The sequence below is a fragment of the Phasianus colchicus genome, chromosome 26 (genome assembly GCF_987193195.1).
Source record: "Phasianus colchicus chromosome 26, bPhaCol1.hap1.1, whole genome shotgun sequence".
Lineage (NCBI taxonomy): Eukaryota > Metazoa > Chordata > Aves > Galliformes > Phasianidae > Phasianus > Phasianus colchicus.
This window is the reverse complement of record NC_143461.1, coordinates 5,144,766-5,404,494: the sequence shown is the minus strand read 5'-3', so window position 1 is coordinate 5,404,494 and position 259,729 is coordinate 5,144,766. Positions and strand designations below refer to the sequence as shown.

The window sequence follows — 259,729 nt, the reverse complement described above, 5'->3', positions numbered from 1 at the left end:
CGTGCCCGGCCTGTACAAGATCTTCGACGAGATTCTGGGTGAGTGCCGCCCGCAGGAGCCGCGCGCAGCACGGCTGTGTTACCAAGCCCGTTCAAACCCTCGGTTTTCCTTTTAATGCGATTTCGTGGCGTCCTTCCTCGTAACTCGCCAGACGTCTGCCTTCCAAGGAGATGCTGGGCGGCACTGCGTTGGGTTTTTGCATTTGTTCTACTGAAAACGCCGCGCGATTCACACCTGTTGTTACATAGTATCATAGAATCACCAAGGTTGGAAAAGACCTAAAAGATCATCCAGTCCAGCCGTTCACCTATTACCAATAGCTCTCACTAAACCACGTCCCTCAACACCACGTCCAGTCTTTCCTTGAACACCCCCAGGGTCGGTGACTCCACCACCTCCCTGGGCAGTGCCTGACCACCTTTCTGAAAAGTAATACTTCCCCATGTCCAGCTTGAATCTCCCCTGCCGTAGCTTAAAACCATTCCCTCTGGTCCTAAAGGTTATGTCTTTTGTCTTGCTTGAGGATACGCTCTGATAAAAATCACCTTTCCCTTCCAGTCAATGCTGCGGACAACAAGCAGAGGGATAAAAGCATGTCCTGCATCAAAGTTACAATCGATCCGTGAGTGCTGGTTCTGTTGAATACCTCCCCACTCAGCTGGCTCACTCCCTCACTGCTCTCATACATCAGTGTGGGTGCTGCAGAGCTCTGCGCCGAGGCCTGTTTGTGTTAAACCCACTGTGGTTCGTGGGCTGCAAAAGCCTCTTTCCTTGTGTGCTTTCTCGGTCTGCTGCAGAGCACAGGCTGCTGAGATGCCATGTTGTGGTTGTTGCAATTGTGGCAACTTCATGTTTTCATTCCACCATTAAACACATGCTTTGTGGTGGTCCATTTTATTGGTGCTCTCTGCAGGTCTGAAACTGGAGGGCTTTTTGTAGACTTGCCCTCCCTCTGCTGGCTGCTGCCGCACTTGCTGAACGGAAATCTGTTCTTGATGAAATGGTGGCCTTTCCCTAGAGATCCTGTGTGTTTGTTCCAGAGCTCAGCCATCTGCAGCCTTACAAACACGCTTTCCCCCTCCTCCAGAGAGAATAACACCATCAGTGTGTGGAACAATGGGAAAGGCATTCCAGTTGTTGAACATAAAGTGGAAAAGGTCTATGTGCCAGCACTCATCTTTGGACAGCTGCTAACATCCAGCAACTATGATGATGATGAAAAGAAAGTCACAGGTAGGGAACACTGCAGTACGTGCAAACATACCTGGGCAGGCTGATGAGTGTGCTCTGTGAGCTGAAGTACCTAGTGTAAGTAACTGGTGTTAATTAAATATGGTTTTATAGTGGCTGCAGGGTTTGTGGGACAGTGTTTATTGTTAGTCATACTTGGTGCTGAAGTGAATGAGCTCTTGTTAGTCTGGAGTTGTCTCCGGTGGTTTTGAGCAAAGGTAACAACACAAACATGTTTTCCTCCTAAATCCAGGTGGGCGAAATGGTTATGGAGCCAAACTGTGCAACATATTCAGCACCAAATTTACTGTGGAGACTGCGTGTCGTGAATACAAAAAGTTGTTCAAGCAGGTATGAACGCTTCTCATTTCAGTGAGGTTGTACCTGAGATTTGCAAATTAGACTTGAGTTTTTCCTATATAAATCTAGGTGTCGTTGGTGTGACTAGAATAAACCCGGTCAACAGCTACCGTACAACTATGATTCAGACAAATAATGAGATCAGCAGACATAATCAGAATCTAGTTTTTAACCAGTGCTTTTTTCCTTAAAGTATTTAAAACTCCGAAGTCAGCTTGCTGCTGTTAGGAACTACGCTGGTTTCTTGTGTTTGTTGCATTCACAACTCTCAAAAACTCATCTTCTCAGACCTGGACAGACAACATGGGGAAGGCTGGTGAAATGAAGCTGAAGCATTTTGATGGAGAGGATTACACGTGTGTCACTTTCCAACCTGATCTGTCGAAATTCAAAATGACGACTCTTGACAAGGACATCGTGGCTCTGATGTCTCGAAGAGCGTATGATATTGCTGGATCCACAAAGGATGTCAAAGTTTTCCTGAATGGGAAGAGGCTGCCTGTAAGTGAGCATTTAAATGGGACAGGAACACCTGTATTTCTCATGACATTTAACCAGTGAGATTTTGTTGAAGCAATTTATGCCATTACACATAATAAAGTGAAAGCTTGCCAAGCAATTTTTCCTACCAGCCTTTCAGGAGGATGTGCATCAAGTATTTATAGGAGCTGTTACAAATGAGTTGTGTGCTTTGTAGGTGAAAGGATTCCGCAGTTACGTGGACCTCTATCTGAAGGACAAAGTGGATGAGACTGGAAATGCACTTAAGGTCATTCATGAGGAAGTGAATTCCAGGTGGGAAGTGTGCTTGACTTTAAGTGAAAAAGGCTTCCAGCAAGTTAGCTTTGTCAACAGTATTGCCACCACAAAGGTAATTCTTTCACTCCTATAGTCATTTCACTTCATATTTGTTAGTGGCACTGTTTTGTTTCACTGGAGTCACCTCGAGTTCTTTGCTTGTTTTCCCCTAGGGTGGCAGGCACGTTGATTACGTAGCTGACCAGATTGTTACTAAACTCATTGATGTTGTGAAAAAGAAGAACAAAAACGGAGTTGGAGTGAAACCGTTTCAGGTACGATGTCAGAATTTCCAATTAAGGAAGCCTCATATATATTCCATTTTAAGCCAACAAACCGTATTCTCTCTGCTTAGGTGAAGCAATCAGAGTGCTCTGAGTCAGTAAGGAAGCACTACAGCTCAGTAGTCTTTAGATTTTTATTTAGTAGGAGGGCTGCTGATGTCTTGACATCCCAAATCACGTAACTCTCATCAGCTGTCCTAAATTCTGCCAAAAGACATGGAGGAAAATTCCAAAAACAAACAGCAATAATTGAACTTGTTTTCCTCGCTGTGTGATACTGACAGGTGAATCTCAGAAAGAAGACACTGCTGTTACAGGGAGTGGAGCCTGTGCAGTTTGTAATGCTTGTCTTATTTACCTGCAGGTGAAGAATCACATGTGGATTTTTGTGAATTCCTTGATTGAAAACCCAACCTTTGACTCTCAGACTAAAGAGAACATGACTCTGCAGGCAAAGAGCTTTGGCTCAACGTGTAAACTGAGTGAGAAATTTATCAAGGGTGTAAGTATTGGTGTGTGTGGATAATCAACGTGTCTGTGAAGCTGCACCTTATGCTTAGCATGGCAAATACATTGCCTACAAAGTCATGAATTAAAGGAAAACGTTATAACTTAAAATTAAAGCTTTTCCCACGGTTGATTTTGTTCTGTAATTTTGTTTGGGCATTGCAGGCAGTTGGCTGTGGCATTGTTGAAAGTATCCTAAACTGGGTAAAATTTAAAGCTCAGACCCAGCTGAATAAGAAGTGTTCAGCTGTGAAGCACACCAAGATTAAGGGCGTTCCTAAACTGGATGATGCCAATGATGCTGGTAAGTATTTTGCATCCTTTGTAGCCAGTTTGTTCAAAAACAGATAACATTTGCTCACTAGACAAATGAAATAACCATCTTCTAAAGAAAATGACAGCTTGTGCTCATTTTACATTGCAGTATTTGCAGTGCAACCAGACCTGTATGTTTTACGTGTCTTCTCATGTAACTTGTGGTATGCTAACTTTGACTTCACTTCTTAATTTGAAGACTTGGGTTTTTGTCTTTTGTTTTTCAGGCAGCAAGAATTCAATAGATTGTACACTCATCCTGACCGAGGGAGACTCAGCCAAAACGCTGGCTGTCTCTGGGTTAGGAGTGGTTGGTAGAGACAAATATGGAGTATTTCCCCTTCGTGGGAAAATGCTCAACGTCAGGGAAGCTTCTCATAAGCAGGTTAGTGGGAAGACCTTAACAGCCTGTGCTGGGAGCTGTGGCCTGCTTTGTGTCATGCAGGGTGTTTTTAACTGAGTCAGTACAGCTTGAGGGCTTTTGATACTGTAACTCATAAAGGTAGGGGTCTAGTCACCTTCAGCTTGCCTTTCTGATTAAGCATGAATACTGAGCAAATCTTGTGCAGTGCTCTGCCTGGAGGGATAGCATTTGTGCTATGGGCTAGGAAATGTTTGAAATTACCTTGAAAAATGTAAAGATTTAGAGACTGGATTAGAATTAATAAAATGCTCTAAACAGATGAGGCTCTGGAAAGGCAGAGCACAGTTAGAGGTATACACCTGATGGATATTTTTGCTGTTTTGAGTCTGATAAAAAAAAAAGTTTGAATTCCTTGTGATCTTTTCCAGATAATGGAAAATGCTGAAATCAACAACATCATCAAGATTGTGGGTTTACAGTATAAGAAGAATTACGAAGATCGAGAATCTTTAAAGAGTCTTCGCTATGGGAAGATCATGATCATGACAGATCAGGTTAGGCTCTCTAAAATTCAAAACTGGGAGAAGAAAAAGCGCTGGGATACAGAGGGAAGAGGAGAATGCCACCTTTCTGCTGCTATCATGCCTAATTTTCTGTATTCATCTCTCTATCATTCTGTATTTCAGTGGGTCATAACATGTTTTCAGATAGGGAAGATAGAGGGGGGGTGACATTACCAAGTTGCTACCTACTGTTTTTGCAGTCTGCTGATACAAAGTCCTTCATACGTTCATTCACCTCAAATGTGCCTCTTCTTTCTGTTAACTTTCACTACTCAAAGCGTGGCCGCTTCTTTGGAACTGAAAGTTAATGGTTTTAATTCACTGGAATTTTGTGTATCCTCTTTATTAAACTAACAACTGGCACTGCCATCAGGTTAAACCATCCCTGGTTAAATTTATACTTTTCTCCAAAATAAAACCACAAAACAGGATCAAGATGGATCTCATATCAAAGGTTTGCTGATTAACTTCATCCATCACAACTGGCCTTCTCTTCTAAGACACAACTTCTTGGAGGAATTTATTACCCCTATCATAAAGGTAAGGGCTGAGGAGGTAGCAAGGTGAAGGAATAGGAACCTGTTGGTCCAAGTCTGCCTCGCATTTCACAATTAACACCTTTGTTCATTATAGGCCTCTAAAAACAAAGAAGAAATTGCGTTCTATAGCATTCCTGAGTTTGAAGAATGGAAAAACAGTACACAGAACTACAACTCATGGAAAATCAAGTACTACAAAGGTTTGTAGAAAATCTAATATGGTGAAGGCAAATAAGAATGTTCATTATGAAATTTAATTAGTCCAGCTTCTGCAGAAAGGGTTTGGAGTAGGTGGCCTCCAAAATTCACTTCCATCCTAAACTATTCTGGGTTGCTGCATGCTGATAAGCAAGCTGCCAGATGCAGAACAATGGCTGGATGGTGAGGAATCTTTTCCAGTTTGTAGGTATTGGTTCAAGACATCTATAGAAGTTCCAGACAACAATCTAAAAGTGCCATTGCTGAGTTGTCTTTAATTCCTACACCTTCTGTGATACCTTACATCCCATTAAATAAAAACATCTTTATGCTGTACGTTTATATGATGTATTACAGAAATTAAATATAGTAATGCCTTCCTTTGAAGTGGAACTTAATTTAAGCAAGGAATTAGAATTGACTAGTATTGGTTCTGCAGGTTTGGGTACCAGCACATCGAAGGAGGCAAAGGAATACTTTGCAGATATGGCTAGACATCGAATTGGCTTCAAGTACTCTGGTCCTGAAGATGATGCTGCCATCACCCTGGTAACTTACACTTGACTTAATTGCTGATTTACTACCTTTGGTATTTTGCTGCTTATTTTCTCTAAAAATGCTCTCAGAGGCCTTTGGGCTTGAGATGGTCTCTTTGTTACCAAGGCTACAGCCTCAGTTTAACCAGTAGAAGCAAATCTGTCCACAGAGCTCAGGCCAAGAGCACCCTTTCAGTGATGGCTTTTAAATATAGCTCAGAACAAACTAACCACTACAAACCAATTGACATTTTCAGACATAATAATAAATATTCCTTCAACATTATTCTGTGTGTTCTGCTGCAGTTTTCTCTGAGCCAAACCTCTCCATTCTCCTCTAGATTTTTTTTCTCCTGAAATGGTTCACCAGAGGATTTAAAACAGTCCTCACTTCTGTGAACTCCACCACCCTAAGGAGACATTGGCTCTCATCTATTCTCACCTATTAGACAGTACCAAAAACTAAGCTTTTTTTTAATCCTCCAAAGTATTAATTAACAAGGAAATCTAATTCAGTTTTCTGTGATTCTGTTAAAATTTCATACAGTTAAACCTGGCTACTGTGTCTCTTACAGACTGGTGGAAATTCAATATATTCAGCTCCAAGAATCTGTTACTGCACTTCTCAGGCTCCTAAGTCAGCCTGCTTACCGTGTTCTTCTCCTGCTGAAACTCTTCCTGTGTGCTTTCCTTTCCTGTATGTTCCAGTAGGGCACACAGAGTGTCCCAGAACTGAGTTATTTCTCATTTTGCAACACAGGCCTTTAGTAAGAAGAAGGTAGAAGAGCGAAAGGAATGGCTGACTAATTTCATGGAGGATCGAAGACAGCGGAAGCTGCAAGGCCTGCCAGAGGTAAAAGGTTTATGTCTACGAAGGAATTTGGTTTCCTGTCTCCCTGTTCTCAGTTCAATTCTGACAAGCTAGGGCTGTATGCAATGCAGTCACTGGGTTACAGGACAGATGTATGATGGTTTGGGATTTTGCAGATTTTCTTCTCCTTTTTGCATTGTATTAGTATAACCTCAGTATCAATGAGTCAATCATTCTTTTCATTTCTAACTCTTTCAAATTACTTTATTCAAAAGGGAAATGACAACTTGAGCAGAACTAGGTGAACGTGCTTCAGGGGAAGCATTTTGTTCTTCCATGCTGAGGATGTCATCACTTGAACTGTGTTTACCTATAGTCTCACCAGGAGCCTCCATTTTAGTGAAACTAGCCAAGTGTGAGCTAAGAAACAGGTTAAGCCTTGTTAAAATTAAAGCGCTCTTGCGTTTGTTTTTCTTAGGACTATCTGTATGGGAAAGATACTAATTACCTGACATACAACGACTTCATCAACAAGGAGTTGGTCCTGTTCTCAAACTCAGATAATGAAAGATCGATCCCATCTCTGGTTGATGGTAAGTTATTTCACGACAGTGATTCCATGTAGGGCTTTCCCAGAACCTACCAAGGGGGTGATTTGGTACGTCCTGCCAGAGTGGGAATTTGGTGAGTTTTCAGGGTTAGTGTTCTAAACTCCAATTTCTACCTTCCAAGTTTTTTTAACCTTTGGCTTAAATGTCTTTCCTGCTCTGTACTTAACTCTGGTGGTGCAGAATCTTTAGGTCTCTAAGTTACTGTTAGTTCTAGAGAGCAGAAGCTAAGTGAAACATTGTACATTAAAAACAGGAGGTCTTTTTTTTTTCTGTGCAGGTTTGAAGCCAGGCCAGAGGAAAGTTCTGTTCACGTGTTTCAAAAGAAACGACAAACGGGAGGTGAAGGTTGCTCAGCTGGCTGGTTCTGTAGCTGAGATGTCCTCGTACCATCACGGTGAGGTAAGAGCCTGTTCTCCCTGTGCAAAATGCTTTAAAGAAAAGGAAAAATATTTCAATTTCACGAGATTGGCCGCTCTGCCTGTCTTACCTACACCTCATGGGATGAGTTTTGTTAAGAAAGCGGAACAAGAAAAACCTGCTCTATTTGTGACGGATTTGGGAGGACATCTTCTATATTGGTTCTGTTCTTAGTGTAAATTTTACCTTTAGTGTTGTCCTTTCAGTGAAGAATTATGCTTTTTTAACTGTGAACCTTCTGTCTTGCAGGCATCGCTGATGATGACAATCATAAACCTAGCTCAGAACTTTGTGGGCAGTAACAACCTCAACCTGCTGCAGCCCATCGGTCAGTTTGGCACAAGGCTGCATGGTGGGAAGGACTCTGCAAGCCCTCGATACATCTTCACAATGCTAAGGTTGGCATTAAAGTGATCTTACAGTCTTAAGTATTTTCAGCATTGTTACAAGACTCGATTTAACAGCATTTAAAATGAAAAGTAATGTTTTCCCTTAAGGTCTCTAAAACTGCACCATTTGAATAAAAAAGATCAGCCACGATTTGTGGGAGTTGGATTCTAGATCCAGATGTATAAACTTGATTTGCTGTCCTACATATCCGATAGGAATAGCATGGAATGCAGAAATGAGAGCAAAACCAATGTGGGGGGACTTTGGGGTAGGATAAGAAAAGAACTTGAATTGAGAGAGTTGTGTTCTAGTTTCTTAAAGTACAGTGTGGTGTCTCACTTACACAAAGTACGAACTTTTGGGGTTGCACAGTGTGACAAGTAGGGGCTGATGAGACTGCTCAAGATGCAGCTCTCGTTTGAGTGTTACTCCAGAAGTCTGGTTTCCTCACAAACACCCAGACTGGTTCATATGGAAAAAAAGCAGCCATGATTTGTTTGTTTGATCTGACTTTGGTTGTTCATTTTACGTTGCAGGCATTGTTGTGTAATGAGAATTTGGGCTGATGTTCCCTTTTCTCTTGTAGCCCACTAGCACGGTTGCTGTTCCCACCAGTGGACGACAATGTCCTGAGGTTCCTCTATGATGACAACCAACGTGTGGAGCCGGAGTGGTACATGCCTATAATTCCCATGGTGCTGATAAACGGGGCAGAAGGGATTGGCACTGGCTGGTCCTGTAAGATCCCCAACTTTGATATCAGGGAGACAGTGAATAACATCCGTCGTCTGCTGGATGGAAACGAGCCATTGCCAATGGTAAATAACGTACTTAAGAAACGGTGTCTCCTTTGTTGGTTTATTCAGCATATACTGAAGCATATGATGCCTTTTTTTTTGAGTGCTTGTAATCCAGTGTTTTCTCTTCTGCTTAGCTTCCCAGCTACAAGAATTTCAAAGGCACAATAGATGAGCTTGGGCCTAACCAGTATGTGATAAGTGGTGAAGTGTCTATCCTTGATTCCACGACCATTGAAATCACTGAGCTGCCTGTCAGAACATGGACACAGGTAACAAACGCTGAAGTTGCCCTGTAAAGTAAAAAGTGATTATTAGTGTTTTCTGGCTTTTCATCTCCATGGACCAGCGGGTCTGACTTTGATTCTTTTCTCAGACCTACAAAGAGCAAGTTCTGGAGCCGATGCTAAATGGGACTGAGAAGACCCCCCCACTGATCACAGACTATAAAGAATATCACACTGACACCACAGTGAAGTTTGTAGTGAAGATGAGTGAGGAAAAACTAGCTGAAGCTGAAGCAGTGGGGTTGCATAAGGTCTTCAAACTCCAAACAAATCTAACGTGCAACTCTATGGTATGTAATAGATTTTGCTGAAGAGAGTTCTTGGTTTAACTCAGTCTATGTGTACAGCTGCAGTTCCTGCTTCTCATGAAAATATTCTTTTTCAGCAACCTGTTGACTTGGGGCTTCATGATATTACTGGTTTTAAATCAGCTTTCTAAATTCACCTTTAAAAGCTAAAGAGACTGACTTGGCAGTGGGTCCCACATGGGGTGGATTTGCCTGTAGGTGTCAAAGTGATCTGAAATCTCACAGTATCCTTTGCTGTGCCAAGGCCACACCTCTGAATGTCCAGATCCTGACAGTGTGTGGTGTTTGATGCCAGAAACGGATCCAACAAATAGCTTTAAGATTCAAGTAACATTCGCTCTGCTATGTTTTTAAGTACTTAAAAGTTCTAAAATTATCTCTGCTGCTGTGCTTGCAAGCTGAAATAATTTCTGAAACAACACTAAGGTTTAAAATCGGTTGGTTAATAAGTCAGCTGTAGGATCACATCTGTGTTACATCTAACTTGCCGTGGTTTTGAAAATCAGTTTTACAGTCATAGCACCTGTGTTTTTTATCTAGGTTCTTTTTGACCATGTTGGCTTTCTCAAGAAGTACGAGTCTCCCCAGGATATCCTTAAAGAGTTCTTTGAACTCAGGCTCCGGTACTACGGTTTGAGGAAAGAATGGCTGATTGGGATGCTAGGAGCTGAGTCTGCAAAGCTGAGCAACCAGGCTCGATTCATCCTGGAGAAAATAGATGGCAAAATTGTGATTGGTACGTGCTGCTCTTGGTTCTTTGGCTTTTGAAACTGGGAGAACTGGGTGCTCTCTTGAGCTCTGTCAGCGCCCTCTCAGCCCCAGTCTGGCTTTTCACAAAACACACCAGAGCTTATCTTTCTATTCTCGTAACATATAAGAGGAAAATGCTTCACAGAACATCCTTCTTCTACAGTGTTAAGCACGTATAAATTAAAACAGCTTTCCTATTGTGTATTTGACACTACTTTAAAAGTATAAATGTAGGACAAAAGTACTGGTGGGGGGCTGGAAAGGGTTTCCAGTTTGTTTGGGTTTTCTGTTCAAATGAATTCTTAGGAGCCTGTATCTTTTCTGCATTATCTTTGTGAAACTGCAAAATATTCCAAATCATGTTCTCACTGAAGTGGAGTTTCAAAGTTAGAAAACAGCCAAGCTCACAGCATCTGAGCATCATGAGCTAGAAAAAGAAACAGATCTTTGTTTGCAGCATTTGAACTTCTCAGTCAGCTCCAGCTCAGTCTACAAGGCAGTCTGTATTTCACTTGCATGTATGGAGAGCACAGCTGGACAAAGGGTCATGAGATGCTCTGTGGTTTGTGTCTGAAGGCCACCCAGTGATCCTGCAGTGTGTCTGTTTGACTCAAGAAGGGAAACAATTCCCTTGAAATGCATTTCCTTGGGTTGTTGCAATAAGCAGTTCCTAGGCTGACAGAGCTGGTTTCATTTGTATTTGTGTCTCATGGATGATTGCTTCTGCGACATTAAAAAGAAAAAAAATCCAGCTGAAGCATTTCCATTGGTTGGTACATTTATAGAATAAATTTCCCAAGTGATGCCTGATGAGGCTCATGCTATACTGAAGCCTTGAAGTCACATCAGGGCTTTTTCCCCCACCTGCCTATTATCATAAAACCATTCTGATACCATCACGCTTCCTTTCCCCCCCCCAAATTCAGACTCTATTTAGGGCAGGGGAAATGCATGTATGGAAATGAAGGAGCAAATGTTTAAAGTGCTCCAGCAGGTGTTCCTGACAGGCCTGGGAGAAATGCTGAGCTAACAAACCACCTCCTAAATAGCAATTTTTGGATGTTATTTTAAGATCTGCCACGTGTCCCAGCTCCAATTAGGAAAGGCTGTTTTAGAACTATATAGGATGCTGAACTGTTTTAACCACTGGAGTCAAAATGTAAAGGTCATTTGTCTTTCCTAACAGGGACTGTAGTGGTCACTAACTGGCAATTCTGAAATGTCTGTTTACAGAAAACAAGCCCAAGAAAGAACTGATTCAAGTTCTTATCCAAAGAGGATATGAATCAGATCCAGTGAAGGCCTGGAAGGAATTGCAAAACAAGGTAATACTTCAGTCATCAATTCATTATCAGTTCATAGGAAGAAGCACAAGTTGCTTTGCCATTTGGAGAATTCAAGAGCTTGTGTGTCTGATAGGGAAAGGGAGACAAAAAAAACGTTTAGTCTGTCATACAGAAGGCACTGAGACAGAGTGGTGACACTGATCCAGAAGAGGCAAAGTCCTACTGCTTCCATTTCCAGTGCTTTTTAAGGGCTCTGCTCTTCCAGTGTGACACAGTTGTTGTAAAAGGGCAGCGAGGAAGATGACAGTTGTTAAGCAGCCTGAGGAGAATTTGGTTTCTCGAGACAGAGAGGCCAAACAGAGCACAGCAAAAGAGCTTTGAAGAATTCTTTGCAGTTGGACTTCTCTGTGTGGTAGCAGCTTCCAGGCCATAATTTCTTCTGTATCCATTTCTGAATTGTGCTTTAAAGGGTCCAGGACACTGTAAGCACATGGCAGCCTATCATTGTATGTGGCTGCATTTGAAGACAATGTTTGATTAAATTCTCACTCAGGAGGAAGAAGAAGAAGGAGATGAGAGTGACAAAGAAACAACTGCAGCTACTGGGCCAGATTTCAACTATCTTCTGAACATGCCCCTTTGGTACCTGACTAAGGAGAAGAAAGATGAGCTCTGCAAGCAGAGAGATAACAAAGTATGCTCCTTATTTTTCTTATAAAAGCATTATGTTTTTCTGTGATGGTTAAGCTATGTGGCTCACTCATGATTCTCACCTGTGATTCGCTTTAGGAAAAGGAGCTGGAAGACTTGAAGTGCAAGAACCCCTCTGACCTGTGGAAAGAAGATCTTGCTGCCTTTGTTGAAGAACTCGATGTACGTCAGTGGTTCTGTGCAGATGACTGACTCCCTTGTAGCCTTATCCAGTTGTTAATTGAATTCTTTGCCATAACAGGAAACTACAAATGGAGATTTGTACGTCTTGCATTAAGTTCACTCCAGTAGGGGAATTAAAGCTTTTCTTGCCTTCCTAGGATAGGGTAGGAATACCTGCTGTGGGGCAGGCAGTCCCTCCACCAAGGAGGCTGTGGGAAGGAGGTCAGTTAGTGATCAATGAAGAGGAGTTCTAAGTGAGCCTGAGAGGAAAACAGAAAAAATAGCAGAGAGGGAAGCTTCATTTAAACTGATGATAGGAATTCTATCAGTGAGTTTAGAGGATTTTCCTGCACAGGCTGTGATGGTGGGTTTTTTCCAGCAGGACACTGGTTCTTATCCTCATGGCTGTGTCACTTCAATTCTGCAGGCAGTAGAAGCCAAGCAAATGCAGGATGAAATGGCAGGGATAACTGGCAAACCTTTAAAGGCAAAAGGAGGGAAACAAGGAGGGAAGCAGAAGGTGACAAAGGCACAGCTGACAGAAGTGATGCCTTCACCTCATGGCATAAGGGTTGTTCCTCAGATCACTGCAGAAATGAAGGCAGAGGCGGAAAAGAAAACTAAAAGGAAGATAAAGGTAAGAAATATACAGATGCTCCAAACACTTCTATTACATCCCCTCCAATACAGACATTCTTGTTAGCTGAACTTAGCTGTGCCGTTCAGCTTTCTGCAGCCTAGAAAACAGAAATACCCCTACACCTGTGTTGGCCTGTAATCAGGTGCTGCTCCCTTCCTATGGATGTTTCCATCTAACAGCTTTTCCAGTTACATTTGCACTGTTGATTTAACCCACCCCGTTTGAGTTCTGCATCCTCAACACGCCCTGAGGCCATGCCACCAGCACTCAGAGGCAGTCCCAAAGCACATCAGGTGTGGGCACAAAGTTCCTGTTTTTGTTGCGTTGGATTCTGCACTGTCAGTCACCTGACCTGGGGAATACTTGCCTGATTTACTCAGTAGTAATCAATTTCAGATGGTCTGTTTCACAAACTCAGATGTTCTCCATTGCCAACTTTTGTACATATAAACCAAACTTCTTTCTGTGCCTCTTCCAGTTGTGAGCTAACTTCCTATCTATTTGACAATATCTGCTTTTATCTTCAGAGTGAAAAAAATGAATCCGATGAGAAACAAGAAGGAAACTCATCTGGGGATAAAGAGCCCTCAAGCCTTAAGCAACGATTAGCACAGAAGCGTAAAGCTGAGCAAGGTAAACATGTGTGTGTTATTCCATCATGGAAAGTGAGGGGAAGGGCGGCTGGCTTGGTTATCTGCCTCTTCCCAAAGTGCTGAGTGACATCTAGGGTTGGTATGTTTGGAAAAAATAGGTGAGGGAGATATGATGTGAAGAGATCCTGGCTTGCAGCCAAGCTGGTGGCATGGTCACTGTTTCTCTTGGACATTTCAGCCAGAATCCTCTGAATTCAATGATGTGTTTTTAAGCTGAGCTCCAACTACTAACCCTGATGCACACGTGGACGTTGGGGTTCATCCCTTCTCCCAATGTTTTTCAGGCACCAAGAGGCAGACCACTCTACCATTTAAACCAGTAAAGAAAATGAAGCGCAACCCTTGGTCTGACTCAGAGTGTGACTCAGAGTCGGATGATTTCGAAGTGCCTTCTAAAAGGGAGCGGGTGGTTCGCCAGGCAGCAGGTGAGTGCTGGCACAGGGGAGAAATGGAGCAGAGCTGTTCACAGAGATCCCAGAGTCGGCCAGAAAGCAGTTTTAAAGGCTTATTTATTTTACTTTATGTAGCAATTAAATATTTCTAATCTTTGAGTAGATTTTCACAACAATTTTTCAAGGGAAAGCAGAGAAGAAATTGTTTTATATTAGGCAGCTTTCTTAGCAAATCAAATGTGTTCTTGCCAAGTGAGCCCAGAATACACCAGCAACTTGCAGTCTTCTCACAGTCATCCTCAGTATCTGCTTGGTTTTATTTGAGTCTTTTTAAATTAATAACGATGTCTAAAACACTGGAAAGGAAGTTGAGCTGCTTAATTCCAAGTGTGTTAAGTGATATCTGTGTTACTTCTTCAGCCAAAATCAAGCCCATGGTCAATTCAGACTCGGATGCAAATCTTAGCAGCTCAGATGAGGAATCTGAGTATCAGGGGAACAGTGAAAGCAACAGTGACTCGGATACAAACTGGAAAAAGAAACCTCCCAAGCCCAAAGCTGCCCCAAAGTGAGTATTTCTTCATGCAGGCACTGGAGATGAGCTGTGCTCATACTGCTAATGTTATTTAGTAATAGCTCTTTTTCTTAAATACACCTGTGTAGTTACCATCTGTTACAGAAATAATGGGTTTTGTGTTCTAGGGAAACCACTGAGAAAAAACCTAAAGCTCCCAAGGAAAAGCTGCTGCCAGATGCTGCCCCTGGTGAGTCCAGGTCCTTCTTGTCCATTTTCCTGTGCCAGTGCAGTTCACTGGACACTGATCTCTGTGTAATGCCAACAAGGGCAGATATCAGAGCCACACCAAGCAAATAAACTGATGCTGGATTGCAAGCTGGTGTTGCTGCCCAGGATTTTGTCTGCTTCTAGCTTCTCTTTGTGATTATTCTGTTTTTTGATAGCTGTCATAAAGTTGAACGCAATTATTTCCTTCTGCACTGGTGTTTACAGCCAGAGTAGATCAGTTAGCTGTTTCAGACCTGCTTCCTCCTTTCTCTGTTCAGTTCGAGCCCAAGGTGTTGCTACTGAAAGTGTGAGTCAGGATCCTGCAGCTCCTTCTGTCTCCGTGCCTCGCAGTCAGGCTGTGCCTAAGAAGCCTGCAGCAGCTAAGAAGGGCAGCACTGCCAAGGGTAAGGCAAAGCTTGGGCTCTCTGAGCTCTGCAGTCATTGAAAAGGTAATTCTGAGGTAGCAGTTACTCCTGTGGGAAACGAGTGGTTTTGTCAGGAGTTCAGTTAATTCCATGAGAGATCTGCATTCAGGTGTTGTCATTCAGAAGTGGTTTGCTCGTTTCAACTTAGTTTGGAGATGTGCTGTTAGAAAATGTCAAAATACCTCAATAACTGCTCAGTATGAGATGGGAAATACATTCCTTGCCTGTGCAAAAGTGCTGAAGGTGTAAGATTGGTTACACGGCTTTGAGACTTCAGAACTCAGCTGGAAATGGTCTGTAAATGGCTCTGTGTGCGTTTTAATTTGATCCAGGCAGATGAAGCCTCGTTGTTCATTACCTCAGTAAACTGCTGTCTTCCTAGGAGCAGTGCTTCCAGATGAGCTGAGCTGTGCGCCGACCTGGCGGGCAGCACCTGTGCTGGAAGTGAGATGAAAAACAGCAAACAAGGGTTCAAACACAGCGTTGTGTTTCAGATAACCAGCCGTCCATCGTGGATATTCTCACCAAGAAAAAGGCAGCACCAAAGCCCCAAAGGGCAGCACTGAGGGAGGAGCTCCCACCTTCCGAAGCCGCAGCCAAGAAGCCCGGTGCCCCCAGGGGGCGGAAGGCCGCCAAAAGGCTGTCGAGTTCTTCTGATTCAGACTCAGACTTCGGCTCAAAGCCTTCCAAATCCACTGCAGTAAAGGTTTGTGCACTGCCACACGTTTGTGCTGGGGGGGCACTGTGTTATTCTGGTGGAAAAGTGGGCTGGAAGCAGAAGCTCCTCTCGTCTCTGTGACTGATGCGGGGAGCTGGGTGAGAAGGGCACGCCGTGCCTGGCTGTGTGTCCTGGGCTGCTGGATTGGCCTCATCAGCCTGACGAGCAGCAGTGTGTGCTGTGCTTTGTGCTCAGGTGTGTGATTCACTTCTTGACTTCTTTCCCTCCAGAAATCCAAGCGGGACATGGATGACAGCTACAGCATCCATCTGGATGCAGGCAGCCCTGCAGCAGCTGCGCCCCGCAGCCGGCCGGGGCGCCTCAAAAAGCCTGTGCAGTACCTGGAGTCCTCTGATGAGGATGATATGTTCTGAGTTTTTATGAAGTTTTAAACAGTTGGGCTATGGACTAGCAGTGAGCAGAGCTCATGACAAACTTCAGCCAATGAACCGGTGTCTCAGAGTAGGAATCTTTGCTAATTTAACCTCAGAAGTGTTGGATACAAGTGAATACAGAATATTTTTCTAGGTTTAGGATAATTCAGACTTGTTTATAAACAGGAGCACCTGCTGTCCTTTCTCCAAGCTAGTGCTGACGTGTTTCCCTTCTCCCTGTCAGCCAGCTGGAGGTTCTGGTAAGTCTTCTTTACTTGTTACAGTCATTTTAATTGCAAGACATTTCTGTATCTCAAATCCTATAAGTTATATAGATGTTCCCCTTTTTAGACACCTTTAATAATATTTTAGCTTTTAACTCTACAACCAGAGACCTGACATGTGCCCCAGTAGCTCCGTTTCTGCCATGCTGACTTTCAGCCTTTGGCTTTTTAAATCCAGCTTTGGTAATGGAGGTCTGTGCAGGCCTGTGTGTGGCACTTTTATCTCCTGACCAGCTGCCAGGAAGCCCAGAGCTCATCCTGGGGTAAGGGCTGCTGCTGCTGTGGAGGGAGCCCAGCATTGCTGGGCAGGCACCCATTCCTCATTGAGGGTCTCTGTGCCATCCTGAAGGGAAGCAGGCTGGTTATTCCAATGCACGCGTTGGAAAGCAGCTGGGCTTCTCTGCTGCCCCACTCAGTGCAGGGAAAGTTGTGCAGAGCAGCTCTGAGCAGCGTGGAGCTTCTCGTGCCACTTTGTACCTGCGGGCAGCACTTCCTTCCCCTCCACTCCTCCGTGCTGTGAGCTGTGGGACCCCAGCACAGCTCCTGTTTTGTGTTCCTCAGCAAAAGCAGAGCAGGGTTGGTTTCCTCTTCCCCTCAGCAGTACTTCGCTGGAGTAGGGCTAGTTGTGTTTTGCTTCTCCTGGGGGGCTGAGTGATATTTCTTAACTGTCTGTAAATATTTTGTGTCTTTCTTGTCATTCTTGTCACTAACCTGTCCTTTTAAATATTTCCATAATAAAAGTTTTTCTACTCGAGCTTTGTTCAACAAAAAGGAGTTGTCTATTTCTGTCCAGCATCTTTCACCCGTGCTGGCTCACCGGAGCCCTGCCTTTCTCTTTTCCCCTTCCTCAGGAGTATTCCAAAGATCTGTCACTGCAGCAAATGCAGCCCAATTCCCAGCTCCTTCACTGAGCTGCTCTGTGTGCTGTGCGCTGGGTTGTACGTGGAGCTGTGTGTGGGTCTGTCTGCCCAAGGAGGGGACGGGAGAAGCAGCGGCAGCCCCGCAGCCCGGCCCCGCTCTGCCCTGGTTCCTCCTGCAACCCGCCTGCAGCAGCGCAGCCACCCGGAGCGCCGCGCATCGCTTCTCCCCCGGGGCTTCTGCCGCAGCCGCTGCCCGGCGCCCCTGGGGGCCCCGCAGCCGCACCTCCCCGTCCCGCAGCGCACCGGGGGAAGCTGCTCCTTCCCAGCCTCTGCCCGCCGCCGTGCTGAGGCCTCAGAGCGAAAAGCGGGAGCGCCGTACGGCGAGGAGCCGCCCGCCCTCAGCCCCGTGTGCCGCGGTTCCCGGACGGACCGCGGGGCTCCCGAGGGCGATGGGCGCAGCGCACAAACGCGGCACCGCCAGCCGCGCTGCCTGACGCCGCACGTGGGATGCGGGCGCCGCGGGACCCCCCGCCCTGCACGGCATCCCGGCGCTGTCGGTGCCGCCGAGGTGCTGCGCTGGAACGCAGCGCGGAACGCGCCGTCACATTTTCCACCGCCGGGCTCTGGAGAGCGGCTCCGGCGCGTCCCCGCCGACGGCAGCGCTATTTGCGGCTCCCGCGGTGCGGGTTTGGGGCACAGCACGCGGTGCGGGGCCGCTCCGCTCATCCCGACGTCCACCGAGCGCTGCGCGCACGGAGCATCGCCGTGCAGCGCCGGGACCCCCCGACCCCCTGCGTTCCCCGCCCCGTCCGGGGCCGTAAGGCCGGCTCTCCGCCCCGCGCGGGATGCGCTCCGCCCGCCCCCCCGGCGCCCCTCGGCCGCTGCCTCTAAAAGGGCTCCGGGCGGCGGCGGTGCCGCCATCCCGACACGGGGCGGAGAGCGGACGGCGTCGGACCGGAGCTCCGTCCGCAGGTACCGGGATGGGGGGCGGGGACGGGACCGGCGGTGCCGCGGAGCCGTCGCTGCGGTGCCGGAGCCGAACCTCTCGGGGCCGTTTGTCGGGGTGAATTTTTGCAGGGGCGGCTTTCGGCTCCTCGGACGGCGGGGACGTTCGGTGCCTTCGGGACCCGCCGGGCACAGCGTCCCCAGCGCCGCCCCCTCCCGCAGCGATGGGCGAGTGGGGCTTCCTGAGCTCGCTGCTGGACGCGGTGCAGGAGCACTCGCCCATGGTGGGCCGCTGCTGGCTGCTGGTGATGCTGCTCTTCCGCGTGCTGGTGCTCGCCACGGTGGGCAGCGACGTCTTCGAGGACGAGCAGGAGGAGTTCGCGTGCAACACGCGGCAGCCGGGCTGCAAACCGGTGTGTTACGACGCGGCCTTCCCGCTCTCGCATTACCGCTTCCTGGTTTTCCACGTGCTCGCCCTGTCGGCGCCCGCCGCGCTCTTCCTCATCTTCGCCGTGCACCAAACGGCCAAAGCGGGGCTCCCCGCGGGGCGACGCGCCCGACGGCTGCGGCGGTTCTACGCGGGCAGCGTCGCGCTCCGCAGCGCGGCCGAGATGCTGTTCCTGCTGGGGCAGCCGCTGCTCTACGGCTTCCGAGTGCCACCGCTCTTCGTCTGCCGCCGCCGGCCGTGCCCGCACCGCGTCGACTGCTTCGTGTCCCGCCCCACCGAGAAGACCGTCTTCATCCGCTTCTACTTCGCCGTCGGTTTGGCGTCGGCGCTGCTCAGCCTGGCGGAGCTCGGCCACCTCCTGCGCAAGAGCCGAACGGCCCCCGAGCGGATCCCCACCCCCGGGGGGGCGGTTCCGCAGCCGCGCCCCCCGGTGCGAGCTGCCCTGGATGTGTGAAACGCGTGCGCCGTCGCTGCGATGAGTTGTGGCCGCGCTCAGCCTGGGGGGGGTCACAGGTCTGCATTGGTGTCAGGAAGCAGCCGAGCCCTGCTGCCCCCCTCCCTGCTCCCCACCCGGTTCCTGTTGTGGGGCAGCGGATGGGCCTCACCCTGCAGCTGCTGGAAAGAAAACGGGAGAGAAAGGAAAACGAGGCAGTGCTGACCACACGTGTCACGAGTGCGCCGGGGCTCTGCAGGCACCACCCCCCACTGCACTCTGCCCATCCCCGCTTTGTTGGATGCGTGGGGGCAACGGGACCCCCCCAGTGGGGTCAGCATGTTCCCCCGGTGCCCCCCCGGTGCCCCACAGCAAGAACGAGCCGGGCATAGAATAAATAAACTTTATTCTGGAGCCATTCCCCCTCCCGTCCCCCCCTCCTCCCCGTGCGGCCGCGCCGAGACCCGCAGCCCCCGCCCCACCTGGGGGGGGCCCAGGATAGGGGCCCGCCCGCCCCCCCCCACCTCTAAAACCACTAAAATCTCAACAACAACAACAAAAAAAAATAAGTCATAATAATAAATCGTGTGCCCCCCCCCCCCTCCCTGCCCCCGGCAGCGCCCGCCGTGCCCCCTCCACCTGCACAGCCTAAAAACCCCTCCAAACTTTTACAAAGGTTTTAAAACATATTTATAGATATTTATAGATATTTATATATATATACTTTGATTTCTTTCTCTTTTAAATGACTCTGCTTCCTCGGTGGTGGGGTCGGCCGGGTCCCCCCCCCAATGGCCGGGCCGGGCCGGGGCGATGGCGGCGGTCGCGGTCCCGTTTGTGCTGGTGCTGGTGGGGCCGGGGGGGTGGGGGAGGGAGGCGTCCCGGGTGCCCCCGCGCCCCTGAAATGTGAATCAACCAAAGCACTGCAGTGCCCCGGGGTGGGGAGGGCCGGGGGGCAGCGCCGCTCCCACTGGGTCCGCTCCGGTGGGGGTCCCGGGGCTGTGCCGGGGGGGGGCTGCGAGGAGTCCGCCCCGGGGGGGCTGCAGATGGACCCCCCCTCAAGCTGTGTCCTGGTGCACGCAGGGCGTGGGTCACGGCGAGTGCGTGGCCGGGCTGCTGCGCGTGGAGCTCGGCGAGAGGCTGGGGCTGCAACTGCCCGGGGGGGGCCCCAAACCTCCTGTGCGGGGACCACCCGGCTGCCCCCCCAGCGTGTCCATGCCCTCCGAGTTCTCCAGCATCTCCTGGATGAGCGGCGGCATCGAGCCTGGGATCTCCATCTTCAGTGTGATCACCCGCTCGGCGCCTGCAGGGGGGTGGGATGTTGGGGTCAGCGGGGAGGGGGCTGCTGGCACCGCCTGAGCAGCGCTCCCCAGATCGGCATCCCCAACCAGCAGCTCCCAGCCAGCACCCGACTGGCAGCCCTATGCTGGCACTCCAAAATGAGCACCCCAAATCGGCACCCAGAAGCACTGCTCTCCCTCCCCACCAGGGCCAAGGGGGGGCTGTGACCCCACCCCCCCCCACACTCACCCTTGGCGCTGATGCTGCGGAGATCTGTGATCTTCATCAGCATTTTGGGGAACATGTGGGGTTTGTTGGGCCGCCTCTTCCTCACGTAGATCTTCAGTGCCTCCAGCAGCGGCTCCTGCAGTTTGTCCACCTTGTCAGGCTGCTCCAGGTCCTGGCGGTCTGCATGGGGAGGGGGGGGGGGCTAAGGTTATGGGGTCTGTGTGCCCCCCCCATCCCACCCCTCCCCACCTGGTGCACGGCCGCACCTGGCAGAGGGCACAGAGGGGTTTGGGGGTGGCCGTATGGTGAGGAGGGGCCGTTACTGTAGGGTCTCCCGGTTCAGCCCTGGGGCCGGGGGTGTCCCACAGCCCCCCCCCCCGGCACCCACCCCCGCAGATGAGGCAGATGGCGCTCAGCAGCCCGGTCTCAGCATCGTCCATCTCCAGCGGCAGCAGCTGATTGGCGAAGGCGAACACCAGGTCTGTGAGCGGCCCAAAGCCAGCGTTGTGCATCTGCGTGCGGTTCAGCGTCAGCCCGTCTGAGAAGGTCATGGTGTCCTGCTCGGGGGTGTAGCGCGTGCAGATCCGCAGGATCTGGGGGGCAGAGGGGTTGGGGGGCTCAGCACCCATGGGTGCAGCGCCCGGCCACAGCCACAGCCCCATCCCCATCTCCATCCCAGCGCCAGCCCCACGCCCGCTCTGTTCTCAGCGCCAGCTCTGTGCCATCTTCATCCCGTGCCCGCCCCACCTCCAGCCCCCTCCTCATCCCCATCCTGTCTTCAGCCCCAGCTCCGTCCCCTCCTCATCCCCACCAGGATGTCCAGGCAGGCGGCTTTCAGCAGCGTGATTTGGTCGGCGATGGTGAGCGTGGTGAAGCCTGGCAGCTGCTTGGCGAACTCCACCGTCTTGATGATGCACTTTGTGGACAGCTCACTGAACTTGTCCCACAGGTCGATGTCCAGCGACACGCGCTGCTCCGAGCTGTTGTTCTGTGGGGCAGAGCAGGGGTTCAGCTCCCTGCCAGCCGTGTCTGTGTGCGCTGCAGCTGCTGGCACCTGGTGCATTTGCTCACTCACCGTGGTGTATTTGCCGAGCTGGCACAGCGCAGGGAACGTCTCCTGGTGCGCTTTGCGGACCTTCTCGATCAGCTCCTCCACCTCAGGGGTGATGATGTAGCTCTCTGAGCACTCCGTCTTCGGCACATCCTTCTTCTTCTTATTGCGGTCATTGCGGACGGCTGCAGGGATGGCACCGTCAGTGCCACCAAACCCCCCCGCCCCGAGGCCCCCGGTGTCTCCTCCACCCACAGATTTGCTTCACATCCACCTCTGAGTGGATCTGGAGTGGGGGGACAGCCGCTGGGACACGGCGATGAGGCAGCAGCTGGGGGGGCACAGAGCCCTGGAGGTGCAGTGGGTGCTGCTCACCCTTAGCACCAGCGGGGGGCCCACAGCAGCGCACAGATGGGGCAGGACCTCCCGGCCCCGACTGATGACCCCCCTGTGGTGCGGGGGGTGCAGCCAGGCACCATGACAACTGGCACAGACAGCACCATTTATCTCTGACATCATCCATCACGTGTTGCCGGGCAACGGGCAGCGCTGTCACACCAGCAGGGTGCTCCCCCCGCAGCCCCCTGCCCCCCCCCAACCAATGGGGGCAGCCGGGATCGCCCACAGCACGGGGTCACCCACCCCCTCACCCCACCCGTCCCATCCCACACTCACACTCCTTGGACATCCCGACCTCGAAGCACTTCTGCAGGCGGCAGTACTGGCAGCGGTTGCGCGTCACCTTGTTGATGATGCAGTTCTTGTCCCGGTGGCACGTGTACACCATGTTCTTCTGGATGCTGCGGCGGAAGAAGCCCTGGGGGCACCCAGAGAGCTCTGGTCAGTGCTGGCACAGCACGGCATGGCACAGCACGGCATAGCATGGCATGGCATGGCATGGCACGGCACGGCACAGCACAGCATGTCCATGCAGCTCTCACCTTGCAGCCCTCGCAGGCGCTGACGCCGTAGTGGTACCCCGAGGATTTGTCCTGGCAGACGAAGCACGGCTTGTAGATGCGCGGCAGCGGCGGTGGGGAGGGCGGGCTGGGCACGATCTCCTCTGAGCTGGTGCTCTGTGTCTCCACGGCTGCGGGGAGGGCAGCGGTCAGAGGCTGTGCAGCCCCCAGAGGGGACACCCCCTCCTCCCCCCAGGGCCGCTGCCCCTTTGTGTGCCGTAGGGATGGGTGGGGGGGGGGCTGCCCCGGCTGCGCACAGGATGGGAGATGTGAGCTGACGTTTCCAGGGCACGGGGTGATGACAAAAAGAAATATAAAGGGAAAAGAGGGAAAAAAAGAAAAGAAAAACAAATAGAAAAAGCAAAAAAAAACCCCAAAACCAGAAAAATCCAAAGCAGGGCACAGGAGCCCCCCCTCCCACCATGGCTTTGATGCAGTGCAGTGCGTGCGGGCACACACGTGTGAGGGCCCACCGCCCCACCGCCCCACAGCAACGTCGGTGCTGCTGCACCCCACTGCGCCCCACAGCACGGCAGCCAGGCACGGGTTAAGCTCTCAGCTCCTCAGGATGTTTGCGAATGTTTTGCTTAGGGCCGAGCCAAGTAAACCAGTCAGACAGGATATGAAAGGCCGGGCCGGCGGGGAGCCCACACCGCACCCCACACAGGGACCCGCGCCCCATAGACGGCCCAGCGCCCCAAATAGAGCCGTGCCCCGCAGAGTCCTGTGCCCACAGAGCAACTCACGCCCCTCAGAGGGCCCTGTGCCCCACAATGGGATCAACTCCCCGAGGAGAGCCCTGTGCCCACAGAGGGCCCCGCAGCACCACCAGCAGTGCCGGCCACGTGGGGTGGCAGGGGGTGGCAGCGGGGCTGTGGGCGCAGCGGCTCTGAAGGGGGGTCGGGTGGGAGGTGCCCCCCCAGCACTGCCCCCGATTGGGGCTAACCGGCCCCACGGCACCGGGATGGGGACAAGGGGACAATGGCACCCACAGCACCGCCGTCCCACGGCGCAGCCACGAGGCTGCAGTGCTGGGGGGCAGCGATGGCGGGCGCTGAGCAGCACCGCATCCACCGCCCCCCCCCACCTCCCCCCTCGGCGCAGCCATCACCGCGGCGCAGCCGCCGTCCTCCATCACCGACCGCCTCTGTCGGATGATTTAAGGACCTCCTCACAGAGCTGTGCTCACAACACGCATCTGACACTGCGGTGCCGGGGGGGCTCCGGCTGTTTGCCCCCCCCCTCCGCCATGGACTGGCAGCACCGCAGGAATCCCCGGCACTGACCAGGGCACCGTGCACCCCGGGAGCCCCTCACAGCAGCATTCGGGCTGGGGGGGCAACCAGCAGCACTCCCATAGGGGGGTGGGGGGGCAGCCCTCCTCAGCCCCACAGGGATGGGTGACGGGGGGGACGTGATGGGCGCACACAGCCCCATGGAGCGGTGGGAGCCCCCCCAGTCTGAACAGTGGAGAGAACGGTCCCAGCTGTGCACCAGATGTTCTGCAGGCAGCCCCTGGCCATCACCTCCATCCCATCACCCCACAGCCCCACAACCCCACCGTCAAACAGCCCCACAGCCCTGGCACCTGGTGTGGGAAAGCGCCCGCGGGGCTGCGTGCTGGGCTGTGCTGCAGGCAGACACACAGACACACAGACACACAGACAGCACTCCTGTGCCACCGCAGGGAGTGGGGATGGGGCAGCCCGGGTGACACGAGATGGGCACCGCAGGGATACAGGGACAGAAGGATCCTGTGGTGCTCCGGTGCTGCACCCGCAGTGCCACCCATGTGCCACAGCACTCTGTAAAGCACCAGGACACCCCGCGTGGCTGTGGGGCAGCGCAGCCCCCCCAGGGCACGGCTGTGCCTCTGTTTCCCCGCAGCTCCCAGAGCAGCACAGCCTGCAGGCACAGCAGCACAGTGACAGCAGCCACAGCCACGGGGTGACACCGAGCGGAGCTCCTGGGGAAACTGAGGCAAGGCTGAGCTGCGGGGCACAGCAGTGGGGCACGGCGCCAGGACACGGGCAGCCCCACAGCTCACACTGGGGCACTGCGGGCCTGCAGGGGGGGCTGACAGCAGTGTGAGCGCTGCAGGACTGGGGGGGGTGGGGGGGGGTCTCACCACGCTGCTTCCAGCGGGATCGTGGCCCCGCAGCCCCCCGGCGCAGCGCCCTGCCTGCAGACAAAGGCCCCGCGTGCGCTCGCTCCCATCACAGCAGAAAGGTCGGGTGGCCCCGAGACAATGGGGGGACATATGGGGGGGCGCAGCCGTCAGCTCCCCCCCCCCACAACACCGGGCGCTGCAGCAGGGAGGGCCTCGCCGCCCCCCGGCACCAGGCGGGGTGAAAAAGTCCCACCGGGCACAGCTCTGCGGCCGCAATCACCGCACGTGGTGCGGGGCCGGGCTGCGCCGGGGGGAGGGGGAACATGGGACCCCCCCCCATCCCAGCAGCGGGGCCGATCGGGGACAGCACAGCGGAGCGGGGGGGGGCAGAGGGGTTCCCCAAACACGGAGGGCAGCGCACGGCTCCGCTCACGGGGTTGGGAGGGGAGCGACATTCCCGGGAGGGGGGAAGCCGGGGGGGGCCCCGCCCATCGCTCAGCACAGAAATGGGGCAGGGGTCGGCAGGGCGCACACACGCAGCAGCCGCTGCCGCCCCGCTCCCCCCCCGCTCGGCGCCCACCGCGCACCGCACGCAGCGCTCAGCACCGTACGCGCAGCCCCAGCGCGGTGCGGCCTGCGCAGAGCCCCCTCCCCGCCCCCCCAACCCGATCTCCCCCCCCCCAGCCATGCCCGGCGCCCCAGCACCGCTCTGCCCCCCCCCCGCCGCACTCCGCCCCCAGCCCCCCAGCCCCAGCTCGGGGTCCCGGTACGTACAGCGGCCGGAGGCGCCCCAGCGCGGGGCGGTGCGGGGCGGGGGGGGGCACCGTGGCAGCAGGCAGCCCCGGCCGGGCCCGCAGCAATCCATGCGGAGGAGGGGCCCGGGGGGGGGCAGCCCCGCCACCTCCGCGCCCTCGAACATCGGCCCCGCCGCTCCCGGGGCCGCGGCCCCCCCCCGCTCACCGCCCCCCCCCGGCGGGGCCGAGCCCCCGGGGCGCCCCGCGCCGCGCTGCCATGGGCCCCCCCGGAGCGGCGGAGGAGGGGTGGGGGTCCGGGGGGGGGGTGGTGATGAAGGCGCAGCCCCGCGGCCCCGGTCCGTCCGACGGAGCGCCGCCCGCAGCCTTAACCCGCACCGCGCCGCGCTCCTCCGCCCCCGCCTTCCTCCCCTCCTCCTCCTCCTCCCGTTTCTCCTCCCCCCCCGTCCCCAGCGCACAGCCCCGGCCCCGCAGCGCACGGAGCCCCGGGAGGGGGGGGAGGGGAGGGGCCGGGGGTCCGAGCGGGGGAGGGGGGAGAAGGGGTTTCGCTCATCCCCCAATGGCACGCGGTGACCCCCGGCTGAACCCGAGGGAAGGGCAAACCCCGGGCTGACCCCCCGCCCCCCGCGTGTGCACGTGTGTGTGAGCACGTGTGTGTGTGTGAGAGCACGTGTGTGTGTGTGTGTGTGTGTGTGTGTGCATGTGTGTGTGCGTGTGTGTGTGTGCTGCAGCATGTGGGTGTACGTGTGGTTGTTCCTGCACACACACACACACACACACACACACGTGCTCTCACACCTGCCTGCACTCCCACGGCACGCAGGGCAACATTTGTGCACACGTGTGCAACCCCACAGTGCACGGGGCACACACTGCACACACACGGCACACGGGGGCTGAGCCCACCTGCATGCACTCCCAGCTGCTGCTGTGTGCACTCTCAGAGGGCACGCTGTGCACACGCGTGTGCATCCCCTCACCATAAGCCGCACGTCTGTGTGCATTCCCTGGCCCAAAGCTGTGCATAGCAGTGACCTCCTGCAGCACACACAGCAGGCTGCGCACACACATGTGTGCACACCTGCACACGCAGCCATGTGTCCACACTGAGGACAGGAATGCACACACACACACACACACACACACAGCTCCCTGCACACACGTGCACAGCGTGCCACGGCAGCTCTGCTCTGCAGGGAGGGGAGGGGAGAGCAGTGCAGAGATCCAGGGGGTGTGCACGTGTGTGTGCGTGTGTGTGTGCGTGCATGTGCGTGTGTGTGTGTGTGTGTGTGCAGGGCAGTGCTGGTTACATTGCCACCATCCGTGCGGGCTGTGCTGAGCCAGCAGCTCTGCGAACAAAAGCCCCGCGCCGCTCCAACTTCCTGCAGCCAAATGACAAATGTCTGCTGTGAGTCACTGCGCTGCGCTGGGAGGAATGCGGCGGCCGTGGGGGGCGAGCACAGCGCTGAGCTGCATGGCACTGCGTGGCAGCGTGCAGTACTGCATGGCACTGCATGGCACTGCATGGCACTGCGTGGCACTGCATGGCACTGCATGGCACTGCGTGGCACTGCGTGGCACTGCAAATCCACAGCACTTCCATGTTACATCCATGATATACCCATGATACATCTGTGACAGATCCGTGACACACCTATGGCAATTCCATGGCTCTTCCGTGGCACATTCATGTCACTGTATGGACACAGCGCATCCACAGCACCACGTGGCCGTGGCACACATGGCACACTGTGGCACCATGGCACATCATGGCAATGTGGAAAACCATGGCACACATGGCACACTGTGGCACACATTGCACACTGTGGCACACATGGCACACATGGCACACATGGCACACATGGCACACTGTGGCACACATGGCACACATGGCACACATGGCACACTGTGGCACACTGTGGCACACATGGCACACTGTGGCACACACGGTGGCACCGCAGGGCCGTGTCCCACACATCCGCACGGCCGCCACGCCGGGCAGCACATCCGGCCCCGCTGTGGTGACAACAGGAACAAACACAGATTAAGAAAAAAGGAAAGAACAGAAAGGAGCGAAGCTCTGAGCAACGCCACGCAGCCCGGGGGAACCACACCGGGGTGGGACACGGCCTGTGGGGACAGCAGGATGCGGGCAGGGCCCCCCCACACCGCCACCAGAGGGGCTCCCCGTCCCCTCCCCCTACCGCAGCCCCCCCTCCCCCGCGGGGCCGTTCCCCCCACGCTCCCCCCGCACCGCTGACAGTGATGGAGCGCTGTGCCCTTATGCGCCGTCCCCACCGCCCCTTCCCCCCCACCATGGAGGCCCCCCCTTCCCCCCCACCGCCCCCATCCGGGCCCCCTCGCTCTCCACCCCGCGGCCCCTGGCCTGCCAGGAGCACGTTTCGCTCATTAATTTTTAAAAATTAATTAATTACGGGGCGCTGTGGGGGAGCGGCGGCGGCGCAGAGGAAACCGGAGCTGGCAGGGTTGGGTGACGGCGCAGCCCCCCAGCACGGGGGGGGGGATAACGGGGACACAACGGGGACACCCACCCCAGGGATGGGGGGTGGGGGGGAGCTAAGCTCCTGAGGAATGGGGACGGGCAGAGGGGACGGATGGAGGGTCCCCAGTGCAGCGCCGGGGGTCACAGCCCCCCCAGAGCTCCTCTATGGGGCAGAGGAGGGGACCCCCCCCCCCCCGGGGCATCGCTGCACTGCAGCTCTGCGCTGACAGCTGCGTGCACGAGGGCGTGCTCTCTTGCACACACGTGTGCGCAGCACTGCAGGAGCTGAAGTGTGCGTGCACGCACACCGCCAGCTCTGCACCAAACACAGCGCGCTCCAAAGGCAGTGGGGGGTCCTGCAGCCCGGCTGTGCCCCCCGCGATGAGGAGGGGCTGCGAGGGCAGGGAGGGGCTCACACGCAGGGAGGGGGCGAAGTGGCCCCCGGTGCCACCGAGGGCAAAGGATAAAGCGGCTGGGGGGGCCACAGCCCCACCAAACAGCATCGCAGGCACCTTACACCGCTTTGTGCCCTCGGGACAGCGGCACGGGGAGGGGGCACGAGCAAAGCGTGGGGCCGCGGGAGGCAACGAGGAGCGGCCGGTGGCCGGGGGATCCCGGGTTCCCAGCGGGGGTGGGGGGATGAAAGGAGGGGGACGGTGCCCCCCCCGCCCCGTTCCCACAATTCGGCGCGGCGGGAACGGCCCCCGAGCGAGGCGGGGGAGGCACCGCGCCCGCCGCCACCACCCAGCCGCCCGACTGGTCCCGCTGGGTCCCACCGCGCCGGGGCGGCTCCGGCGGGGGACAGCGCCCGCGGCCCGGCCCTGCCCGGACCTGCCTCGAGCCCCGGGGCTGGGGGGGCCCGGCACGCCCCGACCCAGCGCGGCCTCCCCGACGGCGGGCGCCGCGGGGCATCCAGCCCGCAACGCTCCGTGCAGCGCCGCGGGAACCGGGGCGGGCGGCCCGGCGGACGGAGCGGAGCGGAGCGGAGCGTCCCCGCGGTGCGGTGCGGTGCGGTGCGGGCACTGCGCTCCCGTCCGCGGCGGGACCATCGCTGCGCCCTGCAGACGGCGCCGGGCGTGGCCGCGCACGCCGGCTGCTCCACCATGATGGAGCCGTGCCTCAGTTTCCCCACCGATGGTCTGATGGTGCCCCCAACCCCGCCGCGTCACCGCAGCTCCGTTCTCCCCTCAGCCCTTTCTTTCCCATCACCGCAGCTATTTATAAACCCATCCGCGGGGGGGCGGCTCCAGCCGGGGACACCCCACACCGCCGTCACCGCCGTCACCATCCTGCAGCGCTCACAGAGCACGACAGAAGCGTTACCCCATCGGCACGGGGGACCCCAGCGCACCCCCAGCCCGGCCCTCTGGCGTCAGAACCCCTCCCCCGGCCTCGCCCCCCCCTCCCCCAGACCCCCGTACTCACTGGCAGGTGAAGGCGTGCTGTAGCCGCTGACGGGCAGCTGGTGCTGGATGCCGGGCAGTGAGCTGGGCGGGGAGAGCCCCCCCAGCATGTGGGGGAAGAAGAAGGCGTAGGGGGTGACGGGGTAGCCGTTCAGGTGCCCCCCCCCGGGCGTGGGGCAGGAGCTGCTGTTGCTGGCCATGGCGGGGCCTCCGGCACTGGGGGGCACTCAGGCGGGGGGCGCGGGGGCCGAGCAGAGCATGGGGCTGTCCTGGCACGGAGCGGCTCCGGGCGCTGCGGGGGGAGCAGAGAGAAGGGGTTAAAATGGGGCACCGAACCCAGCGCTGCCCCGTGCCTCAGTTTCCCCACCCCAAAGCCCGGGGGGGCACAGCGGTGCCCGGCGCTGCCCCACAGATTACCGCAATCCTCTGATTAGCGGCACCACTGCGGGCACTGCGCTCATCCCGGCTTAGCGGCCCGGGGGGGGCTTAGGGTGGGCCAGAACGCGGGGCAGCCCCGGGCCTCACACCTGAATCCCACGGCACGGGGACAGAGTGCACAGGGTGACGTCGGGGGGGGGGACGCGGGGTTCCCCGAGGACGTCCCACATCACCACGGCTGCGTGCACCGATCGCGTCGGGGCTCAGCTGCGGGCACGGCCAGAGCGCTGCGCCCCACGCGGGGGGGGGGAGGCGGTGGGGAGGGGGCCGCGGGTTTCACAACGGGGCCCGGCTGTTTATTTAAGCGCTGGCGCGGGGCCCGGCGGGGGATGTTTATTTGCCGAGCGCTGGCTGCGGCCCCGCGGAGGCGGAAAAGGATCCCGAGGAACAAGGCTGGGCCGCCCGGGGAGGGGCACGGCGCTGCGCGACCCCCAGAGGGCACCCGGGACCCCCACCGCTGCGGGGGTGCACCGCCCCCACGGTGGGCACTCGGGGTGGGGGGGGAGGGGGCGGCCCCGGGTGCCCCGGCGGGGGCTGCAGCGCTGCCCAAGGGCACCGAGGAGGGGACGGCCCCCGGGGGGACCGCGGTGCCAATCCAGGGCGGGGGCTGCCAGCCCCCCCCCCCACTGCATTACCCGGGAGGGGGGGGGGGCGGGCGGCGCGGGAAGAACTGTTTATGTTCGCGGGTGCCAAGTGCAACCGGGCGCCGTGCCAACCGCGCGGGGCCACTCAACGCCTGCCGGCCCCCCCGCCCCCCCCACCGCAGGGCTGGGACGCAGCACGGACACCGCCCGCCCGGGGCCGCCGCGCGTCTGTCCCAACCCGGGGCGCTTCGGGGCCCCACGGGGCGGCACCGCGGTGGGTGGGCGCGCGGCGGAGGACGGGGCTGCGGACCCCGCGTGCGCAGCCGCTCCCGAACGGGGAGTCCCGGGCACCCGGCCCCGTGCTCGGCTCCCGCAGGGGCCGTACGCGGTGGCAGCCCGTGCCCCCCCCCACCCCCCGCTCCTCCTCCGGCGCCTTTTCCTCCAGTCCCCCCGGCAGAGCTGGACGGGGCGCGCAGCTTCCTGGAATCCGGCGCCGCGTTCCAACCCCGCACGGAGCGGCCAAGTCCGGCCCCGCGTCCTCCGCCCAGACCGGGGGCGGCCCAGGGGAGCGGGCGGACGGACGGACGGACACGCGGAGCCCGGCCAGGCCGCACCTCGGGCTCAGCGCCGCCCCAACGCGGGGCGCGGAGCCCCCCGGCGCTGCTCCGCTCCCGTGGCACCGCGGGGTTCCGCTCGCCGCCCCGCAGCCCCAAACCCGCGGCGCTTCCTGCCGCGCGATGGCAGCGCCGGATGTGACACGGAGCGGTGGGGCCGCCGCCCTGCGTGTCTGTGTGTCCCCGCTGCCCCCGCCGACCCCCCCCAGGCTCCGCGGGGGCACCGGGGCCGTGCCCCCCCCCGCTGCCCCCCCTCGGCCCTGCCCGGCACGCCCGCGCCCGCAGCTTCCCCTCGCCGCTCTCGATTCCCAGGACGCGCGGTTTCGGTTCGGTTCGGCCCCGTGTCCTCGCGTCCCCCGTGGCGCTGCCGGTCCCCCAGCCCCCCCCCGCCCTCCATGACCCCGCGCAGAGGACGCCACCACCCGCACCCCACGCGCACACCCCGATGACGGCCGCCCCGCCGCGCAGGGGGGATGGGGAACGTGGGAGCCGTGGGCGCGGTGCCCCCCGTGGCACACAGCGGCTGCCACCCCCCCCATTCTCCGCCCCCCCCCCCCCCCCGGGCAGAGCAGGAAGCGCCCCATAGCCGCCGTGCGGCCGCAGCCCGCGGTTTCCTCGCTGCTGTCAGCGCTGGGACAGCCTCGCACGCGAGCGGCACGCGGCCCCCCCCGCCCCCCCGGCAGCGCCCCCTGGGCTGGGGGCGGCGGGACCCCCTCCCCACGTCCCCACGTCCCCGCGGCCGTGAGTCACCGTCACGTTTCTCACGTCCCCGGGTGATTCACACCGCGATGCACCGCGCGGCCGTGGGGTGGGCATCGGGGCCCGGAGTCGCGGGGCAGGGCTGGGGGCCCGGGGCTGAGCCCGCGGCCTCGCTCGGCCCCACGGCACTTCGGGGCACCGCCGCCGTCCCCGCCGCCCCACGGGGACGCGCACCCCCCAGCAGCCGCCCCACGGCGCGGGCGCATCGCCGCAGCACCGCCGGTGCCCGCAGCCGGGCAGGAGCGGCGCGCTGAAATTCCACCTGTCGCAGCCGGGCCGGCTCCGGTTACACCGGGAACAGCGCTCCGGTTACACCTCCGCCGCCGCCGCGCCATTCTTCCCCGGGAACAGCTGCCCGGCCCCACCACGGCCCCCAGCCCCGCCGCCGCCGCCCACGGAACGCACCGTCTGCTCCGGGCTGCTCCGGTGGCACCACGGACACCGCCAACCCCTGGGGGACAGCCCTGCGCGGGTGTCACAGCACCCACGGGCTCCCGGTGCCACTCACAACACGACGGCACCACGACCTGGACGCTGCCAGACCGCTTGGGGCTGCTTCGGCAGCACCCACAGACACGGCGCATCCTTGGGGGGCATCGGTGCCCGCGGTGTGATGGCACCGGGTACCCGGCGCCGGGCCGTGGTGACCTCCGGTCGTTTGGGGCACAGGGAGCAGCGCGGCCCCGCATGGCACGTCGGTGGATGGACAGCACAGACGAGCGCAGCACAACGCAAAGCCGGGGCACCCACGGGTGGGACGCGGGCAGCCCAGGCTGGGACACGGCTCGCCCCGACTCCGGGTGCCGCCACCGCGCTGGGCACCAAACGCACGCGGCCCCGGCCACGAGCCGCCCCCCGCTGAGCCGCCGGCCGCCGCGCGGAGATTAACCCATTTTCTGTAATCAGCACATGTGGCACCGCTGATACGATCGCGGCCCCCCGGCACCGCAGCTCCCCCCGCGCCGCACCGCCGCCCCACGGCAGCGCCGTCGGTGACAACGCCGTGGCGGTGACCCACAAAGGGCCGGGGACACGGAGCGCAGCTGGCCCCGCGCTGCGAGCGTGGCACGGCGCCGCGGCCCGCGGTTATAAATAGGGCCGGAGGTGAATCCCAGCGCCGCGGGGCAGCGCTGCTATGGGGACACAATGGGGACACGGTGGGGACACCCGGGCGGGACGCGGCACGCAGCTGCCGTCCCCTCCGTGCCGCCCATGGGCTGCGGTGGCACCGCGGAGCCACCGGCACGAGCACGAGGAGCGCGGTGCCGCCGCAACCACGGGGGTCCCCGCGGCCGTGTCACGCAGTGCCACGCGTGTCCCCGCCCCAAGGTCACCCCCAAGGGCAGGGCGCGGGGCCGCGCTGACATATGGGACCGCAGGGCCGCTAAGCCACGGGGCCGTCACCCGCTAATCCGGCCGGGGCGGCCACGCAGCCGCAGGCAGATGGCACTGCGGGGACAGCGGGACCCCAAAAGGGACGAACCCCCCCCAGCCCCACAGCCGGGATCACCCCAACGGGACAACGGGGTCAAAGGTCAAAGATTCGAGGACAGTCGGAGGTGGTTCTCTGCTCCGTGCTGGACGCCGTTGGAGGGCTCCTGGCTGGGGGGGGGAAGGGGGGGTCACAGACAACTCCTCCCCCCTGCCCCCCCTTAATCTCAGGGGTCCGTGCAGCGCTCAGTACCCCCCCCCCCGGCACTGCTGTGTGGAGTTGGCCGGGTCTCAGCCACCCCCTCCGCGGCCCCTGCCTGAGTGAGCATCTGCTGCTGTGTGCCGGAGGGGGGGTGGGAGCAGCCGGACCCCCTCCCCGGCCCCCGCCGCCCACCAGCGCTGTCAGCCGGGCAGAGGGATGGCTTCCTCCGCGGGACCGCCCCCCCCCCACGGCCAGGAAGTGCCGCAGACACCGCGCGCCGCCCTCCCGGACCCCCACCCGGGGGTGTCCCCCCCCCCAACACACACAAACGGCCCCGCGCACCGGCACTGCCCGACCCACGCAGCCGGGGCGGAGGCAGCGCCCTGCACCTCCCCACGACTCCCCCCAAAAAAGGGGAAGCGGCGGCTGCGTGCCCCCCCCACCCCCCCTCCTACCCCTCGGTGCCGGGAGGGCTGCGGCAGGAGGGGGCCCGGGGGGGGGGGGCGGCACTCGGAGCCCAGAGCTGGGATTGGGGACTCAGCTCCCACTGCACCCCCTCCTCCAGCACCCACATCCACAGCGGGAAGGAAGGGACCCCCCCAGCCTTAATTCGGATGTCCTATGAGAACGGGGGGAGGTCCCAGCCCTGTAGGAGCTGGGGGGGGCCTGGAGCACCCAAGCCAAGAGAAGCCCCCGAATCTTAAAAGGAATAAAAGGGGCTGGGAGGGGGGGGCAGAAAGGGAGCAAAACCGTAATGAATCCTGGGGGGGTCCTCAGCACCCTGCTCCCATTGAGCCCCCAAACACACCGCTAAGAGGGACGGACACCCCCACACCACCAGCCTTCATTTGGGCGCTGGATGGGAGCCGGGGGGGGGTGGCGGCACCCATCCCAGGAGGAGCCCCCAGTGCAAAAAAAAGAACGAGAGAAGCGAGCGGGTCTGCAACCCGAGAGCCAGAAAGGGGAAAAGGGGGGGGGGAGACCCGGAGCAGCTCCCCCCCCTTATCATTAAAAGGAAAAAATGGGGGAGCAAAACCTTAACGAACCACGGGGGGATCCCGGTACCCCCCCCCATTCGGAGCACCCCGTTCTCCGCACGGAACCCCCCTTCCCAGAGGACCCCCTTTATGGGGGGGCACCCAGCGCCGCCGGGGGCGCTGGGGGGGGGGTCAGCCCGGCACGGGGCCGCGGCGGGCGGAACGCAGCGACGCTCCGCGCTCCCCCCCCCCGGAACACAATGCAGCGGGAGCGGTACCTGCGCGCGGCGCTCACGGCCGGGACGCTCCGGGTAACGGCGGCTGCATGGCGGCGAGCGGCGACCCGAACGGAGCCGAAGAACGACGGAACGGCGAAAGGGAAGAGCTCAAGGCGAGGAGGCAGCGGCCATCGCGAGTCATGTGCTCGAGGGGGAAACTTTACCCGGGGTTGGGCCGGGCCGGGCCGGGCGGGGCTCAGCCCGGGGCGCAGCGGCGGCGGCGGCGGCGGCGGCGGAGAGAGGGCGGGAGGGCGCGCGCCGCCCCGCCTCCTGCCGGCCCCGCCCACCGCCCGGAGCCACGCCCCCGCCCCGGCCCCGCCCCCGCCGCGCGCTCACTCGCCCCCACTGCCCGGCCCCGCCCCTCCCGCCAATGGGGCGCCGCGGGGGGCGGGGCGGCGCTGCTTGGAGCGCTTTGAAGTCGCGGGAAAGGCGGAAGGGGAGAAAGTGGGTGCGCGCGCCGCGCCCGGGGGGGGGGCGGCTTAAAGGGGCCGCGCGGGCTTAAAGGGGCCGCGTCTTCTGCTTCATTCCCCCCCCAAACCCTCCTCCCCTATCCCGCTCCCTCCGTTGGCTCCCCGTCGACTCACTCAGGGCCTGGTGGGGACAGATCCCCCCCGCGACAGGGGAGGAGGGACCTCATGGCCTCCCCAGGGAGGCGGGGGGGTCACCCAGGGGGACAGGACGAGCACGGGGGGGGGGGCTGTACCGTGGCCGGGCCTCTGGGGGACGGCGCTAGGGGACAGGCAGAAGGGAGGGGGGCAGCTGGGACACCGGGGAGGGCTGGTGGGGTCCTGGGGGGCCCTGAGCTGCCTCCGGGGCTGCAGGGACGCGGACAGCCCACGCCGGGAGCAGCAATGGGGTCTGCAGGAACTACGATGGGAATTTGGGCTCAGGGACGCACGGACAGGTAGAAACAGACACACGGACAGGCAGATACATGGACTGGCAGATACATGGGCACGCAGCACACAGGCACATGAAGACACACGGACGTGCGGACACACGGACGTGCATGAATCGTGGGGCTGCTCCCACTACCGGGCCTCAGCAGCCACTGCCACCGCGCGCTGCCCAGCCACCCTGCTGGGACAGGGGAGCAGCAGCGCTGCGCAGCACTGCCGTCACACCCCGCAGTGCCTCAGTTTCCCCACCGCACACAGCAGCGCTGGGCCGGTCCCGCTGCAGCCCCCTCCCCACACACCACAGCCAGGCCGGGCCGCCGGCATGCGCTCAGCCCGGAGGAATGCACCAAATCACTGCCAGATGCGCGCGGCCCCCCGCCCGGCTGGGCCCCCCAAAGCCGCCCCCAACCCTACAGCACCGGGGGGCCACGGCCGGCCCTGTGCCCCTATGGGATGCGTCCGCGGGGTGGGTGCCCACGTCCCCACGCGGGGTCAAGTGGGGTCGTGCTGTGCCCCCCGTCCCCAGTGCCCATCACGGGCGCAGCGGAGCGGAAGCGGCTGTCAGATGGAATCTGGGTGCCGGCGGTGACAGCGCAGCAGGAGGGGACCGTGCCCAGCCACGTGGCTGCTTATGTAAGGAGAGTGCAAGGGAGGACAGCGAGGCTCTGGGGACACCGGCGAGGGGACACGAGGCCCCCGCCATGCCCGTGGGCACAGACACAGAGCACCGAGCGGGGGGACGTAGGCGCACGGCGGTGGGTGCCACGCTCCCTGCGCTGTCCCCATCCCTGTGGCACTGCAAGGACATCCCAAGATGTGCCAGTCGGCACAGGTGGCCGCGGCCTTCTGCTCACATCCCCTGTGCCATCTTCATGCAGTGCCATGGGGGGGCCCACGGCAGCGCGGTGCCACCCGCATCACAGCTGCGTCACTGCGGTCACACGCGGCCACCGCTTCCTTCCAGGCACCGCCACCGCCTGGGCTGCGTCACGGGCTGGGGGGGCACATGGGGACACCCCCCCTCCAGAGGGTTTTGCCCCAGCCAGCCCCACAGCATGGGGACAGGTGACAAAGGACACAAAGTCCTGGGACAGGGAGTAAAGAGGAGGCATCAAAACCTGCCCCCCCCCACACACACCCTATGGCTGCACATGGCAGGAACACAGATCAGCCCTACAGGAGGAGAGCATCACCTTCTGGGTCCCCCCTTACCCTAACACCCCTGGCCTGGGGAGGGGAGAATATCAGGTGGGGGGAACAGTGTCTGGATGGGGATGGGCAATGGCAGGGATTGGGGCATCCAGAGATTGCAGCCCCCCCCAACACTGCAGCCCCACGCCCCCCCGCAGCCGGGAAGCTGCAGAATTAGGTCAGCGCCACCGTTATTTAACACAAGTGGAGGAGCTGAGGGGGGGCGGGGGGGCTGAGAGGCCAAGCAGGGCCAGCCCTGCGCCCACGGGATGGGGACACAAAGCCCACAGCAGCAGCACAATTAAGGAGGACTTTATTAGGGCCAGGAGATGGGGGGACCCCCAGGCATCCCCCCACCTTGGGGTCCCTGCACAGCTCCGACGGAGCCAACCCCACACCCAGTGGGGGAACTCACCAAGGCCCGGGGGACCACGGGGGGCTGCAGCAGGCACCACCCTCCCATTAACAACAATTAATAAAATAATAACGATAAAACTGCATACGATTGCCTCCAGGGTGGGAATTGTGCCGAGCATCTGCAGTGCCACCACACACCCATGGGGCCACCAAACCACTGAGCGGCCGTGGGGCAGGGGAGGGGCTTAGAGCAGCCCCCGTGCCAGGATGCTGCCCACCAGCGTGGCGTCCTGCAGTGCGTGCTGGGCCTCCTCCTCCTCGACCTTCAGGGACACCTGGAGGGGGGACACAGCGCTCAGCACCACGGGGCCGGCGTGCAGGGGCCGTCCCCAGGGCTGTCCCCCCTACCTTGGTGAGGCGAGTGTCCTTGGCACGCTTCAGCTCGAGCACACCGCGGGCCTCCAGCAGGGTGACCAGGGACAGGCACTCCGCCTGGTCCACTGCAGGGAGCTGCTGCTGCCGGCACACTCGGCTGTAGGCGTCGTGGAGCTGGGGGGGCAGGGAGTGTCAGTGCAGCCAGGGGACACCGGGGAGCCCAGGGACTTCAAGGGGACATTGGGTACCATGGGGATCTCAGGGGGGGACAATGGAGATCATGGGGACCACAGAGAACCCTGAAACACTGGGAACCTTGGGGACATAGAGGACTTCAGGGATGATGGAGATTGTGGAGAACCCAAAGGACACTGGGGACCCTGAGGAGGCCACGGCCACCACTCACCTTGCCCAGTGCGACCTGGCGTGTGCGCAGGTGCCGGGCGAGCAGCAGCAGGGAGCACACGAGGACCTTCTGCTGCAGCGGGAACGCATCGCCAGGGCTGCCTGGTGCCATCCTGTCCCCAAACACCTCTGAGAGGACACGGGACACCTGCGGGAGCCCCACTCTCTTGGGGACGGGGCACGGCGTGGCTGTGGGGTCACCTGCAGAGGGGCAGAAGGGTTTCAGGCACTACAAGATGGGCAGAGGCACAGAGCCCCCAGGTGGGACCACAGGGTCAGTGCCCCCTCTGGGGGTCAGTCACTCACCACCAGGCAGTGGCTGGAGCAGGGTTTGGCTCCGCACGTCCAGCTCCACCAGCTCCACGGCACGCCTGAGGGCAAAACCCCATCAGCACCCAGAGATGGGCTCGGACCCCCCATACCACGCCACAACACCGTGCTCTCCCCAGCATGTCACACAGCTGCGTCCTCCCCACATCCCTGGCTGCGAGAAGTGGGGAAGCTCCACAGCAGGAAGCTCTGGGGAGCGCTGACGGGGCTGTGCAGCACGGCTGGGACCATCCCAGCATCACCAAATGGTGTGGGTCAGGAAGGCCCCCACAGCCCCACACCCACCTGCAGACATCGAGTGCTTTGCGCGCATCGCCGGACACAGCCGAGACCTTCCGGGCACAGAACTGGAGGGCGCTGGGCTCGAGGACGGGGCCGCCCTGCAGCTGCTCCAGGCGGCCGTGCAGGATGGCCGTCAGCTGCTCACGGCTGTACGGGGCGAAGCGCAGCAGGCGGGGGGCAGGCAGTGGGGGGGTGTGCAGGCGTGCCAGCAGGCGCTCGGTGAGATCCAGAGCGTTGGCCAACCCTACGATGCACAGCGAGGTGAGGAAGGCAGGAGGCTTCGTTTTTGGGGCTGTGGAGCCCCGATTTATAGGGGCTGGGAGCTTGTGCTCACCGATGAGGACCAGGCGGGAGCCGGGCAGCCGCGGCCACTCGAAGATGGTGTACAGCACATCCTGCGCCCTGCTGCCCAGCTGGTCCATCTCATCCAGCACCAGCAGCCTGCGGGGCACACGGTCAGCCCGCAGCCCCATGGGGACACCGGGACACCCGCCCCGGCCGTGTCCCCTCCCCCCAACCCAGGAGGGGACTCACAGCATGGGCCCTTTGGCCGTCAGCGCCTGCTCCAGCCGCCGTGCCAGCTCCCTGCCGCCCGCCCCGGCCGTGGGCAGCCCCAGCTGCTCCGCCACGGCTGGGAACACGGCGTGGGCGCTGCTCAGCGCCATGCAGTTCAGCACCGCGCTGCGGCTGCCCGCCAGCTCGTCCTGCGGGGATGGGGCAGTGTCACATGGGGGTGTCTGCGTCCCACTGCCCACCCTGTAAAGTCCCATAGGAGAGCCCCATATGCTCACTCTGAGCCTCTTGCAGGAGGCATTGCAAAGACCAGGACTGCAGTTAAGGGCAGCTGATGGGATCCCAAAAGTCACCCCAGGAGCACAGTAGGGGACCCCAAAACCCACCCACACTCAGGAGCAGTGTCAGGGCAGGGAATGAGATTCTTCCCAAACTCTCCCAAGGACCAGGGGCCCCAAAGCCCACCCTAGAACTGGATTAGGGAAAGGGGGCAGACCCAAAGCCCTCCACAAGCAGAGTCTGGGGCAGGCAACTGGATCCTGAGCCCACTCCTAGGAGCAGAGTTAGAATTAGGGTCAGGACCCAAAGTCCTCACCAGGAGAATGGGATGAGACCCCAAAGCCCAACCAGCACCAGGGCTAAAGCCATGCGACGGACCCCGAGCCCCCAGGGGCGGGGTTACGGGATGCTCACACACCTCGCAGTCGCGCAGCACGCAGCTCACACACGCCGTTTTCCCGGTGCCGGGCGCTCCTGCAATGTAGAGGCTGCCGGGGCGGCGCGCAGCCACGTGCTCCCGCAGGAACTGCCGGATGGCGGCCGCCTCCCGCTCACGGCCATGCAGGCGCTCGGGCACCGCGCTGTGCAGCACGCGCTTCGCCTGCTGGTAGCACGTGCCTGCAGCAGGGGTGGGAAAAATGAGCGGGGCGAGGGCGGGCAACGGGCCGAGGCTGTCCCCAGCTTTTGGGACGCGTCCCGCTGCCACCCGCACCCACCTTCCTGCCTGAAGAGGCGGCTGCGGGTGGGCGCTGTGCTGCGCCCCGAGTCCTGCGGCGTCTCCTGCCCGCGCTGCAGCACCGATGGCCCCGGGGCGTTCTGCTTTGCTGGGGAGGCCGTGGGGTCCCCGAAAAGCACTCGGCAGCCGCGGTTCTCCTTGCAGCGCTTGGCCGGGGAGCAGGGCGTGGCGTGGGGCACATTGCACAGGTTGTCGTCGCCTGCAGAAGGGAAGCTCCGTGCGACCGACGGCACCGCAGCCGCACATCAGGGTGCCCAGGGCCGGGGCCGCTCCGCCCGGGGGTCTCAGGAGGCGAACGTTTCTTACCCAGGCGTTTGCGGGGGCTCAGGGGCAGCGCTGTGCTCCGGGGTGACAGCGCGCCGGGGCCGGGCTCTGCGGGGCGCGGGGACACCGGCGAGAGGCGCTGGGCAGCGGGGTCCGCGGGGTCGGGGTCAGCCGGAGGGGCCTTGGCCGGGACAGCGGCACCGCAGCGGGCACCGCGCCGCCGGGGGAAGGCGATGGTAGCCTGGCGCTGCGGGCGGGCGACGGACATGGCTGCGGCCCTGCGGGGATGGAAGCGGTCACGGCGGGAAGCAGCCCGCCCCCGAGCCGCCCCGCAGCCCCTCCAGCCCCGCGCCGCCGCCCCGCACGGCTCCCAGCGCCGCTCCACACGTCCCAGCCCTACAGCGTGACCCCACACCGCTGCCCCCCCATCCGCACAGCCCTGCTGCCCACGTGCCCCCATTCCGGCCCCCCTTCCCGCCCCCGCTGCAGCGCCCGCCGCCCCGCTCACCCTCTCGCGCCAACTCAGCCTTCAGCTCCGCACTTCCCGCCACCAGCTCGGCCAGGCCCCGCCCCCGCCGCTCCATTGGCTGCGGCTCACGGCGGCGGCGCCAATCGCGAGATCTCGCGCCAAACCCCCGGTGAGGCGGAGCTTCGAGCAGCCAATGGGAGCCAGCGCGCGGGGCATGCCGGGAGGCGCAGGCGGGGGCGCGATGCATACCGGGAAATGTAGTCCACCGGGCGGGAGCCCCAACCTCTCCTCCATCTCCTTCTCCATCTCCATCCTTCCGTGGTCCCGAGCCCCCTCGGCCCTACCCCCCCGCGCCCCCAGTACCGACACCGCTGCACCTTTATTACTTTTATTTAAACGCAGTTCCAAGCTCACGGCTTTCCCCCTCTCCCTTTTTCAGCCCCTTCCCCCGCCATTCCCCCCCCCGGGGCTGAGCCGAGCGCTCGAGGGCTTTTTCTGCCGTTATTTAAACCAAACGGTGCCCCCCCCTCGTGCAGGGCCCCGCTCCCACCTGGGGAAGGTTCCAGCGTCGTAGAAAACAAACGAACGAACGAAGAACGGTTAAAGGTGAGGGTTTAGTACCCCGCCGCAGCCCCTCCTCCTACAGTACAGCTTTAGAACGTACAAAATAGATCAGTAATTACGGTTAACGGGAGCCCGGAGCCAGCAGTCCGTGTAAGGCAAAACGGCGCGCAGCCCCAGCCCCCCCCCCCCACCCCGCCATGTAACAGCCCGCAGAGCCCCCGTGGCCGCAGACCCCCTGCACACAGCCCACGTCCACCAGCTGACGCTTCCTTTTGGTGCCCGGTGTTACCAGGCGGCTGCACGCCCTGCCCGGACCCAAGGTGGGGGCACAGCCCCGCTCCCAGCAGCTCTTGTACGAAATCGCAGCTCACAGCACTGGGGCAGAGGCTCTGCTGGCTCCATCCCACGGCCACCACAGCCCGGCTGCTGCCCCGCTCTGCTTTGAGCCCACGTGGCGCCCAGGCTCGGCTCTTGCCCGTGTCCGACCCAGCAGTCGCTGCCTGCCCCCAGCCCTGCCCGCTGCCTGGAGCGCGGGGTCCAACGTGGGGCTGCGGGGAAAGGAGCCGTGTGGGTTTGTGCTGAGCGTGGGCCGGGGGTGTCCGCTTGTCCTGGGAGAGCTGAAGGTGCCGGGAGTTTCTCATGCAGGTTCCTGGGGGCAGGGAGGTGGGGAGGGTCCGTCTGAAGAAGGGGGAGCAGCTCTGTGGCTGTGCTCAGGACCGACCGCCGGCACAGCTCGCTTTCACCTGGGGATGGGGGGCAGAGGAGGGGCCCCACGCGTGGCTGCAAGCAGAAAGCACGGTGAAACCAGGCCTGCCCCCCCAGCCTCCCCCCGCACACCTCCCCCCCTTCGCGCCACTCCAGAGCTGTGATGTGAGCAGCAGCCGCTGCGGCACGCACAGAAGGCTCGGGGCCTTTCAAATCCACATTAAACATTCATGGCTCTAAAAATAACCGAGCATCCCGCTCTCCCCAGAGTCCCCCCCGGGATCCGCAGGGCTGGCACACTGCAGCAGCACGGCAAGGGCGCTCCGTGCAGGGATGTGCCGCATCCAAGAGGGGCTAATGGGGACAGGCAGTGCCATGGCAGTGGGGGGCTCCCAAACCCATCTGCCCCACACCAGAGCTTCACAGAGCAGTCCCTGCAGAGCCACTCCAGCACCAAACGCCCTCAGCACGGGGGCACAGCTTGCTGCCAGCACAGCCAGTGTCCCCAGGAGCACACGTGGAGCCCAGGGGAAAGCCACGGCACTGAGCAGCCCAACGCAGCCAGGCACAATGCCTGGCTGGGAGCAGGGCAAGGACAGCGGGTGGCTCTGCTGCCACCTCCCGTCCCCGGAGCGCGGCAGGGCACGGTGGGGACCACGGGACGCTCCGCCCTTACCTCTGTTTGTTTTGCTGGGGTAGATTCTCTGGAAGTATTTATATTCTTCTGGGGCTGGAAAGTCTTCGACGGGGTGAAATGAGTATTTGGATTCAAAGTCATCTACAGAAAAAAGGGGAGAAAAACAAAACCTGGGCAGGTCAGGAGCGGGCTGCGGATGGGAGCCAAGGCTGAAGGACTCAGCCCCCAAGGCTCCCCCCATCCCTCCCCCAGCACACGGCCCCACTCACCCAGGAATGCTCTGACAGTGGCGATGGAATCCCGGTGCCCGTTCCGCACTGGCGGTGGGGGTGGGGGTGGCCCAGCAGGCGTCCGGGTGGGCGGTGGGGGCGGCTTCCCGCGGCTGGGGGGTTCAGTAGAACCGTGCAGTCTGTAGGGGGGTGGGGGCGGGGGGGCATCACGCCCCCCATTTCGCAGCATGGGTGGTGGGGGTGGCGGGGCTGCAAGGAGAGCAAGGTCAGCATCTGCACAGTGGGACAAGGGGACCCACGGCGACACCCCCCGGCCCTGCAGCGGGGTCAGGGACGTCCTCCCCGCCAGCTCCAAGGGTGGAGGGGAACAGGGCCAGGTGGGCATGAGCCCCCAGCCCTGCCCCTCAGCCCAGAGGCTACCAAAACAGCGGCCCTGCTGACTGTCCCCTCATTCCCACCAAAGTACAGTGGCAGGTCATGCTCCTTGTTAGGCTAATTACACACAGACTAAGGCAGCGGACCGCCAGCCGTAACTCAGCAGAGGATTCTGGCAGAGCCTGAAGTACGGCGGCTTGGCAGGGGCCCAGGCTGGAGCTGCGGGCTGGACATAGAGCTCAGCAGCAGGCAGGGGCACCAGGACAACACTGTCCCCTCTCCCAGCAGTGGGACAAGGAGGGGACTCCACAGTCACCTCTTGGGAGGAGGCCACAGCACCACTGGTGTGCACACATGAGACACCAGGCCTGCATCAGGGTGTCTGAACCTCGCAGTGCCAAATCCAGCACACAGAATGGAGCTGGAGCATTCCTGAGGCTCTGCTGCAGCTTTTTGTCACTGCCCCAGCAACATTTAGGAAGCTCAGGGGAGAAGCCACAGCGTGCAGTTCCAGCATGCTCTTCTCCCACCCCAGGAGGATACGGTGGCCACTTGTGCTTGAGTTGCACAGCCACAACCTACTGCCAACAACAGACAAAAAGAGCCAGGCACAACCAGGGCTGTCAACAGAGCGAGACAACCCAGAAGCCACCCCTGGGTCAATCTCAATGCCAACTGCCTTGTGCAGGAAGAACCACCTCACTGCTTCCCAGCTCCAACGGCTCCCTGGGCACCTCCCACCAGCCACAGACAGCCCAGCCACAACCAGGCTCAGAAGGGCAGAGTTCTCACCTGCACCACGGCTGGGGGGGTCCCGGGCTGGCGGCGGGGGGCGGCTGCTCTGGAGGGACGGGGAGGCCGAGGCAGGCGGCGGCGGTGCGAGACCCCGCAAGGGGGCCGGCGTCTTCCTGTGCAGGGAGTTGTGCCTCTGCGGCAGCTCCGGGGCAGACTCGTTGATGGGGCTGGAAGGGCCGTTGGGGACGCCGGGGGGTTGCCGGTAAGGGGGCGGTGGGGGAGCGAGGGACTGGCTCTGAGCCCCCGACCCCGTTCGGATACTGACTGGGGAGGGCGGGGGCTTGACGGGTGGGGGGGCGGGGGGTCCGTCCCTGCCAGCAGGCGCTCGCTGTCCCGGGGTGGGCGGCAGGGGCTTCTCCCGGTTGTAGGAGGAGACCTTGGGGCCGTGTGCAGGCGGGGGGGCGGGCGGCGCGGCGGCACGGCGGCCTGGGGGGGGAGGCGGCGGTGCAGACGAGCTGTGCTTCATGCCGGTGCCACCGGCGGTGCCGGGCCGGGAGAGGTCTGGAAGGGACGGCCGCTGCGTGCGTGGCAGCTCCGGCGGAGAGCCTCGGCTGTTGTCAGAATCATCCTGAGGTCGGCTGTTGCTGGCCGGCACCGGGGGCCTGGGGGCAGCAGCTCTGGAGCCGGGGACTTGCAGGGTTTGCTTCCCGGAGCTGTCTGTGGGGAGGGAAAGCGGAGTGAGCCACCAGGCACAGCAAGGGACGGCGCAGCCCCTGCTCGGGGCAGCCTGCCCGCTCTGCGGCGAGGGCCAGACCGCGGGGAGTGCTGTCTGGCACAGGCAGGGAGCTGGCACTGCACACAGCCACACGCAGCTCCTCTCTCACCGCTTGCTGCCTTGCTGGAAGGCAGGCTGCCACAGAAAATAGCAGTGAGAAGCGTTCAGCAGCGCACGCAGCGCTGCGAGGAGGGCGGTGTGCTGGGGATGCCGTGGCACAGAGAACACCGCTCGTCTGCGGCCACGCATGGCTGGCAGTTTGGGGTGCCTGCTGCTAACCAGCTGAATGTCCCGTGCAAACACGGCAGATCCTCAACCCTTTCCTGCTCGGGGACCTTCCATCCAGGGAGCCCTTCACTAACCACGTTCTGAGGGCCTTTACCTGAGCTGTCCTTTGCTCCCACAGGTCTGAGCTTGGGCACACCCCCTTGGAAGAGGCCACCTTTGGGTTGGATCGCAGCTGAGCTGGAGCTGTAGCTGCTGCCACCGCTGCCCTTGGGCTCTGGAAGGACAGAGGCACATAAGTTATACTTGGTGTAATTGGCTCCTCCAACCAGGAGCCACTGGTGAGTACACAGCTGCGGGCTCAGAGCCCACCCTGAAGTGCAGAGCAGCACCCGACGTGGGGTACGTGCCAGGGAGGTACTCACTCTCTAGGATCGGGGCGCTCCGGTCATTGATTTGTGTCACCTTCTTTAGCTTGGTCCCTTTACAGATGTCCTGCAGGAGGGCTCCACGGCCGCGCTGCTCCTCTCGGCTCAATTTTGGTGGTTCTGTGTTCGCCTGCAGATGAGAAGCCTCTTAGCAGCAGCTCACCCGCATGCACAGCAAGCCCAGCGCAGTGCACAGCCAGGCTGGTACGAGTAACATGGACAGATGGCAGCATGCCGAGGGAAGCCCTTACCTGACTGAAGGTGGGGGGCGGCGGGGGGCCGGGGGGCGGCGGCGGCGGGGGTGGGATTGGCATGGTGGCCCGGCTGTGGCTGCTCAGTGCTGGGGGTGAGCCTGGTCATTCATGCCTATGGGAAGAGAAGAAGAGTCAGGCTGAGGGGAAAGAAGAGGAGAAACACCTTGCACCTGGGAATACAGCCACACAGAGGACACAGGGCTCCTGCTCCATCACATTCCCACCCACTGCTGCTGTGCCAAGCTCAGATGGCAGCCAGCATACTGTGTCCAACTCCACTGTACCAACCCCACAAATGCCCTCGAAGGTGTCTGCGTGAGCCAGCAGCCACACAAGCACTGCCAGCACAGATCTAATTACATTGCAACCCACCTGATTCCCAAACACAGCCATCCCCTCCGCAGCTCAGCCCGAGCAGCTCTCAGCAGTGCAGCTCCCAAGTCCGGGATGGACTCAGAGCAGGGACAGGAAGGAGCCTGAATCACCAGGAGGTGCAGGCTGGGCTCGTGCCTCTGACAGCAGCACCATGGGTTGTGCCACCCTGGCAGCTCAGGGAATAGGAATGCAGTGACGGGAGGCCCACGTGCACCCCAGGACATTCAGGTGTCCCTCTCCCCAGCAGCAGCTCCAGCCTCAGGGAAACCCATGACACCAAGACCAAGCAGGAGCACAGCGGGTTTGCACCCGCACCTTTCACCTCCTGATCCCATATCCTCAGGCCATGAGAGCAGAGCAGCCACCAACACATTTACACGAGTGAATTTCTTTTACAGACCCCTTCTCACCTTCTACAATAAACTACAATTTACTACTGCTGCAGTACACAGAGCCTAAAATACAGTCAGGTCCATCTTCAGGCCACATCTCCATATCACTGCAGAGCACAGGGACACATCCCTGCAGCCCCACAGCTATGCCAGCAGCTCCCTCTGCCCTCCGGCCAACAGCCAGGGCTCTGCGGCATGAGAAAATAAATACATAAATCACCTGCAATTAAAAGCAGCTCTTCTGCTGGGTGAGAAGCTCCTCAACTGCAAGCGGCCTTGCAAGAAAACATCAGGAGGCAGAGGGAAGCAGTTCCCTGCTGGCACTTGCACAGTGCCATTGGCCAGCCCATGGCTCCAGCCCTCATCTCTCACACCAGAGGGCCTCTTGCTGCCCAAATCACGCCTTGCTCTGACCCAGCAGGGTGAGACCTGGCACACATCCACAGGGAGCTGCCGGGACGTGGCCGAGTGAAGCTCCTTCCCCGTGCTCCTTCCCTGCCCAAGTGAGAGCACGTCTGCAGCACCAGGTCAGCAGCTGCAGCTGGTGAGCAGAGCAGCGTGCCGGGGCTCCCGACTGGGACTCGTGTGTCACGGGCTGGAGCCAGCAGCCAGCACAGGCGTGGTGCCAGCACCGTGAGCTGCCTGAGACACGTCTGCCCTGCTCCACACCTCACCCCGCCTTTCAGTCACAGCCGGACAGACGGACGGTACTCTGGACACACGCTGCATGGGGAGCACGGTGCTGCGGAGCCCAGCTGCCCACATGGGTGGACCGGGTGGGGAAAATCCCATAGCAGTGTCACCTCCTGTGGTCACAGCTGAGGAGAGGGGCACTTCTACAAAGAAAAGCATGAGTCATTATCTGCCTTATCTCACGCGGCCCTGAACTGCTGCCACGCTGAACGCCGCATCCAGATGAAGGCTCTGACCTAGAAGTGCGAGAAAGGAGTTTAAGCTAAAGCAGCTTGAGGATAAAGTGGAGCCGAATTCCCCAGAAACAGGTCATTTCATTGCAGCACACAGCCCTGCTCACGTTGTGGATTAGCAGCAGAGGTCACATTGAAAAACAAAAATCCAGAGGCACCGAATGCAGCACATGGCAGCGCCCACCACTTCAAACCATGAGAAACACCGAGACCTCCAGGTGGGAGCGCCGGGGCGATCGCTATCTGTCTCTAACAAAGCTGAGATCTTTAATGTTCCTGAACACAGACACGGCTGATAAAGACAGGGAGACACAAGCTAAAGCCTCCAAGGGTGAAAAAACCCCACAGGGTTCTCCCAGCACCGCTCACCACCCCTTAACGTCTCACGTATGCCTTACGGAAACCGGGCGCTTTGAAACAATGCCGCTCAGACAGCGGCTGCTCTGCATTTCTCCCTTTGTTCCTCGGCACCACAGCTCCTTTCCCCCAGCTCTGCTGAGCTCCATATGCCGCAGCAGCAGCTAGCTGCGCTCGCAGGGAAAGTGATTTGGAAGACGTGAATCAGGGCAGCGTGAAAGGCAGCCGTGAGATCAAAGCACAGCGAGCTCATCTCTAAGCCAGGAGGGGTGGATTGGCACTTCGGCTCTCCTTCAAAATGCAAACAAGAACCACAGAGCTGTGAGAACACCGGGAGGAAGGCGAGGTGTGAAAAGTCATCGCTCTGGAGATACTCCCTGCAGCCGAGGTGGCCCTGCAGAGCACTGCTCAGCACCCACCGGGGAGCAGCCCTGCTGCTGCGGTCCCACCAGCCCCACGGCAGAACCCCCTGCTGCAAAGTGCCACCAAAGCCCGGCGTTCGCCCCGTGCAGCCCAGCCCCGTCGGGACGCAGCACCTGAGATGCGTTCTGCAGGCATTTTGCAGGGCGCCAAGGGGAAGCGCAGTGCCTTCTCCCGACAGCAGCCCTGGATTCTGCTGCTCCTCACGGCGGGCTGAGGGCTTTTTTTAGCAGTGACCTTCAGACGCCGTTTCCGTGCTTTTCAGGGGATTTGGGCGCTGCGGCAGATTTGTATTTCACAGCCACGCTGCTTCCGCGGCCAGCCTGCATTTGCAAAGCCGAGATGAAGCGCTCCATCCTCAGGGAGGCAGCGGCTTTGAACTGCAGATCAAGAGGAATTTCCAACCCTCTGATGTCGGCTGCAGAATGCAGCTGCACCGGTTTGGGGAGGCCTTCCCAGGCCGGCCCCGGTCGCTCCCTGCCCGCCACCCCCGCCTCGCAGCGCTCCTTTTCCTGTCCCTTCTTCCCATCCAAACCTCCTCAACCCCAGCGCAGCCCTCCCAGGCTCAGGCCCTGACATTTCTGCCTGTTCCGAGCGAGGGCTCGAGCGGCCCTGAAGATGTGACATAAATAATTTATCCCGAAAGACAGCCATCACAGGATTTAAGGTCACTCAGGCTTTTAAAATCGTATCAGCATGCTTTCAGAGCAAGAGCTGCCACCTCAATTTGGAGCGGTTCGGAGAGCCGGCGCATCTCTGCGTGCAGACAGCCAGCCACGCTGCGACCCTGCGGGACTCAGAGGCTCACTGTGAATTATTCACAACCCACGGTCACTGACAATGTGTTTTTAACAAAACCCTGAACAAAAAGTTCCTAACGCCCCGGGGAACGACTGCAGCACCCTGTGCAGCCTCAGCTTCCACCAGCACAGCCTCAGCTCTGCCGGGTCCCCGAGCTGCACAATCCGCTCACAGCTCTCCACAGAGCTCAGATCGTTTGGCAGAGGAAATGTTTAATCAGCGGTGAGGACTCACGTCCTGCCATTAGGCTGCGGCAAAGGACGGAGCAGGAAGGGCCCTTCCCATGGGGCCAGAACACTTCCCTGCTGCTCCCGGTGTGGGTGCCAGCTTTGGAGAGGAAGGCGGGGAGGGAAAGGTGGCACACGCAGCACAGGACAGCACTGCTCAGACCCTCCCCGAGCTCTGACCACCGTCCCCGATTGCTCCAGTGGGAGGAAGCAGAGGGAGACGTGAGGACTTCCAGACGGCTTCGAGGGCGACCCGTGGCCGAGAATAATGTGTGGTGCAGCCCATGGAGAACAATGTGCTGCAGGATGGACAGAAGCGCTTTGTAGCGGCTGCCAAACACGCACCTTCCCACACCGAGACCGGAGCAACAGGGGCTCCTCGAGGACAATGTGAGGCTCCACGCAGGATGGGAGCAGAGGGGCCCAGCCATCCCCATGCAATAACTCGTGTGCCGGACACGTTGGCTGCCACATGCTGCAGCAAAGCATCGCTGCCTGCCTTCAGGCTCAGCCAGGCTGCAGGTGAAGCAGCACCAGCAAAGGAACGCCGTCTGAACCCACAGCCTCTCCCACCATCACTGCGTGCAGTTCTGTGCAGAACAGCACCTCCAGCTCAACATCCCCAGCTAACACTGACAGCAGCTGTGGCACCCGCAGGGGAAATGAGACTGGGATCAGGACGTGGATGGGGCAGGCCCCACTGGAAGCATCTGAGGTTATCTGGCAGATCCTGAGCTCCAGCCCTGCCGTGACACGGTGCTGAAGGCCTGGCATGGCAGCAGGGTGGAATTCCAACAACCCACCCCAAGCCATGCTGATCTCACGAGGAAGCAGCTGCTCAGACATCGCTGCTGATTGCTTCTGCAGAGTTCAGCTGCATGAAGAAGCGCACCTTTCCATTAGCACGTTTGCAGTGAGACCAGTTAGGGAAAAACGTACAAACCACCATAGAAAATCCAGCACTAAAATGTTATTCTGCGACACACACACGTGCTTGAGGCTTGAGCAAGACCCTAAAGCTGCAGACACCTTACAGATGGGCCTCATTAATGGCACAAGTCACAAGGGTGCTCCCACTGCACAACAGCCACATGTGCACCAACACAGCCTAGCAAAGCTCCCTCGCATGAGGTGAAAATCTCAGGGCCTGGGCACACACCGGGGTGCTGAGCACCTGTCCTGTGGTGCAGGGCATCAGGCTGCAGGGGGAAAGCGAGCCAGGCACTGTCAGAGTGAGCACCCTGCACTGCCAGGTCAGCAGGTGCCAAGAACATGCTGTGAGTGCATGGCCAGCACAGAGGGGAAGGAGGGCTCGCTCTGAGATGTGACCTACTAATGCAGGGTGACAAACATAGACTCTGAGACATGGCTGCACAGCCCCCGTGTGCCAGCACTGCTGGTGAGCACACAGTTGCCCCACGGCTCGGGATCTGTGTGGCTCCTGAGCGGCCCACAGCTGTCAGTTCACCTCACAGTGGGAAAGCAAAGTGGAGCACGAGCCTCTGCGCACCCAGCAGCGTCACTCCTTGCCCCACAAGTATCTCTGCCCAGGTGCCATATCCCTGGCTGGTCCGGCCGGTGCTGCAGGTATCTCCAGGTCTCCTGACAACATGCTTGGGAGAAAGGAAGCAGGGAAGGGGAGAGGAAGGGCCGTGGGAAGCAGAACAGTGCAGAGGCAGCTGAGCACGGTGCAGCACAGGGCACAGAGCTGCAGGGCTCAGGAGTCTCTGCTGTCGGCACTGCAATGCCCATGGGCTACTGATCCAGCTCAGGAAAAGACCAATGCACATTCAAGCCAAGCCGGTAACACTGGAGCACTGAGCCTGGGGAGCTGTGCTCATTCCAGCACTGCCCTGGCAGAGACAGCAGAAACCCAACACGCTCAGCCCCTCGCTCTGAGGGCACTTCCCCCCCCCCCCCCCCTTCCCTCCTCCCACCTTTGCTTCCCAGCAGAAAGCTACTTCTTTGGCAGAGCAAATCTGCCTTCCTTCCAAGCAGCCAGATGTAAGTAAGTAGGTCAGACAAGGACCAGAGCGCCTCCACGACAGCACTTTAGAGCAAAGCAAAGCGGGCAGCGAGCCCTGACCTGGAACGCGCCCTGGCACCCGCGGAGCAGGGCAGCCTGCGTCACTTGGAGGTAACACGCCCAGAGCTGGCTCTGCAAGGGCAGAAAGCCCCACAGCCTGGCTGCGCTCCTGCACGGCAGCTTTTATTTCAGGGCCTGACATCCTGCAGCTACAGCGGCCACAAGCTCTGCAGCCTCACGCACCGCAGCGCTGGCTGGCGAGGAGCCGTGTGGAGCCACACACCTACTTACAGCTGGAGGAATTAATTCAAACAGATCTCACACACTGCAGAAGGAGCAGTGCAGGGGGTGAAGGTGGCAAAATGGTGCCAGTCACCCATGCTGACATCCCAGCACACGCTCGTGGCAGCACTGGGCTTGGCACGCCAACAGTGCGGAGGGACGGAGCCAAGCCCGCCCTCACCCCGCTCAGCACAAAGAGGGGTCTGTGCCGGCAGCCATGGGAAAGCAGGCTGCGTGCTCACATTCCTGTGGGGCTGGGGGGGGCTCTGGTGCCAGGAGGCAGCCCCCCACCAACACAGCCACTGTGCTCGGGCAAGGTGCAAAGGGGCAGCTGCACCCAGAGGCTCTGCGGAGCAGCGGTGATACAACATCTCAGGGATGGAAGGTGCTCAGCAAGCACGAAGCAGCCCAGCAGCCGAGCCTGGAAGCAGCACGTGATGCTGCAGTGAGCCCTGCAGAGCACAGCCCAGCCAGGCAGACAGACAGGCTGGATCGGATCCTTCACGGCCGACAGCAGCAGGGCAGCAACACCCACAACAGAGCGCAGGGCAGGCCGGGGCAGCCCAGGCAGGCAGTGCAGCAAAGCCAACTCTGCCAAAGGTAAAGCGGGGCCGCTTTGGGACAGCGGCACCCCTCCAAGCACGCCTGCAAGGGGCACCGGCTCCGCTGCAGTTCATGGAAATGACTTCCATGCAAAACCTCCGCCCGCAGCTGGATGCCACCTCACCGGCTCTGCGCCGGTCCCGGCGTACCTGGGAACCGCAGCGGGGCGGTGAGCAGCCGGTCAGCGTCAGCTGCGGGGCGGGGGGCGGCTCGCACCTCCTCCGTGTGCAACCGGCGGGCCCCAAACGTCCGGGGTAACCGGGCAGGGCGTGAAGGGACGCCGGCGTTCATTCATCAGAGCGGGTCAACAGCGACGGCAGCGGCGGGAGGGCGAGCGCGGGGACGCGCCGGGCAGCAGCGGGAGCTCCGCGCACAGCGGCTTTCCCGGCACCCAGCAGTGCGCGGCGATGGGCCGCCCGGTGCCGGCCGTCAGCGTTCGGGGTCAGCCCGGGCCCTGCCTGTCTGTCCGTCCGTCCGTCCGTCCGGGGGTCGGCGGGGCAGAGGCGGTACCGGCAGCACGTCGGCAGGGCGGCTCGGGCCGCTTCAACCCGCGGCACAGCCGAGCCCCGCTCCCGGCCGGCCCGGCGCACACGGAGGCCCCGCACCGGGACGCTGCGAGGACGGCGGAGCCGCCGCACGGGCCGCTCCCCGGCACCTCCCGCCAGGCCCAAGGCCGCACCCCGACCCGGCGCTCCTTTCCCAGCACGGCCCGGCGCCGCAGACGCCCGACGCGGCCCCCCCGACCCCGCGGCCCCGGCCCCGCTCCTCACCGCCGCCCGCGGCCTCCGCCCGCCGCACCCGGAAACGCGGCCCAGCGGCGCCCTCCGCCTCCAGCCGCCCCGTAACAAAATGGCGCCCGCCGCTCCCCGACTGCGCCTGCGCGGCCGTGCTGCGGAAGTGGGCGGAGCGGAGCGCCGTGTTGGAGGGGCCGGGCGGACATGTTGGGAAGGGCGCCGTGCCTCCGGGCCTCCGAAATGCTGGGGCATTTTGGCGGTCATCCGGGCACCCTGGGACGGATGAAAGCGAGAAGCAGCCGAAGAGAATGCGCTCTGCGCTAAGAGCCGCCGCACAGAACCTGCAGACCACGGCCCAACGCCTGCGCCTGTTATCCGCCATATTGGGAAGGTCGCCCGGCGCTATTCCGGTGGCCATTTTGAGGAGATCACGTGGTTCGTTCCGGCCGACATGTTGGGGAGGTCGCAGCGCCCCGCTGCGGCCATCTTAGGAAGCTCGCTGTTCGCTGTTACGTCATCCGTGACGTCACCAGCAGCAGCGTGGCGTCACGCACGCACACCACGACGTCATCCCGCGCGCCGGACGCGTGCTCGGGGCTGCCGTTTATTGGCGCTCAGACTCTTTTTTTCTTTTTTTTTTTTTTTAATCCTTTTTTCCTCCTTTTTCTTAAAAAATAAATTTACAATTAAAGACGCATTTGGTACAAAATATACACATTCTGGGGCCCGGGGCCCAGGCGGAAGCGGGGACGGGGTCGTGGGGACACATACAAAAATAGAGGGGGCCGCGGGGGGTGGGGAGGCCCCAGGGACCCCCGGGCAAAGTGCAGAGTGCGGGCGGGCGCCGCTCACTGCCCGCCGGGCTCCAGCTTGTAGGACAGCTCGAACAGCAGGTTCTGGTTGTCGATCACCTGCAGCTGCCGCACGTAGGCCTTGGTCTGCAGCTGGCTGGGGGACGGCTCCAGCTCCAGGCCTGGGGGCGAGGGGGGAGAGGATGGCGTGGGGCTGTGCGCCCCCCAACCCCACAGGAGGGGAGCCCGGCCGACCCACGGCCCCGTCCCATGTCGCGGATCCCTGGCCCTGACCCCACAGCCCCAGCTCCGTCCCGGATCCCCGTCCTGGATCTCACCTCCCCACCCACATCCCCATCCTGGAGGATCCTGTAACCCACCCCCAGCCCACCACGCCATCCTGGATCCCCATCCTGCATTCCTACCCCAGCCCGGATCCCGCATCCCCATCCCATCCCATCCCCATCCCACAGCCCCCCCCACCGCCCCCAGCAGTTTTAGGGCCAGGATCTGTGCCCCACTCACACAGCGGGCGGCTCCGGTACTTGCGGATGGTCCTCACCTTCTCTGCGATGCAGTGCTGGAACACAGCAGCCCCGTCAGCCCCCCCAGAACCCCGCAACCCCCCCCATTCACCCTCGGGATGTTGTTGTGGCCCCCCCAGGGCCCCCAGATCCCCATTGCGGCCCCCCCGGACACAGCACCCACCAGCTTCTCCACGTTGACCAGCCCATCCAGGAGGGTTTTGCTGCCTTCATGCAGGAAGGTCAGATCTTGGGGAGACAGGGAAGTGAGGGGTGGCCCCACGGGGAGCAGCAAGACCCCCCCAAAAATGTCCCCCACCACACCTTTGAGGATGAGTGGAATGAAGGGGATGAGGGGGGGCTTCATCTTGGCCAGCACCTCCCTGTAGGTCTTGTGGTTCCTGCAGGGGTCCTGAGGAGGACGATGGGGGGGGGTCAGGGGTGCAGGCAGCTCCCCCCACACAGGGTGCACCAATCACAGAGAGCAGACAGCCCCAGGAACACCCCCACCCACTGCTTCCAGAACCCCCCCCCGAGCACCCTGATGCTTCAAGCATCCCCCCACACGCCCCCATTACAAGCAGACCCCCCCATGGATGCTCTGGACCCCTGTGCCCGCGCTGCCCCTCACCGTCAGGTTCTCAAATTTCCGAAACAAATTCTTGAATTTCCCTGGGAGTTTCTGCAAGACAACACCCCGGGGGGGGCTGTGAGCAGCTGGGGGGGCGGGGGCCAGAGTGGGGGGTCCCACACAGCCCCTCACCTCCCAGGTGAGCCGCAGGCGGCTGATGGCGGCGTTGTTGAGCCCGATGACGATGGCGTAGAAAGAGAGCATGTCCTGGTTCTGCTTACATCTGAGGGCAGTGGGTGAGCCCCAGCAGCTTCCCTGCGCCTCCCCCCGCGCCCCCCCCGGCCCTACACTCACATGGCAGCAATTTTGATGAGCTTCTTGAGCAGATGCGCGCGCCGACCCAGCGACTCGCAGAGCAGCAGCTCCGTGCCCACCCAGTGCTGCACCTCACTGCACCGCTGCAGCAGCAGCTCCAGGTTGGCCGTCTCGCGCCGCCCGCGCTCCCCATGGAAAACGTAATCCACAAACTCCAGCTGCGGGGGGGGGAGGTCGTGGTGTTGGAGGGGGCGGGGGGTGATGCTGCAGGGACCCCCCATGGGGCAGCCCTGGGGGAGGTACCCGTGCCCCCCCCCACACCTCGTGGATGCAGCGGAAGAGCTCCCAGTGGAAGGCGGTGAGGTGGTTGGCGATGTCCTCGGGCTCCACGCGGTGGATCTCGCTGTCCCCAGGCACCACCTGGATCTCCTCCGGGAGCGGCACCTGCAATGGGGGGGGGGTCCGGGGTGGCTGCAGGATGCGGAGGGGTCACACTGCGGCCCCACCGACCCCCCCAGCACTCACCAGCGACTCGAAGGTATCGCGGGTGCAGGCGAAGAGGTGGCTGTTGATGCCCAGCGTGGTGAAGACGCACTCCTCGCTGGGCTGCAGCACGGCTTTCTCTGCAGGCAGAGCGCAGTGGGGGGTGGGGGTCAGCCCTCAGCCCTCAGCCCGCACCCCGTGCCCCCCCACGGCCCCATAACCACCTCCGGATGAGGCCACGGTGACGAGGATGAGCGCATCATCGCGCGCGCTCTGCTCCTCTGAGTACTGCAGCTTCTCGGTGACGGAGGTGAGGATGTCCTGCACTGAGGCCGAGAGGCGGCTGCGGATGGTGACGTACGAGTGATCCGGCATGTAGACACGGCAGAAGACTGCGGACGGACAGACAGATACGTGGGGTAGCAGAGCAGGCCGGGATCCCCGGCGGGGCCACGGGGTCACTGCGGTTGGGAGCCCTGGGGGGGTTTGGGGCACAGCACTCACTCTCGTCGGAGCCACGGAAAGCCACGCGCGTCTGCAGGCACGCATCGATGCGGCGGAAGTGGCGGAACAGCGGCTTCACCTGTTTGCTCGGGGGGGGGGTCTCGTCGGGGACCCTGCGGCACCGCGTGGTGTCAGCAATGGGCACCGGGGGGCACAGAGCCATGGGGGCCGCAGACAGATTCCCCCCCCCCCCTCTGGTGGGGTATCACAGGGGTGGTCTAATGGGCCCCAGGTGCAGGGCATCCCCGAGGGCCACAACCCCATGTGTTCCTTAGAGACCCCGTGGGGACCCTGCCCACCCCACAGGGACACCACGAACAACACCAGGACCCCACACCCTACACAGGAAACCCCCACACCCCACAGAAACACCTTCCTCTACATAGGGACCTCACTCCCCGGGGTACCCCTCCACCCCATAGGACTCCATGCACAAAAGAGGAACCCCCTCACATCCCCTGGGGACCCACTGTGCTCCATCAGGACCCCAAGCACCCCACGGGGACCCCATGCTCCCTATCAGGAGGACTCCATGCATTACACAGGAACCACCTGAACCCCTTCAGAACGGCCTGTGCACCCCCCCCAGGTACCCTCTGCACCCCATCAGGACTCCATACACTGCACTCCCACCACCACATTGGAGACCCCTGGCACTCCCAGGGACCCCACTCACTTCAGCTCCACCGTCTCCACCAATTGGTGCAGCTTCAGGATCTCATCCTCCAGCTCGTGGTACAGGGATGCGTCCTTCATGATGAGCAGATACAACTCCTGGGGGGCGAGAGGGGTCAGGGACCGGCGGTGTGGGGGGGGCCGCGGGGAGGGGAGGGCTGCACCCACCTTGATGACCTTCCCCGCGCTCTCCTCCTCCTGCAGCAGCCCCTTGTAGGTCTCGAGGAAGTGCAGCAGCACCGCCAGCACCGCTCGCTTGCGCCGCAGCCCGGACCCCTCCTCCCAGCGCGGGGGGGGCCCATCGCCAGCCAGCACGAAGGTGGCAGCGTTAAGGAGCAGCGGGGACACGGGGACCTCCTCACACCCGGGGGGGGCACCGCGATGCCCTCCTCACGGCCTCCCCAACGCCATCCCGGTGTCCCCGCACGCAGCCCCGCGGGCACCTTTGTGTCACCCCCTGCACAGCCGCCGCTCACGCTGATGACACCGTCACACCCACCCGTGTCCCCCTCCCGGTACCCCCACACCTGTCTTCCCCCCCCCTCCTCCGTGCCCACCTTCAGGTCCTCCATCGCACCCTCGCACTCCCCCCGTGCCACCCCTACGCCCCCCCTCCCGCAGCCCCCCGATGTCCCCCCGAGCGCCCCGAGGATATTGCTGGTGCAGCTGCTGCAGGAAGAGCTCGGTGGGCAGGAACAGCGAATGCGTGAGCACGATGTCATCCAGCAGCGAATCTGGGGGGGATCGGGTGGGTGTTGGGCACGACACCCCCACCCCAAACCTCGCACCGGGCCCATCCCCGCGCCCCGCGCGGAGCCCCGCGCTGACTCAGAGCCCCTCCCGCTTCACAGCGCCGTGGGGGCACCGCGGGGCCGCCCCGGGACGGTGACATCGGGGGACGCCGCAGCGGGGCTGTCCGACGGGCACCGACGGCACGGGGACGCGGAGCCGGGAGCGGTGCCACGGCCGCGACCTTTGGACGCGCAGTGCAGCTCCGCGTCCGACTCCGTCCCACGGACACAACCGCGGGGCAGCCCCCCCCCGCAACCCCGCCGCACGGAGCTCCGCCAGCGGCTCAACGCCCCCCGGGCACCGCCTGACCCGGACCCCGCACTGGGGCCGGGGGGGTGCGGGGCTGTCCGGGCAGGTGCGCATCCCCCGCCCGCCGTGCAGCCCCTCCGGAGCGCTGCGCGGAGGCGGCGCCGGGATCCCCCCGCGGGTCTCCGCGTCCCCGTTCCCCCCCCGACCCCCGAGCGCCGCCCCCTCCGTCCCTGCCTCAGTTTCCCCACAGCTCCGCAGCACCGTCCGGGTGCCCGCAGGGACCACGCGCGGCTGAAGGGCCGCCATCCCCGCACCCCCCGCGCCGCCCCCCCCGCTCCCCACGCGCGTGTCGCTGCACGCAGAGCCAACGCTGCCAGTCCCGGCGCGCGCCCCCCCCCGAGGGCTCCGCGGTTTCGGTGCGCCCCACCCCGGCCCCCCCCCGGCCCCATCCCCGGAGCGCGGCCGTGGGGAGATGGCGGGGGGGGGCGAGGAGGAATTGAAGGCAAACCCCTACGGGGGGTCCCACAGGGCGGAAGGGACGCGCACCCCCCGCACCGCCTCGGGGTCAACGGGAGCGCCGAGAGAAGCGTTACACATTAACCGGGAACCTGCGCGGTGCCACCGCTCTGCGGGTGCCCCCCCCCCCGCACGCCCTCATCCCCGTTCCTCTGCTCCCACGCTCCCCCCGCACCGCGGCACCGCGCATTGCAGCACCCGGCGGTGCCGCAGCATCGCCCCCCCCCCCCCCGCACTCCCCGTACCCCCATACCTGCTCGGCAGCCCCGGCCGTGCCCCCCCCCCGCCGGCAGCCGTTCGAGGACGGCGCTCAGGAGGCGCTCGGGGGGCGCGGGCGCGGCGGGGGGGCAGCGGCAGCAGCAACGGGGGGGGGGCGGCGGCGGCGGCTCCGGGCTGAGAGCGGCGCGGTCCCCCCCCGGGGACAGCTCCGACGGGGACAGCGCCGACGGGGACCGCGGCGGCGGCGGCGGCGGGGGGGGGACCTCGGGGGGACGCAGCTCCAACCGCCGCCCTTCGCCCCCCGCCGGTCCCGGGGGCTCCTCCGGGGGGGCCGCGCTGTGGCGGCGCGGTGCGGGCAGCGGTGCGGGCAGGTGCGCGCCGGGCTTCTTCAGCAACTTCTCCAGCGGCTTCATGGCCGCGGAGCGCCTCGCGGGGCCATGGGCGGTGCGGGGCGGCGCGGGGCGGGGGGGCGGCTCCGCTCGCGCTCGGGCTCCGTAGAGAGGGGGGGGGCCCGGCGCCGCCGCCCCGCCCCGCCCCGCCCGGCACCTGCCCGCCCCCGGCCCCGGGCGGAGCGTCGCGGTCACGCGTGGCCCCCCCCGCCCGCAGCGCCGCGCAGCTCCGCTCTCCGCCGAAACCCACCGCGCGGCGCGCTCAGGCAGCGCGCATCCCACGCCGCCCCCCCCCCCAATTCCGTCGTGGGAAAAGCCCGTGGGTATGGGGGGGGGGGGCTGAGGGGGGGTTCCCGCTGCGGCTTTGTTCGCGGTTCGCCTCCATCCCTCGTTGCCTGGCAACTCCCGGCCGCGGGGGGGGATCGGGGGGCGGCGGCAGAACGCAGCCGTGTCCCCGCGTGTCCCCTCCACGCGCGGCTCCGCGTTGCGCTCCCCTCGGACCCTCAGCGCGGGGTCGGGACGGGAAACTGAGGCACGGTTTGGGGGGGGGGGAACCGGGAACGCGGCCCAAATCCGCGCTGCCCCAATTGCAGCTCGGGGACGGGGGCAGCGGTGGCGCGGAGCTGTTATAATTAATGCGCTGTTATTTCTCCTGACGAGCCGGGAGCTGCCGCGGCGCTGCCCGCCCGATGCCGCCTCCATTTGCAGCCGTGGGGTGGGGGTGGTTGGGGGGGAGGGCAAAACCCTCGGCTCCGCTCAGAGCGCCCACGCGTGGGAGAGGGAGAGAACCCCATGCGCCCACCTCGCTGCAGCACGGGGGTCACAGCCCCGCTCCCCCCACTGCTCCCCCCAAAGCCGCCCCACGAGCACTGAGGTGGGGCCGGGGGTTCCCTCATTGTGGCAACGGGCCGCGCTCCGTCCTCACCCCCACGCGCTGCCCCGGCCCGGGGGGGGATTGGAGCACCGCAGACCCGAACCGCCCTCATCTCCGCGTCAACACAACGCTGCTTTGTCAGCGCTCGGTGCCACCACGGCCGCGATGCTCCGAAACGCGACCCACCGGGCGCCGCCGAAGCAGCACGGACGGGAACCGGGCAGCCACCGAGCCGGGCGGCAGCGGAGCGGGCGGCCCACGCGGGGCGCGCCGGGGCACGCCGGGCACCGCCCCCAGCAGCACCGCGCCCGGTCGGGCCGGTTGTGCGGGCAGATGCGCGGTGCCCAAAACGCTCCGTGCCTCCGAAGGGCCGGGCAGCACAAAGCCCGCAGTGCACAGAGCTGCGTGGAAGCTCTGCGAGCCCAAATCCGAGCACAGCATCCCGGGTTGGGTGCCTCCAGCTGCAGCCGTGCTGGAAAAGCAGCAGAGCGGATTCTGCACGAAGCTCAGCTGCTCTTACAGCCACAGGAATACGCTCATATTTTAAAAAGAGAATTTACGATGAGAATGAAGCACGGGCTGGGTGTGGGGGTGGCACTGCGGCACGGCAGACACACGGATTCCAAATACCCAAAAGAAACAAATCAGCTTTACTGAAGGAGCCGGTTCATTCCTTAAATAAAAACAGAGACCACAATCAAGCAGCTGAGTTGAACATCCTAGAAAGGGAGAAGGGGAGGCTCAGTAGAAGGGGGAAGTGGGTGAGACCTCACGGCCACTGACCCTGGTGCTGCCTGAGGGTCAGGGGAGGGGAGGAGGGCCGGCAGCCGGGGGGTGGTCCGGGGATGGAGGCGATCGCCCCGAGCAAAGCCGTGGCTGATGGCATCTCATCCCAGCCAGGCGGGGCCTCCTGGTGCAGAACTGCCGGGTCTGACGCTGGGGTTCCACGGCCGCATCCCTACGTGCTGCTCCTCTCCTTCACCTTCTCACCTTTGCTGTCCTGGGGGAGCAGAAAGGAGATGGAGGCTCAGCACCACGCAGCGCTGCGGCCGCCGCCCCCCACCCCGCTGCCCCCAGAGCCAGAGCAGCTCCTCGGGCCACGCTGCCCTCCCACTCCAGGGATGGCTCCCAGGGATGCCCTCCCAGAGGGCAGCTCCCCGCAGGGGACGCTCAGGGCAGATCTCCAGCAGCTGCACTTCCCAGCTGGGGGGGCACAGGGGGAGCAGCGCTGCCCACCCCGAGGCACAGCAGCACAGAGCGACGCACGACAAGGGGAACCAAACACACACGTGGCACTCGGGCACACACACACACAGACCAGAGCTGCGGTGAGAAATCTGTCCCCAGAGCAGAGGAATGGCTCTCAGCTCCACACAGCCTTTAAGGCTGCTTGCTGTCTGTGCTATGTACTGCCAGCATCCTGGCACTGCTCTCCCACTGAAGGCACTGCCTCCTAAGCTCAGTGCTGGGTTATTCCCTCTGAAGCATTTTTTTCTACCCTGAGCAGAAAGAGAAAGCAAGAGTCAAATTCCGACTTACTTTTTACGTGGGTTAGATTTAAAGTATTTAGAAACTCAAATTAACTGGAGCCCTGCTTACCACCTGCAACGAGAAGCTGAGGTTTGGGACATGTCAACAACGAGGCATTTTTAAAATGTCCTTGGAACAACACATTATTTTTTTTTTCGGGTGGGAGAGGGAGGCTGCAGCACCACACACACCTCAGGGGACAGCACCACGCAGACAGGGGGAGAAGGGACGGGGAAAGGGATGAACAGAGGGGACGGTACCTCGGGAGGCGGCGGTTTGATGGTGACAGGCTGGGATGTCCTCCGTGGTGGTGAGGGCTTGGGCTGCACTTGCTGCTGGACAGTGTTGTAGTACGTGACCCCCCCGTACACCTGGGACTGCGCCTGCTGCCGGAGAGCAGCACGGTCAGCACGCAGTGCCCACCTGCTGCCACAGCACCAGAACACGGGGAGGGGATGGCAGCACACAGGTGGTAGATCCACCCACACTGAGATTCCCCCCCCCCGCTGCCCAGGCTGCCCCAAAGCACGCTGTGCCCCTCAGCCCCTTTGTGGGCGGCTCTGATCTGAGCAGCGAAGGTCAGGAAGGCTGCAGGGCTCGGGGAGAGTGCGTGTCTCAGTCCTGCCACTGCGTGTCAGCCGTGTGCTGCTCGCACGCGGCCTCGGGGACCTTTGGTTGCCACCAGGAGGGGCAGACGCTGCTCCTCCTGCTCCCCACTCACGCGGAGCTGGGCTAGGAACGGGAAAAGCCAGCCCTGCAGCAAGCACTGCTCACAGCGAGGGCTGCCCAGGCAGTGCTGAGGAACGGCACCAGGCAGTTCCCAGTGTGCACAAAGGACATCCAAACAGTTCTCAAGATGTCTTTGGCTGAGTGTGAACCTGGAGGCTGAGCAGCTCTCAGCCTCCTGTGGGACAGCACCCAGTTCTACAGGGGAAAATCTCAGCTCCGGGATCCTCCAATACAGGTATGCCATACTTGAGACCCCAAATCCAAGTGAAGTGCAGTGCGGATGTGGGAGCAGTCCCTTTTGGTGCCCACCTCCAGCAGAGAAACAAATGACAGCAAACAGCCCCTGCTGGGGGCAGCCCCGCTGCTGCACTGCCCTCCCAGGCTCAGGAACACCCACGGCTCTGGCAGGAAGGAAGGGCAGCACGGCTCACCTGTGTGTTGGAATAGAGGTGTGGAGGGGGCGGCGGGGGCAGCGCTCCCGGGGGGTACGGGTAGCCAGGATTCCCAAAATTCATGACTCCAGGCGGGGAGAAGTAAGTCGGGGCGAGCAGCTGCTGCGGCGGGGGCTGCCCTGGGGGCATGGAGACCGGCGGAGGGTAGAGCCCAGGGTTTGCCATCGGGGCTGCTGTCTGGTGGGGATGTAAACCTGAAGGAGCGACAAAAACGAGCTGAGCACCGCGCCCTGGGGGAGGCAGTTTGTTGCACGGGGCCAGGACTGCCATGGGGGCAGAGGGCAGCGTGGCTGTGCCATCCGTGCTGCGGGCAGGAGAAGGGCAGAGGCTTTTCCTACAGCCTGCAGAGCTCAGCTCCTGTGCTGGGGAAAGGAAAGGGGAAGCTCTTCTCAGCAAAAAGCACACGGCCCCCCCGGCCTCGGTTCAGGAACCGGACACGGCCCCAATTGGCACGTCCACTTCAGGAAACAGTTTTGCAGGCGAGATAGAGAACACCCCAATCCAACAGCTCTCATTTCTGCTTTTCTCTTCTGAGCTACGAGCAGCAGGGAATGAAGACCCAGCCTGGCACGACAGCTGGCACAGCCCCACACCCTGCTGCCAAGGAAGGGCCTGGCCAGGCTGCATGCAGAACCGTGGCCATGCAGCCAGAGGCTGCCAAGGCAATGAGATGATCTCAGTCTGTGCTGCCTGCGAGAGTCAGACATGGCTATTTTTCTTCCCTGAAGATTTATATGAATTCAACACTACTGCATGAGGGAAGCAGGTCTCCTCCATGCCACAGAAAAGGACAGAGGCTGTGCGAAGCTGACCTGGCTGCCCTGTGCTCCTCACCTGGATGAGGGAGATGCATTTCTGGCTGCACGATCATCCCCTGGGGCGGCAGCGGGGCTGGGTTCTCACTGTGGGTGTAGATTGGTCCCTGGAATTGTACTGCAACACAGAGCAGAGCGTAAGAAAAATCCCCACCAGATTTTGTTCTACTGCAGCAGATCACACCGCAGATCCAAGCCACCTACAGTTGCTGCACTTGAATGCAGTGCTGCAAGCTCCACTCCTACCAGAACAGCACACAGCCCACCCAGCTCACAGATGCTGCGCGCTCCCAACAGCAGAGCTTCCTATTCCCTTTACAATGCAGAATGCTCAGGGAATTTCTCCTCTCACACTTTGCATGCCGGGATAAATTCCAAACCCATCTTTTTGTTCAGCAGTCCTCCCTGCTGCTCTGATTTCTGGCCAGTTTTAACTTCTCACAAAAAAAGCAGTGCCTTTAGAGCCTTTGCCTGGGGCAGGAGGGCAACTGCTGCACACTGAGAACAGCCCAGGGCAGCTCAGAGCAGCGGAGACAAAGCAGCGATGCTACTGACAAAGGGAAGGGGAACAGAGCCCCTCTTTAGCCCCAGCCCAGTGCCAGCACCTGGGCACACAGGGCAGGAGGGGATCACTCACGTGGGTCGTAGTAGTGCCCCTCCATGATGCTGATGTGCATGGGGGGGGCAGGCTCTGGCACTGGCGGTCTCTGCCGCTGCGAGGAGTAGCGCTTCACACGGCCGCCCTGCACCGCCTGCGGGAGACAAAGCAGCAGTCAGAGCCCAGCAGGGAGCACCCACTGCCCCCCCCGGGCCTCTGTGGGTCACAGCAAAACCACAGCACACAGAAAGGGAAGGGCTGAGGTGCCCCAGACACGCTCTAATTATCCCAGCCCACAATCAAAGCAATGCTCGGCTTCCCCGCTTCCATAAACAACGTGCTTTACCATTTCCTCCATCCTGTTGAACTGAGGGGGTGGCCCAGTTCCCACGTGCATATGGTTAGGAATACCTGAGGAAGAAGCAAACTGGTTATTATGGGTTGCATTTGTTCTCAGCCACCTCACTGTCACCAGTGCTGGGAGCTGCACACCACCGCCAGGAGACCCCGCACTGCCCCCCCAGTGAGAACTTCACAACAACTCCAGCTGTCTGACTGCCATTTTAAATATCTCAGAGCAAACCAGAAGCTGTTGTGTCACTGCACGATCATCCCCTCTGCTCAGTGCATTTTAAATCTTCCTAAAAGAAATCCTCCGCTTTAAATCCAGGTTCAGATCTCAGCTCTGCTCCTGCTCAGAGGATTTCTTCGCAGTACAAACATGAATCCATATGGGACAGCGTAAGCACCAAAAACAACCACCAGCACCACCACGTAATCTCAGCTGTGAATCAGCTTCCAAACTCTCATCCTAGTGGCACATTTACAGCCTGCCCACTCCGGTCTACAATCAAGGCAAGGGTCTGCTCACACCATGCTGTGTGCAGGAAGATCTGCTTCCACAGACCTAACCCTCCAGAGCAGCTTATGATAGCAGCAGGTCACTTTCTTCTCCTTGCTCCAGTTTTATTTCTCTTGGAAAGGACTCTAACTCTCCCCAGAAAAAACTTTAATTCTGCAAAGAGATAATTATATCTGGATGACCTCTAGCACGGTTGCTCCACAAGATTTCAGTCCTTTGCTCAGCCTGCCTGCCCACTTCCCAGCACAGATCAGCCTCTTCCAACCACACCAATGGATTTACAGCCAAATGGCACCAGCTCAGAGCCTGCAGCATGCCTGTGTTGATGAAGGGAGGCCGGGTCCCTCTTGACCTCAGCAGCACATCACAGGAGCCCAGTTACTCATCACCCTCACCCATAACCACACACAATGCTCTTTATCCTCTGAACTCCAGCTCTGAGCCTTGCTGTGACTCACACAGCTCTCTGAGTTCCTGCTGCCTGCTCCCCACGCAGCCCTTCCCCTTCGCTGACCCTTCCCCCATTCTTAACAAACAGGGTAGGCAGAAAGTCTGCTCTGATGCCCATCTGAGCCTCAACCCAGTTCACCTACAACAGAATGTTTAATTTCCTCATTTTTATGTTCAGTTTTGTCCCTTCCCATTGTTCCACTGCATTTTCTCCATCTCGTGAGTCTCCACCACAGCTGGGACAGCATCACACAGCTCAGCTCTGAGCAACTACATGACTGCAGACCCAAGGCAGTGGCAGCAGCACCCATGCTGCCAGCTGGCACACACTTACCCCGCAGCTCCCGGGGCTGTATGAACTGAGACTGCCCTGGACTCCAGTTCTGCTCTGTCAGATTCATCTGAATCATCTCCTGCTCAAGTCCATCCAAGCTGGATTCCACTGGTGACTCCCAGTTGCTGCTCTTTGCTGGTGGGGGGGACGTCTCAGCTTGGATGGGTTTTGGTGTCGCAGGAGCTTCCAGAGCAGGCACATCATCTGCCAGCTTCCCCGCATCCCCAGCTTTGACTCTGGTCCTCCTTGCCCGGGAATAAGACTTCTTTTCAATTGGTCTGTCTGGCGGCGGCTGCACGGCGTCGGTCTGGTTTTCCAGAGCACCCTCCTCCTTGACAGGACTGCCATGGACGTGCACTGCTTCCACTTCTGGTGACTTCTCTCTCGGTGGGCTCTGCTCCGCACGCTTCGCTCGATAGCCGCTCTCCTGTTTGCCTTGCTCACTGTTTCGGGACGGGTGTTGCACACTCACTTCTGAAGCTCGGTACCCCGGGCGGGTCTCCTTGTAGCCTCCCACCCTCGGGTAGTTCCTGGGAGGGGGCATCCTCCCCGTTCCCGCAGAGCTCCTGCTGGTGAAGGTTCGTGGGGGAGCAGAAGTGCTGTCTGTGCCCTGGTGCCGTGGGGGTTTGTTGGGCCGCTCGTTGGACCAGTTTGGGTCTCGCTGGGGGCTCCCAAACCTGGGGGATAAGAGCAGTGCGAAGGACTGGAACCAAAAGCCAGGGCAGGGGTGCTGCTACAGCAGCAGTGAGTCCTCTCCAGGACACAACACCCAGGATTGAGGTCCCCACCCCCTGGTTAAAGCCCACTACAGAGGGCTGCGGCCATCCCCCATGAGGAGCAGGCCGTGCTCTGCCCGCTGCTCACCTTGGTTTGCGCATTCTCCTCGGCCTGATGTCATCAGGGTTGTGAGCAGAGCGGATGTCGTAGCCATACAGTGCAATCAGCTCCTGCCTGGTTTTGGGGGCCTGCTCGTCCTCCCGGAACTTGTCGTGCTCCCAGCGGCCCTCGTCCTTCCACAGCTTTCGCTGCCGACCCTTTGGCCTGCACACACAGGGAGGAACAGGAGGTTATGACAAAGCCAAGGATGGTGGCTCCAACCCGCAGCAAACGCTTGGAGGGCAGAGCGTGTGCAGGAGGCAGCACTTCTCCTTTCTTCTGTTCAGCAGCTGCTCACTGGTAAAAGGCTTTACTTGTGCTTAGTATGCCCAGTCCCTCCTTTTACAAAACTAAGAGCCAAGATGTCCTGGCAGAACACTGCTAGCAGGCAGCTGGGCCAGAGAACAGAGAAGCTCTTTGCTGATGCCTTCCCAGCACGTCACAAATGCTGCAAGCATCACCAGAGCCGGGCACTGCCACATACCTGACCTCCTCCTCCTGCGTCTGCCCTCGGAGGTCATGCTCAAAGAAGAGCCCTTTGCGTGGGATGTAAGCCGGGTTCTTCCGATCCTCGTCGTCGTCCAGGTGCTTGGGAGCTTTTTTCCCAACTTTATTCTCAACAGGTTCGGTGCTCTCCTGTCAAAATCAGACAGCTCCTAACACTGCAGCAGCCCCGCTGCGAGAAGCTCCCCACAGAGCAGAGAACACACAGATAACACCTACCTGCCCGTCCCCACTTTGCCTTTCACCAGTTACAGCACCTTTAGAGTCCAGTTTCTCATCCCCTTTCTCTGCTTTTGCTGCAGACTCACAGGAAGCATTGCTATCCTGCTTCAGTTCCACTTTGGCACTTTCTTCCTCGCTGTAATCCTCTTCCTCTGCCTGAAAGAGCCCCAGTTTACTCACACACACACACACACACACGTAGCAGTTGGTCTCCTGGTGATTTCCCAGAGAAATCCCCACGCTTGAAATTAGGTTCCCATTCCACTTTTTATAGCTCTGACCGTTTCACAGCACAGAATTTGCTCCCAAAGTCCTCCTACTCTCTATCTTTACAGAAAAGACAATGATTAAGCCCAAGGTCTCTCCCCAGCAGCTGCCACTGGTGACATCAGACCAAACAACCACAGCTGCCAGCACAGAGCTGGGAGCAGCTCCCCCACACCACCCCGAGTGCCACATGTGCCTCCTGCAGCCAGGAGCCCAGCTGATGGGATGATGGCTACACCACCAGGCCCTCACTGTTCCTCTCTCCCACAAGGGCCCACTGCAGCCACACCGCAGCCCCACATTCCCTGCAGTCACCCAGCTGACTCACTCCAAGCTCTGTGCTCTCAGGAGCGTGACCTCATTTCACCCTCCAGGAGCCTGCAAGCCTTGCTCAGCTTGAGATCGCCACTAAAAATAGCCCGGTGTGATTAACAAAAAGGCTGCTCTATTTTTCTCTTTCAACACAACCTATTTGCACATCAACTGCTCCTTTTGTTTACGCTGGGGAAACCCAGACATGGCATTATTTTTAGGCTCAGGAACAGAGCCATCCTGGCACCCGGTGATGCAACACCGCTGGGCCTGCCGAGGGGAGCTGCCCCTTCCTTCCTTCCCAGGGCACAGCCTGCTCCAGCACTGCACAGCCCCAGGAGCTTCCATTCCATCCGCCTCAGTTTGTGGTTTTCTTTTTAAGCCAATGCCCACCTCGGGATCTCCACAAAGCCTGTCTCAGCACAGACTGCTTCTCTGAACGCCTCTGATCTCAGAATGCAGGGCAGCGTGTTGCCATGGGCTGTGGCTGAGGCTGCCCCTCGAGCACACTGCTCAGCACACACAGTGCAGAGCTGCCTGCATGCAGGCGTCTCGTTGACCCACTGCCACACACAGACATCAGGGATGCCCCTTGGGATGCTTCCAACCCAGCTCTAAGCTTTTAATTTCAACTAATTACAACGTAGCCACCATCCTACACCTCTTCCACACCCTTCTTAGCCGTTCTGCTCCCACCACGCGATGTCTGAGAACTGAGATGGACCACGTGCTTGTCCTGCATTCACCTTGCAACAGCATAGGTGCAGCAGCACCCGCCCTGCCCTGACAGAACCATCAGGGGAGGAGGAACTGCACCTGGAGAACCCGTTTTCCCCTCACACCAATGGCTGCAGCGCAGCACAGCTCTGTAACACACACAAGGCACAAGAGCTGCAGCCTGGAGACAGACAGCTGCTGCAGATGGGTCAGCGGAGAGAACGAAGGGCACAAACTGGTGTCGTGCTAAAACTACACTAAAGTCACTCCATAGAGCCCTTCCACCACCAGGACACGCAGGCTGACTTACCTCCGAGTCCTCTGCGCTTTCATAATCCGACAGCACAGCTGCAGGGGAGAAAAAGGAGGCACTGTCAGGGCAGGAAGAGCAGCACAGCTCCCTGCGATCGCAGCACTGGGTCCTGGGCCATCACCAGCAAATACAGCACATGGCCACATAACGTGGTATCACACAGCAGCAGGAAGAGCTCCTGAGGAGGAGCACCACCCTATACGGGGGAACCACCAGCACCCCCTGCACCCACATTTGCAGTATTATGGCTGATGCTCAGGACTGCAGCCGCAGCACTGCAGGAAGCAGCGCTTTCCCCCACGTTTCCCTTTGCAAACACTGTGAGCACACGCAGTGACACAGCCGTTACTCACCATCGCCTTCGATGCCGTCCTCGCTTTCCTAAAGAGAGAAAAAAAGGCGCGTTAGCAGAAGGGAGAGAAGGGCAGCATCCGGCCCGGGAAGCTCAGCTCAGCCCCGCGAGCAGGGAGCCGCGAGGAGCCGGTGACACCGGGAGAGCCGCGCGGCAGCACCGCGAGGCACGAGGGACGCGGATCGCCGCCCCGCCGCCCCACTCACACACTCGGATTGCGGAGCGCTTTTGGCCGCCCCTCCCCCGGCGGCGCTCTCGGCCCCGCGGCCCCGCGGCCCGGCGCTCAGAGCTCCGGCGGCGCCTCGCGGAGGGCGGTGTGAAGGCCGCGGCGAAGCGGAGCCGGAGCGGGAGCGGGCGGGGCTGGCGGCGGAGTCGCCGCTGTCGGAGGCGGCCGAGTCCGAGTCGTCCTCGCTGTCCTGCGAGGCGCGCTGCCGCCGCCGGTCCGCCATCTTGGGGCAACCGCAGGGGCGGGCGGCGCCGCGGGGCACCACGGGAACGGACTACGGCTCCCGGCGGCCCTCGCGCGCGGTGACGTCACGCGGCGCGCCCTCCCATCGGCCCCCGCGGAGTTTCCCGCTGCCCGGCAGGGGGCAGGCGCGCGCCGAGGGCACGGCCCGGAGGCGGAAGTGACGTCACGCGCGAGACGGCGCAGAGGCCAGAGGTCGCGGGGGGCGGGGAAGGAAGGCAGCGACACGCAGCCGTTGTTTTTCCGCTTTTATTGAAAAAAAAAAAAAAAAATGGAGGAAAAAAAAAAAAACGAACCAAAACCAGAACAAACAAACAGACAAAATGTCTCCATTGAGTCAGCACCGGGGTATTTACACAGCGACCCAGGCGCACGGGCCGGGCTCCGGGCAGGCCCAGGCCGCACGGCAGGGCGGGGTTATTTGTTTAATTAACGTTCGCTCCCCTTTTCCTGCCGCTCAGCCGCGGGAAGCAGCGAGCAGCGCCCTCAGCACTGCGCCTGCAGGAACGGCCTGGCACAGAACGGGGCTCCTGGCACAGGGTGAGGGGGGTCGGGGCGCTGCCGCCCTCAGAAGGCTTAAATTAAAAAGAACCAACGTTGTGCGTTGAGGATTTCTATTTCACACACGAGGGAGGGGGGAAAAAAAAAAAAAAAAAGTTTGTTTTCGTTTCCTTTTTAAACTCTCCTCCCACCACGTTACAGCCACTCAACAGGAACAACACAAAGGCGGTGGCTGACGGAAGCTTCAGCCTCAGGGCAGCTGCTCAGCGCCGTTTCCTGACCCAGCAGCAGAGCAGGGCCAGGGCCGCCGCAGCCCTTCCCCAGGGAGCACAGGCAGGGCCCGGTCCCTGCCCGCCACGGACACTGAGACCCGCCGGGACCCACAGGAGGCTCCCACCCCACTGCTGCACGCAGGGCTGTCGAGGAGGGAGGAACACAAATGGGAGAGAAACCCCAGCTCAAAGCACAGGCAGCGGGGACGAGTCTGAAACGTGTTGAAAAGAAAACGAGAGAACAAAACCAGGGCATGGAGGGAACAAAACCATCCCTGAACAAGAACGAGGAGGGCAGGGACTCAGCAACGTACAGAGCTCCCGGCTCCGCTGCGCTGCTACTTCCTGCAGGTCCGGTGGGGGGTCTGCTTCTTCTGCACCTCCAGCCGGCAGCGGCTGCGCTCATCCAGCCAGGGCAGCTCGAAGTTCCTGCAAACAGAACAGCACTCAGCACCCCACAGCACCATCCCACCCGCGATGCCCCATCTCCAGTGCCCCTTTGTACTCACTGTGGGGTCAGTTTGGGTAAGGGGCGGCCGAAGGCAACGACAGGCAGGTAGGGGGTGATCAGCAAGCTTTCCACTGTGGGAGAGAAACAGCGTCACAGAGCTGCAAAAGGCAGGCAGCTCTCCCTGCACCACCAGGCACTCACCATCATCCGGCTCAGGGAAAAATGAGGTAACTTCAGGCTCCGACTCCTGAATTCCTTTCCTTTTATACATTCTGAGCTGCAGTCGCTGTAAAATTCTTTGTTCCCTGATCCTTTGGATGTCCCATCTGGAAAACAGCCACCCGCAGGCAGTGAGGAGCTGCAGCTGGGTGCCAGCAGCCGTGCAGGTCAGCAGGAGCTGCATTTATTCCTACCTTTTCCTTCGTTTTTCATCCAGCTCCAGTTTTGCATGCCGTTTGGAAAACACGCTGTCATCGAGGTTCTGCATAAAGAGAAAGGGAGATGGGTGCTCCCCCCAGCACTGATTTGTTCCCCTCACCCGCTGCAGGTGCCTTCAACCATCGGTTCTGATGGTGACAAATTGACTGCTGCAACCTCAGCCACACACACAAGGCCAGCCACGACTTGTGCGTACCTCCAGGATGTCTGAGGGGTTGGGGTCTCGCAGGGGCTCCACAACATGGTCCCTCCAAGATGGAACTGCAAGGGGAAGGTTCAGACGTTAACCCAGCACAGAGGCACTGCAAGCTCACTCTACACCACCAGTCCCAAGCTCCAGAAGACTCCAGCCAGGCTGCTCTGGACTGGCAACACGGAGAGGGCTGGAAGCTGCCCTGCCTCTCGCAGCAGACCTGAGGCACTGGGATGGAATGCAGAAGTCTCCTCCTCACTCACACAACATTTTGCTATCCAGCATTTGCAGGCAGCTGGCAACGCAGCAAACCTGGCAGCTCCCCGTTCCCATTGTGCTCCCTCCACCTGTGTGCTGGGCACCTCACAGAGCTCAGGGCTTTTCCTTCCCCAAATCAGGCTGCATTCTGGGGTTAGGAGGAAAGCACCCAGAAGTGGCCCAGCAGGAGGCAGGGATTCTGCCCAGGCGCTCTGGCAGGGAACAAACACATCGCACTGCACTGCACCAACCTAGAGACACATTTCCCAACCACAAACAGGAAGTTGCTTCACATTTTGCTCAAACAGGCACACAGGCTGTGCTGGAAACCAGGCTGGTTTGACACACACACAGCGGGGCCCAGAGCCCCCTGCCCAGCACAGGCAGCATGAGCCAGAGAAAGGGCCCGGAGCACTCGGGCAGCGCAGACAATCTGCTCCGTATCTCCATTGCATCCGGGACGCCGCTCTGTGCCAGCTCTGGGGAAGGGCACAGGGCTCCCAAGGCAGGCGATGCTCCACCAGCTGCCAGCCCTGCCTGCACACCTTCTGCAGGCCCTCCTCGCTTACTTGCTACAGTCTCCTCCTTCTTTGGGGAGGGCTCTCGTAACGGCAACGGTGATGGGGGGGGCTGATGCCAGCGACACAAGTACATTTCCGTGGTGGAAAGGTAGGGCAGATCGTCTATCTCGCTGAAGAAGCCCTTTTCCTTGGGGTGGCTGCTGGGGCCCTTCAGTGGGGCGGAGGGTCTGAGCGGGGTCTCCAGCAGCGACCTGTTTTTTTCTGGAGTCTCTTGGCTCCGCAGTTCTCGTTTGCAAACAGTTTCAGACAAAGAACCGCACGACTCCTCTTTCACCGGAGAGTGCTTCAGAGTTTTACCCTTCACCTTTGAGAACTCAGACACCAATTTCTTAACGGGCGTTTTCCTCTCCGCGCTCCCAAAGGCCGGCTTCCTGCAAGAGAAAGGACTGAGCTGCAGCACCTGGAGCTGCCAGCCCTGCACGCTGCCGCTCCGCTGACACTTTCAAGACTTTTCCCTCTCAGGTGCATCACCACCGCTTTATTTTTTAAGAGCACTTGCACATTTGTGTGGGCGCCAGACACCACAAACACACATCTCTGGGGTTTTAATCAGAAGCAGGACTGCAAACAGAACAGGCAAACACAACGAGACTGAGCCTGGCTGGAGCAGAGGCAGGAGAAAGGGAAACCCGCAGCCAGCACTGGGCTGGGTGAGCCCCAGAATCCCACACACCCCACCCACAGCCCCGCAGCACCATCTACCTTTTATGCCCCTTCCCATTCCGGCCGTAGGGAAAGTGCTTGGGCTGCAGGGTTTGCGAGGGCTCCAGCAGTTCCTGCGGGCATTCCAGTGGCAGTTTCTCACACGCCTCTGCTTCGGCCTTCTCGTCCACCTCGAAGCCCTGGAAAATCCTGTGCTTTTCTCTCTCGGTGTCCTTCTTCACCAGCTGCACTCTTCTTTCCATGCGCTCGATGCGCGCAAGGAGCTGGAACACAGAAACACCACGGCTCAGACGCATGCTGATGGCAAGCAGGGGAATACCCCCAGTGAGAGCCAACCTGCAGCACCCACAGCGTGTCTGCAGGTAGAGCTCAGCCATCGCAGGACACGGTCAGTGCCTTCCTATTTCCTGACCATAGCAAACTGTGCCTGTCCTGGCTTTTACCTTGCAACGGAGAGCTTCCAAGGCACAGGAGGAGCCCCCAGATGGCACCTGCACCCCTGGTGCTGTGCCCGCACCCCAAGGTCAGCGGGCTGAGGGATGCTGCAGGTTTTGCTATGCACAGAGCGTGCCATCACTAACTCATGCTCGCTCTCCTCAGCTGGAGATGGGAGGCTGAGAGCAGAGACTGTGCCCAGTCATCACAGGGTGACGATGTCTGCGTGCTGCAGGCAATGCACCCCTGTCATGCTAATGATGGGGAAGCCGGGCACAGCAGGTGTGCAGACGCACGACCTGAGATGCCCCAGGAGCACAAGATGGCCCCTCACTGCCCGGCTGCTTCTCGCCCAGCAGTGCTGCCCATCCCCACTGCAGCAGGGCACCGGCTCTCAAACCTGGCACGTGACGAGCAGCGATGGCAGTCGCTCCAACTCTGCCGCATCCCCTGCGAGCGCTCTGAGGGCTCGAGGACGCAGCTCATAATTAGATGCGGTCTTTATTAGAAAGCTGCATTCACAGCCCTGCTGGGCGCAGAGGATCGGCAGCTCAGAGGGCTCTGCAGCACAGCAAACAGCCCGGGACGCCCTGAGATGTGTTTTGTTGCAGCTCCATCCCAGAGCCCCCCCCCGGGCAAAGGGCTGCGGGGGGGTGGGGTGGGGGGGTTATTTTTAGGCTGCTGCAGACCATGCAGATGAGGGTTGGGATTGGGAGGGAAACACAGAGCACCGCATAACAGGGACTGGGAGCCCGGCAGCCCCACGGCAGCAGCAGCACATGGGTCAGTGGTAGCACAGGGTGCCTCCTAAACGCACAGCCCTGCAAACACAGCCACCTCGGGGGGGGGCAACGAAGGGCAGGACGCACATGGGGGACACCGCATCCGTGGGGGGGGGGAGGGGAAGCGATGCAGATAGGGCATTCCCACCCGTGGGGGGCACGGCACCGGGGTGGGACACACGCACCGCAGTCGGTGCCAGCTCTGCAGCAGCCCTGCAGCGGGGGGGGCCATGCGGCAGCACCAGCCCGGCCCTCGCTGTGAGCTCTGCGCGGCTGCGGCAGCCGCGGGGGCGGAGGAGCAGAGCTCCGCAGCCCCCCCACCCCCCCCCGCCCCGCGGCTGACGCGGCCCCTTTAAGCGAACCCCCGGGCGGCGGGGCCGGGAGGCATCGCGGGCTCTTTAAGGCCCCCCCCTTCCCCCCCCACGCTGCCATGGTGACGGGCGCGGCCCGTTAACCCCCGCCGTCCCGCCCCGCCCCCACCCTTTGTGCCCCCGCCGGTAACCCCGGGCTCTCAGACCCCCCCCCCGAATCCCCCCCCAAGGCTCGGGGGCGAACCGACCCGCCTTTGTCTGGGGCGAGGGCGTTATGGGGGGGGGGCAGCGGGGATTCGACCCCATTGGGGAGGGGGGGGGGGGAGACCCCAAAGTGGGGGGGCTTTAACCCCGTGTGCTGTAACGGGGGGGGGAACCGGAGGGGGAAATGCCCGGGGTTTTATCCGGGGGGGGGGGGCACTGCACGGCCGGAGGAAGCTGGGGGAGGGGAACCCCGTAGTGGGGGGGGCACGAAATCCCTGGGGGAGCGTTAACGCTTGGGGGTGGGGCATGAAGGGCGGGGGGGGGGTGTTTAACCCTTAGGGTGCCATGGGGGGGGAATTAACCCCTTGGGTGCCACATGGGGACGACTTACCTTAGGGTGGGGGGGGCAATAACCCGGGGGGGTTTAACCCTTCGCGTGCCGCGTTCACCCCGCATCCCCGCCCCCCCCCCCGCTCCCCGCCCCCCCCCCGCTCCCCGCCGTACCGTGTCGCGCTCGGCCTTGAGCTCCTCGATCTCCTTCTCCTTGGCCTGCAGCTGCTGCTGCTGCTGCTCGATGAGGTCCAGCTGCAGCAGCAGGATCTGCCGCAGACATGCCGCCTGCCCGGGGGAGCCGCCGCCGGCGCCCATCCCGCTCCTCCGCGCCGCGCTCCTCCACTTGGCCTCGGCGGGAGGCGGCGGTGGCGGCGGCGGAGGGCCCGGCTCGGCGCTCCCCGCTCCTGCGCTCTCCTTGGCGGCCGCGGGAGCCGCGCCGTGCCCGGGCAGCACCGCCTGGTACCGCGCCCGGCCGCTGGCATCCCCCGCGCCCGCCTGCTTGCCGCCGGCCAGCGGCACCGGCCCGGCCCAGCTCTCGGCCGGCGGCCCGGGAGCCCCCCCCGGCGCCCCGCCGCCTCCCGCCCGGCCCTTGTGTGCCCCCAGCGGCGGCTCCTTGGGCCTGCGGGGCGGCGGGCGGCCCTCCTCCTCCTCCCCCTCTTCCTCCTCCTCCTCCTCCTCCTCTTCCTCCCGCCGCTCCCCCGGGCCCCGCTCCCCCGCCGGTCCCGTCCTTTCGCCGCCGCCCGCCCGGAAGGCGGTGGTGGAGCGCATCCTCACGGCCCTCCGCCGCCGCCCCGCGCCGCCGCCGCCGCTCCGCTACCGCCCGCCGCCATGGCGCGGCTCCGCCGGCACAACGGCAGCGCGCGGCCGCGGGGGCCCGAGGGGAACCGGGGCCGCCCCGCGCTCATAACCCGCGCCGCGGGTCGGGGGGGGGTGCGGATGGGCGCCCCGGATCGCTCAGCGCCCTTCCTCGCGGCCCGACGGCGGTGCCCCCCCGCACGGCGCCCCTCCGCCGCTCCTCGCGGCCCTTTCCTCGTGGTTCCCCCCGGGCGCTCCCCCGACGGTGTCCCCCCCCTCCTCAGCCTCTCCCCGCAGTCCCTCTCTCCTCGCCCCGCAGCCCCCCCCACCGCTCGCAGCGTATCCTCGCGGCTCTGCCCCCCATCACACAACACGCTTCTTTCCCCCCCCCCCCCAGGGCCGGGCCGCTCTCAGTGCCGCCCCCCGGGTACCTTCAAACCGGGCGCGGGGCGCGTGCGCGGCGGTGCGGGGTGGGAGGTGGGAGGGGGGGGGTCCCGCCCCGCCGCCCGCACTGCCCCGCACCGCCCCGACGCGGCCGCTAGGGGGCGCGCGAGAGCGGCGGCACCGCCCGCACCGGGACCCCCCGCCACCCCCGGGTCCCGCAGCCTCCCGATTGCGCGGCTGTGCGTTACACAAGTGTGCGCTGCGTGTGTGTATCGCGCGTGCATCCGTGTGCACAGCTCCGAGGGGACCGCAGCCCCCTCCCCCCCTCCGGATACGCGTGCAAGCAGCTGCACGCACACGCTGACACACCTGCAGGGTCTGCAGCCCACGCTGTTTGCACGGTGGGCACGCATTGCACGCGCACACATCGCGTGTGCACACCGCTGCACGGAATGAGGCCCCAGGGCACGTGTGCACGCATGCACACAGATACAAACACAGATGTAAACAGAGCTCTGCTGGCAGCGGCTGCAGCCTCTGGCTTCCATGTGCAAGCACGTGCACACACTGCGAGGCTGCAGCCCCAGAATGCACACGCATACACACGCACCCCACGCACGCACACACCTGCAGGGCCTGCACTGCTGATGTGTGTAAACACACGTTGCACACATGTGCACACACTGCTCACACACACACACTGCAGGGAGAGACCACAGCCTCACTGTGTGCTCACACACTGCACACACATTGCACACACTCCTGCAGTGAGGAACTGCAGCCCTGCTGCTTGCACACGCACACACGTGTACAAGCGTGTACACACTGCACACCCACTGCCACTCTTGCTCACACCAGCACATCTTCCTGCAGAGCCTGCACACACACACACACACCTATCCTTGCACACACACACACACACCTATCCCTGCACACACACACACACGTAAGCACACACACACATCCCACAGGTGTCCATGCACACACACACACACACACCACACACACATTTGCTTATTATGCACATCCCTGCAGGCAGGGACTGCAGTGTGCACTCACACACAGTGCACAAACACGCACGGGGCTCACACACACATCCCTGCAGTGGGGGGGGGGGCTGCGTGGGGGGGGCTGCAGCCTTGCCGTGTGCACACACACACACACAGATACACGTATGTACCTGCACCTACACGGCTGTTCTTATAGCAGCACACACACACCCCCTGCAGGGCCGTGCTGCACACACACACACACACGCGCGCGCGCACACACACAGCCCCCCGCACACCCTGCCCCCCCCCCTCCCCGCACAAACCCCGCACCCGGGTGCCACACACAGGCCATCTCCTCCGCACACCCACACCTATAAGGGGCTGCCCCACGGCGGGGTCCCCCCGCAGCGCCCCGCATGCCCCCCCCCCCACACCCCCACTCCCCCCCCCCCAGCTCTGCGCAGCGCTGCTGCAGCCCCACGTGCACCCGCACCCGCCCGCACATGGCTCTGCAGCGCGGCGGGGCGCGCGGGGCGGCTAAAAATGGAGCAGCGCTCACATGCGGCCGCCACGTGACGCTGAGCTGTGCGGAGAGGGGTGCGGGGGGGGGGGGGAAGGAGGAGGAGAAGGAGGAGAGGAACGGGGAGCGCCGCTCACATGCGCGGCCGCAGACGGCGGCTGCAGCCATAACCCCGGCTGCGGGGGTCGGGGAGGGGCTGCGAGGGGACGCGGCGACCCTCTGCTGCACCCCCACCCCCCCATCGCCGGGTCCTGCACCGCGTCGTGCCCCCACCCCGCACACGGAGCCCGGCCAGCTGTGTCCCTGCGCTCCTACAGTGTCATCGCCCCCAAGCTCCGCATCCCGAAATCTCGCACCTCTAAACCCCGCACCCCTATTCTACGCCTCTAAGTCCCGCACCCCTAAACACGGCACCCCGAAATCCTGCAGCCCTAAACCCCGCACCCGTGGCTACAAGCCTCAATCCTGCACCCCGTGGATGTGAGCACCCTGCACCCCTAAACCTTTCACCCCAAGGATCTGAGCACCCCTAAATCCCTCACACACGGGTGGAAGCTCCCCCAAACTCCCACACACTGCACCCCGCGAATGTGAACGCTCTGCACCCCAAAACCCCCGCAACCCAGGGTTCTGAACGCCCCTGAGCCCGCACCCCTAACCCTTGGATCGGAGCCCTTTCGCCCCCGCAGGTCGGAGCGGTGCGGGTGCCGCCGTGGCCCCGCCGGGCACCGCCCGCGTTCCCGTGTTCTCCCTCTGCGGGGAGGGGACGGCGCGTCCTGGCAGCGCACAGCCCCGGCCCGGCCAAGAGCCGCGGGGCCAAACTGGGGCCACGTTGGGGCCGAACTGGGGCCGAGCTGGGGCTGAGCTCGCCGCCCATAACGCAGGGACCCCCCCGCGTCCAGCGAGCGGGCGTGCCCCGCACCCCAAATGCTCCGGTGGGGCACCGTCAGCAGGGACCCATGGGGACGAATGCGCCCATGGGGACAAAAGTGGATTTGGGGTCACAGCTCCCTTCCCCTCCCCCCCCCCCACTCCCGGGTGAACCCCTCTATCTACATCTGCCCCCCCCCCGGCACTGCCTAACCCTGCAGGAGGGGAAACTGAGGCACGCTGTGACCGCGGTGGCACACGGCCAGGCACGGTGACCTCGGCCCCGTGGGGACACCGCAGCTCTGCAGCGGATACGTGGGGCTGCAGCACATGGGGGGAAAGGGGGGGAGCTGCGCCCCCCGCCCCCCAGCAATCGCCCTTTGGGATGGGGGGGGGGGGAGCAGCAGCACGGAACCCCCCCCCCCGCTTTTCCCGGAAGAGGTGCGGTGAGGTAAACAGCGCTGCTCAAAATATCCCCGTGCGCAGCGCTGCGCTCCCGCACGTGGCACCGCCGCACGGCACCGCGCGGCACCGCGGCCACCTGGGCACGGCCACACGCGGCCCCGCGGCACCGCCGGGCACGGGAAGGAGCCGGGAACGGCCCCACGGGGACACGGCGTCGCGCGGGGACGGGCGGGGGTGGGGGCGCGGGGGGACACGTGCGTCCCTGCAGCGCTCACCTGGCACCTGAGCGCGGGGACACGTGACGTCCTCGGCTCGAGGTGGCCCCGGGTCGTGACGTGGGGCTGGGGGGGGGGTCGGGGGGACACGTCGTGGGGAACCGTGGGAACGTTCCTGCTGGCTTTGGGGGCGTCCTGGCCGTGCTTCCCTGCGCGTCCCGATGTCCCTTCGCGGTGTTGGCACGTCCCCAGCGCGGGGCGCACCGCAGCGTTCTTCTTGTCCCCCCCCCGGGGCTCCTCGGCCGCGCTGTGGCCGGGTGTCCCCGCGCAGGGAGCTGCACCGTGCGGGGTGACAGTGCCACCCCACGGCGCACCGGGCGTCCCCGGGCCGGCGGGCAGCGGCACTCGGGGTGGCGGGAGCGCCCGGTGCCGCCCCGCAGGGGACGCGGCCCCGTTGGGTCCCGGTGCGGCGCGGTACCGTTGGAGCGGGGCACATCGCCGCACCGCGCGCCCCCGCCGCAGGAACAGCCCCGCCGCCCCCCCGCGCGGTGCGGGTCCCGGTGCCGCAGCGCGGCGCTCCCCGGTTCCGGGCCGGGCGCGGTGCGGGGCCGCCGGCGGAAAGTGTGTCACTGGGGCACGAGGCTCTCCCCGGGAATCACATGGGGGAGGCGGCGGCGCCGCGTGCGGCCCAGTGCGCAGCCGCGGCCGGTGGCGGGCGGGGGGGGGGCGGCGGGCGCACAGCGGCGCTACCGGGCGGCACTGCGCGGCTCGGTCCGGTCCGGTGCGGCACTGCGCGGCTCGGTTCGGAGATGGCCGCCCCAGATACCGGCAGCACAGGTCAGTGCCGCCGGAGCGGCTCCCGCGCCGCGGGTATTGCGGGGGAGCGGAGCTGCGGGGACGCGGAGCGGCACCGGGACCCGCACCGAGAGTGCGGTGGAGGCGTTCCGCCGTCCCGGGAGCGCGCGGTGCTGCGGAGCAGGAGAAGGACCGGGAGCGGTGCGGCACCGGGGGGTCCCGACACCGGTACTGGGCGCCGGAGCGCGCTGACAGCGGCACCGGGCGGTGTAGGGCAGCGGGTCGGGCGGGCTGGGCACGGGCACCGGCTGCTGCTCGGTACCGGGACGCGCCGATAGCCGCACCGAGCGGAGCTGGGCACCGATTCCCGGCACCGAGATGTGCTGACAGCGGCACCGAGCGGCACTGGGCAGCGGTACCGGGCACGGGGATGTGCTGACAGCGGCGCAGCGCAGTGCGGAGCGGCGGTACCGGGATGCGCTGACGGCGCTGCGGAAGCGCAGCGATCCCGGGCGGACCCCCCGCGGCGCGGGCACTGCGGCACCGGGAGCTCCGTGTGCGGCCCGGGAGGCACCGGGGGGTCCCGCAACGGCACCGGGCGCATTGGGGGCGGAGGCGCTGCCCCCCCCCCCCCCCCCCCGGCACGTGGCCCCCTCCCCGGCGCTGCCACGTGCGGAGTTTGTTTTCCCCGCAGCCCCGCCCCGCCCCCGCCCATTGGTCGCGGCCCCTCGTGACGTCACCGCCGCCCCCCCTCCCCGTGACGTCACACGCGGAAGCGAGGACGCCGCGCTCCGCCGCCGCGCTCCGCCGTGGGGGGGGGCGGCCAATGGGGGAAGGGGGGCGGGGCGACGCGTGAGGGGCGGGGCCGGGGGCGGCCACGTGCGGGGGGAGCACGTGGGGCGGCGGCGTGAGGAGGGCGGGGGGGGGTGGCTGCGGGGCCCTGACGCCTCCGGTCCCCCCCCGCGTCCCGGGGAACCCCTCCGGGTGCGTCCCCGCGGCATCCCCGCCGCTTCGGGTCGGGGATCCTCGGTGCAACCTGCGGGGGGGCGGCGTTGCTGTGGGGTCTGCGGGCCCCCCCCTCCACCTTCGGAGCTTGGGGGGGGGGGGGTGAACGGGAGCGGATCCGCTGTCCCCGATCCGCCGCGATCCGCCGCCCCGCAACGACCCCGGGGGGGGGACACAGGGCAGCGCGCCCCGCACGTGCCCGGCCCCGCGCCAACCGCCGCTGTGTGCGTGGGGGGGGGACGCGGGGCCGTGACCCCACGCGGGACCGGGCCGTGCAGCGGGTGGGGGCTCCGTGCCCTTATGGGGATTCCCCTCCCCCCGCACGGTGCCGGCGCAGCCCCCCACCCCACAGCCCGGGGTTCCCATCTCGCCGTTCCCGTCCCGTATTTCCTCCCTGGGTTTCCCGTCCCGGGATTCCCGTCTCTCCCTTCCCTCCCCACACCCTCCCACCCCCGTTTCCGGGCCGCGTGTCCCCACGGCACGTGGGACGCACCCCCGTGTGCCACCCGTCCCGCTGACCCCGCTCCGTGGCACACGTGCAGCTCTGGGTACGGCCCTTCCGGGGCGCTCCCCGCGGCCCCCCCACGCCCCCCACCCGTTCTGATCCTCTCCGTGCCTCCCGCAGGCGGTGTCATCAGCTACGTGGGCTCCGTGGGGTCCCCCCCACGCGTCAGCCCCGTCCCGCTCTGCAGCGAAGGCTCCGCCGGCGGCCCTCAGCCCGTCCCCCTCTACTTCCCCCCGTCGCCCACCGGCTCCCTGCAGGACTCCCGGCCCTACGGGGGCGGCCCGCTGCCCCCCCGCGATGACGGCTCGCCTTCCTCCTCCTCCTCATCCTCCTCTTCCTCCTCCTCCTCCTCACCCTACGGCCCCTCGGCCGCATTCCCCGGCGCAGTGGCGGTGGCAGCGGATGAGCGACGCCGCGGTTCGCCCAATAAGAGCGGCACCAATGTCACCAGTGAGTGGGATGGGAGGGGGCGATGGGGTGGAGCCCCCCCCCCCGGCCCCGCGCTGCGCTCACCCCCCCGGTGCATCCCCAGAGCTGAACGGCATGGTGCTGCTCTGCAAGGTCTGCGGTGACGTCGCCTCCGGCTTCCACTACGGTGTGCACGCCTGCGAGGGCTGCAAGGTATGGGCTGGGGGATTGAGGGGGGGGGAGTGGGGGATGAGGAGACCCCCAGTGACCCCCCCGGCGCCCCGCAGGGGTTCTTCCGCCGCAGCATCCAGCAGAACATCCAGTACAAGAAGTGCCTGAAGAATGAGAACTGCTCCATCGTTCGCATCAACCGCAACCGCTGCCAGCAGTGCCGCTTCAAGAAGTGCCTGCTGGTCGGCATGTCCCGCGACGGTGAGCCGGGACCCCCCTGCGGGGTTGGAACATCCCCTGGGGTGGAGCCCCCATGCCTGGGAGCCCGGTCAGGGTTGGGACACCCCTGGAGCTATGAGCCCCTCCATGGACTGGGATTCTCTACAGACATGGGCCCCACCCCCCTGGGCTGAGACCCCCCCCGCGATGAGACCTCCCTCCCACCCCAGAGTTGGGACACCCCCATAGAGCCAGGATCCCTACCCTGACTGTGCCTCCCCCCTCCCAGTAGCACAGGGACACTCCTATAAGGCTGGAACCCCTCCAGGGCTGGGGAACCCCATAGGGCTGGGACCCCCCCAGGGCTGTGCAGTCCTCTGGGCGCGTTGCCCCGGGCGATGCACCCACCCCATTCTGCGCCCCCTTCCTGCATGCTCTCTGTGGGGTTGGGGGGGGACAGGGGAGGACATGGCCGTGCCACCAGGGGTCTCCGTTGTGCTGGGGGGTCTCCCCGTGCCCCCTAACCCTGCTGTCCCCACAGCCGTGCGCTTCGGGCGCATCCCCAAGCGGGAGAAGCAGCGGATGTTGGCGGAGATGCAGAGCGCCATGAGCGTGGGCAGCGCCGTGCCGGGAGGGGCACCTCTGGGCGAGGGACCCGTTCCCGTCGGGGGCCGCCCGCTGCCCCCCGGCCCCCCGCCGCTCGCCCCCCCCGCCTGCTTCTCCCAGTTCCCGCAGCAGTTGACCCCCCCCCGCTCGCCCAGCCCCGGGGGGGCCACCGAGGACGTCATCGCTCAGGTGGCCAAAGCGCACCGGGAGATCTTCGTCTACGCGCACGACAAGCTGGGCCCCCCCCCGAGCTGCGACGGCGCCCAGCCGCGCTGGGACGCGGCCCCCCCCGCCTGGACCCCCGCCCCCCTCGAACCCCGGCTCTGCCCCCCCCCCACCGCCGTATACCCCGACCCCACAGCGCGGGGCTGCGCGTGGCCTCGCGGCCCCAAGGACGTGCTGCCGGTGAGCCCAACGGGGGCTCCCATCCCGCCCCCCCCGCTCATTACGGCCGCTAATTGCGCTAATGGCCGCGCTGAGCCGCCGCTCCCGCAGGCCTGCCCCATGAACAGCCACCCGGCGGGGCGCAGCGGGCGCTCGGTGCAGGAGATCTGGGAGGATTTCTCGCTCAGCTTCACGCCCGCCGTCCGCGAGGTGGTCGAATTCGCCAAGCACATTCCCGGCTTCCAGGCGCTGTCCCAGCATGACCAGGTCACCCTGCTCAAAGCCGGCACCTTCGAGGTACGTCCCGGGCTCCCGTCGCACGGCGCAGCGCCCCTCGGCACTGCACGGTGCTGCACATCCCAGCACGGTGCTGCACATCCCAGCACGGTGCCTGCGGCGTTGCGCGGTGCCCCCTGACCTTGCGGTGCCCCACGGTGTCCCACAGCCCATCGCGGGGCTCCACATCCCGGCACTGCACTGCACGGCACTGCACAGTGCCCCCAGCGTTGCACGGCGCTCGGTGCTGCAGGCGATGCAGCAGCTCAGCACGATGCAGCGCAGCACCGCGCGGTGCCTCGTATCCGAGCGCGGTGCCACGTGGCGTCGCACGGTGCTCCGTGTCCCAGCGCAGAGCCCCGCAGCACCGCGTGACGCCGCACGGCACCGCGTGGTGTCGCGCGGGGCGCGGTGTCCTAACAGCCCCCCGCCTCCCTTCGCAGCCCCCCGCACCCCAGCACGGTGCCCTGCAGAGCTGCACGATGCCGTGCTGTTGCCATGTGCTGCAGGTGCTGATGGTGCGCTTCGCCTCGCTGTTCAACGTGAAGGAGCAGACGGTGACGTTCATGAGCCGCACCAAATACAGCCTGGAGGAGCTGTGGGGTATGGGCATGGGCGACCTGCTCAGCTCCATGTTCGAGTTCAGCGAGAAGCTCAGCGCGCTGCAGCTCAGCGACGAGGAGCTGGGGCTGTTCACCGCCGTCGTGCTGGTGTCGGCAGGTTGGTGCCGCGATGGAGCCGGGCAGGGTGTGCGCGTTTGTGCGCGCCTGTGTGTGTGTGCGTGTGTGCGCGTGTTCGGGGGTCCCGGTGCCGTTCCCCCCCGCGGTGACGCCCGGCCCCGCAGACCGTTCGGGGATGGAGGACGCGGCGTCGGTGGAGCAGCTGCAGGAGACGCTGATCCGCGCGCTGCGGGCGCTGGTGCAGAAGACGCGGCCGGCCGAAAGCTCCCGCTTCACCAAACTGCTGCTGAAGCTGCCCGACCTGCGCACCCTCAACAACCTCCACTCCGAGAAGCTGCTCTCCTTCCGCATCGACGCGCAGTAGGGACCCCCCCCCTCCGGTGCACAAACCCCCAAACCCCACATTGCCCCCCCACACCCCCACCCCGGACCCCCCACCCCCGTTGCGAAGCAGAGCTGGCTGGGTGGGTTTGGTTGGTAGGTTTTTTTTTGTTTTGTTTTTGTTTTTTTTCCGTTTTTTTTTTTTTTCGGGTTTTTTTTTTTCATCATATATTTATTACATAAATATATAGTAAAATAGACCAGCAACAATTACCATAAAAATATCTTTCTTTAAAATCCTGACCATAACACAAAAGGGTTGAAAATCGCACGTCACAGACTGTGATTGTCACGGAGCTCAGCAGCGCCCGCCCGGCCACCCCCCCCCCCACCCCGGACCCCCCCGCGCCGTACATTCAGCCGCTCCCCACCGCGGCCCCCCCACCGCGGGGAGGGGGGGCTCAATGCATAGTACTGGGGGGTCCCGCCGCGCTCCCCCCCCCCCGCAGGGGCAGCCCCGGAGCCATGAGGTATGTGCTGGGGGGGAGGGGGGAGAGGAACGTGGGGGCGCGGGGAGGGGGCTGCCCCCCCCCCAGCTGGGCACAGCACATTGGACGTGCGACGGCGACACGAGACGGAGACAGACGGAGCGGCCCGGGGGCGGCGGGGGACGCGGGGACCCCACCGAGGGGGAGAGCGGGGCTGGGCCGTGCCCCTCCCCCCCCCAGGGCTGTGCCCCCCCACCCTCGGGGCTGCGCTGCCCACGCGGGGTGGGGGCACGTTGGCTGCTTTAAGACACATCCAGCGCAGCCCCGGCACGGCCACGCGTGGGCAGAGCGGGGCGGTGCGTGGGGCGGCGCGGGCATCACCGGTGTGGCACGGCCGGCGGCGAGCGTTGCACCAACGCGGGCACTGCGGGGCACCGCGGGGACGCGGCGTGGCTGCGGGGTGGGCGCTGCTGCGGGGCCGCGGGGCCGCTGCGCTGGCGCGGTGCGAGCATCGCACGGCGCTGCGTTGCTGCAGCGCAGCCACCGCACGGCACTGCAACGGCGCGGCCATCGCGGGGTGTTGCACACGAACGGCAGCGGGCACGGCCCCGCACGGCCCCGCACGTGGCGCGGTCGCCGCGTACGCTTTGCACCGCGCCAGCGCTGCAGGGGAATTGCAGCAGCGCAGCACCGCACGGTTGCTGCACGCGTGCTGCGTCTGCACGGCCCGGCTGCAGCACGGCTGTCGGCGTGCATTGCACGCGCGTTGCAGCAGCGCTGTGCTGCCGTGCTGCGGCCCCCCCCGGCGCCGTGCCCCCACCCAAAGGCATACGGTGAGGCCTGGGGGGGGTGGGGGGGGCACACACGGGGCCGTGGGCAGCGGGTGGGGGCTGTGCGGCGCTGCCAAGAGGGGTCGCGTTCCTGCCCCCCCCCCTCCCCCCCCTCCCCCCTCATGCAGGCATTGGCATTTCCCACATCTCCTATTGCACAACCCAGTGCCGGGGGGGGGCTGTGCCCAGTGGGACCCCCATGCTGGGGCGGGGGGTGGGGGGGGCTTAAGACATTTTGCACCGAAAGCACCGCATCCCCCCCTCCCCCCAGCACCACAGCTCTGCCATGCTACAGCCCCACTGTGCCCCCCCCCCCGGGCCCAGCTATGGGGAGTAGGGGGGGGTCCAGCACAGCCTCTGCTGCCCACTCCTCACGGCCCCCTCGTGGTGTTGAGGCCGAGGGGGGGGGGCTGTGATGGGGCAGGATGGGGGTTGGGGGGAGGGGGGGTCCCACACATCCCCATCTCCCCCCCCCCCGGCCCTGGGGGTACGAAGTGTCTCACGTTGGGATTTCTGCCTTTTTTTTTTTTTTTTTTTTTCCAACGACCCGTAAAAAGATTTTTTTTTTTTAATTACAAAAATTATATATTTTATATATATTTATATATATATATATATATATATATATATTAGCTTACCCGGGGCCGCCCGCCTGCCTGCCCCGCGCCCCCCCCCCCCTCGGCCCCCGCCTGAGGTAACAAAAAATTCACAAACCCAAAAGGTGGGGGTGGGGGGGGGGGGTGGGGATGGGGGGGGGGGGGACGTGGGGGGGTGCTGACAGCATTGGGGCAGCCCCCGCCGCACCCCCCGCCCCGCTCAGCGCCCCCCGAAGTGCTGATGGTGTGGGGGGGGTGATTTGGGGGGGGGGGGGCCGTAGTGCATGGGGGGGCCGCGCTGTGTTGGCCACTCCGGGGGCCACTGCAATTTGCTTTGTTGTTTTGTTTTGTTTTGTTTTGTTTTTGTGGGCTTTTTTTTTTGTTTTTTTTTCCTTTTTTTGGTTGTTTTGTTGGTTTTTTTTTTTTTGTCTTTTTTTTTTTTTGTCTTTTTGTCTTTTTTTTTTTTTGACGGAAAACGACAAATCGAAGGACGACGACACGGTGCGGGGGGGGGGGGGGGGAAAGACAACGGAAACAAAAACAAAAAAAACAACGAACAAAAAGGGGTTGGGGGGGGCGACCCCCCCCCCCTCCGCCCGCGCTTGGCACTGAACCCGCTGCTCTCAGCCCAAACCCGAAAGACAGAAAAAAAAAAAAACCCCAAAGCCCCGAACGCCGCCCCAAAAATGGGGGTCTCGGGGGGCCGGGGGGGGGCGGCCCTGCAGATGGGATGGGGGCCCCCCCACAACGCTGCCCCTCCCCCCCACTCCCCTCCCATGGCCCCCAAAGTGCGCGTGGCCGGGGTGGTGCCCCCCCCCCCTGCAGCACAGAGCCCCCCCCGCTCCTCCTCCTCCTCCTCCTCTCTCGCAAAGTGCAGTTTTACATTTTAGCCTCTCAGGGAGGGAAATAAATGCTTCAAAAATAAGAATCTCAGAAGAGAAGGGACACGACGGCACCGCTGGGGGGGCCCTTCCCTGTGCAAACAAACAAAATCCGGCAACGTCCGGGGGAGGGGGGGGGGGGGGACACGCGGGGGCGAGCGGCGGCGCTGATCCCCCCCCTCCATTATCGCCCCCCCCCCCTCTTTTTGCCGTGACCCCCCCACCCCGTGCAGCACCGCCGCCCTCGGGGGGCAGAGAACGAAATATCGGGGTGTGGGGGGGGGGCGGGAAGGGGGGGGCTGCACACAGCGTGGGGTTTTGGGAGGGGGCTGGGGGACGAGGGGTGCGCGGCGGTGGGGGGGGGGGCCCTACACCTCCTGGTCCTCGAAGACCTCGAGGAAGAGGGGGGGGAAGAGCTCGGTGGGGCACTCCACCTTCATGTGCAGGAAGCGGCTGGCGTGGCACGCGCCGATCATGCGCAGGTCCGTCACCTTCATCAGCAGCTTGGGCCAGAAGTGGGGAATGTTGTGTTTGCGGTAGTTGATGTAGTGCTCGAAAGCCAGCAGGTAAGTCTCCTGGCACTTCTCAATCTTATCCACGCAGATCAGCCCCGTCCGGTCTGCAGGGGAGGTGAAAAAAGGGGGTTCAAGGGGTGTCCGACCCGTGGGCAGCCCCAAAAGATGTGGGGTGAAGGATTGGTGGGTGTGGGGTGCGTACGAGGTGTCTGCCTGCTGCTCCCCACCCAGGTGCCCCCAAAATGCTCAGGTCTGGGCACTGGGGTGCCCACACTGCGCCCCCAAACACTCTGGGCGTTGGGGGGGGCATCTCCTGTGCCCCCCAATGCTGGGGCTACAGATATCAAAGTGCCCACCCCGTGTGCCTCCAAACACTGGGACCTTGGGTATCAGGGTGCCCACCTCACGTGCCCCAAATGCTGGGGCTCTGAGTATTGGGGCCCCCACCCCATGTGCCCCCAAATGCTGGGGCTCTGAGCATTGGGGCCCCCACCCCATGTGCCCCCAAATGCTGGGGCTCTGAGTATTGGGGTGCCCACCCCTGCACCCCCAATAGCTGCAGCTCTGTGGAGCAGGGTGTGCACCTCATTCATGTCCAACGCTGGGGGGCTCCTGACCCCCCACCCCCCCCCCAGCCCACGGTGGGCGCTGACCTGAGGACATGAGCAGCACGGCCTGCAGCAGGGCCACCTCGGTGTCGTCCAGGTTGAAGGCAGACAGCGACTTGCCGAGGTCGAAGATGGCATCAGACACGACCCCCAGCCCTCCGTTTTTCAGCTGCTCGCGTTTGACGGCCATTTCCCCGCTCAGCGTCAGCGTTTCGCTCTCGGGGTCGTAGCGCACGGCCGCTCGCAGCGACATGATCTCCATGCAGCAGCCCTTCAGCAGGATGATCTGATCCTCGCACGGCAGCTGTGGGGCACAACGTCAGCAGGGCTGCGGGACCCCCCCCACAGCCCCATATCCCACATCCCATAACCGCCCACAGCGCTGTGAGTGGGGCTGCGGGACTCCCCCGTGTCCCCATATCCCATATCCCTCCCCACAGTGCTATGAGTGCCCCCCCAGAACCCCACACCCCACACCCCACATCCCCCCTCACAGCACTGCCATCAGAACTGCAGGACCCCCCCCAACCCATACCGCCTATCCCCCCATAGCTGTGTCGCTGGGGCTGTGGGACCCCCACACCCAATGCCCCCCCCTCACCCCCCCATTACCTCCGAGAACATGGGCAGTTTTTTGGCAAAGTCGACCACGCGGGTGATGGCCGGTGTGATGATTTTTGTAAACTCGCTGAACGCCTCCAGGTCCACTTTGTCCCCGTCAGGCATGGAGGCCATGGGCGACTGGCCGATGTCTTCGGGCTGGGGGCAGGGGGCACAAGGGGTGGATGGGAGGGGCAGAATGGCTGGCACCACTCCCACTCCCTGGGTTCACGGGGGAAACTGAGGCAGGGCAGCACGGGATGGCAGCCAGGAGGGGGAGCAGCGCGCACGGGGACAGGGAAGGGCCACCCTGCAGGCACAGCTGTCCCCTTCGGTCACCGCTCACCCCGAACCCTCCCCGGGGGTGACACGCTCAAGGACACACAGTGACAGTGACACCCCCAGGCCCACGATCCCGGTGCCAGATGGGGACAGAGTGTGGCCACCATGCCTGCGCTGAGCGTGCCAGGGCAGCCGGAGCTGGATGGGGACGGCGTGTGGCACCAGTGTGCACAGTGAGCGCAGCAGCGTGCGCACAACGGGCACACCAGTCTGTGCACAACGGGCACACCAGTCTGTGCACAACAGGCACACCAGTCTGTGCACAACGGGCACACCAGTCTGTGCACAATGGGCACACCACTGGTGCTCAGCTTGCAGTACGGGGGCAGGTGCAGGGCCCCACGTTGCCCTCACCAGGAATTTCCTCTTCTGCTTCCAGTGGCTGCCCTGCGCGTTGGTGCTGCGGTGCGCCTCGGTCACCACGTGGATCAGCTCCCACTCCTCTGCGCTGGGGCTGGGTCGGTGCTGCAGAGATTTGATCATCTCCTCCTTGCGCCGCCGCTCCCGGTTCTCCTCGATCAGCTTCCTCTTGGCTACGCGCTTCGAGTCGTCCAGCACCACTGCGGGGTGGCAATCAGCACAACCCCACATCCCAGCACTGCCGGGTGCCCCAAACTGCCCCACAGCTGCACCAGGCACCCCGACCCGCCCCACGGTGTGCACAAGTCAGGTCCTCCCCAACCGCTCCCACAGCTCCAAAAGGATCCCCCAAAACACCCCATGGCTGTGCTGGGCACCCTGATCTTCTCTATGCCTACACAAGGCACCCCGACCTGCCCCATCGCGTGCACGTATCCCATGCACCCCAACTGCATCTGCAAAAGGGTCCCCAAAACCCTATGTGTGTACACACTGGGTGCTCCCCAGCTCCTCAGGCTGCCCCACAGCACCGCCAGCTGTGCCGGGCACCCAACCTGGTCCTGCAGAGACACCAGGCACCCTGCTCACCCCATACCGGGCTCCCACAGTGCCCTACAGCTGAGGTTGTGACCCCACTCACAGTCCATGGCCATGCCCACAGAGATGCACTTCTTGAAGCGGCACAGCTGGCACTGGTTGCGGGTGATCTTGTCGATGACGCAGCACCCATCATACTTGCAGGAGTAGGTGGGGTGCAGGTTCTTCTGGATGGTCCGACGGAAAAAGCCCTGGGGTGGGGGGTCACGGTGAGACCCCCGACGTTGCTGCCCCCTCCCCCCCCCTGCAGCCCCCCCCCTCACCTTGCAGCCCTCGCAGGTGATGCAGCGGTAGTGGTAGCCGGTGGCTTTGTCCCCGCACACCACACACTGTTCATCTTTGTCCAGGTAGCTAGGGATGTACCCTGGGGGGGGAAAAGTCAGAGCCCCCCTCCAAGCTTCAGCTTCCCCTCTGCCCAGAGCCCGACTGCTGCCCCCACCCCTCCGCAGGCCCCCATAAAAGACGTGGGGTGCAGGGGCCCCAGGGGTGCCAGGAAGGAAGTGGGGTGGGGGGACCCAGCAGGGATGCTCCGGCAGTTTAAGAGTTAACAGCTGGGGGGCTCCGTGCCCCCCGCAGCAATAAAGCGCCCATTCTCCAGGGCCGGCTGTGGGGGGGGGGGGCATCCCCTGGGCACACAATGGCCCCACTGTCCGCTATTGTCCGGGGTCCCCCGGCCTTGGGGCCGCCCCCTCAGCACCGACCTCACGGGGAAACTGAGGCATGGAGCACCTGCACAGGGACCCCCACCGCCCCCCATTAGTTCCAGGGACCCCCCCACACTGCAGGGGGAGGGGCACACACAGACAGGGAGGGGGAGGGCTGGCACCCCCCTTCCCCTCCCCCCCTGGATCCCGCCGGCGCCAGCCGCTCCCCGCTGGGGAATGGGGCAGGGCTGGTGCCCAGCCCAGGGGTCAGTGCCCGCCCGGGGCCCCCTTATCTCCCCCCCCACTGCACTGCTGGGCCCAACAGTGCCAGCGGGGGGGGCAGCACACAGCGGGGCACTGGGGACCCCCAAGGATTCACCAGGAACACGGGGTGTGCGGGGACCCCTGGGGACCCAACGGGGGATACGGGGTGCTGGGGACCCTCGGAGGCCCATAATGGACATGGGGTGTGTAGGGACCCCGGGCACCCAGCAGGGATGCAGGAGGGACCTTGGGGGCACATAAGAAACGTGGGGTGTAGAAGACCCCTGGGGAATCAGCAGGGATGCGGGAGGAACCCTTGGGGACATGGGTTGCAGGGGACAATGGGGTGCCAGCAGGGACATTGGGCAGAGGGAACACTGCGGTCCCGAGGGTGCACAGGGACCCTGGGGTGCTGGGAGGGACACGAGGTGCCTGTAGGACCCAGGGGACCCTGCATGGATGAGTGGCACCTGGGGGTGGAGGGGCTGGGGGTGCTGAGCAGCCCCAGCAGGGATGTGGGTGCATGGGGACCCCAGGGTGCTGAGGGGCGCAGTGGGGTGGCATGGGGGTCCCAGTGGTGATGTGGGGTTACCAGAGGGGACGGGGGGCTCCCATACCTGACATGCTGCTCTTCACCAAACATTGGCTGCTCTTTCTTTTGCGCTTGCCATCCAGCCACCTGGGGGGGGGCACAGCGTGACTCGGGGTCCCCACACCTTCCTTGCACCCCACCAGTGCCTCCCACCCCTGGGGGGTCCCAGGGGGCTGACGCCACACGTGGAAACCGCGACGCAGCCTTGTGGGTGACGTGGGGACTCCAGGGAACCCCAATGTGGGGCACGGCATTGCCTTAAGGGGGGGGGCTGTGGATGGGTGGGTGGGGGAAGTGAGTGGGGGAGGGGCGGGGAAGGGTGGGGGAGGGGCTCTCATTTACAGTCAAAGACAAAATGTCCTTTTGGCTCACGGGGAAGTGACATCAGCGGGCTCAGCCAATAGGCGGCGGTGGGGGTCTGCGCCTCAACCCCCCCCCCTGCACACGCGCATGGGCAGAGAGGGGACCCAGCGCCACGGGGATGGCACCCAGTGGGGGGTGGGGGCAGCACCCAGGGGTGCCCCAGTACCCCCGAATGGGGCAGCAGGGCTGGGTGCTGTTGGGGGGGACAAGCGCCAGCCCAAGGTGACCCCAGGCCTGGCCCCCCCCAGGGCACGTGAGCTGCCGCTGCGCTCCCAAAATAGCCCCGGGTGCTGGCAGGGCCGGTGGGGGGCCCAGGCTGGGGGGGCCGTGAGGGGGGGGCTGAGGATAGGTGTGCATGGAGCGTGGGCACGTGTGGGGGGACAAGGGGTGATTGGGGGGCACAGGGACACGGGGGATGCAGGCAAGGGACGGGGATGGAGGGAATGGGGGGGACACGGGCGGCACAGGACACGGGGGGGCTGCAGGGACACCGAATGCACGGGGACACAAAGGGATATGTGGGGCAGTGGGGCACGGAGGGCACGGGGACACGCGGGGACACGGGCGTGGGGGTGTGCGGGGACACGGAGTGCCATGCATGGCACAGAGAGCGGCGCTGTGGGGACGCAGCCCAGCAGGGCCTCACCGGGTGTCCTCTGGCTCCGACAGCGGGTCCAGGGTGCTGGGCTTCTGTTCCATTCACCGCAATTCCATCAAGGAGCGCCCAGCACCGGCCGAGTGGGCTCCGCCACCGGTGCCACGCGCTGGGGGGCCACGGCGGGGGGGGGCTACGACGCGCGCCCCATGGCGCCCACCTCAGTGCTGGGCTCCCTGCAGCATCCCGGGGGGGGGCCTGCACAGATAGAGCACGCTGAGCCCACACGGTGCACACAATGGTGTGCAAAGGTGGAGAGGGGCGTGCAAGGCCGCGTGGAGCTTGGAACAGCGTGCAATGGGTGTGCAGGGCTGGGTGGGAGAGCACTGGGTGTGCAGGAGAGTGTGCAACAGCATGCAGCGGTGTGCAGAGTGCAGGGCTGTGGGACTGCATGCAGTGTGCAACGGTGTGCAAGGCTGGGTGAGTGCACAGCGTGTGCGAGGCTGTGTGGAGCACGCAGCGACACGCACGGTGCAGCGTGCATGGGTGTGCAAAGCGAAGTGGAGCGTGCAACAGCGTGCAACGGTGTGCAGAGCATGTGGAGCTGGGTGGGAGCAAAAGGGACGTGCAAAAACACGTGGAGCGAGCAGAGGCTTGCAGGGTGCATGCAGCAGGGCTGGGTGGGAGCACAGAGGTGTGCAGGAGCGCGCAGGGCTGTGCAAGAGCGTTGGGTGGGGAGGAGCGTGCAGGGTGTGCAAGAGAATGCACAAGTGTGCAGCGCCGTGCAAGAGCCCACAGCACACGGCGTGCAGGAGCGTGCACAACGAGAGCACAGCACTGGGGGCAGGTGTGTGCACGGGGAGGGCTGGGGGGGCTGCCGGGGCCTCCTCTGAGCACCGAGCGGGTGTTGGAGGGGGGACTTACAGGGGTGGGGGGCGCCGGGGGCTGCTGGGCACTGCTTCCTCCTCGAGCAATCCTGCTGCAAAGAGATGGCACCGTGGGGCCGGGGGGGGGGCGGCACCCCCACGCTGCCCCCAACCACGGCCGGGAGCAGCAGCTCACACCGCCCCGCCACCCCCAGCGCACAGCCCAGCGCCCGCATCGCCCCAGCGACACCGGGGGGGCCTCGGCTCGGAGCGAGCCCCCCCCGACCCGCCCCGTTTGGGGGGTGTGCGGCGGTGGGGGCCCCCCACCCGCTCCCGGTGGGCGCCGTGCCCGGCCCTGGGGCTGCAGCGCGGTGCGGGGCCGGGCAGAAAGTAGGTCACGTTTGTCTTGGCGGCGGCAGGAATTCCTCCGGCGGATTTCGAGCGCGGCGGCGGTGCAGCCGACCCGACCCCCCCCCCGGACCCCCCCGGTTCCTCTCCATCTGGGGAACCCAACCGCGCCGCCGACAGATCGAGGGATGCTGCGCCCGTGGGTGCGCGGTGCCGCCCTTCGCGGCGCTGGGGGCGCCCGGGGGGGTCGGGATGGCAGTGACCCCCCCACGGCACGGCGCGAGGTTTGGGGCCGCGGCTCCAGGCCGGGCTTTGGGGCCGTCCGCGGGCGGTACCTACGGAGCGCGGCCGGGGGCTGCAGCAAATGTTTGTTCCATATGGGAACGCCGCGCCGACACTTCCAAGTATAGGCACTGGCCGAGCGCCAGCGCTGCGCGGCCCCGTGGGCACGGCCCTCCCCACCCCCGCCCCGGGACCCCCCCGGAGCGCGCAGAGCCCCGACCCGCCGGGTGCGCGCAGCGCTGCCCCCGACCCACCGCCCTCTGCCTCCGCTTCCCCTCCGGGCGGCGGGCGGAGAGGTCACGGCAGCGCGCACGGCTCGGCGCTCGGTGCCGCCCAGTGCCCCCGTGACCCCCCCGGGACGGTGCTCGGTGGCACCCAGCGCCCGGGTGAGGCCGCCTGCGCTCGAGGAATCGCCGAGAGACAGACAGACAGACAGACAGACAGCAGCCACCCAGACGGAAGGACGGACGGACGGGAGGCGGCTCCCGCGGGACACGTGCACCGAGCGCGTCGGGTCTCAGCCCCACGAAAACGCCGCGCCTCCACCCCGCGGGCCTCGATGGGGGGCTGAGAGGGGGGGCGGCGACACAGCCCTGGGCGCAGCGCCCAAAGGTGGGGGCCCCCGCCCGCGCCCCTCGGCCCAGCCTCACACCTGGGCGCGATTCTGCTGAGTCGGGCGGTTGCGTGCGCTGCAAAACAACTGGGGGCAAAGTCCGGGCGTGGGGAGGCACAGGGAGCACGGCCCCCCCCGCACCCCCTGCCCACGGCACAGTGTGGCCACGGACCCCCCATACAGGGACAGCCCTCACTGTGACCACATCACTGCCACCCGCCTACAGGATGCCCTGCAGGGCCCCGGCGGTGTCCCCATCCCTGGCACAGATGGGCGCGGGGGTCCCGCTGCCCCCTCCCCCGGCCAGCTGCTATCTGGGTCAGGGAGGTGAGGGCCTAAGCGCTTTAGCCGGGTGCCAATTAGTGTGATTAGCACGGTGGGGGGGGGCAGGGCGACGGGCAGACGGCGGTGGGCACCGTGGCCACATCCCACTGCATGGGTGCAGGCACGGTGACATGGCCCTGCCCGCGGTGACACCGTGCCACGTGCCACAGTGCCATGCCAGCCAAACCGAGCGGCAGCGTCAGGCAGGACCGTGCCACGGCAAACTCAGCAGCACCAACACACGCCAGTGTCCACGTGCACGGCTGCGCCCGGTGCCACACGCGTGTCCCTGCCCGGTGCCACCCTGTCACCCTGTGGGTGCTCGGTGGCCGTGCCGCGTGCCGGCAGGCTGCAGGAATCCCCGGCACGCGCAGCAGCTGGGCAGCCCCGATTGGGGGATGCCATGGGGCTGACATCAGGGGCACCCGGGACCCACTGCTGCATCCCCTCCCCTCGGCCTGGGGTCAGGGCCGAGCTGTGATGGCTGAGCACAGCAGCAGGGGTTGTGCGGCCGCCGCCGAGCGACGACGGGTGGCCCTGGGGACAGCGACCTGCCTGCAGCATCCTTGCACCTCCAGCGTGCCCTGCACGGGATGGAGGTCACAGCCACAAACCCCATGGTGCACCAGCCCAGCTCTGCACCCCCGTGCCTCAATTTCCCCATCCTGTGCCACACACTGGGGTCTGCTCAGCAGCACCAGGCTGAGCCCTGCACTGCTCCACACCACACAGCAGCACGGCAGGTGCCAGCACCATGTGTATACGATGCCCAACGGTGACCACGGCTGCACGGGATGTGATGAGTGCCACGGCCTCAGCCCACGAGATGGCTGCAGGCCCCCAGCTCTGTGGGTGCCCCCGTCCCCAGGGCTGAGCCCTGCGCGTGCCGGGACGCTGGGAGCTATTCTCAGCTCCATGGGGCGGGAGCTTGGCACGGGGCTCGGGACGTTGCTAAATCGGGGAGAGCAGTGGGGGCTCCGGTTTGTGTGTGCTGGGAGGGGACAAACTGTGGGGTCGTGGGTTGGGGGACACTGTGCCATGGGGTGGGCAATGCTGGTGGGACACAGCGGGGGGTGTTGGCATGGGGAGGGGACGGACCTGCAGTGTGCCCAGTGCTGAGGGCTGGGGGTGACACTGAACCATACCCAGTGACACCAAAGCACGCACGGTGACTCCAAACTGTCCTGGTGACACCCAAACCAAACCCAGTGACACCGACCCATGCCCTGTGACATCAAATGGTACCCAGCGATGCCCAAACTGAACCTGGTGACACCAAAACAGACCCGGTGACACCGAGCCGCACCTGGTGACACTCAAACTGCGCCCGGTGATGCTCAGATTGCACACGTTGGTGCCCACACCGTGCCTGGCAATGCACACTGGTGTCCCCCTGTCACTGTGCCACTGACCCCGGTGCAGCCGCTGTGCCCCCACCCACCCGGCCCCACTCTGTGCCTCTGGGGTGTATCTGTGGGTGGGGGCACGGAGGGGTACCGGGCTCCGTCCCGTCCATCTGCGCTGCTCCGGGCTTTGCCGGCGGCCGCCTCTCCTCTCCTTACCCCGGGACAGTGCGTGGCGGGGAGGGGGCGGCTTCCTGGTGCCGAGCCCCCCCCAGGAAGGGCCGGGGCCGTGCGCCCGCCGCCACGCAGCACCCAGCGCCTGTAGGGCCGGGGAGGGGGGGAGGATTGCACCGAGCCCCCCCTGGTGCGCAGCGGACAAACGGGGGGTGCGGGGTTGCGGTGCTACGGGAGGGGGACCGCGCACAGCGCTGCGGGGAGGGGCTGCGCGCTTTGCCCCCCCCCCCCAGCACCGCACACACCGCCCCCCGGGACCCCCCCCCCACTGCAGCGCAGCGCAGCGCACGGGGCGGGGGCTCAGCTCCGGAGCGCACCACCCCCCCCTCAAGACCCCCAGGGTGGGAGGGGTGGCCCCGCGCTGCGTTCACCGAACGGGATCCGTCGGGACCGCATCGCCTCCGCTCCGCGCCCCGCGCAATGCCCGCGCCCCGCACCGGGGTCACGCGGGGTGAGAGCGGCCGTGTCCCCCCCCCCCGGCGCTCGGTCACCGCGGTGTCACCCCGCGCACACGGCTGAAGGTCGGGGGACGCCGCGCGGGGTGACCTTGGCCCGTGCCTCAGTTTCCCCAGCGCTGCCCGCAGCTCCGCGCTCCTCCCCGAGGTCGGGGTTTGGGGAGGGGGGGGGGCAGCAAGAAGCGGCTCTGCCCCCCAACCCCCCCGGTGCGGGAGCGGTGTGCGCGGGGCCGGGCCCGGGGAGGGCAGCCCCCGCCACGCCCCTCCCGCAACCCCGACCGCGGTGTTTCGGAGCACCACCCCCCCCCCCCTTCGAAAAGCAGCGCAAATACACACGCTCGCGCGCACACACACACACACACAAAAAAAAAAAAAAAGGAAAAAAAAAAAAAGAAAAAAGGAAAAAAGCGCTCCGCTTCCAGGGTATGAAAAAAATATATTAAAAAAAAAAAAAGGGGGGGGGGGGGTGGAAATTAAAAAAATCGTCACGGCATTCCTGGCGCCGGCTGCCAAGCGCGGGGCGGGGACGGCCACGGGGCACGGCACGGCACGGCCCCCCCCAGCACGGCCCCGGCCCGGAGCAATGCAGGCCCACGGGCACGGCGCAGCCACGCAGCCGCCGCGGGGGGGGGGGGAAACAGCGCGGGGGGGGCGGCGTGCGGGGCTCCCCCCCCCCCCTCCTTTAGGGCTCCCGGCGGCCCCGCACAGCCCCGCGCTGCAGAGCGGGTGGGGGCGCGGGCAGAGCGCTGAGGGTTCGGTCCGTCCGCCCCCCCCCCTCCGCGGAACGCTCGGATTCTTTTTTTCCTCCGAAATACAAAAATAAGGCACGCAAACCTCCATCCGCATTGCCCCGCATTTCCCCTCCCGGTGCGCGCTCGGTGCGCGCTCCCCCCGCTCCCCTTCCCAGCCGCCCCCCCCCCCCCACCGCTGCACGCCCCGACCCTGCGCTGAGCTCAACGGGGGCCGCGCGGGGGCCCCCCCCGGTAAACATCGGCGCGGCGGGGCCGTACCTGAGCGCGGGGCCGTGCGGGGCGCTGAGCGGGGCCGGGGCGGAGCGCGGAGAGGAGCGGAGCGGAGCGGGGCCGAGCGGGGCGCACGGCAGCGGCGGCGGCGGCGGCCGACGGCTCCTCCAGGCTCCTCCCCCGGCCCCGCCGCGCCGCCCGCCCGCTCCGCCGCGGCCGCAGCCCCCTCCGCCGGCCGCAGCCGCTCCCTGCAGCCCCGCCGCGCCTCTGCGCGCTCCTTGCGCGCTCTTTGCGCCTTCCCTGCGCGCTGCCCCTGCGCGCTCTTGGCGCGCTCCCACCGCTCCCCCGGGCCCCGACGGATGGGGGATGGGGTCCCGTGGGGCGCCCGTGGGGGGCGGGGAGCAGAGAAGGGGCGGCGGGTGACGGGATGGGGACGGTGCCCGCGGGGCGCTGCGCCGCGCGGAGGTCGGGGCCGCGGGGAGCTCACGGCGGTGCCGTGGGGAGCGGTGGCGGCGAACGGGGCAGCGCACGAGCGGGGCTGGGGACGGCGCCCACCCAGATTGGGGTCGGCGACGAAGGACGGCGGGGGACGGAGGCCCAGCGACGGCGCCGTGCTGGGATGGGGACGGTGGACACCGGGAGCCGGGGACGGTGCCGCGGGGAGGGCGGCTGCCCACGGCTGAGGACGGCGCCCGTGGGGACGCAGCGACAGCGCGGGCGGGGGACGCTGCCCAGGCGTAGTGCGGGAGCTGCGCCCGCTGTGCCCCCCCAGACCCCGCCGTGTCCCTCGGGCAGATCCGGCCCTGCTTCACAGCGCAGCGGGGGGCAGCTGAGCCGGGGGGTCACACGGGCCGTATGGGGGTCACTGGGGACGGAGCCGAGGGGCAGCCGAGCTGCAGCCCGCGACCCTCCGGTCCCACCCCACCTCTTTCCCAGCGGCCCCCGCGCTCTGCCCCCACCCCCTCCCGGACTACATTTCCCGTAGTGCTCAGGTTTAAAGGGCCGCTGTCATGGCGGGGTGTCCCCACCCCCCGCCCCCAACGCAGAGGGTCCCCGCTGGATGGGGGCACTCAGGGGATGAGAACGCCGGTGGGGCAGGGACAGCCAAGCCCACGGCAGCCTCCGGGGGTTGCGGGTATTCGGGGGGGAAGGGGGGGATCGGGTGGCTCTTGAGCCACACTGGCACCCAGAGGATGAGGACGTGGAGGGGACAGTGTGGCACCCAGAGGATGGTGGTACCCGAGGGCTGGTGGCACCGATGGTGCAGTGGTACCCAAGGGACAGCAGTGCCCGGGGATGGGGTCCCTTTGGCACAGCCACAAATAGATCCTCCCATTCCCACCCCAGCACCGTTCCCGTGGTGCTGCCCACAGCTCCGTGTCCCTCTGATCCCCACAGTCCCCAGCACCCCATGTCCTCTCTCCCCACGACCACCCTGGTCCCTGTAGCTCTGTGTCCCCCCTCAGTCCCCATGGTCCCCGTGTCTCCCCTGGTTCACACAGTCCCCACAACCCTGTGACCCCTCCTTGTCCCCACAGCCCTGTGTGCCCCCCACCCCCCCGTTCCCCCCAGCCCCCCTCCCTCCCTGCAGCTGGGCCGCCAGCGTGGCAGGGAGGGGTGTCGGTGCCCCCAGCCCCGCCGTGCCGTGCCGTACACTTTATCCTCGGCAAACACAGCGCACCCACAGCCCCCCCGCCACCGCCGTCTGTCTGCGATAAGGCCGGGGCCGGGCTGAGCCGCTGCCCCCCACCCTGGGGGAGTGGTGGGGAAACTGAGGCAGGGCTGGGGGCCGCCTGCGTCCCCCCCATGGGGTGTGCCCGGCTCTGTCCATCCTCATCCCTTATCCCTGCATCACCCCCCGTGAGGGACAAGGACCCTGCAAGATGTGTGTGTGGGGGGGAAGCAGCCCGGCCCTGCAGCCCCCCGGCCGCCCTGATGTGGGGGTAACGCGGGACCTGGTGTCCCCATGAGGATGTCCGTGTGACACTTCACAACCCCTCAAACAGCAGCACGGGGGGGAGGGGAGCAGCACAGGGGTCGGGGTGATGGGGTCACCGCCCCCCCAGTGCCTCCCCCCCCCCTCAGCCTGCTGGGAACGGCCCCAGCCCCTTCCGGCCCCCCCGGCTGCAGGCAGCTGTGCGCGGCGCCCTGCCAAGCGCCGAGCCGGGCCTGGGCCCCGGCGCCTTCCCCAGCACGGGGGGGCTCAGCCACCCCCAGCCCCACACCCAGAGCTCTGCATGTCGGGGGAGGGGGTCCTTGTGGGGTGGGGGGGGGTCACTTCTTTTTTTGGGGGGGGGTCTCACCGCACCTCCCGCTCCCACGAGGCCTACGGCCCCATGAGGCCTACGCTGCTGCTCGGCCCCCCAGCACCGCAGCCCGCAGTGTCCGGTTCCCCCTCGGCAGCTGCGGGACCCCCCCAGCCCCGTGCCCGGCACAGGAAATCCGTCCTCATGAATAGGGCCCCCCCGGCCCCGCGGGCCCCTCGCCGGCTGGGCCGCAGCTCACCCGCTAATCCCGGCTGCGGCCATGGGGGATTTGCGGCCGCCCGCGCGCCCCGGCCCCATGAATGATTAACACGGGAATTAAGGGGCCGCGGAGACCCCCGAGCACAGCAGGGGGGGCAGGGGGCTGCGGGGGGGCCCTGCCTGCCCTGGGGCGGGAGCTGCCGTGCGGCACGGCCCTGGGGGGGCTTCGCGCGGCGCTGGGATTTGGGGCTGTGTGGCAGCAGATTGGAGGTGCTGCCCCCCCCCCCCCTATGCAGCCCCCCGCCCCCGCCCGCTCCCCATCTGTTGGTTGCCATGGCGATGGGCGGCGGGAATCCTGCTGGGATTTTGCCTGCATATCTGTGAGCCCACACGCGTGTGACTGCACAGACACACGTGTGCATCTGCGCACAAGCACACAGCCAGGCGTGCTCGCACCCATCTGCGCGCACACCCGCGTGTGGGTGCACGGCTGCTTTTGTACCTGCGCACCCCTGTGTTTGCACACCGTGTGCACACTCACGCCTTTGCATGCTGTGCTTGCACGCCCACGAGTTTGCACATTTGCGGTCTCACTTGCTCAGATTCTGCACGCCCCACATTTGCATAGCCTTGTATTTGCACGCCATGCGTGCACACCCATTTGCGTGCAGCGTTTCTGCACTCTAAAATTCCACATTTGCCATCAATTGCATTTGCTCAGCCTCTGTTTGCACACCCCCATGTTTGCACACCTCCACATCTCACACCCTATACGTGTATCCTTGTTCATTCACACACACACTGCTTGAAAATGCAAGCTTCTGTTTGCAGTCTCATTTTCACAGTTTGCACTCCTCCATGTTTGCACATCCCCACGTTTGCATCTCCATGCGTTTGCACACAGTCTTTGCCCACCGCGAGCTCCCACGTTTGCCACCCATTTCGCACAAACTCATTTTGCACACCCCCACGTTTGCACACCCCGCGCGTTTCTCCGCACCACCCCACCAGGCCCCGTGAACTACATCTCCCAGCAAGCCCCGCGCCGCCCCGCCGTCCAATCAGCGCGCGGCTTGCTGGCGGGTGCCAACATGGCGGTGCCCAGGCGCTGAGCGAGCGGAGCCGGCGGGTGAGGAGCGCTGCGGACGAGGCCGGCGGGCCGGGAGCGGAGCGGAGAGAACGGGGAGCGATCTCCCGGCTCCGGCCCTCTCTGTGTGCCCCGAGGCCCGGCCCTGAGGCCTCTCCGTTCCCACAGAGCGCAGCCATGAAGGTGGTGAACCTGAAGCAGGCCATCCTGCAGGCCTGGAAGGAGCGCTGGAGCGACTACCAATGGGCCATCAACATGAAGCGCTTCTTCCCCCGCGGAGCCACCTGGGACATCCTCAACCTGGCAGGTCCGGGGGGCGGGGGGGGCCGCAGCCTCTGGGGCGTGCCTTGGTCGTGTGCCTCCATTGCCCCCAAGGACACCGCTGGGTGTGCGTGGCCCGGGGGTGGGACCCCATCCTCATGGATGGGCCGTGCCGGGGGCGATGCTCCAGGCCTCCAGGGCTGCTCCCTGCTCCCATTTATGAGCATTTCTTTCCCTGGCCCCGTTCAAGGCCGTTTGTCACCAGCCCAGCCAACCTCTGTGCCCGCCGCGTTGTGCGGTTTAAAGATTTGCCAGCCTTTGTGCCGATTATAGAAACATGCTGCTAGGTTTTGTGTTTTCTTTTTTCCTGTGCAGGCAGCATGTGTTTGCAGGCCTGGGATATACAAACACAAGGTGCTGCTGGAGGCTCACACTGGGGAATTTAAAGGGAAAAAGCACCTCTGTGCTTCTCACCCCCTGAGCTTGCTCTGTGATGGCCTTTCCCACCTATTTTGACCCACCATTATAATTGTTACTGGGTTCTGGCTTACGATGTTGAGCTAACAGTTTCTGTAGCAGTGGGTTTCTCCTGGTTGCCCCTTAGTGCATCCACCAAGGAAAGGCTCGTCAGCCCAGGGCTCAGCTTGGTGAGGATAGAGCTGGGTTCCTTTGCTGGAGGATGCAGGGCAGGTGGTGGGCATGCAGGCGGCCGTCTCATCCAGAGCACCTCCCCAAGTCATCCCCCTCAGCTCATCCTCCCCCCAGCTCGTGCCTTTCAGATTTCAACCACAAAGGAGGAAAACCTGGCACGAGCCGCCCAGATCACGGCACTGCCCAGCAAATTGATGCTGACGTGCCTGCAGTGGGTAACAGCATGTGGCTGGCTCGTGTTGACGCTCCCTGATTAGATGGGGAGGGGAAGGCTGCTGTCAGCCTTCTGTCCTCGTGCTGAGATGCATTTGGCCGCGGTCGCAGCCTTCTGCCAGGATCCGAGGTGTCTCCCGCAGCCGGGATCTGCCCATGGCTGCTGCTCCGTGCTGGCTGCGGAGAGTTGGCCTGCCCCTCTTGCATCTGGGTGCCCTGACCTACTTACAGCCAGTGCCACAGCCCGGGGCCTGATTCTGGGAGGTGGTTCCTGCACTCTGCAGTAGTTCAAATGGTCAATTAAAGGCTTGACTGAGCAGATAGGGCGGGCAGAGCCCCTCCAGCCTCCCTGGCCGGCTGCCAGCAGCAGGGAGTGCCAGACGCACAGGAACCGTCCTGGCCGAGAGCAGCCGTGTGCCCGCAGTCCAGCCCCAGGTACCAGAGCAGAAATCGCAGGCTGGTGGATGCCTGAGCCTCCTGGGCAGGAGGTGGGAGGAAGAGGAGGATGCTTGGAGAGCAGCAGGTGCAATTTCAGGCCCAGGGCAGAGGTGAATGAACAGGAAGCTGCCGGTACTGCCTGAATTATTTGCTACCTTTTGCTGTTGAGGAGTAGAAACTGGGGGGTTTAGGTTAATTTCAGGGAAGCATTGTGTGGAGCTGTCGTACTTGGCACGAATTGTCTTTGCCATCTTTCCTGTGGGTGAGAGCAGAAACAAGGGCACTGCATGTCCATGGCAGACTGTGTGCTGCCTGCCACAGGTCCCTCTCTTTGCTTGCAGAGGCTCTGCTCGAGCAGGCGATGATCGGGCCGTCGCCGAACCCACTCATCTTGTCCTACCTGAAATACGCTATCAGCTCCCAGGTAATGGCTTTCCCTGCACAATGCCCCACATTGCAGTGCTGCTGGGTGTCGCCTTGCAGTCCCAATTAGCAAGCCAAGAACCCAAGGTGCAGAGCTGGTGGCGGGCAGACACCCCAATGTCTGCAGCTTGCAGGCGTTGTGCTTGGCTCAGACAGGGTGGGGGGCTCAGCGTGCGCCCAGGGCGGGGTTGTTTCTGTAAATAACCTCTGCCTGCTGCACGCCGGGTGGAAATACTCACCCTCCTAGAACTTCTGCTCTGCCTGGGAGCTCCGTGCTTCCCTGCTGCAGCATTTAATGCTGTCTAAAGTTTGTGCGAAACAAATGAGCGGTCACCTAAAAACGTCTGTTTGGATTTGTGCCGGGTCAGCGCCCCGGCTGCGGTGACAGGCAGTGAGGCCGTGCCCTGACCTCGCTGCCCCTGAGCCGTGAGCACTGCGCTCACAGGCAGCACCCACTGCTGCTTTTTCAACACCATTGTTTTGGTTTTCTGTTTTTTCGTAGATGGTGTCTTATTCCACGGTGCTGATGGCCATCAGCAAGGTACGGCTCCGACAGCTGCTGGCTGAGGCTTTTCTCCTTACCTGCGATCAGCGTATCCATTTCCCATCCCACAACTCTCACCAAATATAGGTCAAGTGTAAAATGACATCCTGTGCTGAGTCAGCAGCGGGCAGACGGCACGGAGCGGGGCACCAGCCTGCTGGGGACAGCCCACCAGCAGCTCCCACTCTGCTCTGGGCACAGTCCCACGTGCTGCAGGCATGGAAACTGCGTCCCTGCACCCTGTGGGGCCTGGCAGGCTCCTGCTCTGCCTCCCCCCACACTGCAAGCACCGGGAGCTGTGCCGTGAGCACACTGGGGTGCCCCTCAGTAGGGTCAGCTCCTCAGTGGGGCGGCAGAGCCGGCGTACGGCCGTGCTCGCTGTCGCTGCCCATTGTGGTGAGGCTGGTGGAGAAGCGCTGACCTTGACAGCCGCGGTTTCCTCCTTCAGAGCAGCGTGGGCTCAGTGCAGGCCCGCAGGCCAGCTCCAGCTCAGTGGGGTGGCCCCATCTGCTCGGCCGAGCAGGCGGCAGCGGCGCTGCTGCCGTCCCCGTGGCCAGTCGAGCTGTCGGTGCTCGCTGCCAGCCCCACCGAGCTGGAGGTGGGGACGTGGGCTGGCGCCGAGCTGCCGTCGTGTCAGTGCAGCCCATGGGGAGCCGGGGGAAGGGGGGCTGCAAACGGAGCTCCAACCCCCGCCTGCATCTCAGGGAGGCTGCTCAGAAATGCGGCCTCAGCCCCACTACCGTGGCCTCTTTGCTTTCTGCTGCCCTGGGAGGGCGCGACCCAGCTGAGGGACAGCCCTGACCCAGTTCCTGTTCATCTGACTGCTGGGTGGCTGCCAGGGCGAGCGCCCACGGTTGTTTTTTGGGGCTGCTGGAGCTTGGCACCCCCTGTTTGAAATCCCTCTTTGTTCTGCTGTAGTTTGATGACTTCTCCCGGGACCTGTGTGTGCAGTCATTGCTGGAGATCATGGACATGTTTTGCGACCGCCTCAGGTACGATGCAGCCCTTCCGTAGCCTGCAGCTCCCACAGGGTTTGGCTCTCGCCCCATTGCGTGGTCCCTGCTCTGGCAGAGGGAGGCCATTTCCCATCCCAGCTTTCCTCCTGAGCTGCTCTAGGCTGAGATGTCAGCATGGGCAGAGCAGGGGGAACCCAGAACCCCACCGGCTTTGTGGGAAGCTGTGAGAACCCCACCTACTTTGGGCTGTGACCTCCTCCACAATACTCCTGCTCAGCTCGGGTTGGTGTAAGCCCCAAAACCTGAGAGTTTCTGTTCCCTCTACATTTTATTTCTCTTGTGTGGCCTCTGTGGCTTCTTGGGGCTCTGGCTGCACATCCCTGGCTGCCAGTGCTCGTGGTTCTGCCTGCGCTCCCCCAGGCACTTTATGCAGCTGCCTTGTTTTGCTCCATGCTCTTCCGCTGGTGTCGCAGGACCCAGGGGAGACAATTCAGGCCACAAAAACTTTTATAGAAAGCTGAGAAATCTTCCTGTTAACCCCTGACAGCCTCTGCTGAGAGGCTGCTGCGAAGAGACAGGCGGTGTGGGTGAATGGGAGGATAAACAGGGCTAAAGGTAGCAGCTCTTAATTACACGGAGCGAAGCAGCAGCGATGAATGTGCATCAGTCGCAGATGTTGACAAGGAGCTGTTGCTGGCCAACTGCAGAGCTGGTGACTTAATCCAGTTCCTGCCTAATCTGATCCTCCGCTTAATTTGATCAAAACTTCTGGCCCCGATGATTTGTGCATCAGGAGGGGAAAGCGTTCACCTCTTGGAACACATTGATCAGTGCTGAGCCTTTCTTAGCAAGATAATTTGATTAGAGGCTTGGAAAGTTTCCTGTAGTTGAGTGGCCAGAGAGGAGTCTGCACTGGGTACACTTGATTTCCCCTGGCACAGGGGGGATGCTCGTGGGCTGGGGGTTGCAGCAGAGGAGCCAGGAGCTGAGGCACGCTGGCCTGAGCGTGTGGGATGTAGCCTGGTTCCTCAGGCTGCCCCACTGCTGTGCCTTGATCTCTATGGGGGTGTAGCCTGGCCCATGGTTGTGTTTCTCTCTCCTTGCAGCTGCCATGGCAGAGCAGAGGAGTGCATTGGTTTGTGCCGGGCACTGATGAGTGCCCTGAACTGGCTCCTGCGCTGCGCGGCCTTCTATGCTGAGAAGGTGAAGGAGATGCTGGAGCAGGTGGCAGCAGAGGGCCAGATGAAGATGTGCCTGGAGCGGCTGGAGAAAATGCTTGGCAGCACCAAGAACCGTGCCCTGATCCACATTGCCCAGCTGGAGGAGACGTGTACGTCGCTTCCTGGGCCCCGTGGCCATGCTCTGCTCCTGGTTGCTGCTGGCCTCGGGGAGGTGTCCTTGCCACCTTTCCTTCCCCCTGCCCAGCTCCTGCCGCATTGTCCCTGTGGCTCCAAGCCCATCCATCTTCCATCCCTGTTGCTGTAACTGTCTCCTCCTTGGCTCCATGCCACCCTCTGCCCCCTCCCCTCCACGCTGCCCTTGGAAGAGGAACAGAATTAATGTGAAGGCTGTGTGAGCTGTGCCTGGGTGTGTGGCGAGTCCTGCACTCCACCAGCCTGCCTGGCACGGCCCTGCACCTCCGCTTGGTCCGCTGGCCAGGAGGCCGTGCCAGGGAGCTGCTGGCTGCCATGCAGATCCTCAGCTTGGGTTTGCAGAGGTGCTCTGACTCCTGCTCAGCAGAGAGCCCCAGACTCAGCAGCCCCTCTGCTTTGCTGTGAGCATTAGAGCCAGCCTGCTGGCTTCTCATCCTGTCACTGTCCTGCTCCACTGAACGCCTGCCCACCTTCTACAGCCTCCTGGAACACCGTGGAGCAATCCCTCCTCAAGCTAGAGGAAAGTCTGAATGGCCTCAGCAACTCCACGCTGCGAAGCCAGGCTGATAACTGCATCTCCCTCATCAAGAGGTAGCTGCTGGCATGGTTTCAGAGAGTGAAATGGGTCTGAGCCCTCCTTAGGAAGACTGAGAGCCTCCTGCCTCCTTCCTCATTGGCTCCCTGCTTTCCTGTCCCTTCCCAGCTCAGAGTCCTGTTCTGGCAGTGGGCTGGGGCCAGCAAGAAGCCCTGAAATAAGGGATGGGTTAGGGACTGCTGCTACCTGCTGCAAAGGGCTCTTAGTGGGTGCCTTGGGCTGCCTGCCATCCCTCAGCTGCTCCAGTGTGTGCGCCGGGGCCTGGGCTGAGATTTGGGGACTTGGCTGTGTCCAAAGGCAGTGCTGTTGGAAAGGGAGGGTGGGACAGAGGGAGCAAGGATCATCCCTGCAAGACTCCAGTGACCCAGTGCTGTTGTCTCTCATCCAGCATCCCCACCATGCTATCAGTTCGCTCTGAGCAGCTGAACAAGACTGGCTTCCCCACTGTGCATGCTGTGGTGCTGCTGGAGGGGACCATGAACCTCACAGGAGAGATCCAGCCTCTGGTGGAGCAGCTGATGATGGTGAAGAGGATGCAGGTACAAAAGTGGTGTCTTATCCTCCTCGGGTTGACTGGGGGGATTTGTTATTGCGTACTGGAGGGTCCTGTCTGTGTGTCCTGCAGCGCATCCCTTCCCCGCTCTTCATGCTGGAGATCTGGAAGGCGTGTTTTGTGGGCCTCATCGAGTCCCCAGAGGGCACAGAGGAGCTGAAGTGGACAGCCTTTACCTTCCTGAAGGTAGGCCCTAGCTCCACAGTGAGCAGCGCACTCTGAGCCCTGTACCTTTCCCTGCATTTTTGGCCCCTGCTGAGCACCAAAGCCTGGCTGAGCAGTGGTAGAATCACAGAATGTTTTCAGTCAGAAGGGTCCTCAAAGATTGTCTCATTCCAGTCAGTCCTCCCCACAGTGTTCCCTGCTCATCGTGTCTGGACTGCATGCAAGATGGCTGAGCCCATAGACAGCCCTCCTGCAACACGCTTTGCTGTCTGGGGCATCTTTTCAGCCCAGCCCCACTTTGTTTTGTTTGTCTAGGAAGCTGTGGGGGAAATTGTGGCCTTTGAAGGATGCCAAAGCAGTCTCTGGGCTGGTACTCCCACAGCTCAGTGGTGGGCAGCCCCGCAGCAGTCTGCCTTGCCTCTTGTCTTTGTGCCAGACAAAAAGGATTTATGTGTAATTTCAGGCCTGACGTGCTCTGGCCTATGCTGGGCTCTGCAGCCATAGTCCCCTGCCTAGCCATGCCCTGCTGCTCCTTGTGATGGTGGAAGGGCTCTGCAAAGGGGAGCTGGAAGGACAGTCCCCAGGGTGCAAATGCTGCTCCAGAAATCCTTCTGCTAGCAGCTGCAGGCGGGTTTTGCTCAAGCTTCTGCTGCCTGTGCTGCTGGGAGGTGCTGACAGCAGCACTGGGTCTGCCTCTCAGTCATGTCCACGTGCCCCCTGTCTTTCAGATCCCTCAGGTCCTGGTAGAACTCAAGAACTATCCCCATGGGGACAAGGTGAGTCGCAAGGGCTGTGGTTTGGAGCTGTTTGCAGCTCTGTGTGTGCTTAGTGGACTATGTGTAGTGATGGTGCTGGTGCCTGGCCAGAGCTGTCCAAGGGTGGCTGGGGTGGGAAACAGTCTGCATGCTGACAGCCTTCCTCTGGTGGGGAGATGGTGTGGGAGGGACGGGTGGGTTCATGTCAGTGGTGCTGCAAGCTGAGCACTCACCTTTGTGCATGGCAGGATTTCACAGAGGATGTGAACTGTGCCTTCGAGTTCCTGCTGAAGCTGACCCCTCTGCTTGACAAAGCAGATCAACGATGCAAGTGAGTGCTCGTGTGCCCAGGACTCACCTGCAGCACCATGAGCCTGTGGCTGGTCTGTGCCCTGCTGCCCCCAGCATCTCTATGGGGAGCTGCAGTACTGGGGCAGCTGTGTGCTAAGCTTTTTGTGGTATGAAGGGAAGCACTGATTTCTGATCCGGTTCATTCTTCCTGAGGCGCTGGCACTGCCAAATGAGCAAGGCAGTGAGTGTCTGACAGCTGATCCATATGTTGGTGATGCTTTGTGATGTCTGGATCTGCCTCTGGCCCTGCATCCCCCTCATAATGGGGGAACAGAGGCAGACAGACAGCTCAGGAGTCCTGACTGCTTGAGTCCCAGTCTGCAAATGGTCGCATAGCTCTGCTGGTCTGTGGGGGGGGAGGTCTGCACCCGCTGCTCAGACAGCAGGAAGGCTGTCCCTGGGGCTAATGCTCTGCTCTCCCTCTTTCAGCTGCAACTGCATGAGCCTGCTCCTGCAGGAGTGCAGCAAACAGGGGCTGCTCTCAGAAGCCAACATGACCAACCTGACTGATAAACGGTACGGCCCTCGTGGAGCCTGGGTAGTCCAGCAAGGTTGGGGCACCTTGTCTCACTGCCCTTCTGGCGGGGAGTATGAAGCAGCTGTGGTGCTGCTGTCTGTCCTGCAGCTGGGACATCTTGGCCTGGAGGGATGAGGCTTTGCTTTTAGTGATAAAGCAGGGCAGAGCCTGTCCTCTCACAGCTGGTGCGCTCCCTTGGAGGTGGTGGGAGGCTGAGTCTTGAGGAGGAGAGGGGTAGAGTGACAGAATTCCTACTCAAGAGCCTCTCTTTGTGGATCACCAGCAAAGCAGACAGGGAAGATGCTCCACAGCTGCAATCAGCAGAGAATGCCAACATCCAGCCAAACCCCAGGCTCATCCTGAGGGCCGAGCCGACTGTTACCAACATCCTGAAGGTGAGTCCCTTCCTATTACAGTACTGGGGAGTCCAATCTCCACCCCAGAGCTGGCTTCCAGGAGCACTGGGCTCACCAGGGTGCTAAGGAGATGCCTTTTCCCACCCTGTGCTGAGATGGAGGAATTGCTTCCAGCCTTGTTGCAGTCTCTGCTGTGGAGCTCAGAGCTCCCCTCCTCCTTCCCAAGGAGCCGGTGGAGCTGTCAGGCAGCTCAGTGCATTGTCAGTGCCAGCAGTCTGAGCCCAGCCTGCTCTGCCCATCCTCCCCAACATGCATCTCCCCCATCCCCAGAACCTCCCCCTCCATGTGTCTCTCCTGCTGCTCTTCTGGTGAAGCCATTTCTCTTCTGGTTGTGCTGTCCCAGCATGTTGCAGCTCTCCCTTTTGCAGGTCCTGGGACTCCAGAGGTCCCTCCGCTTCCCTTTAAGCCCTGCAGGTCCCTGCAGACAGAGGCCCTGTGGGATGGTTCTGGCAGCTGATCAGCTCTGCTTCTGTGGCTGGGGTTTTATTGCTGCTCTGTAACATGCTTTCCCCGTGACTTCCTTCTTTTTTCTTTTTTTTTTTCCTTTTGTAGACTATGGATGCAGATCACTCCAAATCCCCCGAGGGCCTGCTGGGGGTCCTGGGTCACATGCTGTCTGGAAAGAGCTTGGACCTGCTGCTGGCAGCAGCAGCAGCAACGGGCAAGCTGAAATCCTTTGCTTGGAAGTTCATCAAGTGAGTGCCCACCTGGAATATGTGCTAGTGGGGCTGGGTGAGCTGGCAGCCTCCCTGCTCTCCCCCTTTCTCCTTCCTGAATGTGGCTCCCACCACGTTCAGGGCTGGATCTGGCTTTGGCCTGGGGTCTGTGCAGCACTAACAGGGCTCTGGGGAGGGCTGGGGCCTTGGGGTCTGAACCCCAGAGCATCCTACCTCCTTTGCTTCTTTGTGAAAGGGGTGCAGCATCCAAGTCGAATCTGTTTCAGCTGTGTTAAGGCTGAAAGCAGCAGCACAGCCTCAGCTCTGAGGTGCTGCTGTGTGCATGCCTTTGTTCCCCGAGCACCTGTGTCCTGGTTAGAGCACACACACAGCACGCGTGGGGCTGTGTGATGCCCTCCTCACATGGCAGGGCCTGGGGCAGTGTGAGCCACGCCGGCCCAGCTGGGAGCGTGGCATCGCATCCAGGCTCTGTGCTGCTCCGGGCAGGGGCAGCTCTGTTCCCATCTCTGGTGGGAGGAGGGCTGCTTTGTCTGATGATAACGCTTCACTGCAGCTCTCTCTGCCCCCTCTAGGCTGAATGAATTCACGAAGCACATCAGTACAGAAAACTGTAAGTGCGTGCGCATCCGTGCGTGGGGTGGCTCGAGCTGTGCTTCCCCTGCTGCCACGTGCTGGGTTAAGCAGGGGTTGGGCCGAGCTGTGCCAGGCATGGCCAGGTGCTGGCAGGGATCTGGGCTCCTGGGGATCCCCAGTTCTCACCCATGGCACACGCGTGTCCATCCTGAGCTCCCTTCTCCCCTTCCCAGCCCTTGGGGCCCCTTGGGGCTGGCCCTGCCCCAGCTCCTTCCCTGGAAGGGGTGATGTGTCAGCACACAGCCTGAGATAAGGACTCTGACTGCTTTTACGTGTGATTAAACATGTTGAGTGCTCTGACCTTCTGCGGCACTGGAGGAGCCCAGGGTTGAACTGGGGCTGCAAATAGAGGTCAAAGCCGCTCTGGGAGCTCAGGCTGGGGCAGACGGGGTTGAGGGAGGCACTTGGCACGTTCTTTAGAGCCCTCATTCACACTCAAGCACTCAGGCATCAGAAAAGCACCTGGGAGGAGGCAGGGACTCAACCCCCAAGCTGACAGGGCTCCTGCCTTCCTTCCTGGGTCAAGTTCCTGAGATCTGTCTGTTCTTCCCAGCCAAGTCCGCCCCGGTTCGGGCCCTTCTCTTCGACATCTCGTTCCTCATGCTGTGCCATGTGGCCCAGACCTACGGCTCGGAGGTAAGCGGCTCTGGGAAGGCAGCCATTGGACTCTGACCTTGTGAAAGCAGCAGCCCTTGTGCTGAAGTCTGCCAGCCTCCTCTAGCGGCCGTGCTGCTGTCACCACTGCCTTGTCACTGTCCTCACCGCCCGCAGCCGCCCCTCCAGCAGCACCCTGCTGTGGGTGAAGTGCCCAGCGTGTTTTGCCTGGTGCAAAGTGATGGAGCCAGAGTGGCCACAGCATTCCCGAGGACTTTTGTTTGTGCCCCTCTTTTCCATGCTGTGTTAGTGTCACCGCCTCACCCGCTCCAGGCTGGCTCTGATCTCCCAGCACTTTTCCCGGCCTTGCTCCTCTAGCACGGCACAGTTTGGCTCTGGCTGGTTGGGGAGGGCTGGTGGATGTCAGCCCTCCTCTGGCAGATGAGGAACTTGCAGCCCTGCTCAGGAAGAGGCGCTTGGGTTACATGAAAATTTTCCACGTTTCAACATCTGTGCATGTCAGGAGGTAAAACGATACCGAAACACTGCAGACGTGGAGAGGGAGTGAAAATCTTGGGTGGGGGGCTGCCCAGGGAGTGGAGAGGGGGAGTCCTGGCTGGCGGCAGCCTGGGGCGGATGTGCCCGGGGCTCTCCAATGAGCTCTGAGCCCAGAGCAACTTTTCCTGACCAGCTGCTGCTGAACAGATGTGCAACACTTTTGTCAAAAATAGCGTCCCTCGGGTGCTGCAGGGCTGAAAGGAGGAAACAGCGTGCGGGATTCCCAGCTTGTGTCCCCCCCGGGAGCCCTTGCAGCTGGCTGCCAGCTGGGCTGTGTGCCCCAGCCCCGCAGAGCCATGCGGAGCCTGAGAGCAGCTTGGGGGCCGAGTGGCCCCATGAGAGCAGTGCTGGCCCCAGCTGTGAGCTCTCCAGGGCAGGGGTCCCCAGGCAGGGTATGGGGCGGACCCAGAGCCAGTTCCCTTCCAGGTGATCCTGTCAGAGTCAAGGCCGGCAGACGAGGTGCCCTTCTTTGAGACCTGGATGCTGACCTGCATGCCCGAGGAGGGCAAGATCCTCAACCCTGACCATCCCTGCTTCCGCCCTGACTCCACCAAGGTGGAATCCCTCGTCGCCCTCCTCAACAACTCCTCAGAGATGAAGCTGGTGTAAGAGCTCAGCCCAGCCAGTAGGGCTGGGGAGATGGAGGGAGGGGAGCAGCTCTGAGCGAGTGCCTGACCTCTGTCTCTCCTCTGATAGGCAGATCAATTGGCACGAGGTGTGTCTGAGCATCTCGGCTGCCATCCTGGAGATCCTCAATGCCTGGGAGAACAGCGTGCTCACCTTTGAGTCCATCCAGGTGGGTCTGTAGGGCAGAATGGAGCCAGTGCTGCACTGTGCTGTAAGGAAGGGCCCCTGTCCTCCTTCCCCAGATGCTGCTGCAGCCAATGCAGAGTTCCCTGGCTACTTGCACGTGGAGCTAACGTGGCTTCATTGATGCTGCCCCATTGGTGATTGTGGGCTTGACAGGGGCATGGAGAAGGGACGTTTGGGGCAGAGCCTAGGAACTGATGCTGAGATGGAGCCTGTGCATCTGCACATGTCTGTGCTCATCCCCATCTGCTGTCATCTCTAGAAAATCACAGACAACATCAAGGGCAAGGTGTGCAGCATGGCGGTGTGCGCCGTGGCCTGGCTGGTGGCCCACGTCCGCATGCTGGGCTTGGATGAACGTGAGAAGTCCCTGCAGATGATCCGGCAGCTGGCCACCCCGCTGTACGGCGACAACACGCTGCAGTTCTACAACGAGCGGTGAGCCCCACACCGGCTGTTTCTTCCCCTCCCTTTGCTGCCCACCTCTTTCCTGACCTGTCTCGCTCTGCCACAGCGTGGTGATCATGAGTTCCATCCTGGAGCACATGTGTGCGGATGTCCTGCAGCAGACGGCCACGCAGATCAAGTTCCCATCCACGGGCATGGACACCATCCCCTACTGGAACCTGCTGCCCCCCAAGAAGCCCATCAAGGAGGTGCTGACGAGTGTGTTCACCAAGGTGCTGGAGAAGGGCTGGGTCGACAGCCGCTCCATCCACATCTTCGACACCCTGCTGCACATGGGAGGTGTCTACTGGTTCTGCAACAACCTGGTCAAGGTATGAAGTGGAGCAGGGAGGTGGTCACCGCTTCCAGCCCCAGAATGCTGGGTCAGGCCTGGGCTCTGGTGGCAGGGCTGGCTGTGGTGGTTGTCCTGGGTACGAGGGGTGAGTGGGGAAGGTCCTGCTGTGCCCTTCCCCTCCTCAGCTCTGACTTGTGCCTCGCAGGAGCTGCTGAAGGAGACACGGAAGGAGCACACGCTGCGAGCTGTGGAGCTGCTCTATGCCATCTTCTGCCTGGACATGCAGCAGCTGACACTGACCCTGCTGGGCCACATCCTGCCCAACCTGCTCACCGATTCCTCCAAGTGGCACACCCTTATGGACCCTCCAGGGAAGGCTCTGGCTAAGTAAGCTCCCAGTTCTCTGGACACCTTAGGGTGGAGAGATCTGCCCCAGCAGAGCCCTGGCAGGAGCTGTGGGCTCTCACCACTGTCCCGGTGGGCTCACACTCTGCCCTGCTCCATCCCCAGGCTCTCTGTCTGGTGTGCCCTGAGCTCCTACTCCTCCCACAACAAGGGCCAGGCGTCCGCCAGGCAGAAGAAGAGGCACCGAGAGGACATTGAGGTGTGTCTGGCACGGAGCAGGATTTGGTTGGGAGCTCTGTGCCCACGAGAATGGGATCTTGCTGGAAGGCTGTGGTTGCAGGAGGAGGAGGGGGTCACTGAGGTGGGGTTCACCACCCAGGTTGACTGAACTGTCTGAGGCTTGGTCCCTTGACCTTGGAATATGGGGTTTTCCCTTTGTTTTTCTGGGAAAAGGGGATCTTAACAAGACGGTCCGTTCGGGGCTGACCCAGACTGAGTCACTGTGCGTGAACCGAGCGCGTAATTCCAGAGCTGTGCAGAGCCTGGGTGGGTGGCTGTCAGCCCTGGGGAGGGGGTTGGGGTTCCCCACAGAGAGAGGCTGGTGGGGCTGAACCCTCTTTGCCCCCAGGACTACATCAGCCTGTTCCCACTGGACGACACGCGGCCCTCCAAGCTCATGCGCCTGCTCAGCTCCAACGAGGAAGACGCCAACATCCTCTCCAGCCCCAGTGAGTGCAGGGAGGGAGGAGGGAGGAGGGTGGTTGCTCCCAGGGACGGCGCCGGCCTGCCTCGCTGCTCCCTCCTGGGTGTGAAACGTGCTTTGGCACGAGAACATTTCCTTCCCAAGCTGGCCAAATGCTCTGGGAGGCAGCGGGGGGGCTCTGCTCCCCTCTGCACGGTTACACCTTTCCAAACCCTTGCACCATTGTCACGTGTGCTGCCTGCCTGCAGGCTTGGGGCTCAGCAGCAGCGTGCGGGCGGTCCCTTGGCTGTCAGGATGGATCTGCACCAAAGAATAATGGGGCATTTTGAAAAGACGTTGAGCATTCAGATGTGTTTTGCTGAGTTCCTGTGGAGCTTTTGCTCCAGAAGGTCATGCTTCTGAATTCTCTGATCAGAGCAAGCTAGGAAAGGTGATGAGGTGACACCTTCCTTCAGTGCCACCTCACCCTGTGCCACACACATGAAAGGCTCGGGGAGGTTTTGTTTGAGTCGATCTCTGTGGGTTCGGAGACCCGATGTCCCCAGCCCAGCAAGGAGGTGACGTCTGTGATGGCTGTGGCTAAATCCTCAAATTCCACCTCTATTAATAATGCAGCGAGCGGAGCTGATGAGTCCTCATGGTTGCATCTCCATATCCCTGAACTGCAGGTTGCAACAGCCCCGGCAGGACATGCTGTGGGGGCCCATGCCCTCCAGCCCCCATCCCACATATGTCTGGGCTCCTAGCAGTGAGTCAGGGCTCTCCTTGGTCATTCTTGTGTCCTGACTGCCTCACCCTAACTCCTTTATTTGCCATTTTCCAACACAACAATAACCTGTGGTTTTTCTTGGTTTCATCACTGTTGAAATGTGGGCTTTTCCCTTTGTTTCGATATCTTTATTTAACTCTTGGTGCAGTTCCACCTCTTTCCAGTGACACTTAGGACTTTTTTTGGGCTGTTTGCTGCCGTGATGTGGAAATCCTGCTTCCTGCAGCAGCCACATAACTCATGTGATTCCATGAGAAAAGTGGGGGAGGGCTTTCATTTCTTGATGAGCATCCTCAGAGCATCCCAACATGAGTGCTGATTTTTGGCAGCAGCTTCATCCCGTGGGTCAGCCCAGGAGCCCCCAGCCATCAGCACTGGGCAGGAGCACCCGGCAGCACCTTGGGGTGGGGGCCACACAGATCCCCCCTTGGCTGCCCACTATTTACTGCCCGTCCATTGATTTTGCTGTGGCTCTGATAGCTCAGTCCTACCCTGAGAGCAAGCTGTGAGAGCTGCCGTGCAGCTGTGGAACATCTGGGCTGGCTCGCCCTGCTGGCAGCACACACAGGATGTGTCCAGGCCGTGCACGAAGCTGATCCCTGCTTGCTCCTCAGTCGTGACATTGCATTACTGTGCTCTCGTGAGGTGTCAGGGTCGAGTCACCATCCCCAGCAGGGAGGCACTCACTTGCTCAGTGAGTCTCACTCATGCTCACCCCTTGGAGATGTCTTTGAGCTTGGTCAGACTTGGAAGAAATGTGCAAGAGCAGAGCATGCTGACACATCTCCGTCGTGCCAGGGACACGTGCGTGGATGGGCAGCTGGGGTCAGCCCTGCTGTGCTCCTCTGCTGTGCCCAATGCATGCAGGGCACCGAGTGCTGCGTCCCCCCCCAGGGGCTCACTGGGTCTGAGGGCTCCAAGCATCCCCCTCACCCCATCCTGACACGTTCTTTTCCCCAACAGATCGCTCAATGAGCAGCTCCCTGTCTGCCTCCCAGCTGCATGCTGTCAGCATGAGGGACCCTCTGAACAGAGTGCTGGGTAAGCTGCTGAAGGCTGGCTGTGAGCTGGGGTCTGTCTGCAGGCATAGGGGTGATCCCAGCCACGCGGGCAGGCAGAGCTGTCTGTGCCTTCATCTGCTGCAGCCTGCCTGCCCTGACAGTTCCCTGTCCACACAGCAAACCTCTTCCTGCTCATCTCCTCCATCCTGGGCTCCAAGACGGCCGGCACTCACACGCAGTTTGTGCAGTGGTTCATGGAGGAGTGTGTGGACTGCCTGGAGCAGGGCAGCCACGGCAGCATCCTGCAGTTCATGCCTTTCACCATGGTGAGTCCTCCTCTCTGCCAGGGACACTTTGGGAATGGAGAGCATGGGGGGAGTTGCTTTGAGTTCTGCTCTTCAACCCCAAGGTGTCAGCTCTGTTCTTCTTCTGCCAGGTTTCAGAGTTGGTGAAAGTGTCCACCATGTCCAGTCCCAAAATCGTCCTGGCCATCACGGATCTGGGTCTGCCCCTGGGCCGCCGCGTCGCTGCCAAAGCCATCGCTGCCCTGTGAGCGTGGCTCTGCCCCTGCTGTGCAGGACAGAGGTGCAGAGTGGCTGCTGGGGGACTTCAGGAGTCTGAGTGCCAGGCTGGGGCTGGGACCCCTGAAACTCTCTCCATCACCGTGGTTTGATGCTGCCCCGTGTGAGGGCTGAGCTGGCAGCAGCAGCAGCTGCTCCCCTCTGTGCCCAGCCCCCGAGGCAGGCTTGCACTGGGCTGTCAGAGACTGAGACCACCCCACTGCTTGTTGTTTTTCTAATTCATTCATTCCTTTTGTAGAATCCCACGTTGCCTCGTTCCTCTTTGATTTTCTGAGCTGGTGCTGAGGCAGAGGCTGAGCCTGGCCCTGCCCTGGGGCAGGGGAGGGCAGTGAGCAGCAATGTGTTGTGCTGTGCTGGGCAGGGGAGGATGTGGCACTCACAGTCCCTAATGCAGAACCAAATGCAGCTCTGCAGCTCATCACGCTGTGCCTGGGGCGTGGGCTGGAGGAGGATGCAGGTGAATCATAGCACCTAACGGTGCTGTTATGGGCTGATTCAGGGATCCTGGCTGCTCCCAGAGCCTCTGCTGTGGCCCGGGCTGCCCATGCTTTCCCTGCCCCCTGTCCCCCTGTACTGCTGATGGCATCGCAGCCCCAGAGAGATGGGAGAGCAGTGCAGTGGGGCTCGGGCCCCAGCCCTGGTTTGGCCTGCAGTGATGTTGGGTGGCTGTAGCCCTGCACAGCGTGCCGTGTGCTGCTCTCAGGGTGGAGCAGGGATGCTTTCCTGCCTCGCTGTCAGCTGCAAGCACGTTCCTGTTGGAAATTCCTCCGTGTGAGTTCACCCCAGGGCCCTGCTGTGAGCACAGCACCCAGCGTGCAGTGAGTAACAGAGCAGCGGTCAGCTGCCCTGCTGAGTCTGTCACCAAACCCCATCCCCGAGGGGGTGGCAGGGCCGGGGCACCTGAGCCTCCTCTCCTTTGGTTTGTGCTTTCTGCTCGGCTCACAACAAAGAGGAAAGCGGTGCCTGGGCTGGGGGAGGCACCTGCCTTCCTTTGGGCAGCTCTGCTCTGAGCCCCGTGGTGGGGTTCACAGCCCCCGGTCCTCGGCTCGCTGGCACTGACCCACCGCACACCTCTTTACCGTTAACACGGAGCAAAGAGCAGCTGCTCCATCGCTCTGTCAATATTTGCAGCCCTGTGCGCGGCTTTGGCCCTTCCCAGCGCTTCACCTTCCAGGAAAGGGTTGGAGCCGGGAGAAGGGGTTTCCTGTAAGCGCTGATAAGCCGGGGCAGGAAGGAGCGCTGCTGCTGTTGGCTGAGGGCTGGCGGGGCACGGCGTGAGCTGCCTCCGTGCTGGGAGGTTTGGGGGGGTGGGACGGGACCCCTGGGGACCCGCAGCTCAGCCGCGGTGCGGGGATGGCGGCGGTCACAGGATGCGAGCACGGGACGGGCGCGAGGCAGCGGATGCTGCAGCGTTTTGGGACACGGGGACAGCCCGGGGTGAGGCAGCAGCAGCCGCGTGGCATCGGGGAGCGGCCGGGGATGGCCGTGGGGGGGCTCTCCCGGCCCCGCTGCGTGCCCTCGGCGCGTCCCCGTGGCTGTTCAGCTCCCTTCTCTCCCTGCTGAAGCTGCAGCACGGTGTGCGCGGCTCCTGGAGGATCCCCACAGCTGTGGGGCGAACACCTCGTGGGGGGAGAGAAAGGAGAACGGCTGAACCTCCGCACCGCCACCGCCTGGGGACTGCGGGGAGGTTTGGGGCAGTGCCACCAGCAGTGCCACCACCAGCACCGCCACCGGCACTGCTGCTGCCCGGACGGAGCGCACAGCTGCGGTGCTTTCTAAGAACTGTCTGCCCACGCAGCACCACAGGATGGGGAGAGGAAACGGCCCCCGGGTCACATCCTGCGCCCCACGCGTCCCCTCCCCGTTGCCACATGGAGATCTGGGCTCAGCCCTCTGTGTTGGCGTCCCCACATCCCCATCCCCGCAGCTCTCGGAGCTCTGTGGCATCCGGAGATCCCAGAGCCATCCCAAAGCTGCACCCCCCACCTCCCCTGGGCAGCCTCATCCCATGGAGGTGCACACAGCACAGATGTTGAAGCCAAAATAGAGTTTATTTCCACCGTTGTGACATATATAAAAAACAGCACACGCTGCTCTGGGGCTGACCCAGCTGCAGGAATAAATACAGTACAAAACACCGCTCGGAGGATCGGAGCAGCTGTGAGATTCTGAGATACAAACGTAGGTGTGGGGGCACAAATAAGTTACACTGCAATAAATAGGAGCTCGGTGCGGGCAGAGCGGAGCCTCAGCCCCAACACGGGACCCCATCCCGGGCTGTGCTCCCCTCCCTCCTTACCCAACAGCTCCTGGAAACGAGCCCGGGAGCGGTGACACCGCGGCTCCATCCCTGCACCCACGCGGTGCTGCTCGGAGCATCGTCGGAGTGGATGAAGGCTCCCCATGGGGACACCGAGCTCAGCCCGGCTCAAACCTCGTAGCAGAGATACGCTTGTGTTTAAATATTAAACATGGGTGGTGCTGCACAGAGACCCGTGCACGGACGGCAGCGCAGGGCCGGCACCCTGCGTGGGGGCTGGGGGGCAGCGGGACCCCCCGGCCGGATAAATATTAAATAGCCATAAATATTAAATAAGCGGGGAGGGGGGTGGGGGAGCGGCGGGTGTCAGAGGCGGGCGAGGTGCCGCAGCGCACGGTACGCCGTCTCCAGGAAGCGCTGGAAGTTGGCCAGGATGAAGAATCCTCCGACCTGCTGCTGGAAGTCGGTGGAGAAGGCGGGCGGGGGGCTGCGGTGCTCAGCTGGGAGCGTCACCGTGTCCAGGCCCAGGTCCTCCATCTGCGACACAGAGCGGTGGTGTCACCGCGGGGTCCGGGCTGCCCCCACGTCCCCGTGTGCCACCCCTACTCACCTGCTGCTGGATGTTGGTGGAGAGGTTGGCAGCGTCCAACTGCAGCGTCTCCACCAGCGCCGTGTGCTCAGGCAGCAGCTGCAGGACGGCACCCAGCGAGTCCTGGTACGCGTGCAGCCCGGCGCGGATCTGACTGAAGCACACCTCCTGTGGGGGAAAGGCGATGGGGGAACGGTGCTCGGACCCCCAGCCAGGCTGAGGCCGGGCAGCTCGTGCCATGGGTGCTCGCTGGCACTCACCGCCTGGAAGCCGCGCTTGAGGCACTGATCCAGCGGTGCCTGCATCAGGGGTGGGTCTGGCCGTACCAGCTGCAGCTCTTCCTCTGTGCACAGCTGGAAGGTGTCACACTGCGGGCGAGAGCGTGGGGTCAGGGCTGCAGAGCCTGTGACACCCCATGAGAGGCCAGGGTGCCGTGACACTCCCAGGGGATGCAGGACCCCCCACCCCTGTCTGCACAAGCACAGCACAGCGACCCGCTGCTCAACTGCATGGAGCGGGAATGGAGCACAAGGTGGGGAGGACCGAGCAGTCAGGGATGGATGGGGTGCAGGGAGGCTGCCGGCCACGGCCCCACAGTGCTGATAAGGCTGGGAGGGGAAGGTTACGTTAAGAGGGCACTCACCACCACGCGCTGCAATGCAGCCACGTCCCCCCTGATCTTGCGGGTGAACTCCAGGTTCTTGTGCAGGAAGAGCTGGAAGTCGTGGTCCCCCGAGAGCTCGGCCAGTGGAGCTCCATGCAGCGCCTGCCACGAAGCGCCCAGCACCAGCGCCAGCGCCAGCACATCTGCAGGACAGCGGGTCACACGCTGACACCGGGTCACCCCAACGGTGCTCTGGGGACCCCCCTGGGGATGGGACCCCGAAGGAGCATGGGGAGGGGATGGAGAACATGCTGGAAGGGCGGAAGGGCTGCAGCCCCACGTGCCCCCCAGTGCCACCCATGGGTCTGCAGTACTCACGGGTGAGGCAGCACATGGTGTACAGCTCTGTGTCTCCTCCTGCAGCACAGCCCGGCCCGGCACAGTGCCCTGCCCCGCTCTGCGCGCCCTCATCGATCGGGGCATTTTATAGAGGGCTGTGGGGATTCACACTGATGTGGCAACAGCGCTGATTGCCTCATTGTCTTAATCACCCGCATGCAAATCCCGGGTGCTGGGTGCTCCTGTGCTGCGCTGCTATGGGGCTTTCCTGGTGCTGCAGTGCCACCGAAGCACAGCGGTGCCCAGCTGAATGCTGGCAGTGGGCAGTGCCAGTGCTGTGCCTGGTCATGGCTGGTCACTCATTAACTCGCTGTGCAAGGATGGTGGCGTGGCTGTGTAAGGATGGTGGTGGTGGCTCTCAGCCCGTGCAGAGCCCCTCACTGTGGTGTCAGCGTGGCTGTGGGACCACCATGGCCACAGGACCCAGCGCCGTGCCTGAAACCCCCACGTGAACCTTCCCTGCCGGCCCCTTCGGGGAAGCGGCATCCAGGGGCAGCCCCGGGGGGGTTGGCTGGTCCCGGCCCCCCCGTAGTGACGTGGGCTCTGGGTTGGAGCCAGTTCCAATGAATGCTTTCAGGAGGATCTCATGGGCCGACGCCAGCTGGGCCAGCTGCTGCCAGGCACCCTGCACTGCCCAGGGGGGCACAGAGCGGGGATGTAGCCATGGCGTTGCCCCCCTCAGCCCCCAGTAGGGGAAGAAGCCCATAAACACAGGAGGCCTCACCCAGCACAACGCAGGCGTTAACTCTGAAGCCTAATGATGACAGACCCCCCCCAGCATAAAGGTTCTGCCTGCGGCTGCCTGAAAGGACCTCGTGCTGGGAGCCCATCTGTGGGGTTTCTTGGGAGAAATCCTTCCAGCTCTGCCTTTGCTCTGCAGGGAGCAGCCGGGCCATTCCCCTGCACAGCGGACATTGCGGGATCGCCGTTCCTCGAGCAGCACTGCTGCCTCAGCAGGTCAGTGCTGGCAGGAATTGAGGCCGGTTCAGGGTGGGGTTGAATCAGCACCCACAGGGCCCAAAGCCCCCACCACACTTCCAAGGAAGGAAGTGGCAGCCGGACCCGAAACCCCGTGGGTGGCAGTGCGGGGTCAGCGCAACGTGCTGCGGTTCTGCCTCGTGGCCACTCTTCCTCTGCTGACCCTCAGCCCCCTCCCAGCATCCGCCAGGAAGTCACCACTTCCGGGGTGTCCCCGCGTCCCTGGAAGGTGCTGGCTGGGCTCACAGCCCCATCCTATTCATGAGACCCCCCCATGTTCCTGGAGCAGGGATGGGGCTCCATCCATCCCCTAGGGTTGCCCCACGCCGGAGGCACAGCCCCTGGCCGCCAGCCCAGCACAGGCGTGCCGGGAGATTCCCAGATTTTCCCCAGAGGCCAAGAGCAGCTGCTCCCAGCTGCCAGCAGCACCCGGCCGCGCGGCCCCCACCCCATCTCCATCCCCACTCCGTTATCTGTGGGTCACACAAAGGCCCCACCCAGGTGCCTTTTCCAGTAGGGATGGGAGGGGAGGGGGCAGCAGCACGAGGTCCCAGCACAGCTCCCCTCCGAGCACAACAAACCCACGGCAGGAGGACAGGTGGGTGTTTTTCCAAGTTTTATTTTAAAGTCATAATTGAAGCTTAACAAAGTCTGACCCCTCAATCAGTGCAAGAGCTGTGGGGGTAACAGTGATGCCCAGGGAGCCCTGCTACCACGGCCCCATCCACAGGAGCTCCCACTCTCTTGGATCTGTGTGTGCCTCGCAGGGCTCAGCAACAACTGACCACAGGCAACCTCAAAAGAATGTTTGTTTATTGGGGAAGGGGTTTCCCTCTGTGGGTGAGGGAACAGGAGATCGGGGCCTGTGGCTGGGGGCCGATGAACCCTGCGTGCCCCCCGCTCCCAGTACAGACATGCAGGTACTTATAAAAGAAAGGCAGAGGGGGGACCAGGGCTGCGTGGGGCAGCTCTCCTCAGACAGCATTTTCCCTAAGGACAAATAAAAAAAACATAGAGCCAGGCCAGAGGTCAGGGGAAACCGTCGTCATCGTCCTCTGCCATCTCCTTTGCGAACTCCAGGTCCTGCTGCTCGCGCTCCCGGCGCTCCTGGAAAGCAAAGGCCAATGTTGGGGTTGGAGCTGTGGAATGAGCCTGGCACGCTCCTAGTACCAGTAGGGAGAGGGTGAAAGCTCACCTCTGCAGATTCCAAGTCCTTGTTGTAAGATTTGGGTGGGAACCTCATGGCCTGGAAAGTCAAGGGAGAGGAGAAGCCGTGAGCTGAGAAGCGCTTCTGTTCTGCCCTGCTGTCCTTCCACTCACAGCAGCTCTACTGCAGCCTGAGCCAAACTGCCTCCTCTCTCTGTGCCACCCCCGTGCTCCCTCAGCCCCCTGGGGTCCTCACTGAGCTGCGCTGTGCTCACCTTGACTGACATGTTGTGGATGTCGAGGCAGAAGGAGATGCGCTGGTGGAATGCCAGCTGGGGCTCCCGGGTCGAGTAGATGTCAATCATCTCTTTTGACTGCACGTAGCCCTTCTCGTGGTTAATGCTGGCCTCAATCACGCCATCCCGGATGGCCTGTGAGCCAGAGAGCGCGTGGTCAGGGCACCACCTCCTCCCAGGGTGGAGGCAGCAGTTTAGAGCAAAGGAAGGCGCTGGGGAGCAGTGGGCTCAGGACAGTGCAGAGATGGCAGTTGGTGCCCTCAGCACCCCCAGAGCAGCACAACCTAAAACCAGCAGCCCTGGGAAAGGAGCATGGTGGGGGCAAGGCAGGAGAGGCCTGGCAGGAGCGGTGGGCAGCCCAGGTCCCAGGGGGCAGAGAGATGAGGCTTCCTGCACAGCTACCTTGGCAACGATGAACTCCGCATCCTCGGGGCTGTCCAGCTGCAGCTTCTGGGCAATGTCAGCCAGGGAGATGCGGGAGTAGGAGAGGCTGATCATGCGGACACCTGGGGGGGAGGGAAAACAGGAGTGGAGTCCCACAGCATGCAGCACAGGTGGCAGCCTCCCACCAAGCCTCTGGTGTTGGCACGGTCCACAACCGCCACACCTCCTACCCGTCTTGATGACATTGTGCCTCAAACGAATGATCAGTGTGTAGGTGCCATCGGCCTGGAACTTGTCCCCAAACTGATCGAGGACTTGGTTGAACTTGGCCAGGTTCCCAGTCCTGACGGCTGCAAGGGAAAATGGAAGAGAAAATGTGTGAGTGAGGGAGGGAGGGAGGGCCGGGGTGTGGTGGGAAGCGCAAGGCTGCCATCCGTCATCTGCCCCATTCAAGAGGAAAGGAGAAGCCGGCCCTTCAGAAACTGCTGACTGGTGCAGCAGATTGGCACCACTCAGAATGGGGAGAGGAACCCTCAGCAGCACCCCCCCTCCCCACCAAGACTTTCCTTGAAGTGGGGCACTCTGCCAAGGGATCGGGGCAGAGGCACACGCAGCAGCATCGTACCCTGAGTCAGCAGGAAGTATGGCATGAGCGAGCGCTTCAGGGACGGCTGTCTGAACTGCAGCCTATCTGGGATCTCCCCGAGCAGCAGTTCCACCACGATGAGCAGCTTGTGCACCTTGCATGGAAACAGCTCCTGAGCCCCTGAGGCCAGGCCACGTCCAGGGGCAGCTTCCCCACGGAGTGCAGACCCCGTGGGAGCACGGCAGGCTCCTGCTTACTGTCTGCTTGAAGCCAACTGCTGTGTGCTGTGGTGCCTTCCTCAGAGCGTTCGTCATGGTCCTCCTGGCCTCTGAGTACTCCAGCTGAATGGCCTTGATGCGCCCTGGAAGGGGGAAAGTGTTCAAACGGGACTGAATGCATTTTCAAAAAGCAAATCTGACCAAATGGGGCTTTGCATCCCGCCTGAAAGCTCCCACCCCAACTGCTCCAGGAGGTTCTCTGTGGGATCGCAATCCCATGTGCGCCCTGAGCTGCCACAGCACCACGCAGAACCCTCTGCATCTCACCTGTGTAGTAGAGGTACCGGGCCCACTCGTTGTTGTTGGCCTGCTCGGGAAACACCGACTTGGAGACGAGTTTCTCCGCTTGGTCGTAGAGGTTGTAGTGGAGATAATTCCTCAGCAGCAGGTTGAGCAGCGTGGCCTGGCCATCTGCATCGTGGCGCAGCGTGGCTGTCCGCAGCCGGGCGTGCAGGAAGCTGCAGGGAAGGGAGAGAGCGTGCAGGGGAAAGGGAAAGAACACAGGGAGAGCCCGGCTGTGCGGGGTCAGCCCTACCTCCTGACAACATCGAGTTTATTCAGGAATTCATAGATGCGGGAGTGGTAGTAATAACACTTTGCCACCACCAGGTCAAGGGCCCGGCGGTTCTGGGAGCTGATTTTTTGCATCAGGTCATCAGACACTTTTTGAGCCTGCAGGAACAAAACTGATGTCAGAGAAGAGGAACTGCAGCCCAGGAGGAGCAGGAGGAGCCCGGAGGCTGCCCCAGGCTGGAACAGAGGGGAGGCAGGTCCCTGAGGCTCCCAGGAGTGCCACACAAAGGGCTCAGGTTTAGAGCTGCATCTTGGGGCACCTCACCTCCGGATATCGCTTGCTGTTCATCAGGTAGATAACGAGGAGCAGCTGCAGGTAAGCCTCCACTTCTGGCAAGAGAGGAGCTGAGGCCGCTTTCCCCATCCGCGGGCGAAACTGCAGCTCAGCTTCTGTGTCCATGGGCTGCAGGGGGCAGAGACGTGCTGGACGTCAGCCCGGCCCACCCAGAGCCCGCATCCCATCCCACGCAGCCCCTCGTCCCCCTCCCGCCCCACACGGCAGCTGCCGAGGCTCCACGGGGGGGCAGCGAGGTCCCCGCAGCCGCACCTCCTCCAGGAAGCCAAGAAGGAAATCCCGCACGGCGCTGTTGGAGGTGAAGAAGCCGTTGACGGCCTTGTGGAGCACGTTGGCGTTGAGGCGGCGGGATGTGGAGGGCAGCGCCCGCAGCGCCCGCAGGACGTAGCGCGGCTCCTTCCCCGACACGGCCTTCTCCAGCTGCTTCACGTGCTCCTTGATGTCTGCGGGGCACAGTCGGGGCACAACGCGCCGTGCCATCGCCGGGGCTCAGCACGGCCCCCTCCCCCCCCCCGACCCCCGGCTCAGACCCCGCCCGCCCGCACGGCCCCCCCCGGGCCGCCGCTCACCCTCCAGTGTGATGGCATCCAACTCCCGCTGGGGCTGCCGCTCCCCTCCCGCCTCCCCTGCCGGCACCGCCGCCGTTTCCTCCTGCATCTCCACGTCGGGAGGGGCGGGCGGCGGTCCGTCGGGAGGCGCCTTGGCCTTTTCCCCGCGCCGCCGGGCCGCCCCGTCCTGCTTCATGGCCGGGCCGCGCCGGTGACACTGCAACACGCGCGGGGCGCGCCGGGACGGGGCAGGCGCGACCAATCGCCGCCGAGCCTTCCCGCCGGACCCGAGCAATCGAGCGCCGAGCTCAGCGCCTACTTCCGCCGGGGGCGCTCGGGAGCTTCCGGTAAGCTTTCGGGTATTTCCGGTCGCCTCTCGGCTGCTTCCGTCACTTTCGCGGCGCATGCGCGCTCGCTCGCTGCCTGCGCGGAAGCACGTGGCTGCGTTCGGAGCTCCCGGCGCTGTGCTGCCCGGCTGCGTGTGAAACTGGGTGTGAAACTGGGTGTGAAACTGCGTGGGGCGGCCAGCCGCCAGGCTGCGGGGCTCCTCCTTCCCTCCTGCATTTTTAATGGGGACGAAAGCACCGCTGGCACCCAGCTTCGGGCTCTGTTAGTTCTGTTGCTTTAAGCCTGCTTGGAAACGAGTGGGAAAAGCAGCAGTGAGCTCTTAAAAATCAAACCAACCCACCTTGCTGCGCTTGCAACTTGAAGAAAGAATTGGTGTAATTGCTTTTTAATCGTATCAGGCGATTCCCTTTCAGTCAGCCCTACAGGAGGACCCGTCAGGATGCACTCAGGCAGTGCAGTGCGTGCAGGGCTGCGTACAGAGCTGCCAGGGATGGGAAGTTTTCCTTTTTGCAGGCAGCAGCGCTGCTCCCCTGCAGCTCCACCCCACTCATCTCCAGCACCGCCGTGGTCAGCTGCTGCTGCTGCTGCTGCTGGCTGAAGGAGGAGAGCAAACCAGCAGCAGTGCTGCGCTCTGCATTCTGCTCCAGGATGCTCCTCACCTTTGCAACAACAGAAGAAGCAAAATCAGCGTTCTGACAATCCACAGCTGGAAGTTAAGGCTCCGAGATCTCTTCTGTCAGCTGTAGGTATACTGAGCTATACATGTTTATGTACTTCTCACCCTTTACATTTTTGATTCCTGCCACATTTGGAGCAGTGGCACGTTTCCCTCTCCCCAGAGTTACCTCCAATGCTGCCATACGCTCCATATGCTGCCAACATCCCATAATATGAACATTGCTTTGCTTGAGCTCCCATTACCCCCACCCTCTGTTTAGAGCCACGCATCAATGCTGTATATTTTCTCACCAGTTTCAGCTGTTGGGGCACAATCTTCACTTCCCAGGACTCCAGCAATAGCAGCAGCTGATCCTCCGTGAGCTCTGGAGGATGAGAAGAGATTTGTGCCACGATGGCAGCGAATCACCCCAGGGTGTTTGGAGAGGTGAGAAGGGTGACTGTCCTGCATTGGATGCCTGCATTCTCAGCAGCTCTTTGGGCACTTTAAGCTGCATGAATTGCACGGCCTCCCCATGGGACGAGTGAAGGCACTGCTCTGTGCCTGCAGCCCTTACCACTGAAGGCATCCAGTGTGTAGGAGATGGCTTCTGTCAGGCTGAGGAAATCACAACGTGCAGAAATCTTAAGTGTGCTGAGCAGGACTTCTAAGTCTGGGCTCTGCGTTGTCAGCTCACAGTTATCAGGGTCATCGAGGACTGCTTCCACCTGCGAGAAAAAGGGGAACAACTCAGGGTTTAGTGAAGCTCCAGCAAAGGCTTCTTTGCAATACACCCACAGAACCAAGAATCCCATCATCTCTGTCATTCTGGGTGGAGATAAGGGCCAGGTGAACGTGGTGAGCTGTGCCACAGCTGTCTGCACAAAGCCTTCTGGAGGTGTGATAACAAAGAAAGTCTCTGGACTTAGAAACTCTGCTTACCTTCTCGCTCAGCTCCTCGAGGAGGTTCCTGTCTCTCATCACAGCTTTGATGGACTTTACAATGATGGCATTCAGCTCATCAGCCAGGTGGGACAGAATGTGACACTTCTCCTTAACTTCTTCCTCCAGTGCATCTAATTCTCTGTGTGCAAAACCTGCAAGCCAGAAAGTGACCAAATATTGCACTTATAATTGGGGCAGTCATGCAGTGATTTCACTGCCAGCCCTGTGTATAGAATCTGAAACACTTCTGTGAATGTTGTCAAAGTAAATAATGCTCAGTTTTGTGTTGGATGATTGTGGCTCAGGCTGTGGGCAGTAAGCAGCAGCAGCTCTGGGGGTTTGAGTCTATCCCAAGAGATCCCATCCTTCCCAAATGGGATAACAGTAGTGCAAATAGGGGTATTAAAACAGTGCTTACCATCAGATACAAACGTTGGTTGATTACTCTCTGGGAAATGGTTAATACCTGCAACAGTATAAAGATGGAATTGCTGGTTTAGAAAACAGCTGGAGCTGGATGGGTGATGGTGGTGGTTTTGTTTTGGACTGAAGGTTGTCCTGAGCAGCTCTGTGTTACCCAAAGTGTGAGTTACAGCACGTGCAAATTACAACTGCTTCTGTCCCAGATCTGTTTGCAGATGAGCTCAGGGTAGAGCACATCAGAGAACATTTCTGCTCTGCTGCAGAGTTTCCTGGATGGAGGCTTTGGGAGTTTCTGTGCCACTTACCCCAGGCTGTGTCCCCGATGGTCAGCTGCATCGCCCTGAAGGCCAGCGTGCAGCCCCTGGGGATGGTGATGCTCTCTTTGCTCCCCGTGGTGCCCTGGAGTGAAAAATCCATTACTGGGCTGAGTGATGCACGGGGTTGGGGAGGATGGGGTCCCAAGCTGAGGAGAAGGCAAACCTTAGCAGAGAACTTGGCGTAAAGCTGAGCCATGAACTTCGCCTCCGCCTCCGTGGATTCCTCATATCTGGCCTCCTCTGAGGTCTCTATCGTTTCATGAATCACGTATAAGTTCTGCCTTGCCTTCCTCAGCTGCTCAATGAAGCTGTGCTTCATGTTGATTTTCCTAAAGGGGAGGAGGGATGCAGTGTCTGCTAAACGCGTCGCATAAAACGGGAGTTACGTCGCAGTTGTGTGAGCTGCTCGCAGCCTGCAGCAGCATGCTTGTGTTCCTCGTGTTATACAGCACGTAAACGCTGCAGTGGAAGGGTCTGGGAGGGGAAAAAAGGGTTCAGGAACAGGCTGTAATTCCTGCTGTCCTCAGAGCGTTCTGAGGAGGAGGTGTGGATGATGTGCATGGAGCTGTTCTGCTTCCCGAATGCAAACCTGCCAGAGCGACAGGGCTGTGCAGGGATCTGAGGCTGGAATGAGAAGTGATGAAGTGTGTGTAGTTACAGCAGCGTGTAGCCTTGTGGCTGCAGCCTCGGCTTTGGCTGTTGGAAAACCACTGTGTGTGTGATGGAGAGGCGTAAAGTGGGGGCTGCAGTCTGCCTTTATGTCTTCCTTACCTTTCCTCTCTCAGAGCCTCAAGTTTGGCTACCAGGATGTGCTTCTTTTCCAGCTTGATGTGCCACTGCTTGGACACCGAGGCAGCTCCTCCCACCTCTACTTCTGCGGGGTCAATGGGAATGCTGAGGGTCCCATCCACTCCATCTTTGATGCTTCCCATGGTTGTGAACTCCCAGGGGCTGTGGCTGGCAGTGCTGGCAAGGAGGGACTCTGCAACGATGCGCTGTGTTACTGCAGGTGTGCTTACAGGTGTGATGGGCTCTCAGTTGGCCACTGAGAGAAAGTAGGGTGGTGCAGGATGATAAACGTGGGCTTTACCAACGCTGTCCTTCTCCTCTCCAGGCAGCAGCACGTCGTGGAGCCGGAATTCTGTCCGTCTGTAGGAGGGAAAGGGGCGGAATCTGGCTTTCCTTTTCCTTCGAACCAGGCAAAGCAGCCTGAAGTGGTCTTGGTCTGAGATGCTGTGGACAGGAACCAGCTCTCCTTTGGGATCCATTTGCTTTGCTACTTTTTGGGTGACTTTTTTAAACATTCCACGGCAGCTTTATGAATTCTCAACCCAAGGTGAGAAGCGCAGCTCCTTAGGAAAGAAGAGAAGCACAATGAGTTGGGATACAAATAGAAGGTTACAATAAAATCTTACTTCTAATTTTTGAGGATAATAAACCCCCCCAAAGAATACAAGAATACAACTTGCATGAGATGAGATGACTTTCAAAAGGCACATGGAGAGGTGCTGATAGCATCTGTGCCTTGCTAATTAGCCTTACTCAGGCTCGTCCCCATTTGCTGTGCAGCCTGGGTTGGGCTGAGAGCACAGCTGGCTGTTTGGGGATGGAGCTTTGCTGTTGGAGCCCATGGCTGCTCCTCCATTATTCGTTCCACGTACCATCATACAGCACAGCAACCTGAGCTGGGCATGGCTATTTAACCTCTGTACCACCTGCTGGGGTCCCCAGTGCTGTAATTAATGCATTGCTCTTATAGAGGCTTAAAGAAAGCAAATCTTGAGCAATTTCTTGCTGTTCTGGAGTTTTGCTTTGTATGCTCTGCGTTTCCCCCCTGTGTTGGTGCCCGGCAGAGCTCTGTTGTTTCAAAACACAATGTTGGAAAAACAATTTGGTCAAAGTCTGAAAGGAAGTGAAAGTGTTGAAGGTGATGGGATGAGGAAGGAGAAGCGCTCGTTGTTTGCCAGAATGTTCCTCAGCACTTTGGGTGTTTCTCATGGATCGGCACCGACCCCAGAGCCCAACATCCCCGCTGCTCTCCTGCATCCCTGTTGGGAGAGCTGGAAATGGAAGCTGCTGGCAGGTTCTTCGTTCTGTGAGCAGAACTTTGGTTTGATTTGATTCTTTACGAGCTTTGATTTACGTTCGGTGGAGCTTTGATTTACGAGCAAAACAGCTTCCTGGAGTTAAGGAGAAAAACGTGTTGTGTTATCACATCTGTGCACTGCTTTATTGTGTCCCATTAACAGTTTGCTCTCCTCCCTCCCAGCAGGGACTGTCATGTCCAGGAGGTGACCAGAGTCACAAATCCTCTCCGTCCCATGAAGGACCCTCAGATCCAGGCTCAGCCATAAGCAAAGCACAGCAATTCTCATTAAAACTGACTTTAAAAGTGCAGGCACTCTTAAAGTTATATCTGTAGTTTTATCTGTCGGGGCTGTGAGGATAAACCCTGTGACTTTATAGGAAGTTGCTTAACTTTATGAGGAGAAAGAAAGACAAAAGGGGGGGGAGGGAGAGGGGAGAGAGGAGCGGGTGGAGAGAGGGACGTGGGTCTGCACTGCAGCTCTGATCCAGGTAATGGGGGCTTTTGGGCTGTGGAAGCTCATCCTTAAGTTTCAAAGTTCTGAAGTCCCGAGAGGAGCTGGGGGGGGACTTTGGACCGTGGGAGAGAAGCGTGGGGCGGCAGGACGGGGCAGCCCTCCCCCCATCCATGGGGCAGCTCTTACCTGGAGCCCGTGGGGGTCTGTGGGGGTCTGTGCTGCGGGAGGGGGGCTGGCTGGTTGTGATGCCTGCAGTGCCTGCAGTGCTTGCTGTCCTTGCTGTGTGAGCCTCCTGCCAGCCCGGAACTGACTGCCCTATAAGGAAGGAAGCACTGATGTAACCCCAACCCAGCAGCTTTCTCGCTGTCACTTCTGCTGTCGTGCTGTTCCAGCAGCTGTGGGCACCTTTTCCTAGGCTGGAGGACTTTGCTGCTGTTGTGGTTTTGCTCCCTGCCTGGCAGGGTGAGGAGCAGCGCGCTCTGGTTAAGGTAGAACATTGGGTTGTGGTTGGGTTTGATGACCTTGGAGGTCAGGGTTTTCAGTTTTTCCAACCTGAGCAATTCTATGATTCTAAAGCAGAAGTGCAGTTGTGGTGTGGGTGGGGGACAGCAGTGCTGCACTGCTGGTTACCTGCACTGAGTGATGCTTTGCTGGCGCTGTGCTGGATGCATGGGGTTGGTGGGGGGGGGGTTTGAGGGGGGTCTGAGCGGTGCTGATCGATATCTGAAGGATGGGGGGCTGGGGCTGGGCTGTGCTCAGCAGTGCCCAGCAATGGGATGAGGGCAGTGGGCACAGCTTGCAGCTCAGGGCTCCCCATCCACACATAAAGGGACAGAGATTGGAACAGCTGCCAGAAAGGTGAGGAGGGGGAGCAGGAGCTGCTGTGGGGGGATTTGGACCCTTCTGACCCTACAGCTGTGTGAGGTTCCAGCTCAGCTCTGCCTGGAGGGCCTGCAGTCAGTGCACATCAGTGAGCAGAAGTGCCCACGTGAGAATCCGAGGAGCTGAACACGAGTTTTTACATGAATACCCACTTTATTAGTTTCTCTTAGAACGCTGTACAAAGGAGTAATAAAAATATTCACACTTTGTTTTAGAAAGTTCTCTACACGAGACTTCGGTATCCACAGCAAAAAGAAGGGCTGCTGGAAAAAACCAAACCAAAACCAAACCCTAAAACTATGTACAATGTCAGGATGTTCTCTTAAGAAAAAAAAAAACAACCCAAAACTAATTTAGCTTAAACTGATCCAAGGAGGACACATCAATGCAAAGACCTGCATGCTTAAAAAATCTGATGTGCAATGATGGAGCCATGGGAATCCCAGTAAGAAATATTAATGCATTAATAATGGTAACCCAACTGCTGTCCCCTTCTCAAGGGCCAGTACCAACTTTCTATTAAAACAAACAGAAAAATACAATTAAAAAAGACCTCGAGATCAAGTAGCCCTAAATCTCAGGGGTTTTATTTGTTTCTTTTAAAGGCTTTTTGTTTTTCCTGCAATGGTTTGGAGTGTGAGAAATCCCACTGGAACTGCAGGTAGGAGCCCTGACTGATGGAGCAGCAGTGCCTGATTGCTTCCTGCTGTCCCCAGGGCTGGATGTGTGCATGCTTGAGGTGTGGTGCTCATCTGAAGCTGTTCTGCATTTATTGCAGGACAGAAGGAAAACCCCAAAGGATTTCAGTACCTGCAGTCCCACCAGGGAGTCCTCCTTTATTCTGCAGCTGAGGTTTGCAGCACAGAGGCAGCACAGGTTGGAGAGGAGGATCAAAACCCCGTTTAAAATCGCTGAGCAGCAGTGATTTCCTGCACACCCCTGTCGGTCAGAGCAGCCGCTGTGCACTGAGCTCACTTCTGGAAGAACTTAACAAGCAGAAATAGAGCAGAAGTGGCTTCAGTGCAGCTGCAGGAGGCCCAGGGTGGTGCTGTGCTCCCACAGCCCTGCAGCACAGACCCTTAACCAGAGCCCCCCTGGGACAGCAGTGCTGGGAGGACCCAGGCACAGACCGTGAGTGGGGTTTGCCCAGCAGGACCCAATGCTGTTCTTTAAGGTTCCTTTCCTATTTTTAGTTCTGATACCTCCGCTTAGGGTGGGATCTGAGGGAAGACAGGAGATCAGTAATTGCTCAGTTAGCCATTCATCTGATGAAGCCACTTTATGCACTGTATCATCAACACAAAATCCTTCAACCCTATGTTTCTCCAGTTTTAATTAATATTCCTTTTGATTGGATGAACTGCAGAAGTCCAAGTTAAGACACTGCACAGCCAAAATGCTCTACGTGCCTGGTGAAGAATGTCATCTGCCTTGCAACCCCAAATGAGGACAGCTGTGTAATTGCTATCTTAATCATTCCAGTTAAATAAAATGGGAAAAGTTTACTATTCTAATTAAGGCTTTGCCCCACGAGGAGCTCTGGACTCTGGGCTTGAAAACCTGCCTTTTCCAGAAGTCTGTAATTCCATTCTATATTGTTTTATTGATGGTCTTTCACTGAACAGAACAGAATCGGATTCCATCGTGTCAGTTAACAGCACAAATGGGTGCTGCAGTCCCCAGCAGTGACACTGTGATGGAGCTGAGCCCCAAAGCATCACAACTGCTCTGACCTGGAATAACTCACACACACCCAGAGACAGCCAGTAGATGCCCTATGGGTGGGAGTCATGCTTTTAAGCCAAAGCACCCTTGGTATAACAGCGACTTTTGCTGCATAAAAGCTTACATTTTTCCCCTTTACATTGTGCCTAAAGCAGTAGTGGTTTTTCTCCTGGAGGTTTACCACTGGGATCTGGGTTCGTGTGCTGCCCTGTTAGAAGCAGCTGCTGCAGCACTGTGTCCATGAGCATCCCAGGCCCTGGTGCTGTTCATTCCTTCCTAATTTCCAAAGTACTGATTGACAAAATCGTTCTATTATGAAAAAAAAAAGAAGTATTTTCTTCCCCCATTGTCTGGTAGCTTACAGAGCACATCAGCCTTAGGGTCTCTAGTACCTGAACTAAAGCAGCAGTCCTCATGTCAGGGTGGTTTAACCCCCACCCACTCAGGTAACCACCCCTCTGCCAAGCTCTCACTGGAGATCAGCACTCAAATTCCAACCCTTCTTCCACCTTCCTTTCCACTTAAGACATTTCCACTGTTCAAACCTAGTAGGTGATGACCTATGCATCCCAGCAAGGCTCTGAGCAATGTCAGCTGTTTTCTCCCTTCGCTGCAGCAGCCTGGTGAGTATGGGACAGAAGTGAAGCCTAATGTTATGCATGGAGTAGTACTAGATCTTACACGGTCGGCCTTGGAGCTCCTCTGTGCCCTGTGCTCAGACCCTCAAGCAGAACTCAGTATCCACTCTGACTTCTCAAGCTAGACTTGGCTAATTAAGAACAAAGCCAGCATATTTAAAACGCCTTTACCATTGCCTGTGTAACAAACGTAAGCACTAAGACAACAAAAAATGCAGGTTTCTGTAAGGGAAAGCATGAGCAAAACCATGTTTCACCCGGCAGCTTGGAAGAAAAACCAACTGCTCTGAACAGCAGAAAGGCATCTTGGCCATGAAAGCAAACCTGCAGCCCTCCTGCCTTCCAGCCGTGGTTGGAGGGGGACGAAGGCTTGATTTTATTCCTATACAAAACCATCTGTTGTCTTTGGTGACACAAAGACCCTTCTCTCGGTCAGGTCAGTGTGCTGCTGGTGCTGCTGGTGCTGCTCCTCAGCGCCGCTCTGCTCCCTCCCCACTGGCAGGGCTCAGCCCTGGGGGCTGCAGCGCTTCGTCGCCACGCCGGGACTTTGATGCTGAGTTCATTGGAGAAGTGGCAGATCTCATTAACGGCTGCGTGGGCTGAGGAGACCGAGGGGGTGGATGGAGGGGGAGAACTCAACTCGCTGCCACCGATCTTAAAGCAGCCACCCGGCTCTCGCACGCTCTGCACCCGTCAGTCTTTGGTTCCTGCCAGGCTGGTGCATCTCCGTGTGCCAGCAGCTCAGGGCGTCTGCAGTCCATCATTCCAGTGAGCTGCACCTCAGTCCTTCGTCCAAACGCTGCCTGAGTGCTTGAAAAGTTGAGAGGTTTGGGATGGGAAGCAAAGTTATCCAGGCTGGAAGCGACAGCTGTGAGTTGGGACCTTTTCCCTGGACCGGATGGATGGTTCCACAGAAGCACAGAGCTGTCCCAGAGTGCAGGTCGTTTCTTTTTTCCTGTGCTGCTTTTAGCAGAACTTCCTTTCCCAGCGGCGTAAAAGATTCCAAAATAAAAACCTCTCGTTCTGCTCCCCTCCCTCTCTTCCTCTGCCCAAGAAGTGGAAATAAAACCTGAAACCATCAGATATTGGGAGAGTTTGGCTGCGTCCCTTTCGATTTCCCCGCGTATCGCTTCAAAGCACCAAAGCCTCAGAAAGGGAAATAATGTTAAAGTGCATTTACCACAGCAATAGTACCAGCACTAAAAGCTTTTCCCCTCACCCCTGTTCTCATCGCACCTGGGATGGATGAAAACCTTCCCACAACTCATCCTCTCTGTACCTCGGAGTCTCGGTGTATCTGCATCTATTTATGACGCTGGAATAAAAGAAGTCCAGCATCCTGCTCCTCACTAAACTCTACTCTGGAGCTTCTTTAGATTTATTGGGCGCGAGGATCCAGCATGCAGTGTATGTCTATTGGGTACTGCGTTTAAACAGCTGCTGTGAAACTATCCCAGCGTGGGCAGGGGGGAATGGGAGATGGAGGAGGAACCTCCCCGAGCTCCGCCGCTCCTCCATCTGCACACTTCAGTACTTGTTGATCCCAAAGATCCGGACTCCGTGGAACTGAGGCAGTTTGGGGATCAGGACGCTCATCAGGGAGATGGTGTTGATGACGAAATGTATCCGGTCGTACTTGGTGTAAAAGCTGGTTAGAAAATACCTGCAGAGAAGGGGGAACAAAAAGAGACAGCGAATGAAACCGCTCCGTGTGCTCTGCTTCCCCTGTGCTCTGCTCCCCCCGGCACTCACAGCACGATGGGCATGATGGTCAGGAACTTGCGGGATGCTGTGAACTGCACACCGTAATCCATCTGCTCCCAGTGCGTCAGCAGCCGTGCCTTGCCCTGGTCTGGCGTCTCAAAAGGGGTTCCTTTCACGGTGTGCAGGAAGATGTACATGCTCTGCAGCGAACACAAACGCAGCGTGAGATGTGCGCGGTGCTCCGGACCCACCAGCAATGGCTCAGCTTCAGCCAGAGCAGCAGAGCGGTGAGGGGCCGTGCGGAGGCTTGCAGCAGCACTTTGCTCCGCTAGAGGGATGCATCACCATCACTGCCAACCCAAAGCAGCCCTGGGGGGAAAGCTGCGAGTTGGGCCAGCTCTGCTAAGAGCAACACCTCTCCCTCTGCTCCTGTGCATAAGGAAAGGGAGCTGCGAGATTACAGCACTTGGATCTCTGGGATCAGGAGATCAGCACTGTGCAACAGCAATGCTAAATGCTGGCTAAAAGAAGTGCTGCTGGAGCTGCAGGCGGAACGGAGCTGTTATTGTCTTACAGGTAAGCAGTGTTAGGCTCAGCTCTGTCTTTTACGCTCAGCCCTCGCTGCCCTCAACTCCCCTCTGTTCCCAAGATCAGAGGAAAGCAGGGCAAGGAGCTGGGCGAAATGCAGGCAGCTGTGCTGCACTCAGCCCCCAGCAGTTGGAGCTCTGGGTTTATTTGTTGGTGTGTTTCTGTACTTTTATCCCACAGGAGATAAGACGGGCAATCCCAAGGGTTTGTTCGCCGCCGGCGTGCTCTCAGGATGAGGTGTTGACATAAAGGACACAAACTTGGTGGCCGCAGCTCCGAAGTATTTTGCCTCTTTGACCTGGGGGTGGCTTACCATGTTGTGAATGATGTTGGTAAGAGTCCAAACCACGGGGACGCTGAAGAAGGGGATGCTGAGGAGCACGACGTGCAGCAGGCCGATGCCAAGGACGTAGGACAGCCAGATGCCCCGGCTGTTCATCACACGGGTGTTGGGGTTCACCTCGCTGTGCGCCGTTCCCACGTTCATGCTGGCTCCTGTTTTCACCCCTCTGAAACACAACCAGAGGCAGGTCAGTGCTCAGGTCACTGCTTTCATCCACGTTTCTCAGCTAAGCTTACTGGGAAGCTGAGAGCTGTCCTACCAGCTATCAGGGATTACAGGAAAGAACGCAACTTAGAGCCACTGTAGTGCAGAACATCTTTACACGGAGATCAGGGAAGGTCTTGCATAAAATACTCACTCTGTTTCCCAAGGAAATAATACAGCCTGTCCCTTGCACAGCAGACCCCAAAGCGATGACTTTTCCCTGATGTTTAGCCTCGTGCTTTTGCTGCTTTGGTTTCCACAGCTGAAAACCAACCCAAGCTGCTGTTCTGTCCAGCTCTCAGTCCCAGGAGGCGAGCCCACGCCAGACCTGACATTATGCTCTGGATGCTGCTGCCAGCTACTCCGAGTTCCCTTTCTGAGTGCTGGGCCTGGCTTGTTTCAGCAGCTGCTGTGCTCTGAGCCTGCCTGGTGCTCACTCACACAGCATGTGAGCAGCTCTGGGACACTCACTGCGAGCTGATGGATGCTCCCATAGCCCTACTGCCACTCAGGGAGCTTTAGGTCTGGAAAAGGTTTTTGTTTAGCAGAAAAGAGCCTCCGGATCTGCACATTGCTGGGTCAGTGGCTGTCAGCTCTGGGGTATTCTGGACAAAGCAGCCTGGTGTGGGGACAGGACTGGAGCTGGAGGTCAGTGCTGGGACAGCAGCTCCATCCCCAATGTGGCACAGCCCCTAATGGCTCTCAGAAGGAAACCTGGGGGTTGTGCTGGAGTATAATGCGAGCTGAAGATGTCACACTTGGGGGGAAAGAAGGAAAAAAAAAAGGGAAGGAAGGAAGAAAAGCAACTACTGCTGTGGAATGTGTAAACAGGAGTGCTGCTTGCCAGACAGGAGAAATAATCCTCCCAGATATTGGTGAGGCCTCAGCTGGAGTGCTGTCCAGTTCTGGGAGGAGCTGGAGGGAGTCCAGGGCAGAGCTGTGAGAATGAGCAGAGGTGTAGGAAAAACCTGACCTGCAAGGCCACGCTGCAGGAAATGGGTTTGTTTAGTCTAGAGGACACTCAAAAAAGAGGAGATGAATGGACCCCAAACGCTTACAGGATCTCTGCAGGGAGAATGGGGACCAAAGTGAAGTGTAGAGGTTCAGAGCGATGCAGTAACACAGAAAGCTGATGTGGGATAAAGTGCAGTTCCTGTCTGGGATCAACCAGGGCTCTAATGGCACTACAAACTAATGAGCAGCTGCTCTGTGCTGCTGCCTGCCAGGCAGGGCAGCGGGGTGGCAAAGGGCGAAGCTCAGAAGCTGAATGTGAAGCAATTCTCCTCTGCCTCACTTTCCTCACTTGTTGCAGTGATTGGGGTGAAGCTCTCACTGATACAGCACAGCAGGTTAATTTGTTCTTGCAAAGACAGCAGTGGGGAGGTCAAGCATTAGGCTGTGTGACAACAGCGCGTGCTTTTCCAGTTCGGCCTTCCCCACCTTAAAAACCTTTCCTTGGTGAATCTTTTTCAATTTCTGGACTGTTTTCACAGCCCTGGCCTGAGCTCTTTGCTCACTTCAGATTGCACACAGAGCTTTGCACGTTATTGCAAAAGCCTGGCTGGGAGCAAACACAGCTCCCTGCCCCCAGCCCAGATCCTTCTTGTTTGCTGTCTGATTTTACACCGGGGATTTGTTCACCTGCAGAAAAAAAAAAAAAAACAAAAAAACCCAAAGCAAAGCACAAAAGCAGGAGGGGCTCCAGATCCACAGCTCTGAGCTGCGCGGCGTTGGGTCCTGGCAGGGTGACGTTTCCCCAGGCTGAGGGTGAAGGTCGGCGCTGCGCTGACGTCGGGCAGAGGCTGTCCAAGGAGGGGAGAAGTGCTGAGCACAGCTGGACGTGAGCAGAGCACTGCGATGGGGGCCTTTCCTCACTGCCCAGATTGCCACAACACTGCGGGTCCCAACGCTGCTCTGCCCCGAACCTCACAGCGATGCCCTGCAGGGCCGTTTCACCCCTCCGTGCTGAGCGAGGCACAACTGACAGCAGCACTTCACACTCACCTCGTTGTCTATCGGCACGCCCCGCGGCCCCCATTCAGCAGCCCATGCGTTCCTCGCCTCCTGCTTTGCTCCCAGAGGAGCGTCCCCACCTCCTGCCCCGTTCTGCCACCCAACAAACGCATCAGCCCCGCCGCTGTGCTGGCTCTCTGCCCGGCAGCTCCTGCGCAGCGTTTTATCGGAGGGCTGCAGGGGTGGGGAGGGCAGCAGGCGCTTATCTCGGTCGATCTGCGCGTTCCCAGCACGCAGGAGATTACGATCCGACGGACGGAGCCGAGATCCCTATCTCTGGCAGCAGCAGCAGCAGCAATCCCCGTCTCCCGAGCGAATGAATATTTTAAACCCTTCTTTACAAGACGGCAAGGCCGTTCGAACCGGAGGACGGAGCGCCTCGGAGACGGCAGAGAACACGGGGGGGTCGGACGGCAGCACCGCTCCGCGCCCCGCAAGGCTGCGCGACGTCGGACCGGGAAACTCCGCACACAAAGGAAGCGCTACAAGTGAGCGCTGCGGGGAGGCGGGCGGCGAATCCCGGAGCTGCAGACAAAGCCCTGGCCTCATCCCAACAGCGGCACGGCACGGCACGGCACGGCTCGGGGACAGGAGGGGAGGGGACGGGAAAGGAAAGGAGGGGAGGGCCCGCTGCCCCGCAGCGCTCACCGAGCCCCGCTCCCACCGCTCTGCTCGGTTCCCCCCGACTCCCATCCCCGCCGGCCCCGGAGCGCGGAGCTCCACCGCGTGCCCCGCACGGCCGGCCCGTCCCGCACTCGGCCCGCACTCACCGTCCGGCCCGGCTCCTCCAGCCCCGGCTCGGCCCGGGATCTCCGCCGCGCTCCCGGCGGACACCTCGGCACGGCACGGCACGGCCCGCCCCGCCGCCCGGCACCACGGGAGCTGTAGTGCGGCAGCGCCGTGCGGGGGGGCGGTGCGGGAGCGGAGCTGTGCGGGGCAGCGCTGCGCCGTGACGGCACGGCGGGGCGGCTGAGGGATCCTCCTGCCCTTCTGCCCTTCTGCCCTTTGGGGTCGGTGCTGCGGGCTGTGTGCGCGGTGCTCTGGTGTTGGTTGATGGGTCCCCACCGCTTTGTTGTTGTTTTTTTTTTTTGCCCTAATTAACGCCCCGTGATGGGTAAAGCGCCCCAGGTGTTTCAGTCGCGTGCATCGTGTGGGAAATAAAGTTAATTTGCCAGAAAAGAAAGTGCTCCAGAGTTCTACTGAGCAGCTCAGTGCGCAGCTACTGAACGCAGTGCGTTGTGCACCTGCTTGCTGACCAGCTTCGGCTATTGGGATTTATTGGAATATTGTATGGGAATATTGGGATATTGGCTTTAGCTGCTGGGATTTCAGCTCCCCTGCAGAAGTGGTTTCGTGCACTGAGGGAAGCGGGCATCTCAGTCCCTGCAGCCCTGCAATCAGTGGCTCTGTACTCAGTGACCCCAGCCCTGCAGCTCCATGCATGCACTGCACCATGCATGGCTGAGAGCTGTGGGTGCAGTGCTGCAGTGCTGGGTACCATCTGTCCCGGCCTTTGTCAGTGCAGCCATCGCTGCTCAGCACGTGCACCCCCAGTGTGCAGCCATCTGTGCAGGCTTTGTGCATGCTGAGCTCCTGCTGGGGAGCAGCAGAGGGTGCAGCACAGCCGAGCTGCTCGGTGGGGTGTTGTTTGGGCAGCTTTGGGGTTGCTCGATGCTGAAGGCCCCCCCCTCCCCAGTGCTGAGCACCTCGTGTGTGCCCTCGTGGGCCAGAGGATGGATCTGCTGCAGCGCTGCTGCTGGATGGGACCGAAACAGTCTGAGCATCACACACCAGCATTGTGCTGCTAGCTGAGCACGGCTCTGCCTTCCCACAGCCAGTGTTTCCCCTGCCAGCTGCTCCTGGAGGGCCTCGGGCATGGGGGGACCTGGCAGGAAAACCCACCCTCAGCCTCCCGGTGCTGCAGGGATGCTGTAGCGGAGGCGGGATCCCGCGGGAGCAGCCCTGCTTTGCAGGGGAGCCACGCACACGGCAGCTCTATTTTTATCCCCACTCCTGCCTGACTGAGCAGCTCCCTCTGCGCGGTGACATCTAATTTAGCAGCTTCCCCACACCCCGCTGACTCTGCACGTGAGGGGGAAGCACAATGCGGCGGCTATTTTTAAACGCCCATAAATATTAATCCTGCTCGGTGATGCGGCAGCAGCCTCTCTCACTGCCGGTGGGAGTGCAGGGGGGGCACCTTGGGCTCCCCAGCCCGCATTCACCCCCACAGGGAACCCCGGTGTTTGGGGGTGGAGTGGTCCTTGGGGGGGATTCGGGCCCACACCCACAGCCCAGCCCGATGCTGGGAGCAGTCCCTGTGTGGTGGGGTCCACGTTCCCTTCTGTTTGCTGGCCCCACTGCCGGCTCGATGCTGGCTCTGTGTAGTGGCAGGGAGGAGCTGGTGCTGGCTGATTTTAGCCAGCCGTGCCGCTGCAGCAGTGGGAAGGGGTCTGCACAGGGCTGTGCTGCACTGCGGCCTTGAGATTTTGGGTTCTACGTGGTGTGGGAAGGCTGGAGAGCCGGTGGCACCGCCGCTGGGGAGATCGGAGCTTCTCCAGCCGAACAGGGAGAAATGACTGGGCTCAAGCTCAGGGAGCAGCCAGCGGTTCCCCAGTTTCAGTCCCTCAGGACAGGCCCAGCCCCATCGCAGCACAGCGTGGGGCTCTGCTCCATTTGCAGCCCCAGCGGTGGGGACACTGATCTCCCTCCTGCCAGCGCCGGATGGGAGCGAAGCCACGCGATGTGCGCCGACCTCTGCGCCCGCAGCCCCGCCTGACGGCACCGCACCGGGCCTGGCTCCAGCCGTGCTGCGCTCGGGGCGGCTGCCGTCAGGTTGTGTTCTGCTAATGGGGCCGAGACGCAGGCCAGGCGCCTCGTAAACCGTTTATCCTCCCCGAGCAGCGGGAGATGATCAGCGCACGGTCTCTCCAAGGAGATCCGCGGATGGGGCGCGGGCGGCCGCCGGCGTCCTTGTTGGCAGCACGGCAAGGACACGGCCCTCGGCCCCGCGGCTCCGGCGCCCGGTGACCCGTAGGGACGAGCCCCGGTGCCGGCTGCCTGCTGGGGGCGGCCCCGGCCCGGAGCACCGGAGCCCGGTAACGGCGCCGCTCTCCATGGTCCTGAGCCGGCCCCGGTGCCGGTCCCCGCGCGGCACATCGAGCCCCGGGCAGGGCGGCTCGCGGCAGGGCTGGGGGCCCGCACCGGTACCCGCAGGGCTCCGCCCGCCTCGCCGCCCGCCGCGGCTCGGGTTTCCCCAAGTAAGCGATGCCGGTGCCGACGGAAGGCGGCGGCAGGAGGGGGGTCACGCTCCTTGGCGGAGAGGGGAAAACCGGGGGCGATCCCGTTCTCCCTGGGGCGGGGGGCAGCGAGGGCAGCTGCGGAGAGAGGCGAGAGGGCAGAGCCCGGCTCCGGGCAGCGCCAGTCAGCGCCATTCCCACACGGGGTCCCGGGGATCCCGGAGACTCCGTTGTTTGTGGCCTCCCCGAGCCCCGAGCTTGGGGGTCCCGGACGCTCCAGGCGGGGTTCTCCACGTGTCCCCCCAGGAAGGAGTCCCGCGGCTCAGCCTCGACCCGAACCGGGCGTGGAGAGGAACCGGGGGCGAGGCGGGGGTGCCAGGAGCCGTGCAGCCCCCCCCCGGCGGGGCGGGCCGGGGGCGGGGAGCCCCGGGGAGGCCCGGCCGGTGAAGCCCGCCCACCGGCCCCGCCGCCGCCGCCGCCGGCTCCGGGCCCGCCGCGCTGCGCGGGGCGCGGCCGCTCCGGCCCGGGGCGCGGGGCCGCTCCGTCGCCGCGGGGTGCGCACGGCAGGTGAGTCCGCACCGGGACCCCGCACCCAGGTGCTCCCCGGCACTCTCCGGCTTCGGGAGGGGCAGGGCGGGAGGCGGCGGGCGGGGTCGGGGGGGGGGGGTCCCCGGCAGCGCCGCGCCGAGCTTCCCCAGGGGAATTACCGGGGCTTCCCTCGCCTGCAACGCCCCCGATGCCGAGTGCAGCCGGAGCTGGAGCGGGGCCGGGGGGAACCCCGGGCATCCCCGGCTCCGGCTGCTCTGGGCTCACGGCGGCTTCGGCTCGCACAGCCCCGACGCGGGCAGCCCCGACCCCTCCGCTGCCGTCCCCGGGATCCCCGCGGTTGGGCAGGAGCTGCCCTCGGTGCCGTGCGTGGTCCGGAGTGCCGCAGCCGGAGCCCCCTGACCTCCCCCGTGGGATCTTCGAGAGCCGCATCCCGCCCGCGGGGGTTCCCCAGCGCCCGGCTCCTGCGGACGGGGCTCCCCCCTTCCCTGATCGGCGATCCCGGCTCATTTGGATCCGTTTCAGCCGTTCCCAGCCCCGGGCTCAAGCCCCGGGTTACTTCTGACAGCCCTGGGGGGACGGTTCCCCGTCCGTGCAGCGGTGCCGGTGCGGGGCTGGCGCTGCCGTTGCCCTCCGGCTGCTCTGAGCTCTGCTCCCCGCGCGGAGACGCCTGCAGTGGGCTTCTCGGGGTCGGTTCTGTGCGGGCGCGACCTTGGGGCGTCTTGGTGCAGCTGCACCGAGTTACTGCACCGAGCAGCGAGCAGAGAGAGCTGTGTCCGTGCCTCATCCCAGGCCTGGCAGCCTCCCCCCACAGCCCCAACAGCACCCCGGGGGGGCTGCGGACCCCAGCCCTTAAGAGTCACTTCCACAGGTGGGGAGAAGGACATGGGACATCTGCACCCCGGGGCTGCCTGTGCTGGGCAGCACTGCGCAGGGCTGTCACAGCAGAGCTCTGCTGCCAGGCTGCCCTTTCATGCCACTGTCACTGACTGTAGGATGCTCACAAGGTTCTTGCATCCTGCCTTGATCGTGCTGCGTGGTGGGACCTGTGGAGAGGAAAGCTGAGCAGCTCATGCCCTCAGAAATGGCCTTATCTGCTGCCACCACCCTGGGAACTTGCTAAGCACTCAGCTCCTGTGAATTTCCTTTTTCTGTTTTTTGTTTCTTTCCTGCTGACGTTTTTCCCCTCCGGAATAAAGGGCTGGATGGGGACCATGGTTACAGGGTGGTGTGGGCAGCCGGCCCTGGGGCCGTTGTGGCACCGTGCAGGGGACAGCACAGCCACCCGCCTGCGCCAGCGCCCTCGAATCAAACACCCCATAGAAAACGTGGCACGTGCCCACATCCGCCCTGGCATCGCTGGGAAGCGGAGCCCCTGAGCCAGCAGCCAGCCTCCATCGGCCCCGCGCTGCTGGGGAACCTGCTGGCTGCCGGTGCTCCCCTGGGCCCTGCCTGCAGCTCGCCCGGAGCTCTGCAGGATGCGCTGGCTTCAGGCAGCTCGCACTGCCGGTGACCTTGGCGGGGATCTCACCCCCGCCTCCGGCTCAGCCCGAGCCGTGGCCGTTTGTTACAGCCCAGCTGCTGCACAGGAGACGTGCGGTGGCTCAGCCCCTCGGGAACTAATCCCGCTGCGCAGGAGCCCCGTGCGCTGCCGCTGGTGGTGTGGGGACCGGCGAGCCGTGCTGCTCGCCCCCGTCCCCGTCCCGCAGTTTGGAGCAGCGGGTGGACGCGGTGCCCCTGGGCGCCTCAGCCTGACGCTGTCCCTTTGGTGTCTCCGTCCCAGATGCGCCTCCTTCAGCCCAAAGCACTGCTGGTGAGAGCTGAGGGGCCGGTGGCTGCGTGACGGAGCCGGTGCGGCACCGTGTCAGCGACAGAAGCCCTCCGTCCTGCGCCCCACAGCCATGTGGCTGCTCGTGCAGGGCGTCCTGCTGGCATCCTGCCTGCGCGCCGCCGCCTTCCCCAGGGGCTGCTACCCCTCGGAGGAGGAGGGGCTGAAGACCTTCCGCTGCAGCAACGCGCGGCTGACCGAGGTCCCCAAAGACATCCCCAACGACACCAACAAACTCTACCTGGACTCCAATCGCATCCCCTTCCTGCCCCGCGACGCCTTCCGAGATCTGCCGCTGCTGCTGGAGCTGGATCTGTCCCACAACGCCATCGCCGCCGTCGAGAGCGGGGCGTTCCGCGGGCTGGCCGACCACCTGCGCTCTCTGGACCTGTCCTCCAACAGGCTGGTGTCGCTCAGCAAGGACGTCCTCAGCAACATGAAGGCCAAGGTGAACCTCTCCAACAACCCCTGGCTGTGCGACTGCCGGCTGCAGGAGCTGATCCGCGCCGTGGATCTGACGGCCGGTTCCTCCGCCGGCATCGTCTGCGACTCCGCGCCGCAGGAGGAGCACGTGGGCAAAGCCTTCCTGCAGGTGATCGCCGACACGGACTTCTGCAACGTGTACAAAAAGACGACGGACATTGCCATGCTGGTCACCATGTTCGGCTGGTTCGCCATGGTGATCTCCTACCTGGTGTACTACGTGCGGCAGAACCAGGAGGACGCGCGGCGGCACTTGGAGTACCTCAAATCGCTGCCCAGCAAGCAGCGGCACTCGGAGGAGTCGTCCACCATCAGCACCGTGGTGTGAGCAGGGCTGGGGGAGGTGGGACGTCGTTGTGGCATTCCTGGGGACACGGCCGTGGTGGGGAGCGATGGTCGGTTCTCAATTAGTGGTTACTGGCAACGGGCGCAGAGTGAGAGGGGAGAACTGAGCGTGCCCCCACCACGTGGCACCGCTCCGGACGCTGGGACTTGGTGTGAAACTGTTTGATTTTTTTTGCAGCCATCCCCGGGGCATTAACGACATTGGTGTTATAATCCCTCTGGTTTACCCTCTGCTGCCCTGGGGATGTTCCTGGAGCTGCAGGGCAGGGGGGGATGCGGGCTGTGGGCTGCAGCTCTATGGGACGAGTGGATGGGATGGAGGGACGCCGTGGTGGGGAATGGCCTGAGCTCCCATTTCCTGAGCTGCAGCTGCCACCCCATCACTGCCCTCACCTGGAGATGGGCAGCAGGGGTGAAGTGGGGATCTCCCCCTCTGAGTGTTACGGTGAAAATGGGATCAGAGCCCTCGGGCTGTGCTCTGTACTGAGGGCGGTGGGTGCTGATGGGGGTCCGAGGACACACGGGGTCGGTGCTTTGGGTCAGTGCACCCCACTGCAGCTCCACTCCCTCTCAAGGACTCACGGCTGCGACCGCTCACTGTGACAGCGCTGGGATGGGGCCGAGGCCGCTGCTCCTCCACCTCCTCCCACTCCCTGCACCGCTGCCAGGAGCCCGAAAGTCCCCTCGGCCCCACATGTCCCTTTCTGACACTCTCCATTGGGCTCCTGGGGTCGGCATCAGGGATGGGGCACGCAGGGTCCACACGGAGCCTTGGGGTGAAGGCAGTTCACACCTGCCCCTCCGGCTCCTGCCTCTGGTTTTGTCCTTTTTTAAACCAACTGAAGCTCAACTGCCTTAACTCACCGAAAGCACCAACCAAAGCTGCTCCAACACCTCCGGCAGCACCTGCCCTGCACATCTGGGGCTGGCACGGCTCGGGCCCCCTCCATCATCCAGTGCCCGGTGCCTATGGATGGAGCTGTGGGGAGTGGTGCCCGTGCCCTCCACAAGTGCCTACACCCCCAGCACAGCCCCAACGCACAAACACCCTCGGCCCGGCCCTCTGCCCCCTCCCTATAGTGGAGCAGAGGGGTGGGGGGAACCGAACCGAGCCCCCGGGGCACCATCTCCCGAGGAGTGTTTTGTTAAAGGGACCTTTTATGTTCTTACTTTATACGACAATAAATTGGCTTTTACTTTGGAGACAGTGGTGGTCGCGCCTCACAGCAGTGCTGCTCGTGTCGGGGACCCCCAGTGACCCCCCTGGGCCTTGAGGAGGAGACGAGGGTGCCCGCATCTCTGTCACACCTGCAGGCTCTGCTGCTGCGTGGGGCTCTCAGAAACAGGACACCGCAGGTAACCCTACCTTGGCATGGAATTAATGAGCCCTGGTGGCTCAGGTCACCGCACCGTGCCCCATTCTTGTGGCTGCTGCACTGCTCTCTGCCCACCCGTCCCCACTGCAGCAGAGCAGGGCCACGGTGTGACACAGGGGTCAGGGACGAGCTGTCCCCATTCCCCCTGTGAAGCCCCCAGCACTGTGCCGAGGAGGGGCACCAGGAGGTGTGCAATCCCAGACCTAACGCAGAGCGACAGATCCTGCTTGCAGGACCTCACCAACCCCCTCACCCGGCTGCCCCCAGCCCCGAGCAGATGGCAGCCGCCCCACGAGCAGATTGCAGCCCCCCGGGGGGCTGCGTGGCACCGGGCTGCCCGATGGGGGAGGTCCTTGGCATCTGCCCTGGTGGTGCTGCCCCCTGGAGCGTCCCCCAGCCCCTGTCCCACTGCCCCCACCTCGCTCCTGCCCTGGCTGCTATTGGGATGGGGGTAGTGGGGATCGGGACGTGTCCTCCCAGCACCCTGCAGCATTGAGTTCTGGGTGATTTGTTTGTGGCCATGCTGCGGATTTACCAGCCGGGATCAGCGATGGCAGAGCGAGCAGCACGTCTGGCACCCCCACATCTCCATTATGGTTGTGGCTGCAGTGCAGCCCTTCGTTAGCAGTGCTGCTAATAGCCCCAGCTTCTGTCCCAGGGTTGGGGGTGCCGTGTTTGCAGGGGTGCTGTGTGGGATGGTGAAGCAAATCCCTTTGGGTCTGTGCACCACTGCCAGCCCCAGACCACGTCCTGAGCCTCACAGCGATTGGATTTAGCAGAGGGAAGGAAGGACGTCTAATTGTTTAATTTCCACAATTATACAAAATATTTATCAATAATTAGGACGGATGGTGGCGATTACGTGGTCATGAAGGCTGACCCACACTTTGCCAGCAGCCCTCCAGCTCCAGAGCTTCATATTTATTTATTTTCAACACAAAAAAATCCATTTACGGTGGCACTGCTGCCAACAGTGACTCTCGGCGATTCGCTGCCTGCAAAGGAGGCATTAATCCTGCCATGCTGCCCTTATGGGGACGGGGCGGAGAGGAAAACGCAGGCAGGCAGCGGGCTGAGAGCCCTGTGGGTCCAGGGGGGAGGTTGGGGAGATCCGGGGTGATTTGGGGGAGGATTTGGGGAGAATGCTGGGGGTGAACTGGGGAGATTGCTGGGAGGTTTTGGGGAGATTTGGGTAGAATTTGGGGGAGATTTGGAGTGGATTTGGAGAGGATTATGGGGAGATTTGGAGGGGAGATTTTAGAGGAAGTTCTGGAGGGGATTTTTGGGGAGGGTTTTAGGAGGATTCTGGAGCCTTTCTGTGGGGACATGGGGAGGTTTGGGGCAAGGTGCCCCAGCTGGTGGCAGTGATGAAGCCTCCATCATCTTCCTGCAGCCCATGTCCATCTGTCTGTTTGCCATCAGGGCTCCCACATCCTCATCCCAGGCTGGGCTTCAGCAGAGCCTGGGGGGGGGGGCTGGGACCCTCTTTGGGAGCTGCTGAGGTTGTGGAAGAGAAAAGGTACTGTCCTGTAGGTGTGCACTGTGTCCTGCCCTGATCTGATGGCACAGACTCTTCCTCAGTGCGAAGCCAAAAGGTTTGATTCACTTCTCCATGTTCTTAAGGCTGAACTGCTGCGGGAGTTTGCTCCAACCCCACTGCTTTAAAAGGGGTTGGAGGAGTGGGTGGTGAGCACTGAATGGTGCTCAGTGCCCGCCTGCTGCTTCTTCACCTAACAGCTGATGGCTGTGACATTCCTCTGCTGGCAGAGAGGAGCGCAGGGAGCAGAGCCCTTCTGCTGCGTCCCCCCAGGCAGCGTGGGGTCCAGTTGGCTGCGGTAGCAGCCACCCCACGGGCGGTTCAGATGTACATCTTATCCATCAGCACTTAATAAGCGATGATTTTGTAAAGCTCTGAGCACGGTCTGTGCCCACACAGCCTCCTGCTGCCCGGCTGTCGGCACGGATAAGCTGAACCGGGCAGAATCTGGTCGGTTTTTGGATGAATACCCACGGAGGGATTTCTGGGTGCTGTGGGAAGCGGCGGTCACTGAGAGGGAGCTGCTCATCTGCGTGGGTTGGTGCAGTGCAGAGCCAGGCTGATGGCACAGGGCTCCGTGCTCTGAGCTGGGGCTGCTGCCCTGTGCACGGTGGGGAGCAGAAGGGGCTGGGAGCAATTCTGCGCCCCCTGGGGAGGTTGAGGGGCAGACAGGAGGGCGGCAGCTCTGATGAACGGCTGATGGAGCTCCGTGCTGCGTGGGATGGGTGGGAAGGCAGCACTTGTGGGGATGGACTGAAAGCACTGGAGTCGAATCTGTCCTAATGCTGCTTAATGAGCAAAACAATCGATTGCAGATACAGCAGCTCGCCGTCCAAAGCGGGCAGGAGCAAATCTTTGCTGAGCTGAGCTCTCTTGTTATCTCAGTGCTTTGGAAGCTCTTATCTCGGCCCGCTGCCGATCCCAGGAGCTCGCAGCTGCTGTGCAGTGAGTGGGGCTGCGCCACCCGCACTTGGATGGAGGGAGGAAAGAGTGCAGCAGCACCTGGTGGAGAAGGCTCAGGAACCTCCATCCGTCCCTCCCTGGGTGTCCACACTCCCTCCTTCCCTCTGCTGCACTGCTCCTTCCTGGCAGATAGGCTGAGCCATAAGGGCAGCGTTCTTCATCTCCCACCTGCACTGCAGAGCTCATTAGGGCCGAATTCATTAAGGCCCATCTCAGACACCCGGCCCATGGTGGTGGATGCACAGTGCAGAACGCCCCGCAGCATCAGCAGTGGTTTCCCAAGGAACCATCCAGCCCTGCTCTGGGGAGGACAAAACCTTCAGGATGTAAAGAAAAGGGGAAAAGCAAGAGAAATGCGTTCGTGCTCCTAAATAGTGAGGATTTGGTGCTTCACACCTGAGAAACTTCTCGTGGGATTCTGGCACACACGACCCCATCCTGCTCTGCTGCCAGGACCCCTCCGTGCCCCCAGAGCACAGGGTGGTGTTTGGGATCACCCCCAGCAGCTTTGTGACACACACAGATCGCTTTACCCTGAATAAACGCCCCATTTTATGCCTGAATACAGGAAATGCAGGAGGGCTGCACGAGTGGAGGAGCTCAGCCACTGCTCAAACTGCACGTAGAGTTCCAGGACCAGGACCTCAGGACGAGGAGGCCGTCAGGAGACCAACGATGCGTTCACACGTCCCGTTTCTGCATCCTGTGCCACTTTTATGGGCAGGACTTTGCTCCGTACCTCGCAGTGCGGTGCCTCACACACAGCCTGCAGCTGCCAGCGCTATCCGGGCTGTACGTCCCAGGGCTGCACACCACTGCGAGGAGAACAGAGCCCATCAAAGGCTGAATGGGAACCCCCCCGAATTCCGACACCACCGATGGCTGAGCACCCTCTGAGCACAGCAATGTGACCCCATGGGTGCCCCGTTACCGCAGCAGCTGGCACAGCTCCGGTGGGTGATGTTGTTCCTCCCAAATCCTGGGCGGCAGCTGTCGATGGGGGTCACGGAGAAGCTGCCCTCCACGTAATGTATGGTAGGAACAGTCTGAAATTGGTGCTTCAGAGCGTAAGTCTGCTTCCTGAAAAACTCTCCTATTCGCTCTCTTGCCTGAAATGCAGAAAGATTGGAGAAATTAAGAGAAGCGCCCACTGGTTTGGGGTTAAAAACAGTAGTGAAGACTTCATGGAGGGGGAAATGAGGGCTGGTGGGGGTGTGCTGTGGTGGTGTGTGCTGCTGGCAGGAAGGCAGAGTTAAACCAGCTCAGAAATCAGCTGCTTCACATCGTATTCCATTTACAGAATCATAGATCTGAGGTTTGGTGTAGAGAACTGAAGTCTGCTGATATAAATGTTTGTATTCAATTCCTTATGTTTAGGTGGCAGACATAATCTTTTTTTTTTTTGTTTTTTAATGGATCAGTCTGACCTTTTAAAAGCAAATTCCCATCTGGAATTTAATTATCCGAGCTCCATCAGCTGTCACTGGATTAATCCCATCAGTGCTGGGGCAGAGGGTGGGGGTTTGGGATGCAGAGGGTGATGGCACAGAACCTGCTGAGCTCTCTGGTTTGTGGTGTCCTCACAGTCCTGTGGAAGGCTGCTGCAGAGATCTTCCCATCCTGGAGCAAAGGGATTCACTGCAGGGGGAGAGATACCTTCAATAGGGACTTCAATACCTAAAGGGAGCCTACAGACAGGAGGGGAATCAACTCTTTGAAAGGGGAGATAACAGCAGGACGAGGGCAAATGGTTTTAAGTTGAGGGAGGGGAGATTTAGGTTGGATGTCAGGGGGAAATTCTTTACAGAGAGAGCGGTGAGGTGCTGGAACAGCTGCCCAGAGAGGCTGTGGATGCCCCGTCCCTGGAGGTGTTCAAGGCCAGATTGGATGGGGCCCTGGGCAGCCTGGTCCAGCATTAAATGGGGAGGTTGGTGGCCCTGCCTGTGGCAGGGGGTTGGAGTTTCATGATCCTTGAGGTCCCTTCCAACCCTGGCCATTCTGTGATTCTGTGATTCTGTGAAGTGTGGCCATGGGGGTTCCTTTGGGGATCCCCTACAGCCGATGTCCTGCCTGCGTCTTTGGGTTTGCTTCAGGAGAAACACCAACAAATGGAACTCTGCACCGAGTTCTTTGGTGTTTGCTGGTGATCCCCTCGCCCTCTCACCCCCCTCGTTTTCCTCTCACGTGTGAAGGACGGGGATTTTTCCTCCTTTCTGTCACTGCCCAGTGGAGCTTTGGGAAAGGCTCTCTCCGTTTGCTGGGTGTTGGTTTCAGAAAAGGACGCACGGCAGAGCGGCGGTGCTGCCCCAAAATGGGACCGATTTGTGCCGCCGGGATCAGGAGCGGTGATGGGGAGATGAGATGTGCTGGGGACCGGGGGGTGGCACCGGGCTGAGCTCTCGTGGGGACTTCGGGGCTTTGGAGCTCCGCTGTGCTCTGTGCGCTCTGAGCGCTCCCACTGCGTTCTGGCTCCATCTGTGGGCTGGGAAGGGAAAGCGCAGCGGCTGCGGAGAGGAACGGCCTCGTGGGGGGGGGGCGTGTGTGGGTGCCGGGGGTCATCTGGTGGTGTTCGGTGCCAGAAACCGTCCCTCCTACTGTACCCTGAAAAGTGACGAAGAGTTCGCTCGGGGAGCCCCGGTGGGGAACCTCGAGGGAATGGCAGCGGTAGGAGAGCCGCTCCACGCGGCTCGTCAGGTCGGAGATGAGATCCTCCAGGATCTTCTTCAGCTCCTCCACGAACCGTGCGTTGGCTGCCAGCTCGCATCCCTTTGAAGTGAAACGGACCGAGACCTGGTACACGTGGTTGGCTTCCCTGTATGCTGCCAGAAACAGGAGGTGAGTGGGGCTCAGGCCGGTGCCCGCCTCACCTTCACATCTGTGCGCTTTGTAGCTGAAATACGGGCTGTTACTCAAAAAATAAACATGTGAAGAGTTGGCTTATTAACAAAGCAGAGCTCTCTCAGCCTTGCTGTGGCTGATTCAACTGTAAGGGGTCCTTAGTTTAGAATGAACAGAGTTTTGTGTTTGAGTTATAAAGCCCTGCTCCTGAATGGTGAAACCAAGGAGGTGAAATAAACACGGGACGTCTGTGGTGTGGTGGTATGGATGGGGATGGTGTGAGGTTGGGTGCTGTGGTTCTGTGGGGTGGGGATACCCTGAGTGCTGGAGCTGCTCAGGACCACAGCACTGCCCTGGTTTGCAGGTGCTGTGTGATGCTGTGTGTAGGTGGGTTGGTTCCTATGGAGGATGGAGCTTTGCGTTTCACTCTTGAAGTTGCCATATATTCTTGGTGGCAGTTATTTAATCTTCGGATGTATGAATATGTATAGGGATAGAATGTTAGCACTCTCCATTCACCAAGCTTTGAAATCCACAGGCCTGCCACAAACCTAACGAACCACAAGGGCTGAGTGCATCAGCTTGTCATCTTACCATACACCATGAACCTGTAGGTAACGGTCACATCTACTTCTTTTTGTGCTGAGGTTTCTATGATTCTGTGGGAAAGTGCACACGTGTAGGCTCCAGACATGGACTCCTGGAAGCCCAGCAGCACCAGCTCCCCAGAGTCTGTGAGATTCACATATCCTTGCCCTAGGATGGAAGCAGGAGGGATGAGATGGATGGGAATGCATGGCATCCTGTGCTGTGCTCATCCAAAGCAGTCGAAGAGGAGGAGGTGCGTGGTGCTGCTCTGTGGCACTCTGGGTTCTTTTAGTCTGAAATGGGTGGAATTGGAGCGCTGGGACCTGGGGCAAGTTTCCCTTCATCCCAAGCATTTTAGAGAGAGAAAGGAAATATATTCTAAGGCCAGGATTTGGGGGACAAACCCAAGGGCTGTGTGACGCTTTGGTCCCACTGTTCCACTGCAGAGTGGCATCAATAGGAAAAGGAAAATGTGATTTTGGGTGCAGCAACCTCTACCCAGCCATTTGTGCTCAGCTTTTCCCCTCGTAAGGAGAGGTGTGTTGGTTTCCTGCCCCAGTTTCCCTGATTCCCAGCCCCACCCCCAGGGGCTGTTTCCACACCTGAGCAGCCCTCACTGTGAATGCTTTGGAAACAGTGGCTCAGGCAGTGGGAAAAGAGTGGAAACCCCGTGTGGGCAGCGCTGAGCTTCTCACCTTCTAAATTCCTCCCATCTGGGCCAGTCCACGAATACTTGGGATCTATTACTTCGTCTTGAGAAAGAGACAAATCCATGCACACCAGGGTTGGGCTGTTGCTGAACATTTTAACGTATACGTTTTCTGCAATATGAGAGAATGAAGGAAACGATGTGGGATGTTTATAGTGAATGAAACCACGGAATACTTTAGAAGTGCACATAGCAGGAGGCCAAGTTTGTTTCTTGTGTGAGGACTGAGGCAGCAGAAAGGAACCATCCCCAGGTGGTGGGAGCTGACTGAGGGCTGGACCCGGAGCAGCATTTGGGGCACTGAGGGTCCATCCCTCATTTAGACATCACTTCTTCCCCCGCACCACCAGAGGATGCACGCACTGCCCAGCTCATGCCTTCCCATTGCTGCGTGCCATCAGGATGCTGTTCTGGAGTGCAGCTTTACTGAATGCTCACGATAGCTCAGTGCCACCCCAGGAGCCTGCTGAGGCCTCACACTGTGTGTGCAGCCGGGCAGGTTTACCTGCACGCCGATCGTTGCCATAGATCAGATTCTTCTGAAAAAAGCCAACAGAAAGTTGCTCTTCCTCAGGTGCAGCTCTTGCTGTAGGGAAAAGGATGAAGAATATTACAGATAGAAATCCAACCGTGCAGCTGTTTGCTCTGTCCTGGCAGGCTCCTGCTGCCTGCTCCCCCCCCTCCCCAGGGCTCAGTGGGATGGTGGTGGCTGCTGAAGCACGAGGGCTTCAGTGGGCTCAAGGCAGCCCCTCCAGCACTGTGCTGGGGGATCGGGGTCGGACCCTTCCCCACCCCGTGGCTGTCACTGAGTGCTGAAGGTCCTTCCCACGAGGTGCCCCCATCCCTCAGCCTCCCCCACATCCCCTGTGCCCCTCTGGGGGGGGAGTGTGTGTGTATGTGGGGAGGGACTGTGCCTTCATCCCCCCTCGCTACCTCCTCCCGGAGCGCCCTGACGTGCCTCCACCACCGCTGCCATGATGGCCACCATCCCCAGCAGGGCTTGTTGGGGGCAGCACGGCCTCCCACCACCCCCTGCCATGCCAACCCCGTTCAACGGCCACTGCTGCATGAGGCCAACGGACGGGGGGTTCCAATGGGGGGGGAGGTTCCAATGGATGGGGGGGGTTCCAACGGCCTTTCTTGCCCTCCTCACCACCACAGGGCTGCCTCACACATGGCTCCAGTGGAGGGGATCCCAACCCTGCACAGAGCCCTGCTGGGAGGAGGGATCCCAGCCCCACCCTTGGCTGCCTTTCCTCCCACAGCCCGCGCTCTTGTAATTTGCTTTGTTTTCCAATAGCAGCGCTATTTCACGAAGAAAAACAGATAACAAGAGCCTTGTTCTCATCTTATCTCCTCTAATCTCGGGTGCTCCGGAGAGTGGAGTCCGTTCCACGTGGCCCCAGGTCCAAGGAGCACTGCATCTGTGGGTGTCACAACGCGAGGAGATCGGCGGTGGTTTATGTGACGTGTCCACAGCATCGGGGCTGCTGACACCCAAAGGAAACCACGTGGGAAGGTTACTTGTGTGCGTGGGCACCGCTGCGTGCAGCTGCCACACGGGTGGTGGATCCCGGAGCAGAAATGGCACTTTGAAGTATGATTGTTTTTTTTTTTTTAATCTGATGCATTTGCACGTGGAGATGTGAGCTGGAGGCGGCTGTTCGCCAGCTCCAGACGGGATGAATGGCTGGGATCCATGGGATCCTTTGGGGGGGATCCTTGGCTTTGCCCATGGAATTGCACCTGGAGGAGCGCTGCCCCCCGAGTCATAGAATCATTTGAGTTGGAGGAACCCCACCAAAGGCTCCTTGCACTGAACAGGGACATCCCCAGCTCCATCAGGAGCTCAGAGCCCATCCCCTGACCCTGGGTGTCTGCAGGGACGGGGCACTGCCACCTCCCTGACAAACTGTGCCAGCGCCTCCCCACTCTTACTGTGATCTTTTTCCTTAAATCTCCTCTCTTTTAGTTGGAAGCCATTTCCCCTTGTCCTCTCACAACAAGCTCTCCCAAAGAGTCTGTCCCCTTCTTCCTACCAGTACTGAAAGGTGTCCCAAAGCCTCCTCTTCCCTACGTTAAACACCCTCAGCTCTCCCAGCCTGTCCCATGGCGGGGTTGTTCCACCCCTTGGATCGCTGTTGTGATCCTCCAACAGCTCCACGTCTGCACCGAGCATCCCAACCTGGGCTCACCTCTGCCCTTGCCCCATGCCCGCAGGAGCCCCCGGTGCCGGCGGGGTCACAGCCCTCCTCCCCCGCTCCGTTCCGCCGCTCTCCGTTCCGTTCCCCTCCCTCCGGATGCGGAGGAGCGCGGGGCCGCGGAGCGGAGCGCTCGGATCGCGCAGGTGAGGAACGGCCGCGCAGCGCCGACCCCGCAGCGTTGGAGCTCCGGTGCCGCTCAGGGCTGCGGGGGAACCGAACCGCGAGATGCGCCGCGGAGGCGGCGGGGGGTTGCCTTCATTTCTCCCCATCCGATTTCAGCAGCATCCCGATGCAGTTGGGCTCAGCACCCTCCGCGTGCGCCTTCGTACTCTGTGCGATAAGGAACGAGCGGGCGGGCTGCTTTCTTTCCTCTTGTAAAGCCTCCCTTCAGCTTTCAGGAGCGGCAAAAGCCCGAAGTGCGCGTTAGTGTCGGGCTGCAGCGCTTTCCTTCCTTTATGAAGGAAATCAGATCGTTCTGGTTTTTCTTTTAAGGAGCCTGGAAAACGGCTCCACAAAGTGCCCCCATCGGAGCCGGGCTCACCCCATGCTGCCCCGATTCCTTGGTGAGAGGCTGCAGTCCGAGTTCTGCTGGGACCCTTCAGCCCGGATTCCTCTGTGTGTTAATAACTCGAGGGTTTGGTTATTTTGAATTAGACGCAGTTTTCTATTGGAAAGCATCCGTGTCCTTTGGGTTCTAAAATGCGTGTTTGTATTGCAGTAATATCTCGCACACGATCTGACTTAGCTGGGACTGCCTGAGGGCTGTCACCGTATCTCAGCAGCAGTTCTGCTCTCCGTGGCTTCGTTTCCTCCCTCTGGTAGCTGCAGTTGCTGAAGAAGTCGCTTCGCCTTCCTGTTTTGGCGCGTTTAGGAGTTAACGTGGAAACAGCCCTTGGGTTTGGGGCTGTAGGTGGGGTGGAGGATCAGCCCGTGTGGCTGAGGTCATATTCAGGGATGGAATCAGTGTAGAAGGCAGCGTTAAACAGCGTTACCTCCGGGTGCGATAAGTGCTGCACAGCTCTGTTTCCATGGGTTCCGAGCGCTGCTGAGGTCAGTGGGAAATCTGGAGGAGCACGAGGGGCCGCATCGCTTTGCTCTGCGCGTGGCTGTGGGAGCCTTCCTGCAGGGCAGGGGCCGGGCTGGGCTGCTTTCTCGTGGTGTGTTGGGCCTTTTGGGAGAGGCCGAGAGGAGGAAGGGGCCGCGTCTGCTCCGTGCTGTGCTCAGAGCGCTGGTGGCAAAGGGGATGTAAAGGGACGTCAGCTCTGCAGCGCTGTCGGGTCGAGAAGTGGGAAGGCGATGGTGTGGCTCTCACTCGGGCAGCACAGAGGTAAGGCCATCGCAGCTGCAGCCGTACCCAAACCCGTGGCCCAAAGTACTTTTTTCAGCTAAAATCCAGGCAGAGCCTTCTGTCGCTTCTACGGACGGGCCAGGCTGCAGGATGGGGCACTGACGTGGCTGCGGTGCCTCGCCGCTCCTCTAACGACCGATTTGAATATTCGTGCTCGTTTCGCCTCCTGGCGCAGCAGCACACGGGAGGACCGGGGACGGCTCTCAGGGGCACAGGAACGTTACTTCTGCTTCGTAACAGAGCTCTGTGCTCGGCTGCAGCCACGGCACCCGGTGTCCTCCCTGTGCCCGCTGCCCACCCGGTGGCTCTCGGACCCCTTTCTGCCAGGACAGACGTGCTCTGTGAGTGAGTTCCCACCTCGTGTTTTTGGAATGCCGGGGAGAAGCGCAGCGTTTGTGCGGGGCTGGGGATCGTGGAGCGTTTGTTCAGCACCGTGAAGGGTTGGGGTTGGAGTATCTGAGTTGGGAAAGAGATCGGAGATGAAATATTGACACCGGGGGTTTAATGCTGAGATGCTGCTAAGCCTACAGGGAGCTTTTCAGGTGAATGTACAACGGGGGAGGAGGGATGAATGGATGCTGAGCCTTAAGTGATGCAAGGGCTGGGCTCCTTCTGCACAGAAAGGAGATCCTGCATGGCGTTTTGTACTCAGGCCCCTTGAGAAGGGCTGTGCTGCCCAGCAGTGCCCATGGGCTGGGATTTGTGATGGTTTCACATCAGTCAGTGCACAGTGATGGTCTCAGTGCTGAGCAGGGCGCCCACAACAGTGGTTGTGCTGCTGAGATGCAGCCACTGCCATGCTCCCGTGGGGCTGGCTGTGTCCTGCTGATCACAGCAGGTCGGTACAGCAGTGCCATCCGGATGAAATAGCATGGAATAACGGGGATTTGACCCTCTTGCCTAAGCACTCATTATTTTCAGAGCTGTGAGGATCTGTTTAATGAAGTGTCCATTAATATGGGAGTAAATTCAGAATCCAGAGCAGGGAGAGCTTTTTCTGTGTGCTGTGCATTGGCTGATGTTTCCATGTCGGTGCCCTGGGTACAGTCGGGCCCATTTGCCTCTCTGCACTTCACACTTCCTGCTATGGTAAAATGAAACAAAGGCAAATTAGAAGCTTTAAATATGAGGTAATTGGGTATTTCTTATGCAGATGGAGTGAATATTTCAACTTCTTGTTATCCAGTCCTGTGACCTCTCTTAAGACAGAAGTTAAGGGAAAATTTACGGCTCTAGGAAGAGAGGCTCCATGAAAAGCTTGTCCTCGTGCAAGGACGGGAGGTCTGATTTAATTACAGGAGATATTTCATAGCTGGCAATACTTCACAACTTGTCCACAGCCCCGGGAGCTCGGGCTGCTGATGGTTTGGGTCGCTGCAAAGCCCATCCTCACCGCCTCTCCTTTTCTTCCTGCTCTTTGGTGAGAGCTCATGAAGGGTAATGGGAACGATGTGCAGCACAGAATCATAGAACAGAACCACTCATGCTGGAAAAGACCACAGTGATCACCAAATCCAACCCAACCCCTCACCCACACCGCATCCCCCAGCACAGCTCTGGGACCCACTGCTGAGGAATGGGTACAGGGTGCTCATCTCTAGGGCTGCAATGGAGCCAAATGTTGAAGAGCTGTGCTGGGTGGGTTTCCTTTTGCTTTCCTTGTTGGTGGGTCTCCTTTTGCTTTCCTTGTTGGATGGATCTGGTTTTGCTTTCCTTGTTGGGCTCATCCACCCATGCAGCTCTGGGCAGCCCTGTCTGAACACTCCATTTCTCTACACAGAGTTAACAGAGCTTTATACGTTGACGTTGTGGAGACCACAGAAATGTTCCATGTGTGGTGGTGGCACAGATAGATAATAATGGGCTGCAGTTGACACCTCCTGGCTGAGCTGTTACCTAACCACCAGGAAAGGGTTTTGTCCCTCCTGATGCTGCTCCTGGGTTACGTGCAAAGCGGAGAAAAGATGTTCAGATCTGTTAGAAAAAAAAAAGAGGAAAAAGAGAGAGGAAAGGAAGGAGGAAGGAAGCAGGTGGCTGTGACACCGTGAGGAGGGTGAAGCCTGGAAGCCAGCCTGCAGCTGCAGGGCTCTGCGGGCTCCAGCATCCCATGGGATCCCCATCACAGCTCCCAGATGGGAATTGGAGTCGTGTCAGTGCCAACAGATCTCATAAGGGCTGCAGGGTCTGTCCTTGGCTGTGGAAGAGGGGCTGTGGCACTTTTTGGTGCTTTGGGCTCCATCAGGGTCAGCGCTCGCGGGGCGCAGAGGGGTGAGGGATGGAGAGGGCGAGTTGTTTCTGAGCTGCAGATTGTATTGAAAGCAAGAAATACAGAACCTCTCATTTGGGGCATATGTAAAAGCCTGTATGCTGAAACGTGATGATCATTAGGTAATTATTTGAGTTTTGCTTTTTCAGTTTTGCTTCCAGTGAAGAAGACGGAGCTCTCAGATTAGCAGCCGTACTGCGAGCAGCTTTACAAATCTGGAGCAGCTCAGAGCTGTTTTTTGTGTCTTTTGCAGATTCACAGAGCAGCATGGATCTCAGCAATCCCCAGGAGCAGCCCAAGGCCGCAGGTACGGCCCCAGAAACCCCTTTTGTATGGGGGGGAATGTGAGGATGAGGGCATCGTTGCTCTTGCTGTCTGACTGTTAATGTTCACAGCGTATTGAAATGATTGATTTATTAAAGATTTGGTTCCCACTGTGTCTGGGAACCTGTGTGCAACTTCTGGGCGACAAATTCACTCCATGGAATTGCAGTGGGTGCAGCAATGAGAGCACTGAGAGCAGTGCTGGGGGTTGGGGCTTGGAAGCAGTGCAGCAGAAATAGTCATTTCCCAATTTGCTTTGCTTTTTCCAGAGGGACAGGAGGTTCTGGAGGAGTGCGACCTGAGCAAAGGGCAGGAGGTGGAGGGCACGGATAATGCAGAGGAGCTGAAGGAACACAGTCAGTCCAATGGAGAAGCAGGAGGTACAGTGGGGATGGCACAGAGTGGTGGGTGTTCCTTGGCTTTCTGTGCGTCGTGGGAGTGATGAGGAAGGATGTGTTGGGTGTAATAGAAAACAAGCAGCTCCTGGACTCGAAGCACTCCTGCTGGCTCTTGGATGGAGAAATTGTGCCTTCGTCCTGCATGCACACAGGGTGAGGGACCTCGAGTTTCTCCCTTGAACCAGAAACTCATGGCCTGAACCTGCAGCACTGCCAACATTCCTGCCTGGAATAGATGTGCTGTGTGTCCAGGGGGGCAGACATGAGATGCAGTGGGGGCTGGGGGTGATGCCAGCGCAGCAGTGCTGTGACACGCTGTGGCTGTGGCTGGTAGTTCTGACACAGAGTGTTTGTATCACATGAATTAGTGATCACTGCAGGGCTCTTGGTTTGGGATATTCAATGGGTGCCCCATCCCTGGAGGTGTTCCAGGCTCTGTTTGTTCCTTGTCAGTCTGATCTAGAGGTTGGCAGCCCTTCCCATGGCAGGGGATGGAACTGGGTGGTCTTGAGGTCCCTTCCAACCCAAACCATTCTATGGTTCTGTGATTCAATGACTTCGTGTTGGGCCACAACAAAATGTTTGGGTTTCCAACTTCTCTGTTATTGAAGCTGTGTGTATTACAGTGTCTGGGCTGGTGGGTTCTGCTCCACTGACCCTAAAAAGGGACATTTCATGTTTTTAACTATTGAACATGGAAAACTTGAGCCTTTCCTACACCCAGAGTCATCTAATGCTGCCTTCAGATCCCACAGCACGTAAAGCATTGCCAACCATTTGTCCACCCTCCCACTGTTTCATAGAACCACAGAATCTTAGGGTCACTGAGGCTGGAAAAGTCCTCCAAGATCATCCCATCCAACTGCCCACCTATCACCAGTACCTCCCCACTACGCCGTGTCCCACAGTACAACATCTCAGCACTGTGAGCTGCGTGAACACCTCCAGCTGCAGTGACTCCCTGGGCACCCATTGCAGCACCTGACCGCTCTTTTGGAGAAGTTTTCTCCTCATATCCAACCATATCAGCTCTGCTTTTCCCCTCCTCCATGCTCACCCCGAGGAGGGCAGGGTTGTTTCAAAGCCTTCTGGTGCTGCTGAGCGCATGGGCTGTGTTTGTTCTGCACTGCAGCTGCTGGTGGCGGGATGCCGTGCGGCCAACGCAGCGCAACCCAACCCTGCGGAAAGGCTCCAGCAGCTGAAGGCAGGAGGTTGCAGTGATGGGGTAATTCAAAGCGTGATGGAAAACGTGCACATCAAAAATTCGAAAAGAAAAAAAGAAAGAAAGAAAAAAAAAACAATTAAAAAAAAAAAAAAAAAAAGAGCCCTTCTTTTGCCTCGAGGGGATGGAAGCTGTGCTGCGGTGCACACGTGTGCGCTCGCTGCAGCCCTACGAGCAGCACTCGCTTCCTGTGTCTGCTCAGAGGGTGCTGGGGCAGAAGTGGGGGAGTGCTCCGTGTCCCTCATTCCTCCGTGCACCCCACAGCTGAAGAGCCCTGTAGTTTAAAAATCAGGTGGAAAGAAAAGGCGTTGCTTCCTGGGGGACCAAACCCAAGGGTCCCCCCAGGACCCAAACCCAAGGATTCGGTTGCTTTGTGCCTCAGTTCCCCCATCCGAGGCTGAAACCTTTGGGGCGTACAGATGTCAGCTCCCTTCCGTGCTTCCAAAACCAAACCTCGTGGTGGCTGCGGGGCTGATGAGGGACACGGGGGGGACTGAGCACTGAGCTCCCACCGAGCCCTGAGCGCACGCACTTATCAGCCCGGGAAGGAAGCGCCGCGTTTTATCAGCGCGTTCCATCTCCGAGCGCTGCGCCCGGGGTTATCTCGCGGCATCAGCGCTGCTGTGCAGCCCTGCGGGGCTCTGCGCGGGGGCACGGAGCGGGGAGGCACCGCGCTGCTGTCAGCCCTGCGCCGGGTGGGAATGCTGCGGGGTGGGAATGCTGCGGGGTGGGAATGCTGCCGGGAGCCGAAGGGCATCGGCTGCCATTGGGACTGGGGCAGGTGTGGGGCAGAGCAGTGCGTTCGCTCCTCCTGCTGTGTTCCCCCCTCGATGGCGGTGGTGTGGGGTTGGTTGCTGAGATGCTTTTGGTGCTGTGATGGATCGTGTGCTCTTTTTCCCGTCTCCTTGAAGAGTATTTCTCTTCGGGGTGTGTTTCAGATCCGTCTCCTGTTGTTCATAGAGACTCAGCACAGTCTGAGTGGGCAGGGACCCATGGAGCCACCCGGCTCACTCCCTGCATTGGGCAGGGACACCCACAGCTCTGTCACAGTGCCCCTTAATTTTGGGCTTCTCGAAATTAAAGGGGAGAGAAATGTTTGCCGTTGGCATTCAGGTGAAATCTGCTCTGGGGTGAATGAGCTGCAGTCCCACCCACCGCCCTGTGCAGAGCAGAGGGACCCAGGAACTGGAATTGCATTGCAGGGAGACGATGCACTGGAGGGGCTGTGGGGAATGGGGCTCTGTGGGGTCACAGCATGGGGTGCTCCCAGTGTGGGGTAACGTTTCTCCTTTATCAGCAATTCCATCCATCTCATCACTGTGTCTCAGGAGGAAAGTCCTGTGGAAATGCTGTTATGGGTTGGCAGAAAGTTGGTGATGGGAAACATCGGTTAGGAAATTGGAGACATGGGTTGGAATGCAGGCTCCTAATGAAACCCCCTCTGTGTCTGAACAAAGAGCTTTAAAGGGCTGTGATTGAGGTCAGGTTCAACTCGCATCACCTCTAAGATAACATGCTTCTAAAAAATGTGTTATTCTTGTAATAATCATACAACAACATAAACATGTTGTGCTTTGGCAACAAAAAGACGTGGCTATTAATGAAGTAGCACCTCCAAATGCTCGGAAAGTGGTGAGCAGTGTCCCTCCCTCCCCTTCATTTTGCAGCCCCCCTCCTTGCATCCCTCTACAAGCAGTGGGACGTGAACACGATGTGACTCTGGGGGCTCCCAAAAGGACTGTGGGTCCAGGAAGGGACAGCCCCTGCATGGCCATGTCTCTGTGCAGCTGTTTTGGGGGATGAACCATAGGTCAATTAATCCCTGATAGAACCACACCCCCTTTATCCACACAGCGGCAGCGTCCTGCTCCCAATCCCATCCGCAGCTGTCAGCACCGGGTAAACTATTTATCTGCTTCCACAATTTGTTTAATTGGATACTTAGGAAGCGGCAGCCGAGAAGCGCCTTTCCCTTTTTCCTCTTTTATTTCTTTTCCCTATAATCTGAGGGAACATCTGCACCGCGAGGCGCTCATTATCTCCCCATCGGCGCAGCAAATCAGCGGCACCGTTAAAGTGCCACATCACCGTGATTGAGTTCCTTTGTTCCCCCGTGGACTTTTTGCATGTGTGGAGGTGTCACAGCGGTGGTGTCACAGCGGTGGTGTCACAGCGGTGGTGTCACAGCGGTGGTGTCACCCCCAGTGCTGCTCCTTTGGTGGCTCCTGGTGCTCCACCTCGTGCTTCTTGCTGCGCCAAGCCCAAACTTTGCTCCACAGTGGCGCAAACCCCGCACATCTTTTTTTTTTCTATATTTGATGCTGCATTAAGTCTGATGATGGGGGGGTGTATACATGGGGGGGGGTGCTACTGAGCCTTTCCCTTTGGTGCAGCCCTGGTTTGTCCCCACTGCTGGTGCTGCTGGATGGGACGCACACAGCACTGCTCACACGGTGACTCACTCTGCAGCCGCCACCGCCGCTTCACGTTGGATTTTTTCCAGCACCCATTGTTTTTACAGTGTTTCAGGTGAAACAAAAATATTACTCTGGAGCCCGTCTTTCATCTCACAGCCACCTCCCCAGGAAGCGAAACCCCACGCTCAGCCCTCCTGCTTTTGCTTTGCTGCGTGCCGCTGCTCTCTGCCCCGCGCTGCCCTGAGCTGAGCGTCGTTCTGGCTGCAGCTCTCCTGAGATAACAACCCAGCTCTGTTATTGCTGGGGGCAGCTGTTGTTTTCCCTCGGTTCCTCTCCCCTTTTTGCTTGCTGTTGCCTTCCTCTTGCTTAAGAGGGACCAGCCTAGAAACTCCTGATCCCATCGCGATGGGGTGTGTGGGTTGGGATGTCGCACCCTTCTCCCCATCTCACAGCGCTTGCTGTGCCTCTGGTGGTGCATGGAGACAACGTTGGGGCTGGAGAAGGGCTGAGGCTGTGTCAGACCCCCCCCCAGCCCTGTGGTTCAGTCTGGGCTGACCTCAGTCCTCCTCACATTGGAGCTTTTCTTTTTATCTCTGCCCTCTCCCAGGTCAGGGTCCGTCTGACTGCAGATGATGGTTTGAGGGTGGAAAAATTCCAATGCTTGTAATGTATCTGATTTTGATAAAAGCCTCTTCCTCAGTGCTGCTGCTCTGTGCTCTCAGCCACTGGAGGGGGAAAGTTTCAATTGAGGCTCTTCAGGCACCCACATGGGACCAAAGCGTGGCGTTGGGATTGCCCTGCAGATGGGGTGAGCTGTGCTCCATAAGGCAGTAAAGCGTGGCTCAAATGCATCCGTGTGCTCCATAAAGGAGTAATGCATGGATTGAACGCATCCCTCGGCTCCATAAGGCAGTAATGCATGGATTGAACACATTCCTCTGCTCTGTAAAGGAGTAATGCATGGACTGAGTGCAACCCTCTGCTCCACGTGGCAGTAATGCACGGCAAGCAGTCAGTGTGCAATGTGGGAAATGCAGAGGTGGCAGCACGGGATGCTCCTTTGGGCACTCAGCAGTGCTCAGCCCTTGTGCTGCATTTCAAGGATGCTGCCACGGCTTTGGGAGGGTGAGAAGCTGTGAGCTGCAGTGAGAAACGGTAGGAAACAGCAGAGAGCTGCTCTCACGTGAAGCTTGCAGCTCATCCCCCCCCTGGAAGTCATTGCTTTCAGTGCAGGCGGAAGGTGAGACGTTGAGTAGAAAGTGGGAATTGAAATTGTGTCAGAAATTGGCACCGAGGCGCAGCTGCGGTGCCCTTCCCTGCTGCAGCTCTGATGGGTTTGGAACCGCCGCCTCTCGAGGGGGAAATGCAGCTTTTTGGGTTTGGGAAAGAGGTTCTGTTGAGAGGTTCTTCCAGCAGCTGATGGCTGTTGTTGCTCAGAGATGGGTGCAGGAACTGAGTGCCAAAGTCCTGAGAGCAAAACCACCCCCACAGGTCGGAGGTGTTTTGGGGGAGCAGGGCTGGTGCTGAAGGAGGAGTGATGAGAAGTGATGTGGATGGACCCATGGACCCATGGACTGCACGGAACCCTCCAGCAAACCCCCGTGAGCTGTGTGAGCCACTGGGAGCAGAGCAGCCCCAGGGCTGGGCTTCCCTGTGATGGAGAAGGGCGGTGGATGCCATCATCCAGGGGAGCACTCCGAGGGATCTCCCCGAGTTCTCCTCTCTGCTTGAATTCCTGCATGGGATAACACAGCTCTCAGCCATCTGTTCCTCCCATCTTCGTCCCAGTCACCTGAGCACGGCACCAACACCAAGGCTGGAGGAGTGGCTGTCACCAAAATACGGCTGAAAGCATTGATTTCATGGAAGTATTCATCGCCAGGTTTTTATTTCTCAGCGCCGCTTTTATGTCACCGCCTCATTTTCGCTGCCACTGCTGTTTGTTCTCAGCATTTGATGTGGTTTATTACTCAGAACCGGAGCTAATACACTCAGCAGCCCAAGTTCTGCACTTGGAGAAGGGATCAGTGATTCAGCCCCATGCTGACTGCCCAACCCTCCACTCAGCAGAGCGGCAGGCAGCCACGAGAGCAATGCTTTCCAACAGGACTCAATATATTTCATCTCCTGACACTTCCTTTCACCCAACTTGAGGCAGAACTCAAGGCTCAGCCACAACCTGGACAGAACAGTCAGAGTTAAGCAGGACAAAAGCTGCCCCATCAATTGGGAAGGATTGTAATGCGAGCTGTGATGCTGCGGTGGAGAGGGAGAGGAAATTTGGGCATCATCAGCAATCTGTACTGTGAGACCCATTTGCTCATACACGGAGCATTGCTAGCAAACTCTTAGCTGCGTGTTCTGCTCTGCTATTGCCATGAGTTGACACAGAGCTTGTCAGATGCTTCTGAAAATCTTGGAGATCTTTGGATTAATGCTGCAGTGGCAAGTGAAGATTAAAATGAATTGCTCAGGATTAATTGCTTAGAATTAATTGATTAGAATTAATTGGTCGGAGTGTTTACCCTGAGATCACTGGAGGTCTTAGCAGAGCAGATGCAGTTTTTGGCCATGCTGGAAGCACGCAGGACGTTCCCAATGCCATTCTGCCATTCTCATTTCCCAGCTCACAGAAACGCCCCGTGGCATTAATTTCTGTGGGTTATTGTGGGTTGTGCAAACCGGTGCTTCCTTTTGCATCCTGAACAGCAGCACCCTGTGAGTGCACGTGTGGGGTTTGCACTGCGTGATGCTTTTATCATCTGCAGAAGGAAATAATCCACCAAAGGTAACAACAGGGCTTATCTCACTGAGGGCACATGGCACGCGGGGATTTGTCTGACTGCGTTTCTTTATCTTGGTGAGGTTAAGCAAAACTCTTGGGGAGATGACTGATAGAAGTTTATGTAATTTTTGGTGAGTATTTTATCTGAGATGATCGTTTTTTCCCCCACTTTTGTGCTCTGTTTTGCCTGCAGATGATGTTAAAGTGAAAAGTGAATACAGTGACAGAGAGGAGAGTGCTTTAAATTCTGAGCGCATGGAAAACCCAGAAGAATCCGAAATACCTTACAGCTACCCCAGAGAATACAATGAATACGAAGGCATTAAGCTGGAAAGACACCTGGGCTCCTATGACAATGCCAGGCCAGCGAGTGGGAAGATGACCTGCGATATCTGTGGCTTAGCCTGCATCAGCCTCAATGTCTTGATGGTTCATAAACGTAGCCACACCGGTAAATATCCCACCTTCTTCTTCAAGACCTAAATACTGAAAGGATAACAGTCTGGGATGCAGAGAGGATGCCGAGGTTGGGCTTTCCTGGTTCCAGGGGTCTCTGGCAAATCGCTCACGTTTCTGTGCCTCACTTTACCCACTTGGCCCTATTGGGACTCCATGTCACAGCAGCGTATTGGTGAGGCATGTTAAGGATTTTGGATGAAAGGCACTATGTCATTTCAGTATTTCAGCCCCAACACAGGGGTTAGATGGTTTCTGTGCTGCCATTTCCAGTCTGTGTGCTGTGTTTCTCTTTGTGCCATTCTTGCGCAACAAACCAATGAGCATCTTCGGTTTTGAGCTGTAAGATAGGACTTTTTTTTCTTTCTAAAAGTTGCTAGCTTGTTGGAATCAGCCTCCTCCAGACCACTCCTTTCCATGGAAAACCTGTGCAGTGGTTTCCATATGTGTGTTATGAGAAGCTCTGACACCAGAGCTGCACCCAACTCCCACTGAAGCCAACGGAAGGGCTGTGTGTTTCTGTATACAGAAATTGATCTCATTCTTTCCCCTTCCAAAAAGGAAAGGGTATGAGGATGGCGTGATACCCACATAACCATTAAATGTCCTTTTTTGTATGTCATTTTAAGGTGAGCGGCCATTCCAGTGTAATCAGTGCGGAGCTTCCTTTACTCAGAAGGGTAACCTCCTCCGCCACATTAAGCTACATACAGGGGAAAAACCTTTTAAATGTCATCTTTGCAGTTATGCCTGCCAGAGGAGGGATGCGCTAACGGGTCACTTAAGGACACATTCTGGTAAGTGACTTCAAAGGCACTTCGTGTGTTTCAGATGTGTGTCACCGGGACACGATGTGCAGAAAATAGTCAGCAAAGTTTGCGCAACTGAATTGGCTCTGAGGAGCTGGCAAAGAGCAGTGACTGCTCTGTGCCATGTCAATGGGACCCAATGGGACCCAATGGAACTGTGTGGGACCCAATGAGACTCAACGGGACCCAACAGAATCCAGTGAGACTCAATGGGGCTTGGAGAGACTCAATGGAACCTAATGGAACTTGGTGGGACTTGATGGAACCCAATGAGATCCAATGGGACACAATGAGACCCAAGGGGGCTTTGTGAGACCCAATGAGACCTAATGGGACCCAATGAGACCCAAGGGAGCTTGGTGGGACCTAATGGAATCCAATGAGACTCAAGAGGACTTGGTAGGTCTTGGTGGAACCCAATGAGACTCAATGGGACCCAGTGGAACCCAATGAGACTCAATGGGACCCAGTGGAACCCGGTGGGGCCATCCTGGGACTTGACTGTGCCCTGGATGTGTTTGAACACTATAGGAGCAGAACCAAAGGCAGCGTTGGTGCTGGTAGCACCTTGGTGCTGGGTAGTGCCTTTCATCTGAACTTCTTAACCTGCTCCACAAATGCGGCGCGATCCCTCGAGTTTGGTGTGGGGCGTTGTGTCCATTGCACAGGTGGGAGAAACGGAGGCACAGAGCTGCAGTGATGTGAGTAACAAGCCGGGTAGAAATGGATGAATTCCTCCAATTCTTTAAGAGCCAGACCATGCTGCTCTTTGATTTCCTGTCTTATAAGGGGGCCCAGAAAGAAAGCAGATGTTCTAAATGATAGATATTATCTCTGCACAGTGCTGCATAGAAAAAAAAAAAAAAAAAAACAAGCCTCACAAAGAACTGAAGCTAAAATTGAGATTTACCTGATGTGAGTGAATGAGATGGGTTTGGCCAAAGGCCAGAGCAGTTGTTGTGACCGTACCCCCACCATCGTGCTCCCAACACAACTGGTGCTTACCAAGGCCAGAGTTGGAGGGGCTGGCTAATTAAACAGCATAAAGAAAGCGAACTAGGAACACAGCGTGCTTTCTGATAAGCTTGTTTGGAGATGAACTGAACCCACAAATGGTTTTGTTTTGGTCTCATTTTCATCACTTTCATGAAATCCTTAAAGAACCCAGTGCAGATGGAGCAATGCTGGGCAGTGGGACGTGGCGGCGCGGTGCCGTTCTGCCAGGGGAGGTGATGCTGAGGGGGTCTGCCAGCTCAGGTCGGCCTTTAGGGAGCTTAGGGATGAGGAAGGCTTTGCAGGAGCCCTCATATAACCCCAATTTGATGGCAGTTTCCATGCTCATGAGCCCAACAGAAATGTAAAGCATTCTCCATGTGCCGAATATTAGGCTGCCAGCAGCAGTACGCCTGAGTGCCAGGGTGGGTGGGTGTCCCTGCAGCTATTTAACTCTCCCCTCCATTTCACAGTGGAGAAGCCCTACAAGTGTGAGTTCTGTGGCCGGAGCTACAAGCAGAGGAGCTCTCTGGAGGAGCACAAGGAGCGGTGCCGCACGTACCTGCAGAGCAGCGGCGGCTGTGAGCCGGGTGAGTGCCTCATTGCAGGGCTCTTTTCTCTCTTTCTGCACATCATTCTGGTGTTTACAAACAGGGCGCCTGGTGAGCTGTTGGCTCGTGGCTTTGCTCCAATGGCTTCCAGTGACTCAGGGGATGCGATGTCTCCCAGAGGGTCAGGTTCAGCGCACCCCTGGGCAGCCAGCAGCAGAACGCTTTCCTTGGAATTGCTTTTTTTTTTTATCTCACAGTGGCTCTGAATACAACTAAAACACCTTCCAGGCAGCATTTCTGTGGGTGACACATTTAGAGAGACAGCAGTGTTAACGAAGCCTGTCTCATGGTAACCCAAAAGCTGTGCTCAGCGATGCTGCTGTGCAGCAGAACTCACAGAGGGCTCGTCCCAAGCCATGCCCAAATCACACTCAGCAATCTGGTGATAACTCCATGCAGTGAGGATCCTTACCCCGTGCAGGGAGGGTCTGTGTGTCATGCGCTGAGAAACCACCCTGAAGAAGCAATGGTTGAGTGGTGCTCGTGGAGCTCCTTCTTTCCAGCAAGCAGTCGTTGCTTTACAGCATCAGTCAAAGGCGCTGGCTGTGCGAGCATCAGCAAGTTTTGGTTTTCATGAGAACTTGTGCACATTGTGACTGTGGTTTTGTGTTACAGTACACACTGTCACGATGGCAATCGCCCCGACGTGTCCACCGCGGGAAAATGGAAAACATGATACCACCCTACATCTCTGCTTTTACACCATTCTCATGGCTCACATTCATTTCAGAATAGCAACACGTCACTTATCCACAGCCTGCAGCGCAGCGCTGCGCGGCGCACCTCAAAGTGGTCGCGGAGGAAACGTGAGTTTCCAGCACACGACGTGGCTGTGCTCTCTCAGCCCTCCTGAAAACACATGGCAGTGTTTCTCGTGGAGCAGTGAGTGATGAAAAACAGGAACTCCTGTCTTGCTGAGGTGTTTTCTTTGCATTCAGTTTTCTGCTGTCGGCGTTGTGGAGCAGAGGGGAACCTCGGCGCGTTGGTTGATGCTTCTGATTTATTTTTTTCCCTCCCAAAGAGGAGCTTTGTGCTCATTTTTAACATCGCTTTCAGACTTCTGATCCTTTTCCCATTACTCCCTTTGCTTTGAATTTCAGTCCCTTTTCCTGCAGTCCTTTCCACCCTTCCACACGGAGCCATCTCTGTGTGCCACTGCCCGTATAACCGAAGCACCACAAGGCACCAGCAGTGCTGTTCCATCCTGCTTGCTTTTTAACACAAGGTTTGCACGTTCCTGGCCCAGCAGCATGGAAACATCTCTGAAGAGCAGCTTCATGCAGCAGCGTTGCTCGGGCCCTGATAACGATCTCTGGTCGTGTTGTTCTCATTGCACAATAACCCGCCTCGGCTCCACTCTCCATTATTTAGTGACCACACTGAGAAGTGGCAGGAAGCAATGCCTCTAATTCGAGCTCGGCTTTGTGCTTGAAGGTTTTGAATACAATGCCCACACGTTCTAAAAATGACACTCTCATTTATGGGGCGAGAGAAACCACGCTATGGAAACAGCGAGGTATGGGAGAGGTGCTGCTGTCCGTGCTCTGCACAGCGACCAGAGCTGGCGGGGAGATGTGTTTGCAGAGGTTCTTGCAGCATCCGTAGAGATGCTTCAGTTTTCTGGCTGTGCTGTTGGACCACTCGGCTTGCAGGGTGTCCCTGTACCATGTTCTGAAACAGGCTGAATGCTTCAGGGGTTTGGGGTTTCCTTATGACTGTTCAGCTCTCAGTGTAACTGTGAGCAAAGCATTCAGTCCTTTCTGCCAGTCAAACCTGGAATTTATGTTTGGATACATGTTATAATTAGATAATGAGTTCTTTAAATTGGGGTCGGAGTGCAGAGTGGGATCTCCTGGTGGGTATGGCCATGCGGGTATGGCAGGAGGAGACGGATGAGATGGATATGGTGACTTCTCTCCTTCTTTGAGATGTCTATGGAGAATGCTGAGAGGGAGTGCTTCCTAAACACCAGACATTGATCCTGGAGTGCTCGGGGGGTGACACAGAGATGGGTGAAGCCACTGGGTTGGGTTTGGGGAAGGGAGTGCAGTGCGATGGGAGAAGCGATGCACCGTGGGAGCAGATCCTGTTTCCCTACAGCTCTGCTGTGAAGATGCTGATGAGAGCTTTTGTGCCCCGTAAATAGAGGTTATTTATTTCTTTAGGAAGAAATGCCCACTGGCAAAGGTCACTGTTGCCTTTTTGCAGGGAGCTGCTCACTGCCCCCTGAATGGGGGGCACTCATTGAATGGGGTTCCCCCAGTGGCACGTAACTGAGAGGACAGGTGGGCACTGATGCTCTGCTGTGTGTCAGGGCTGGTGGGAGAGATGGCAGGAACCAGGAGGAGCAGAATGATTCTGGGGATGGGAAATCCAAGCTTTAGTAGTACATCAGATGGTAAAGATAAGTGTTGAGAAAAGGAGGAACTAGGAAGGAAAAAACTACTCAAATGGAGACACAATAGGTGTTAGCATGGCTTTGTTCATGGCAGTGTGGATTTTTTTACAAAAATAATGGTTGTGAATGACTTGTCACCACGACTGAATCACTGTAGAAGCTGGCTGGGCTGGGGCAGCTCGGAGTGTGAGCTGCTGTTATCTGCAGGTAACGCGAAGCGCTCAGAAGGGATCAGACAGTTTGTGGAGCAGAAGTTCCAGAATTAAAAACCCCATGAGGTGCTGCTGCCCCGGCTGCCCTGACTCATCACAGGAGCTGGCAGCAGCGTGCGTGAGCCAGGAGCTGCACAAACATCACCGACCCGTTCTGGCTGAGGTTTGGTGAGTCATGCTTTGTGCTGCCCGAAACCCATCTGATACCGACTGCAGTCACAATAAACACGTGAGGAGGGGCTGGGAGGTCTGTAGGGAAGTGCTGCATGCAGAGCTATGGAAGGGTGATGGTGCACCTCCATGTCTTGAGCTGAGCAAACTGTAATTTGAGCCTGGCACTGAATAGACCTGCACTTATCAGGACTGAGGTGACAGCAGTGTTTATATCACCGCTCTCTGCTGCTGCTTTTCTCTCACGTAGATGATGCTCCATGTATTTCAGGTATCTCCGTGCTCCACTGGGAGCCAGTATTCCTACTTTGGTATTGCCTCGGGAAAGCAAATTGCCCTTCCCCATCCTCCTTAGGCAGCAAACCCCAAAAGGAAGGCACAAGCTCTGAAAAGGCATCCAGCTGTCACTGCTGTGGTCCCTAACGCTGCAGCCCTCCGTGCTCCTTTAATAGCAAAGCAGCACCACCGATACTCGTTGGTTTTTGGGGTGAAGCTGCAGCAGTTACACTTGTTATTAGTTGGGTAGTTGTGAGATGAGCTGGCAGCGTGGCTGACCCCGCTCTGTTGCTGTGCAGCTGTTTCCCTGAAGCAGTGGGCACTGGAGGAGAGCTGTGGGGAATAGGAGGATCCCCAGGACATCCCATGGTCCAAGGACTGCTCCAGGCACTTCCCATGGTCCAGGGATTGTGGTCCAGGGGCATCCCATGGTCCGGGCTCAAGGGAGGGATCCTGGGGCACGTGTGCACTTCTCTGACAAAGGTTTGAATTGGCTTTCAAACACCAAATGCTTTCAAGTGCGCCGAAGGAGAGAGCATTCTCAATGAGCCGATGGAAAGAAGAGCTGGAGCAGTGAGGAGGCTTGAGAAGATGGGCTGTAAGGAATCGTGGCGGGCTGTGTGAGCTCAGTGGGACGCTGCAGAGCTTTGCAGCTTCTCGGCCCTTCGTGAGAAGGCGGCCAGTGAGTGATCAGTGAGTGATCTGCGAGTGATCTGTGAGTGATCTCTGGAGCAGTGCAGAGGGGCTGAGCGCTGGGTGGGAGCCTCGGCTGGGACTGCAGGTGTCTGCAGCTCTTACTCAAAGCAAAAAGGCCACCAGAGCTCCGGCTCCAGCACTGTGATGCTCTGCAGCCGCCCGTCCAGCCGCCGGGCTCGCGCTTCCCTTTGCATTGGTTTTGCACCGCTCTGTGCTCGGCGCTGCTCAGTGCTGCTCAGTGCTGCTCCCGCTGACCGCAGCGGTGCCCACCGCACCGAGAAAGCAACGACCCACCTTAACAACAGACCTCCAAACTGTTTCCTCCTAATGAGCGGGGCAAACTCCGGACATTAAACCATTCACTTCTTCCTATTTTTTTTTTTTTTCCCTCTCTTTTCACCCATTTTTGTTTTGTCTTTTTTCTTCTTTTCACCTTTTCCAACCCAGCCAACGTGGAGGCGAGGCACATCAAGGCTGAGATGGGGACCGAGAGAGCCCTGGTGCTGGACAGGCTGGCGAGCAACGTGGCGAAGCGAAAAAGCTCCATGCCCCAGAAATTCATTGGTAAGAACAAAAACCTTCTCGTGTGAACTGCAGAGGTGGGCAGCAGCCCACAGGGAGCTCCTCTGTGCTCTGTCAGTGTCCTCTCCAAGCTCACAGCCCAACAGAAGGGGGTAGACATAAAGCAGCAGCCGTTTTCTCACGTGGTTTGAGCAATTTGCTGTAGGTCTTGGGTTTAAAAGGATCTGTTCTATAGATGCTGCTGTGCTTTGTACCTCTGTGTGCAGCAGTTTCTATCTCACGAGCTCCTGTGTGCTCTGCATCAGTGCGTTTGAAATGTTCTCTGCTGGGTTCTTTCCAGGAGGAGAGCAGCGAAGTTGGTGCTGTTGGAAGCACACTTTCTGGGCAGTGGGATTCTTGCTGCGTGCGCATGCAGGATGAGGGCAAGAGATGGAAAGGCATTAGGTCTCTGTTAGTCATCTGCTGCACTTCAGCATGGTTAAAAAAAATATCGAGCCCTTTCTTGTGGTCACTTAGGCTGCAGGATGTTTCCATAGCATTCTCTTTGCATTTAATTCTATATGATCAGGCTTGCACCCTGGGATCCTGAATGCAGGTCTGGCAGGTTGTGTCAGCGATCCCCTGGCTGTCTCATGTTGTTAGTTTCATTTAATTTTGGGAAAGGAAGATGCAATTCTCGTGTCCTGAACAAAGAGCTGACTTAGGAGCTCTATTGCTATGGATGGGTAAGGTTAAGGTCAGGGTTAAGGTCAGGGTTAGGGTCAGGGTTAAGGTTAGGGTTAGGGTTAGGGTCAAGGTTAGCACTGGGCTTTCAGCGTTCATGGAGGCTGCTCATGTTTATTCAGACATCTCACTATGCATTTTACATGCCACCCTTTAGCACAGAGGTGAAGCAGCTCCAGCTCACGTTGTCTGAGCTCCTTTGGGTACTCGGTGCTGAGTCTGCTGGCTGGGAGTCGGACCTCAGATGTCAGGCTGTGATTCAAAACATTAATGCAAATGTTTTTGAAAACCTTCAGCTTCCTTTTTTCTGGTGCTGAGTTCAGCTCCAGCCTGTCGTGTTTCACCACTGCTATCAGTTCAGTCTGCATGCATTGTATTGCACACGGCTGCTGCTGCTGCAGCCACTCGTAGAGCATCCCGAGTCGGGAGGGCTCCATAGGGATCGCTGGGACCAATTGCTGCATGAAGCATCCTGCTGATCTGTTCTGCAAGCATCTTGGGTGGAATGGGCCCCTGTTTTGGTTTGGGCTGGCACTGTATCGTATTGACTGGGAGGAAAAAACCCTTCCTTATGACTTGGGGTCTCTGCTGTGGTCCATATAAGCATGAGGAATCGTGTCTGCTCTGATGTTTTTGCTTTCTCACCTCCAGTGACACAACTAGGAGCCTCAGATGAGGAGGTGGGCAGCAGAGCATGTTCTCTGCACTGTGTCCTCCTTTGTTCAAAGGCTTTTGTTGTCCTCAGCCTTTCCTCGAGCTGCAAAGGAAGAAGGGTTCAATGGAAGTTTTATCGTTCTGTGTTTCACATTTTGCTGTAGATTTCCACTTTTCTTCGGCGCGGAGCCGCACCTCAAGTTGACCCAAGTCAACACCAGCAGCGCAGCTGATGCGTTTCTGCCAGTTCCCACCATCTGCTCGTAGACCTCTGCTTCCTCCTTTGCAAAACCAGCCTTTCCCTGAGACCACTGGCTCAGACATTTCTCATGGTGGTGGAGGTGCAGCGCTGCTCCGACGCTTCACCGCCCCCCACCCCTGTGCTCAGGGCTGATGAGCAGTGGGCTGCCCTGCTCAGCGGGGCAGGAAGCCGCTGCCCTCCCTGTTCCCAGTGTCCACACCTCATCACCTTGCAGGAGCCGCTGTGTGTTTTAGAGCAAGCACAGCAGCACAGCAGACGTGTCATCCGCTACAGCTCAAGTGTGAATTCTGACGGGGATGCTCAGCTCCCCACTGCCTGCTTTGTAAACCAACAGAGAGTCCCATGCTTTCAGCATGCATTAATTTGGCCATTTGCAACGACTTCACGATGCTTCCTGTGGCAGCTTTGCTCAGAGTAATCCGTTCAGTTTTCCTTCTGCAAAGACAAAGCATCCCAGCATTGGGCACAGCACCACCTGTCCCCTCACCACGCGCTCCTTTCCCTGTTCCTGCATCTTTGCCCTCAGTTTTCTCTCCAAATCTGCAGGGAGTTCTCTGTATTTTTGCTTTTGCTACACGTGTGTGTTTTTTTTTTTCTTTCACTTTTTTTCACATCTCACTTGCCCAGAACTGCTCTATGAGTCACACAAATGTGCTATATCACTTTGTTGCCTTCTGTGTGAAGATGGATCACAAGTTGGGTGAGGGCTGGAAGCAGTTACCCTTGTGGTTCTTTAACCTTTCTGAGTGTTTTATAAGAGAAACGTGAGCTCCTGGTTTTCTGCAGTGAAACCTGAAGAGTTTCATATACATTGAGTCATGGTGTTGACAGGTGACTGATAAACATCTGCACTTCTCCAGTTACCGTAACTAAGAGATTTAGTGGATCTGATGCTTGAAAGCCAGTTGCACATGAAGCACTTCATCCTTTTTATTTATTTTTTTTTTTGTTGTTGCTGTTGAGTGAATGATTCTGTTTCATGTAACCGCAGAATTCGGTTAGTTATTTCTAGATACTCATCAAAAAGTGACTCGAGCTCTTCTGGGTGCAGTTTTCTCCCCTCCTTGCACCTGGTGCAGAGGCTCTGCTGCGCTGCCCACGCGACCCATGGCCCCTCCTGGAGCCCAGGGCAGGGCTGGGGCCACACTCAAATCCCCTCTGTCTGCCAACCCAACAGCTCACAGAGCTCCATCACACCAGACAGGGTCACACCTTGCTCCTCTTTTCATTGGGTTCTACAGACACGTTCTGTATACGCATAGATAGATAACTGTTGGATGCCTGGAAACCTCTGTTGAGGGCAAAGACAGCGGGGCAGGCTGTGGTTGTCAGAAGGTTAATTGTCTTAAGGTCAGAAGGTTTAATTGTCTTAACAACACGTTGATGTCCAAGGACGTGTAAGGAATGACTGCTGGGTGGGTGCGGAGTAACGTGGGCTGCATTCAGTCTCTGCTGGTGTTGGTATGAGAAAGGGGACAGGGCAAGAATGGAGGCTTGGTATAAAAAATGGAGTATTTGGGTTCTTTGTTGGTTGGCTCTTTTACAACAATTTTTATCAATGGCGTTAACTTTTTGTAGGAAAAAATGATGGAAATTAACGCATGGAAGATTTTCTTGAGGATATTCTCTCCCTTAAATCCCAGAACAGCCTGACAGTGCTGGTGCTGATCTGCCCCATATCTCCACCACCTCTTCCATTTGAGTTTTGTTCCCAAGCCCGGTCTTTAAAAGGCCAACAGAACCGATGTTCCCCATTTCTGCGGCAGATTTTTCGTTCCCCTTTGCTTCCCAGAGGCTGCAGCCCTCTGGAGAAGCATCACAGAGCTTCCACACCACTTTCTCCCCCTGCTAACGTGACGCATCTCCTCTCTGGCAGGCGAGAAGCGGCACAGCTTTGACGTCAATTACAACTCATCCTTCGTGTACGAGAAGGAAGGCGACATGGTGCAGGGCCGCATGATGGACCAGGCCATCAACAACGCCATCTCCTTCCTGGGGGCCGAAGCCCTGCGCCCTTTAGTGCAGACCCCCCCGGCTCCCACCCCCGAGATGGTCCCCGTCATCAGCACGCTGTACCCCATCGCTCTGCCCCGTGCCGACGTCCCCAACGGCAGCGATGAGAAAAGCCACGTCCCGCTGCGGGAGCGCGCCTTGTCCCCCAACAACAGCGGCCACGACTCCACGGACACGGACAGCAACCACGAGGAGCGACCCAACCCCCCCTTCCCGCAGGGTCCGGTGCTCCCCGTACCCCGCAACGGCCTGCCAGCCTTGAAGGATTTCCCCCGACCCTACGACATCATCAAACCGCCGGCCATGTGCCCGCGCGACGCCTTCAAGGTCATCAACAAGGACGGGGAGGCCATCGGCGCGTACCGCTGCGACCACTGCCGGGTTCTCTTCTTGGATTACGTGATGTTCACCATCCACATGGGCTGCCACGGCTTCCGCGACCCCTTCGAGTGCAACGTCTGCGGGTACCGCAGCCACGACCGCTACGAGTTCTCCTCGCACATCGCGCGCGGGGAGCACCGCGTGCTGCTCAAATAAACGGCCGTCACCAGGGCACCGGCAACAGGGAACCCGCCCGGGTTTAAAGAGCTCAAACAAACATCGTCTCCTCTGTTTTTCTATCCCGGTTTTGCGTGCCAAAAGGTGACGACGCCTTTTTGTTTTCTATTGTTTGGTTTTTTTTTAAACGTGATTATTCAGTGTTTTGTAGCATCCATGCCTTGCTGCTGTGCTGAGCGGTGCTGTGTGATGCGTACCAGAGGCACAGACTGATTTTTATATGAACTTTATGAAAAATTAAGAGCCTTTTAAGGTGTTTTTTTTTATTTTTTTAACGTGCATTTGTTTTCATGGTGTATGCTTTAACGGCGCGAAAGGCTTTCGTTCCCCACTGCCAGCTGCTCTGCTTGGTCAGATGTATAGGAAGAACTTGTTCTTGCTGTTACAACCCCCGGTGGTCTCGTCACCAAAACACGGAAAACTTCGCCTGGGAGGGATTATTCATTCGTTTTTAGAGGTTTTCCCCAAGTCTGAAGCACACACGCTCTTGTCCCATCCGCCTCATTTCTCACCACTCTGCCTCTTTGGAGCCTCTCCCCACGTGCGCCTCGCTCAGAGCAAAAGGAGCAGCAAAACCCAATTTTGGGGCTGGGGTTTGTCAGCAGTGCATGCGTTCGGGGTACCCGGTTGGCTCTCCGTGTGCCAGCTGGGGGAAATCCCCATTTCCACGGACGGAAAGCCCTGATGCATGCCATGAAGGAGGACAAAGCTGCACTGGAGCTCATGGCCACACTGTGCCCTCTGTTTGCCCTCTGTTTCCCCCTGGCCACCAAACGCAGAGCCACCCATCCCACTGCAGTACCAGGAGATCTCAGCACATGTATGTGGGAGTGCGCAGCTCCGTCTGCTCGGACGCGGGGATCTCCCTGGGGCTGCTTTGCAACACGGGCATCGGTGATGACTTTGAAGCTGGTTTGTAAAATGGTTCTTTTCATCTAATCACTGCTCTGCAGCTGTATCATTAGTCATGGTGCGGGAGATTGGTGTGATAACGGTTCTGCTGAGCGTGGTTATTCCTGGCGAAGTGTTTCTGTATGAGCAGGATGTGTTCCCATGGACTTTTCACGTCCCCTGTGCTGCTCCATACCAACACTGCTTTGGTCTTTGGCAGTGTGATATCTGTGGTGGTCCCTCCGCAAAGGGGGGGTCGGGGTGCAGAGCTCCAGATGGGGTATGAAGGGTCAGAAATACCCAGTTTGATTCTGCCTTTGGCCTTGCTCTGGGTGCTGCCTCCCTGAAGCTCAAGGTGCAAAGTGGAAATTATTCATTTTTTCCCCACTAATCACGGAATGGAAAAGACCTCAAAGATCATTGAGCCCAACCAGGACCCTGTCCCAGGAAGGATGGATCAATCAGCTGCCTTGCAGAGTGCTGCAGGAGTGCAAGATCCTGCTTATCTATGGGGGTAAGGAAGGAGAACTGGTTTTGAAGCTTTGGGAAGGCTCGGAGCAGTCCCCATTTTGGCCAGTGTTCTGCTCAGCACCCGTTCCCTCATGCTGCTCCATGGAGACTCAGTGGTTCCATGCACGCCAGTCCTCGTGCATCAAAAGCCATCTCTCCATTTGCACGGGGAGCAGCACGGATTGCAGAGCACGTGTCGCACTGCTTTCCTTCTCACATCACCACTGAATCCAGGAAAACACCTCAGTTGCCCTTCGTTCCCCTTCAGGCAGGACCAGATGCAGCCCACGGCCTCGGGAGCTCAGCAGGAGCAGCGCTGTGGGTTCTGTGGGGCTCAGGAGGAACCCAAAGTCGCTGTTTCCCACTTTGGCACTGTCATGTTTTCGTGCTCTCGGGACAAGGCGCTCGTTTCGGTTCAGCCCGCGCTGTCTGGCGTTAATGAGTGGTTGCTCATTGCTGTTGAACAATGACATATTGTGGAACTTTGACCCAGCCATCTATTAAAAATAATGTGTATTTCCACGTGTACCATTTCTCTGCCGTGTCCGGGAGAACTGGAAAAAACATGACACTGAACCAGGCTGAGCAGAGTGTGGGCAGCTGGGGTCACTTTGCCTTGCATGTCCCACAGCCCTGGGGGTGTCCCTGCCTCGGCTCCTCCCTACAGAAGTGCTGCTTTGATGCATCAAAGCCCCCCCTGCCCACACCCAAAGGCCCTTAGAAGCCCCAGACATTCAGTTGGTGTTATGACAGAGAGATCCCTATCGCCCGCTGTGCTGTAGTGGTGATAGAGCAGAGGGGAACTCGTTTCCCCCATTGTGTTGAAACTCACTCTGTGGTGCATGAAACGTCCCCTCCGGCTGTGGGGCTGTGTCCAGGAGCTGAGCGGGGCCACAGCACCTCATGCTGTGGGTCTCTGCTCACCAGTGTCTGCCCGAGACCCACTGCTCTGTGCTGCCCCGCTGTGACCTGCCCAGCTCCCCCAAAGCCATGGGGAAATGGGGTTTGAGCCCAGCCCTGTGTTGTCTCCAGGGTGAAGCCACGTGCACAGTGCCACGGTGGGGGCAGTGGGTACACGTCCTGCCCCGTGCCCCCATTGCTGCCAGCAGGGTTATATCTGGCCCCACATTTGCATTGCGGCGAGCCGGCGCACCTGGGCCACCAGTGCAGCCCTCAGGGGAGCGAGGGCACCAGGGGATGGAGGGGCTGGCAATTGTCACACGTGGGGACAGGAAAGTCCCGGCAGGCGCTTGTTTATAGCAGAGCTGTTCCCCCTGGGGCACAGCCTGCACCCGGGGAGCTCAGGCAGGATGAGGAAGATGCTCCTTAGCTGTGACTTTGTCTCCCCAGTGGTGCACCCCACATCTCCCCATCTCCCCTTCCTGCTGCTTGCTTCCTCCTTCCTACACATCTGGAGGAGAAGCCAACAGATGCCCCCAGCTCCACAGCACGGGGCTGATCCACCCCCCTGCCCTGAGGAGCAGCCTCATTGCTGCTTCCGTCAGGCTGGGGGCATCGTGGGGGTCCTGCCCTCCCCCCGCCCCATTCCTCATGGTTGTGGCTCTGTGCTGGGGGCCCCCCCTTGCTGCTCCCTGGGGCTGGGTGCAGCCCCCCCGTCTCTGCCCCCTGGAGCGGAGAAAGTTAGTCAAATCTTCAGAAACCGCAGCGGGGGGGGGGGGCTGTGTCTGCATCGCAGGCTTTGATGTCACCCCTGCACGTCCCACAGGTGCTGCTCAGTTGCCATAGCCACGGGGGGGGGGGGGGACTGTTGTCCCCACGGCCGCTTTGTCATTAACTTGTGCAAGACAGGAGGGGAATCGTGCAAAAATATTTCCTTCTCTATCCTGTCCCCAATGCACCCAGAACCAATGGGGGTGGGGAGGCCATGTGTGTGTTGCACAGGCAAGGGCACGGTGTTGGTGCACAGAGCACAGTGTTGGTGCATGGAGTGCAGTGTTGGGAGCATGGTGTCAGTGCTGCAGCTGCCATCAACTTCTCATGCATGGGGTGGAGGTCCCAGAGCTGGGCTGGGGGGCTTCACAGTGGGCCCTGCAGCAGTGCTACCTGTGCATCCCTGCAGCAGGAAGTGCAGTGGGAGCCAGGAAGGTTTCTGAGAAGTGGTGCTGACCTGTGCCAGGCCTCCCTGCGGTTTCCCCCAGCTCTCACCTCCTGGCACAGACACGCCACATGCTCATGCACCAGTGCACAGCTCAGGAGGGGCAGCTCCACCTGCACCCCTGATGTGGGGTGCTGGGATCCCCTGGCACACCAAGCAGTCCCTGCTCCTGGCGCTTGGTTTGTGTCTGTCCTGCGCCCACTGCACCCACTGCACCCAGCACTCATCCTGCCCTGCACTCTCTGTTCAGACTTCACCATGCGATCCCCACCAACCCCTGCACCGTGCACCCACCCTGCATCCACGCTCACCCTGTGCACCCAGCTCCCATCTCTACACCAAAGCTCCTGCACCAGTGCTGCAGCTGATCCAGCAGTGCCCCGTGGCCCCTCTGTGCTGCCCTGGTGTTGTGGGGCTCCAAATGGAGCTGGGGGGACACGCATGACTGACCAACTCAATGTATTGCCAGCTGGACGCATTGCCGACCCGCTGCGCTCCTGCTAACCCGGTGCATTGCTAACCTGGTGCATTTCCAGCCTCACATCAGAGGCTTGGAGAAGGATGCTGGGGGGGCTGTGGCACTGTGTGCCCACGGATGGAGGAGCTGGGGGGGGGTGGGTGCAGCTGACAGCCCTTCCCAGCCCTGTCACGGCTGCTGCGCTCTCGGAGGAAGCCGCTGCTCTCTTTCACCCGGCGCTGTTAAAAATACCGCTCCCGATTTTAATACCGCTGCTATTTCGGGTGCTACTTCAGGCTGGGAGCAGGAAGTGAAACCACAGCTCCCGGCCCCGCTTGCCCCTCGCAGCCCCCTGGGCCACCCCTGGCCCAATCCAGGGTAAACGGGTCTATTTGAAGCCCAGCAGCCGAGCGCCCGCCTTCACCTTCTGGGCTTTCCAGCGCAGCAGGCGGATGGCGCGCAGCCCGAGCCGCAGCACGGCGCCGTATTTGAACACCAGTTTGTAGAAGGCCTCGGTCATGAGTGCACCGCTGGGGTCGGCGTGCTTCAGCGCTGCCATCGGTGTGTACGCTGCGTTGGTTTGGTGCCGGAAGGGCGGCCGGGCTGCCTCGATCACCCGCAGCGTGTGCTGCACATGAGGACGTCACGGTCGCCTTCCCATCCGCACCTCCAACCCCTCATCTCCATCCCATCACCTCCATCCCATCACCTCCATCCCCGTCCTCATTTCCGTACCGTTCACATTCTCATCCCCATTCTATTCCCACCCTCATCCGCATCATTTCCATCCTATCCCCATCACATTTCCACCAAGTTTCCACCACCATTCCATCCCCACCACATCCCCATTCCCATCCCACTCCCACCCACATCTCTACATCTTCATTTTCCCATCTTCATCCCCATAATTTACAGCCCTACCCTATCGCCATTCCATTCCCACCCAAATTTCCATCACCATCCCATCACTATCCCATACCCATTTCCTTCCCATCTCCACCTCCACCCTCATCCTATCCTCATCCCATTCCTACCCAAATTTCCATTCCAGTTCCCATTCCCATTCCAACCCCATCCCCATCCATCCTCACCACATCCCCATCCCCATCCCCATTCCCATCCCACTTTGGGGGATTTTGGGGAGCAGAAGGAAGGAGTCAACACGGGAGATACCAGCGCCCAATTGCTACTCCTCATCAGTGCTAATTGAGCTCTCCTGTATCCTCCCATCCCACCCTGCAGCTCCACCATCACCTCTGCGATGTCCTCAGGGCTCTGCCCCAGGCTGGCAAAAACATCCCTGGAGTTCCTCAGGTAGAGATCAGTGAAGATGGCAGCAGTCTCAGGGTCGGTCTGCGAGTAGTCGGCACGCTCAGCCTCCTCGTACACCTTGGCCTCGAACTCGGTGGTCACCGGCCCCGGCTCCACCAGGCTGATGCTGCAGGGAGGGATTCTGAGAATGATGGTGACTGAGCCCCCCCAACCCCCAGCCCCACACTCACGCCACATTGAAGCGCAGTGCCTGCACCACCAGGCTCTCACAGAAGCCCTCCACGGCGAATTTGGAGGCGGCGTATACGTCATTGAAGACGATGCCTGGGTGAGGAGCAGCGGTTGGGGGTGTGCAGGATGGGCCCCCCCCCCCAGCGCCCTGTCCCCCCATACCCTGCAGCCCCATCACGCTGCTGATGACCACGATGTGACCGCTGCGGCGACGCTTCATGTCTGGCAAAACCTCCTTCACCAGGCGCACCAGCCCGAAGAAGTTGGTGTCCATCAGCCCCTGCATGGCTGCCAGGCTCTGGCACTCCAGTGGCCCAATCATCCCCACGCCGGCATTGCTGACTGTGGGGTGCAGGGGGGGTAAGGGCAGGCTGGGGTCCTCTGCACCCACGGAATGGGGAGTCCCCAACATGAGACCTTGGCACAGAGGTGTGGCATGGATGGTTCCCAGGAAATGGGGGTCCTTGGTACAAAAGGACTGTGGTGTGCCTAATGTGGAGGGACCCCAGTGCATGGGGCACTGCTGGCCCAGGGGCTCCTTGTGCATAGGGTGGCCCTGACATGGAGGGTCCCCCGAGCCATATGGGAGGAGGGTCCTCAGCATGGGTTGTCCCCAGTGTGTGTAGTAAGTAACCCATGTGCAGAATGCTCCTGGTGCATGGGGTGACCCCAGCATGGCATGCCCCTGGTGCAGGATGTCCCCGCTATGGGGTGCCCCTGGTGCACGGAGCAGCCCAGGCTCCATGAGTGGGGTTCTGCAGGGCCACACAGAGATGTGGCTCACCCAGGACATCGACACGGCGCCCAGGGATGCTGTCGAGACAGGCGCGGATGGACGCCTCATCACACACATCCAACTGCTTCACCTCCAGCGTCCGGCCCAGCGCTGACCCCGCCGCCTCCACCAGTGCTCCGCTGCGGGACATGTTCCTCACCGTAGCGATGACTGAGGGGGGCACAGGAGGGATCAGCCCCCCATCCTCCCTATCCACACCAGTGGGACCCCCTGCTCTGCTCACCTCGGAAGCGGCGCTGCTTGTCCCGTGCCAGGCGCACCGCCAGCGCCAGCCCGATGCCGGATGAGCAGCCGGTGATCAGCACGGTGCGGGGAGCCATGGCCACAGCCTCACCACCCACCCCATGGCTTTAATAGCTGCTGGCCCCCAAATCCCAGCCCTAATCCCCCCCCTCCCCGCTAATCCTCCTCTGGGATTTGCGGGGCCGCGTGGCTGAGCTGCACGTGGTGCACAGAGGGGCCTTTGTGTGGCACCAGGGGGGCACTGCAGGGACGTGGTGGTGCGGGGGTGCTGCTGCCATGCAATGGGGCTGACCCCCTCCCCCCCCCCACCAGGTATGAGGATGGCTTTGGAAAGGAGAGAAACGGGAGCTCTGAAAAAATAACGTTTATTCTCACTTTGTATAAAATGCATCACAGTTCAACTGGCCTTGGGGGGGCATGGGGAGGTGTGGTGGGGACCCCAAGCCCCGCATCCTCCTGATGGGGAGGAGAGCATCTCCACGAGCCCCCTGGAGTTGGGGGTGAGGGGTCTGCAGCCATGACCCCGTGAGAATGGAGGGACTGGTGCTGGGGGGGACAAAGTGCAAGAGTGTGAGGGGCCACAGCAGCAGGGTGTGGGGTGAGCCCCTCTCGTCCCTGCGCTCACTGCTGCGATGGTGCCCTTGTGTGGTGGCAGGGCTGTGCTGTGCCGTGCTGGCTGTGTCGAGCTGTGCCAGTGCTGCTGCATGGCGCTGAGCTGTGCCAACCTATGCCAGCAATGCCGTGCCAAGCTGTGCCAATTTCTGCCGGCAATGCCATGCTGAGCTGTGCCAAGCCGTGCCGGCAGCGCCAGGCTCATAGGGCCACGCAGGTGCAGTAGTGCCGCAGCTTGCAGGGCAGGATGCCACGGTTGATCTGGTGGAACTCCACAAGCTGGATGAGGTCAGCAAAGCGGGTCTGTCCGTCATCCATGGTGAAGTAGAGCCGTCCCTCCTCCTCGCTCTGCCAGGCAGGTGAGCATCAGGTCTGGCTGTCCTCCTTCCCCCCCCCCTCCCCGTTTACCCTTCCCGCAGCCATGGCACTCACTGGCAGGATGAGATAGTGCTTGACTTTCTGCAGGTGGCACAGGGACAGCACGAAGCCCTTGGGGTTGCGCTGGCTCTCCCGCACCAGGAACACGCTGTGAGCCCCAGAGCAGAGTCACCCCAAAACCCCGAGGGGCCACATGTGACCCCTATGTCCCCCTCTGCCTTGCAATCCCATCCCCACCATCCCCTGGGCTCCACGACCTCCCTATACCCCCTGTGAGCCCTCTATGAACTATGGGACACCGTGACCCCCAGCGGCCGTGTGCACCCCAGGAGTCCCTGATCCCCTCTACCACTCCCCCTGTTCCGTACCCATCCACCAGCCCCTGGCGGCCGATGAGCTGCTGGGTGTCCTCCCGCGAGATGCGCCCGTGGAACCACGGCTGGGTGCGGTGGATGGCTGCAGGAAGAGAGGGTCATCAAGAGGGGACCCCCACCTACTCCGGGCAGGAACCCTTGAGCTGGGGGTCCCCATGCTCCTGCCCTACAGGCGCTGCTCACCAGCACTGAGTGGGGAGCTCTGGCAGGCGGCAGGCAGGCTGTACCGGTGTGTTGTCTTCTTCTGGCCGTGCAAAGCAAGCAGCAGAGTGAGCCCACACACTGAGGGGGGGTCCCACTCCCAGCCTGTGCTCCCCACTCACCCTCCAGGCCTGAGCCTCCTCCAGCACTGCTGTCAGCACCTCGCTGGGGTTCTCAATCACCCGCCCTGTGCACCCTGAGAAGTCCATGGCCACCAGCGCGCTGTCTGACACGCTCTGCTGTGGGGACAGTGACAGCGAGCTGGAGGGGTGGGGGGCACCCCATGGATCAGGGCTGCACCCGGAGGGGGGGGGGCACTCACCAGTGGCGTGGGGGTGATCCAGGGGTGCTGGCTCAGGCGTGCTTGTGCTTGCTGGTAGTTGCGGTAGAGCTGCATGCCATACTGGGGGTGTCCCAGGGGGGCATGGCAGTGTGAGTATCCCTTAGCATCTCCCCAGTGCCTCCCAGTACACTTCAGCATCCTCCAATCTCACCCGCTGCCCTCCCAGCACCCCACCAGCACCCCTCTAACATCCCTCAGCATCCCACCAGCTTCTCTTCAGCATCACTCTGGTACCCCCCACTGCCCCTCCCGTGCCCTCCAGCTGGGGCTCACCTTGAAGAGGCGAAATGCTGCCATCCAGCAGGTCCGACTCTGCTCATCCTCACTGCAGAGCAGCTTCAGGCCCTTCACCCCACTGCGCACCTTGTAGGGCTGTGGGGCGAAGCCAGATCCATCACAGAGCAGTCCCTCCAAACTCCCAAGTCCCTGTCACCCTTCGGTGGGCAAAGACCCTGCGCAGAGCTGGGCAGGGTGCCCAGAAGGGACGCACCTTGATGCAGAACCCAAATTCGGTGGGTGTCCCATAGTGCTTCTTGCCCTGTGTCACGTAGTAGATGTTGGACTCGGTGAGGTCAGCGAAGTACTGCAGGTGCCGGGGGTCCTGGGGCCAGGGAAGGGGCATCAGAGGCTGCCCCCAATGCCTCTGGGCTCGGGGTGCCCTTGGCTGCACCTCACCTTGGACGTGCCCTTAGTGGAGTAGTAGAGCCCCGAGCGGCGCAGGGAGAAGTAGAAACGCTTCCAGACCTTGCGACTGGCCTCACGCAGCTGCAGGAAGCCCTGCACCTCGGGGCAGCTCCCAGAGTTCAGGAAGTTCTGGGGGGAAACAGGGGCTGAGGGGCAACCAGGCACAGCAGGGCCTCATGACATGGATCGGTCCCCATGGCACAGTTGGGTCCCAGTGTCACGTTTGGGTCCCCATCTCATTGTAAAGTACCCATGGAGTGACTGAGTCCCTATGTCACGGTGTTCCCATGGCACCACTGGTTCCCTTTATCATGGTTGGGTCCCCATGGCACCATTGGGTCCCCATGGCTTCGTTGAGTCCTCACAGAGCCTCCGAGCCCAGTGCCACCATACCTGGATGAGCTCCGAGTGCGCCATGCTCTTATTTGCCTCCAGACAACTGGACACCATCACCTCAGGGAAGAGGGACTGCGGGGGGAACAGGTGGGTCAGGGGACGCCCGTGGCTCTCCATGGGGTGAAGGAGCCCTGTAGCGTGGCTCACGTACCGCGTTGCTCTTGAAGAGCTCATACTTGGCGAAGTTCTTGCGGAAGACGAAGCGGCTGTCAGCACCGAGGGGCCACGCGCTCTGCACCTCCACCACCGACTCGTGGTCCTCTAGGCAGCGCTCTGTGGGGACGGGGGCTCAGTGGGGGGTTGCACCATGCCACGCCATGTCATGCAGTGCTGCGGACTCACCCAGTGCCAGGTGCTGGTGCAGCTCCACCAGGGCCCAGCTGTGGTCGTGCAGCGCGTGCGTCCTCTGCACCAGCATCTCGCAGAGCTGCCGTGCTGTTGTGCCTGCTGACACCTCCAGTGAGCGGCACGACCCGTCCTCGCTGAACACCTTCACCATCTGTGAGACCACGGTGGGTCAGGGCCCCATTATCCTGCAGGAAATCCCAGGAGCCCCCAGACCCACTACCAGGCACTCACATGGCAGGCGCCTTCACGAGGGGGTCCCTGCCCGCCGGGGGGGCTGTTGAGGATTGGCGAGTTGGAAGGGCTGCAGAGCTCAGGGAAAGGGTTGGGGATGTTGGGCAGTGATGAGGCGCGTGGCTCCTCCTCTGACAGTGGCCGGCTGTGGGGCAGAGATGGGCTGAGCCCCCTGTGTGCCCCCCAGCCCACCCCACACCGCAGGGCTGAGCCCCTCGCACCCACCTGGTGCTGTGGATGAAGAGGGGCTGCGAGCGGCGCAGGTCGGTGGCAGGCGGCCCCTCGCCCACGTCCCCCTCCTGCTCCACGCTGCCCACCCCGGGGGGGTCCCGGACGCAGCTCTGCTGGGCCCCCCCGTCCATGGCATCATCTGAAAGGCAGAGAATGGGGGCTGCAGCTGGATCTCACCCAGCAGCACCCCAGTGGGGTTTCACTGATGCTCAGATGAATGATTTGTGAGTCAGTGTGGGGGTGACTCAGCACTGCTCCACCTGCCCCCCCGGCACCCCTGGCTCCTGCCCACCCCCAGGGGGCTGCGTGCTGCCGGTACTGCCATCCTCAGCCCAAAGATTTGGCACTGCAGTGGAGAACGCAGCTCCATATGAGACAACGGAGAATCTCTCACGCCTCCATTTCCCGTGTGGGAAGCGCTCCAGTGCTCCAGCATCACCAGTGGGAGATCGGTGGTGCCAAGGCGGTGGGTGAGAAGGCTGAACAGAGCCAAAATGGGGCAAACTGGGCTGAAACCAGCCAAGCGGGCTGAACCGGGCTGGGCTGAGACATGCCGGGCTGAAGTGGGCCAAGCTGGGATGTGCCAAGCTGGGCTGCGCTGTGTTGTGCCGGGATGAACTGTGCCATGTTGTGCCGGGATGAGCCGCGCCGTGAGCGCCGCGCCGGCAGAACCGTCATCACGGCGCGGTATGGCCCAGCCCAGCCACCTCCTCGGGTCCGGCCAAACCAGTTCTGGAGGCCGCTCCCAGCTCCACCTCACCGTGCTGGCATCCGTGCCGCGCCGGGGCCGGGGGCGAGGAGACGGAGACCGCCGTGGGAACGGCCCCCCGCCGCGCCGTGCCGCCCTCGCCCATGGCTCCGTGCCCGCTGCCGGCACCCACACACGAGGGGACACGGGGACACGGCGGTGCTCCAGGGGACCCCGCGTGGCTCGGCACAGATCGGCATGACCTGGCGTGGCTCAGTGTGGATTGGCATGGCCTGGCATGGCGCGGCACACGCTGCCCAGGACAAGCAGAAGCAAGCAAAGCCCGGCGCAGCAGTGCGACCGCCTGGCACGCGGCACACGTAACACACGCGTGTGTGGCACCGTGCTGTGCTGGTGGCACTCGGGGTTAATCATTCACCCGCGGCCGCTCCATCCCCACTTCCCGATGGCGATGTTGTGAGATCCAAGTCCACGGCCGGGTGGGCACCGGGGCCCTGCCCGCGTGGTGCCACAGCACCGTGGCACTGAGATGGACAGGGCCACCACCATCCCCATCCCTGTCCCATCCCCATCATTATCCCAGCCTCAGCCCCATCCCACTGCTCTCTCCCCTCATCCCCAAACCCTGCCAGCTCTTGGTGTCCCTGCCTAGTTCTCAAAGGGGAGACGTAGGGATAACAAAGGTGTTGGGGGTGGGTAGGGTGTGGATGGGGACCCCACAGAGCCCCACTTCCACCAGCCCCTCACCATGGCCTCAGGTTACCCCGACCCAGTGGCTGTGGCAGGGTGGTGACAGCAATGGGGACATGGAGTATCCCTGGGGTCTGGGACAAAGGGAGGGCCTTGGGGCTATGGGGTGGGGGTAGCAGGGACACCGGGGTTCAGGTGCCAGGGCTGCGGAGCAGGGAGATGGGGGTCACCACACTGTATCCCATAGGGCCAACAGAGACAAGGATTGGTTCCAGTGGCCACTACAGTTATGGGACAACGTTCCTGGGGCTATTGGTTTTAAGGGATGGGGTCTGAGGGCCACCAGGGTTAAAGGGATAGGATCCCAGGGCCACTGGGAAGAAAGGGTGGGATCCCAAGGCCACCGGCGCTATAGGGCAGAGCTCCCAGGGCCACCAGGGTTATGGAATGGGGGTAGAGGGTCACCAAGGCTGTAGGGATGGGGTCCCATGGGCTGCGGGTGAGGGCTGGCTGGGTGCCGGTGCCGTAGAACTGGGATTCCTGTGGCTACGGGGCGTTGGCAGCAGAGGAGGAAGAAGAGGAGCCGGGAGGAAGATGGGAAGAAAAGAGCCGGGATGGGGGAGATGGGAGCAGCACCTGGTGGTCCTACAGCACAGGGACCCCCACCCTAACCCCGCTCCTACCTGCAGCGCTCGCCGCTTCCTGCCGCCCTCCCGCCGGACCGGGCATTCCTGTTTTTCCCCGGCTTTATCTACCTGCGCCAGCGCCCGCCCCCGCCTGACATCACAGCACCGGGGCGGCCGCGGCCCTACAACGGCCCCACGATGGCCCCCACCCCGCGATGGGACCAACCCAGCTTTGGTCCCACAGGGGATGGGGAGTTTCCCACAATGCACTGGGGTGACCCCGAGGCCGGCCAAGATGTGGGGCACAGGTGGGTGGGAGGCAGGAGGGGGGGATGCCTTCCCCTGCCCAACTCTGCCTCACGGGGCGGCCAGCCAAGGTGTGGGGCGGGACCCTTTCAGTGGGAACCATGTGTGGGGGGCTGGAGTGGGGATGGGGTTCCCCAGTGGCATCTGTGGGGGTCTCCTGGGCGATGCGTGAGGCGCACACAACTGGAGATGCATTGAGGGTGCCCATGGGGTCTCCATGGGGGATTTGGGGTCCCTGTGGGGCCCGGGGGTGTCCCCGTGGGTCTGGGGGCCTCCCCCATGGGGGGCACAGGGGATCCCTGTGGGGTGTTGGGGTTCCCCTAAGGTCATTGAGTCTCCAGAGGGGTTCCCACGGGGTATCCCTCCGCGGAGGATCCCGAGGGCCCCGTGGGGGTCCCGTGAGGGTCCTGTGGGGCTGCGGGCTGTGGGTCACACCGCGGGGGTCCCATGGTGGGGAGGTCAGCGGGGGTCCCACAGGTGCAGTGCAGGCTCTGTGGTTCTGTGCACATCCCCCGTGGGCCTGTGGGTCTCTGTGTCCCCAGGGGGGTTTCTCGGTATCCCCTCGAGGTCCTTCTGTGCCCCCACGGGGCTCCGCGTGTCCCCACGGGGTCCCTCTGCGTCCCCACGCTGCGCAGGGGGCAGCGGGACGCCCTGCTGCTATACGATCCTCCCACCAGCAGAGGGCGGTAGCGCAGAAGGAGCGGAGCAGACGAGAGGGCGGCGCAGAGCGGCCGGAAGCTCTGTGTCACGTGGCAGCACCCGGAAGCGGCGGCAGGAGGGCGGCCATGAGCAGCGGCGGCGGTAACGGAGCGACGGCCGTTGGGACCGAGAGCGAGGCCGGTGACGGCTTTGTTTCCGGCTCCGGTTCGGAGCGGCGAGTTCACATCATGGTGGAGTACTGGTGAGGGTCCCGCCGCCTCGGGGGGGGCACGGAGGGGCCCTGAGGGGCGGCGGTGCTGGGAGGGGGCGGAGGAGCGCGGGATGTGGGGCTGCGGGGCGGGGAGGGGCGCAGCTTTTGGGTTCAATCCCACCCGCAGCGAGCCCTGCGGCTTCGGGGCCACCTACGAGGAGCTGGCGAGCGCCGTGCGGGAGGAATACCCCGACATCGAGATCGAGTCCCGCCTGGGGGGCACAGGTGAGCTCCGGGGCGGGGGGCTGAGGGGCTCCGGGGGGGGGTTTGGATGTTGCTGTGGTAATATGGGTGCCCCCGGGGGCCTCTCGGTGTTTCCCACGAGGAAAGGTGTGTGTGTGTGTGGCTTGTTTTTTTTTCCCCTCCCTGGTGCTGCACTGGGTCTCAGCCCCATCTGCTGGGGGGTGCTGGGACTGAGCCCGTTACAACCTCGCACAGAGGTGGGGGGGTGGGGGGAGTTGTACCTCACTCCCTGAGCGCTGGACTTGGTGGGGTGACCTCAGCCCCACATCTGTTCCCCCCGGGACCCTTCCTGCCCCATCCTGCTGCGGGTGGTGGTTTGGGGCGGTGGGGATGGGAGTGAGGGGGGGCACAGCTTATGGCTCCCTCTGTTTACAAGGCGCCTTTGAGATTGAGATCAACGGGCAGCTGGTCTTCTCCAAGCTGGAGAACGGAGGCTTTCCCTATGAGAAGGATGTGAGTACCCGGCCTGGTGCCCCCCGGGCTGTGTGGGGGGATGGGGCTCAGAGGTGTGGGGCAACTGAGAGTCACACGTGTGCCCCCCCTTCATCCCCACAGCTGATCGAAGCGATCCGCAGAGCCAGGAATGGGGAACCGCTGGAGAAGATCACCAACAGCCGCCCCCCCTGCGTCATCCTGTAGCCCTGCGCCTGGTGGGGGTCTCCTGTCCCCTCAGCACCCCGTGCTTTGCAGCTCCCCGTTAACTTCCTGCACCCCTGGGGACGCTGGGGGAACGCGGGAGCATAAGGAGGGGAGCTGCCATGGTGCTGGTGTCACTGGTCCAACTATGCCTATTCCCTGAGGCTACGTCCACACCATTCATGGGCTGTAACCGTGGCACTTACCTGCCTGCTTCCCTCCTGCCCCTCCCTCCAGCAGCAGCACAGAGGGGCTCATTCTCAGCCCCTGGGGGGTTTGGGGCACTGCACGGCCCCGCTGCCCCCTGACCTGTGAGGCCAGTGAACGCCCAGCCCAACCTGGCCTTCAGAGGGGACACGGTGGCTTCAGAGCTCCCAAAGGTTTATGCAGAGGAACGTAAACTTGAGTGTGGTTCGTTAATGATTACAGCTTCTCTGATCACTGTTTAAACAGGTATGAGGGCAGCAGGGACCGGCTGGCCATGGGAACCCCTGCTTGGCTCTATCCCCACAGCCCCGGGGTTCGTTTAACGGCCACGAGCTTCTCCTGCTGCCCTGTTCCCAGGCTCCTGGCTCTCACCCTCCCCACGTAATGACTCTGCCCTTTGCCACAGGGCAGCTGAGCCCAGGGCAGTGTGGCCGAGCCAAGGTGGCTGTCCCCTATTTATTAAGTACTGTCTGTAAGCCCCATGATCCAGTGCTGAATAAAGGATGGAGGAAAACATTGCTCCTCTTTCCCTGTGTCCCTGGAGAGTGTGGTGGGGACACGGGCAGTGAAAGCAGGACTAGGTCAGCTCCCTGCTGCCTTGTTGGGCTGCAGCCCAACGGGATCAGGGCTTTCCCTCAGTGCTATGGTGACAGCAGCTGATGGAGGAGATGGGAGCAAACCACGCAGACAAGCAGAGTAGAAAAAAAAAAAAAATCATATACAATGATCAAATATACATCCAGGTGTGACACCGTCAGCTTCACAGGAATCCAGCAGGAGCCCAGGCAGCCCAGCATCCACCTGCTCAGTGCAAGTCAGTGTGTCCAGCGCAGCTGGGCGCCGGTGAGGAGGGGGCTGAGGCACAGTGGTGGTGGAAGAGCCTTTGGGACAGCAGCAGTGTGACACAGGTGTATGGTGATGAGTAGCAGTGTGATGGGGCTCCCAGTCCTGTGCTGGTTGGGGTGATGCTGCTTCCATCTTCCTTATTCCTCAAGGAATTGTGTGGGGCTTGAGCATCCATCTCGGTGGGGCTTTTGGGCTCCTTTTGGGGGTCCTCTGTGCCCACCCCTGTGTTGCTGCACTGTCCCATGGTGCCCTGGGCTCTCTTGCAGCACAGGGCACCCCATGCAGAGGGGACAGTCCCGGCCCCACATCCACTGCTGGCCTCACGCCGTCCCTCCCCAAGCTGCCTCGGTGAAAGGGGGGGGTGGGCCATCAGTGGCCCTGCCCTACACAGCCACGTCCTCAGGCTCAGCCAAACCCAGGTACTCGGGGTTCTCAGCTGCCGGTGTGGAGCTGGGACCACCCTCAGGGCTCCCAGCTTTGGGGGGGTCCTGGTTCCAGTAGTAAGGGTTGTCAAACGCCTGGCTGAAGGTGGTGGGGACCGGCAGCCCCGGGGGGGCCAGGTACTCAGGGTTCTCCACGGCGCGGCCATAGGGCCCCAGGAAGGGGTGCTTGGTGTCCTTGATGAGCCCGTTCTTGCCTTGGTGGCCCTTGGGTTTGTCTGGTGGGGACGGCGGTGCGCAGGGGTGCCGGGGGGGTGACGGCCGCTCCCCAGCCTGATTCACGTACTCTGCAGGGACAAGGGATGTGTCAGCAGCCAAGCAGGGTTCTTTCTCCCATCCCCACGGTCCCATATTGCCCTACCTGGCATAGTGGTATGGGGGGCTGGGGTGGTGAAGCCCTCAGGGTCCAGACCCTCGCTCTCATCTCCTGGCAGTGCAGTGGGGTCCTCGCTGTACCGTGTGGCTGGGGGGCTCGGCAGGGCTCCCTTGGCCCCAACATCCACCTCCAGAGCCTCTGGCACAGGGCACTCTGGCCCCTCCACCAGGCTTTGCGGTGGAAAGGGGAAGGCAGCTGATTCCTCGCCCTCTGTTGTGTCGACTGGGGTCTCTGCCGTGCTCTGTGGAGGCAAGAGAGCATGGAGTTGGGCATGGTGTCGTGGGGTTGCATGAGGTCTGTGGGGTCTCCAGGTAGCGTTAGGGACTTTGCACCCTGTGGACCCTGCAGCAACATGCTGCCCCAAGCTGGCCCATACCCGCGTGGAGGAGATGCGGCTGCGGTAGGCAGTGGAGGTCTCAGCACTGAAGAAGCCCTGGTGAGGGACCAGGTACTCCTCAGCATCCACCAGGTCGTCCATGTCCTCCTCCTCCAGCAGCGCCCGGTAGAAGGTGCTGTCCATGGAGCTGGGCAGCCCAATCATGTCGTTCTGGGGATGAAGGGGGGCTGTCAGTGCCTGTTGGGGCACTGCTGAGGACGAGACCCCCAGGACCCTGTACCTGGATGACCACAAAGCGCTGGGGGTCACGGGCCATGCGGGAGAACTCGGTGACCAGCTCACGGAACTTGGGCCGGCACTCGGAGTCGATCATCCAGCCTGGGGCAGAGCCAAGTGCCGTGAGGGGGGTGGTGGGGTCCTGGCCACCGTGTCCCCATGTCCCCCCACTCACATTTCACCATGATCATGTAGACATCGATGGTGCAGATGGGCGGCTGCGGCAGCCGCTCGCCTTTCTCCAACAGATCGGGGATCTCCCGTGCTGGGATCCCATCGTATGGTTTTGCCCCAAAGGTCATCAGCTCCCACACAGTGACACCTGAGGACACGGGGACATGGGTTAAGTGTTGGTTTGGGACCCCCTGCCCCACCACAGCCAGCACGGGAACGCACCGTAGCTCCAGACATCGCTCTGGTGGGTGAAGCGCCGGCGCAGGATGGATTCCAGCGCCATCCACTTGATGGGGACCTGGGTGGGTGGATGGAGAGGTGAGCGGGACCCTCTGGGGACACCACTCTCCCTGTCACCCCATCCCCACGTCCCACCTTGCCCCCATCAGCGTGGTACTCGGTCTCGTCGATATCAAGCAGCCGTGCCAGCCCGAAGTCTGTGATTTTGACGTGGTTGGGGCTCTTGACCAGGACGTTGCGAGCAGCCAGGTCGCGGTGCACCAGCCGCACCTCCTCCAGGTAGCTCATCCCCTGGGCAGCAGGCATTAAGCTCTGCACCTCCGACCCCCACACCCCCCAGCAGCCCCCGGTCCTACCTTGGCGATCTGCACACACCAGTTGAGCAGGTCCTGGGAGCCGATGCGGTCCTTGTTCTCCCGCACATAGTCCAGCAAGCAGCCGTAGGGCATCAGCTGCGTCACCAGCTGCACCGTGGAGGTCAGGCAGATGCCCAGCAGCCGTGACACATAGGGGCTGCCCACCCCGGCCATCACATAGGCTTCCTGCAGGCAGCCATGGACAGGAGGTCAGGTTGGCACAGATTCCCCAGCCCCGTGCCCACCTCCACTGCACTCACATCCAGGATCTCCTTGTTGGCTTTAGGCGAGGTGTTCTCCCGCAACACCTTGATGGCCACCGGGATCTTCACGCTCTCCCCATCGGGGATCCAGATGCCCTATGAGGGGGTCGGTGAGTGAGGAGGACACAGACGGTGCCATCTCACTGACAGTGCCCCCCACTCCTCACCTTATAGACAGTTCCAAAAGCGCCGGAGCCCAAAACCTTCACTTTCTTCAACTCCGTCTCCTTGAGGATGCGCATCTGCGCTTGGTTGGGGAGGGCCCCGCTGGGCGTCAGTGGCTCCACCAGCTGTGAGGGACAGGTGAGTGAGGAGGAACAACTCTTTGAGCCCTCCCTTGAGGTTGCCCCACATCCCCACCTCGGTCTCCTGCAGCAGCCGCCGCATGGTGTGCTTCCTCTCCTGCTGCCGCCGGCGTTTGACACAGACGACGGTGATGAGCAGAAGGACGACGACCAGCAGAGCTCCCACCACACCAGCAATGATGGACGTCACCTGGCTGTGGGATGGGAGGTGACAGGGGACGTGGGGGTGCGGTCACCCCCTGATGCTCCCCCACGGGGTGGGGGTACCCATGGTGCTACCTTGGCTTCTGGTCCACGGGGCAGCCGTCCTCATCCCGGATGGTGCACCTGGTAGAACACAGGGTGGGTGAGCATCCAGCAGCCCCCCCTCCACACCCCTGGTCACAGTGTGTACTCACGAGTGGGTGCAGTTGGTGGGGCAGAGCTGGCAGACCCCCTCCTCATCAGGGTATTTCCAGATAGGCACAAAGGAGGCGTCCACCTTCACCCCGCTGGGGCAGCGCCGCACACACTGCTGCCCATCCTTGTAGTGCGCGCATGCCACGCACTGATCTGCATCCTGAGGGGTGGGGGGCACAGGGGTGGGGGGTGAGGGACCTGGCGGCAGTGCCATCCCCATGCTGGTGTCCCCATGTCCCCATGCTCACCGATCCAAAGCAGGTCTCGGTGCCGTTCTGAGGCTGGCACTCAGGGTGGCAGGGCAGGCAGCGCGTGCCGTTGGTGTGCTCCCGGATGGCACTGCGGGGCGGTGGGAGTGGGATGGGTTTGGGATCGATACAGGACAGTGTCCCACTCCCCCTGCCAGGCTCAGCCCATCCCTCCACTCACCCATCCAGCAGGTTGCAGGAGGCCACGCACTCCTGGCCCCGCAGGAAGCGCTCACAGGAGACGCACTGAGTGGGGCCGGGCCCCCAGCAGTGCCCGTGGGCGCAGAGGTGGAAGCACACCAGGCCCTCACTCTCTGGGGAGGTCGGACACAGGGTTACCCCCATGCCCCAGCCTGGCCCTGGGGAACATGAGCAGGGCTGGAGTGGGATTGGGGGGGTCCTCACCGCACTGCTCGGGGGCTTTGTTGTGGGTCTGGAAGAGGTGTTGGCGGGGGTGGCGGAAGATGCTGTCCCAGGGCACCTTCTGGAGGAAGCAGAGCTGGGGGTTGTGGTGGATGAGCACCATCCCACTGCTGATCTCCTGCAAGGCACGCAGCCCCAGTGCCCGCACCGCCAGGTCCTGCAGCGTCAGTGAGTAGGCACCGCTGCCAAGACACAGCCAGGTGAGCACCCACGTCACCCCTGTGTCACCCATCACATCCCTCTACGTCCCCATCCCCGCTCACTTGTGCAGCACACGGCCACGGATAACACGCAGGTTCTGAAAGACGCCCAGGTCGTCCATACTGGGTGGCCAGGCAGCAATGTACAGGTACCCTGGGGGAGGGAAGGAGGGCACACAAGTGTAACCACTGCTCGCTTTGTGCCCTCAGCTCAGGGACGTGTCCCCATCCCCGAGCACTCACCTGTCAGCTCCTCCAGGCTCTCAAAGACCGATAGCAGCTGGGGGTCCAGGGGTGCTGTGTTGGTGCTTGGGTCCCTGTGGGAGATAGGAAGGGTGGGTTGGTGGGACTGTGGGGGGTCCCAATAGTTCCCTCTGGAATGGGGTATGCAGTGCTTACCCAGCAAAGGTCTCGGGCAGGAAGGCCAGGCTACCAAAGATCTTGGTGCAGCCAGCAAAGTGCCGGATGTTGGAGGCATTGACAGCACGGACACCCTTGAGGAAATCCACCCCCAGCCCGTAGCACACTGTGGGGAGCAGAGAGGGGGTGGGAGATTCACCAGGACCTCCCCAAAGCACTGCCTGCTCGGCAGCATGCCGCAGGGCCCCCCAGGGCACAGCAGCCCCTTGGCCCCACTGGAAGCAAGGGCTCTCCAGCAGTGAACAGCAGCCCCCTGGGTTGCCCCAGAGCCCCCCAGATGCCCAGTTAGGACCCCCCTCCCCCAGGCACTCACCCTCTGGACAAGGCTTGCTGCACTTCTCACACTTCTGCACATTGTTGACTGTCACCTCTTGACTGTTCTGGGGGCAAACAAGGGTGCAGGAACCCACCTCTGTCGCAAGGTAGTTATCTGGGGGCCAGGAGGAGGGGACAGGATGATCAGAACTGAGTAAGGAGGTGCTCAGACCCCAGCCCCCTCCCCACCCCCCAGCACTCACAGGGGCACTGGCTGACACAGCTGGCACCAAAGGTGTATCGCCCATCACGGTTGGGCACCGACTCGAAGGTGTCGGAGTTGTAGATGACGAGGGGGGGGCAGTGCAGCTCGCAAATCCCACTCCGGTTGAAGTTCAGACAGGCCTAGGGGGTGGGGGGGGGGGTCCAGCCATCAGCCCCTGTGTTTGGGGAATCCCCTGCCCACCCCCCCCCCATCCCTTGCCCACCAGGCAGTCGGAGTGCTTGGGGCCGGTGCAGCCCGCAGCGCACTGCTCGTGGCAGCAGTCCGTCGGCTTCGTGCCCTTGCAGCGTGGGCACCCGTGGCAGATGCTGTTGGTCACTGGGGGGGGGGGAAAGGGGGGGTCAAAATGGCATGGGGATCCCTCCCCCAAAGGGATAGAGTCTGGGGAGAGGGGCAAGGAGCTGTGGGATAGGTGGCATTCCAAAGGTGTATAGGGAAGGGATTCTGGGCATCTATGGAGAGGGGTTTGGGGACAAGGGGAGGTCTGCAGCATGGTGATTGAGGGGCACAAGTGGAGGCGCCCAGAGCAGGGATCTGTGTGCTACATGGGCTGAATGGAGCAGGGATATGGGAGTGCCCAAGGGTTTGGGGGGTTTCTATGGGGTGGGGGCCCAGGCAGCCCCATACTCACAGGTCTGGCAATCCTGCGGGCTCTCGCCCCAGCAGTGCCCCTCAGCACACAGTGCCCTGCAGTCGGGACCTGCAGGAGGATGGATGGCATCAATAGGGAGCATCCCCCAACCCACCCACCTCTCAGCCCCCCCATGCCCCCTCCCCAGCCCTTGGGCTGCTCACAGGTCCTGCTGCGGGTGCTCTCCACGCGGGTCTCACTGCGCAGCTCGTTGTGCCGGTGGAAGATGTCGGCCCAGAGGATGGTCTCCTGGAAGCAGAGCTGGGGGTTCCCCTCAATGTGTACCCCCCCCTTCAGGATCTCTGCATGGGGGGGACAAGAGCTGCCATCAGCATGGGGGAATGGCCCTGTGGGGACACCCAGCCTCACGCAGGGACTTGGAGTCCCCACCCAGAGACTAAAGAGGCTGGATAAAATCTGGGGAGGAGGTTTACTAGGAGTGTAGGGACAGACAATGGGGAATGATTTTAAGCTAAAAGAGATTTAGGTTCGACATCAGGAAGAAATTCATTGCTATGAGGGCACAGAGCAGCTGCAGGTTCCCAATCCCTGGCAGTGCTCAGGTGCAGTGTGGTGGGCACCAGGCTGTGGGAGGGGTCCCTGTGACATGGGGCGGTGATGGATGGATTTTGGGGTCTTCCAACCCAAACCACGCGGTGATTCTATACCCCAGCCCTACTCGTGGACCTGCAGCCCCCACGCAGGGACCCTCCATCCATCTCCTCCCCCTACGCCCCCTACCTGTGAGCTGCCGCATGCCGAGCTGCCGCAGCCCCACATTGCCCAGCACGGCCAACGCGTAGCGCTCCTGGAAGAGCTGCGTCCCACGGATGATACGCAGCCCCTGCAGCCCCACGGCGCTCACATGGTTCTCAGCGATCAGCACGTAGCCCTGCACCTCCTTGATGTCCTGCGGTGGGGAGGGGGTGTAGCACGGCGGTGAGACCCCCGCGGTGCCCCCAGGACCCCCCCACCTCCTTCCCGGTGCCACGTGTCCCCAAATCCTCGCACCTTGAGGAAGGCGGTGTCGGCGCCGGGAGGCAGGTAGGTGAGCTCCAGGTTGCCCTGCACCACCTGGCAGCCCTGGTAGAGGTGCCGTAAGGTCTCGTAGTGGCTCTCGGGGCTGGAGGGCTGCAGCAGCTTCATGTCGGTGCCGGTGCACACTGCGGGGATGGATGGGGAGGAGGGGGTGGGACGGGTCAGCCGAGGCCGGCCGTGCCATCGCCCCCGCGGGATCCGGCCGCAGGAAATGCTGCGGCCGCGGCTGCTGACGGTTATCTGCTCCCAAAAACTTCCGATGGGCTTCCGATGGGCTTCCTGCGCGGCCCCCGCACGTGGCGTGGGGACGAGGGACGCGGGATGCGCGGCGATGCGGACCCCCAGCTCACACCGCAGCACGACCCCCAGCGTCGGCACGCAGCCACGACCCCCACCGCGTGCCCACGTCCGGCACTGGGCGGTCCCAAAGGCCGAACGCCGCCCCGGCCCCACAGCCCACACCGAGCGCAGCCCGGGGGGCCCCGAGCGGGGCGGGGGCCGCGGAGCAGGAATGCTGTGCCCACGCCGCCGGGGAGGGGGGGGGGGGGGGGGAGCCCAGACAACACGCGATTGTTGAGCGGCCCCGGATGGCCGCGTCCCATGGCCGCCTCACTCCGTCCCCGTCCCCCCCCCCCAGCGCGTGGCGGTGGGTCCGGGAGGGGCGGGCCGGGGTGCGGTGAGTCACGGCGGTGGGGTGGCACGGCCCGGCCGCAGCGTCCCGCCGGGAACCGCCTTTTCAGGTCGGGCGTGTTTGGGGAGCGAGCGGGGTGACGCAGGCACGGCCCAGCCCCGGCACGCCCGCGGCCCCCGGCGCCCCACCGCCACGCGGGACGGCCCCCCAATGAGGGCTTTGGGGCTGGGGTCCCTCGAGACCCCCACGTGCCAAGGTGCCCCCCCTGCCTCTCCTTGAACGGGGTCACCGTGTTGTCCCCGATGTCTCCTCTCACCCCACGGGGTGGGGGCCGCGGTCGCCCCCCAACGCGACCCCACGGCTCCACCATCAGCACCTTGGAAGGGGACACTGAGGCAGGGGTTGGGTACGCTCTGCTCTGCCCTCCGTGCAGGGGGGGCCTCGCGTAGGCTGAGTGACAGCCCCCGGTGCCGGCAGCTGCCACGAGGCCATGGGACAACCCGGGCTGCAGCCGCCCCCCCCCCCATCCCCGACCTCTGCCTGCTGCAGGGGCCACCGAGACGGGGAAACGGCCCCGAGCCTCCAGAACGGGAATCTCTGCCCCTGGGCACGGAGCTACCCGTGTGGACAGGGAGGTGGGGACTGCCAGGTGCCCCCACCCCGAAGGGAACGGCCCGCGGTGTTGTGCGGCCAAAGCTCAAGGTCTGCTCCACCTGCTGCGTGCGGGCAGGGGATGCCGACGGCGCTCCCAGGGCCGGAGGAAGGCGGTGGGGATGGATCCCAGTTCGGTTCCTCTGCCATCGCCCTCCCGGGGCTCGGGCTGCGCGTCACCCCCTGCCCTGGGGACAGCGCTGGGTACAGCGGTGGGGACGTGCCACCACTCGGAGCTCCAGCTGCAGGGTGATGGGAGCAGCAGGGACCTACCGAGTCCCCGCTTTTTGCCCTGGGAACCCCACATCGGGGTCTCCGTGGGGATGGCGGTGAGGCGATGCCCGCCCCGTCCTCGCTCCGGCCGAGGCCCCGCGGCGCTGGGTCCTGCCCCGGCTGCTCCCGTCGGGCCGGGCAGGGTGCGGCACCTCGAGAATGTGGATGGGAGCGACCGGCGGGGACGCACCCGCCCGCCCACCCGCACCGTGCGGCACCGCCGCCGCCCCGGGGCCCCTCCGCGCCCCGAAACCATCTCCGCGGGACGGAGGGGGGGGAGTTGTCCCGGTGGTGGGGGGCTCTCGTGGCTGTGTCACCGCACTCTTGTGATCTGCGGGACCCCTGCGAGCCGTTCCATTCCACGCACCGCGGTGGGGACGGAGCCGTCCTCATCTCGGGGTCCCTTGGGGGACACGGCACAGCGGCAGCTGCGAGCTCGCCCTCACCGGGGGGCACCGGGGGGGACAACGAGCGGTGCGGCCGCCCCCGGCCCCGCGCCTCCCGGCTCAGCCCAATCCCGCGTGGGAACGCCGAGAGGGAGGTGCTGCCCACGGCGGGGAGCCGGGGTGGGGGGGGGGGGTGGGGGGGAGAAATCAGCGGGGCGGGGGGGGTCACTTTCAACCGCAAAGCCCCAGCAGCCCCCCGGCCCCGCTACCCCGACCCCTCCACTCTCCGCACAACTCCGCACCGAGTCCCGCCGCCGCCCCCCGCGCCCCCGCTGCCCGTCGGGGCGGACCCACCTTCGGCGGCGGCGGCGGGGCAGAGCGCGGCGAGCAGCAGCAGCAGCAGCGCGGGGCAGAGCGGGCGGCCGCGGGCGGCGATCATGGTGCTCAGCGCGGGCCGCGGCCCATGGCCCCGCGCCGGCCGCTCCGGGAAAGTTTGCGGTGCGGTTCCGCCGCCTCCCGCCGCGCTCCCGGGCTCCACCTCGCGGGGACGCGCAGCGTTCCTGGGAGCGGGGAAAAGGGCGCGCCGCGCGCTCCCGCCCACCCCGCGCGCTCCCGAGCACCGGAGGCACCGGGCGGTGTCGGGTCACCGTCCGTCCCGGCGGCACCGGGATCAGCGGCGGAGCTCCGCCCGGCGGCACCGAACTCGGACATCGCGGGTCCCGGGCGGCACCGGAACCACCGGGCGGCTTCGGGCGCTCCGTCCCGGGAGCAGCGGTGCCCTCCGACACCGGCAGCGCCGAGCCGGGCGTACCGGGCACGGGGATCCCGCCGCACCGGGACTCCCGGCTGCTCTCGGTCACCCATCCCGGCAGCACCGGGCTTTCCAGTCTCGGTCGCTCCGCGCACCGGGGGTCCTGAAAGAGGGGGGGGGGGGGTGCGTGCAGAACAGAGCCGCCCTCGTGAGCTCCGTCTCGGGGCTCCGCCGACGTGGGAGCTCCACGACGGGCACTGCGAGGCGCCGGGGCACCGCAGCTCCCGGGCTGCCCGGCTGCAGGGCGCGACCCCCGGCCCCACGCGCGGTGCGGCGGCGCAGGGCCGGTTCTGAGGCAGCCCTGGACCTCGCGGCCTCCGCCCCCCGCCGCACCGCTCCTCTCCGCACTGAGCTGAGACCACCGGCTGCCCTCCGGTACCCCCACACCGGGCCTGGGCCCCTCGAGGCCTCCGACGCCCCCCGGCACCACGGGGGGATATATCCCGTGAGCCTCTGCGGAGAGCGCCGAAGGAGGGGGGGAGAATATCCCATGATCCTCCTCGCTCTGGAGGACCGCAGCCCTCCCGTGATGCCCGCGGCCAGCGGGGGCGCTATATCCCGTGGTGCCCCGCGCCGCCCCCACTTCCGGGGCGGGCCGGAAGCCGCGCCGGGCGGCGATGGCGGGCGGCGGGGCGGCGCGGGCCGCGCTGCTGCTGTTGCTGGGAGCGGCGACGGCGCCGGGCCCGGCCCGCGGCTCTCAGGGCGACCGGGAGCCGCTGTACCGCGAGTGCCTGGGCCGCTGCGAGCGGCGGAACTGCTCGGGGGCGGCGCTGCGGCACTTCCGCGCCCGGCAGCCGCTCTACATGGGCCTCACAGGTACCGCCCCGCTGCCCGCCCATTGGCTGCGGAGCCCGGAGACCCCGCCCCTTCCGGGCCACGCCCACGTGGTGACCACGCCCACGTGTCGCGCAGGCTCCTCCTCTGCACGTGGAGGCGGGGCAGAACTGGGAGCATTGGGATATACTGGGAGCTCTGGGCCGTAGTGGGTGGGGGCTGAGAGGTGACTGGGCAGCTGGTTCTGTAATGGGGAGCACCGGGCCGTGGTGAGACTGGACTGGGGGGGGGTCACCGGTTCCTGAGTGGGACCATACTGGGAGCACTGGGATGGACGGGGAGGCACTGGGCCATGCTGGGGTCAGGTTGGAAGGTTGCTGGTCTATTCTGGGGGAACACTGAGCCATACTGGAGCATGCAGAGCTGTGCTGGGAGGCACAGTGCCATAATGGGGGGTATTGGGATGTACTGGGGAGGTGCTGCACCCCACTGGGCCGTCCTGGAAGGGGCACTGGGCCGTACTGGGGAAACTTAGAGCCATCCTGGACGCTTCTCCTTGGCCATGGCAAATGGGTGTCCTGACGCCCACTGGCCTGACAAGGGACTGGAGGGGGTGCAGGGAGGAGGGACACCCTGAGCCCCACCCTGGGACCCTCCGCTCCCCATCCCCAGGCTGGACGTGCCACGATGACTGCAAGTATGAGTGCATGTGGCACACAGTGCGGCTCTACGTGCAGGGCGGCCGCCGCGTGCCGCAGTTCCATGGCAAGGTGAGGACAAAGGGGGGGGGGGGGGAGGTGGGGTTCCCTGTGTCCCCTCCATCCAGCTGACCTCCCCTCCCCCCGTCCCCTCGCAGTGGCCCTTCTCCCGGTTCCTCTTTGTCCAGGAGCCAGCCTCTGCCTTCGCCTCCCTCCTCAACGGCCTGGCCAGCTTCCTGATGCTGCTGCGCTACAAAGCTGCCGTGCCCCCCACCTCCCCCATGTACCCCACCTGCGTCGCCTTTGCTTGGGTAAGTCCTCCCCTCGGGGCATTGGGGACATGCAGAAGCCACCACTGTGGTGACCTTGCCTGCAACACCACTCTGTGCTCTCCACAGGTCTCCGTCAATGCCTGGTTCTGGTCCACCGTCTTCCACACGCGGGACACGGCTCTGACAGAGGTGAGGGTCCCCATCCCCACCTTGTGGGGGGCACTGGGCACATCCCCGGGGTCTGAGCCCCTGGCCCCACTCCTGCCCTGCAGAAACTCGACTACTTCTGCGCCTCAGCCGTTGTCCTGCACTCCGTGTACCTGTGCTGGGTCAGGTGAGCACGGTCCCAGCGCTGGGGACAACGCTGTCCCTGGGGTTGGGTTTGTGTCACTGCTGTCCTCCTGTCCACAGGACAATGGGGCTGCGGCGGCCGGCCTTAATTGGCATCTTCAGAGCCTTCCTCCTCCTCTTCCTCGCCTGCCACATCTCCTACCTGACGCTCGTCCGCTTTGACTACGGCTACAACATGGCTGCAAACGTGGCCATCGGTGAGAGCTGGGGCAGTGGGTCCAGGAGGAACAGTGGGATCAGAGTAGGGGCTGAGGGGACACAGTGGGACCAGGCTGGAGGATGTGGAGACACAGTGAGATGAGAGTGAGGCCTATGGGGACATGATGGGTGTGGGCCATCGTGCTCCCATCCCACGGCCCCCTTCTTTTCCTCCTTAGGGCTCCTCAACCTGCTGTGGTGGCTGTGGTGGTGCCTGCGGAACCGCCCCCGCCTGCCCCACGTCTGGAAGTGTGCAGTGGTGGTGCTGCTGCTGCAGGCGGGGGCTCTGCTCGAGCTCCTTGACTTCCCTCCTCTCTTCTGGGTGCTGGACGCCCACGCCCTCTGGCACATCAGCACCGTGCCCCTCAACATCCTCTTTTACAGGTGAGGGCCATGCTTGAAATCGGGCTGCTGGGGGCCTTTTCCTTCAGTATGGGGTGCTCGGTGCTCCACTCTTGAAATTGAGTTGCTTGGAGGCCCCTCTTTTGTCCTTGAAGTACTGTGTCCCCTGCCTTGAAATGGGGGTGCTCAGAGCCCCCTCTCCTGCTCATTGGTGCTGGGGGTGCTCCAGGGTCTGGTTGGGCTCCAGCGGCCTTTGGGCCCCCCTTGTGCCCCCATCTCCTGCCCCCAGTGGACCAACCTGCGCCCCCCAGCCCTCCCTTCCCTCCCCACAGCTTCCTGGTGGATGACAGCCTCTACCTCCTGAAGGCCAACTCGGACCTCTCCAAAGTGGACTAGAGCAGCAGGGGGGGATGAAACACTGCATGCCCCCCCAGGGCCCTGCCCCTACATGTGCCAAACAAATTCCTCCCTCCCCCTCCCCCATACCCCCTGGCCGTGGACTCCCTCTTCCCCCTGCCTTCTGAGATGTGCTTTCCTTTCTATCACTCTGTCCTGTGTGGGGGCCGAGAGCCCCTCTCTGGGAGAAGTTGGGGGGACTGGACCCCCTTGGCTGCTGATGCTGAGCCAATTTCTCCTGCTGTGGATCCCGTGAGGTGGCAGTGGCTGCTTTGGCTGCGCTGCTACCAGGTGGGGGGGAAATGTGGGTGTCTGGGGGAGGCTGAGCACAGAAGGGGTCCCCTGGAGGGGTGTGATATGGTGCCTGGGTATGCTGGTGCCTGGGGGACGGGGGAGGGATGCTGCCTTGCCCGGCCCTGCTTGCTGCTGGGTGGCTTTTTGGTGGAGGGGGGACAGTGCAATGTGTGGGGTCAGAGCGGTGCCTTGGGGTGGGGGGGTGACCCCTGTGCAGCCCTTGGGGAGCGCCCTGGGGCTGTGCCCCCCACCCAGCAGGGTGCAGCCCCCCAGCAGGGTGTGCCCTGTGCTGTGAATAAAGCTGGAATTCAATCTGTACTCTGTGCCCCCCATCCTGCTCTGCACCCCCCCCCCGCTCTATGGGCACTGCACACCCAGCCCCACTGTGCTCCCGTCTCCCCACCCACACCACCCCTGCCCACCCCATGGAGCACCCACCCACCCTGCAGCCCCCACACCCTATTTCCCACCCTTCTGTCCTCACTCTCCTCTCTTGGCACATCCTTTAAATGCCCCTGCTCCCCCCCCTCAAGATGCAGTGACCCCCATTTCCCTCATCCCCATTTTACCCCCCAACCTGCACAGCCCCCAGACCCCCATGCCTCCCCAAGGCCGTGCCGTGCTCAGCTCAGGCTTTATTATGGGATGCAATGGGGATGGAATGACGGGACTTGGGAGCACAGCGTCTGCCTTTTTGAGGGTGGGAAGCAGGGAGGGGGGGCTCAGCCTTCCAGTGGTTTCTGTGCATGGACAAAAAACACCCCATCGACATCATCCACGCCGGTGCGCAGCGCGGGGGGCATGGCATAGGAACGGAAATCACGGAGGGTGAACCCAGCATCACTCAGAGCTCCACGGACATCATCCTCATCCAGCGGCACCACGGGCAGCCGCGCAGCACCCGCCAGGTAGAAGGACTCCCCCAGAGCCCCCAGCAGCAACGCGTGGCCCCCCGGGCGCAGCATTGAGCCAACATTCACCAGCGCTCGCCCAAAGGCTGCGCGGTCGGGGCTGACGGCCTCCAGGCAGAAGGTGGAGAGCAGAGCATCAGCAGGAGGGTGCAGTGGGGCACCCAGTGGGTCTGCACGGTGCACATCGATGGGGAGGATGCGCCGCAGGCGGCCCCGCAACCGCTGCTCCTTCTCCTGCCAGGCCTCCCTGTGGGTAGCGGGTGGCATTGGGGTGGAGCAGAGGGAAGAGGGAGGGGGGGAGGAGAGCTGTGGGGGATATGTGGGGTTGGGGTCCTGCAGGGAGCGACCTGGCACCAACAGGGGTTTGGGGTTGGGGTCCTGCAGCACAGCAGCCACGGGGATGAGGGGATGGGATCCCATAGCAATCAGCCTGATATCTGCAGGGATATTAGGACAGGATCCTACAGGGATCAGGGCAGTGTCTGTGGGGATGGGACCCTGGGGGGATACAGGGGTGGGATCTCATAGCAATCGGCCCAGCATCAGCAGGGTTATGGGGATGAGATCCTGCAGGGTTCAGCACAACATCTTCAGGGATGTGGAGATGGAATCCCAAAGGAGTCAGCCTGGCATGAGCGGAGACACGGGGCTGTGGGGACACAGCATTGGGATCCTATAGGAACCAGCACAGTGCTCAGAGGGACCTGGGGATGGGATCCCAAAGGAATCCTGCCGGGATCAGCACTATGGGCTGTGGGACCACGACTGCAGCGGGTCTCAGCCCCCAGCCCACAAATCCAAGGGGTGGTGATCTGCAGGGACGTGGCATGAAGCTCCATGGGGATTTGGGACCACGATCCCACGGGGATTTGGGACCAGCATTCCACAGGAGCACAATGTGCCCCCCACCCCACCCCACCCCTCCTGCCCTACCCGCGCCCCTCGATCTTGCAGACGTGCTGGATGAAGGGGCTCCAGTCGAAAGCTCCAGGTTCACCCCGCACCCAACGCCGCAGCTCCTCCCGGTTCACCTCCAGGAAATCGGTGGCCACGATCTCCTCGAAGTGCTCGCAGGCGCTCAGCAGCTGATAGATGGTGGGACCTGAGCCCACGTCGATGAGCGTGCGCCCACAGATCTCACCTGGGGTTGGGGAAGGGAGGGGGGGGTTCCCACTGTGAGTCACGGGATGGGGGGAGCCGGGCAGGATGCTCTGTGCCCCCCACCCCGTGCCTCAGTTTCCCCACCGCTGGCGAAGGTCTCGGCCAAACATCTCAGCTTCCAGGGCACCACGCATTCCTCGGAGGAGAAGTCGGCGCGGGGGGGCACGTAGTTGTTCTGCAGGTAGGCGTGGGGGTCAAAGCGTGCGTAGCCCTCCCGGATGGCATCCAGGCTGCTCATGGCGGGGTCTGCGCTGTGCCGATGCTGCCTCTCATTTATAGCCCCGATAACCGGGGGCGGGGGGGGGCACGGTGAGTTATGGCAGCGGCTGCTCGGCGCTGATTGCAGCCATCCATCGTGGATAACCAGGTTAATGTCAGCGCCCGCGGCCGGAGCCGGCCCCGCTGTGCCCACCCCCCCCCCACACACACCCCTCCCCATGTGGGGGCTGCAGCCCACAGGGTTGTGTCAGCACCGGGGGTGTCCCAGCAACAAAGTGGGAGCATGACCACCACAAAGGGGCTGCTCTGAACCTTGTTTGTGGCATAAGGTTGGGATGGGGCTGGGAACGGAGGTGGGGACAGGAATGGGGATGAGGACTGGGAGAAGGAAGGCAATGAGATAAGGACAGTGATGGGGTCCAGGCGCTTCCTTGTGAAGCTAACACTGCTGAGCTGTGATGGACCTCAGCCCCTGGTAGGATCCGGCCCACCAAACCCTCCAGCTCCTGATGCACTCATTGCACCCAGCAGCCTGGGACGTGGGGCGGTGCTGCTTGTGGGGCTGGGCGAGGGAAGGGGTGAAGGCGGTGAAGCCCTACAGGCAGCGAGTGGGGATGGATGGGGATGGGAAGGGGATGGGCGCAGGGCCTGGCAGTGGCCCAGGGACAGCAGGATCCATCCGGGAGGGAACAGCTAATCTGGGCGCTGACACCAGGGCCATCCAGAACCCTGGCATGGGCTGGTAAGGGTGGGGGGGCACAGTTATATAAGAGATCTGCCCCCATTCCCCCCACCCGCTCATCCGCATCCCACAGCGATGGGCTGTGCCTCAGTTTCCCCAATTCCCCACAGGGTCCCACAGGGCCAGAAGGGGACAAATGGAGGGGCACAGCCCCACGGACAGTCCAATGCTCTAGGGCTGATCCAGGTCTGGCACCCCGCACTCAAACCACCACTGTTGGAACCACAGAGCCAAGCTGCACCTTTTATTGCAATACAAAGAAATTCACATCTGTACAAAACAACACAACACTGCTGTGTCTCCCAGCCCCTGCCCCGGGGGGGGCTCAGCACACCTCATCCTCGCTCCCTTCTCTCTGCCAGGGACACAGCATCGCGTCTGCGCCCCGTCCCCACCGACCTCTGCTGCCCACTGCAGGGTGAGCGCCCACCCCCACGTCCCCCCACCTTCCTCCACCATCTTCGGGGGCTGCGGTGAGCAATGCAGCTCAAGACCCCCCCGCCGCCGCCCCCCAACCTCATCCCGCGCCCCGAGCCCCCCACCCACTGCCTTCAGCCCCTCTGGGCTTCGTGGGAGAGGGAACGGGAGAGGGTCCGTCGGAGCCCCGGCTTGGATCCGCGCAGGTCTGGGGGGGCGAAGAGGGGCAGCGGGAGGGTGCGGGCGTAAGGCAGGAGGTGCTGGGCCAGGGGCTGCCCCAGGAAGCCGACCCGCAGCACGCCCCACGGTGAGCGCTGCGTCAGCACCCGCGTCTCCCCGCGTTGCTCCAGCGACTCGCGGCGCTGCCGGTCCGCCTCCCGCCGGCACCACCTGCACACGGGGAGCTCGTGGGGCGGCTGTAGAGATCCCCGTCCCACCCTGCCCCATGGGGACACTTGGAGACCCCCATGGTTTCCCCAAACCCTCGGAGACCCCCATGGCTTCCCAAACCCTCGAGCGCCGTTGGAGACCCTTCTGTCCCATCCCACCTCATGGGGACCCACTGACATCCCCGTGTTCCCCATGGATACTTCAGAACCCCCACCATTCTCTATTCACCTTCACGAAGACTCTTGGAACCTCCCCCCTCGACCCAGGACCTTCACAACCATATGGGAAGCTCAGAGACCCCCACCCACAACCCTGATCACTGCTCAGACACCACCTGGCTCCACAAGACCCCCAGTTCCCCACAGTGTCTCCCACAGCTCCGCAGGGACCCCAGCACATCACACATCCACCCAACCTCCTCCATCCCCATGCAGACACCCCACAGGAACCCCAAAGATCCTCCCAGTCCCACGGGGAACACGTGGCACCCCCCAAGAGCTCCCCCATGATCCGATCTCCCTCAGCCCCGACGCCCTATGGGGACCCCACAACCCTCGGGGACCCCGAGCTCCCAGACCCCCAGTGGTGCTGCTCACCCCTCCTCAGGCCGGGTGCTGAGCTCCAGGTCCAACCACTCAGCACTGAAGGACTCTCGGCGCCCCGTGTCCTCCTCCTGCACACGGCAGCCCAGGTGGGCACTGCAGAGCAGCCCCCCGCTGCGTACCACCGTGCTCGGCCCCCACATCCTCACAGCACTCCCAGTGGTGGCTTCTGCTGCCCCGCGTCCGCCCTCCCCGCTTTTATGGCCCCACTGAGGCTATTTTGGGACGTGTCTCTGGCACCGAGGGGACAGGAGGGTGCCAAGGGGCAAGCAGCAGGAGGTGGCATTGAGGGACATGTGCGTCACCTCGTGTGCGCCCGCCACGCTCAGCCCCGTGTGCCCCATGACGTGTCCTCAATGGGATGTGCCCCCCCCTCCCCACCCCCCGCCCCCCCTTGTGAATACGATGGACCCAAGAGGTGACAAAGGTTCTGTAGATGACTGTCACCAGCGTGGTGTCTGCGTCACCCAGTGCCACTCCACGCCAAACCCAGTGCTACCCCTGTAGGACCACCAGGATCCCATCCTGCTGTGCCCCCCCCCCGCTGTGCTGTGCCATGAGGGCTGGCAGTGGGGTGCTGGCTGAGGGCCCCCCCCCGCTGGGCTATTTGTAGGGCGAACAGATGGGGGCTGTGGACAGATAGGCACTTGCAGGGTGCCAGCGGGCACAGCTCAGAGGGCCGGGCCCTGGGGACAGGCTGAGGGGGGGGCACTGCCCTGCAGCCCCTTCCGTGGAACAGAGCTGCCACTGGGACTCCTGGGCAGAACTGGAGGCCTTTGGGACACACAGCCAGAGCCCCGTGTGGGGGATGGAAGGATGCTTCATGCCCCTGAAGGGCAGGGGATGGTGACCCCTGTGGCCAGTGGGCTTGCAGGAGCCCTGGGCACATTCCTTTTGCCTGCCCCCCTCTCTCTCCCCCCCCCAGGCAAGCACTCCTCCTGCTTTTATTCGATCGAGTTACAAAGGGCACAAGGAAAGCAGCGGGCTGCAAATAGTGCAAGGCTCTTTATTTTGACAGATGCCAGCCAGAGGTGCCCCCCGGTACCAACAGGGGCACCAGGACAAGCACTGGTAAAGGGGCAGAGACCCCAGGTCCAGCCCCTGGGGGGGTTCCACGGGCACTTCCCCCCTCTCCCCCCCCACTGCTGGCACCCACGCCTGGGCAGCTCCACGCTGCTTCCCATGACAGAGCAGAACGTGGCAGCAGTGCAGGTAGCACGAAGCTGTACTCGCCCCCACAGCCCCTGGGGAAGGTGGAAGGCTCTGATCCCACACCTGCAGGGCTGTATGCTGGGGGGCTAAACGAGCTCAGGAACATCCCACAGTGGGGGGCAGCCGCAGGGGAGTGCCCCGAGGGTCCCCACAGCAGCCCCCCACGCAGGGGAAGGTGCCCATGAGCCACACAGGAGCTGTGCTTTGTCCCCATGTGTGAGTGGCACGTGACAGGGGACATGTGAGAACTACGTGCTCACCCTGAGTGGCTTTCTCCTCTGAAACCCTCACCCTCAGCACAGCAGCCTGGGGGTGCAAATGAGCCCCCAGACTCAATGTGGGGGGGAGACCAAGCACAGGGCAGATCCCAGCTGCAGGGCAGATCAGGACGGGGGTTTGGCACACACCACAAGGCAGCTCCAGGGCTCCGGTTCGACGGGGAAGGAGAGGAGCAGCCCCCCCTGCCTGCCCACATCCAGTCCAGCAGGGGCAGAGCACGGTGCTCAGGGCTTGCTGCAGAGCTCACTGACCCGCTGCCGCAGGTGGAAGGCAAACTCAAACATGGTGGCTGCCAGGCTCTGGTGGATGAGGTACCGGGGCAGGCGACCCTGCGAAGAGAGCAGAGGAAACAGTACATGAGTGAGGGTGGCAGTGCAATGAGCGCAGCAAGCCAGAGGAAGGTGGAAAACCCCTGCAGAACCCCCGCTCTGGGTGCCCATCAGGTGTGGGGATGGCCCCCTCCAGCTTGGGGCTGCACACCGCAGCGGGGAGCTGCTGCTCTCAGGGAGTTGAATCTGGGGGAGGAACTGAACCACGTTTTGATTTCCCTAAAAAGCCCTGCACGACTCAACCCGCACCGCCTCGGCCCGTGCTCCATTATCTCGTAAGAAAATCAGCCCAGGCTCTGCGGGGGAAGGCAGCAGCACTGGGCTGGGAGCGGGGCAGGTGCTGAGGTGCAGAGAGGGAGGAGGGGGCCACGTCCCCCTGCCCAGGGCACAGGAAAAGCCCCATGGATGTGGGGAAGGGCTCCTGCAGCCCCCACTGCAGGGCTTTTCCACAGAGCAGGCTTTCCCTCCACCCTTTGGGGCTGGGACAGCACCCGGCTGTGCGTCCGGGGCCATTTTGGGCACCTCTCCAAATTGAGCTGTGGGGCAAAGTGCCAGCACAGACACAAACACACACACACACACACACACGTGTGCAACCCTTGCCCTTCGCTGGAGGAAGGGATGAGCCATGGGCTATAAATACCCCGTCAGGGCCAAAGGAAATACCAAGGCAGCACCGACGAGGAGTCTGAGCAGCAGCAGAGCCCTTCAGGAAGATGGTGGAAGCATTATTAATAGCTCGGCTGCTCTGGCATTTCTTCCAGCAGCAGCAGGAGAGCACTCCAAGTCCTGGGAAGCACAGAGGGGGGACCTCCTCTTTCCCAGCTCAGTTGTGCAAGATGGAGCTGATTTCCCTCCACCACTACAGAGGGAGGGAAGAGGTGGAGGAGACATCTGCACGAAGGAAAAGCACCTCCAGCGCCAGCCCTGTGCCAAGCAGAGCCAGGGGCAGCGGGGCCGGGCACAGCCGTGCCATGTCCCAGCCAAGGAGCTGCCAAGAGAATCGCTTCCATGAAGCCTTTTCAGAGCCCAATCCAAGAAGCACAGTAGCTGAGCTGCTCCGTGGGAGGGAAGGGCTGTGGGAGGGGAGGGGGCCGCGCAGCGTTGCAGCGCAGTGCTGATGAATGGAGCCTTTGTGCTCGCTGCTGCAGCGCCGTTTCCACACCAACCTTGGCGCGATTCAGCGCAGGAAGAAAACAGGGCAATGTCCCCCCCCTGCCCCTCCAGCTCCCTGCCTGCTGCCTTTGTCCCGGCCACCAGCAAGGACTCTGCATGCAGCTCCACAAATAGCTCCGGATTTGGGTCACGGCGCGGGGCTGAAGCGCTGCTCTCCGCATGCGGCCGCAGCCCCGCAGCTCCACGGGTGTCTGTGTTTGTGCCGAGGTGTCTGGGAGCAAGTGATTCATCCCTGCAGTAGGTTCCTGGGAGCAGCACGCAGCCAGGCAACACTTCCATGTCCAACTAATGTTGGTCTCCAAAGAGGATGAAATCACCTCTTCCCAGTCCCGCACAGAGCTGAAGCCCCGTAACCAAGACCTGTCAGGTAAGGAATGGTTTCCCAGATCTGCACTGGGAAAACTTCAGGGGGAAAGAGGGAGATTTCCAGGTGGTGATCAGGTTCTGTCTGCAAAACTCAGGTCCCACTACTGCAGCCTCCAAGAGCAGCCCAGAGCCGTGCCCAGGAGAGGCTTGCAGCAGTACAGCAGCCCTTGCACTGCCCAGTTGGAAGCACAGGGCAGGTCCTCAGCACCTGTCCTGCAATATGTAGAGCTCTAGAAGCACACCAATGAGCTCTGCTGGGGTTGGGACACAGCCATGACACTCACACATCAGTGCTTTACCTTCAGGTCCGTGTTTAGAATCCAGATAAAAGTGCAGAGCCGGGGGTTGCTGGGGCACTTCAATACGATGAATCCTCCAGGTCCGTTCTCACCCCTTCAGGGAAATAACAGCACCAAATCAATGTGGGAAGGCCGTGGAGCTACTCCCCAATGCCCTGCTTGCACTGCATCGACCCCACATTGGCTCCTGCAGCCACAGCCCCTCACCTGACTGTGAGGACAGCAGCCCAGCGGGGCACAAGCAGATGCTCAGAGTGTCCAGGAAGGAATCTGGCTTGACTATGAGCACACGAGCAAACACAATTTGCCCAGCAGGTTTCCCACGGCAGCAGTGCTGGGGCTGCCACCAGGCTGCCTCCAGACTTCTGGCCTGGCCGACACTGGCACTGCACTGCTGGGAGGCTGCAGAGACACAGCACTGCAGAAATGGGTGCAAACAAGTGGGTCCCTGCGAAGCACCACACGGTCAGGCCAAGCTCAGCACACACCACTGTGTCTCTGCAGCCTTCCTCAAACCATCTGAGTGTCTCGGAGACGAGAGCTGCGCTTGCACACACAACCCAAATACAGATTTCCCTTCCCTGCTCAGGAACACGCACTATTTTTGCTGCATACATTTGTTAACAGATTTTTCTGGGCCCCGAAGTCCCCAGCTCTTAAATAGACTGAGGCAGCTATAACGTCTCTGAGTTAAAATGTCAATTACTTTAACCAGATTATTAGGAAAAACAAAGTCAGTGCGTGAAGTGGCACAGCTGGGCCCCAGGCAGCAGCACAGGCAGTAACAAGGAACCTTGTGTGATGAGACTAGCCCTGCTGAGATCCATCAGCAGCTGCGTGAAACCAGCCCTGTGGAAAGGGAGAGGCTGGGACCCCACTGGTGCTCTGGGACCTGTCCCACCCCAACACAGCTCATTTCACCCCCAGAAACGTCCCTCGGTGCCTGCAGACTTTAAAGTCAGTAAGTGAGTGGCTTACGAGAAGCAAAAGGCATCCGAGAGGCTCACAGAAAGACATGGGCAGCTGCTCACTGCCCCTCCGAAATGGCAGCTGGCCCTGTTTGGGAATTGGCTGCTACACAAACAGGATGCAGAAGGGGTTGGGGTTTGGGCTGTTACTGTCGGCACCTCCGCTCCCCAGAGCAGAGCTGGGAAACGCCCGAGCAGCACTCAACAGCACAGAGCGTTTCTTTAACAAAGGAAGAAGAACAAGGGAAGCAAGGTTTGGTTCCACAAATAGATTAGCTTCCTGCAAACGGTGCCAGAAAGACAGCAGGGCTCTCATTTAAGTGGCTCTCTGCCCTAAGCTTAAGCAAAGCGTGTGTCAGATATCAGCTAAAAAAAATAAAAAAAATAAAAAAATCTGCCTCTTACCTGACATACTTGGAGAGTGGAGGCTTCAGGCTGTGCGTGGTCGACATCCCTGAGGAAATGTACCTGTCTCTTCTTCTCTCGATCCGCCGCACGTTCACAAAATCCCTGAGCAAAGAAAGGGCAACGACAGCTTTGAAATGTGCGTGAGACTTTGAAGGAGCAGATCACATGCCTGGGGCTGCTGGGAAAGGCTGTGGCAGAGGTATGTCAACATATGGACAAAACACAGGCAGCAGGGAGACAGAGAGAGCGACTGGGACAGATTCTGAGCTATGAGACTCCTGCCAGAGGTGTCCGTAAGGGACTTGAGGGACTCCCTGCCTTAGGGATGGCACCCAGCCCTGCTGGGTGGATGCTGGGCACATCACCTGCTGGCTCTCACTGTGGTCAGAGGCTTCTCTCTGTGTTTTATAGGACGGTGTTCAGAGGCTCAGTACAAAACAGTGAAAGAAACTGACCTGGGGGAAACGACACCGCCTGCAGCCCCAGCTGCTACGTCGTATGAAACGATCGTGTTGTCTTCAACCCGCTGCAGGATCTGGGAGAAAGGAAAGAAAACTCTTCAGCCTGCATCTGCAGGTGCCAACAGCTGGGCACTGCAGCCCCTCACAGCTGGGAGCACGCAGAGCAGCTTCAGCAGCTGATTCGGGGGGTGGTGGCAGGGGATGAGCTCTGTGGCAGTGCACACACACAGGTTTGTCTGCCCCTCCACCTTTCTGGGGGGAGCACAGGCGTTCCCTTCGGATCCCCGCCACGCCGGCAGCGCCAAACGGCACCAAGCAGAAGCAGGCTTGGCTCAGGCACTGGCCCAGCTCCCTGCCCACCTCATGGGCTTTTGGATGGGCACAGCCACGCAGCTGGCCGCCACAGAGCATTCGGATCGTACGGATGAGCGGCGGAGATTTAACGCCTCGGTGACTCTGATCCAGCTCAGCTCCAGTAGGGCCTGGGCACCGCTGACAGCCGGTGCTGGGCTGGGAAGCTGCAGCTCTCCGCTTCAAGGAGCTCCTGTGATTAAGCCATCTTTGTCCGGCACGCTCACCTGGCAAGCTGCCACTGTTCTGTTCCACAGGATCATCTTCTCGGGCTGGAGAATAACCTCCTGGTAAACTGTTTCAGCAGAGCACTGCAGGAAAGCCTGAGGACAGAGACAGAGCAGTCAGCCAGTCCCTTGCTCCACTTGGGTATGATTATTTTTCCTAAGGAACGCAAAGCAGATCAGAAAGAACAACTGGGAGGAAGCAGGAGGACAGTGGTGAGGCTGCAAAGCCAACGCTGTTACCCACTGCCAAAGAGGGAGAAGGGCATGCATGGGGATCAGAACTGGGGATCAGCAGTCACTGAGCTGCTGCCTGCTGGGAAGGGGGACAAGCATCCATCTGCACCACGGCCACACAGACAGACAGAATGATCTCAGGCCCCTCTGCCCTCACCCCACCTTCTCAGCAATTCTGCTGCATGTGCAATTGCTCTGGAAAGTCACCAAAAAGATTCCCAGAACTCCAGCACAGCTAACATTCATTTCTCCACGTCCTCGTGGGACTGGGGATCTTCGGAAGCAAACGGTTAATGCAGCAGAGCGGGACCATCCAGCTTTGCCTCACCAACACAGAACTGCTCCTCCAGCAGCTCTGCCAGCGAGGCAGCATATGCACTGGAACAAAGAAAAGCCACCGCAGCACCAATGCTTCATTAAAGCATGGTTTACAGCCAAGCCACTCCAGCGAGAGGGCACAGAGCATGGCACTTCCGAGCAGCTCTTCTCAATGCCAGGCAGCAGCAGACACACGCTCAGCCCTGGTCTTGCTGGCAATTAGTTGCAATTAGCCTCCTTGGTCAGATTAGTCCTAGATGCTGGGGTTGGAAGCGAGTCTTGCAGTCACCTGCTCCCACTTCCACCAGCAAAGACTGGGGCCCAGCATATTTGCCGGGGAGTTTGTCTGCCAGCCAAGGGGTTTTCCTGGAGAGATTTCCTAAAGCGTGCAGAGCAGTTCATCTGTCTCAAGCAAAGAGAGTGCTCTGCAGGCTGACCTGTGCTGCCAGGGCCAGGAGAGAGCGTGAAAGCTGAGCCGTGGCTCCAAGCAGAGCAGTGATTTTGTATGTAACACACAGGCTAAGGAAGCAAAACAGGAAGGCTCTTACCTTTAAAATAAAGGTCTTGCCATGGAAAGGTATTTCAAAAGTGTAAACAACATCACCGAAGTCCTGTGCAAGAAACAAGAAAGTTTCATTCATGCTGGCAAAATAACATTAACTGCTTCTACCTAAGGTGAGGCCTGATGGTCTCTGGGCACTGCAGGAGGCCTGCAGGAGCTCGCCCACTCCAGGACCATTCCATAGGGCCACTCTTGGCCCCAAACTGCTCCTGCTCCCCCACGCCAGGCAGCAAGCCCCAGAACAGGAACGGCACTGAGCCCATTTCAGATGCCCATGCACAGATTTCCATAAACAAAACAACATCCAGAGAAGCAGCAGTGATGAGACAGGAAAAGAATCCACACTGTGCCAGCCTGCAAACTCAGTTTCAAGGTCAAATTCTCTTTGTAGCAAGCTACCAACACCACTGTATGAGAGAGGGGTTAGTTTGCCAGCACTGCTGTTGTTACCTACATCTGAGAAGAGACTCCCTGGAGGGGTTAGGGATGGACAGATGATAACCTTTCATCATTAGCCCTGTGTTAAACTCTGATTAGTCTATTTAAATCCATCCCCCTTTGGATAAAGAAAACAATCTGCCCAGCTAGTTTGGCATCAAACAATGGATCACTTGACAGGGGAATTTTAAATACCAGATGAGACTGCAGTTTGCAGGACTCTCACCTCAACTGCATTGCAAGCCCACAAGTAGAAAACAAGGTTGATTTTAGGGGGGACAAAGGCACTAGCACTTTCACACCACTCTACAGAGAGAGAAAGGAGCCTCAGCTACCCCAGAAAACCTTGCTGTAGCTTGAGGAAAAATGCATGTCAGAGCTCCCTGATACACATTCCACTGTCCACAACGTCCCTGTCCTGAGGAAGGGGGGGGGTTGCAGCAGGAGCTGCCTGTGCCCCACACACTCCTGCTCCAAGAATGGTTGTAGCCCAACCAGCCAGAGCCTCCCCAGACCCTGCTATGTTTCTAAAAGCACGATGCTCTGCAGCCCTCACACTCACCAAAGGTGAGCTGCTCACCCCTGCCCGCCTGCCGTTGAGAGGGAGGAGTGATGGGCTCTCTCCCGTCAAATGGGAAGGCAATTAAACGTCTAATTAAATAAGAGGGGATTTTACATTTAACTGAGCTGGAATAGATTCCTAATTCAATCAGGTAATTGTAACGCTTGTTAATTTTTCATGTTGCAAGGAGGTTTCAAAAGCCTCGTTTGTCCTCCAGTTTTTGCTAAGCCATCCGTGCTTTTTGCCAGCACTGCCCAGCAGTGGGGAGTGGGGGACACTTGCATTGTTTTTCTCGAACTTCCAGTTCTCCTCCTGGGCGAGGATTTGGTCCACAACTTCCATAGCTTCTTTGCCTTGTCGGACATATTCTTTCTCCTAGGAGAGAAGGGAACATTTCACTAGCAGGGTTTGCAGAAAGCTCCACATGTGCGTGTGCAAGGTTTGCTACCCTGCTCCCAGGGCTGGCAGAGGGAAGTGGGCTACCTCCCATCACCACACCACACCAATCTCTTAAATTCAGGGCACAGAGGCCTCATTTTGGAGCCTGAAGTCACGCTTCCTGCCCTGGCTTGCATCCACACACCAGCTGCGCCCACCAGCAACTCTCTTGCCTTAGTGCAAGGGTTTCCAGCAGGCAAAGGGCTGCGAGGTGCATCGAGCTTCCTTCTGTGAAAGCGCCAGAACTGGAGCTGAACAGCAGCAGAACCACTTGGAAAGCAGCACAGAGAAGCGTGTGCCCAGCCAGACTTCAGGGAGGTGAGAACCACCCCGCTCGCTAGAATTCAGCGAGGTTGCTCAAGGCTGTGCCCTTTTGGTAGGTGACTACAGGATCAGGGAAGGGGGGAGAGGCAGAGTCAGAGCCACATCCCTGGGGAACACTGCAGGGGAGAAGCTGGCTAACGCTCTGTGTCACTCAGAGAACCCCTCGTGCTGCAGCCACGATGCCACTGCTCCCGTGGGGCAGGCAGAGCACCTCAGCAAACATCCCCAGACAAAGGGCTGTGACACGAGGGACAGGATTGTCTGTCTCTATTTACCTGAGCTGTCAACGCTTTCCTTCCCGGACCTTCCTCATCCGACTCGTTATCCGACCCTCGGGTGAAACACACAATTAACACACAGGTAACAAAGAGCCCATTTGTACATCTCCCCCTGACCTCCTCACGGATCAAACAATGCTACCAGGGGGTGTGACCCCAGCACAGCCCAGGTCCTGTCTCCCCTGTTGCTGCCAGGTGCTGCTCTGCTACCAGCCAGGCTGTGGGCACTGAGTGTGCCCTGGGTGTCAGCAACACTGGGACAACTGCTCTGGCTGATGCCTGCTGGCTGCTGAGCAGGGATGGTCTCACAGCCAGCACAAGGCAGCAGCACTCTGCCAGCTCCGACCCTCACCTGCTCTCAGCGATTCACCCCCATGCCTTCATACTGAGGGCAGCGTTTAACCACAAGCACTTTAATTGCAGCTTAAGAGCATTTAACCCCAAGACCACAAAATGCTCTCATTTCCCACAGAGCCAAAGTCAGGCTGAGCATGATCCTGCTGCTCCATGGCACCACGGCAGCGGGGCACCAGCATGGGGCAAGGAGAGGTTCTGCAACACCCATTTTTGGAGGCCTTGCTGCCGGCGTCTGCCAAGAGCTGGGCTAATGAGACACAGCTCAGACAGAGGGCAGTAATAGGGGCAAGGAGCATCCAGAGGAACGTGGGATGGGAGCAGAGCATGTTACCTGCAAAGGACTCCGGCGGGGAGTAGAACTGCCCATCGGAAAGGGCTCCAGGGTACAGCAGGGGCCCACGGGCAGCTGCAGCCTGGGCTGCCAGGTACCCTGCAAAGCAGAGCAGGTTTCACATGCAAAGTCCTAAACAAGGGGGCTGGAGGCCCCGTCCTCCCGCTCCAGATCTCCCCTCTCCAGCCTCCCAGCCACTTTCTGCCAGACACAGCTGCTCTGCCCGCACTGACACCAGCCAGCCCACAAGCTTTTCAGCTCCTATTGCCTCATCTTTTGTTTGAGACATTTTATCTGCATGGAGATCAATGGGCTCTTTTGCCTGTCAAATCCAAAGGCGATTAAGCATCTAATTAAATAAGAGCTTCCCCTGGAAGCAATTTGGAACCCGAGCCTAATCCAATAGAGGCATTAAACACTTGATCATTTTTCATCTTAAAGCCTTCTTGCAAGACCCAAACATCCTCTGGTGTTTTCCAGTCATTCAGTGCATTTCTGGTCCAGCCTCACTTGACAAATACTTCTCAGTTTATGTGCCATTTCCCAGTTCTCTTTCGTCAGAGAAGCCTGGGAGAACGACTAAGCCCTCGTGCTGTAATAGCACTGCTGCTCTACATTACAGCTGCATTACACAGACCGAGCACCCACTCCCTAGAAGGACCCTTGGAAGGGACAGGTGCCCTGCCACACGCAGTCATTTATGAAGCATTAGGTCAGAGAGATTCAGTCCCAGTTTAATCCGACCTCAATGACTAGAGACTGAGAAATCTCACACACAGTAACCCATGCTGCACCCCCGTAATAGAACTTTGCATCATTCCTCTCCAAAGGTCTCCAGCCCCGAACTGAAGACAGATCTCACAATCTGGAGAGTCCCACCATCCGCCTGGCATTTGTCCCACTGTTTCAAAACATTTTCACTGATGTGGAGGTGAGCTCTGTTTCCAATACGCCTGGCTTCAGTATCCAGACACTGGAGAATTTGGCATGTTTTTCTCTTCTCAATTAAAAGACGCTTTTCATAATCTGGTATATTCTTCCCTTGAAGGGACTCGTATACTGTAACAGAATTGAATCAGCCACTTCCCGTCACAGCCAGCCTGGAGATCACTTCTCCATAAATGTCATTTCTGCCAAGGTGCTGCCAAAGCAGCAGAAAGCCCAGGCTTGGTGGCCTGCTCTGCTGGGTTCTGCCAGAGGAGCAGAATACTTACATCGTTCCTCTTCTGCTTCCTGAGTGAGGACTTTAAAATCCAGGAACCAAGTCTCTAACCAAGCAATGACAAACGAGACGATGGGAAGTAAGTAGCCGAACGCCCCTTTGGTGAGAAGCTGAGTGGAAAAAAGCAAAAGTCACAGGGAGTTTACACAAAATGGAAAACAGCAGCGACAAGCAATCACAAAGCAATCCCCTGTGAGCCCGAGGAAACCAACCTCGGAGAGGATGACCTTCACAATCAGGAAGGCACTGGATATCAACGTAGTGACCTGGAAAATAAAATCACGTATCTCAGATCTCGGCAAACTCTAGGCAAAGAGCTCAAACTGAAAACAGGAAAACAAAAACTGCCTTCTTACCGCTATGACCCACCAGTGGCGCAGCCTTACAACCGCATAGGCCAGCAGCAACACAAAAAATCGGAAGAAAGCCAAGACCTTTCAAAACAAAAAGCCATTGATATAGATGGTGTCCTTGTCCCCCTGCCAGGTGCTGGAAGGACGCAGCCCCCTTGGGACCTCACCACCTATAGCCAGGTGGGGTCAGCAGTGCGGCGGGGGGGCTGTGAGCTGCCTGAGTGCTGGGCCAGGAGCAGCAGGGATGTGGGAGACCCCCAGCTGCCCTCCCCACCAACCCCACAGCCACGCTGAGCTCCGAGCTACCGCCCCACTGGCAGCAGGCTGGGATACTCACAAATATGTCAAAGAAAGAGGTCTTAAAATTGTACTCGAAGATTTCATTCTTCAGGTTCTTCTGAATGCCATCCTTGGTCTGAAGAGGAGACAGGAAATGAGAAAGCTATTGAGTGCACTGATAAGAAACTAATGATAGAAAGAACCCGGCCAAGCGGTGTCCAGAGGCTACTGCTGGGTCAGGTTATGCATTAAGCATACAAATGTACAGTGCAGGATCCTCTGCTGGCACAGGACCACGGGAAGATGCAGCAGCACATTTCTGCTTCACAATGAGGGCAGCCGGGGCTGCAACAGCACACCAGTACATTAAACACTTCTACATGGGGCTTCCTCACATGGAAAAGCTGTTACTTGGCTCAGCACAACCCGTGGCAGCAGATCACCACCCCCGCAGCCTAAAGCCCTCTGTCTCTTGCAGCCTAAAGGACAGAACCTCCCACTTTGTGCCCATCGCTTCCAGTGAGATTCTGGGGACAGACTCAGCTGTACAGGAGGAAACACAAGGCAGGTGAAAAGCCCCAGGAAGCACTTCTGGACACCCAAAACATCTGTCTTGTGACACGGCAGGAGAGGGGTCCGAAGGCCACAAACACACAGAAACACAAGGAAAGCCTGAAGAGGCAAAACCAGGATTCTGCAGGATTGTAAGAGGGCGTGGAAAAATCTCAAAGAGCTCTCTTATCTCACCCCTAAAAAATGTGGGGCTTGACAGCCTCAATGCTTTTGACACCATAAATCCTGTTCTCAGGAGCTTGGAATCGCTGTTTATGAGGAAGTGGATGGCTCAGGTAACTGGAACAAATGCTTCACCTTTAGGCTATTGGTTTGAACACAGCCCAGCTGGCCTGGAAGCTGGTATATGCTGACAGCTGTTTGATGATCTGTGAGAAACAAGTTGGTGGATCTCAGGCCAGTTCTTGGCAGAGTGGTGCCCTGGCACCCTCTCGTCAGCCAGTCCAAGGACAGACGAGGCAGCCATTGGGAAGTGGTCCCTCTAGGTCAGGGCTGCTGCTTAACAGTCAGGGAGGGGAGGGGGTGAGCAGTTCTGCACTGCTGCTTTAGATTTGAGGCTGCAGGGCTTGCACCAGACAGCTTCAATGAGCAGCCACCACACAAATCCTGCACTGAAAGGGACCCACAGAGCCTCTTCCCAGCAGCACTGCTCTGCTAGGAGATGTTAGAGAGGGAACAGAACTCAACTGAGGCTCTGAATTACAATTTTTGGGAGGTGTTTCAGTTTACATATGAACAAGTAAGAAGAGCTGACTGAGGCACCTCTTTGTCTCTGAGAGCAGCAAGCTCGCAGAATGACAGTTTGCAGGAGACAGACATTTAACGAAGGCCAATTTGCTCAGCTTATCTTGCAGCAAAGGAAACCATTTGATAAAAAAAGCATTAGTCACGATATAAACTCATTGCTCTTCATAACTAGGCAAATAAGTCGTCCTAATAGCCTTAAATATGCAGCATCTCGGCTCGGGGCCTAAATATCACCAGTTAGTCACTCATTAATGGCTACCTGCAAGACCTACGCTCAGAATTACCCTGACGACCACGCTGCCATTTCCCCAGGGCTGCAGGTTGGGATTTGCAGAAAAGCACTGCTCTGGAGAGCCCAGAAAAACAAGAAGGGAGCAGGAGGCTGGGGTCCAGGGCACCATCGGCATCACAGGAATGCTGCCCCAGAGCTGCCGTGCTTCCACAAGGCTGTGGGGGTCACTGCAGCCTCTTGGCAGAGCACGGGGTGATGGAGCTGCTGGCCGAGGCAATCCGTTACGTGCAGACACTGCAGGAGATAAGCTGGGCAGAGATAAGAGCCGCTAAGTGAGCGCAGGATCCAGTGCTGATAAACAAAGGCCAGACACCGGAGGGCTGCCTGCAGAAGCAGCGGGGTCTATCTGATCATCTTGTCTTTCCAATCAGGCTGTTCTGTGCGAGGACATCGAGTACCTGCAACCTGAAACCCATTCCCCATTGCGGCCAAACTAGTTGGGACTGGTGGAGGGGAAAAAAATAAATAAACGTAGCCCAGGGAACAACTTTGACCTGATGAGATTGAAGTAAATAAACGAGATTTCCTCGTTCGTTGCAACAGTTGACAGAAAGAGCAAACGCAGCACCCCGTGCTGGCACAAAGCCTCTGCAGAGGGGACTGAAACCGCCGGCTCCTTTGTGGCAGAGCGGCACCTCCAGTTCACAGGAGCAGAGATTAGCAGCAGCACTCTGGGTCCAAAGCTCAAAGCCCTTTTTGTCTGTGCCCTCCAGCTGGGCGGTGCGAGGAAGGTCTGCGCTCCCCTCCTCTCTCTCTCCGAGGTTTCCAGAACTAGGCACTCAGCAAAGCTGGCAGCTGCTTGGCACACGCAGAGAGTAGATTCTCTTTAAGAGGGCAGGAGAGAAACTTGGCCAACGGCTCACCCTCCCAATCCCACAGCCACAGATCTCATTACATGACAACACCCAGCACTGCATGCGTGGTGTTAACGACCCCGGGCAGCCACAATGAGGCCCGCTAACAGGAAATGAACTGGACCTCAGCTAGAACTGACTGTGCACTGATTTCTCAGCCAGTGCAAATCAGAGAGCGTTGGGAAGAGCAAACAAAGACTTGGCCTGAAACTTCTGAAACACAGCAATTAACGCAAAGGAAGCCAAATTTACAAAAGCACAACTTAAGAGGGGAAAGACTCCACACCTTTGTTTTTCCCAACTTACATTCAATTCGATTATCCACAACAAAGAGATGAAGAGCAGATCGAAGGTGACAAAGAGACAGAAGGTCCTCCTCACATCTGAGATGGCTTTCCTCTTCTCTGGAGAGAAGTAGCAGTATGGGGAGAAGCCCTGGCTCTGGGAAAGCGAGGTGCTGATGGATGCAATGGCTGGGAGGCTCCGTTCCAGGTCGTGCTGCAGGTCTGTCGGCTTGCTCATCCTTGGCCCAAGTAACTTGGGGCCTACGTCAGTCAGGGCCACATCTGCAGAGCCACAACATCACCTATGGAGAGACAACACGGGAAGCCTGGGGGAGAAATGCCACAGCCTTACGCCCGGGGGTGTCACCCTCCTGTTCTCAGCAGTGCTGTCAGCGGCAGGCAGGCAAGCACAGAAAGGAAACGTGCACATGATACCTTTCCTCCAGGCACACAATCCTGTTACCAGCTCAGCTGGATGCTGTCTGTTTTACACCGTTCCTACTGGAAAAGGCTAACACCATGGCACGGTTTCACAGTTTTCCACTGCTATCCCACATCATGTCACAGAAACCAGGCTGAACCATGACAGGCTGCCTTTTAGGTTAGCATAAAGCACAAGAGAGCTCACTCAGGGCTTGCACCCTGCCCCTTGCACCAGCACAGAGACCCCCACCCCTTCTGCCCGCTGCAGGGAGACAGAAGCTGGCCACCAACAGCCCCACGGCTCAGCTTTATGGCAGGGATCAGCCACCATTGGCGCTGGTCCTGGCAGTGCTGGGTGCACAGCCACCACGTGAGCGGGCCGGGGTGCCGAGGCTGACGCCTGTTTTCAGGCAGCCGTGCCAGCCATTGTGTGAAAACGTTTCCCTTCCGTCAGCAGTGCACAAGGAGGCTGCTGTGCTAACAAAGCATGCAGCTGAGCACACGCCTGAGACAAACAGGGAGAAAGGTGCCAAAGCAGGGGGCTGCTGTCCCCAGATTTTCACCCCACTGTGATCCACAGCTACTGCACCAGGACAAACTCATTCTCTCCAAAATACTCATGTTCAAAGATTTTCCCTCTCCAAACAACTGCATTTGTTACTGGATTAGCTGCTGCCCCAGCAGCTCTGCTTCCTCTAGAACCCGAGTCAGACCTGTTTTATTACAGCAAGTCTCACTCAAAAACAGGAGACTGCAGTCAGAGCTGCCCGAGGGAAAAAGCCCCAGGACTGTGCCCAGAACCACAGGAAGAGTCAGCCACCACATGCTGGGACAATAGCAGGAGCTGCCCCACACTGCTGCAACCACAACCTCGGGTCTGTGTGCAAGCAGCTTCTGAGCTGCAGCCCTTGGGGAGGGAAAGAAGGAAGGAGGGAGGGAGCTGGGGCTGTCAGGTCCCCACCAGCAGCTCCCTGCGGCCCTGCAGAAGGAGCCGAGGATGTGTCACTTCAGATCAACCACAGCCAGTGCGGCCCTTCGCTGCCACGAGCGAGGGGCCCATCTCAAACTGAGAAAAGTTCCAGACATCTGTGAGTGCTAAATAATAGATCGCCTGATGCGCGGGGCTGCCGCCTTCTCTGTGGCAGAGTGTCACCACTCTCCACTCAAACAGCACTTTGCACTTAGGCAGCCCCGGCAACTTCAGAGCGCTTTAGGCTCACCCTGTGAGATGCTCAGCCCTGCTCCCCACGGTGACAGGGACATCCCTGGCTCTTGTTGGCCTAAAGCCATTGATTATTCAGCCCCAGCTTTCCAGGTGAGAGCTGATGCCTGTCCTGAAGCCACAGCACAGAGATCTGGGGAGGAAGCGGTGAGAAGGGTTTTACCTTCAGAGTAAAACAGAGGCACTGTGGCACAGAAACACTGAAAATGTCAGAATATTTTCTGCTCGGATAGGGTTGTTCCACCAAAAAGCAGAAAGGACAGAGAGCAGAGGCTGCTCTGAGCATGTCTAAATGTGCCTCTTCCCAGGTGCCAGATGAATTACTGAGCTTTCAGTGCCACAATGCACACCAGCAACACTGCACTAGGGACCTGCTGGGGTTCCAAAAGCTCTGGAGACACAGTCATGTTCCTTTCCTGGAGAAAAAGCCAAAAGCAACATGGGACCTCTCCCTGGAAAGGCTGCAGCAGCCCCCTCACAGCCCGCAGCCTCTCCCTCTTCTACTCCTGTCTTTTAGATTCAAATCACAAGCTTCTCATTAGCACACGTTTGCATGCTAATGACATGTCTTACAGCAAGAAGCCTTTCCATCTTGTGACACCGTTTCTCCTTTCCTCCCGCGCCCCCAACTTCCTATTAATGTGCCTTCTCAGCTCACATGACGACTTCAACAGCTAATTCTCATGTCACCTCTTTTGATAGTGACAGCCTTTGCACCAAACACTGCACTGAAGATGAGATACCTGGAAAGTGCGGGAGGGCTGCTTTAAAGCCACCAGCTGCAGATGTTTCACTGCTGCTGACATGTGTCTGAGCTTCCTAAGGGAAGAGATACACTGACAAGTGCCCTTCTGTGAGCTGCCCACACTCCCTGTGCTGTCCTTCACCTGGTCAGCCCCACACCATCCTCTGCAGCTCCAGCCCAGCTGCTCTGTTTGTGAACAGGGCTCGCAAAGCACCATAAGACCTCACAGGGCCTGCATTCCCCTGCCAGCTGCACCAGCCTCAGGGCCTCCCCTCCTCTGCACATGCAAGCTCAGTGCAGCCTGCATAAGGAATATCTGGGAGGACTCCCAAGAGCAGCTCAAGATCCCACCCCAAGCTGGCAGCTCCCAGTTTTCCTCATGCAGAGCCTGGGTGCCGGCGTGATCGCTGTGCAATGAGCCTCTGGTTTCAGTAAGGCCCATCAGTGGCTCAGGATCACAATGCAGAAATGAGAAAGCCCACAGGTTTCGCACAAAGAGCAGAAAGAAAACTTCTCCTTGTGTCCAGTGAGTGACCTCAGAAGCTGCTGGGTGGCAGTGTGTGATGAGAAGCAGCCCAGGCCCCACAGGACACAGCGCCGGGCAGCTACCGGTACCACAGCTGCTTCCTGAGGGGCAGCATGGGCAGATCGCGGCCCCGCAGCCCCGAGCTCACAAATCACCGCTTTGTGAGCAGAGCTCCCCCATCCCGGCCCGGGGAGATAGGAGCTGAGCTCCCACCGCACCGCCACGGCCAGCCCGCAGCCGGTACCGGGGCCTGGGGTGGCCTCGGGATGTCGGTGAAGGCCTCGGGGGGCCTGGCAGCAAAACGCCGTGGGGCAGCGGCACCCACCGGGACGGGCCCGCTGCTGCCTCGGGAGGCGGCGCTGCGCAGCACCGCGGAGGCACGGCACGGCGGCCCCGGAGACCCAGGAACCGGAGCCCCGCGGCCGGCCCGCAGCGAAGGCCCCGGCGTTCTGCTCCGGCCCCGAACCCGCTCCCAGGGCGGCTCCGCTCCGCCGAGCTCCGGTGCCAACCTCGCCCCGGACCGCCCGGTACCTGCCGATAGCCGATAGCCGATAGCCGCCGCCGCCGCTTCCAGGCCCCGCCGGAAGTGCTCCCCCAGCGCGAGCCACTTCCGGCCCCGCCACCACCTCTGACCCCGGAAGTAAAACTCCGAGCTGCGCCGGCGCCGATCATGGCGGACTGCGGGGGCGTGGGGAGCGGAGCGGAGCCGGGAGGAGAACGGCGCCGGGGAGCGCTCCGCGGGGCTGAGCGGTTCCATCGGGCGGCACGCAGGGCCCGTCACGGCGCTGCCTCGCGGCTCCCGCCCCCAGCCGCCCCCTCAGCTCCCCGCCGCCCCCCAGGCACGGGCACACCGCTCTGTACAGCCGTTTATTGGGGCGCAGCGCGGGCGTTGCTGCATGCGGGGGGCACGGGGCGGGCCCCGGCCGTGGGACCCCGGCCTCACCGCCAGCCGCCACGGTGTGGAAGCGGTGTGGGGCCGCGGTCCCGCCAACCAGGCCGGGAGCCATGCGGGGACACGCGCGAAGCGCAGGCTCCGAGCGGGGCCGGGGGGCAGCGGGGCTGCGGGCGAAGCTGCGGTGATGTGGGGCGGGCCGTGGGGGTCCCGGCCGGGCCGCGGCCCGGCTAGCTGTTGCCCAGCGGGACTGGTGAGCGGCGGCGCTCCGTGCCTGCCAGGCCCACGTGCCGCCGCTCCTCGCTGTGCTCTGAAGTGACAGTGGGGTCAGGTGGGGGTCCTGCTGCCATCTGAGGGAGCAGGGAGCCCCCACACCCCGTACCGCTGCCGTCCTCCGGCTCCTCCTCGTCGCCTTCGCCCCCCTCGGGGTCCTCGGGGTCTTCGGGGATGTCAGACACTGTCAGCGCCTTCAGGTCCTCGCTGCGCTCAGCGATGCCTCCCGCAAAGGACACCTTCTGCCCCCCTGGGGGAAGAGGGAGAGACAGTGGCCAACCATGGGATGGGGCGGCCACCGCGCTGCCTGCAGCCAGGTCGTGGGAATGGCAGCAGTCCTGAATCCTCACAGTGTCCCCATCCCACAATGTCCCCATCCCACAGTGTCCCCATCCCAAGTATCCCCATCCCCACGGTGGCCCCATCCCTGTCTCCAATCCCACAAAGTCTCCATCTCCACAGTGTTATCGTCCCCACAGGGTTCCCCATTCCTGAGGTGGCCCCATCCATCACCTCGTCCTCAGAGGACTCCCGTCACCACAATGTCTCCAACCTTGCAGTTTTCCTGGCCTGATCCCTGTGGAGGCCCCATCCCAGCAGTATCCCCATCCTCAGAGTCCCCATCCATGCAGTGTTACAAACACCAGAGTGGAACCATCCCTGGCCCATTCCCACTCCAGTCTCCACAGTGTTCCCAACCCCTCTGTTCCCCTCCCTGTGGTGTCCCCATTACCTTTCCTCTTGTGTAGCTTGGTGGCAGGGAAGACGCTCCGCTCGGCTCTGGCCTGGCTCCCCAGGGCTTCTCAGGATGGCAGAGATGAGCCGGGGCAGAGGAGGCATGCCTCCCCCCCCAGAGACAACACAGCCAGGGGAACCAGCTGGCATCAGCATGGCTCCAGGACAAGGCAGGGGACACTGCAGCCCTGTCCCCCCACGGAGGCTGGCAGCACCCAGTCCCATGTCCTGACGTCCCCCAGGCTGCTGCAGCCTTTGTCCCCATGTCACCATCCTTCTTACCAGACTCAAGGGCACTGTCTGGGTCGCAGCCGCGGGCCAGCTCGGGGTCCCCATCATCAGGCTCTCCATCAGAGCTGTCCCCTCCAGCCAGGCCGCTCTCCAGGTGGGACTGCACGATGCGCTGCACCGCTGTGGGGCACCGGCATCAGCCCCCGCTCTGGCACCAGGAGCACTGGGAAGCACTGGGAAGTACTGGGAGAGGCACAGGGGTGCGGCGTGCCCAGGTCTCCCAGCCCACTGCTCTGCACCCACCCCATATGCCCTCCTTCCCTCAGTTTCCCCATCCAGATAGCAGCAGCTTGGGGGCTCAGCCAGCTCCGGGAGCTGCCCCAAAAAGTCCCCTGGGGAGGACCTGGCCTTTGGGGACAGTACCTTTGAGCGAGGGTGGTGTGTAGGCACACGGGTTTGTCCTCTTTGGTTTCAGCAGGCAGCCCTCGCCGGAGGCTCGCTGCAGGACAGAGCAACCAGACAGCATTGGGGACAGGGACACGGCCACTCCCGCATCGGGGACACCCGTGACCCCACAAGGACTAGGTGTCATGATGGGGATCTTACTGTGGGGATCTAGGGATGAGCCCCCCCAGGACTGTGGCACTTTGGTGAAGGTCCCACAATGGGAACTGTGGGATGAGACCCCTGATATTGGGACCCTGTAAGAACACCCTGCGATGGGGACCTGATGTTGAGCCCCCATAGTGAGGACTCTGTAACAGAGACCCCCAGTGTTGCGTCCCTGTGATGGGAACACTGCACTAGAGACCAGGGTGTCAGTGGTGAGGACCTGAGCTCCACGAGGTCCCAGTGTCACAGCCTGACCCCAGTCCCCGTTCTCATGTCCCCGTCCCCGCGGCGCCGTGTGTCCGTCCCCAGGGCCAGGAGAAGGCAGGGAAGCGATAAGCGCTGGGACGGGGCAGGGCGGCAGCACCACGATAACACCGTGGTGACTGTGCTGTGGGGGGAGGCTGTGCCGGGGGGGGTTGGGGGGGGGTCAGGGGTGGGCTGGGGGCTGTTGTAGGGACAGAGGTGCGCGGAACCCACTCACCTGGTAGGGCAGGGACTCGTCCTCTACATCCGCAGCGCCAGGAGAGAATGGGTGGGTAGGACGGGTGCTGGAGCTGCAGCCCCTGCCCTGTCCCTGCCGCCCCATCCCATGTGTGACCCCCAGCCGCTCCCCCCGCCCCCCACCGTGTCTCATCCCTGACATCCCATAGCAGACGCGGCACCACATCCCATCCTTGCCACTGAGGTCCCATCCCTGCCATCATCATGTCCCATTCCTGCCACAACATCCCATACACAGACACCTGTCCCACCTCCACCCCCACGTCCCATTCCTGCCACTCCATCCCACCTGTGGCACCTCGTCACATTCCAGCTGCTTTGTCCCATCCCTGTCCACACCTCCCATCCCTGGAGCAGCTGCCTCTGCCCCCAGGGCCACCCGATGTCCCCATCTGTCCCCAGCCTGGTGCTGGTCTGTGTCCTGGCTCACCTGGGGATGAGTGCTCGGAGAGCTGGAACAGCATGGCAGGCGTGGGCCTCCGCCGGCGGATCTGAGGCACAGCAGTGTCACTCGGTCCCCTGTCCCCTACCTAGTGCCCCAGGGCTGAGCCCCATCGTGTCCCCATCCCATGGGTGCTCAATAGCACATGGCAGGGGACAGGTGCAGTGCCCCATGGAGGGGCCGTGTCCCCATCTCAGGGTCCCCATGCTGCCCCCTACCTCCCCCAGCCCCTCACAGCCCCCAGCCCCACACAGCTGTGGGTCCAGGGTGCACAGGAGCCACATCCTGTGGGTGTTCCCTCAGGCTGGGCACAGCCTGCACAGTCCCATCCTGTTCTTGTCCATTCCTGTCTGCTCTGTCCCAGCCATTCCCTTCTGTTCCATTCCTGCCCTATCCCCACGCATAACTCCTGCACAAAACCGCCGCTGGCACAAGACCTCAGAGCACTTTGTCCTGTCCCTGTGTCTCCCTGTCCCATCCCATCCCCTATCCTGTCCCTTCCTCTCCGTACCCCTATCCCATCCCCTCCCTCTTGTCTCCTCTGTCCCTCATCCTATCCCCCCAGTCTTCCTCGTCCCTCTCTCCCTGTCCCATCCCTTCCCTCCCGTCCCACGCTGTCCCCGTCCTGTCCCCTGCGCAGCTCTCCTCCACCTCGGGGCACCCATGGGACACCACTGGCACTCTCACCACCCGCACCCCACGGTCCCTCACTACCCGGGGTCAGCAGGAACACGGTGCCACGCCGGGGACCCCACTGTGACCCCGCTGTCACCCTGCGCTCACCATCTCCACGGCGCGGGGGTCCAGCTGGCTGGGGGGTGCCGGCACTGAGAATTGGATCTTTTTGCGGTCCTTGGGATCCATGGCTGCAGGATCTGTGCTGCTGCCCGGTGCCACGCGGAGTTCGGCAGCGCCCGGGCTGAGCACGGTGAGGACTGAGCGGCGGGAGGTGGGGAAGGCAGAGCCGCGAGGAGGAGGAGGAGGAGGAGGAAGGAGAGGGAGGGAGGACACGGCTCCTACCAGCGCGCTGCATTATTCATCCCCCGGGCAGGGGGGCTGAGGCCATGGATAATGAGCCCTCGGGGAGCCCGGGAGGGGGGCTCAAGCCTGCCGGGCCCCTTAACCCGTTCCCCACCGGGAGGGGGGGGGGGAGTGCCTATCGCAGTGGCTGTGTGGAACGGGACAGGGCTGTGTGAGGCTGTGGGCATCCGAGTGCCTGGAGCTTCAGTTTCTCTGCAAACTGGAGGGCAGCGTGGGCAGCCTGGCTGGGTGGGACGCTGTGGGGCACATCTTTGGGGGCTGCCCCGTGGCATGGGGACTACTACTGTGGGGCAAGGTCTGCCTGGGGGACATGATCAGTCCCATAGGGGACATCTGTGGGGATGGATCCCGTGGGCACATCAGGACACAGCATTCTGAAATGTCCCATTGCCTGTGTGTTGAGGGTCCCCACAACCATGAGCCATGGACCAGGGATGTCACAGAACCAGAACACCGTGCTGTCACAGCTCTGGATCGCTGTGGTTTTCCTCGTGGAAAATTCCCCCAAACCCAAACCCCCCTCCTGGAAGAACAGAAGACTCCAAAGCCACCTTTCTCCGGTTCCTCTGCTCATAAAATCCAGGTGACTTTGGTCGGGGCATGGGATCGGGGACGCACCCACCCCTGGCACAGCTCCAGCCCCCAGCCGTGTCCCCGCCGTTCCCGTGCTCGGTGCACGATGCCACATGTGCTGCACTGCTCTCCCAGCCCTGTGTGGAAACGGCCGGTGCCTGCTGGATGTCACACATGGGACAGAGGGGCCGGGCGGTGCCGAGAGCGTGGAGGAAACCAGAGCAAGGAAGGGGGGTGCCGGGCTCTGCCTTCTTATCTCCTGGTGTTCCAACGGCCATGAGTGGCTGTGGGCCAGGAGCTGTGGCTCCATCAAGATATTTACCCCTGTGGCACAGTGCCATGGAACAGCCGCCCGGCACTGCACGGCACAGCACAGCCCCTGTGCACCCACGTGCGGCCTGGTGCAAGTGTAGCTGTGGGCTGCTGACATGGGCACAGCCCCAGGGAAGTGCTGCAGGGGTTTGTGAAGCCGGGATCCCTTGGCCACCCCGTGCCAAGCATCATCCCTGTCCCCATCCTGCTCCCCGTGTGGGACCCGTGGTTGTTATGGCAACAGGTTCCCGGGCTCCTTCCCGCTGCCGTTCCCTCTCCTCCCGCGCACGAAGGCGCAGTGTGAGGGGGTGGCCAGGTCCCCTCCCTGCTCTGCAGCAGTGTGAGCGCCCACGGCCCCAATAACAGCTCTGGGAGCGGCCCCCACCTGTACCCATTCTGTCCCTGTGGGCACAGCCAGGATGGGTACCGGGACACGGCGATGGGGATGGAACATGGTGCTGCAGCCACTGCCCCACTGCACGCTTCTATGTACTGCAAAATGGCAATGGTGTGGACCTGTTCTTTGTGGGGTCAGTGTTGGCTGAGCCCTGAAGCTCCCTGGGCTGCTCCGGAGCTGTGCCATGCCGTGCCATGCCATGCCGTGCTGTGCCGTGCTGTGCTGTGCCGTGCAGTGGGGGCTGCAGCTCCGTGCAGCAGCAAATCCTCCTGCAGAGAAAGTAAAAATAGCAGCAGGGTGCGGGAGGCAGCGCTCACCCCCCACCTGCCAGCACTGGGAGGAATGGGAGCTTCGGTGCCACTATGGGGACAGCGCGGCCACCGGGACGGGCATTGAGGGGATGGGAAGCTGTGGGGATGGGATGTGGTGGGATCCTATGGGGGAACGGGGTGCTGCAGGGACACGGTGTGGGAAGGGTGCAGGTCGTGGGGATGGGGATGCGTAGGGCCGGAATACGGTGGGGACGTAGCATCCTGGGGGCAGGGAGTCGTGGGGACGGGTCAGTGTGAGGGTGGAGCATCGCGGGGCAGCGCACGTGGGTGGCGCACAGGAGGATGCCGGAATTCGGTCCGAAAGGTGAGTGCGGGGTGGGAGGGGGCTGGGCAGTGGTGTGGGCGGGGCCACGGATGGGGCGGGGTCAGGGTGGGGGGTGTCAGTGGGTGCCTCCGTGCCCCCCGTGCTCCCCACCCCGGGGAACCCTTTTGTCCCATCCATGGCACTCCTCCCTGCCCGGGCTGTTCGGGGTCCTGCAGAGAGTGGGGTTCTGGGGGGGCACTTTCGGGGTCCGCCCCCCCTCCTGCGTTTCCCCCCAACCCCCTCACCATCCCCGCAAAGTGCGGCGGGGGCGGCGGGCGGGGGCCGAGCGCTCCCTGGGGTGCAGAGGATGTGCGGGTGTGGGAACACGCGTGGGAGCGCGCGTGGGAGCAGTGGGGAGGGGGGGGGTCGAGGGGGCCTTAACCCCTTCCGTGCTGGGACCCTCCCTCCGGGAGAAGCCACGAGGAGAAAGGGGGGTCGGGGTCTGCTGCCCACTCCCTCCCCCTAAATGGTGCTGCACTGGGAGTCGCGCCCCCCCGGCATCCCTTCGTGTGCTGTGGGGAAACTGAGGCACAAAGCAGCGCTGGAGGGACCGCGGGGCTGCAAAACGCTAACCCCTCTCCCCCCCCCATACAGCACGGGGGGCTTCGCCCTGACGGGTTGGGGGCTCTCACCCATTTCCCTTCAAACCCGGGGGGCTCCAGGGAAGGCACGGGGTGGGGTCGCGTCCCCATGTCCCCTTCAGGACGAGGGGGGGGGAAAGAGGGGCACGGCCCGGTCCCTGCACGTCGGGGGGGTCCCAACGCCGTGTCGCCAGGAGGTGGGCGAGGACCCCGTCCCCGTGTCCCGGTGCCACCGGCGCTGCTGCGCTCGGCCGGCAGGTGTCAGCCCCGGCGCGGTGGCACGGCGGGGCCCGGGGGGGGTGGGGACGCGGAGAGAGGACCGGAGCGGCTCTCCTGGTCCTCCTGGGGCTGCGGGCACCGGGGTCAACACCGGGGAGGACGCAGCGCACCGGACCCGCGAGGCCGGGCTCATCCTGCCTTGCGGGCTGCGAGGTTAAATGAGTGGGGACCCCAAAACCCGGCTCCCAGGGGGCAGCAATGAGAGAAAACCGTGGGGCACCCCCGGCCCTGCCTGTTTCCCCACCTGCAGCACATGTCCTCCAAAAGCCCCAGGTGCCGATGGGGGAGGCGACCCCGCGTGCCCACTGCCCCATACCCACCCCCGTGCCCCATCACCACCGCTGTGTGCTGCTGGAATGGGGGGCCCTGCTGGGCTGGGGGCCATCCTCCCCATTCCCTCCCCCCACCCCACGAGGACCCTCCTGAAAAGGGTGGGCGACCCACTCCGAGCCCAGCCGCCAAACACGGACCAGTTTGCTGCTTCCATTCCCAGAAGAAAGAATAAAGTTAAAACATCTGTTAATTTATAAACCAATTTAACCATGACTGGTTAATAAATAGCTAACAGCTGCCAGCCCCGCTACCCCGCCGCCCCAGAGAGGGGCACTCTGGGAGCAGCCGGGCGCGCACATCTCGCGAGCTCTCCCTCCCCCGACCCCCCCTCCCCAAACCCCCCAACCATTGTTGTGGTTTGTCCCCAGCACAGAGTGCCCCCAGAGTCCCCGTGGGATGAGGGTGGCCTGGATGCATGTGGGGATGGAGGTGGCCGTGATGGAAGGGATGGGGAGATGCGGTCCCTACTGTGAGGGTGGCACCTCTGTGTCAGGGAGGGGTCCTGGGTGAGGGGTTTTGGGTGCAAATCCAGATGGAGGAATGCATGGGGAAGGGGGGCGGGCAGCAGGTGGGGGTTCTGGAGACCCTGTGATGGGCAGCCCTGAAGGGGGGTGGTCAGTACAGGCTGCAGCCATTGCTCTGGTGTGGGGATGTGGGATGTGGGAACGTGAGTTGTGGGACATTGTGGTGCTGAGGGAGCTGTTGTGTGTGTGTGTGTATGTATGTGTGATGTGCACATGTGTGTGTGTGCAGGGATGTGTGTGTGTGCACGTGTCGAATGTGTGCATGGGGTGTGTGTGTGTGTGTGTGTGTATGGGATGTGCACAATTGTATGCACCAGATGTGTGCCTGGGATGTGTGTGTGCGCATGGGATGCACGTGTGTGTGTGTGCATGGGTTGTGCACATACATGTGAGGGTCCTGTGCGTGCGGTGTCCCTGCAGCAGGATGTCATGCTGCACTCTGGGCCCTTCTGGCAGCTCAGTGGGAGATGCAGGACAGCTTTGGGACGGATGGAGCCCTCCTGGTGCAGGGTGGGTCAGGGCTGGAGCGGGGCTGGATGGGTGGGGGGCGCCCAGTGTGGGGTGGTGGGGGTCTCCATGCTGGGTGTGATCCCCCTCGCATCCGTGTGAGCCCCGACACATGTCGCAATAGTAATGTAATTTGTAAGTTAACAATGGGCAGCTTGAGGTTTATATTTAATTACAACGTTTGCACCAACCTGAACTCACCCTTATTCATCAATAATGCATGGGTTTGTGTTTATCGCTGCTTAATTAATCTGTGCTTACGACAATTAAAGGCTTGCAAAATCCCCAAAGGTGGCGGCAGGGAGCGGCTGCGCGGCAGCAGGGGGAGCACGGGCAGGAGCTGTGGGTCTGGGGGGGGGCAGCGGCCGGACCCCCCCCACAGTGGGGTGGTGGAATGGAGCAGCCCTGCGCCCACCGCCCGTCAGCACCGCCCCACTGCCTGCCTCAGTTTCCCCAACCACCTTCACACCTCCTCGCCTGCTGTGCCCCCCTTTGCTTGCCGGTCCCTCTGCCCCCCCCCCTCCATGCCCACCCTTTAGCAGGACCGGGGGGTGCGGGCAGTCGATGCCAGCCCGGCTCTGGCCCTTTAAGCACGGCGCGGCGCGGCTGTCCCGGATCAGCCGGAGCGCCTATTAAAATTTTATGCGAAGTGTAAATGGGCCAGGTCTCCAGCTTCCCGCTCCCTCCGAATGATTTATTACTCGCAAATACCACAGAACTAATTAGTATAGTAATTAATTAATACGAATTTGCATATTTGCATGTGCAATTAGTGCAGTGGAGTGATTACTCTGAAAATGAGAAGTTGGGCTTGTCAGATGGTAGTGTGAACTGGAGTGGAAAAGCCTCGTGCAAATGAACCCGGGCGGCGGCGGCACGCGGCGGCACACGGCCCCGGCCCCGCGCACACCGGGAGGGCACGCAGCCCCACGTGGCCCCACGGTGGGTCTTCGGTCCCCCGACCCACGGCCACATCCCGGCCCCGGGCCCCGCCATGGGGACCGCTCCATCCATCGGCCATCTCCATGGCGACTCGTCGTGCCAGGCGCATCGCCATGGCAACGGGCCGGGCCACGCAGCCTCGCCATGGCGACTGTCGTCACCGTGTCGCCATGGAGATTTACACCCCCCCCAACCTCCCCCCCCCCCCCCCCCCTTCAACTTCCCCAAATCCGCTCCCTGCCGAATGGCACGGTGTGTTGGGATGGGGGATCCAGCGCTCCTCCATATGGGGGTCCCCGTGGTGCCCTGGGATGGTGGTCCCCGAAGCGGCAGGAGGAGGGATGGTGGTACCTGGAGCACCCAGAAATGGCTCCCAGATTGCCCCTGAAGCATCCGAGGATGGGAAGTAAAGGCTGAATGAAGTGGGGAGACCCCAGATTGCCCTGGGATGAAAGAGGAGAGCCAAACCCCACAGAGATATCATGGGGCTGCATCCCCTCCACAGGCTGTTGGCTCAAGACCCCGGCAGGGCAGAGGCCGGGCACCCCCAGCCCCAAATCTCCGACTGGGCACCATCTCCTTTGTTCCTGATGCCACCCTGCTCCTCCTCATCAGTGTGCCTGTGCCCCCTACCCCACTGCAACCCATTGTCAGCCAGCGCACAGCGCACAGCCACCTCCCCACCATCACTGGGACACTGGAGGGAGGTGAGCACCTCTCTGCTGGCTGGGGGGGCCCTGTGGGGGTGCACAGTTATAGGCAGCATCCGTGCACCACGTGCCCTCCTCCCCCCCCCCCCCCATCCCTGCAGCAGCCCCGAGCAAACGCCATCTGCCAGCAGCGCTTTGTCACCCACACATGGCTGTGCCCGCGCCGGTGGCACTGCTGCGCTCCCACCCCTGCCATTGTGACGTCACAGCCCCGCCATTGTGACGTCACAGCCCTGCTATTGTGACGTCACAGCCCCACCATTGTGATGTCACAGCTCCGCCGTTGTGACGTCACAGCCCAGCCATTGTGACGTCACAGCCCTGCCATTGTGACGTCACAACACTGTCATTGTGAAGCCACAGCCCAGCCGTTGTGACGTCACAGCCCTGCCATCGTGATGTCATAGCCCAGCCGTTGTGACATCACAGCACATTGTGGCCTTCACAGGGCAGCCTTTTCACCTACCTCACAGGCAGGAGCTCTGGTGACACAGAAGTACCTCACATCCTGCCTGGTGATGGGTGATGTGACCCAGGACACTCATCCTGCCCCCCGTGACCCCCCCCCAGCTCTGCACGGTTGCAGCTCCAGCACTTTCCCACCAAACAATTCCCTGGTCATCATGTGCCCAATGAACACCTCGTGCCATAAAACTGAGTCCACAGCTGGTGTGAGTCACAGCGGGCAGGAGGGGACAGCAGAGGGGACAAAAGGGTCCAAAGCCCTATGGTCGGTCACAGCCCCTCTCCATCCTCCTCCTGCAAAAGAAATGGAATTCACACACAGCCCCCAGCTCCTGGCAGAGTCCAGACTCCTCTCCCTTCAGGGCCACCCCTTTTTTCCCCCCGTGCCTCAGTTTCCCTTTGCCACACCCTCCCTCCCCCCGGCGCTCTCTGTCCAACCCAGGCCACCGCCGTTCCACTGCAGACAGACACAGGCACGGCCCCCACGGCCCCATCCCCAGAGATGCCATTGCCCCACAGATGGGGACCCGCTCACCACTGGCTCCAACACACATGTGGAGGGGTCCCACGAGGCAGAGCTGCTCCAGGGGCCTGAGGCTGATCATCCCCAAAGGCCGCAGGGATGGGGACAGGGATGGGGACGGTGACAGGGGCACGCTTGACTCCTGCCGCTCCCTTCCCGTGCTGCCACATCCCCGGCGGTGGCTGAGCCGCGCGCATCCATCTCTCGCAGCCTTCACCTCCCAGAAATATTGCAGCACGGAGCCGGCTCCATCTGGCAGCACAGCCCCCCCGCCGCGCCTCACGGGGAGATGCCGAATCAGCCCCGAGCCGGCCCTGCTGCGCTCAGCCCCACAGCGAGGGGCCAGGACCCCCTGTGTCCCAGCGCGGTGCCCTCGCAGCGGACCGTCTTCCCCCAAGTGCCCACAGGTCCTTTCCTGTCACCGCCGGCCGAGTCACGTCACCCACCTCCGGCCGATGCCACTGCTCCCTCCGGGCACTGTCCCCATCCGCTGCCCTCCTGCTTCAGGATGGAGGGGAAGGCTGGAACTGTAAGAAGAAGGGGCTCCGTTGGGCAGCACGGCGCCCGGCTCTGGAGAGGTCACACAGCCTCACCTGCAACCCCATCCCCACAGCGTGTGGGGCCGGAGCCTGTGAACACAGCCCTGCTCCCAAATCTGGATGGAGCTGCTGTGCTCTGCGCCTCCTCCGGTGGAGGGGACAGCATGGGGACGGCACGGAGGTCCCTCACGGGCTGGCTGAAGCTCTCCACCTCCACCGCAGCCCTGGTGCAATTAAGCAGCCAGTTTGGGTTTTCATCTCCCCGCGCCCCTTTCATCTGCTCTCCCCGTTTCATGTCTCCACTTTCTTCTCTCTCCAAGCTGTGCATGCTGATGAGGCTCCGGCCCGCTCCCAGCCCTCGCCACGCGCCTGCTGCTAATGAGGTGGCATGGATGCGATGGCTGCGATGTGGGGCTCCTCCTGTCCCTGTCCCCGCGTGGCTGTGGTTCTCACTGACCCTTGAGCAGTTCCTCAGCCTCAGGCAGCCCCAAAGGGGGGCACCCTGGGCTTGGAGGGCTCACGGGGCTCAGGGGGCGCAGGCAGAGCGAGCTGGAGCTGCGCCGTGGGAAGCGCTGCGATGTGCTGTGCTCTCACCCTCGCAGGGCACTACAGGTAGACGTGGCACTGACACTGGCACGGCCGGGCCCTGCCTCCCTCAGCTTCAGCCCAGGTGCCATCTGCTTGGCCGCAGCCGTGAGTGACAGCACGAGATGTCCCCCCCACACACACACTGCTGGTGGAGGTCCCCTGTCACGTGCCAGCCCCATCACCTGCACCGGGGCGGTGGGAGATGCGGCCACTGGCACAGACCCCGTGGATGGGCACGAAGAGTCCTTTGTCTGCACGGAGGCAGCAGCCCCCGCTGTCACCACTGCCACTGTGTCCCTACAGTGTGGCCAGGCCTGTTTGGGGACATGGGGCTGTCATCTGCGTCACTTGAGTCAGGGACAGAGGAGACAGAGCCAAGCAAAACTGTAGTGGCCAGGAAGTGGTGACAGCCCCAGGGCAGAGCGAGGGCAGTGGCTGTGTTTGGCAGCAGGGGGACCCAGGGATGCAGCACACCTGTGGGTGTCCCCATGCTCTGTCCTGGGATGTGTCCCCATTCAATGCACGGTACAGGGTGCATGGTGCAGCCTGCAGGGGCCCACAGTCTGTGGTGACACTTGGTCACCTCCTCCTGCCCTCAACAAGGCACTGCCACACAGGGCCAGAACACATGCGTGAGGCTGATTGCAGGGCCGGGGGCTGGGGATCATTGGCTTCTAGAGACACCAAGATGTGCCAGCGGTGCCAGTGCACTGCACAGGGGCACGGGGCTGGAGAGGGCCAGCAGCACATGGCAGACAAAGGCCTCGTGGGTGGCACTGCAGCACAGCACGGCCTCAGCCATTGGCACCAGGGGACCCGCGGCCTCAGGGTTCACCGCTGCATCGGAGAGATGGCTCACACACGTGCACACATGCAGATCTGCACGCATGTACACACGCATGCCTGTGCGTGCACACACGTAGGAGGGTGCTGAAGACTGGATGCGTTCATGCAGGGCTGTGCAGCTGGGTTTGCAGAGAAAGGATGGCAGAGATGTGCAGTCCAGGGGGTGCCGGAGGGGTCCGGGGTGGACGGCGATGCCACCACACGTGGGGACCCACAGCCCTCCCTGTGCCGTGTGCACCCTCTGCCCACCCCAGCACGGCCAAAACGGGCACCGACCGCACCGCCACCTCCCATGGGCCGTGCCCACCCGCAGCCCCCAGCCCACACCGGGCCCCGTTCTGCAGCAGCGGGTGCGGACGCGGCCGGGCGAGCCGTGCGCTGTGTGCAGCGATCCGCCGATGCCAGCTCGCAGTGAGGGTCCCTGTGGCATCCCCCCCTCAGCCAGCGCCTCCAGCTGCCCCCAGCACACACAGGCCGCCCCGTGAGCCCGGTTCCTGCCTGCGCTCCATTGTTCAGCCCCAGCCCTGCTATCGCCTGCATCTCGCCCAGGTCCCATTTTGCGGCGTGTAGGCAGATCTGTAGATTTGGAAGGGGTTTTTTTTTTTTCCTTCTTTTTTTTTTTTTTCTTTTTTTCTTTTTTTTCTTTTTTTTCTTTTTTTTTTTTTTTTGAGTACAGAGTGACAGATGGCGAGTCCTCCTTCCCCAGAGAGACAAATCTCCCTGAATGCAAGCGCATGTCAATCATTAGCTCTCATGTGATAGCTCTCGCGCATGACGTGCCAACCATATGGCACTGGCAGCAGAGCTGGTACCCCCTTTGCTGGGTAGAGATGCCACTCTCGCCTCCTTTTGGATAGAGGACTGCAGGAGGCTGGAGCACCTCAAGGAGCCGCGTCCCGCTCCCAGAAGATGCTGGGAACAATGAAATAAGAATTCCTCCAGTCAGCGCCGAAGGTGAGTTATGTAAGAAGTGGAGGGCTGGGAGGGCAGCGAGGAAACTTGAATGGAGAAAAGGCAACTTCCATGTTGGTTTGGTTTCTCCGCCACGTCTCGCCCTTTTTTCCCCTTCTTTCGTTCTCCCCCATCCTTCTCTTCTCCCCATCCCCGCCGGCCCCGCAGGTGGCATTTTCCCTCCGACCCCTCCCGGGGGGTTCGGGGCATTTTCCCCCCGCCTTCCCCCCCCCCCCCGCTGTGGCCGCGCCCGGGGCTCCCGGTGAGGTGCGGTCCCGCCGGGACGGAGCGGGCAGCGGCGGCCGCACCGCATCAACGAAATCGCCTCGGAACCGCCGCGCCGCCGCCCCCGGGGGCCCCCGCCCGGCTGAGTCGCCCCCCCGCTCCCCCGCGGCGCCCCCGTTCCCCGCCCCAGGCGGCGCCCCCCGCCCCGGCCCCGCCGCACCTCCCAGCCCCGGGGAGCGACCCCGCCGGGACCACCGCCCGTCCCCCCAGACCCCCCCACCCCGAGGGGGGGCCCTGCCCCGGTCGCCCCCGCCGCCCCCCGCCGCGTCGCCGTTCGGTGCCGCCGCATTTTGCGGGCCGCGCTCCGCGGAAGCCCCGGGCGGTGGGGTGCGGAGGAAGGGCCCGGGGCGGGTGGAGAGGAGGGCGCACGGGAGAGGGGAGGGGGCCGAGGTGCGGGGGGAGGGGGGCACGGCCGCTGCTCTACGCTCCGGCCCCGGGACGGCGGCGGTGGTGGAACCGTGGCCGGAGCCGCTCCGCTCCGCGTCCGAAAAGTTGGAGGCGTCCAAGCGGGGCCGCGACCCGCGGGGCGAGGAGGGGCGCGGGGCGGGGGCGCAGCGGTGGGAACCGGGGCCCGGCCCGGGCTGCGGGAGCGGCGGCGGCGGCGGCGGCGGCGGCGGCGGCGGGGAGGGGAGAGAGCACGGAGGGGAGGGCGGCGGCGGGCGGAGAGGCGGGGGGGGACCCGGTGCGCGGCGCCCCGCCCCGAGCGTCGCCCCGGTGCCCCCGGTGCCGGCGAACCCGGGCGGGGGGCGGCGGAGGGCGGCCCGGCGGCGCATTCGTTTTCGCCGCATCGGGGCCGCTCCCGGCGGCGGGGAACGGCGGCTCCGCGCGGTGCGGTGCGGGGCTCCGCGGTAACGCTGCGCTCTTTGCCCCCCCGCTGCAGCCATCATGTTGACGCGACTTTTCAGCGAGCCCAGCCTGATCCCCGAAGTTCAGAAATTCTCCAGCTGGGCCGAGGAGTGCGAGGAGGATGCCCGCAGCGACAAGGAGGAGCGGAAGGGTAAGGGCTGCGCCCTCCCCGAGGAGCCGCCCGAGGGCTCGCTGGGGGAAAGCAAGGAGGAAGGGGAGCTAGGCGGGGACGAGGAGGAGGAGGAGGAGGAGGAGGAAGGCCTGGAGGAGGCGGAGGGCGAGCGGCCCAAGAAGCGCGGCCCCAAGAAGCGCAAGATGACCAAGGCGCGCCTGGAGCGCTCCAAGCTGCGGCGGCAGAAGGCGAACGCCCGCGAGCGGAACCGCATGCACGACCTGAACGCGGCCCTGGACAACCTGCGCAAGGTCGTGCCCTGCTACTCCAAGACCCAAAAGCTCTCCAAGATCGAAACGCTGCGCCTGGCCAAGAACTACATCTGGGCTCTCTCCGAGATCCTGCGCTCGGGCAAACGGCCCGACCTGGTCTCCTACGTGCAGACTCTGTGCAAAGGGCTCTCGCAGCCCACCACCAACCTGGTGGCCGGCTGCCTGCAGCTCAACTCCCGCAACTTCCTGACGGAGCAGGGCCAGGAGGGCGGCCGCTACCACGGCCCCAACGCGTCGTTCGCCGTGCACCCCTACCCCTATCCCTGCTCGCGGCTGGCCGCCGCTCAGTGCCCCCCGCCCGCCGGGCCGGGTTCGCACGGGCTGAGGACACACAGCTACTGCGCGTCCGCTTACGAGAGCCTCTACGGCAACGCGTCCCCCGATTACAACAGCTCGGAGTACGACGGCGGGCTCAGCCCCCCGCTGTGCATTAACGGCAACTTCTCCCTCAAGCAAGACTCTTCCCCCGACCACGAGAAAAGCTACCACTACTCTATGCACTACTCGGCGCTGCCCGGCTCCCGCCCCGCCGGCCACAATCTGGTCTTCGGCTCGGCGGGGGTGCGCGGGGGGGTGCACTCCGAGAACCTCTTCCCCTACGATATGCACCTCCCGCACGAGCGGGGCCCCATGTACGAGGAGCTCAACGCCTTCTTCCACAACTGACCCCCCCGGGGCTCCGCCGCGGGCTTTGGTGCAATAGCGGGACCCGGCCCCGGCAGCGGGTCCTGAGCCCCGTGGGGACAAAGTGCTTTTTTTTGGACCATTTCCCCCTTTTCCCCCTTTTTCGGACGATTATTCCCCCCCCTTTTTTTTTTTTCCCCGGATCATTTTTTTTCATTTTTCTTTTCTTTTTTTTTTTTTGAACCATTTCCCCACTCTTCTTTTTTCTTTCTTTTTTTATTTTTTTTTTTAATTTTTGACTGATTTTCCTTTATTTATTTCTTTTTAATTATTACCATTTACTCCCTTCCTGCCCCCCCCCCCCTTCCCCCCCGGGGCAGTGACAAGGAGCGCACGCAGCCCGGCCCGGGGCTCTGCCTCAAAACCGCGTCGTTTCCTATTTATTTCGTTTCTTATTTCTCCCTCCCCATCACCACCACCGCACCCCCTTCCCCTTCTCCACCCCGCACCGTTTTGGGCCGTTTCCCCCCCTCCGCCGCCGTGAGCCCCCCCGAGCGTTGGACACCCCCGTGGGAGCGAGAGGAGAGCGCGCTGCGGCGCGGAGCGAAACTTTCCGAAGCAATAAAGAGGCGAAACGGAGATTCCAATATTTCTATCTATGCAAGCAGGCCCGGCCCGGCGGACGCTCACAGATGCACTTTGCTTTGGGGGGGTCCGGCCCGGCCCCGCTCCCGCCCCCCCCCCCCCCTCCCCACTCCCCCGGTGCCCGGAGTTCCTCTCGCAACGTGTGTGTGTGTGTGTCAGGACGTTTTTTTACCTGTTTTAAAAAAAAAAAAAAAAAAAGAAAGAAAAAGAAAAAGAAAAAGGAAAAAAAAAAAGGAAAAAAAAAATATCATGAAACGGAAAACAAAAAAACAAAAAAAAAGGAAAAAAAAAAAGAAAAAGGAAAAGAAAAAAAAAAAAGAAACGAACACACAGAAAAAGAAAAAAAAAAAAAAGGAAAAAGAGATAAAAATAATGCAAAGCCGGCCCGGTTTTCTCGAGCTGGCGGAGCCGGGGCACGGCGCAGGGCAGCCCGCAGCGATGCAAGCGGGAGCGGCGGGGATGGGGGGGATGCGGAGGGGTTGACGGCCCTCGGCCCGACCCCGGCCCGGAGCTGTGCCCGGCTGGATGGATCCCTTCGGTCGGGAGATGCCGTAAAAGCGGAGAGATGAGGCTGTTTGTGAAGCTGCCCGCACCACCGTAGAGAAACCAGCATTTTTAGAGAGCAGGGAAGGAGGAGAATTTCTGAGAAATGTCAAAAAAAGAAAAAAAAAAGGAAAAAAAAAAAGGAAAAAAAAAAGTTTTGCAAAAAAAAAAAATTAAGGAAAAAAAAAGAAAAAAAACCACAAAGAAACAAACAAACTAAAAAAAAAAACCAACAAAAAAAAAAAAAAACAGTTGTAGCAAAGGGGACCCGCCTGTCCGACACCAGAAGTGCTTTCGTGTTTCTGTTCCGTTTCATTTCGATTAATAAATATCTATGGCCAACGATATGCAAGAGCCCCCCCGCGCCCGCCCCCCGCCGCACCGCGGACACCGCTCGGGGCGCGGGGCCGGGGGTCCCGGCACCACCTCTGCATGCACCGCCCCCGGCGCCCCCCGCCCGGACTGCTCGGCCCTGTAATTACCGAGCGTCCTTCGACGGCGATTAATAAATATTCAATGTTGACTCCGCCGCCTTCGCCGCTTTCCTTCCGACCGGGGGCAGCGGCACGATCCCCCCCCCGCCCCGCGCCCCGCGCTCCCCGTCCGGCTCCGCTCCGGTTCCGCCGCTCGTTCCGCCGTTCCAGCCGTGCCCGGCGCCCGAGTGCGCGGCCCGCGGTGGGGCGGCGCTGATATAACGCGGCTCTGCCCCACGGGTGTCCCCCCCGGGACCGGGAGGCGGTGTCCCCCCCACCCCTCCACCCCCCCCCGTACCAATAAGGGCACCGGGAACCGGAGCTCGGTGCCGGCTCGGGCGTGGCACCGCTCCGCTCCCCGGGGACGGCGGCTCCGGGACCGGCCTCGTTCGTCCGAATCGGGGCTCCGCGGGACCGGAGATGGACAAACCGGAGGCTCGTTGGCGGTCGAGGTGCCCGCAGGTGGGCACGGATCCCGGTACCGCCGTTGTCGGTTCGGTTCGCGGCGCCCGGTGCGCGGAGCCACGTGTCCGGCGCGGAGCTGTCCACCGCGGTGGTGCTGAACGGGCTCCGTGCCCGTCCGCCTCCCGCTGCCAACCGCCGCCGGTCCATTTCGCGACCCCGACACCGGGACTCAGCCCCCCCCACTTCCCCCACGGGCTCCGGGCAGGGCCGCGGAGTGGGCTTTCGGCGCCGGGCCCCACATAGCCGTTGTGCGGGAGTGGATTCCTCGGGTTCTTCCATGGAAAACACGCGTGTTGGCGGCATGGGCCGCGTGCCCGCACCACTCGGGATTCGGGGAAAACTGGCAAGTTCGGGACCGCGGTTCTCTGGCAGCGGCCCGACGGGAAGCGAGTCCGCTCCTGACCCAAAGAATTGGACCCGGACCCGGCCCCGTTCCCCCAGGCGGACGAAGCCTCTTCCGACGGCTCTCGCCCGTCTTCGGGAAGGGAACGTTTTCCCCGGGGGAAAAGCCCCGGGGCGCGCCGGGCTGTGGTGCCGGGGCCGGGAGGCTCTGTGCGGTGCGGCCGGCCCGGACTTGAACGGTTCCATTTGGGCGCTGCCGTTTATATTTTAATTCCCGGGAATTCTGTTCGCCAGCGCCCAGCGACACGCGGAGATGCGGGATTTCTCCCGGCTGCTCGAGCGCGGAGCGGCCCCGCAATGCGGCCCCGCACGGAGCGCGGTGCGGAGCCCACTGCCAGCTCCCCGTGCTCGGCTCCGGTGTAAATCTCGCTCCAGCGCACGGGCGAGGTGTGAGGTTTCGTTGCACGGCTCTGGCGCAAAGCTCCGGTGCCCAGCCCTGTGCCCGTCTCCACCGGAGCGAGCCGGTAGCAGCCACCGTTCCGTGTGACCACGGGACTAAAGCCGCTCCGAGGGTCGGTGCGGGGGTCACCGGTAACCCGCACCGCACAGGACAGGAGAGCACAACGAGCGTGTTTCTGTCGTGCTCAGCCCGGGTTCCTCCGGGCAGGACGAGGATAGGGGTGACTCCCCCACCCGCCCCCTGGTCTCGATCCGACCCGTCCCGGTGCCCCCCGCCCGCCCGGCCCGACCCTTCGGAGCGCAGCGGGGGCGCGAGGGCAGCGCCAGCTCCGATCGCCGCTGCCACCGGCGAGTGCCAGCCGAGGGGGGGGGAAGGAGGAGTCATTGCTTCAGTTTAAATTTCATGGCATCTGTTCATTATTATACAGTGCGGATTTTTATATGGACAGCTAAATTAAAGACAGATTTCTGCCAAAATTGCAGATACCATAAAAAACGGATGCTGCCGGCTCTGGGAGCCCGCCGAGCTGCGGAGCCGGGACCGCCGCCGCCATCGGGTCCGCCCCGACGGCCCGAACCGCTCCCGGGTCCCCGAGGAGCCGAGGGGGGCTGCGGCGGCCCCGTCTGCGCGGGGCGGCCCCGGGTTCGCCGGTGTCCCCCGAGCGGCCGTCGGGGCGGGTCGGGCTGGCAGCGAGCCCCGGTGCACCGGGGGCTGCCGAGCCGCCCCCTCCCCCAGCGCGGCCTGCCAGGATTCATCGGCGAGGAGTTAAAACAAGGACATCTGTGCCTGGAATCGCTGCGAAGCTCCAAACCTGCCAATGCCTGCTGGCACGGCCCGCCGAGCAAATGCCTGGTACTCCGGAATGCTGCACAGCCTGGCAGCCCCGCCGGAAAAACCCGGCGCGGCTCCGTCCCGCTCGTGTCCCCTCCGTCCCCCCGGCCCCCTCCCCTCCCCCCCGTGTGTCCCCTCCCCGTATCCCCAGAAGGACTCTGCGTCCCCGTGGGAATGGGCACATAGATGTGTGACGGAGCAGAGGGAAGTGCAGACCAGCAGAGATGGGGCAGCAGCCGGGGGTCTGCAGAAGGGACCCCTCCCACCCGGCGCTCCCAGGCTTCGGGGGCAGGAAGGAGGCTCAGCCCCATGGGGGCTCAGATCCAGCAGGAGCGGGGCCAGCGCTGGCTGGGAGCAGTGAGAGCAGGTGGTGCACACCTGAGCACTCTGCACGGCCGTGGGGAGCCTTCCCTTCCCTTCCCTTCCCTTCCCTTCCCTTCCCTTCCCTTCCCTTCCCTTCCCTTCCCTTCCCTTCCCTTCCCTTCCCTTCCCTTCCCTTCCCTTCCCTTCCCTTCCCTTCCCTTCCCTTCCCTTCCCTTCCCTTCCCTTCCCTTCCCTTCCCTTCCCTTCCCTTCCCTTCCCTTCCCTTCCCTTCCCTTCCCTTCCCTTCCCTTCCCTTCCCTTCCCTTCCCTTCCCTTCCCTTCCCTTCCCTTCCCTTCCCTTCCCTTCCCTTCCCTTCCCTTCCCATGACCCCATCCCATGCCCCATCTCCATCCCCTCAGCACCTCGAGGTGCCCCAGCTCTGGTTATCACCCCATCCCCATCCCCACCGCAGCACCCCGGCCCAGGCCCACACCCCGGCTCCCTCCCCTCACCCCCCTCTCCATGGCAGGCGGTGGCACATTTCATATGGGAAATGTCCATTTTGTTGCTACTTAAAAGCTGATTTACGGCGGCTGCATCGCAGCCCTGCCTTGGCCTGCGTTCATCCCATACTCTGCCCATTTCTCTTGGCAGCTCGGTGCAGCCGGGCTCACTGGAGGTCTGCAGCGGGTGGCAGCGCCCGGCCGCTCTCCTCCTGCGTGTTCCTTGTGCTCACAGCTGGATCCCCTCTGCCTCGGTGGGTTCCTGTCAGCCAGGAGACACAACTCCTCTCCATCCCTCTGCACACCCGGAGCGCCCCAATGCTCCCAAGGCACCGAGCTGGGGATGTGGGGACAGCCCTGCAAAGCCCCGATTCGCTCTGTCCCGGATGGGGCTGTGTGGCTGTGTGTCCATCCATGCTGCAGGACAGACGGCTACTACAGAGTGGGACAGACAGATGTCACACCTCGGACAGATGCTGATGGCCAAGGTCCCGCTGTCCCCGGGAGCTGCCCACCTGGCCCGGCCTTCCAGTGCATTCCTAATTAAATTTTGTCCAACTATAAATCCTTTTTTTTTTTTTTGGTTAAATGTAATTGAAAAACACACCTTTGGAATCATCAAATTAACCCAGCATCCTCTTTATTAGAGTAATTAAAGCCTTTCTCAAGTTAGCGCCGGGCGGATCGGCTGGATTGTGCCGTAATCCCGGCAAAGCAAACAACTTCAGAGCAAAACTAATTACATTTAGAACAGCTGTGATAATAATCCTAATTCAACCCCATTTGGTGCCTAAAATCCGGAGATCCAGCAGCAGTGCAGGAGGAGGGGCTCTGACCTTGTGTCCCCCCAACCAGGGGCTGCACGGGGCCGGGACCCCCGGCTGCTCCATGCATCATCATCTCCCTGCAGAGCTGAGGATCAGCTGCAATGGGGCACCTTTCACGTGAGCTCTGTGCCACCCACATCACTGGGAGTTTTGGGGACAAAACCCCCTCCCCATCTTACCGTGGATGATTCAACCTCTGAGCTTCCCCCGCTGCCGTGCCCTCATCCCAAAGCTCCTCACCCATCACCCCACCTCACAGCCCTCAGCCTGGCACTACGGTGGGCGGTGGCGACGGCAGCCCTGATGGTGGCACCGTGCCCGGCCCCCCCGACCTCCCCAGGGATGTGGGATCGTGCGGCCGCAGCTGGCGCGTGCAGCCATAATGGCCACGGCTGGGCTGGCACGGCGGCCCCGTGCCTGCGGGCACACGGGCAGGAGCAGCTTGTGCACGGTTTGTCCTTGACGAGTCCCTGCACAAAGCCCCGGCGCTGAGACCTGCCTGCTCATCACACGTGTGGCACCCAGACCTCCGCAGGACGGAGCACAGCCCGACCCCGTGGCCGTGGGGGAAACCCCTCCGTGGGCATCGCTGCAGCGTGGGCGCAGCTCAACCCACGGTGGGACCCTGTGTGGGCATCGGGGTTGGCACTGGAGGGGGCATCTCTGAGTGTCACCTCTCGGCAGAGGGTCACGGCCGTGTCCCCACCGCGTGGCACCGGGCGGAGCTGCGGGGACCTGGGGGAGCATTTGCTACAAATGTCTATCGGAGCTTTTTATTAAAGTTGCCAAAAATTTGTGTTAGCTAATGGATTCTTAATTCTGTCTAAAATGAGAGAAGGAAAATTATGCTATTCATCTTGTATTGGTTTGAAATCACATCTGACAACTAATCGATCATACTGTGGGACATTAACTCCTTTGGATCGGGGCCCAAGCCGGCTCTCGCAGGCTCCCTCACTCGGCGCTGGATTAATTTAACTACTTTACTGCTGGTATTTTGGCACGTGGCTCCGAGGGCTGATTCCTCTCCGGTTGGTGCCGCTGAATTATTTGCCTTTCTGCGGGTGCAGCTGGCACGGCGCGCTGCAGCATCCCCCCCCCTCAGCCCCCCCCTGCCGCCCTTCACCCGACCTTCACCCCACAGCCGGGCCCCCCTCTGCCCCCCCCCCACCCCCCCCGCATCCTCACAGGGCCGCCCTCCAGATGTGAGCATCTGGGGATGCCCTGGGGGCAAAGCGAAGGCTGTGGGGACCCGGTGGCTGTGGCCGTGCCTCAGTTTCCCCATTGTTCTGCGGGGCTGAGCTCAGGCACCATCCGTGAGGTCATGGGATGAGGGGATGCTCGGGGTCTCCGGATTCGCCCCGCTGAGCACAGAGCGGCTCGGAGCAGAGCCGGGTTGATGCGGTGGTTTCATCCCGCAGCTCCGCGTTACCCCGCGGGGTGGGTGTGGCAGGGCGGGGCCGGCTGTGATTGGCCAGCAGGGCGGGTCCCAGCAGGGGATTGGATGGAGGCACGAGGCCTGGACGGGGATTGGACAAGAGCTGCCCCACCCCCGGGGCGGGAGGGTCCCTCTGGGTGCGCTGTGCTGGGAGCGGCTGCTGGGGGCTCTGGTGTCCCCGTCGTGTCCCCGTCCCCGGGCTCCGCATCACCCTCACAAACCCAGTGCCCAGAGCTGGGGACAAAAGGACGGAGCCCCTCCATCACAGCCAGCTCTGGTGGCTCGTGCCTGCAGGACACCCTGAGCCACAAAGCATCCATCTGTCCCATCTGTCTGTCTATCCAACCATCCACTCACCCTCCCATCCATCTCCCTGTATTCACCTTCCTGAGTGTCTGTCCGTCCATCCATCCATCCACCCATACTTCCATCTTTCCATTTCTCCTTCCTTCCACCCTTCCTTCCTTCCTTCCACCCTTCCTTCCACCCTTCCTTCCTTCCTTCCTTCCTTCCTTCCTTCCTTCCTTCCTTCCTTCCTTCCTTCCTTCCTTCCTTCCTTCCTTCCTTCCTTCCTTCCTTCCTTCCATTCACCTATCCACCCATCCATCCATCTCTCCATCTGTCCGTCCATCCATCCCTCCCTCCCTCCCTCCCTCCCTCCATCCAGCCATCTGCCCACCCCTCATCCCTCTGCCCCTCCCCACACTCTGTGCCCCCATGGGCTGTGTCACCCCTCTCCATGCCCTTTCCGTGGCCACGGCAGTGAGACGCTGTGCTCCCACAGTGCACACACACCCCACAGTGCACACACACCCCACATCCATGCGTGTGCACACTTCCTGCAGCACGCACAGCCCCAGAGATTTGCACATACGTGGCGTGTGAGCACAGCGCATGTGTTGTGCACAGCGTGTGTGCATGCAAGTGTGCACAGCAGGTGTGTACGTGCACACCTGTGTGTGTGCTAGGAATGTGTGCATGTGAACGGCACATACGTGTGTGCAAATGTGTGTGCGCACACGTGCACAGCCTGTGTGCACGCTCACATGTGTGCATGTGCACGATGTGTGTGTGCACGCGTGTGCTGTGTGCATGTATGGTGCGCAACCCCACCGGTGGGCGTGGCCAACACGAAGGAGGCGTGGTCATCCGAGATGGGCGTGGCCAACCGCGAAGGGCGTGGCCAATCAGGGCGTGGCGCGGGAGGACAGGGGGCGTGGCCAAACGGGGCGCGGCAAAAAAAGTGGGCGGAGCCTGGAAACATCCGCGGGGCCACCCCTGCTGCATCCCGCCCCACATCCCGCCCCATATCGCACCCCATATCGCACCCCGTGCCCCCCAGCAGCCGCAGAGGCCCCCCGGCTGGGCGCTTTGCTGTGTGCATGCGCCTCCTTTTTTTTTTTTTTTTTTTTTTGGATAGCAGTAGAATGCGGTATGCAAATGAGATGGTTATTACCGCAATGTTCGTCAAGCTGAGCTGAGAAGACATTAATAGCCTGATGAATATGCATGCGAATTTGTTAATTAAGTTAATTATTCTGCTGAAAATGCATTCGTCTTCCAAGGACATTTTCCCAATGATTTTTACATGCTCCAGTCATTAGTCATGCTGTATTTTATCGGGGAAATGAGTTTGCTTAAGTTGTAAAAAAAAAAAAAAAGAAGAAGAAGAAAAAGGAGAAAAGAGAGAAAGAGAAAGGAACACAGAGAGGGGAACAAAAGGGGGGGGGGTGGAGGTGGGGCTGCAGGTGGGTGCCCCCCCCACCCCCCGGCGCTCTGATGGCAAACTTTTCTTTTTTTTTTTTCTCTCTCTCTCTTTTTTTTTCTTCCGGTGCCAAATTTCCAACACATTAATTAATTGTTGTAGCCAATTAACTGTAGTTGTGCAAATGAGTTTAGCACTAATTACCATGCATTGCCGGTAATCACATAAAAAACTTGCTGAGAGATGGAAGGAGCGGGTGGGGGGGGGGGGGGGGGAGGTGTTGTGGGGCAGTGGGGTGGGGGTCACCTGTCCCCATTGCAGCCCCATTTGGGCTCAGTGCTGCGGAGCACCCCTGGGCCCCCACGTTGTCACCCTGCTGTCCCCTGCGTGGGGATGGGGTTGGGTGGGATGGGACTGAGCTGCTGCGTCTGCGTGAGGAGGGACTGAAGCATCGCCGTGAGCGGTGCTGTGCGTGCCATGCCATGCTGAGCCACGCTGGGCTGTGTTGAGATGTGTGTTGTGTGCGTTGAGCAGTGTGCCGTGCCATGCTAAACCACGCCGAGCCATGCTGAGCCATGCTGAGCTGTGTGCCGTGCTGTGCTGGGCCGTGCAGTGTGATTCCATGCCACGCCATGCCATGCCACACTGCTCTGTGCCACCCCACGCCACGCTGTGCCATGCCGTGCCATGCTGTGCTGGGCCGTGCTGTGCAGTTCTGCCAAACCCCAGCAGAACAAAGGAGGGGGACATGCGGCACCACGGGCAGAGCCCCGCAGCCACCATCACCTGCAGACCCCCAGCTGTGCCCCCTCTGCCCACCCCGTGCCCCCCCAGCACCCCGTTCCAACACTGCCGATGCACCAGGCCCACGCTGAACCTCTGTGCTGCTCCTTTGGCTGCTGCCAATGGTGATGGGCAGCCGGGCCTCCCCCCCCCCCCCACAGCCAGGCAGCAGAGCTCGGCTGGCACCCGGCCCGGACGGCGGATTATCTGTGCCATGGATACGGGCTCCTCAGGGACAGCGTGCTGCCCGACTGGGGCTGCGGGTGGCACAGCATGGCATGGCACAGCACAGCACAGGGTGGCACAGAACGGCGCAGCATCTCACGGCACCGCACGGCACAGCGTGGCACAGCCCCATCTGGTGCACAGTGTCACACCACGAGTGTTGTCCCTCCATCTCCCCCCACCCCTGACCCGTCCCTGTCCCCATCCCGTGGCACCGTCCCCGCCTGGAAGGCAGAGAGTTAACGAGAGGGGACTGCGTGCTATAAATTTTGCATCCGAGTGTGGGGAGCCGGGGCGCGGGGGGGGTGGGGGGGGGGGCTGGGAAGGAGCCAGTGGGCTGTCTCTAGGTAACAATAAACACCACGAGCACGGAGCAGCTGTTACACTTACTCTCTCTGCATCACAATGCCGAAATAACGCTAATAAACCCACCATGCGCGCGCATCCGCACAGCCCGGGCCTGGGGGGAACAGAAGATGGGGTGTGTGCAGATGGACGGATGGACGGAGAGGTGGGAGGTGGATGGATGGATGGATGGATGGACGGATGGGCAGCAGGCAGGGCTGAGTCCCCCAAAGCCTCCCCATGTGGACTGGAAGTGGCTGCAGCCATGGGAAGGTGCCCAGTGCCAGTGCTGCCTGTGGACATGGGGACACTGCAGCCATGGGGACACTGTGGCCATGGGGTCCCTGCAGATGTCCACCAGGCACTGCTGTCCCCAGCAGCAGGCTGCAGGTGCTGGGATGCTGCAACAAAGGCCCCGGTGCAGCTGGAGGTGTCCCAGGGCCGGCAGGGCGCACACTTCATGTCACACCTCCGCACCACGCAGGGTCCCTTGGCTGAGCCCCCCCCCCCTCCGACACACAGCAGGGCGGCGGTGGCAGCGCTGCAGTTTGCATTCCAGCGCAGGAGGCAGCTGTGCCGCAACCCCGGCACGGCCCCCCCAGCGGCACTAAATATTAATGCCTGCCCTACATTGCGCGGCGGCACCTGCCGCGGGCGACCGCCAGCCCCCAGCCCCCCCCTCCCCCCCCTCGGCTCTCACTGGCCGGGCAGCTGCCCCGGCCCCCCCAGGGGCTGTGCCAGAAGGTGCGGGGGGGCTGTGGTGGTGCCAGCTGTGCCCCTCACCCGGGCGGGTAGGAACAAAGCGAGGGCGGGGGGCAGGTGGGGGCAGCGGGGCACGGAGAGCAGCCAGGAGCCCTCCCAACCCCCTCCCCGTCTCCCCCTTCCCCAAGGCCTGGGGGTCACAGGAGGCTTTGCCCCCCTCCCCTCCCTTACGCCACAGCTGAGGCCGTGCAGCTCATTGCATTGGTGCCAGGCAGCAGCGGGATGGGGGCCACGCTCCCCCCTGCCCTGGGCAGCAGCCAAAAGTCCAGAGCCGAAAAGTAGTGGTGATTGATGGCAGCGTTTGCCGGGTAAGCGCACCCCGTGGTCCAATCCTCCCACCTTCCCCAATTCCTCCCCTGTCCCTATTCAGAGATCATGTTGTCTCATGTTGGTCCCAGAGGCACCATTAATTAAAAATACATCCAATTAAATGGCAGGTGAAAGCGTGCGGGCGCGGGTCCTCCCCCTCGGCTCAGCTGTGCGGCTTTGCGGGGGGGGGGGGAGGAGAGAGGGGGGAGCGGGGCAGGGTGCTGCGCCCGGCGCCTGCGTGGCCCCAACGTCCCCAAAGCCACCGGCTGTGCCCCATTTGGGAGGTGGGGATGGGGTGAGGGCAGGGAGGGGAACAGCCCCAGCGCCATGGGGGGGCATGGGGACACAGGGATACGGGAAGAGAGGGGTGCAGGGATGCGGGGATACTGGGACGCGGGGACGCGGGGACGCAGAGCGCAGGGGTGTGAGGGTGCGGGACGGAAGGACGCGGGGTGCAGAACACGAGGATGGAGGGATGCAGAACACAGGGATGCGGGATGCAGAGCCCCAGCTGCGCGCTGCCGCCTTCATCGCACCGCAGACCCCCCCCGGCTCAGCCCCACCGCTGCCCCAACGGTTCCCCTTCTCCCTTCCAACCCCCCCCCGTGGTGGCAGCGCGGGGTCGGGCCCAGCACGGCGGCGGTGGTGGCCGTGGGGACAGCGACATCTGGTGACAACCACGCGGGACACGCACACCCGTGGCGCGCACAGACGCGGAGTGAACGCGTGGCTTTGTGCGGGCTCACACGTGTACACGAGCGTGTGTACACATGGACACACAGCCACGCAGGATGCGCAGCCATGCAGTGAGCACACGCGTGCACACCCATGCAGGATGCACGCACACACACACACACACACACACACACACGTGTGCACAGCCCTGGCCGTGCCACGGCCCCAGCGCTGGAGATTTACAGCCCTGAGCCATTTGGCACAGCAGCTGCTGCGAGGGAAGTTGGATGCAAAAAATAAATTAAATGGAAGGAAACACTCTGGTCACCTTGGGCCGGGCCGGGTGCGTGCAGGAGCTGGGATTTAATGCTGGGCTTTGGGCTGCAATACGGACCGGGTTTCCTCGGGGGAAGTGGGCACGTCGGGATGGTCATAAGGGCTTTGCTCTTCGGGTTTGGGGCTACGAGGGCATCCTTACGCTGCGCCCGGGTGATGCCCCGGGCAGGGGATGGATGAGGGTGGAAGGATGGATACCCCGTCTGCCCCTGTTTGTGAATGGAGGGGATGGCGGCAGGGCACCCCATCCCGGCGGGGCTGTTGGCACGCTCGCTGCCTCCCCCCCAGGCAGAGCACGGCGCTGCCAGGCCTCCCCCGCCCCCCCGCCATCTGCACACCGATGTATTTTAAGACGTGTCAGCGGCAGAGATGCTAAACCGGGTGAGAGGGAGCGGGGCTGGAGGAGGAGATGGGCGCGGGGGGGGGGAAGGAGGCACGGCCACGGAGCCATGGGGCACAGGGACCCTTCAAGCCCAAGGGGCTCCAAGCCCTGAGCCCCCCCTGCTACAGCCCCACAGGGTCGGCGTGTCCCTGGGGCTCCACTCCTCCACCTTCACACCGAGCCCCAGCGAGGCTGCAGATTCCCCAAAACCACCAGAGAGCACAGGGGGCACCCAGCAGCACGAAGCCCCCCAGGGGCGGCCATCAGCCAGCCGAGAAAGGGCAACGCACCCATCCCCATATGGCCGCCCCAAAGGGGTGGAGGAGGCAGAACCCCACAGCCCTGGGGGGGCTCAGTGCACACACAGGGCTGGGGGCACGAGGAGGGGTCCAGCTCAGCCCCATAGCAGGCACTGCTGGGGGGGGAAAAGGGTCTTTGGGGAGAAATGTGGTCAGCCAGGAGCGCAACAACTCACAGCGATGATGGAGCGACAGGCCGGACAGGAACAGAAAAGGTTTAATTTTTCCAATCTCCACTTTCCATTTTTATAAACCGAAAAAGGAAACAAAAAAAAAATTTTTTTTTTTGTTTTGTTTTTAATATATTACAAAATATCTGTACAGAGACAAAGGTACAACCAAAAAAAAAAAAATAAAAGGCGCTCGGTCTCGAAATGAAGGTGGGGCGGTGCGGTGCCCCCCGATCCCCCCCAGCCCTGCAGCACCACTTACAGCCATGAACGAACATCCTCTTCCCCCCCCCCTCAGAAAATCCTTTTGTCTTCTTTGTACAGAGCCCCTTTAAAGAAAAAAAAAAAAGAAAACCAACAAAAGCAATGAGAAAAAGGAGGAGATGATGGGGGGCAGCCCCCCTCGCCCTGGGGTGATAGCGGGGATCCTTCTGTGCTCAGCCCTGCTGCCTGAGCTCCCTGCGCCCTCACAGGGGCTGATGGTGGGGAGGGGGGGGTCGATGGAGAGGAGCCCCCCCAGGAGCTCTGCCCCAGCCCCACAGCAGGATGGAGGGGGCTGGGGAGTTGGGGGCAGCCAAGACAGAAGTGGAGGCTTTCCATCCTTTGCTCATGGCCAGGAGCTCCCTGCCCCCCCCTTCCCCAGGTCACCGCTCCATTTGAAGCTCAAAACCCCAAATTTGGCCCTCAGCCCCACAGGGTTGCAGTGCTGCTGCTGTAAGGCTCAGTTCTCAGCGTAGCTTTTCTGCAGAGCTGCCTATTGGGAACGTGGAGCACTGGCCACCCCCAAGGAGGGTTTTTAGCACTGCTTGGGATGGGCTCAGGGAGAAAAGGCAAAATGCCACCAACAGCTCCAGCAGCAGCGTGGTGGAAATTCAAAAATACATATAAATTAAAAAAAAAAAAAAAAAAAACTCTGGAGAGGCGACTGCTTTATTTAGTGCACTCTGCATCACAGAACCCCCTCCTCCTGCACGTCAGGCATCAACCGGCCATGAAAGCAAAGGAAAACCAATGAGAAGAACCCAAATCTCCCAAACCTGCGCCTGGCAGCAGCGCCCAGGTCCTGCAGCCCCACGGACTCCCATCTGTTCAGCACTTCGGAACACTGTCATCTCAAATTAAATGAACAACTCTATGTTTTCCATAGGAAAGGCCTGCTCGGGGAGGAGGAGGACAAAATAAAGCTCATAAATATGTACCTTTGTTTTATTCGTCTCTTTTGTTTACGTCTCATTGAAATGGACAACAACGCAGCCTTCTGCGAAAGGAGAAAATTCGTGGTCAGTGCTTCTCCACCACAACACAACCAGAGGAGCTCACAGGTCCTGGGATGTCCTGCTAGGAAACCTCCAGGTGCCGCCCCGGCCTCAGGCAGAATCCCCACCAGAATCGCTCTATTTTGCATCTCTCTTTAATTATTTTTTCCTTTTAAACTTCAATCCTTCCAATATTTAAGAATTCCAAAGAATACCTATTTGTAAGGGAGGCGTTCTCTTCGGCTCTTGAACGTCAAAACCAAAACAAAAGGGGGAGGGGGTGAATAACAAACCAACCAATACCAAAAAACAGTTCCTACTGCAACTCCATGGCAGGAGAGAAACCCAAGGAGACCCTTCACAACGCCGGCGTCCTACAGCTGCTGAGCAGAGCCCTGGGA

At 61.0% G+C, this 259,729-nt stretch overlaps 28 protein-coding genes and 2 long non-coding RNA genes across 60 annotated transcripts in view; 11 read left to right on the top strand and 19 right to left on the bottom strand.

The window, feature by feature from the left end:
- The window catches only part of TOP2A (DNA topoisomerase II alpha), a 17,737-nt gene extending 532 nt beyond the window's left edge, over window positions 1-17,205 (top strand). The window contains exons 3-35 of the mRNA XM_031600640.2: window positions 1-38; window positions 559-622; window positions 1,088-1,233; window positions 1,484-1,581; window positions 1,879-2,091; window positions 2,288-2,461; window positions 2,562-2,663; window positions 3,037-3,174; window positions 3,345-3,483; window positions 3,722-3,879; window positions 4,287-4,412; window positions 4,851-4,961; window positions 5,055-5,160; window positions 5,598-5,707; window positions 6,455-6,547; window positions 6,984-7,098; window positions 7,394-7,515; window positions 7,783-7,931; window positions 8,510-8,741; window positions 8,858-8,992; window positions 9,097-9,297; window positions 9,856-10,051; window positions 11,299-11,390; window positions 11,905-12,045; window positions 12,141-12,224; window positions 12,652-12,861; window positions 13,392-13,497; window positions 13,802-13,942; window positions 14,330-14,477; window positions 14,612-14,673; window positions 14,972-15,097; window positions 15,613-15,824; window positions 16,067-17,205. The exon at window positions 1-38 is cut by the window's left edge and continues 53 nt beyond it. Coding sequence (XP_031456500.2) covers window positions 1-38; window positions 559-622; window positions 1,088-1,233; window positions 1,484-1,581; window positions 1,879-2,091; window positions 2,288-2,461; window positions 2,562-2,663; window positions 3,037-3,174; window positions 3,345-3,483; window positions 3,722-3,879; window positions 4,287-4,412; window positions 4,851-4,961; window positions 5,055-5,160; window positions 5,598-5,707; window positions 6,455-6,547; window positions 6,984-7,098; window positions 7,394-7,515; window positions 7,783-7,931; window positions 8,510-8,741; window positions 8,858-8,992; window positions 9,097-9,297; window positions 9,856-10,051; window positions 11,299-11,390; window positions 11,905-12,045; window positions 12,141-12,224; window positions 12,652-12,861; window positions 13,392-13,497; window positions 13,802-13,942; window positions 14,330-14,477; window positions 14,612-14,673; window positions 14,972-15,097; window positions 15,613-15,824; window positions 16,067-16,210 — 4,432 coding nt within the window. The 3' untranslated portion in view covers window positions 16,211-17,205. The remainder of the gene's footprint in view (window positions 39-558; window positions 623-1,087; window positions 1,234-1,483; window positions 1,582-1,878; window positions 2,092-2,287; window positions 2,462-2,561; window positions 2,664-3,036; window positions 3,175-3,344; window positions 3,484-3,721; window positions 3,880-4,286; window positions 4,413-4,850; window positions 4,962-5,054; window positions 5,161-5,597; window positions 5,708-6,454; window positions 6,548-6,983; window positions 7,099-7,393; window positions 7,516-7,782; window positions 7,932-8,509; window positions 8,742-8,857; window positions 8,993-9,096; window positions 9,298-9,855; window positions 10,052-11,298; window positions 11,391-11,904; window positions 12,046-12,140; window positions 12,225-12,651; window positions 12,862-13,391; window positions 13,498-13,801; window positions 13,943-14,329; window positions 14,478-14,611; window positions 14,674-14,971; window positions 15,098-15,612; window positions 15,825-16,066) is intronic.
- A 1,057-nt stretch (window positions 17,206-18,262) lies between these two features.
- Window positions 18,263-19,201, top strand: GJD3 (gap junction protein delta 3). Its single transcript, XM_090124840.1, has 2 exons — window positions 18,263-18,326; window positions 18,432-19,201. Exon 2 carries the CDS (start codon window positions 18,524-18,526, stop codon window positions 19,199-19,201), a length of 678 nt encoding a protein of 225 aa, XP_089980966.1. The 5' UTR covers window positions 18,263-18,326; window positions 18,432-18,523.
- Window positions 19,202-19,791: 590 nt separating this feature from the next.
- Window positions 19,792-34,979, bottom strand: RARA (retinoic acid receptor alpha). 3 transcript variants are annotated; one of them, XM_031600705.2, is made up of 9 exons: window positions 34,751-34,979; window positions 29,490-29,759; window positions 22,682-22,830; window positions 22,416-22,557; window positions 21,765-21,925; window positions 21,501-21,677; window positions 21,078-21,282; window positions 20,711-20,869; window positions 19,794-20,483 (listed from the first exon to the last, which is right to left on the bottom strand). In XM_031600705.2, the coding sequence occupies exons 2-9, from the start codon at window positions 29,665-29,667 to the stop codon at window positions 20,272-20,274; spliced, it is 1,383 nt and encodes a 460-aa protein (XP_031456565.2). In that variant the 5' UTR covers window positions 29,668-29,759; window positions 34,751-34,979; the 3' UTR covers window positions 19,794-20,271. The 3 variants fall into 3 exon arrangements, with proteins under 3 accessions (XP_031456567.1, XP_031456565.2, XP_031456566.2); XM_031600707.2 differs by lacking the exons at window positions 29,490-29,759; window positions 34,751-34,979 and adding an exon at window positions 25,584-25,743 and having other exon boundaries at window positions 19,792-20,483; XM_031600706.2 differs by lacking the exon at window positions 34,751-34,979 and having other exon boundaries at window positions 29,490-29,945.
- A 2,157-nt stretch (window positions 34,980-37,136) lies between these two features.
- Window positions 37,137-41,534, bottom strand: CDC6 (cell division cycle 6). Of its 2 annotated transcripts, none has more exons than XM_090124882.1 (11): window positions 41,401-41,534; window positions 40,424-40,659; window positions 40,098-40,316; window positions 39,800-39,999; window positions 39,124-39,293; window positions 38,924-39,030; window positions 38,593-38,833; window positions 38,284-38,348; window positions 37,979-38,178; window positions 37,606-37,746; window positions 37,137-37,532 (listed from the first exon to the last, which is right to left on the bottom strand). In XM_090124882.1, the coding sequence occupies exons 2-11, from the start codon at window positions 40,647-40,649 to the stop codon at window positions 37,443-37,445; spliced, it is 1,659 nt and encodes a 552-aa protein (XP_089981008.1). In that variant the 5' UTR covers window positions 40,650-40,659; window positions 41,401-41,534; the 3' UTR covers window positions 37,137-37,442. The 2 variants fall into 2 exon arrangements, with proteins under 2 accessions (XP_089981008.1, XP_031456547.2); XM_031600687.2 differs by lacking the exon at window positions 41,401-41,534 and adding an exon at window positions 40,890-41,004.
- Window positions 41,225-53,060, bottom strand: WIPF2 (WAS/WASL interacting protein family member 2). Of its 3 annotated transcripts, XM_031600702.2 has the most exons (8): window positions 52,958-53,060; window positions 45,776-45,890; window positions 45,522-45,654; window positions 45,254-45,373; window positions 44,154-44,813; window positions 43,026-43,235; window positions 42,796-42,897; window positions 41,225-42,194 (listed from the first exon to the last, which is right to left on the bottom strand). In XM_031600702.2, the coding sequence occupies exons 2-8, from the start codon at window positions 45,836-45,838 to the stop codon at window positions 42,154-42,156; spliced, it is 1,329 nt and encodes a 442-aa protein (XP_031456562.2). In that variant the 5' UTR covers window positions 45,839-45,890; window positions 52,958-53,060; the 3' UTR covers window positions 41,225-42,153. The 3 variants fall into 3 exon arrangements, with proteins under 3 accessions (XP_031456562.2, XP_031456560.2, XP_031456561.2); XM_031600700.2 differs by lacking the exons at window positions 41,225-42,194; window positions 42,796-42,897; window positions 43,026-43,235 and having other exon boundaries at window positions 43,248-44,813; XM_031600701.2 differs by lacking the exons at window positions 41,225-42,194; window positions 42,796-42,897; window positions 43,026-43,235; window positions 52,958-53,060 and adding an exon at window positions 52,337-52,865 and having other exon boundaries at window positions 43,248-44,813.
- On the top strand, window positions 45,324-46,638 carry LOC149914988 (uncharacterized). 5 transcript variants are annotated; one of them, XR_016459956.1, is made up of 3 exons: window positions 45,324-45,437; window positions 45,587-45,785; window positions 46,552-46,638. It is a non-coding gene; the product is annotated as an uncharacterized LOC149914988 (long non-coding RNA). The 5 variants fall into 5 exon arrangements; XR_016459960.1 differs by having other exon boundaries at window positions 45,587-45,728; window positions 46,552-46,624; XR_016459958.1 differs by lacking the exon at window positions 46,552-46,638 and adding an exon at window positions 46,401-46,486 and having other exon boundaries at window positions 45,587-45,728.
- Window positions 53,061-53,571: 511 nt separating the features above from the next.
- Window positions 53,572-59,037, bottom strand: RAPGEFL1 (Rap guanine nucleotide exchange factor like 1). The gene is made up of 15 exons (XM_090124881.1): window positions 58,595-59,037; window positions 57,440-57,518; window positions 56,953-57,103; window positions 56,786-56,883; window positions 56,110-56,222; window positions 55,830-55,997; window positions 55,648-55,745; window positions 55,444-55,566; window positions 55,162-55,340; window positions 55,000-55,090; window positions 54,868-54,918; window positions 54,561-54,648; window positions 54,421-54,485; window positions 54,238-54,292; window positions 53,572-53,894 (listed from the first exon to the last, which is right to left on the bottom strand). Exons 1-15 carry the CDS (start codon window positions 58,971-58,973, stop codon window positions 53,770-53,772), a joined length of 1,863 nt encoding a protein of 620 aa, XP_089981007.1. The 5' UTR covers window positions 58,974-59,037; the 3' UTR covers window positions 53,572-53,769.
- Window positions 59,038-60,450: 1,413 nt separating this feature from the next.
- CASC3 (CASC3 exon junction complex subunit) lies at window positions 60,451-69,646 on the bottom strand. 6 transcript variants are annotated; one of them, XM_090125262.1, is made up of 14 exons: window positions 69,363-69,646; window positions 69,158-69,185; window positions 68,802-68,839; window positions 67,193-67,351; window positions 66,954-67,105; window positions 66,458-66,634; window positions 65,594-66,270; window positions 64,294-64,358; window positions 63,987-64,101; window positions 63,369-63,467; window positions 62,514-62,728; window positions 61,614-61,736; window positions 61,363-61,438; window positions 60,451-60,823 (listed from the first exon to the last, which is right to left on the bottom strand). In XM_090125262.1, the coding sequence occupies exons 1-13, from the start codon at window positions 69,603-69,605 to the stop codon at window positions 61,403-61,405; spliced, it is 2,127 nt and encodes a 708-aa protein (XP_089981388.1). In that variant the 5' UTR covers window positions 69,606-69,646; the 3' UTR covers window positions 60,451-60,823; window positions 61,363-61,402. The 6 variants fall into 6 exon arrangements, with proteins under 6 accessions (XP_089981388.1, XP_089981389.1, XP_031456530.2 ...); XM_090125263.1 differs by having other exon boundaries at window positions 61,363-61,425; XM_031600670.2 differs by having other exon boundaries at window positions 61,614-61,739; window positions 69,363-69,645.
- A 227-nt stretch (window positions 69,647-69,873) lies between these two features.
- MSL1 (MSL complex subunit 1) lies at window positions 69,874-76,292 on the bottom strand. Of its 2 annotated transcripts, XM_031600729.2 has the most exons (9): window positions 75,216-76,292; window positions 73,019-73,242; window positions 72,305-72,687; window positions 71,481-71,545; window positions 71,260-71,327; window positions 71,048-71,172; window positions 70,905-70,977; window positions 70,710-70,824; window positions 69,874-70,607 (listed from the first exon to the last, which is right to left on the bottom strand). In XM_031600729.2, exons 1-8 carry the CDS (start codon window positions 75,810-75,812, stop codon window positions 70,734-70,736), a joined length of 1,626 nt encoding a protein of 541 aa, XP_031456589.2. In that variant the 5' UTR covers window positions 75,813-76,292; the 3' UTR covers window positions 69,874-70,607; window positions 70,710-70,733. The 2 variants fall into 2 exon arrangements, with proteins under 2 accessions (XP_031456589.2, XP_031456590.2); XM_031600730.2 differs by having other exon boundaries at window positions 69,875-70,824; window positions 75,216-76,291.
- A 3,657-nt stretch (window positions 76,293-79,949) lies between these two features.
- NR1D1 (nuclear receptor subfamily 1 group D member 1) lies at window positions 79,950-84,701 on the top strand. The gene is made up of 8 exons (XM_090125264.1): window positions 79,950-80,062; window positions 81,651-81,980; window positions 82,063-82,151; window positions 82,226-82,370; window positions 82,870-83,339; window positions 83,430-83,615; window positions 84,104-84,314; window positions 84,439-84,701. The coding sequence occupies exons 1-8, from the start codon at window positions 80,035-80,037 to the stop codon at window positions 84,636-84,638; spliced, it is 1,659 nt and encodes a 552-aa protein (XP_089981390.1). The 5' UTR covers window positions 79,950-80,034; the 3' UTR covers window positions 84,639-84,701.
- A 3,005-nt stretch (window positions 84,702-87,706) lies between these two features.
- Window positions 87,707-98,478, bottom strand: THRA (thyroid hormone receptor alpha). Of its 3 annotated transcripts, XM_090125265.1 has the most exons (10): window positions 98,346-98,478; window positions 93,795-93,849; window positions 92,922-93,128; window positions 91,938-91,999; window positions 90,676-90,776; window positions 90,456-90,603; window positions 89,810-90,015; window positions 89,126-89,272; window positions 88,559-88,817; window positions 87,707-88,009 (listed from the first exon to the last, which is right to left on the bottom strand). In XM_090125265.1, exons 3-10 carry the CDS (start codon window positions 92,972-92,974, stop codon window positions 87,759-87,761), a joined length of 1,227 nt encoding a protein of 408 aa, XP_089981391.1. In that variant the 5' UTR covers window positions 92,975-93,128; window positions 93,795-93,849; window positions 98,346-98,478; the 3' UTR covers window positions 87,707-87,758. The 3 variants fall into 3 exon arrangements, with proteins under 3 accessions (XP_089981391.1, XP_031456559.1, XP_089981393.1); XM_031600699.2 differs by lacking the exon at window positions 93,795-93,849 and having other exon boundaries at window positions 98,346-98,432; XM_090125267.1 differs by lacking the exons at window positions 93,795-93,849; window positions 98,346-98,478 and having other exon boundaries at window positions 92,922-93,728.
- Window positions 98,479-101,833: 3,355 nt separating this feature from the next.
- On the top strand, window positions 101,834-117,713 carry MED24 (mediator complex subunit 24). Its single transcript, XM_031600648.2, has 25 exons — window positions 101,834-102,156; window positions 103,754-103,836; window positions 104,338-104,376; window positions 105,298-105,371; window positions 106,442-106,665; window positions 107,188-107,299; window positions 107,692-107,842; window positions 107,929-108,042; window positions 108,750-108,797; window positions 109,025-109,107; window positions 109,557-109,643; window positions 109,928-110,039; window positions 110,613-110,755; window positions 111,310-111,347; window positions 111,924-112,006; window positions 112,949-113,127; window positions 113,219-113,318; window positions 113,595-113,770; window positions 113,847-114,111; window positions 114,280-114,461; window positions 114,585-114,678; window positions 115,048-115,147; window positions 116,855-116,932; window positions 117,070-117,218; window positions 117,329-117,713. Exons 1-25 carry the CDS (start codon window positions 102,027-102,029, stop codon window positions 117,443-117,445), a joined length of 2,961 nt encoding a protein of 986 aa, XP_031456508.1. The 5' UTR covers window positions 101,834-102,026; the 3' UTR covers window positions 117,446-117,713.
- A 2,386-nt stretch (window positions 117,714-120,099) lies between these two features.
- On the bottom strand, window positions 120,100-121,606 carry CSF3 (colony stimulating factor 3). 2 transcript variants are annotated; one of them, XM_031600752.2, is made up of 5 exons: window positions 121,305-121,606; window positions 120,966-121,129; window positions 120,583-120,690; window positions 120,344-120,490; window positions 120,100-120,270 (listed from the first exon to the last, which is right to left on the bottom strand). In XM_031600752.2, exons 1-5 carry the CDS (start codon window positions 121,318-121,320, stop codon window positions 120,100-120,102), a joined length of 606 nt encoding a protein of 201 aa, XP_031456612.1. In that variant the 5' UTR covers window positions 121,321-121,606. The 2 variants fall into 2 exon arrangements, with proteins under 2 accessions (XP_031456612.1, XP_089981243.1); XM_090125117.1 differs by having other exon boundaries at window positions 120,966-121,606.
- A 1,300-nt stretch (window positions 121,607-122,906) lies between these two features.
- Window positions 122,907-126,683, bottom strand: PSMD3 (proteasome 26S subunit, non-ATPase 3). The gene is made up of 12 exons (XM_031600677.2): window positions 126,431-126,683; window positions 126,114-126,304; window positions 125,832-125,969; window positions 125,529-125,665; window positions 125,261-125,451; window positions 124,973-125,076; window positions 124,755-124,869; window positions 124,360-124,479; window positions 124,148-124,251; window positions 123,725-123,880; window positions 123,499-123,549; window positions 122,907-123,410 (listed from the first exon to the last, which is right to left on the bottom strand). The coding sequence occupies exons 1-12, from the start codon at window positions 126,603-126,605 to the stop codon at window positions 123,333-123,335; spliced, it is 1,560 nt and encodes a 519-aa protein (XP_031456537.2). The 5' UTR covers window positions 126,606-126,683; the 3' UTR covers window positions 122,907-123,332.
- Window positions 126,684-126,839: 156 nt separating this feature from the next.
- GSDMA (gasdermin A) lies at window positions 126,840-130,404 on the bottom strand. Its single transcript, XM_031600716.2, has 9 exons — window positions 130,191-130,404; window positions 129,872-130,082; window positions 129,264-129,429; window positions 129,089-129,182; window positions 128,779-128,826; window positions 128,358-128,512; window positions 127,993-128,143; window positions 127,727-127,800; window positions 126,840-127,416 (listed from the first exon to the last, which is right to left on the bottom strand). The coding sequence occupies exons 1-9, from the start codon at window positions 130,402-130,404 to the stop codon at window positions 127,192-127,194; spliced, it is 1,338 nt and encodes a 445-aa protein (XP_031456576.2). The 3' UTR covers window positions 126,840-127,191.
- Window positions 130,405-132,658: 2,254 nt separating this feature from the next.
- On the bottom strand, window positions 132,659-140,721 carry ORMDL3 (ORMDL sphingolipid biosynthesis regulator 3). Of its 2 annotated transcripts, none has more exons than XM_031600753.2 (4): window positions 140,511-140,721; window positions 137,494-137,689; window positions 136,641-136,792; window positions 132,659-136,551 (listed from the first exon to the last, which is right to left on the bottom strand). In XM_031600753.2, the coding sequence occupies exons 2-4, from the start codon at window positions 137,665-137,667 to the stop codon at window positions 136,416-136,418; spliced, it is 462 nt and encodes a 153-aa protein (XP_031456613.1). In that variant the 5' UTR covers window positions 137,668-137,689; window positions 140,511-140,721; the 3' UTR covers window positions 132,659-136,415. The 2 variants fall into 2 exon arrangements, with proteins under 2 accessions (XP_031456613.1, XP_031456614.1); XM_031600754.2 differs by lacking the exon at window positions 140,511-140,721 and adding an exon at window positions 139,732-140,438.
- A 2,752-nt stretch (window positions 140,722-143,473) lies between these two features.
- Window positions 143,474-147,368, top strand: LRRC3C (leucine rich repeat containing 3C). The gene is made up of 2 exons (XM_031600747.2): window positions 143,474-143,546; window positions 145,309-147,368. Exon 2 carries the CDS (start codon window positions 145,427-145,429, stop codon window positions 146,162-146,164), a length of 738 nt encoding a protein of 245 aa, XP_031456607.1. The 5' UTR covers window positions 143,474-143,546; window positions 145,309-145,426; the 3' UTR covers window positions 146,165-147,368.
- Window positions 147,369-148,238: 870 nt separating this feature from the next.
- Window positions 148,239-156,562, bottom strand: ZPBP2 (zona pellucida binding protein 2). Its single transcript, XM_031600732.2, has 9 exons — window positions 156,388-156,562; window positions 155,126-155,679; window positions 154,698-154,778; window positions 154,179-154,304; window positions 153,490-153,651; window positions 152,658-152,876; window positions 151,610-151,695; window positions 150,989-151,166; window positions 148,239-150,872 (listed from the first exon to the last, which is right to left on the bottom strand). The coding sequence occupies exons 2-9, from the start codon at window positions 155,259-155,261 to the stop codon at window positions 150,772-150,774; spliced, it is 1,089 nt and encodes a 362-aa protein (XP_031456592.2). The 5' UTR covers window positions 155,262-155,679; window positions 156,388-156,562; the 3' UTR covers window positions 148,239-150,771.
- Window positions 156,488-180,437, top strand: IKZF3 (IKAROS family zinc finger 3). Of its 9 annotated transcripts, none has more exons than XM_031600688.2 (8): window positions 156,488-156,539; window positions 160,264-160,317; window positions 160,604-160,714; window positions 167,350-167,607; window positions 168,242-168,409; window positions 169,888-170,004; window positions 174,226-174,342; window positions 177,816-180,437. In XM_031600688.2, exons 2-8 carry the CDS (start codon window positions 160,278-160,280, stop codon window positions 178,487-178,489), a joined length of 1,485 nt encoding a protein of 494 aa, XP_031456548.2. In that variant the 5' UTR covers window positions 156,488-156,539; window positions 160,264-160,277; the 3' UTR covers window positions 178,490-180,437. The 9 variants fall into 9 exon arrangements, with proteins under 9 accessions (XP_031456548.2, XP_031456553.1, XP_031456549.1 ...); XM_031600693.2 differs by lacking the exon at window positions 156,488-156,539 and adding an exon at window positions 157,091-157,446; XM_031600689.2 differs by lacking the exon at window positions 156,488-156,539 and adding an exon at window positions 157,091-157,723.
- A 2,435-nt stretch (window positions 180,438-182,872) lies between these two features.
- On the bottom strand, window positions 182,873-185,103 carry LOC116233680 (retinol dehydrogenase 8). Its single transcript, XM_031600738.2, has 6 exons — window positions 185,007-185,103; window positions 184,772-184,933; window positions 184,150-184,329; window positions 183,987-184,080; window positions 183,739-183,922; window positions 182,873-183,112 (listed from the first exon to the last, which is right to left on the bottom strand). Exons 1-6 carry the CDS (start codon window positions 185,101-185,103, stop codon window positions 182,873-182,875), a joined length of 957 nt encoding a protein of 318 aa, XP_031456598.2.
- A 305-nt stretch (window positions 185,104-185,408) lies between these two features.
- GRB7 (growth factor receptor bound protein 7) lies at window positions 185,409-191,328 on the bottom strand. Of its 2 annotated transcripts, none has more exons than XM_090125341.1 (15): window positions 190,907-191,328; window positions 188,819-188,963; window positions 188,594-188,738; window positions 188,357-188,513; window positions 188,166-188,287; window positions 188,012-188,086; window positions 187,610-187,747; window positions 187,425-187,535; window positions 187,208-187,306; window positions 186,914-186,994; window positions 186,714-186,830; window positions 186,574-186,634; window positions 186,385-186,472; window positions 186,071-186,164; window positions 185,409-185,986 (listed from the first exon to the last, which is right to left on the bottom strand). In XM_090125341.1, exons 1-15 carry the CDS (start codon window positions 190,950-190,952, stop codon window positions 185,840-185,842), a joined length of 1,626 nt encoding a protein of 541 aa, XP_089981467.1. In that variant the 5' UTR covers window positions 190,953-191,328; the 3' UTR covers window positions 185,409-185,839. The 2 variants fall into 2 exon arrangements, with proteins under 2 accessions (XP_089981467.1, XP_089981468.1); XM_090125342.1 differs by having other exon boundaries at window positions 186,714-186,827.
- Window positions 191,329-191,893: 565 nt separating this feature from the next.
- Window positions 191,894-193,667, top strand: MIEN1 (migration and invasion enhancer 1). Its single transcript, XM_031600757.2, has 4 exons — window positions 191,894-192,056; window positions 192,193-192,290; window positions 192,685-192,761; window positions 192,864-193,667. The coding sequence occupies exons 1-4, from the start codon at window positions 191,941-191,943 to the stop codon at window positions 192,945-192,947; spliced, it is 375 nt and encodes a 124-aa protein (XP_031456617.1). The 5' UTR covers window positions 191,894-191,940; the 3' UTR covers window positions 192,948-193,667.
- Window positions 193,668-193,878: 211 nt separating this feature from the next.
- ERBB2 (erb-b2 receptor tyrosine kinase 2) lies at window positions 193,879-203,112 on the bottom strand. The gene is made up of 27 exons (XM_031600649.2): window positions 202,957-203,112; window positions 200,635-200,786; window positions 200,365-200,533; window positions 199,788-199,925; window positions 199,624-199,692; window positions 199,198-199,310; window positions 198,973-199,114; window positions 198,768-198,884; window positions 198,434-198,560; window positions 198,278-198,351; window positions 198,098-198,188; window positions 197,817-198,016; window positions 197,593-197,725; window positions 197,412-197,502; window positions 197,163-197,323; window positions 197,044-197,091; window positions 196,820-196,958; window positions 196,627-196,749; window positions 196,457-196,555; window positions 196,197-196,382; window positions 195,976-196,131; window positions 195,823-195,898; window positions 195,602-195,748; window positions 195,431-195,528; window positions 195,190-195,360; window positions 194,799-195,054; window positions 193,879-194,724 (listed from the first exon to the last, which is right to left on the bottom strand). The coding sequence occupies exons 1-27, from the start codon at window positions 203,039-203,041 to the stop codon at window positions 194,381-194,383; spliced, it is 3,705 nt and encodes a 1,234-aa protein (XP_031456509.2). The 5' UTR covers window positions 203,042-203,112; the 3' UTR covers window positions 193,879-194,380.
- A 901-nt stretch (window positions 203,113-204,013) lies between these two features.
- Window positions 204,014-207,056, top strand: PGAP3 (post-GPI attachment to proteins phospholipase 3). Of its 2 annotated transcripts, none has more exons than XM_031600734.2 (8): window positions 204,014-204,229; window positions 204,860-204,957; window positions 205,044-205,196; window positions 205,284-205,346; window positions 205,430-205,491; window positions 205,569-205,705; window positions 205,886-206,090; window positions 206,381-207,056. In XM_031600734.2, the coding sequence occupies exons 1-8, from the start codon at window positions 204,031-204,033 to the stop codon at window positions 206,442-206,444; spliced, it is 981 nt and encodes a 326-aa protein (XP_031456594.1). In that variant the 5' UTR covers window positions 204,014-204,030; the 3' UTR covers window positions 206,445-207,056. The 2 variants fall into 2 exon arrangements, with proteins under 2 accessions (XP_031456594.1, XP_031456595.2); XM_031600735.2 differs by having other exon boundaries at window positions 204,016-204,229; window positions 205,074-205,196.
- A 282-nt stretch (window positions 207,057-207,338) lies between these two features.
- PNMT (phenylethanolamine N-methyltransferase) lies at window positions 207,339-209,860 on the bottom strand. The gene is made up of 3 exons (XM_031600769.2): window positions 208,895-209,860; window positions 208,583-208,790; window positions 207,339-207,896 (listed from the first exon to the last, which is right to left on the bottom strand). The coding sequence occupies exons 1-3, from the start codon at window positions 209,247-209,249 to the stop codon at window positions 207,461-207,463; spliced, it is 999 nt and encodes a 332-aa protein (XP_031456629.2). The 5' UTR covers window positions 209,250-209,860; the 3' UTR covers window positions 207,339-207,460.
- LOC149914987 (uncharacterized) lies at window positions 207,785-210,012 on the top strand. The gene is made up of 3 exons (XR_016460057.1): window positions 207,785-207,898; window positions 208,604-208,991; window positions 209,882-210,012. It is a non-coding gene; the product is annotated as an uncharacterized LOC149914987 (long non-coding RNA).
- Window positions 210,001-211,375, bottom strand: TCAP (titin-cap). Its single transcript, XM_031600756.2, has 2 exons — window positions 211,175-211,375; window positions 210,001-210,578 (listed from the first exon to the last, which is right to left on the bottom strand). Exons 1-2 carry the CDS (start codon window positions 211,321-211,323, stop codon window positions 210,323-210,325), a joined length of 405 nt encoding a protein of 134 aa, XP_031456616.2. The 5' UTR covers window positions 211,324-211,375; the 3' UTR covers window positions 210,001-210,322.
- Window positions 211,376-212,155: 780 nt separating this feature from the next.
- STARD3 (StAR related lipid transfer domain containing 3) lies at window positions 212,156-229,268 on the bottom strand. The gene is made up of 15 exons (XM_031600719.2): window positions 229,150-229,268; window positions 225,725-226,004; window positions 223,011-223,088; window positions 222,677-222,754; window positions 222,533-222,586; window positions 222,313-222,430; window positions 221,099-221,197; window positions 220,408-220,463; window positions 219,653-219,745; window positions 218,357-218,419; window positions 217,257-217,352; window positions 216,673-216,752; window positions 216,215-216,319; window positions 214,842-214,935; window positions 212,156-213,000 (listed from the first exon to the last, which is right to left on the bottom strand). Exons 2-15 carry the CDS (start codon window positions 225,938-225,940, stop codon window positions 212,896-212,898), a joined length of 1,335 nt encoding a protein of 444 aa, XP_031456579.1. The 5' UTR covers window positions 225,941-226,004; window positions 229,150-229,268; the 3' UTR covers window positions 212,156-212,895.
- A 204-nt stretch (window positions 229,269-229,472) lies between these two features.
- Window positions 229,473-233,361, bottom strand: PPP1R1B (protein phosphatase 1 regulatory inhibitor subunit 1B). Of its 2 annotated transcripts, none has more exons than XM_090124870.1 (8): window positions 233,088-233,361; window positions 232,294-232,353; window positions 231,843-231,872; window positions 231,173-231,248; window positions 230,801-230,929; window positions 230,517-230,582; window positions 229,893-230,033; window positions 229,473-229,820 (listed from the first exon to the last, which is right to left on the bottom strand). In XM_090124870.1, the coding sequence occupies exons 1-8, from the start codon at window positions 233,166-233,168 to the stop codon at window positions 229,741-229,743; spliced, it is 663 nt and encodes a 220-aa protein (XP_089980996.1). In that variant the 5' UTR covers window positions 233,169-233,361; the 3' UTR covers window positions 229,473-229,740. The 2 variants fall into 2 exon arrangements, with proteins under 2 accessions (XP_089980996.1, XP_089980997.1); XM_090124871.1 differs by having other exon boundaries at window positions 231,843-231,865; window positions 232,293-232,353; window positions 233,088-233,356.
- A 9,456-nt stretch (window positions 233,362-242,817) lies between these two features.
- On the top strand, window positions 242,818-245,437 carry NEUROD2 (neuronal differentiation 2). Its single transcript, XM_031600733.2, has 2 exons — window positions 242,818-243,054; window positions 244,217-245,437. The coding sequence occupies exon 2, from the start codon at window positions 244,222-244,224 to the stop codon at window positions 245,290-245,292; it is 1,071 nt and encodes a 356-aa protein (XP_031456593.1). The 5' UTR covers window positions 242,818-243,054; window positions 244,217-244,221; the 3' UTR covers window positions 245,293-245,437.
- The last annotated feature ends 14,292 nt before the right edge of the window (window positions 245,438-259,729 follow it).

Bases quoted from the DNA above. Each gene is read 5' to 3' on its own strand.
- LRRC3C (XM_031600747.2), top strand. From the start codon at position 145,427: ATGTGGCTGCTCGTGCAGGGCGTCCTGCTGGCATCCTGCCTGCGCGCC.
- STARD3 (XM_031600719.2), bottom strand. From the start codon at position 225,940: ATGAGCAAGCCGACAGACCTGCAGCACGACCTGGAACGGAGCCTCCCA. The intron at 223,089-225,724 runs GTAAGTTGGGAA...TCTCCTCTTCAG, and splicing joins TGTGGATAATCGAATTGAAT to ACCAAGGATGGCATTCAGAA. The intron at 217,353-218,356 runs GTAAGAGCCTTC...CTCTGTCCTCAG, and splicing joins GCAAGACCTTTATTTTAAAG to GCTTTCCTGCAGTGCTCTGC.
- LOC116233680 (XM_031600738.2), bottom strand. From the start codon at position 185,103: ATGGCTCCCCGCACCGTGCTGATCACCGGCTGCTCATCCGGCATCGGG. The intron at 184,330-184,771 runs GTGAGCCACATC...TGCACCCCACAG, and splicing joins GCGCCGTGTCGATGTCCTGG to TCAGCAATGCCGGCGTGGGG. The intron at 183,113-183,738 runs GTGATGGTGGAG...CCTCATGTGCAG, and splicing joins GCCCTGAGGACATCGCAGAG to CACACGCTGCGGGTGATCGA.
- THRA (XM_090125265.1), bottom strand. From the start codon at position 92,974: ATGGAACAGAAGCCCAGCACCCTGGACCCGCTGTCGGAGCCAGAGGAC. The intron at 90,016-90,455 runs GTGAGTGGGGTC...GCCACCCCGCAG, and splicing joins TGTGGGCATGGCCATGGACT to TGGTGCTGGACGACTCGAAG. The intron at 88,818-89,125 runs GTAATGGGGGGG...TGTGCCCCACAG, and splicing joins AACTGCCCATGTTCTCGGAG to CTGCCGTGCGAGGATCAGAT.
- PPP1R1B (XM_090124870.1), bottom strand. From the start codon at position 233,168: ATGGATCCCAAGGACCGCAAAAAGATCCAATTCTCAGTGCCGGCACCC. The intron at 232,354-233,087 runs GTGAGCGCAGGG...GCTGTGCCTCAG, and splicing joins ACCCCCGCGCCGTGGAGATG to ATCCGCCGGCGGAGGCCCAC. The intron at 230,930-231,172 runs GTACTGTCCCCA...GGTGCCCCACAG, and splicing joins CACACCACCCTCGCTCAAAG to CGGTGCAGCGCATCGTGCAG.
- IKZF3 (XM_090125369.1), top strand. From the start codon at position 157,693: ATGGTGTGGCTCTCACTCGGGCAGCACAGAG. The intron at 157,724-160,263 runs GTAAGGCCATCG...TGTCTTTTGCAG, and splicing joins CTCACTCGGGCAGCACAGAG to ATTCACAGAGCAGCATGGAT. The intron at 168,410-169,887 runs GTAAGTGACTTC...TCCATTTCACAG, and splicing joins TCACTTAAGGACACATTCTG to TGGAGAAGCCCTACAAGTGT.
- NR1D1 (XM_090125264.1), top strand. From the start codon at position 80,035: ATGGCCGCCCCAGATACCGGCAGCACAG. The intron at 81,981-82,062 runs GTGAGTGGGATG...GTGCATCCCCAG, and splicing joins GAGCGGCACCAATGTCACCA to AGCTGAACGGCATGGTGCTG. The intron at 83,616-84,103 runs GTACGTCCCGGG...CATGTGCTGCAG, and splicing joins TCAAAGCCGGCACCTTCGAG to GTGCTGATGGTGCGCTTCGC.
- PSMD3 (XM_031600677.2), bottom strand. From the start codon at position 126,605: ATGAAGCAGGACGGGGCGGCCCGGCGGCGCGGGGAAAAGGCCAAGGCG. The intron at 124,252-124,359 runs GTAGGAGGTGTG...CCTCCCCCCCAG, and splicing joins GCACAATGTCATCAAGACGG to GTGTCCGCATGATCAGCCTC. The intron at 123,550-123,724 runs GTGAGCACAGCG...TTGACTTTCCAG, and splicing joins TCCACAACATGTCAGTCAAG to GCCATGAGGTTCCCACCCAA.
- GRB7 (XM_090125341.1), bottom strand. From the start codon at position 190,952: ATGCCCGGTCCGGCGGGAGGGCGGCAGGAAGCGGCGAGCGCTGCAG. The intron at 188,514-188,593 runs GTGAGTGCCTGG...GTGGTCTCACAG, and splicing joins CTCGTGAAGGCGCCTGCCAT to ATGGTGAAGGTGTTCAGCGA. The intron at 186,165-186,384 runs GTACGGAACAGG...TGGGGCTCACAG, and splicing joins CGCCAGGGGCTGGTGGATGG to CGTGTTCCTGGTGCGGGAGA.
- MIEN1 (XM_031600757.2), top strand. From the start codon at position 191,941: ATGAGCAGCGGCGGCGGTAACGGAGCGACGGCCGTTGGGACCGAGAGC. The intron at 192,057-192,192 runs GTGAGGGTCCCG...TCCCACCCGCAG, and splicing joins CACATCATGGTGGAGTACTG to CGAGCCCTGCGGCTTCGGGG. The intron at 192,762-192,863 runs GTGAGTACCCGG...TCATCCCCACAG, and splicing joins GCTTTCCCTATGAGAAGGAT to CTGATCGAAGCGATCCGCAG.
- GSDMA (XM_031600716.2), bottom strand. From the start codon at position 130,404: ATGTTTAAAAAAGTCACCCAAAAAGTAGCAAAGCAAATGGATCCCAAA. The intron at 130,083-130,190 runs GTAAAGCCCACG...GCATCGTTGCAG, and splicing joins AGAGGAGAAGGACAGCGTTG to AGTCCCTCCTTGCCAGCACT. The intron at 128,513-128,778 runs GTAAGCACTGTT...TCTGGCTTGCAG, and splicing joins ACCAACGTTTGTATCTGATG to GTTTTGCACACAGAGAATTA.
- PGAP3 (XM_031600734.2), top strand. From the start codon at position 204,031: ATGGCGGGCGGCGGGGCGGCGCGGGCCGCGCTGCTGCTGTTGCTGGGA. The intron at 205,197-205,283 runs GTAAGTCCTCCC...TGCTCTCCACAG, and splicing joins CCTGCGTCGCCTTTGCTTGG to GTCTCCGTCAATGCCTGGTT. The intron at 206,091-206,380 runs GTGAGGGCCATG...CCCTCCCCACAG, and splicing joins CTCAACATCCTCTTTTACAG to CTTCCTGGTGGATGACAGCC.
- WIPF2 (XM_031600700.2), bottom strand. From the start codon at position 45,838: ATGCCAATCCCACCCCCGCCGCCGCCGCCCCCCGGCCCCCCGCCGCCC. The intron at 45,374-45,521 runs GTGAGTACCTCC...CTGTCCTTCCAG, and splicing joins GAGCGCCCCGATCCTAGAGA to AGCCCAAGGGCAGCGGTGGC. The intron at 44,814-45,253 runs GTAAAGGCCCTC...CCCTCCCCACAG, and splicing joins GGGAGCAAAGGACAGCTCAG to ACAGCTCCGGGAAGCAAACC.
- NEUROD2 (XM_031600733.2), top strand. From the start codon at position 244,222: ATGTTGACGCGACTTTTCAGCGAGCCCAGCCTGATCCCCGAAGTTCAG.
- CDC6 (XM_090124882.1), bottom strand. From the start codon at position 40,649: ATGTCCGTCGCCCGCCCGCAGCGCCAGGCTACCATCGCCTTCCCCCGG. The intron at 40,317-40,423 runs GTAAGAAACGTT...TCCCTTCTGCAG, and splicing joins GAGCCCCCGCAAACGCCTGG to GCGACGACAACCTGTGCAAT. The intron at 37,747-37,978 runs GTGAGTGGTGGC...CTGCCCCCCCAG, and splicing joins GCCAGGTCGCACTGGGCAAG to CTCCACGACGCCTACAGCCG.
- MED24 (XM_031600648.2), top strand. From the start codon at position 102,027: ATGAAGGTGGTGAACCTGAAGCAGGCCATCCTGCAGGCCTGGAAGGAG. The intron at 110,040-110,612 runs GTGAGTCCCTTC...TTCCTTTTGTAG, and splicing joins CTGTTACCAACATCCTGAAG to ACTATGGATGCAGATCACTC. The intron at 114,679-115,047 runs GTGTGTCTGGCA...CTTTGCCCCCAG, and splicing joins GGCACCGAGAGGACATTGAG to GACTACATCAGCCTGTTCCC.
- RARA (XM_031600705.2), bottom strand. From the start codon at position 29,667: ATGGCCAGCAACAGCAGCTCCTGCCCCACGCCCGGGGGGGGGCACCTG. The intron at 21,926-22,415 runs GTGAGTGTGGGA...CCATCCCTGCAG, and splicing joins GGTCGGGATGTCCAAGGAGT to CCGTCCGCAATGACCGCAAT. The intron at 20,484-20,710 runs GTGAGTGTGGGG...ACCCCCCTGCAG, and splicing joins CCGCAGCATCAGCGCCAAGG to GCGCCGAGCGGGTGATCACA.
- ERBB2 (XM_031600649.2), bottom strand. From the start codon at position 203,041: ATGATCGCCGCCCGCGGCCGCCCGCTCTGCCCCGCGCTGCTGCTGCTG. The intron at 198,885-198,972 runs GTGAGTGCTGGG...CCTGGCCCCCAG, and splicing joins CTGTGTCAGCCAGTGCCCCT to ATAACTACCTTGCGACAGAG. The intron at 196,132-196,196 runs GTAGGACCGGGG...CCTGCTGCCCAG, and splicing joins GGTGTGTGCAGATCGCCAAG to GGGATGAGCTACCTGGAGGA.
- PNMT (XM_031600769.2), bottom strand. From the start codon at position 209,249: ATGGGGAGGGGTGTGTGTGGGGGGGGGGTGGGCACAGCGGGGCCGGCT. The intron at 208,791-208,894 runs GTGGGGAAACTG...CCCCAACCCCAG, and splicing joins GGCCGAGACCTTCGCCAGCG to GTGAGATCTGTGGGCGCACG. The intron at 207,897-208,582 runs GTAGGGCAGGAG...CGCTACCCACAG, and splicing joins TGCAAGATCGAGGGGCGCGG to GGAGGCCTGGCAGGAGAAGG.
- ORMDL3 (XM_031600753.2), bottom strand. From the start codon at position 137,667: ATGAACGTGGGAACGGCGCACAGCGAGGTGAACCCCAACACCCGTGTG. The intron at 136,793-137,493 runs GTAAGCCACCCC...TGTTCGCTGCAG, and splicing joins CCAACATCATTCACAACATG to AGCATGTACATCTTCCTGCA. The intron at 136,552-136,640 runs GTGAGTGCCGGG...CCTTCTCTGCAG, and splicing joins ACCATCATGCCCATCGTGCT to GTATTTTCTAACCAGCTTTT.
- CSF3 (XM_090125117.1), bottom strand. From the start codon at position 121,409: ATGCCCCGATCGATGAGGGCGCGCAGAGCGGGGCAGGGCACTGTGCCG. The intron at 120,691-120,965 runs GTGAGTGCCCTC...TCTCGCCCGCAG, and splicing joins CTGCATTGCAGCGCGTGGTG to TGTGACACCTTCCAGCTGTG. The intron at 120,271-120,343 runs GTGAGTAGGGGT...TCTGTGTCGCAG, and splicing joins CCACCAACATCCAGCAGCAG to ATGGAGGACCTGGGCCTGGA.
- MSL1 (XM_031600729.2), bottom strand. From the start codon at position 75,812: ATGCGCTCCACCACCGCCTTCCGGGCGGGCGGCGGCGAAAGGACGGGA. The intron at 73,243-75,215 runs GTACGGCGGGGA...TCTGTGTTCCAG, and splicing joins TCAAGGCCGAGCGCGACACG to CTCCTTGCGCGCATCGAGCG. The intron at 70,825-70,904 runs GTGAGTACAAAG...TTCTGTTTGCAG, and splicing joins TTACCCAAACTGACCCCACA to GAACTTCGAGCTGCCCTGGC.
- TCAP (XM_031600756.2), bottom strand. From the start codon at position 211,323: ATGTGGGGGCCGAGCACGGTGGTACGCAGCGGGGGGCTGCTCTGCAGT. The intron at 210,579-211,174 runs GTGAGCAGCACC...CCCCGTGTGCAG, and splicing joins AGCACCCGGCCTGAGGAGGG to GTGGTGCCGGCGGGAGGCGG.
- RAPGEFL1 (XM_090124881.1), bottom strand. From the start codon at position 58,973: ATGAAGCCGCTGGAGAAGTTGCTGAAGAAGCCCGGCGCGCACCTGCCC. The intron at 54,919-54,999 runs GTGAGGGGCTGT...GTTGTCTTGCAG, and splicing joins GCCTGCGGCTCACCTGGGAG to AAACTCCCAGGGAAATTCAA. The intron at 54,293-54,420 runs GTGGGTGCTGTG...GCTGTGTTCCAG, and splicing joins TGGTCAACGTGGAGAAGCTG to CACTGCATCGCAGAGAAGGT.
- ZPBP2 (XM_031600732.2), bottom strand. From the start codon at position 155,261: ATGCAGCAGTGGCCGTTGAACGGGGTTGGCATGGCAGGGGGTGGTGGG. The intron at 153,652-154,178 runs GTGAGAAGCTCA...CTTCCATCCTAG, and splicing joins AGATGGGAGGAATTTAGAAG to GGCAAGGATATGTGAATCTC. The intron at 150,873-150,988 runs GTAACGGGGCAC...TTCTCCTCGCAG, and splicing joins GAGCTGTGCCAGCTGCTGCG to TGGTGTGCAGCCCTGGGACG.
- GJD3 (XM_090124840.1), top strand. From the start codon at position 18,524: ATGGGCGAGTGGGGCTTCCTGAGCTCGCTGCTGGACGCGGTGCAGGAG.
- CASC3 (XM_031600667.2), bottom strand. From the start codon at position 69,605: ATGGCGGACCGGCGGCGGCAGCGCGCCTCGCAGGACAGCGAGGACGAC. The intron at 68,840-69,157 runs GTGAGTAACGGC...TCTCCCCTGCAG, and splicing joins GGACGGCATCGAAGGCGATG to CTGTGCTGTCGGATTATGAA. The intron at 64,359-65,593 runs GTAAGTGTGTGC...CTTCTTCCTCAG, and splicing joins ACAGCCCCGGGAGCTGCGGG to GTATTCCTAACCATATGCAC.